The sequence below is a fragment of the Colossoma macropomum genome, unplaced genomic scaffold, assembly GCF_904425465.1.
Source record: "Colossoma macropomum unplaced genomic scaffold, Colossoma_macropomum, whole genome shotgun sequence".
Classification (NCBI taxonomy): Eukaryota; Metazoa; Chordata; class Actinopteri; order Characiformes; family Serrasalmidae; genus Colossoma; species Colossoma macropomum.
In genome coordinates, this window is record NW_023494793.1 from 10,829,662 (window position 1) to 11,110,543 (window position 280,882).

General features: G+C 38.4%; 9 protein-coding genes across 15 annotated transcripts; 2 read left to right on the forward strand and 7 right to left on the reverse strand.

The window, feature by feature from the left end:
• Positions 1-7,452: 7,452 nt before the first annotated feature.
• ccser1 (coiled-coil serine-rich protein 1) lies at positions 7,453-106,855 on the reverse strand. Of its 3 annotated transcripts, XM_036578451.1 has the most exons (11): positions 106,669-106,803; positions 104,007-105,176; positions 99,408-99,592; positions 83,844-83,934; positions 82,797-82,908; positions 72,753-72,894; positions 65,918-65,995; positions 59,194-59,277; positions 56,647-56,724; positions 43,035-43,071; positions 12,682-12,816 (listed from the first exon to the last, which is right to left on the reverse strand). In XM_036578451.1, the coding sequence occupies exons 2-10, from the start codon at positions 105,148-105,150 to the stop codon at positions 43,069-43,071; spliced, it is 1,917 nt and encodes a 638-aa protein (XP_036434344.1). In that variant the 5' UTR covers positions 105,151-105,176; positions 106,669-106,803; the 3' UTR covers positions 12,682-12,816; positions 43,035-43,068. The 3 variants fall into 3 exon arrangements, with proteins under 3 accessions (XP_036434343.1, XP_036434342.1, XP_036434344.1); XM_036578450.1 differs by lacking the exon at positions 43,035-43,071 and having other exon boundaries at positions 7,453-12,816; positions 106,773-106,855; XM_036578449.1 differs by lacking the exon at positions 43,035-43,071 and having other exon boundaries at positions 7,453-12,816.
• A 3,025-nt stretch (positions 106,856-109,880) lies between these two features.
• Positions 109,881-133,333, reverse strand: trim36 (tripartite motif containing 36). 3 transcript variants are annotated; one of them, XM_036578454.1, is made up of 11 exons: positions 132,974-133,333; positions 129,971-130,211; positions 128,796-128,825; positions 125,338-125,681; positions 123,895-124,041; positions 123,269-123,364; positions 122,152-122,405; positions 121,259-121,380; positions 117,173-117,472; positions 114,092-114,389; positions 109,881-112,369 (listed from the first exon to the last, which is right to left on the reverse strand). In XM_036578454.1, the coding sequence occupies exons 1-11, from the start codon at positions 133,034-133,036 to the stop codon at positions 112,018-112,020; spliced, it is 2,247 nt and encodes a 748-aa protein (XP_036434347.1). In that variant the 5' UTR covers positions 133,037-133,333; the 3' UTR covers positions 109,881-112,017. The 3 variants fall into 3 exon arrangements, with proteins under 3 accessions (XP_036434347.1, XP_036434345.1, XP_036434346.1); XM_036578452.1 differs by lacking the exon at positions 128,796-128,825 and having other exon boundaries at positions 132,974-133,332; XM_036578453.1 differs by lacking the exons at positions 128,796-128,825; positions 132,974-133,333 and adding an exon at positions 131,395-131,540.
• A 7,010-nt stretch (positions 133,334-140,343) lies between these two features.
• pggt1b (protein geranylgeranyltransferase type I, beta subunit) lies at positions 140,344-155,441 on the reverse strand. Its single transcript, XM_036578455.1, has 9 exons — positions 155,260-155,441; positions 154,121-154,239; positions 153,686-153,753; positions 153,010-153,161; positions 151,918-152,050; positions 149,096-149,141; positions 148,125-148,309; positions 144,918-145,026; positions 140,344-142,930 (listed from the first exon to the last, which is right to left on the reverse strand). Exons 1-9 carry the CDS (start codon positions 155,385-155,387, stop codon positions 142,782-142,784), a joined length of 1,089 nt encoding a protein of 362 aa, XP_036434348.1. The 5' UTR covers positions 155,388-155,441; the 3' UTR covers positions 140,344-142,781.
• A 2,191-nt stretch (positions 155,442-157,632) lies between these two features.
• LOC118813237 (coiled-coil domain-containing protein 112) lies at positions 157,633-165,083 on the reverse strand. Of its 2 annotated transcripts, XM_036578457.1 has the most exons (9): positions 164,070-164,693; positions 163,848-163,969; positions 163,539-163,628; positions 163,307-163,382; positions 162,823-163,213; positions 160,010-160,423; positions 159,833-159,928; positions 159,594-159,712; positions 157,634-158,054 (listed from the first exon to the last, which is right to left on the reverse strand). In XM_036578457.1, exons 1-9 carry the CDS (start codon positions 164,144-164,146, stop codon positions 158,024-158,026), a joined length of 1,416 nt encoding a protein of 471 aa, XP_036434350.1. In that variant the 5' UTR covers positions 164,147-164,693; the 3' UTR covers positions 157,634-158,023. The 2 variants fall into 2 exon arrangements, with proteins under 2 accessions (XP_036434351.1, XP_036434350.1); XM_036578458.1 differs by lacking the exons at positions 163,848-163,969; positions 164,070-164,693 and adding an exon at positions 164,713-165,083 and having other exon boundaries at positions 157,633-158,054.
• Positions 165,084-173,641: 8,558 nt separating this feature from the next.
• On the reverse strand, positions 173,642-177,942 carry fem1c (fem-1 homolog c). Its single transcript, XM_036578456.1, has 3 exons — positions 177,461-177,942; positions 176,216-176,783; positions 173,642-176,035 (listed from the first exon to the last, which is right to left on the reverse strand). Exons 2-3 carry the CDS (start codon positions 176,757-176,759, stop codon positions 174,726-174,728), a joined length of 1,854 nt encoding a protein of 617 aa, XP_036434349.1. The 5' UTR covers positions 176,760-176,783; positions 177,461-177,942; the 3' UTR covers positions 173,642-174,725.
• A 1,205-nt stretch (positions 177,943-179,147) lies between these two features.
• tmed7 (transmembrane p24 trafficking protein 7) lies at positions 179,148-184,181 on the reverse strand. The gene is made up of 4 exons (XM_036578459.1): positions 184,067-184,181; positions 183,523-183,738; positions 181,817-182,062; positions 179,148-181,627 (listed from the first exon to the last, which is right to left on the reverse strand). Exons 2-4 carry the CDS (start codon positions 183,685-183,687, stop codon positions 181,391-181,393), a joined length of 648 nt encoding a protein of 215 aa, XP_036434352.1. The 5' UTR covers positions 183,688-183,738; positions 184,067-184,181; the 3' UTR covers positions 179,148-181,390.
• Positions 184,182-193,962: 9,781 nt separating this feature from the next.
• cdo1 (cysteine dioxygenase, type I) lies at positions 193,963-202,403 on the reverse strand. Its single transcript, XM_036578461.1, has 5 exons — positions 202,187-202,403; positions 200,064-200,141; positions 199,168-199,325; positions 198,504-198,673; positions 193,963-194,974 (listed from the first exon to the last, which is right to left on the reverse strand). Exons 1-5 carry the CDS (start codon positions 202,354-202,356, stop codon positions 194,945-194,947), a joined length of 606 nt encoding a protein of 201 aa, XP_036434354.1. The 5' UTR covers positions 202,357-202,403; the 3' UTR covers positions 193,963-194,944.
• Positions 202,404-206,826: 4,423 nt separating this feature from the next.
• ap3s1 (adaptor related protein complex 3 subunit sigma 1) lies at positions 206,827-222,695 on the forward strand. 2 transcript variants are annotated; one of them, XM_036578464.1, is made up of 7 exons: positions 206,827-207,025; positions 212,310-212,401; positions 212,507-212,618; positions 212,773-212,844; positions 214,507-214,614; positions 216,078-216,119; positions 222,069-222,215. In XM_036578464.1, the coding sequence occupies exons 1-6, from the start codon at positions 206,957-206,959 to the stop codon at positions 216,111-216,113; spliced, it is 489 nt and encodes a 162-aa protein (XP_036434357.1). In that variant the 5' UTR covers positions 206,827-206,956; the 3' UTR covers positions 216,114-216,119; positions 222,069-222,215. The 2 variants fall into 2 exon arrangements, with proteins under 2 accessions (XP_036434357.1, XP_036434356.1); XM_036578463.1 differs by lacking the exon at positions 216,078-216,119 and having other exon boundaries at positions 222,069-222,695.
• A 2,260-nt stretch (positions 222,696-224,955) lies between these two features.
• Positions 224,956-255,083, forward strand: commd10 (COMM domain containing 10). Its single transcript, XM_036578462.1, has 7 exons — positions 224,956-225,086; positions 225,507-225,597; positions 225,790-225,900; positions 226,566-226,721; positions 230,235-230,348; positions 254,148-254,207; positions 254,326-255,083. The coding sequence occupies exons 1-7, from the start codon at positions 225,058-225,060 to the stop codon at positions 254,362-254,364; spliced, it is 600 nt and encodes a 199-aa protein (XP_036434355.1). The 5' UTR covers positions 224,956-225,057; the 3' UTR covers positions 254,365-255,083.
• Positions 255,084-280,882: the final 25,799 nt, after the last annotated feature.

Consider the following 280,882-nt stretch of genomic DNA (forward strand, 5'->3'; position numbering starts at 1 on the left):
AGCAGGCGAGGGGCAGAAAAAGATGCATACATCCAGGGCCCAATTTCGATTTCGCTTATGAGAATAATGTAGGATTCTGTCACCGAGTACATAACTTCATCAATCCTCCGCTGATCATGGTGTGCAGCCTGGCATTTTCGCTGAGCTGTTTCCTCTGAATTTGTTCTTGTATTGTGCCCTGCCACTCTGTCTCTCTGCGCTCCCCTCCTTTCAGTGGGCTGCTGGCAGAGTGCTTTCGGAGAAATTGGGTCATATATTGAAATGTCGGAGAATTGCAGCAGATTTGTGACGAAGAGAGCAGCACAGTTGTTGTGGTTGTATCCAGCCTTTCCGTGGGGAGGGGTTGGTTTGGGCACAAGTAATCGAAACAAACGCATCCTCTTTTATTCCACAAAGGTGGAAGGAAGGTGAACCTGGGCAGCAGTTGTGATGCGCACACAAAGGAGGCCGGGGGTTGGCGGAATCGGGCCTTCGTACCTCGCCCCGTATCACTGCCAGCCTCGACACTGCTCACTTTCATTCAGGTGATAAAAGGACCCTGACTAATTGGTTTTCTGGCTGACTGACCCTGAAAACACAAGGAGAAGCAAGTTGAAATGAAGTGAACTGTCTGGGGGTGGATGGATTGAAACGGCGAATGCCAGAGCGATGATAAGAGCCATTTGCATGGGACAAAATGCCCACAGAGGCTTGATGGAAGAGAGTAGAAGGGATGAGAGATCGAGACGACAGAAGAGTGGATAGATGCTCTTAGCACCAAGACCACGGAACCTCTCAGCCATGCAGTTATGATGGAGAGAGACAGACAGAGAGAGAGAGAGAGAGAGAGAGACAGAGAGAGAGAGAGAGACAGAGAAAAACAGAGAGAGAGAAACACAGTGAGAGAAACAGAGAGAGAGAGAAACAGAGAGGAGGGGTTGAGAGATTTTGTTTGCTCAGCTAATGGAGGAAAACAAGTTTAAAGGAAGGTTAAGGGAGCCACTTGTAGGAAATGAATAGCAGCAGGACCTTAATTGAAGCAGGTAGGAAGCAAGTGGCAGCTGGGGTGACTCCGCTTCTGTAGCTCTGTCAGAGACACACGGATCTTAATGCAGTTGCAGAGACCATGTGTCATCATTATCACTCGGATGCATAAGCATCCTTTCCCTGCAATGCAACACAGGTGCCACAGCAACCTCTTGCATCCCCTTCTAAAATAGCACGCAGAGGATTTCTTCTCATCTTGAAGGAAAAAAAAAACATGCTACCGTCTTGGCATCTGTAAGCAGTGGGGTATTATTAGAGCATTTGCTTGGAGCTGACTTTACCCTGTCAAGCAAGAATGGGTTGAATCATACTGAATATCACTGAGGACTGCGAGGGAATCAGAAAGCATTACCTCGAACTGATATGGGCAGCAAAGTGTCAGCGACTGCGCGGTTCCTGGCGAGGCCTTTATCGGCCACCATCTATTACGGCTCCATCAAACCGCCCAAGGGTCTGCAGATTTGTGTAAAATGTAATACAGTTTTGCAGGTGTTAGGGATGTTTATACCTCATTGTTCCTGTGCTGCTGCAGGCGCTGCTTTTATGAGTCCTTGATGTGAGCGAGGGAGAGCTGGGCCAGACAGCTTCACGGATAAGGACACCGTTTCTGCTCCCTGATCGAAGATGTAAATGAATGCCATTCCTGTGGGTGGAAGAAGCACTGTTATTGATGTTAGCGTGCACTTTTGCACATACATACTCTTTTAGCACAGGAAGTTGTCTGAAGTTAACCACGCACCCAGATAGTGTGGTTCTGCTGTTATGCAACAAGGGAATCTTTGAGTAAGAATCTGACGGATGATGACAATGCCCTGGAACGTCAGACTGAGAAACAGGAGGAACCAATGTGTGTGAGTCTGTGGGAGAGTGAGACAGTGTGAGAGAGCGTGAATGAAAGAAAGAGATGACAATAACTTATTGTGAGCAACTTGCTAATAGCCATTAAGAGCACAGGCGGTCCCTGCTGTCCTGTGACAGGCCTTCTGCATGTGCTGCTGCCACTACAATAGCAAATGCTAACTAAGTTTGCAGATACCTGCTTTTCTGACATTTCTTCCAAAATAAAGGATCCGGCCCCTTCTTGGCTGTAATAGCAGAATAGACTCTTTTGGGAAGTCTTTCCACTAGGTACTGAAACATTGCTGTGAGGATTTGACTGTACTCACAAGAGCTTTATTGAAATCGATTGAAGTTGATTTGGGGAAATTACATCTAGCTCACAAACAGCACTCCAACACATCACTCCAAAGTACACTCTCAGGAAAAAAAGGTACTGAACTTTCACCAGGGTGGTACTTCTCACATCACTGCAGTGGTTTCCTTAAGGGTACATCCTCAGCACCTTCAGTTAAGAAATTGTACCAAATACTGTTGCAATTACATATATTAAACTTACACAGACTCCATTCATTCTTCATTCTCACTCCAGGCTTTTATTTTTCTATTTTAAAACATTATGTGATGAAAAGGTATAAATATGCCCCTTTCCACTGGGAAAGTGAATGTAGTGTACCTTTAATATTTATTTAACCCTCCTATTATCTTTGGGGTCAGTTTGACCTAAAGAAGTATCAACATTTCACACATATTTGTTTTAGTTGTTTTGGGTGATACTGAGGTCACTATAACATACAATTTTATAATCTTCAAAAAAAAAAAACCCTGCTTTAGGGCCCAGACCTAACATAACCATACCTGTAGTTAGGGGTGGGAATCTTTAGGCACCTCACGATTCGATTCGATTACGATTCAGAGGGCTGCGATGCGATTATAAAACGATTATCGATGCATCTCGATGCATCTTTTTTTCTCTATACAGGATTTCTATCTTCCTCCTGTCTAAAAACTTGGTAGTTTTAAAGCAAAGTATTTGTAATGATCCATAAAGTAAATGCATTATGGATCATTACAAATACTTTGCTTTAAATATCTAAAATATCTTTTATTAATAAATCAAATGGAGGTGATGTGGCAAGTGAACTAGAAGGCTCTCATTCAGAGACGCTGCTGCCACTCATCTGCGATAAAATGCGCTGTTAGGGTGAAATAAGATCCAGTGGTATCGGGTGTCCACGTAGCAGGTTACAGCCATCCTTCCCGTTTTCTTTAGTGATCTTATAACTTCGGTTTTGGTCTCGTTGTAGAGAGGGAGAGGGGGAGGGGGAGGGGGAGGGGGAGGGTATTTTCGAGACTGGACGGTGAATCTCAGCTGACTGCGAAAAGACAGCAGACAGCAGGTCACATAGCACCGAAGTCTGGCCTCGCCAGTAGCGAACGAAAAAACAGAGATTAAGACGAACATTTGGAGGACTTATTCGCATTTATAAGCAGCGCGGTTGGTTAAATCTGCAACGAGAGACTGTCTTTCTCTAAAAAGTTGCGAAAATGAACTCGCTTCTCTTTCGAATTTTCCCGTTCCACCTTAAATGGTGCAGCAGTTACATTCGGCGCCTAAGGCAGAATTTAAGGTGGAACGGGAAAATTAGAACGAGAAGCTGGCGAATGAGAAGCGACTTCAGCCTCGTAAAACAGCCGGATGCTGAGACATTTTACAAGAAACTCGTCTAGTTTTGAAGAAAGGTTTTCTGGCGGAGATGGAAGGAAAGCGGCTAAAGCTAAAGCTTAAAGCAGAGCGAAGTAGATCTGCGTTTCCGTTTATGTTGTTTACTCTATACTAGGACATCAGCGCATACTGAAACATACTGGACATTAAATGTTGTGGCTCCCGAGGTGGTTTGATTTATGTTAAAGGACAAAATGGCTCTTCTTATCATTTGTGTTGTGACTCCTGATCTAACCTGGCTTTAATGCAGAGGGAGCCGGTCGGATTTCTCACTCATCCAGTTGTTTTTGTTATGTTCTGCCACAGACTGTCCGGGCGCTGCACTTACCCACTTCCAAGTTCCGCCTTTTGCGTTCCGTCAACGTTTTGCGTTCCGTCAACGTTACGTTTTAAATTAAATATTTAGAAAATCGATTTTTGACATCTATGAATCGATTCAGAATCGTTCACGTCCGCATCGCGATGCATCTAAGAATCGAGTTTTTCCCGCACCCCTACCTGTAGTAGTGTGAGAACCACAGATATTTCACATGATATTTGCGAGGAAAAAAAAAAACATAATTCCCATAAGAACTTTTATATTTCCTGGAGGTTTAAATTGCTGGGGTCAAACTGACCCCAAGGATAAAATATGTTAGTATATTTGAGGATAACTGGAGGGTTAAGATGCATAACTGGACCTTAAGACCACTGTTTGTACCTTAAACAAAAATGTACTATACAGTTTTTTTCTAATGATGTAGACGTGTGAGTCTTTGAGCTGACAGCAACTCGATTCAAAAGTGATTTTTGTAAATTAGATTTGATTCAATACACTAAACTGTGATTCGATTCGGCTAGTCAAGCTTCTTTAAGAAAAATGATAATGCAATAAAAGTATCAAAAATATCAGCCAATCCAAATAATTTGGCCACAACATGCTTCTAACAGAGAAAACATTTGCAAAGTTTACACACTGCCAATGTTTTGTGTCACTCATGGTACAATTATGAGGGGCTGAGCAGCGGCTGCTGAGAAAGAAGGCCTATATTTTGGATAACATACTTCTGAGAATATTAAAAAAAAAAAAATCTCTTACAGTATTGACATTGAGTCTGCGCCTCCTCTGCTACTCTGCATTTGGGGTGGATGCTCTTTAGCTTCCAAGGCACTGCAGCCCTCAGGTCAGACTGTTTTGTGAGTTCAAGTCACTTCTTCACTTTGTGTGCAGCAGTATTATGTGATTATTAGCTAACTGGTGTACAGTGCATCCACATATGTAGCGCTGGCTTGTCAAAGTCTTAATTAAAGCCAAGATAGATAACATTCGTTTGGTTTATTTATGATCAGCGATGCCTGGGCAGTGGCTTGCAAATCTCTTTGCATCTCTCTGTCATTTGTGAAGACGGACTGAGAATATTACATGCATTTGTATAAACATCGTATGTATCAAGTTTTTTTGTTGTTGGAAAAGTGTAAATCATTTCAATCCGTAGCATTTAAAATTGATTTATGACCAACGCAGTATTTTTTTTTTTTTTTACAATTTGTTCAGTTGTATTGGGAGGAACTCTAAATGATGTGTTGAGAAAATGAATGAATCGTTACACCACTACTCCAAAGAACTTGTTTCCACTGCTCCACAGTCCAATGCCAGGGAGCTTTACACCCCTTTCCCTGACACTTGGTATTTGGCATGGTAGTCTCAGTACAAGACGCCTTGAATTCCGCAAGAACATCTGGTGACAGGGAAATTAGACTTTGGAACTGAATGCAGCAGGATCTGCCTGGATGCCACGGCCTTCATCACAAGAAGTCCTGCTTATACGTCCAGAGTGACTATCCCCTAAAAAAGCCCCCATTGGAAGTGGCAAGCTTTAGGTAAGACATATACTTCGCTGGCTTTCTAACTTTCTGGGATATGAAACAGATTTTAAAGAGAATGAATTTGACACTTAGTGTATGTTCCATTTGCTAAAACATGCTAATGACATCCACCAAGACTTCATCAACAGGCATTTGTGTTAGTGGAAGAAGCTTGCACTAATGGAGACTTTGAATCTCTCTTTTTTCCCCTCCCTCTCGCCCTCTCCCACGGACGCGAGAGAAATAACAACCGAATGTATTTGCCATTACAGGCACCCTTCTTTTGTTTTGCTGCTGCAGAGGGCAGTGAGAATGTGAAGCAGGGAGATAAGGATATTAGAGGCAGTGGAGGCTTTAAGCTCACTGGGATACTGCCTCTGAGGATTGAGAGAGAAGAGAGAGATGCATCCGCTTGATGCCGTTTGATCAGCACAAAGCAAGCTTTTTCTTGCTTTCTCTTAAAACACAAATAAACCGACAGACGAATGCCAAAATTTGCCATCAAAAAACTGCCAAGGCAGATGATGCTAGTAATGTTTGATCCAAAACTCTGCAGCAAACATGGAATCAGGGGTCAAGAAGCAATAGTTCTTGTAACACCCATGGTTGTGTTGGCAGCTGCTTTGCTCCTGCTGTACGAGTTCTCTTCTCTGGACTCTTGTTCTTACTTGCTGTCCATAAATTAGGATCCCCCCATTGAGAAAATAAGCTGGCAAGTCTGGTTCTCCTTGGTGAAGTGTGCCAGCATGTGTGGGTGGAGTTAGAGTATAGAGCGTCTCTGCAGGTGTCACAGGAAGATAGACAACTCAGTGGGGTATCACTGAACAATAAGCACGAGTTGCTAGCCCACTACGACCTTTTCCAGAGTTTGGGGGTCGCCATCACAGCATGTGTTCTCTTGACATTACAGCCTGGACCCCCAGGGTTTGCCAGCAGGCATAATGTGGATTTAAATCTTCTCACAAAAAGCTCCAGAACGGAGGGTTAATGAGCCTAATACTGTTGGTTACTGAATATTTTGGCCTTTAAGTCAATGTACGTCATGAGTTTTATCAGTCTTGGCCTCATTCTTCTTCTAACATCCAATGGCAGAAAAGGCACCGCAATCATTTGCTGGGTGAAATATTCATTCCACCCATTTTCACCACTTCTATCTCCTTTCATGACTAAGCTCCATCAAATTGCTTGCATGCGTGATACTTGTGTCATCACACAGAGCCGAATCTATTTATCTCTCAGTGAAATGGAGATTGGATGACCGCTAACATGAGAAAAACCCTCTGCGGGTGTGATGAAAAAGTGGTGTTCTGGAAGAGGACGGCGTTGCAAATCATTGCTGGCAAAAAGCGGAGACAAACATACAAAGATTTCCGAGCATTTTCACGGCCCAGTCACACATAACCGACACCATTTCACAGAAGATTGTCATCTTGGGGGGAAAAAAAAGGGGAAAAAACTCTCACACCTCTGTATTTCAAAGTCAGTTCTCCTCCCCCTAAAACTCCACGTCAAGGCAACACACGCTGCTGTGATTACCGCAGTCTCTCTGTACTGGCTCCGGTCCCCGCAGAGCACTGCCACAGCCATTACTCTCGCCAGAGACTTTCAGGTCCGGTTCTGGCCTCCTTTTAGTTGGAAAAAAACTTGTTAAAAGGATGAATAAGAGAGGAGAGTTGTGAGAGCTGTGAAACCAGGCTAGTTCAAATTGGGCAAAGGAGGTCGAGCACAAACCACTGAAGGGGGGGAAGAGATACAGAGAGGAGGTATGACGCTGTGGTTCACTCAGGCTTTTGAGCCACAAAGTCTGATGCAATACATTACTGGCAAGGCAATAAGCGATTTCCAGAAAACGTTTTAAGAAGGGTAACAACCATATTCCCACAGCCAGGGACAATGCAGCAGCGTTCCAGCACAAGTACCCAGTTTTGAAGGCTGTAAACTATCGAGTGGAATGCCTTTTTCTTTTTTATACTAGTTTTCACATCGTTTGCATGGAAGGAAAGAGCCAGAGCCGTAGCCACTGAGTAGCTGATAAAAAGCAGGCTGAACATACAGCATTTATGCTTATACAGGCTAGTGAAGCAATACATTTCTATCACAGTCCATTAAGCTTATTTAGTACCTCAGTCAGGTTATATATACATCTCAATCAAGTTAATTATTTATGTGGCCTTATAAATATTCATATGCACAGTAAACTATTAGGATACACTTTAGAAGCTTTGCATAAAAGCAGGAAAGCTGAGATCTCTTTCACCATGCAAACAGATAACATTAAGTGTCAATGGAGAAGTGGGCGCTGCTGAAGTGTCTTTACTTATCTTTAATGGGAGTAAATATATTACATTCAGTGAAAATCATATCATTATTTGTGAAAACCACTATTTAGCCAAAAAGTACAGGAACATATCCTATTAAATTCTCAGCATTTGATAATGGTTTAAAATCAATTCTTCAAAGTGCCAATATTATGTGGACCCTGTACATTTTGGAAAATACATAATTTACAGTCAGTTCTTCAAGATGACGTACATAACCATTCTGATACATCACACGCATCCTTTATGAGGACACTGGTTTTCAAAGATTCAGATACAAAATAAGACCTTGGAGTGATAATCTCACAATAACACACATAATAAATAAGGCGCATAATAAATAGCTAGCCTAGTGAACTTAAAGTGAGTCAGTTCAGACATATGTTTGCACATACAGTCTTGTGAAAAAGAATGAGCAATGTTCTATCAACATTTACAGGACCAGGAGCTCCATTTGCACCATTTAGTCTTCCCCAAACCTCCCCCCCCCATCTGAACAAACAGTAACCCGTTCTTGCACCATCACAGCTTTTACCCTGAGGTAAAGGTATATACCAATGATGGCACAAAAGAGAATGATTGAGTACAATGCAATTCTCAAACATGCATTCAGCTACCCACAGTCAGCCATTGGAGTCCATGTCAAATTCACACAGTATTGCTGAAAGCAATGGCCGAGGGAAGTGCTGCCTCATAGGCTGGCTGGACGACTACGCAGTCTCTGTTCTTACAAGGTCATTCTTAAATCACATAAGACACACGTTCCAGTTTCACAGAGGGATGATATTGATATCACAGCGTGGTGACGGCAAGACCACGCTAAACCGTCTCTCCTCTTTTCTTTCTCTTGCTGAGCCCGATCAGGCAGAGCGGTAGAACTAGGGCTGAGAGAAAGAGAGAGCAAAGAGAGCGCTGGTGCTCCCAGCAGATTGCTGTAAGTGGAGCAGTGGACCTCGGGGAGCAGACCTGCCGGATGGATGGGACCGCATTTCTTCAGGGTTTCCTTCCCCTCCAACTGTCCTTGCTCATCCTTCCGATCCGCAAAGAAGGGCCAGAGCTGTCCCAATGTTGGGGGGAAAAAAAAGATGCCAAGGCCATGCCTCCCTGAGACCACCTCCATACAGAGTGCACAGAATTCCTTAAGAGACTGTCCATGGCAGTTTTAAATTTATCATCAACATCTGCTAATAAATTACATTTATTTAGTTTGATTTAATGTTTTCTTTAACAAAGATTTTAACCCCTTAAACTCTAGAAACCCGTCAGCAGATCCCGACTTCAGCTCCTTACATACCTACGTACCTTACGCAGAGTATCATGCAAAAGCAAAGAGAGACCACCCTACATTTATTTTATTTCCAGTAAAAAAGTCATTAAGTAAAGGTTATCACACAGTGTCACTGATGCAAAGCACCGCTCTTATGAAACACCAAAAACTACTGGAGTGCTAAGTGTCCGCATGTGGAGAATCTTCAGCCTACTAAGCGAGTTAGTAAGTTGCAAGCGGGTCCATGATGTGCGCCATGTCTAAAACAGAGCTTTATTACAGCTTTCATTCTTTTCATTACACTTTCTTTTTCAAAGAAATCTGCAGGGATATTTTCCTCACTTCCAGTTCTAAGTTCAGTTAGAAGATTTGCATTTTCTGCTTCTCACAATCCAAGTAATCCCAAACACATTCTATAAAGTTGAGGTGTGGGCTCTGGGGAAATGAAATAAATGAGGGTGGTCTCAAACAAGTGCACAGTACTGTATTACTTTCACAGTATTTACTAAATAATTCATTGAGATTAATAACTGAGGAAAATGTTTAGACTAGTGGTTCCCAACCAGGTCCTCAGGTCCCTAACATTTTTTGTATGAGGGGTCCTGAGGTCTGGAATAGGAACCACTGGTCTAGACTTTAAGGGCTTAAAAATGTAGGTCTTTGTCACTTTTTTAACTGAAGTAGTGGTGTGCTTTACCTCACATAAGATCAGCTTATTCCTCTATCAGGAGACAATTGTTTCTTTCTACAAGAGCAGTGCTGTCCTCTCATAGAGTTGTTGGTAAAACTGACTCACCTAGTGTCCATTTATAGACAGGCAGTGGTGATCACTTGAGGCTCTTTCTGCCACAGCTTTCTATTAAAACACTGTAAAAGCTATTTTTACCCACAGTCACTGTACAAAAAGGTTCAGCTTCGATTTCTGTTTGCAGTATTAAAAAAGTGAGAGAGAGTAGCATGCGGTTAATAAAGGTTAATGAGTGTTAAATTCCCTAAGAGGGGTCTGAGAGCACACACATAATTCCCAGCTAGCAGCAAGAGCTTTAAAACCCCTCACTTTAAGAGAGGATTTTGATTTGGCAACATGTGCGTGGGCCTGCAGTGTCATGTTTGTTGGTGCAAAAAACGTGCTGGTGGGTACTGCTGAGGGTGATTTACAAACGTACCTCCGCAATGATTGAGTTTTAGACATGGATATAAGACACGTCATTCAGTTTTATCAGTCATAGCTTTTGGCTCTTGGCATCCCTGTTCATTTCAGAAGGTGAAGTTTGATCTCAAGAACACATGCTGTTAATTTACTTATCGTGAGCACCACTTGAAATGATTGGGGATGCTTAAGCTAAAGTAGACGCACATAGACACACTGTAGTACCCACAACAACAACAAAAAGAAAAGAAACAGTTCAACAGATACAAATTTGAGCTAAATGGTCACATTGCTAGATGATTTCTTCCAGGTCAGTTTTTCAGCAGCGATTGCAGGGTCAATGTGAACTGCCTTCCGCATCTTTACACTGAGCAGTATTGGCCTTGACACACAGCTGCTAATGAGGTCTACCTGTGTAGGTCCAAAAGGGCCAACAGAGCTTCATGCTGAGCTGTTGGTGAAACTGGCTGCAAAAACCCAAATTGAGGTTTGAAAAGAAAAAAAACTGAAAGTCTGAAAAAGTCTACAGGTCAAATAGCTGTGTAAAGTACCTCCACAGGGAGGGAGATGGAATGATAAGTGCAGAAGTTCTTTGAGTAGGAGTACGTTTGTGTGTGTGTGTGTGTATTGCTCAGTTCACACTCAGCCGACCAGACGATGATGGAGTTTTAGACATTGCAGACAGCAATTTTAAAGAATGCCACCACTTTAGCACTTTGTGTTGTGGCTTACTATGTTGTGTTACATTTTAAGGCCTAATAGCTTCTAGCTATTAAGCAGGTAAATGACCCAGTAAAATATATTATATTTGGAGTAACAAGGTGAATAAGCTCCCTTTAAATATCACTGTAATGTCACACATGTAACCAGGAAAGTACAATGGAAACCCCCCAAGTCCAGGTAGTTATATGGGGTGAAAAAGGTGGCACTAGGTATGGTATGTATCTGTTTATTACCTAGAAATAAAACCAAATCTAGGTTGTAAATGAAAGCAATGATTCTTACTAGGGTTTTAGTAGGTCCTTAACATTTACTTGCCTGCCTAAACATGTGACATTTCAGTAAAATTTTGTAGATTTTTGTACTTACTTATTTCAAGTAATTTCTCCATTTATGAGATATTTTACCCTCTGATTAATAGCTAGAACCTTTTAGGCATTTCAGTCTGATCAAGATTGCCTTTTTTTACACAAAATAGTTAAACAATACTTCAAAGTTTGTACTCAATTACCTAGTTAACAGCTACAACCTATTGGGCATTTCAGAGTAATTTAGTAAAACTGTTTGGAATTTACCAGTGTTACCCAAAATAATTATCTAGGACTATAATGTTTGTACCTCACACTTACTAAGTTAATACTGTAGTAAGCATTACAGTTGTCTTGTAACTTTTTGGCTTGTCTTAACATTGTTGTTTGACACCTTGTTATGACTTTGTCTAAGAATCCTATCACTATACCATTTACCTTAATCCAAAACAATGAATGTAGAATAATGATTTACCCAGTAATCTACGGTTTTCAGTTGTTTTGGTTTGATTTCAATCGTTCAAACAGTAACTTTCATGGACCATACAAGCTTGTCTCGCTCTATGCCTTGTTGGTCAATTTAAAAAGAACAAACGAATAAAGGAAAACCGGACCTTTTGAGGGATCATTGGGTTTCATGGATTTTAGCTCTACAGTCATAAAATGATGGATGATTTTCAAATAACTGGAGAAAGAGTTCTTCTCTTCCCTGTCCAAAACTCTGCCATTTTTAAAGCTTTGTAAGGTTGATGCATGTTGATTGGTCAAGTCGAGAACTGATCTGATACTGGGCAATAAAAGTAAATCAATAATATACTGATTATTTTGACAAATAATAAGGGTTTTAAAAAAGGGACAAACAATTAAAATAAAGAATAACAAAACAGCCAAAGACATTAAAAGAATCAAAAATATAATGTAAGATGAACCAGGTAGCCTTTGGAAAGACTGTTTTTTTACTGAAAAGGAAAATATTAATTAAAGATTGTATTTAATTGATGAAGTCATGACAGCCGTACACTGATCAAATTATAAATATCATAAATCCATCTCATCTTGTTGAATGAGTGTGAACTAGACTTGTGAATGTGTTTTCAGGCATCCTGCTGGGCGAGAGCCTGCAGCTCAGCCGTGTGAAGGGAGTGCTGGAGGAAAACGTTCTTGCGGCTATACATGTGCAGGGACAGGGGACCGCGGGGCGGCTGGCCGAGGCGTCCAGTGAAGGAAGAGTGAGGTCGGGTCGGTGGTCCTCTCTCACTTCGTGGCCCTGCCCCCCTCTCACTGTCTGAGGACAGGCTGCGTGAGGGGCTGGCTCTGCTGGGCAGGCTGGAGCTGCTGCCGGCCACAGCACGAGGGATCTGAGATGGCCCTAGAAGTTCTAGCTTACGTGGCGCGGTCACCTCAGACGACTCTGCTCTCCTCTGTCCCGGTACCACCTCCCGCACTCCTGCTCCTCCACCATGGCTCCAGGCTCCGTTAGGGCCCACACGCTCCTCTGGCCCTGTCGGAGTGCTTCTAGACTGCTCGACGGGGGACGGTCGCGCCTGCCTTCGCTCCCTTGTGAGGCTGCTGCTGTTGCTGTTGCTGTTTTGGCTTGTGGCTCGACTTGGATGAATGGCCTAATGAAACAGAGGGGAAAAAACAGAAGCAGAAAAAACTTGACCAAGAGCAAATAGACCACTTAATTCGATGACACTTTGACAAAGCTCGCTTGGGTTCCTGGAACCTCTTTTAATTGTTTCCCAACCAACTGGAACCTCTTTTGTGGAGGAGCTGGCTAAGAGCACGTGTTGCGGGGAGGTGGCACAATCAAAAAAGTCACAGTGGAGCTTAAGCCACCTGTTCAGTTTTTCACACAGCATGGCCTTGCTTACGTAACCATTCCACCATTACTCACAATGCTAATGAGCACAGTAAGAAAACAGCCCCAAAAAAAGAAAGCTGAAAACTTGAGTTTTATAACTCTTTAATGTCCACCCAAATAACTGTCTACTCTTCTCCTTTAACAAGATGATGGCTCAGTGTCTTGTATTTGTACTTGTAATGTATAAAGCATGATCTAACAAAGCAAATTACCATTTTGAATTTAAATAGGACTTTATTTCACTCTTTTATAATAAAACAAACCAATAATAAGGCCTTAGCAACTAGAATTCTGTTCTGAATGTGTGCATGCTCACTCAAAGTCCATCACAGTGCATCAAATAATAAAGGCAGCATCGTGCCTCTTTTATATGGCAATCAGGGGTGCTGAAAGAGGTGGGTGGAAGGTAGGATTAGAACAATTCCATATGCTCTGAAGAGACAGGGCACCATTAAGATTTCACCTTTTTTTGCTTTGCATGTGTTTTTAGGTTTACTAAAAGATTCTTAATTGAATAATAATTAAAGACTAATTTCAGATACAGTGGCAGCAATGCATCTTGCATTCTGTCACCCCCCCTAAGGGTCCCTCTGTGTAAACATCTAGTGGTTTCTCCATTCATGGTGTGTAAAAAGAACCTGAAAGACCTGAAATGTATATGTTTAACTTGTGAAGTAGAAAGTGGTTTGGTGTCTGCTGTGTATGCTAATGGAACTTTCTTGCCTCCTCTTCTTTCTTTCTTCTTTCTGTCTGGGTAAAGTAAGAATTAAAACCAGAATATCCATTATTGGCAAAAATGCCTCCATTTTGCCAAAACTGAATTTCATGATCCATAACTGGATAAACAAGTATGTTTATGGAGATTTCAATAGGCAGCTTTAAATAATGTATCGATCCTAGACTAATCAAAAATATTATTAGCATTATTGAGTTGCTTCAACAGCCAAGATGCAACACTTTTGAGAAGCAAAAAATGCATAGAGTTGCATACAGTATACGGATATTCAGTCATATTATACTCATATTCACAGTATAATACATACATGCTTAATAAGAGATAGATTTATAGATGTGAAACAAAGTAAAGAATGGGATTCTGAAAACTTTTAATTCTGTGACAGGTTCGGCTGAGGGAAATGAGGTAAGGCAAGAGACCCGCACATATTCCCAAAATTCCTAATGGTCCCTCTGATAGATATAGAAAACATGGTAGCACACAGTAAGATCTAATTCCACATGATGATACCTTTGACCAATGTTGACATGTGCATGCCACAACTACTGTAGAGGAAGATTTAAATTAATTCAACAGGACAAAGCTAATGTCTTGAATTTGTCACCGATGAGACACGAGGGATGGCTACTACTAAATACATAACGCTTCTGAATCTCAGTGCAATCTAAGCTGAGTCAATAGCCAAAAAAATAAACAGAAAAACACTGCAACGACAATAACTTTGGCTGCTTCATGTTAATCTACTCTGGGTTGAGAGAGGAAAAAGTTGATTAAACACACTGTTGCTTAACTAATATGATAACCTTAAAGGCATGAAGTGGAATCGAATTGAAAGCAGACTGCTGTAGAAATTAAACAAAAAAAAGTGTGCTTCGATTTCTGTGCAGAACAAGCAATGATGATACAGGAGTGTGCATAGGAAAGTAAAAAATTTTGTAAATGTGCAGGAGGAAAGGGACTCTTGGGATCATCAAATAGTAGCCCAGAGGACAAATCCAGCCAGTGAGCAATTTCTCTCTGTCCCCAACCCATTCTCAAAAAACATTTTTCTGTTCTATTAAAATTATGTAGTAGGGTAAAGCATTGAAACCTATTCTAGCATCAACTAGGGATGTGCATTCTGACTAATTTCAATATTCAAATATCTATAAGACTTAATGAACTGATATTTGGTTAACTGCGGAGAAGGAAATTAACTGAAATTAACACAGGGCTGTAGGCATACCATTTTAGATCAAAAACTGGTGTTAAGAAGCTAGAAAACAGCAGAACAAAAAAACAGCACATGTAGACGAATAATGAGAAAAGACTTTCTTTATTCAAAAATAGCCTAAGACAATTGGAAGGTTTTCTTGTAGGACGAGTAACAGAGGCGACCTCTTTAGAAGAACTAATGAGCTAACTGTCCTTCTCAACACCAAGTCTTTTCTTAGTGGACGATATGCCAAGGTGTTACTTTGTCAGAGGAATATATTCTCAGCGTACCTAGACTTAGATAATATCAGCTAGAGTAGTTAGTTTAAATTAAAACTGTGTCCCTGGCAATGTGCTCATGTTAAAGCAATTGTGTAGTAGCAAAGTATAATACAATATACTTACTTGCCAATATAAGCAAACCTCATCCTGTACACCACTGTTAACACATAAAATCAGTATTTTGCTGAACTGTTGACCAGCATATGTTCTCCATCTTCCCATAATGGAATGTAGCCAAATGGTCAAATAGTGATTTCAGGCATTTGGAACGGTTAACCAAATACTCAAGTACTCGTGCACACCCCTGCATCAGCACCTACTGAAATGTATAAATAAAGGGGATATTCTAATAATGCAATATAATATAAAAAGAGTATTTTTTCATGAGACAGTTCTCAATTTGTCCCACTTTGTAACCATGGATAGCTTGGCTTTGGCTGTATACACAGGAGTCTGTCCCAAAGAGTATTTGCTCCAAGGGAGTTTGGCCCCAGGTCTACAGACAGTGGTAGGAAGGTATACAGAGGGTGAAGGTGTGGACGTAGACTGAAGTTCAAGATCTGCAAACTTGGTGTCCTCTCAAGTACACACAGTACAGCACTCAGCTTCTCATACACAGAGACATAAAGGCATCAAAGTGGGTGACAGAAGAGAGGGAGCATTTTTGTGCCTGCTTTGGAAGTAGGCCAGGCACACACATAAACACATGCTCACTCATATACACACCCACACACACCTTTACACCTGCAGAGTCACACTGTGCAAAACAGGGGACTGGAGTAAATCAGAGTAATTTAACGGTCCCAATCCATTTGGGTCTTTATTAGCGCGTGAAGAAACCAGTCCGGCGCTAATGGCAAGCTCCTGCTAAAAGCCCCTCTGGCTGATTATACCCAGTAGCCAGGAAGAAATAGCATGCTTGTTCGCCACACTCTAAACCACCCATACACACATACATGTAAAATGTAGCAGATCACAAACACACGTAGACCTAGAACTACAATAAGAGAACAACAGATACTCTCAGGTTTCCAGACTAAGCCACAGGCTATTGGCAATAATCCATCCACATTGTGAACAGGGCTTAATGCATGATTGATAAGTGGACCTTGTCAACAGATGTCTAGCCTATGTATTATTCCACCAAAAATCAACTAAAGGAGTTATAGCCCAAGCTACAAGAACTAAAACATTAAAGACTCTGAGTGGTATTTATTGTGAAAGGAAACAAGCCTTTGACTTTTGTTTTCTTTGCTTTTTCTCTCGCCGCCCTAGAATCATGCATAATAAATGGATACTCAACAGTGCCTCTCTTGTGTGGACAAAGAGGTTCTCTCAAATCAAGAGAAAAAGTGACAACAGCCCATTGTCGGCTTTAGACAACAGCGACGCTCTTAATGCCAAGCATGCTATTTTCCTCAGCCCTCCCGGATGAGCTTGGACGCATTAAATGATAAATGTTCCTTCATCGGCGTTTTCATTGAGACAAGAGGGAAAGAAAGTCATTAGCTGCAGTTTGGAGCACACTAGACTGCTATCTTTTGTCACTGTCTTGCAAATGTCAGAGGCAGAAGCAGGCTCGTGTTCAAGCTTTCCGCCTGCAGCTCCTGCAGCGCCAGCCGTCTAAAGCTGCGAAAAGCGGCTCCGGCTTGCGATGATAAAGAGAAGCTGCCAGAGAGAGAGAGAAAAAAAGGGAGAAAGAGAGAGAGAGTCTGGAGCACTTGAAGACCCCACAATCGCATAAACTGAGCAAAGGCTGCTTTCCACTGGCCTGGCCAACCTGTTGCTGGGCACAGGGACAAATAGCCTGTGTCGTCTGTCACAATGACAGAGTTTGGATTTGCTAGCAGCAAATGTTTCAAATCCTAGTATTTATGGTTGCGACTGCTTCAAAAATTGTGTCAAATTGTGCATGATTAAAATGACTTATTCAAAATGACTACCATTATAAATATATATTATTTCTATGCATTATTCTAATCAAGACATTCATGATCTTCTTGTTGCATCTGCTTCAAAAATGGAGTCAAACATACATAATTCAAATATTTTTTTTCCAATAACCCCTTCAACGCTAGGCTTATTATTCAGTCGTTCATCTTTTATTTATTCAATAACTACTATGAATTATTAACTACTATTAACTAAATATTAACTGCTATTAAACTATACTCAAGTTATGAAGCTTTTAGTATTAGAGTGGACTCACATTAGAGGCCTTATGGTTTAAGGCGTTACAAATACTTTTTGTTATAATATGCTTTATGCAGCAGTCAAACCAAGCTGAGACTCTCGATCACCTTAGTAACAGCCGTATGTTATTTTAGTGCCCTTTGGAATCAAAGCTGCTTGGAGAAACTTCAAATGGCGGGTAGCCTGGCAAGAAAAAAATAAAAAGACTTAGCAATAACTCAAATTAGTCTAACCTTTACACAGTCAGCTGACCTAAATAACTGTAGCCTTTATTAGTCACTCCTAGAGATACACTGTTTACACTTATTTCTTTTGGGGCCACCTGAAGGTCTCCTTCAGGGATGTTCGAGCCTTTGTTTTTTATCATGTGCACAGTACATAGTTGTTCATTTCACAAGGGTGGAATGCTCATGAACATTCTGTTACAATCTGAATGACACATTGGAAGATGGCCTGTGTCCCAGCTCTAATGAACACACTGCCTCTAAATAGTCTAGCTTTAATGGGCTTACAGGCAAAATGTGCTTGAGCTTGGCACTGTGCCTCGGCTCATGATACCATGCTACGGCACAGGAAATCTGCAGGGGGATATAAGCGGGGAAGGTGGATGGGGAATGATGAACAAGATGTTCAGGGTTTACATAGACAAATCTTACTGATTTTGTCAGAGAACTTAGTTTTATAGATATAATTATGTTAAAATTAATAAATGATTATGTTTAGTTCACCATCAAGCAGTATGTTAACTTCTATGCAAATTTGAATGACATTCTGTTGTACATACCTTTACTGTGATCTATTACCATTGCTTAGCATGTAGAAATTATATTTATTAATTTTAATTTTGATTTTTAGCCATGAAAATAAGTCATGTTTGTGTCATGTTTGTCTTTGTTCTTTTATCCTGATATCTTACTTGTTCTTACTGTACAACACTCTAGTGGTTTTAAATATGCCACAAGCAAACTTAGATTATTTAGGGCGTATGACACAATGTCAAACTTACTAGTATCTAGGGATGTCCCAATTCAGGTTTGTTGCCCCTTGATCTAATCTGAGTACATTTTATAATGTCTCCCTGATGGTCTGGCCACCAGTTACTTTAATTTTCTGCAGTTAAATCAGTAGCGGTGTACACTCTAAACTGATCTCTTTTGTATGTTTGTGGACTGCTTATGTGAAATAATTTGTGGTTTTAATTGAATGAATATGCTATTAGAATCATATTGCTCCAACGTGTATGCAGCAATATGTTATTTTCTCTTGGTTTTAAACAGCTGTTACTGTTAACCATGGTTTATTAATAGAGGAGGGGCAGCCAGAAAAGCAGAACATTTACAAAATAATTTCGCTTTCAATCAGATCCAACTTGCAAGTGAAAAATGTGCCGGGGGGATGGGGGGTGATGGTATGTGGAGTATTTTGTAATACTCCACAGAAGCATGCTTCTGATGGCATGCTGCTCACAGCCACTTGCTAACATTCCCATGCTAACATTCCCATGTGCCAGAATTCAAAAGAAACGTAGCTAGCTCAAACACAGTTGAAACACCAGGGTTGTAGATATTAGTTTTTCATATTCCACTGCAAAATAGTTCCACACTGCATACATTTATATCTCTTTGTTCACTTCAAAAAATATGGCTCACTTCCGCAGGTTGTGGATCACGTCCATTTACATCACCTCTACGCCAGTGGTGTAAAAAACGAACAACAAAGGATTGGAACTGACTTGGGCTTGATATAGCTGATACCTGATCAATTAAAAGATGCCTGGAATGGCTTCAATCTGATCATCCTTTGGATGGGATTGGGACATCCCTATTAGTATCCATTCCAATTTCAACTGTATTCCAAAAGAAAATGTTTTTCTTATTTTTTTGGTTGTGTGAAAACAAAAACTAGCCAAGATGTAACAGAGTGCGAGACTAAGAAAAAGTGTGTGAGACAGAAAAGGAAAGAGCAAGAATGAGTGGAAAAAACAGTTGGGAGAGGTAGGGTGCAGTTTTGGGAGGATTCAGCTGTATGAAGCCAAGGCTTGTTGCTCAATGACGATGCCTGATGGAGCTAGGATTTGATATGCCGAGTTGTGGAGTGAACTTCAAAGCCCTTTCTCCTATTGCTTTCCCTCAAACAGCTGTCAGCTTTGGGTAACATAAGATTCTTTACAGTGCTTGTCTTGTTCTCTCTGACAGCACAGGACCTGGATAAACAATAAAGGAAATATATATCAAAAGGAAAAAGAGAAAGAGATGAAGAAAAAAGGCACCCATAAATTGAGTTTCTATCAGCCGTTGTGGCAGATGTCTGCCCAGGCTGATGAGCATGTTGCAGCTGCCTGGGTGTCATCATGAAGCTGCAGCTGCCTGTTTTAAGGACTGTCAGCTCCACTGACAAAGTGTGTGTGTGTGTATTTGTGTGTGATGTGGTTCAATGTGTTCTCACAAACATGTCGCAAATACAAACCATACATCAGATACTATGTTTATAAGCATACCAATGGATCAATATTGGTCTAAGACTGCTAGTCTAAGATGATCGCGTAAACAGCACAGTTCAGTTGACAAGGTCCAATAAAGTCTTAGTCAACTTAAGCATAGTGCACCTAAAATGCACTTCAGGCTATTCTAGATACATTATATGTCCAAAAGTATATGGACACCATTAAACCTGTGTGAGCTTATTGGACATCCCACTTCAAAGCCATTGGCATTAATATGGAGTCTTTCTGTGGCTATAACAGCCTCCACTCTTCTGGGAAGTCTTTCTGCAAAATTTCTGGAGTGACATTGTGCCCATTCAGCCAAAAGAGCATTTGCGAGGTCAGGCTCTGATGTTACACCACTTCAGCCAATGCCTGGCATTGTGCATAGTGATCTTAGGCTTGTGTGCAGCTGCTTTGCCATAGAAATCCATTTCATGTAGCTCCCGACACACACTTTTTGACCTGATGTTGCTTCCAGAGGCAGCTTGGAACTCTGTAGTGAGTGACGCAACAGAGGATGATTTTTTCACACTATGCAGTTCAGCACTCAGTGGCCTTGTTTTGCGAGTTTGCATGGTCTACTGCTTTGTTGCTGAGCTGTTGTTGCTCCTAGATGCTTCCTTTTCACAGTAATAGCACTTACAGTTGACTGTTGCAGGTATAGCAGGGCAGAGGTTTCACAAACTGACTTATAGCAATGGTTGCATCCTATGACAGCAGTGTTTGAAGTCACTGAGTTCTTCAGTACAACCCATTATATTGCCCATGTTTGTCTATGGAGACTGCATGGACATGTGTTTGAACACCTGTTGGCAGTGGGTGTGGCCGAAACACCTGAACTCAATAATTAGGTGAGGTGTCCACACAATTTTGGCCATTTGAACATGAAAACACTCAAATTGCTTTACTGACCTTTTGCGGCACCTCCTGCAAAAACACTTGTAGTGTTATGACACCAAAACAAACATGAATGACAAAAAGCAAAAGCCTCACACTTCTTGAGGGCAACGAAAAGACATCCCTCATGTTAAATATTTGGTCAGAAAAGACATTGCCAGATATTTAGTTGCATTTAGAAAAATAACACTGATGTTTTCAAACAGTAAGGAACTCATTTGTGTGTGTCATGAGGAGGAATTTCATTTTAGAAGTCAGTCTAAGCTGGCATGCATGTAAACAGGTCTATAAATGGAAGTCCTTTATATAACTCATGTAAACATCTTGGTTAGGTCCTGTTACTTAGATTATGTTCACATTTGGCAGATTTAGTCCAATTAAAATGAACCCTGGTGCAACTGCTCTGTTAGTGTGATTTGTTAGAACAACTGAGCTGGTGAGCACCAGATAAGTGGATCAAGATCCACTGAGGTCATTGGTCTTGGTCCCCTTCTGAGTGAACTCAGATGCGGTTTGTTTCAAATATGAACGCAAAACGAACCAAAGACATCTATACGGACACAGAGTGAACTCTTGTCTCCTCTCTGCAAATTTGCTCTGTTATGTGCAACAGGCAAATTTTTTAACCCGCACGTGTTTCATCTCTTTATGGGCTCAGAAGTGGCAATTATAGAATGGATAGCTCTGGCTTTTAAAACATGACTGAAGCACATTCAAAGGCATTATAAAATACATGATATACACATATACCAATTATATTATATATTAAAAGCAGTAGCCACTCAAGGTCATGCATTAGTACTTTTACTCTGCTGTTTGCCTTGGAAGAACCACGCACGGCCTGTACTGTTGTAGAATATCACAAGACATCTACAAAGCTCACAAGCTAAGCCACAGTCCAGCATGATTCAGAGAGTTTGATGGCTATGATCCCAGTTATTGAAATATAACATAGGCCATTGTCAGATACAGAAATCACAAGCATTCGATGAAATTCACAAAACAATGGAAGAAACAATTTACTAGCACAGCGTTGAACCAATTTTAACATTAAGTATAATTCGGCTTACGAAAAAAGGAAAAGCAATAGCCGGCAGTTTTGACTGCCTTGAAAACGCTATGGACCAAAATAACCCAAACTGCTGGATGGCTTTCGGAGTTGCACATCCCATCAGCAACCTGGCATGCTGCATAATTTGCGCTCCATTTGGGCCAGTGGCGGCACGGAGGTAGAGCATGAATCACGGAGCCAAAGGCCTGAGAGCCCTCAGGCTGCGCTGTTTGTGTATCTCTTCTGCTTGCATCCATTTGCTCTGGTGTCAGCCCACAGAGAAGTGAGCTGTCACCCTCTCATGGCTGTTATTACCGCACTCGGTTGAGGGCTTCCACCGAAATCGATGTGATGACCGCGTCCTGCTCACTCCGGTTCCAGACTTTTATGTCAGGTGTGAAACTATGCAAGGACACATGTCCTAACAGCCAGAAGTGTGGCATGCTGCGAGATGCAGTGTGCAGGGCCTAGCCTCAGATGTCCTACCAGCACGTAGCTCCAAAGCCGGGGCTAAAGTCAACAGCTGGAGCCGCAGTCGTTTACTGAGTCAACACGCGGAGGAGGCGAGGCAATTTTAGAAGAGCGAGCCCGGCGCAAGCTTGCATATTCCAGATGAATTTTTTTTCGCAAAATCGAGGTTTGCCAAAGCAATTTCTGCAATTATTTTTTAATGAGGCAATTCCAGTTTGAATTATTGAACATTTCATAGACACACAAAAAACAGCAACTGTTCACAGGCTCAGTTTCATTAACCTACATTTTTAAAGTTTTTCCCAAACACTATTTTCTTTTTTTTTCCAAGCATGAGTCATGGCTTTAGACTTGGGATAAAATTGCAGCTGTGTGCTTTTTCCTTACTGTTGGAGCTGTGTATGCCGAAGACACAGCAGAGACAGCACTGTCGGAAGCTCTGCTAGTTTACGTCGGCCCTGATCTCTTTTCACTGGAGCGCTGGAGGGCTTGCCTACTTTACAGCAACTCATTTTTCACACCAGTGCATCCTCATGAGAGACTTTCTTTCACTAGCATTTGGCATTGGGGCCTTAGGGCCAGTATGCAACCTGCAGTGACAGGGTTAACACATTTTTAATGCATGTTGAACACTAACATTTATATTTATGATGCTGTTTACATTGCTCAAGGACATTGCAAACATCTTATTTTTGGCATGCTGGATCAGGAACAATAGTCTTGACATGGGCAACCTGCTGATTTTCTATGTTCTATTCATTTGCGCACTACTTATCTTTGTGTAGAAAAAAACAAGAAAGTCAGGATACTAACACCTTTCAAGAAACAATGGATTTTCTAGTCTGTAAAGACTGGCATGATCACTCAACTCTTAAGCCTTAAAAGTTTCAGTTATCACCAGCAATAACAAAAACATGGTGTAATTCGACATGAAGTCTTTCTCATTCTTAGCTTATAGAAACAAGCAAGAGATTCTGTTGAAAGTGCAGATTCTGAACTTTTAATCCATGCCACATTTTGTAAATAGAGACATTTTTGTAAGAGAAGATATTTCAATATGATGAATTTGATGAAAAGCTGTTGTGTGTGTAGTCTCATACTGCAAAAAGGAAAACCATCTTTTAGATTTCTGCTTGTCCTTTTGTTACACTGAAACAAACAGAACATAACTCACTATGTAAATTAATTCCATAGCTACAATTGAATAGCCAAACCAAAGTAACAACTCTCAACTTTGGTAAACTAAAGTTTAACTTTGATGAGGATCGGAACCAAATTATTTGATAGAACAAGAGTGACTGTATGAGAAAGCAGGCTTATGGTGGATTTTTCATTCTTCGATTGTCGGCTACAACAGAGAGAATGGGGAAATGCAGGGGAAGAATGAAGGGAACACTGTGTCCTTCACGGGTCTCCTGAGCGAAACTGTCACATGTCACCCAGCGCTGGGTGATGGTTTGAGTGAAGGCTAGGCTGGCCCTCTGGACACCTGGCTCATGTCTACCTCACCTTAGGGGCTTTCCAGCCAGGGCCTCTGCTGGCAGCCTGCTTTTGCTGCACATGTCAATCCACTCCCCCACATAGCCCTCATTAATAACCACCATTGTAGCAAGTGACAGCCCATAGAGCGGTGTGGTGAGTACTGAAGAGGAATAGGAGAGAAAGGCAGCAAGACAACAATTGCCAAGCATCTGGGGTAGTGACGTCATGGGGAACTCTTCATGCTACAAATCCAGCCTACCTTTGGACTTCTTCTTGGATACAGAAGCTCCTTTGAAGTCAAACCAACCTTATGATGACATGTTCTTGGGGAAACACTAAAATCGGTATATTTATCTCCGTTGCTCTTAATATGAAACAGTGTGGGTGGTCTGCCTGATTCAGTGAAAAAACAGACAATTTATGCTTATCAGATTTTATGTTACCACTGAATATTCACTTTCCATATTTGTCTGCAAAATATTCCTACTACATGCCTCAAGGCTATTCACAATGTGCAGATTGCAAGGGAATCTTTCATCAATATTCATGTTGTTGCGTTTTTTTCATTAATGCCAGAGTAAATTGTGTTAGATCAGATTCGAAGGGCCGGGGGTCCTCTCAGCATCCACAAGATGAAAAATTCAAATGTACATGCACATGGCAAAAGAATGCCAAATGCCAATTTGTTGGCATCCCAACACTCGCAAACTGAAGTTCAGTGACTATTTGGAGGACAACTGAACTAAGTACCCAAAAAAACCTAGAATCTATCTATGTATGTTGCCCAGTTCAACATGTTTGTGTGTATATATATATATATATATATATATATATATACACATATACATACATACATACATACATACACACAAACACACACACTGCTTATGCCACAGTAAGCGCAAATTCAGGACAGAGAGCTGAGTGCTCATTGCACCTGCCCTACTTTGGTTTGACTAATGAACCAGAGGCGTCCTGAATCTGTCCGCTGGTGGTGGAGAAGAGGGCACAGGGAAGGAAGAGCTGGTCCCTGGCTGGCTCTGGCCATGTGCTGCTCAGGAGTGATGGATATGCAATATCATCCCAGGACACTGGGCAAGGCATGGCATGGGCAAAAGAAGCATGCTGGCACCAACACACATACACAGGTAACAGTTAGCAGGACGCTGTATCAGTTAGCATGGCTCAGCAGGGAATGACGTCAGATCAAGAAGACAATTCAACTTCTGTGTGGCAGCTTACTGTTGGCTGTAATTATATAATAAAATTATAATAAAATAAAATTAGTCTACTTGGGGTGTCCTCACTGTCTTATCTGCTTTGGCTGAATTAAAAAAATATATCACAGATATTTGTACGTGAGAAGGTACAGTGCAAAGTGTGCCTTGATGCAAAATACGCTCACAATGCGTCTAAAATTTGCAGCCGCATTGTAAAAGTTGTAGCTAATCTTGCAAGTTGAGCATTAGTTCTGTGGTCTTTGTGTGGTCACAATACAGACTTGCAATGCATCTGAAATTAACATTTAGTTTACTAAGTTTGTAGCTGATCATGCAAATTGAGAATTAGTCCTGTGGTCTCTATAAACACTCTGAAATTAACATTCAATTTACGAAAGCTTTAGCTTATCGGGCAAATTCAGCATTATGCCCTGGAGCCAAATCTGATCTTGTAACGAGAACATCTGGGTACAACCATGAGAAAAAGCTAAATGTGGGTGGGAATGTAGACTTATTAGGTGTGAACAAGCTAAGTGTGAAATTTCTAAAACAATTCCAACGCCTCATTAAGGCCGATCTCAGAGCTGGGGGCAATGACGCACTTCTCAACATTGTTCAACAGACAACAAGCCTGTCACTAGCTAACTTACATGGATGTAAGTTGGGCTGGCTGAAAAGTCCCCAAAAAATTCAGGCAGAATGCCTTCTGTTTTCCCAGAAACTGCTGCAAAAGGCTTAATACATCTGGACCATGGTGTGTATCATGTTGAATCATGCTGTTTCAAAGTGAAGAAATGGCTTTTGAATATCTCTATTTACCAAATGTATTTACTCTGTTCCTTCACTCTGTTTACCCTTGAGTTTAAAATAAGTTGTATTATTCTTGCAGTAAACAGCATCTTCAATAGCTCTGTCCAGGCATACTCACTTCTGCAGACATCACTGTGCTCCAGGACACTAAATGAGATACTGAAGCAATAAAATCCACATATATGTTGATTTAACTTATTTATATCTCTGTAATGTGTACTTAATGAGTAATATTGGAAAGCTAGAAATAAGTCTAAAATAAGTTTCCATGATTATGAAAAAGCAATTTGTGTCCTTATATAATCTGGTGTGTGTTTTTGTGCTCTGCACTGCTTTATAATCTATTCTTATTGTATCTTATCCCTTGAGATAACTGTCCACAAGCACACAACACATCAGTTTGATCATTTCTCTATTTCTCTAATACAGTTGAGCTCTCTAATGTCATTGGGTATTGTTTTTCCCCTATGCTAAAATCATATTCCCTAATTTTCTATGGAATTGACTAGATTAACTTTAAGCATTAGCGTCGACTTTTGGTACAAGCTAGTTTAATTGCTTTTTAAAAAATAATATTGGATTATGGCCTATTGCATACAAAATGTCTACACTTAAATGCTTTTAGTCTCCTGATTTGTTTTTTTTACACATTTATTCCTAATAAAAGTATTGCATAAGTGTTGTTTCACCTACTTTGCCAAAATGTTTTTGTTATGTACCTCTGTCTAATACCAAAGAGGCAAATTACACCACTGTCTGAAAGACAAGTTTGAAGCATCCCCTATTTTCAGCATGGGCCTATGATGCTCTCTCAGATAGACAATGGTCCAGCATCACCTACCCAATCAAACTGTGATCTATTTAAAACGAGAGGCTATTCTACATGTAAAAGCAATACAGCTGCCTGTTGGCTCCCCAGCAATGGCGGAGTGGGTAATCAGAACAGTCTGTAGAATTCTCAGTGGGACAGTAACATTTTGGGCTGATTACTGAGGGCCAACCACAATGCATTTATTAAGTGTTTTGCTGCAGCTGGCTCCCCCTCACAAACTGTAAACATCCCAACCCAGTCCAGAGGGGATAAATCAGCAGTGTGTTACATACTTCATAAAGTGGTACAGATACTTGTGCATCCAACAGCTTTTTTTTTTTTTAATACTAGAAGACTTTTTTTCTGTTTGTACTGCGGTTCGTGTTCTTTACTGCAATCAGTAAGCAAAGTCAGGTGAATGACGATGAGACAGGCCAGAAGCCAAAAGAGGAAATATGATTACAGGCAAGGACTGGTCTGCATCATGCAACTCCAGCTCCTCAAGCGATGTTCTGCAATATAAAAAGCCAAATAGTATGGACCAGTTATACATCACGTAGCCCATTCATTGACCATTTGCAAAAATAACAACTGACACCACTCTCAACCATTCACTGTTTAAGCACTACTCTGACAAAACTCCTAAAAACAAACCTTGAGTGAGATTATTACATTATTATTGCATGTGCCAAAATATATTATGAAATAACTTAACCTTTTATTGTGGTATACAATGTTATCACAATATTACATTAAAAAAACCCATCTTTTTAATGTTATAAAGATACATTCTGAATGTCATTTTATAAAAATAACTATTTATAAGCAATATTTACAAAAAAGATCATTATAAATAAAAATAAAAAACTATTCACATAACAATGCTCACTGTGTGTCATCATACAGGACTACAACCCATTCCCAAAAAAGCTGGTACGCTGTGCAAAATGTAAGTAAAAACAGAATGTAATGATGTGCAAATCATTTAAAACCTACTTGTAATTGAAAACAGTACAAAAACAACATATCAAATGTTGAAATTGATGAAATGTTAGGACGGGGCAACAAAAGACCGGTAAAGTTGTGTAAAGATTAAAAAAACAGGACAGAAACATGACAGGGAATAAAAAGAGCATCCCACAGAGTCTTTCAGATCTAAAGATGGGGAGGGGTTCACCACTCTGTGAAATACTGCACAGGCAAGTAGTGCAACAATTCAAGAATAACATTTCTCAACATAAAACAACAAAGAACTTGGAGATTTCATCATCGATGGTACGAAATACAGAGAATTTCAGAGAATCCAGGGAAATCTCTGTATGCAAGGAACAAGGCCGAAAACCAATACTGGCTGGCCGTGATCTTCAGGGCCTCAGGCGGCACTGCATTAAAAACAGACATGATTCTGTAGTGGAAATCATGCATGGGCCCAGGAGCGCTTCTGAAAACTATTGTCCGTGAACACAGTTTGTCACTGCAGTACACAAACTGACGTTAAAACTCCACTATGCAAAGAAGAAACCATATATAAAGAGGATCCAGAAATGCTGCCACCTTCTCTGAGCCCAAGCTCATTTAAGATGGACTGAGGCAAAGTGGAAAAGTGTCCTGTGTTCCGACGAATCAAAATTTTGGAAATCATGGACACCACGTCCTCCAGGCTATCTGGTATGGGGGTGCATATGCAGATGGCATGGGTGACTTGCACATCTGTGAAGGCATCATTAATGCTGAAGGATATATAGAGGTTTTGGCAACGTGCTGCCATCAAGATGACGCCTTTTTCAGGGAAGGCCTTGCTGATTTCAGCAAGACAATGCCAAACCACATTCTGCAGTTATTACAACAGAATGGCTCTATAGTTAAAAGCGTTTGGGTGCTAAACTGGCACCCCGAACTGGAGACCCTGAACTGGAGACCCCGAACTGTTGAGCATCTGAAATCCTATATCAAGCAAGAATGGGAAAATATTTCACTTTCTAAACTACAGCAATTGGTCTCCGCAGTTACCAAATGCTTACAGAGTGTTGTTAAAAGGTGATGCAACAGTGGTAAACATGCCCCCCGCCCCAACTTTTTTGGAACGGACTTGAGAACCCTGCCCCGGAACTTAGATCTTTACCACAAGCTGTGAGTCTGAGAAAACTACTAGTACCTATACTTTCAAACATAAAATGGAACATTCTGTACAGTATCATATAATCGCAGTGTACATGCTAGGCCTGTCATTATATAATAGTGCTTGATGTGGAAAACTTTACTTTAAAAGCAGCCACTGTACATCAAAAAACTCCTGACAAGAATGCCAATTTCCATTAGCAAGAATCTGAAATTTTGCATTATATAATAGCATCAAACCAATGACTGAGTTTTTTTCCACCCATGGTTCAATACTACATGGCTAGAGTCTGCACCCAGACTTCAGACAAAGCTTGCAACAGATATTCAGGTAACCTTTTATCTTTCATATGTTGTAGATAGAGTGAATCATTCAGTAAATATTTCAGCTTAAAGCCTAACTCTGAATATTATTGGAGTAGCATGTCAACCCATTAACAGGTTCTTAAGTAAGATTAAGTCCGGTATGATTTTGTGCCTTTTACCTCATACACATGAAGTCTGTGATTGCAAACATGTGTATGTAAAAAGTAGATAAACTACATTTAGGATGCTTTAATTGTGGCTACATACATGTTTCTGTGGCTCTGGCACTGTTTTGGTTAGTCCAGAAAACCTGGAGTTGTGCATCACTACTGTTTGCTCCACGTTTTGCTGTGTTGTGGCTGTTCTGATTGTTTAAGCTCGGCTCAGAGGAGGGCCTTTATAATCACATGATCAGAGTGTGAGCACGCAGTGGGAGTTTATGAATGCTGCTCTGTGTCTCTAAAAATCTCTGGAGCAGCATGTTTGACTAAATTGTAGTAATACTATTTCAAAGTGCTCACGATAACATTGCCATGCATGTTTAATATCTCATTAATACTGAATTTCCGAATACTGGGATTTCTACAGAACAGCATTAAGATTAGTTAGCTAACCAGGCTACTTTACCTTACCTTCTTAACTTAGTAAGATTAAACAGGAATGTACACATGTGCCATTCTTTGCAGTACCATTAATGAGACTTGCTAGACCTTGTACACAAAAATGTTTCCTCTTCATTATATAAGGTTGGACTCCCTATTTCTAGCGTTAGCTATAGCATTAGCTCATGTGAAGAGGCAGACTCCTTCACTTAAGCCTCCTCCTCATGTGACCTACTGCTTTAATGTCCAGAGACTAAAATATTTCTCTTTTAATGCTGAAATTTGTGTAAAGCCTGTTTTTAACAATAAAAAGTTTTCAAATGTAATCCACTGAGCTTTTCAATTTTGCTTCATACTACTGATATTTTTAGTCTGTTAGCATGAGTACAGATGCTACCAGATGACTACCACGGCCAGAGCTGAAAGTTTGATGGAAACAGCAACAATGCAGCATTACTGGATTTTTTTACACACTGTGTGCATTTATGCTCTATGTCTTCTTTCCAGTGCTTTCTTATGTACATTATTTACTGTATCTGTGGTGGACATTTCTAGAAGAAAACAAATGGCCTCTGATTCACTTTAGTATATTATGTTCTAAAATGCAACAACTCTGGACGGGTCTGGTCAGAAAATCCAAACAGCTCTAAGAGAGCTATGACCTCCGTCACACTCCACTGTGCCTCTGGCCTGCCTCTCTCTCTATCTCTCTGGCTTATACAGAACTGCTCTCTCCTCATCGTGCTCATACTGCAGTCTGCAGTCCAGAGGATAATGGAACGCTAATTAATTTCTAAATCCAGCCTATTCTCAGAGATGAACAACCCTAAAATCTCCCTTTTGATGAATGTGCCGATTGCAGTGGTTTTCAATTAAGATGCTCCAAAAACCCATCATCAATGTATTGTAGTCAGTAAATCGTCACGTAAAGAATTGCATATCAACTTTGTTCCACAGGTCTTTTTTTCCCCCCTTTTGTCAATCTGAGCTAATGAGTTCTTGACTTTTTGGAGCTATAAATAGTTTGTTGGAATTGAATAGTTAATAAGAAATGTAGAAAAAAGCCAATTTATTTCCATAGCAGATGTTTCTTTAAAACATTTTCAATTTAGGTGTTGTTACAAGCAAAACACAGCAGTTAATAACAAAGACAACCTTTAATGAAACCATGCTAAAATTGATTTTGAAGTACTTCAGGGACAGACGTAATTGCAAATAAGAGGAATCAGTGACACGGTGACCTGTTTGGTAAACAGAATGAGCCCAGTCACATCTGAACAGGGATAGAAAGCCAGGTTTATACAACCGTTCTTAGGAAGAAATTTATTCTTAAAACCCACTTGCGCCGTTTTTTCGAAGATTATGACATTCACCATTGTTTCCTTACTTGGCATTTGTTCTTAGGTAAGAACAGAATCTACACACACTCAAGAGCACAAAGGTGTGAACAATTCTGTGGTTTAAGAACAAGCCATGAATCTGACATAGACTCCTTCTTAGGACCTTTCTCAAGAACAAATTAAAGAAAAAACTTAGGAGGATACTGGTGAATTAAGCCCAATGTTTTCATCTCCCCTGTTGTCTTGTTGATGTTGTGATGCACAAATTACATGATCTTTCACCTGGAGGAATCCTGGCAAAGCACGCCTGAACTCCAAATCTCACTGTTTCATGAAAATAACTGAGAGAACTGTCTGTCAGTTGTCAAACTGGAGCCTGAGCAACTTCCTGTTGTAGGGGTGAGGGAGTTGCACCTAACATTTGTTTTTTTTTGCAATATAATTTTGCTAAAGATTAGCCATTTTTTTACACAAGCAACCTACGTATCTCTGCTAAAAACAGAAAAAACTGACTTAACTGTAACAGATTGAGGAGTAAGTTATAACAGTCATTAAAAAGGTCTGGTAAATTTATGCACAGTTAATTCGGTAACACTTTCTATGAATGTCACCTTTGTAAGCATCTATAAATACATTTTTAACATGTTATAATGTATTCATAAGGCATTATAAACATGGTTATAAATATTTATAAAAAAGAATTATACTGAATTACACTTTATAGCCATGTTTATTATACATTATGAATTGTTAATATAATGCATTATAAATAGTATTAATGACATGTTATAATGTCAGTGCCAAAGAAGTCATTCCCAGCTTGGAGAGTGTAAAGTAAAGACAAATACCAAGCTAACGCTGCTGTACATTACCTTTCCTACATTGGGCAAAACACTGATGGCAGCACTAGTTTAAACTCTGACATTTGAAGCCTGTTATGTGCTTTATTGTGTATGTTTTAGTGTTTCAGTAAATCCTTCAGTAAATACTTCAACTTGAAGCCTCACTCTTAACACTGGAGGTGGCTTTAGTACAGTATGCTTCACTTTACTTAGAGAGGACAAATATGACTTATGAGCTCTAATTTGTTATGATCAGTACTTATAATGTATTATGTTAACAATTCATAATGCATAATAAACATGGCTAGGACGTATAATGCATTTTATAAATATTTATAGCTATGTTTATAATGTCTTATGAATGTATTATAACATGTTATGAATGTGTTTATAGATGCTTACAAAGGTGACATTCATAGAAAGTGTTACCGTTAATTCAATATAATTCTATGCTGTTTGAGTTGAATGACAATCCAACTGAAAGACATAAAAACATCTGCATCAAACATTTACTAGTGTCAGGCACTGGTAAATGTATTCCTGACCACAAAGTAGAACAGCAAATATGAACATCATAAAATTGAAATTTAATTTACTTACATGATATATATGATTTATGTCTAATACAACTGTGAATCAAAATATTAACATCTTATTTATATGGAAGGATAGGGGCTTCTCTCATCGTTTGCTTTGTGGGGCTTAGTTGTAACAGGTTGTTAAAACTAACCACACTGTGTGAAGGCTGTACTTTAGCCTGGCTACCTCCTGCTGTTGTTTATGTTCTACAATGGTGCAATATTATTTATACCAAGAGGGTGAGTAAAATAAAATGTGTGAATTCTGTAACTTCTACAAACACAACTCAGTGATCGATTAACACTGATGATTTAAAAAGAAAACCATGTCCCATGTTGCCCTACATTAGGTTGTGCTCCATGCTCCCCTAGCTGTTTCCACACTTATTCGAAAAAAGTGAGAGGATAACAAAAGCGTTATTTTATGCCAAACAAGCATTTATGCTCTTGTGAAAACTCTGCTTTCTTGTGTCCAAGCAGAATGCAGAGTGGGTTTTGCCATGCTTGTTCTGGTTGTTCCCGCCTCGTCCCCTGAGAGTTTCCCTTCACACTCTCATTGGCTGCTGCTCATCACTGTTCTCATCTTGTTATTCTTGCCGTACATGTACAGATACTAAAAGATGTATCACAGATCATTTCAAAGACCCTTGAAAATGTTGGGGTCTATGATAGCTTGCAGGCTGTCTCTGAACTGTTCACGCTACACAAGTAGTTGTGACGGCTGTACAAAACCTTTAGTCACTGATGAAGGGGTTCACAGATCTCAGAAATTTGCCTGTGACATAAAAAACCAGGGTTAAAATCATGCAGTGTGCATTTGGTATAAAGTGAGCCTTATCTGGGCCCATATTTCTGAAGGGTCTCAGAGCTGAAAGAATGCTGACCTAAGATCAGTTCACTCAGTTCACTCAAAACAGTGTTATGTAAAAGGTATAGAAATTTCAAATATTCAAAATTTTTAACTACAGCCCAAACATGCACAACATAGAACAGTGGAAATATTAATTGCTACAGAGTGAGGGAGCTATGTGTCTTTGCTGCAACAGTCACATAGATGTCTCGGCTTATGACATACTGGCAAACAGAAAGTACAGTATGGAGCAAGCAGCAGGCATGTTCTATAAATGGCTGCCAGGCCGGATTGCTGCTCATATTTGGAACCATATAGTCCTTCTAATCCTCACAAGAATACATAAAAAAATTGGTTAATTGTTTGTTAACTTGGTTAAAAAAGTGTGATGTAATAAGTCATCAAAGGCACTACTATGTTTTAAGTACTCCTATATAAAAAGACCAATTTAAGTTCCTATTTGATCATTTGGTGAAAACATGGCGGTAAGCAGACCACGCCTCAATGTACAATAGTTAACGGAAAAAGGAATCAGGGCAGACCACCAAGCGTGGCTGCCAAACTAGAGCAGAGGAGCAGTTTGGAGATCCCAGCGTGATGAGGTTGCAGATGGCTGTGTGAGGTTTTAATGGGACCCATATGGAGACAGGTATCCAGAACAGACGATCAAGTACATCTCTAGTTGTTTGCGGCATCACCGAGCAACAACACTTCTGCGTCAGCTATGGGGAACAAGGGACGAAGGAGATGGAGAGGGATCTGGCATTAACTTAATTTTGGCTTGTGCCAGTATGAAAAGAGCAGACTAAGTTTCAGGTCAACTAAAATGGAAATTTCATCGATTTTTTTTATTGTCGCATAATTCAGTCTTTGACTGAATGTAAAATGTGAAATGGTGCATTGTAGAGAAACTTTTAGAAACTCAGAATTCTTTACTGCGGTGGTGCTAGGACCAGGGGTCACAATGTCTCAAATACAAATATATCCATTTTATTGACTATCCAAAATGACCAGGAAACATATATGGTTCTTCTGAGTTTATATGCCATGCTGATAATGGCAAAGTCATAAAAAAAGAAAAAAAAGGAAGTTTTCTTTGGTGAATATTTTCCCTTATAACACCCTGCATGCACCTTTCCACCATGAATGTTTTTTTAAATAAACATTATTTGAAAACTATCATAAAACAATGTCTCAGACATCAGTATTTGCAACCATTTCATGTAATAACTTTCTGTGTGGTAACGTCCTAAGGCATTAAAACCACAGTAGGTAGAATTGAGCAGAGTGTGAACCAGTACAACTTCCAGGTCTCTCCCCTTCTCTCTCCACTGCGTACCAGCCTGCCCAAAGCCCCTCCCCACAGAGGAGGCCGCCTCACATGCACAGGCTAGCAACCACGGCAACTGAAGAGGCCAGGTAAACAACATGAGGCACATACAAGTAAGCACATGACTAAACTCCACGCAGTTAGACATATCATAATGCATTTATATAATATGTTTGCATTTCCTGAAGCCGCTCACTGAAGATATTGAACTCGACTGAGTGAGCAGGGCATGGGCAGATACGGTGCAGTTTATCTGTCTAGTACTAATGTCAAGACATGACAGTGACAGTTTTAGCAAATAGGACAAAAAATATTTTTATACAGGTTACCTACTGCAGCTATAAACTCCAGACACCTGGTTCCTATTAAGACCACTGTGAACAATGCTGACTTTGTAAGTTTGTCTTGAACAAAGCATTTCACATCAAACCATGGTGAATCATTTTGTTACCATTTAATTATGCACAAATATTTAAAATCTGTGGAACTGTCCTTTAAGCCAATCACAAACTACATCAGTGGTTCTCAAACTGGTCCCCAGACAGTCCACATTTGTTCCCTCTCTGTTTTAAGTTGGGTTGGAGCAAAAATGTAAACTGTTTGGGGGTCCCTGAAGACTAGCTTGAGAACAATTGCACTACATGACTTATAAAATCTTAACAGGTCTGTAAAACGGAGAGCATTACACACCTAACGACAGCCTTTTCAATAGTTTCTTGTATTTTTGTTGCGAGGGTGCGCAGACTAGATGATAAGGCAAAGAGAGGGCATCACACACATACCAAGGGTAGGCTACAAATAAGCACTTAAGATCTTGAATCTCGCTGTCACATGACTCAAACAAACCTAAAACAGGAACATATTTGTTTATACTTTTATGCAAACAACCAGGGCCCTAAGAAGGAACTTGGGGTGAAATCTATGTTGGGGCCCCTACCACATCACTTTCAACTTAGCTACACATTCACAAAAGGGAAATTTCCAGGGGACAATAATTTAATAGTCAAATCCTTTTCAGGAATTCTTCTTCTGTCCTTTTGTTGTTTTTCATGCAAAAGTTTTCACTTTTGCCACTCTCACATTTTCTGTTTGACAATATCTAGAAGTGAGGTTAGATTAAGTAAAGTGGACCATTGGTAGATGCAGTCAGGATTTAAACTAGGAGTTATAAGATGGAGGACTTCCTCCATGGGTTCCAACAATATGGGAACAATATCACTTTAGTCTCTTTACATGAGTTTCTGGGAACAACAATAATATACACTCTTAAAAAGGATGGATCTGAAAGCGTTCTTTAGTAAAGAAAATGGTTCTATTTAGAACCATGAACAGTCAAAGAACCTTTTGATTGAGGGTTCTTTACATTTTTAAAGGGTTTTTCAGATTGAAGGAGTATGTGCTGTAGATGGTTTTACATAGAACCGCCTCACTAATTATAAACATGCAGCACAAAAACAAATGATCATGGAGCGTTTGATGTGGAAGAGGGTGGCTGGAGTAACTGTATAGCAGTTGTGTGTCAGCAAGGTTTATCATGTCAAATGACGAGTCATCCTCGCAGGGCGTTCTTTTGGCAGAGACCCTGGGCTGCAATCTCTCAAGCCCACCAAGTGCACACCAGAAACAAAAAACACAAACTGAGGATAAATATGTGGCTGGGAAACGTGGAGAATATTCTATTCTACAGCATTTTAGAATCTATGGTATTTTACTTAACTTGCAAACTGAAATTGTAAATTAAATGTCTGAAGTTCTGTCCATACATTATAAAGGCACTGTTGCATTTGCCAAAGTTCAAGCAGCTTGCACACACACGTCTCTTTGGCTTTTTCTTCCCGTCTCTCCTGGCTCTCTCATTAGTTATTGCCCAAATCACTCACTGTTACACGCTTGAAAATATCCTAAGGCCTCAGATCACTCCCGAGCTCGACTGGAAGGCTAAAGATTGACTCGTTTTCCCTCTCACACTAGTAGATCATCCAAAGCATCTTGCACTTCCAATCAAGCTCCCAAGTTAGAAATACACTTCAGATTGCAATAATTTGTAAGAAGGGGCAAACCACGGTGAAAATCAGATAAAAATCATTTGGCTTATGTCAGGCTTTAAGGGAAGAATCATTCTCTCACTGATATGCAGTACTGTGCAAAGGTTATAGGCACCAAAGCAATTGTTTGAAACCATTTACCTAGGAAATAAATTTATTTTTGCTTGCAAAAAACACATATCATTAGACTATATACAAATAAACATAAATACAGTAAAAAGAATTTGTTTTGAAAAAAGTTGTTGATATCTTGTAAACTTGAAGAACAAAATAAAAAAAACCCTAGCCATCACATAGATGTGTTAAATTCCATTAACAGCACATTTAATTTAACATAATGAAGCACTGATTAGCCAGACCAAGTATTGGAGGATGACTAAAAGTAATACTGGGCTGCCACAAGGAGGTTTGGAAATGGTTAAACAAACTTACTGACGTGTAAAATCACTACTTATTGTATTAATGCTATTTGTATTCTAATATTGGTGTTTTATACGATAAAATAAATACTTACTGCTCAGATAAATGGCTGTTGGGTCCTAATTTTCTCAGGTGCCTAAAACTTTTGCACAGTACTCTATGACATTTGTTGCCCCACAAGATGGCCTGATTTTAAAAAAGTGTATAAGGTTGAAACTTACTTTAGTCAACTCAGCTTTCTTATTAGGACTACTGTTTTTGCTTGTGCTTTAAAAGACATACAGCTTTTGTCTTTCATTTTCTCTCCAGATCTCTGTGTGCTGTGTGCTGGCTGTTGGCTTACACATGTAAAAGAATCAAGTGGGCCCCTAATGGACAAAAAAAAAAGAAAATCTACACATGCCAAGTATAACAGAAGAAAAAAATGTTTCTGTACAAGAACTATTAGATTGTGTGTTTTTTTTTTTTTTTAAGTATTTAATAAAACCAGTGAAAATTTATTTAGAAAAAAAAATGCAAACCTGCAATAGCAAGCACAAAGACCCTGCAGAACAATGAAAGATAATCTGTATGCTTCAATTGGGGTCCTGATGCTACAGAACTTTGGACTAAAACACACCCTTAATATCAGAAAAAGACTATCAAGCAGACCTTGATCTCATTTGTAAATGTGAGGCATTAAGGAGAAGTGGTTTATTAAATGTTTTCAACTTTTCCCATTTATAATTAACTACAGCTCAGAAGTCATGGTTTCTAACAGCATTAATCAAATGGTGCAAATTAACTGTAATTACTCAATGACCCTTTGCTCCATAATGACAGACTCGATCATTTAATGTAAGAAATTAGATCTTCATGTTGAATAAATTAGAACTTTAGTGTATTAATGACAAGCATTTATGTCAATCATTGAACGAATCCAATCAGGACAGTTTTGTTTTTTTCCAGTTTAGCTGTTACACTTGAGAAGTCAGGTGAAGCCTGCCTCACTTGTGAGCGATTTTGCCCTCCAGCAATAAGAAACTACAAGTAGTGAACAGAAAAGGAATTTTCATGCCCTGGGCTAAAAGGACTGTTTTTTTGTTTTTTTGTTTTTTTATCGGCCAGCGTATTTGATCGCGATAAACGTTTAATGAAACAAACCACATTGTGTCAATCACTTTTTGCAGTATTGTTAGAAACATTCATATGGGTGGTTTCATTTTTTTTTCCTCTAATGAAACAAAGCACTTCATAGAAAGTGTCTGACTGCACCACAGAAGTATACATCCTCTATCTACATTGCTAGGCTGAGGGGTTGACTGTTCCAAGCTTGAACTAACAACTTCAAGAACAGATAACTCTCTGCAGGCTCTTTAATAATACATTGTTCATTGCTCTACAAGTTTTAATCTAACAATCAGTATACTCTCTTTTCCGCCTGTAGCCATCCAAAGCTGAAAAACTGCCAAGGGCTTTTACTGACAGATTAACAGACACAAGCGTGAAGACAAGCATGTGCTTGAAGACAAATTAATCAATCAGTTTTGTCTAGCTAGTAATCATTCGAGCAATCCATATGTAAATAGCTGACAAATGACTGTTTGCGGGAAGAAAAAAAAACCTTTCGCAAAACAACTTTTGGAATTTGGACTGATTAAATTTCTTGCAGATTCAACTTGTAATGTAATGTGTCATTACAACTTGTAATGATATTATGCTGCCCCTTGTACTTACTTTGATACAGAATGAAAGAATGAATGTAATTATATTATTCATGATAAAGACAGCACTGAGACATGATCATGTGACCACTGCGATGTGTTTATCTGTGTGTTTTATCCTCCACACAAACATGCTGTTTTCTGAAGATGGGTTTCACACAGGGGAACTACTACTTGGGGCAATCCAGGCAAGAAGAAACATCTATAAGCTGAGATATATGAGTGAGGTTTCAGCAAAACAACAAACATGATGTCTCTCACTATCACACTCATAACAGAGTGACACAAAAAACATTCATTTAAAAAATTAAAAGCTCTCTTAAGTAATCTTTTTTCTTGAAATCAACACTAGGGCTGCACAATCAGTGTTTTAATGTCTTTTTAATTTAATTATAGGCTAAGTCTTTGACGATAATGTCTTTTAAAATGTAGACTATTTTAGTTATATTATATTGATTAGTGTGAGTTTATTTTACTCCATAGTTTTAGTCGACAAAAAATACATTTTTTATTATGCAGTTGTATGGAAAAGTTTCAACACCCATGGTCAAATGACGTTTCGTTAGTTAACATGTCTTCTACAGGGAAAACACTTCTGCACATTTTACTGCCCAATTACAGTATTTGCTGAATTTAACATACATACATACATCTTTCTCAGATCTGATCTTTCTAACTCAGGGTTCACATTCGCCATAGGTAAGTGACTCAAATATGTCATTAACTGAACGAACCTGAAACGACCTGCATTCACACCTCCTAATCAATAACATCACATGAATGAACTTAAACAGCAAACAAACTGACCAGCAGAACAAGTCTTCGTCTCAAAGATTATTTGCTCTAAACACCTCTCAGCTGTTCATTATTAAAGGAAGACAAAGGTAAAAAGGTCAGATGATTTGCTTTTGCACTGTTTACTGGCACTAACTTCAGGTTAGAAGCTACTGCCACATTTAGGCTGAATGATGGTGCATGTGAAAGTGGTTCAGATATGATTTGTAAAAATCAGGTTTGTGTGTCCACACAGCTCTGAATGTTACACTGGACCAAAAAATCTGATTTGTCCCACTACAACCTGGTAATGTGAACAGATTCCAGATATTCAGAGAACAGGCTTTAATTTAATTTTCAAAGTAAAGCTGTAACATACAAGGTAAGTGTTTAATTTAGACCTGCCACAATTTGCATTAAACCCAGACTATGAAACATAACACCACTCCTAGCTTGGTGGTAACTTAACTGTGAAAATTACATTTGGGCGCTAATACTAAATTAGCGGTAGTAAACAGTTCAAGGACAACTAAGCAAATTACAAGGTAAAACACATTGACCTCTATTACAGGTTCCCCCAAGTTAGCCAATCTATATGGGTCTGATGTTTGTTAATCTAACCATTAAATTTAGCATTTTACAATTATCTGCTGAAAACGTCCTCACAGACTGTAGAAACTACCCAGGACTTTTTTTCTGTCTGTGGTTAGGTGACTCCTTAATACTCCTTTGTGATTCCTCATCAAGAAATAACCGACCATAATAAAACATGTATCGACAATCATGTCTCCATAATTTCCCACAAAGTATATTCAGCATAATTTCTACTATGTTGTGCTATGAAACGGTTTAACAATTCTGCAATCATAACCTGTCTTGCTCTGCCTATTTTAAGTGTTGCCTATTTCACATCAGTTTCACCTAATTATTTGTCATGTTTTCACAATCAATGGCAAGTTCTGTCAGTCATCTGGAAAGAATATAACTCTGAAAGACTAACTTAGAGCTGAATGCAGCACACAAATCTTTCCAGCAAAGATTTGAGAGTATGCAGACCTTCTAATATCATTAACGTAATTTCATTATACTTGCCCCAGAGCTTTGTAAGTAGGAGTATCATAAAAGTCCAGAGATCATAAAGTATTTTATGCACTGCTGATTTCTCAGGCTTTTGTGCTCTACCTATGCAGGAGGGGATGTGGAGTGATATAGAGGCGGAATCTTGGCAACACTGCAGTCTATAAAGTGCTTGCATGCTTGCAAGACTCTCTAACCTCTTTCTGAATTAATGCAACAGATGTTGCTCTACACCTTATTCTTGTAGCAGACATGAACAACCTTACATGTCCTTTCAGCCAATAAAATATGCCATGCCAAAATCACACATCCACAGAATCCAAAATCTCAAACTAGTAAATAGGCTATATAGATGATATATGCAGGTTGTAAGGCAAAATAGCTCCAAATGAAAACTTGTTTTTTCAGATTTACCACAATTTTGCCGTTATATACTCTACATCACATTTAAAACTTTGAAGGCTCTATTTGTGTTGTAGCCTTTGCTGCCGTAGCCTTTGCAACTCCTGCTTCATATGACCAACAAGGAGAAGAAATTAGAGTCAGTAGAGTCAATTAACCATTTCACATCAAACAACTGGACGATCTGAAACCACTCCATGACATGAACAGAGATTACAAACTGTTTGTCTAAAGTCCTTCGTAGAAACCGTGAAATGGTTCCACACGGCATACACTTTCACTGCTCAAACTTTGAATGCATCTGCGCTGATCGGTGCAGGAGAATGAAAGGAACAAACAGCGATTTTAAAGACTATTTCCCATTTCACCAATAATACATTTTTGTAAAGGGTTTTTCTCTGTCTAAATTTTTCATTCGAAAGTGCATTTTTTGCCTATTTTTGACAGATTTTTTTGATGGCTGCAATTTCGTGGCATCCCTAATCTCCACTAGGGATGTGCACAGACACACGAGTACTCGGTTAAACGTTTGAGACGCCAGCTTTCGAATACTGAATTCATTATTCAGGTGTTTAATCACAGGAAAACTCAGAAAACATACCAATGATGGTACTGTTTAACTGAATTGATTGTACTATCATGTTTTAAAAGTGAAAATGAGACAAGTTTTCTTGTATTTGCGAGCATGTAAGTTTGCTACTATGAAACAGGAGTGTGAGCAGGTTGCCAAGGTTGCGTGTTGCCAAGGACGTGACTGAGAAGGCACAGATGGCTGTGGCATGACTGTATCACTACCTGGGCTAACAACTCTAGCTGATGTTAGCTAGGTCCAGGAACAGTGGAAAAAATATTTCTCTGACAAACTGGCATGTTGGCACATCATCCACCTGCAGGAAGACGACAAGTTCTAAAATACATTATGTTACATTGGTGACCCTTTGATTAACAATCAGCCTGTATTATTTTGACCAAATTGATGTAGAACACTTACAGAAGCTGATCAGGATAATCTGAGATTTGGGCAGTGTGCTCACATCACACAGCAAAAACAATGATTTCTTGAGTCTCATTTGCATATTGTAGGCTTCTGCAATATCACTCTTGCAAAAGCTAACATCACAATAACAGTTAAAACACAATATTTTGTGAAGTCCTACTGGCAAAGGAGAAAAACAGCTAATAATGTCTATTCTAAAGGCGCAACCTTGCACAACTCAAAGTACCACAAAGTCATGGAGAAAGCAGAGCAGCACATTAAACACCTACTATTCACCCACTACTTTACGTAGACAAAGCTGATGGAGGGTAAAAAAGAGTGGTGTGATTTATAGCACATCTACTTTTTTGTCAAAGCTTTGGAGGTTTGCTCTATAAATATGTATTTGTGAGTCTTCTTCCATTTCATCCACGTTCCTCACAAATCTGGGACTTAAATAACTGCCCAAATGCTTCCTCCGCTCTAAATCCACATCCTTCATTTCTCCTCGCTGTCATCTTTTCCTGCGCTGCTCAATGTCGCGCTTACAGCGCAGGTTATGATTTGTATTTGAGAGGCAAGCTCTACACGAGCGCTAACACCCTTGAGGCAAAAAACATTAAGGCGCTACCAAGAAGAAGGCAAGACATATTAACAAAAAAGATGAAAAGGCAGTCCATAATTTTAGATGAAAAAGGCAGCGGATTTTGTGTGCTTGGACGAGAAGACAGGCAGTAATCAACATGTCCCCTGATCGAGGTGATTAAGATCGTAGTGATAAGATTACCACCCAACAATCAATGTAATTTCATAACGCGCACCGTGGCGATTAACACATTTGTGCATGATTATTTGTTGATGCAATTCTGAAAGCTCTGCTGTTTCCCTTAATTAGCCAGGGTGAGGATTGGCGGGGAAAAAGCGACCTGCCTTTGATTAGAGCCAGACAGGGCTGCTTCATACGGAGAGACCCCCTACCTGCAAAGCTGCCTCCCTCGCAGGCTCTTGCTGCTTACTGCGCCCACAGGAAGAGCAGGGGAGGGACGAGAGAACACAACAACAACAGAGACAGATGAACATGATGTGCAAAAAACACAAAACAAAAAACAGAATGCAATGGAGTGAAAGCAGAACAAAAGGTGCACATAATGACATACAAGTTGCAATGGGGGGTATCATTATGCAGGTATAATGATGCCTTAGTACTCATATACTGCATCGAGGGAAGAGCTAGAAATGCAGATGTGATTTAATATTACACATCGGTTGAGGGAGTGACTAAAAATGAATAAAACCTCAAAGAGAGTTATACTACAGCAGTTACACACCACAACTGCATTTGCAATCATTTCAAGGAACCAGCAACTACTGTTTACTTCTGTGGGCTAGAGATACAGTACTGTGGAAAAGTCAGAGACCACTCTTTTGTTTGTTTAAGTTATTCATTTTTTAGGATATAAGAGATATAAGGTAATCCACTTGCATAAGGAAGGGGAAAGTCAACAGAAAATAAGTTTAAAAATAAAAGCAGGAGTTTCCAAAACTTGTTGGTCTCTTGCTTCAGATCTGAAAAAATCCACAAGTGTTTGTCCTTCCTTCCACTATATAAGACAACTCAAGTAAATGGGTCTAAATGGATGTTTAGCTGTGAAGAGGCTATTACTGAAAAAGAAAATACAGGGAAAACAAAAGAAGACAAGTTGCACTAGAACGCCTAAGAGGAAGACAAGTGGATTAAAAAGTCCAAATTTGTTATTAGGATTACTTGGATTGTGAGAAGCAGAAAATGCAAACAACTTCTAAGACTGAACTTTGGACATGTGGAAAAAATATTCCTGCTGATATCTTCGAAAAACTGAAAGCAAGCCTCCTGATATAGCTATAATTAAGGCAAAGAGTGGACACACAATATAACGAAAAAATGACATTTAGTTTTTGAGGCTTCTGTGCATTTTTGCTTAAATATATAGTTTAAATAAATAAATGAAGTGTGGTCTCTGACTTTTGCAGAGTACTGTATAAAAAGATGTCAATTTAACTAGATTGATTTTGGAATGTAATAATTGATCTGAATGATAATGTTAAGGATTGGGCTCAGTTTTGGGGAAATTAAAATTCTGAGGTTATTTTTCAAATGAAAAAATCCCAAAGTTTGTGTTGTTATTTTGTGTGTGTATTTTATTACACAAATTTGTGCATTTAATATATTACTAAAATAAATAATGAATAATTCAGAATCACACCAAAATAAGCGTTTTGAATTCTGGTGAAACTTGTGATTCGATGATGCTTTGATTAGTTCACTAAAGAACTGTAATCAAATCGAATCCTTTGGAGGTTAGACATATACATCCAGACAAAAAAAAACAAAAATCAAATGTGAGCAACACAAAAAACGTAAAAAATGAAATGTGGAGAAACTGACTAGAGGAAGCTCACAGCACTGTTTAAAATCAGAAGGTAGGGATAGAAGCGGAGGCTGCGAGTGGAGCAGGGAGAAGTGAACCTGCAGAGACTTAAGGAGGTAGTGGGTGGGAGGGCTGAAGAGAGTGACTCACACTGCAAAGTGGATTCAGAGCCACTGAGTGGATGGAGGGAGAAAAAAAATGGAGGGGAAAAAGTGCATTCTCCAAGAGAAGAAGAGAGAGAGGTGGTGCCAAGCCGTGAAAAATAACAAGAGAGCCTGAAACAACTGTAAAAATGGTAATCTGTCCTGAGCTTTGATAAAAAGAGGGGGTGGTGGGGTACATGATGAATTATTTCTCTTCCTGTATAATGAAAGATCAGGATGGAAGCACTATGGACCCTGTTACTCAAGTAAATTAATCTTTCCACTGATATGTCTAGGCGTAGACTACGCTGGGTGAGAGACTACAGCGCCAGAAGCCAACAGGCCATGGCTGAGGCTCTCCTCAACCAATAACTATCAAAATAAGTCATTTAGAAAGAAGGAAATGTGTGCTAAAATAACTTATCTACACGACTGTATCCACAAAGGCAGCCAAAAAAAGAGTGATCAATTTTAGGTAGCAGACACGGGTCATTCCACACCTCGTTCAAAGGCCAGCAATGTACAATCGAAATGTATGTACAGTGCAATTTGACCGGCAATGAACACAACTTGTCTTCCTTGACATTAGGTATAGAAATTTCTGCAGGCCAAACCTATGAAAGCAAGTGTTCATTCTTGAGGCCATAATCAAGAACAGACACAAGGGTAGATGTCATTGTTGATATAATTATTTATTAACTTTTTTATGGTGCCATAATGTTCTTGCCTTTCCCGGCCATCTGTCCCCAGTGAGGTGTCGCCTGCACGTTCTGTCGTGCAAGGCCCTCGAGGAGGGAGGAAGGAGGGACGAAAGACACTGGGCATGAGGCAGAGCAAAGAAAGAGAGAGGCACACGTCCACCGACACTCGGCTTCTGCTAATAACTGAGAATGCCTCACAGGCAGCCCGCAGCCAGCTGAGTCTACAGGGACCCAATACTTCTGTCAGTTCTTTGGACCGTAGTCATTACCTTGACAAAGTTATCATCATGAGCACCGCGTTCAACCAGACCACACCGTGTGCATAACGATACGAGGTTTGTAGCATCCATGCAAAAAAGACAGGAGAGGACGATGTTTTCAAGATGGTGTTTTCGCACCATAGCTAATACAAGGTGAAAGGAAAACCAAGATAGCTGTATTTAACATTCATCCCCGAAGAACTCTTTAATCAGCTGGCACACCACTTCATAAACAACCAAGTGATCTTCAGCCATCCTGCTGGTTATTGTTTTCACACACGTACGGCACTCACCCGGGGTGGAAAGATGGCAGAAAATTCCTACTTAAGAGTACTACTACTGTAGTGAGAAATCACTTGAATACAAATAAAAGCATAACAAATAATTACTCAAATAAGAGCAAATAAGTTGTTTACTGAAAATTAACCTTAAGTAAAAAAAGGTTCAATGTTCAAGGTTTCACTGGGTTCATTAGCTACCCAGTGCCTCAACATCGAATATAATTTTTCTCAGATTAAAGTCTCTAAATGTATTATAAGGATTACTTGGATTGTGAGAAGCAAAAAGTTCAACCAACTTCTAAGACTGAATTTTCGAGATGTAGAAAAGAATATCTCTGCTGATCTCTATGAAAAACTGAAACTGAAAGTCTCCTGAAGAAGCTGTAATAAATGTAAAAACGTAAAAAGAGTACATATGCTATATACTGAAAAGGCTGAGGTTGAGGCCTCTGTGTGTTTTTTTCCCATATGAATTCCATGCATGGAAGACCAATAACCAATAAAAGCTGAGCTGAACCGAATGCCACAATTTGACTTATCCAAATTCCACCACCATGATAATACTAATTTCCACTAGTTCCTCTATGTCAATTGCAGATAACTACCACAGCAGTCTATGCCTCAATGTTGTCCACCATGTTTGTTTTGATCTCGCGCCCATGAAAATTCTGCAAGATTTCAGACTGGTCAGATCATTGGCAGTCTGAAAGTGTGTGGGTGAACTCTGTAATGATTATTAAAAATTAAAATAGTTATGTTAAATACTTTATTTACAAACAAGCAAAAACAAAATGACTGATTTAATTAGACTCAAAAAAGTACGGTTGGAGGGAAAAAATGTACTCAAGTAGTGTAACGAGAGTAGCTGTACACAATTGGCACCCACACAAGCTCAGTGCCGCACCTGATGCTGCTTTTGCACTAAGCCCACATGGAGCACTTTGTTAAGTCCATAAGCATTTAAAATGCACATAACACTCAGGCTAAATCCAACCTAACCCCACCCCCATTACTTTTACTAAGACCTTCTCATTTTCATGTGTTTTCTTCCCATATCTAAGTCTTTTCCACCAATGGACTCCCCCTCGATCTCCGTTTCCCGGCCTCCTGCACAGATCTTCTTCAGCTGACGGATTGCTGGGAGTAGGGAGATGGATGTGGCTGTGGGGCTGAAGCTACAGGACTTCCTGAGGGATGTTTTCTCATTAGCGTAGACGAGGAGTGGGGGGCTCTGATCGCCAGCCTCCTGCCTGGCCCTGCTCCAGTACACTTAACCAAATCCAATCCGGTACATAGCGGCACAGAGGAGCACTTAATTATGGCCTGAGACGCACTTCAAAACGCACGCCTGCTCACCATCAGCCACGCATAAAACTCAGAGGAACAGCCTTCGTGGACAGGATGGAAACACAGAGAAGACAGGAATGCATCAGTCTTTCCGTGATACACTTCAAATGTAATACCGTAATGTGTGACAGGGATGACACGCTCTCCGTAATTTCTATCATGTAAAGAAGTAGGTTAGGTGCGTCAAACTAGTACTGCACCAAAGTCAGCTCTGAAGCTTGAAGAAAGCTACTTTGAAGAAAGAAGCAGGGTGTTGTATTAATTAAAAAGATTCCATGAACAAAAGTGAGACAATACACCTATTATCTCCAGCTAATCTACTCTAAGTCATACAGGGCCAGTATTTGCTGAAACAATGTCAGAAACATCCCAGGAGGTCCCATTCCACTTATAACCAAAAAAGAAGAGAAACATTTCAGAGTTAGAAAGAAATCGTACTCTTTCTGTGCAGTTTTTTTTGTTTCCCCTCGGTGTACACCGCATGCTCATAAAGTAACGCAGGCAGCATTCCATACATCAGTAAAAACAGACAAAAGAGGATCAAAGCATCGGAGGCCTCCTGCCTTCCTGCAGCTAGCTCCTCCACCTGAGTAAACAACGGGGCTTTCATCTTCCCAATCCGGCCGCCTTGGGCAGAGCGAGCACGGGGTGCCACTCTCTTGCCTCTGTCTGTGTGGATTACCATTCAACACACTCACACCCACACGCAACCGACGCAAGGCATGAAGGTATGCGTGCCTCCATGAGCCTTTTTGCCCTCCATCTTTGAAGCACTGGGTCTGGGGGATTAAATATAAAATAGATGTGGAGCTAAGATCGAGGTCGGGTTTAAGCATCGAAACTGGAGGCAATTACAGCGTGAAAGACAAGAACCATGTACAAAGTCAGAACATATCACATATATTGCCTGTCAAAAGTTTGGCGATACCTAGGTTTCCATTATGTTTACATTTTTGCGCATTCAATTTACAACAACATATACTAAACACTAATTAGGTTAGTGTTTACTACCACATGGTAAAATCCACCTTGGGGATAACGCCATGCCCCAAACCTTTCACGTGTTTAAACCACCTTCAGGGCAGAAGAGTTTCAGTTAAAGCTATAAATCCATAACAGACTTGTGAGTTACCATAATTAAGGGTCACTGTTGTTACCTATTGCTTTTTAAATGGCGATAAAATACAATATTAAAGGTGATGAATACATTCTGATTGAGCTTATTTTGTCCATTTAAACAGCTATGACATATAGCTATAACAAAATGCACTGCATTTTAAATGGGAAAAAAACTTAGTCAAATTAGAGCTAGTAAGACAAATTAATTGTGATTAAGCACAAAAACTAATGTGATTAATCACAATCAATAATTTGCATCAGTTTACACCTAGATAAAATACCCTAAAGCTCAATTAATAATTTAACTATGAATAATAACTACAATGAAGTGCAATAAACAATTCTTCTACCAAGCAATGCAGTGTTAACATGACTAATAATAGAGAATTCAACTGATGTGTACAATCATATGTGCATGTAAAGTATTTTACAATGGCTTCATCATGGATCAGATATTAGAAAAGGTTTGATGAAAATGAAGCTGAATGTTGCAAAACACCCAAAGTATTGGTAAACGTATGTTATCAAAACCTTCGCAGGTATTTGTTCTTATTTACTTGAAAACATAAATGTTACTTGAACATTTAAAAAAAAGGGCAAGGTACACTTTTGATGTGCAGGTTAGAAAAACATGTTTGAGGCAGAAGAGAAGAAGGCAAAAGGTAAATGAACAAACTATGAGATGAGGGAGGAAGTGTGAAGAAAATGGAAGGAGAAAAACAAGAAAGGAGACAGAGAGACACAGAGACAGACTGGAGACTGGCTGTGCAAAAGACATGGTTGTTTGTGCAGGGAAAAAGAGGCCTCCAAAAAGCAGGCGGGAATCCAGGAGCATCAGTGAGGGAGTAGGAGTGCCCAGCTCTGGGGGCAGTCGCATGCCATGCTTTTGGTGGAATCACCACACGGCAAACTGACAACACAGAGGAAACTCACACGGCTGCCTGCGAGACGGGACAGAAGAAGAAGCAGAAGCGCTGGCACGTGCCCGGCCCTGGAATCGAAGCACATGCATCTTTGGAGCATGGTTAGTCAGCAGCCCACACAAACACACAGCCACAATATGGACGGCATGGTCAGTGGGCAGCACATGGGAGCTCCAGCACCCTCTGGAGAGATCTACAGAACTCATTTCACCTCAGCTGTTTGGCCTGTCCTGCTAACCTCTTTAACTGTAAGGCTGGCTTTATGTGCTAGAAGTTTCACACAACTTTAGTTGGTTGAAACTCTTATGAAATTTTACTTGCGTCGTATAATGTAAACATCCAACAATTTACTTGAAACTTTTAACCCAACATTTTATAAAACAATTTTCATAAAAGACAATCAAAACAGCAATTATGTACCATGTGATGGTGCAAAACAATATCAGTGACTTAAACTGATTTCAATCAAAACATTATAGACAAGAAAATACCAATAAAAATGATACAATATATGCAAATATAGTTTAAATAACAAATCACAATTTGTTACTAATCTTGCTATCTAGTAAAATAATTTAATATGTTGCATACAACTCTGGTTATTTATGTTTTGTTTTGTATAACAACCAAGTTACACACAAATGGTTTTATGCAATAATCACCTGCAGATGGCTGAAAATTTACCATGTAAAGCCAGCCTAAGGGCCTGTATATGATCCCACACTTTAATTTTTCACTCTCAAAATTACACAAATTACATAGTTTCACAGTAGTTGGCACAGCAGTTACTGAATAATAATGCCACCTTTATGACTAATTCAGAACTAGGAAGGTCTGCTTCTCATTTGGAAAGTCAGAGTTTCTCAAAAAAGTTCCAACTTTTCCAAGTTGTAATTCCATGACCAGGTAGACACTGTGCAAGCATGAAAAGGCTAAAATAGCTTTTTAAGCAGACTTTTAAGTTTCTATTTGTGTATGATATGCTTTAAGAACTCAATACTTGGATAACTGAAAGCTTTAGGGGTTCTATGGAAGATTTTTTTATTAAACTGCATGCTTTCATGTCACTTGACGCAATTAGCCGTTAATTATCTACTTTAAAAATGAAGCACTAACCTAACTGTCTATTTTCAGTGTAAAAAGTATTTGAGAGATTTTTAGGCTCACGCAGCAGCCAAGCACACACTAGCTTACTGTGAGTGTTCCATTTTCTACAGACCTCAAACAGTTGAGGTTGTGTGAATGCTCTGAAGTGGAAAGTAGAAAGTTCCAAGGAAGGTTCAGAGTTCCCAGATGTCATAAGCACAACAAGTCCTAAGATTAATAACTGAATAATATGTTTAAGGTTCAAGGAGTTAATGCAGAGGGCTGTGTTTGCCTCACCATCATCCTCTTGAGTTGCTTTACGGGTGCTGGCCAAAGCAGAGACGGCTGAGCCAGTAAAAGTTGATGGGTCATGGTAAAACAATCATAAAGCTCCTATTCTCTGTTCACGGCTCCAATAACCCTCGCTCTACACCTGCATACAAGCATGCAGATGGCACTGGTGGAGAGGAGGGAGAAGGACTGAGACAGCAGAGCTCAGACAGCTGGCATTACATCACCCTGAATGGGGTCTCTGCCATCACCATGGTGTTTCTGTCTGATCACATGAATTCGGAAAGAATTATGGTAAAAAAAACGTGGCTTGGATGAGGACGGTAACTCATTCACCTGAGCATGGATTCGAGTGGCCTCAGCAGAAATGTGAAGGCAAAAATAACCTTACACACACAGTACAAAATCTTATTCTTCCACAAAATTGTAACTTTTTCTGTTTTAACCTACCTATGTAACTCATTCATACGTTCAAGCACAAGTTACACGTTGGGTAGTTTAACTGTTGCCACATAGCCTGTGGCTGCTGTTGCAGAGGGGTTGCCAGTTAAGTGAGAAGCAGAAAGAATTGTGATGGAGAGTTCCTAGCTATTTTTGCACCACTTCAATAAACTCATATTCTCTGTTAACAAGCTGGCAACTATGTACAGGACCGTCCAAAACTCATAAATCACTGTTCGTTTATTTAACTTGCAGTCAAAATGGCTATTAAGTACAAGTTATTCATTTTCAGGAGATATTTCTGAGGAGATTAGATACAAGATAAGAGGATATAAGAAGGGGGCCGTCAATGGAAAATAAGCAAAAAAGGGGGAGTTTCCAAAACTCTAGATCTAAAGACTATTAAAAGATATAGATAAAATGGGACTCCAATTGTGAGAATCAGATAAACAGCACTTATATAGCACTTTCATATTTGAGAGACAGGAGAAAATCAAGGTCCACTCTTGCTATATAGCTAAAAAAATACATAGGTGTTTCTAGCCATCCTGCCACTGTGAGAAGAAATGCTATGGGTCTAAAAGGATGTGTAGCTGCCAAAAGAAAATCTGCACCAGAAGACTGAAACTGGACATCTGAGAAATGGAGTAAGGTTCATAGGTTGATGAATTTAAATGTGGTCTAAACTCAACATCCACAGAATGATAAGTCTAAATGTGTAACTGGGATTACTTGGATTGTGAGAAACAGAAAATACAACCAATTTCTAACTGTGGAGGTGTTTACAAGAAGCATGGAAAATCATCACGGCAGACTTTTTTGAAAAACTGAAAGTGAAAAAAAGTGGAACCTTCTGAGTAATTTTCTGTTTTCTGATGCTTGAAAAATTTGTATAGAATGGCTGTTTCGATTAGAAATCAATTAAACGAAGGACTGTCTCTGAATTTTGCACAGTACTGTACATTGAAATTTATTAAATTAGCTATTAAGTTGGCAAACAGACTAGCGTATGATAGCAGAGCAGTGTTTTGAGATTCTGCATTGGCTTTCAATTTTAATAGTAATGATATGATGTTAATAAACACTGAATATTTTGTGTTTAAGTACTAGAATAAAGCTGTTTATGGGAGAACTGCATATATATGCTGAAATAAGAAAGAATAAGAATAAGAAAATCACATTTTATTGTAATAAGTAAGTTTGCCCTGCATTTGTAATGATGTAGATCTAGAGATCTTTAGAGTTGGACATCATTAGCTATAACACAGTAAGATGATTTGTTAATTTTCTTTCTTTTAAGTAAATGTCTGTGGAGAGTACAGAAGGTATATTTTGAGTTAAAGGAAATACACCACACATTTTCTAAGCCGCTTATGCTTCTGGGTCGCAGGGTTAAAGGAAATAGTTTAACTCAAATATGCACCATTATTTTAACAGAACTGTCCACTGTAGGAGTTAAGGAATTGTCTGATGATTATTATATTAAAAAACTTATAAAATAATATAAAAACTTATATAAAAAAATTAATTTTCAGCCATCACACTTCTTTTTATGGAATGTTTTGTTACAGAGCAGAGGACAAAATTAATCAGAATAATTAGCTAAAAGAGTCACTGATAATGCTTTTCTTATCAAAGTTAATCATGATACACAATTGTTCACAAGCCTTCCCACGCTAGGCTTCATCAAACATTTGATAACAGGGGTACTCAGGCCAATTCATTGAGTGTTGTAATGTCTACAGATACTTGTTTCAGCCCTGCACAACGTCACCTGATTTTGTTAATGACCTCATCTCCTAAACAAAGAAGGGAGCATAATTAGTGAAATCAAGTGCTATTGTGCAGGATGGGAATGAATACCGATACACATCACAGCCAAGGACTATGGTTTGAGTAACCTATCTTGATGGAATATTTTTAACTCTCAGATTGAAATTCTGCAAATGTCAGCCTTTGACTTTGCAGATGTGAGTGCAAGCACACTAAAGACAGGCTATTACAGCTCTCTATGCATGTAATCCTGGGAAGCCCTGCTCTCATATTCTGACCACACTCAGGAACATGCTGAGAGTAAAGCGGTCTGTGCTTGAACAACGGAGCTCCAAGTTTAACATCTGTGGACCGAGACTGAAACACGAGATAAGCCTCAGCTTGAGTCTTAGTAAGCAGACTCCTCGTAATGCGCAGACAAATTACAAAAAATATGATGAAAAGCTTTAAAATACTGAATGAGATGGGTTAGAAAAAGAGCTAAAAATATCTGGCCAGGACCAATGAGCTTGTAGGCGCTGGAGATATCCAACGCAACTTTATCAACAGGTGTCCTTCAGCAGCAGAGCTGACCACTGATCAATCTCTCCCACCCATCTCCTGCCCATATAGATCCAAATGTCTGGGCCAGCATCAGCTACGACTTATTCTGGCTGGAAGGGGCGTTTCATTTGGCTAAATATTCAAGTGCTTTAATGAGCTGTCACTTCTCTAAATAAGATTTATGACTGGGAGGGAAATCTTATGAAAAACAGAAAGTAATCCATAAAACTTCATATCTATTCCACAGAGCGAGGACTGCCAGAGTAAATGAGCTCCTAAGTGTTTTCGCATTTTTCAGGGAAAACTGGAAATTAAGTGGCTTAAGCCGCAAACCAGACAAAAGGGTAACCACAAGCAGAGAGGTGGTGGGAGCTGCAAGCAGAGTTTATGGCTTTAGTTCTTTAAATGTCGGTAAACATGGCTTTTTCCTCAGTGATCCTTTCTTGATGCTTGTACCTTCTCTCCAATTAAGGGACAAGAAAGAGGTACTGACCCTTTCTTGAGCTCAGCAAGCAAGCTTGGGCTCAATTGGATTAAACCTAGTCTTGCACTAAATTGGAATGCCAATGGTGTTTTCACCAAAAACCCTATTTAGTCTAGGCTTAGGCTTAATTGTGGTCTGGGAAATTGGCCAAATATGTAATTTGCCAAGTCAACTGTTATGTACCTCATGTCAAAGACATGGAGTTCAACATGACATGTTCTGAGGTTGGTTGGTCCAGTGGTTGAGGTAAAAACTTCATTATGAGGTTCTATTCAAGTTCATTCACCAACAGCTTGTATCTCAGCTAAATGTTGCGAAGAACAGTGATGTTTCAAGAACAAGACAGAGCTCATCATTCTTCTCCCCTCAGTCATGAGTGAGCTAAAAACTGATGAGATGAGCCGGCATCAGTGACTAGCTCTTCTGTGCCCGGCCAGGGCTCTTTGTCATTGATAGGCTCTTCGTTGTGTGAACCCGTCCAGCTCTGCTGTGTGCAAGGTCCAAGCAGTGGCAGTACGGGACTTTGAGAAGTCTTTGCTGCGGCTGCTGGAGGAGAGTGGGGCCGGTGCGTACAAACGAGGCCAGTCCGCTCCCTCTGGTGCTCTGTGGCTCAACAGAGGACATAGAACCTTCGCTAGTTCTTCCCTTCAGCTAATTAGCTCAGTAGGAGAGAGGCGGGGTGCTCCAGAAAAAAAAAAAAGGAGAGAACTAAGGAAAAAGAGAAAAAAACAAATTGACCTCCTCAAGTCAAAGAAGCCTTAGAAATAGCTGACCCACTTGTAGACACACTTTCAGATATTTGTGTGTCCTCAATGCAGTAACCTATATAGCGGTGCACTTGCATCAAGTGGAAGCACAACTCCTCTATTGCTGAGCAGGGGAAGTGATGATGGTGTGCGCCTCACACAGGAAGCCCAAGGGTCATGCGTGTGTGTGAGATGCGTGGTTCCTCTTTGCTCACTGATCCACCTTCAGAGCGTCTGAAACAGGCAGGAAGATGATCCACTTCCGCCTACTCTACCTTTTCCACACTTCCACGCAGACACTTTTTGGCACCGTAAGAGAAAAAAAGGTGCTAGCTTACTGAGAAAACACTGTTCATCTTTAGCAAGAACCTAAATATATGCTCCTTTTTTAACTTGACTTCCTGGGGCTCTTTTTCCTGATGACATAAGCAGACATGGTCAATATCAGCAGAAAATGCTGGATCAGATATGGGGGGGTGAATCCTGTAACAAATCTAGCCTGAAATAGGTTCTGTATTTTGAAAATAAAGGTTCATTCTAAAAGTGATGCCTAAAAAGATTTAAGACTAAACATACTAAACAGGTAATGTATTCACACTTGGGTATAAGAAAAGCAAGAAGACCTGTGTAATGAAACAAGGAGAAAGAACTCCGCTTTCAAAACTGGATCAATTGGTGTCTTAAGTCACCAAACAATTACATGTTATGTTAAAAGCAGATAACTATGCTCCTGTCCCAGTTTTTTTGGAACATGCTGCAGGCATCAAATCTGGAATGACCATATATTTACAAAAAAGTTTATAAGGTAAAATACAAAATGTTTGTGTTTTTATACCATTTTCTAATGTAATAACATAATATCACGTTAGTTATACAAGTCAAAAAGAATTAACTTACAACTGCTTTCTCTTTTTATTTCATAGACTGTCAAAATGTTTTTGGAATTGAGGTTTGTAGCTCATTTTCAACCTTAGTAATTTTTCAAGGAGAAATAACCTATTGGTATCAGTATCACTCTATATTCAAAGTGTAAACATCAGCATGGGTAAAGAAAAAGTAGTGTAGTGTCATCTCTAGATATAAGCGATAAAAGCCTGATGCTTTGGCGACACATTCGCATGGTATTATCAGAGCACATTGTAAACTAATTAGAAGAAGTCATTTGAACTCACATCACAGAAGCACATTATCTATAATACAAAACTGCAAAGCCTAGTTTGAAGCTAAATGCTGGGGTGGGTGAGGGAGAAATGGCTTGCATCTCCATAGGAGTCCGACTGAAAGTTATTATGAATGAGTGGAGTAGAGCAAAAAAAAAAAAAGATAACATTGTCAGGGCATTTCACTCTGCAATACAAGGATGATTCTATGACATGAATACAAAAAAAACCCAACCACCAATCAGAACAACAGTCTGCCGGTGAATAAAACGCAATTTCATGAAGTGATAATGCACTGCATGTTTTCATATGTAAACCATTCCAAAGGTGATGCCAAAATTCCCAAGATGTTTGCAAGTGGATGTCCATTGGAAAAATGAGCACAGACAAGTTTTATTCTTAACGTGAATAATGTACACGGTTTGCTGCATAATCTGTTCTTCAGGTGCATGGTGCTGAATATGTGTAGTTACCTAGGCACTGATCAGAGGTTTCCTGAAAAGAATTTTAAAGTGCCTCTCATACACTAACGCCTGTAAATTATACGGGTTTGCACTTAGATAAATGGTGCTTGAGGAAAGAAAAAACTTCTAGTGACAGGACATCCAAGGAAATGCTGTGTAACTGCTTTATGATTTAAATGACTTTGAGCTTTCTGCTGTGAAAGTGTTCTATTCGACTGCATTATCTGGACCTGAGCATGTATTGCCAGGATTATAGTCTTAGAGCGTTTGTCCACATAGAAGTCGCCAAATTAAAAAAAACTAAAAAGGCAGGACAAGGAGACCTGTGTTCAATTAAAAGAAAATTGACAGTGCTCAATGAACCCAGGACATTAAAGTAGCCATTAAGAGTTCTATTATGGTTCAATAATGTGGACTCACCTCTGAGACTGCAAGATCTGTCTGGGTTGTTTTGTCAGCTTTTTGGCAAAGGGGTTTCTGTGTAGCACGGGCAGCTTCCTATAAGAAAAAAAAAAACAGAAGAATTAAAGTACAAAATTACAGTGTAGTGTTCCATCACAGTCATGTTGCTAGCTCTGCATTGCAAGTAACATCTAATAACGTTGGGTCAAATCTCAGAATATCAAAAGGCTTTCATCTCCCGGCCAAACATATGCTTGAATAGCAAGCTGCTAAAAATAATAAATGTAATGCAGAGAAAAAGCTGCTGGGCCACCATACCTTGCTAATGGCATCCAATGAAGATCATAAAAATTGAACAAGGCAAGCCCAGCCAACAGGCTGCCAGACTGAACACTGGGAAGTATTTTATCATTTCTCGCAGTGGTCTAGAGAGCTCTTTTGGCTACAGTACTGTATTCCTTAAAAATAGAGCAGTTGTTTTTGGCAGTACAGTCTCCCTAGTGATGATGTCAAAAAGTATAAATTCTGTTGATCTCAGTTCTGTCAGATAGGAGTGAAATTAGCCACACGTGTTGTGAATAAGCATGTTTATAATAGAACTGTGGACAATGGACACTGGAGTATGGGCCCTTGCCCACAAAAAGATTTTAAGTAAACTCTGCTTTGCTTTGGCTGAGTGTCATTCCACCCGGGGGATTTGAGTGACTGGATAACTCTTGTTTGAGATGCACAAACAGGGAAGGCACTGTGCTATTTTTTACAGACACTTGGCTGTATGAGAAAAGGAAAGGCGACCTTTAGAGATCTAAACTAAATGTAAAGATGCATGACTATAACAGAAGGCATTTTCTGGAACCTACTGCTCATAAAAGAACATGACAAATTTCTGCAACATGAGCCCCACCAATAACACTAGAGGAATGTTAAAAAGTACATCTGTCTTAAACCTGCATATCAAAAGCAATCCAAAACCTGTATAACAACATTATCTACAAAGATAACACAGCTTGTTTGGCTTGTTTACGTAATCAGTCCGTTACATGGCTTATCAAAATGGCAGACGAATAAAGATTCGACCTTCATCCTCCATTTTACTCTCTGTAAATGGGAAAAAGAACAATGGCCTTCCGAATTTGATGTGCTTAAAAAACGAGTCCTCTGCAATCACCTCCACAAATCAATCCAACAAATATCATATTGTGCATAGAAAATCGTTATGAACTCCTTACACATTATGGCTTAAGCATTATTCTTCATTTGTCCTCTTGCATTTACAGCCTCTTGACTGCCCTCTACAGCTTTAGTTAAGCCCTTCTTCCCTTAGTTAGCATCTCATGCTCTCCCTCTCCGGTCTGCTGGCCTATAAATTTAAGCTGGACCTGTCACATTTCTCCTTCACGTGTCTATCCACTTGCTGTTAGGACATAGAACAATGTCTTTCTCACAGTTAGTGCTGCTGAGCATGTAGAATGGTACCTTGTAGTGCTGGGTGATGCATTGTCTGTGGTGCTATGCTGGTTCTTGTATTACACAACAATACTGATTTTTAGTTTTAGTCTAATTGACAGATAACAGAAACTTAATTCCACTGTTTTTCCAAAATTTCTGTATAATTCAATCAAGTTAAGATGTGAACGAAGTAATTCAGAGTCATTCAGTCTGATGTAGAATAGTGCAGTGTAGAGAACGAGAAATCCTTTACAATAGTGATGATGGAAACTGGGGCATCAGTATGTCTATAATGAAAATATAGTCACTTTATTTGCTTTTTTAAAATGACCAGTGAACCAACATGTAGCTTTTAGAGGCATTAAATGTTTCAGATGTCTGGTTCTTATCACCACTGCTGTGACAATTATGACTGTGAGTTTCACTACATTGCACCATTTCACATCAAATCATTCCGAATGACTTTGTTTACATCTTAATGATTGAATTATGCAGAAAGTTACAAAAATCTAAATGGAAAAGTGGGAATCCCCTTTAACTGCAATGTATGTCATTTGCTAGTGGCTTTAGATTGTGCTAAAAGAACAGTTCCAAATACATAAAACAAATAAATAGTAAGTAAGCAAACAATACAGTCAGGTTCCTTTTGGGGTAATTTTAAGAGAAGTGGAACAAAACAGGCCAATCAAAACAAGCTATGTCAAGTTTGTAAGATGTTCTTTTAACATAGTGTACCTATACCTTTATAAAGGCTAACTTTAAATTATCATCTGATCTGTAAAATTTCATGATGATTAATTTTCTTTTCAGTACTGCCTAACACTAGCACATTCAGTGACAGCCAGTAAACCCATTAAATAACCCATTCTCCATTTTGCTCCTAAACATCTACATAATTATCTACACAACATACAAATGCAGTAGTTTTGAGTGGACCAGACACCACAGTGTCATCTAAAACAGTGTCATCCATCAAAAATTAGGCAATACCAACAAGAAAAGAACTGAAAAAAGCAATCGTGAAACTCTTGTAATCTCAGCTGCTTGCGAGAGGACTACAGCTGTTTTGGCTAAGGAAACGGAGTTGATGTTGTTTGAGGGCTTTAGTTTTCTCACCAGCTCAGCCTGCAGTCGCAGGATCAGCTCATCTTTCTCTTTCAGCTGCTGCTGGAAGGACTGGCTCTCCTCTCTCGTTGGATCCTACAGATATATGCAGAGACACACAGAGACACACACACACACACACACACACACACACACACACACACACACAAACCTGCTTAAAAGGTTACTACATTATTCAGGCCATCTCTTCCAGTTGGAAACAAGTTCTTTATGTGAGAGCAAAAGTGAGTTGCTCTGAATGAGATACCGAATGCTGCGGTTTTGAGCAGACGTTTCGCTTTCCTCCATAAACTTCACATGAACTAGCAGGCACTTTCCCGCGACCTTGTGTTGTCGGCATCTATTATGTGAGCAGGGAGGGGAGGGTGTGGAGGGGGTGCGGCGAGGCAGCAGCTTCAAGGGCGCCAGTGGAGGACTGAAAAGGCTGGGAGCAGAGCACGGCGCAAACGCCTCAACAAACGGCCACCCCATCCCTCTTCAAACCTGCGCTCCACCTAAGCATGCGCAGAAAGCCCAACACAGATTAGACACCAACTGTACTGGTGTAAGAAAGCCTGGATATTCCCAGGCTGTTGTCCGGACAGGGCTTAATTTAAGCTAGTAACAGGCTTAATCCTGCAAGGTAAACATGGAAAGATAACAGCAAAACTTGTATTTCTTGTGCATGCAATTGCTTAATGCTGGGTTACTCACTTCTCTAGACTTCAAACTTGAGAGATTAAAAGAGTCTATGCAAAGAAACTTAAAAGATTAACAACTATAATGGTGCTCATAGGAAAGCCTATAAAGGCTCAAAACACTTGCCAGTTTGAGAGTAGATAATCAGATAAAAACAAAACATTAAAAAAAATAAAGGGTGAAATGATTGCTCCTAATTCTCTGCAGACAGTAGCACAGCTCTGATTTAGTCATACTACTTTTGGGGCACAACTGAAGGCTAGTTTTAAAGACAGCTACCATGAGACTTCATATAGGCACCATTTACACCTTGTCTCATTTGAAGCAGGTCTGTTTGTTATCTTTATATAGAAACAATCAGTGAAACCTGCCTTGTCAACCATTCACTAAGTTTGTTGTGACTGCTGTTTTATCAGGTCTTAGCAAGCATTCATAGTTTAAAGTTGTCTGCCCAGCCATGAAATTGAAGCCTGAACCTGAATTGTACCAGCAACTTGACCAGGCTTGACTGGTACGGCTAAATCTGAAACCCAAACCTGGCCCAATGCTGCTTGCAGAGACTAACAAAGAAGGATTGTAGCAGACATCATTTTAGAGTGTTTTGCTTTGTTACTAAGCACTTTAGCTGATCAACAGAACATTCCATGCTGCGATAAACTGCTATTTTTCACATTTGTAATACACTAACAGTATTTGTTGTCAGTATATTTTTGTGGAATTGCCGATCATACCTGGTAGAGAACAGCAACCACTCTACTCTGATCAACTGTTATCATTAACCCCATTGCGCTAAGTTCCTCTTACTGCTACTGCTACTTGCAAAAATGCTTAACACTCTTTGGGCAAGCTTAAATTTAGAGAACTCTCTGGCTCTTTGCCCTTCCCCACGCAGATGAATCTGAAGATGGCGAGCACATTGAAAGAGTACTCAAAGAGAACTCAGTCTAAACTTGGTGAAGGACCTGCCCTCCAAGCATATAAGTGAACTGTCTACTATCATCATCAGATCTTCATCAGTATAATGCTGATTCTGCATTTGAGACCTAAACATCGAGCCAGACTTTCTTTTTGAGCCTGTGCATAATAAAATCTTTTTTTATTTTAATTTCATTTTTTATTTATAGAGCACTTTTCAGACCCATTTCTTAAACGTAATTGACTAATAGAAGGTGGAACTCAGTTCCACAGTTTAGAAGCATAATAACTGAAAGATGCCTGCATGTGACGATGTATGACATGGTCCGAAAAACTCTCATAAAATCCAACCCCTATTTCAGGCTTTACAGAGTGACTCACAGCAGTGACACATATTTAGCGTGTTTTTTTCCCTCCTGTCTCAGTAATGCTACTTCTATCAACTACTTCAGTAATGCTACTTCTATCAAAAAAAATCTTAGCACAGCTTTAACAAGAAAGGGGAAAGATATGCTAAAATGTTTTCCATGAACCCGACAAACTCTCTCATCATTCATGATGGGACTGCAACTGAGGTACTGTTAAGCTTCATTCTCAGCTTCATTCAGGGGCACATTCACATACTCTTCAAACTTTCAAAGAGCTTTTCAAACTCAGCTAAACATTATACTAAAGAGAGAGCAGTGCGCAAGAGAGAAAATGTACAAACAGGTGAAATTTATGTAAGCACATTTGTTAAAATGAAAACAAATCTTCCGCATAAAGAAATTGGAAAATAAACCAAAGCCCAAACTGAACCTGATGCTGTAAAAGGGAAAAACAGTCCTGAAACCTGATATTTTGCCAGGCCCCTTCCAGGCTTGGGTTTTACATCAGAGTGTCTAGTTAAAAACACGTCTGACTTTTAACATAACCACTGGGTTATCTTATTTAACAGGGGTCTTGTGCTCAAATTTGTAACACATATGTGTGTTCTATTTACACAGTCTGTGTCACAGAGATGCTTTGTTCTTGTGGCCTGAGACAAAATTTGTTAAAAGGGTTTTATATGTGAGGTTTTTCTTGTATTTTACTTTCCACTTATGATATTTGCTGTTTTTATTGTACAAAAAATAATATAATTAATTTTCACATGAATAAATATAATTAATTTTCACATGAACATTTTTCAACCTCTCTTTATCCCTTAGAATTAAACATACTGCTTTTGCACTGTGACTAAGACTGATACATAAATGACCTCTGACTGGCTGCCCTGCACTGTGCCTCATTTAAAAAGCAGTTCATATTGCAACACTCCTTATAACTTAATGGAATGATGAGTGAATGTTAAAGTTTCAAAGCATACAAAAGTTTACACACTGCTAACTTTTATTTCAAAAAGGACCCCGTTTTCCATGACATAGGGCCTTTAAATCAGTAATAACATAAAAACTGCATTTTTAAGTCATTTTTGAGAGTGCATATTTCAAGTAGCACTCTATTGTCTCAAATTATTGTTTAAATGTTTAAAATTAAAAATCACCCTGCATCTAACTGTTTTAATGAAATGTTCATGTTTAAAACATCATTTACTCAAGGGTTAGACTTAATCCATGTCCAGAAAATGTCCCTGTTATGTAGTGCGGAGTCCTTCATGAGAGATCAGTGAAAAGGATTATGCGCTTCAATGTCATGCACTTAAACTAAGCAGTTCACACTCTATTGTTTCGGCTGTAATATGCTCCTTTATTGATGTTACATAAAGGCCTCGAGGGAAGCTGATGTCCCTCTGATGGCACTTGAAAAGTAAATCTGTCCAGCAAAAGCAGCGAAGATATTTTACTCAGAGTGACCCAGTGTCTCCTTTTTCCAGGTTGTTTTAACCAGAAAGACAAAGTATGGAGTTTCGGGCCAGACACTACGATTCAAATGTAATTCTAATGTATATCCTTTAAAAAATGAAAAGGTCACGTCCTGAGTGAGACACGCGGTAAACAGGCAAAAAAGATGAGCCTCCTCCAAATCCAGGCCTGGGGGGAATATTTAATTATATCTTAATTATAGATGTTCACCAAGAGGCGTTTTATCTGAGCAGTGCCATGGAGGACCTCCAGAGAGCAGTTTGGTCACAGTTGCACACAATTCTGTGCACTCTCTCATACATACACACACACACACACACACACACACTCAAACTAATGCATTACAGGACAGTGAACAGTGTCTTTAGTGCCATGCTGTAAAGCTGCACCTGAGTGGATTCTCCGTCTGCTTGGCCTAGATTAAACACTTCAGTGGAAAAACAACCAACAAAGCTCTTCTGTTATGGAACACACGCATACACAGAAAGCTGCTAAATGTTCAGCTCATCGGACACGTGATAGATGCGGTCGAAAATGTCACTGATGCAGTCGAAGACATTCAAAGGTTCCTCAAGGTCTGGCACCAAAGTGGCACTTTCAAAGTTTCATCGGCAAGCCAAAATAAAATTTTAATTTAAGAGTAATCTTAATATATCTATGCTTTTTATAAAATCATATTATTATCATATATATTGTTTTAACAGGGAAAGTTCTCACAATAAGTATGAAGACAACAAGTATAAAACAGTACAGTAAAAGTATAAAATTTCTTAAAGTTTCATTATTCCCCATTTCAAGTTACCACATGTCTATGCCCCTCTCATCCTATGCTATCATTCCGTCACTGGCCCATTCAATGCAAAATTCTATATGCTTGTGACATTCCTGTTCAGACAGCCAAAAGTAGCATATAACTTCTGGCCATGTTAAACTGAAGTTCTACTCATCAAAATTTCTGCATAATCAAATGGTTAAGATGTAAACAAAGTCATTCAGAGTTTCTGGAGGAACTTAGTGAGTCAGAATTGTTCACAGTGGTGATGATAGGAACCAGACATCTAAAGCATTTAACTTCTCTAAAACCCCCCTCACAGAAAGCTATTAAACAAAATGGTTATAAATATGCTGCCTGATGTCTGAGACACTGTTTTATGATAAGCTTCTAGTCAAAAACATGCATTTTTAAACTCTATCCATGGATTTTCCAGCATTCAGGGTGTTCTGAGGTAAAACAGTCCCAAAAGAAAACTTACTTTTTTTTAGATTTACCACTATTTTACCATTATCAGCATTATATTTAAAACTCAGAAGACAAGTGTAGGTTCACTGGTGGCTATATGTTTGTTGTAGACATTTTGACCATTGGTTCCTATCAGAAACACTGTAAAGAAATCAGAGTTGGTAAGTTTCTCTACACTGAACCTTTGGGACAAAAATTTGACACTGTCGGAATTTTAAATACTACCATCATTAATATATTTTAGGCAACGGCAAACTATGCATTCCAAACAAGTGAGCTACATTAGCGCTGACATGCTCTGTAGCAATAAGTTTCCTGTTGCCATGTCACATTCCTCTCATATATTTAAGTATACTAATAGATTCATGCTTATTTGTGATGCACAAAATTATACTGCTAGTGTCCCTGTGAATACCTTTTTTTTCTAAAGTATTAAAAGCTTGTGTTTTCAAGGGAAAATTGTGACCCCTGCACTATGGTAAAACATTTCACACAAATACCAATCTATATAATCATAAAATGCCATCCCAGAGGAGTTAACTATATAATTAACCATACATAAAACACATTTCTGAGTGCAGGGGATCTCAAACAGATATTACTCTGTATGACATATTGTTATTTATAAATACAGACAATTCAAAATGGTTGCTTTTTCAATGCAAAATACTTTTTTCCATTGTAAATATTTTTGAACTTTAATAAACTTTAGTATCTCAGCATTAAGAATAATATACAACTTTTAATGATGGGTAGATTTCTAAGATTTTCTTCTAAACATTGTACCCTCTTTCAGTCAGACCTTTTTATTTTAGTTATAATTCATTGTTTAAGCTTAAAAAAATTGATCTAACTGTCAAATAAATAGCAAGGACGTGAAAGAACTGGAGGACAGATGATTTTGATACACCATTCAGGGGAGATCCATAACGGGACTACCTGAGAAGGGCAACCACAAGAACTTTGTCAAGTGGTTATTAAAGAGGTGGGTGGTATTAGAGGGGCATGAAAGGCATGAAGGTATCCAAGCTTGCTCTGCTTCATTCCACCTTACAAAGCTCTTCGTTTTCACCAAGAGAAAGCCCGTTCCACAGGCTCTAGTTATAATGGAGGCAGGGATAGCAAATGTTCAGAACGGGAAGTTTTCTGCTCAAAGTAGGACAAGAAGTGACACGGTTCCGTCTCAGGTGGGATCGTGGGCTTTATTTTTAAAAACAGGGAACCAGGAAGTTTTTTCCCCCCCTACCTTTTTTTTCCCACAACGAAGCAGGACAAGTCCCACCCTTCTCCTGTCATCCGAACACAATGTCAGAATTCATGGGACCCTATTCTGAGCAGCCCTCCCTCTCACTGCACGGCGCTAGGCTACAGCCGGGCTGGAACATCACATGGTTCGCTGGTGTGACTGCTGCTTCTGCTAGCGCTCCATGTAGGTCAGTAAAGAGGACAGAGAGAGACGCAGACCTCGTTTCCACTTCGCTCAGCTCGACTGGATTTTCGACTCAAAAAAGTCCCAATGAAAAACAAAATCCTCTTCAGTCCTCAAAAAAAGCTCCATATACAAAATCATAAACCTTTCTCCCATGGCAGCCGTGGCCCATCTCCAAAGGATTAGCGCACATAATAAAATAATCTCATCAAGATAGCTGGAAAAATTTTTTATTGATGGTTGAGAAGAATAAATCAGATCAAGTTCTCTTCCATAGGGAAGCTGACTTGAAAAGGATAGGGCACATTTTTGGAAAACACAATAGGGGAAAGAAAATGAAAAAAACATGAATGGTAGAGAATTCCCTCTCAATACTGCATTTCAGTAATGCTGATATCTTGGATAGCCATGTTTTGAAAGATAAAGTTAAGCCATACTTTTTTTTACCAAATCATGAAGACATTAACCCTGAGTGCACTTAGTCAATGATGACAACGCACAAGCTTAGAAAGAGCAAGTCCATTCCATCAGTGGATAATTTAAAGGTTTTTTGCGAAATTGAAAGACTTCACAAATTAATTAAATAATTTTCACAATGCAGGCAATTACCTTGAGAGGGAGTGACTTTTCACTGCAGGGGCTTATGGGTAGAGAATGAAGGCTGCTGGCCGGACTGGTCTCGGTGCTCTAAAAAGGAGGGGAAAAAAAGTAAAGAATGCAAGTTCCAATCCAGCCAAAATAGATTTTTCCCCCCAGAATTAACAGAAGACAGTTCATGTGCAAAAAGGGTGAGTATTTTCGCATCTACGAAACTGAAAACTCTTGCCACTTCAAGACAGTGGATTAGAAACGGCAAGAAGGGTCATGCCCTCAGTAAGAATGCTTATTGCGTTACATTAAGCAGCAGTCAAAAAAGAAGAATTTCATATTATTTCTGCACAAAGATCATCATCATCATCATCCTCATCCTCATCAACAAAATCAGGGACCAGTTTCACCAGATATAAATAGACTACTTACAGTATGGGGCAAATGTCAGAGACCACCTTTCATTTATTTAATTTCCAGTCAAAATGGCCATTAAGTATAAGTACACTATGGATCTGAAAGGATGTGTAGCTGTCAAGAAGCAGTTACTGAGAAAACAAAATAGGCAAAAAAGAAGAAAATTTGCAATTTCCAAGGTCTAGACCTCAACATCATTTAATGGGTTAAATAATCTGGATCATGAGAAAAAGAAAATGCAACTTATAAGATTGAAGTTTGGGGGTGTAGAAAAAATCCCTGCAGATTTCTTTGAGAAACTGAAAGTCTCCAGAAAAGAATAGAAGCTGTTTTAAGGGTAAAGGGTGGAAAAAATAAATACTGAAATGAACATTACATTTAGTTGTTAAGGCATCTGTGTAATTTTCAGGTACATATGTTTTCAGCTTTTTTGACTGGAAATTAAAGGAATGAAAGGTGGTCTCTGACTTCTGCACAGTAGTGTACAGATAAGTTAAACTATACACATTAAATCAAAATGGGATGCAAAACTCGGGCCCAAAGAATATACCTGTTGGCCGATAACATGACCCAAGGTTTGAACGATGTAGTCAAAAACATGAGGCCCTAGTTGCAATCCCTGTGTAGGCTTAGGTGGAATTATTTAGTAGCTTCTGCCTGTATTTACAAGTCTTGTATGTAATAAGACTGTATTTATGCAGCTCTTGTAATCCTAATTATGATACTGTTGATGTGGTGAGAGGCGAAAGCTAAGATTGGGAGCATATCATACTGTGTTTATTCATAGCATGAAGTCAGAGCTTCATCCTAGAGCCATATGCAATGAAAGTTTAGATTTAGACATTTCCTTTTGGAAACATTCTAGTGCAACAGCTTCAGCTGTAATGTGTCAGTTGGGCTACATGTTGTTTTTGATAGCAGGTTGTGCCCCTACTATTTTCTGCAACAAACTGGAATGTAATGATTTAATGGAAGTTGAAGGTGCACAAAAGTAACATTCGTGAGGTGCACACTATTTTCTGCAAACTCTTTAAAGCTTGTGGCACCTCTACCTCTCCCCCATCACAAGCTGAACATGGTAATACTAAAAACAAGCTACTGCAGCATTTGAAATAGTGAGATAAATTGCCTCTGCTGTATGTCAGTTTGACTCTAATGACCTAACTAGCACAGTGTTGATATGCGACAACTGAAATGATAACCCATTTATAGTGAATAGGTGACTGGATAGTGAGCTGATCAATGTTTTGATTAATCATTTAATCATGAGTCAGTGGCTTCAGAGACCTACTCATGCTGAAACATAATAGAACTAATTATGTCCTATTACAAGATAGCAGAAAGGAAAATAAGCCTGAGAGTTTGTACACTTTTTAAATGGAGAGATTTTATGACTTTTCCACGACACAAAATTTCTATGCCAAACATTTAGCAAAGTGCTGGGCAATATATAATCTACAGCGGTATACCCTGATACTGACATACTATTTCCTGTTTTAGTGATATTTTTAGAGATATATTTGATAGATAAGGATCATTTAATTGTGTGCACTTTACTCATGGTATGCAGTCTTTGATGGTTTATATTTAACTAATTTGCTTAAAATCCATAAAAAATAAGGAAACTCAGGAAGCATGAGTTTATTAACTTGACCAACGTTAAACTCTTAATATCACCGGATAACATGATACTGAGATATTTTTGAAAATACCATTATACTGAATTTTATCAGTAACTACCCAGTATTAGTTTAACACAGACTGGTCCAAGAGGACAAATCGAAATATGAATTTAATATTTAAATATTATTAGCTAGTAAGTCAAAATGCAGTTTAAATGCATTAAAAGAATGACTGTGAGTAAAACTAAAATCTGACCCATGTATGGATATCTGCACCAGGTTTAACACTGAGAGAACAGATCTGTTATTTCTCTCAGTAAATTAATGTTGCATAATTTCAGAGCCTATTTATTTTGTTTTGACTTCTCCGGCATCCCATATTTGCATGGGCAAACACGTCCATCGGTTTCGTTTGTAAATAGCAGTTTAGGAAAGGGATGTAACGAGAGTTAGTTCAGAATATTCAGTACCTAGAGTACTGTATAAAATCATATCAAGTCAAGCATCCTCGCGCCACTTACAATGCATCAACTATAAACCTAGTATGACTCAGAGTAAAAAAAGCTAGTCTCACAGGTCTTAGTGTGACACACAGCAGTGGAGTTTTTTCCCTCTTACATTGGGCTTGCTAATTTGCCTTCTCCAGTGTTCGAATGTCATAACATGTCCCACCACACACACGTCCTGAGTGTTACACCTTAGCTAGCTGAGATTCATATTAACAACGTTAGTAAAGCTAGTCTGCGTATAAATACATTAGTCTTGGTGCTTTTTGCAATCTAGACTCTTCAGTGCTTCCAATGTGATAAAATGACGAACCACATGGGGGAAAAGTCCAGGAAAATCCATGATTTTTCTAGGCCTGGAAAACCAAATGTCTATGTTCCACGACTCTTCCAGGATTTTAATGACTGTGCAAAGGCTGAGCCTAGTAATCTATGATTGCCAGAGAAACATAAAGAAGACTAGATTCTTGAGCAGAAAGTTTTTTGTTTTTCACTTTTGTTCAGAATTCAAGGAGAGAGAAGTCACTTACAGTGTGCATAGTCGGTATATTCCTGATTGTTTACACAGATCATAGTAATGGCAGGAGTTACATTTAAAGTAAACTGCTGATTGTGGTTTCTTTCAAGCTGCTCTCTACAAGCATTCTAAAATACCAGCCTGCTCCCAAATGTGTCAGCTTTGATCAATGTGTGTCCTATACTTAATTCTTAAGGACAAAAGAAAAAGAACCTCTTTGGTGAAACTACAAAAACAAACAGGCATAATGGAAAAGACTGAATCAAAATGTTGAGCAAATTGATGGTGTTTCAACTTAGAGGATTAATGCATGTTCAAATTCAAACAGAATACTCAATGAGAAAACAAAGGTAAAACAAACGTGCTAGAAATGCTACGGTACTTGAATTTATGTAAGGTTTTCTTTGAAGACATTTTTAATAAATATAATAAATACTTCTGGTTATTTAGATCATAAGCCTACTGCTAAAACTTGCTTCTGAATTTTGGACTGCCATTTCACTAATATGCACAAATGCACAGAGGTGGGCAAAGTAGCCAAAAATTACATTCCAGTGTAAGTACTGTTATCTTAAAATAGGAATTACTCAATATAAGTGAAAGGCACCCAAACTATCACTTGTGTAAGTGTAAGAAATCTAGTGAAAAGACTACACTGCATTGAACTGTCGAAACAATTGATGTGAATTCATTATGTCATTATAAAATGACAAAAGTGTGAGGGTGTGGCTAATAGACATCAAATGTGCTAATCAGGACAAATGATAAAGAATCTCTAGCAGAAGAAAACATATGACATGTGAACTGAATGCAAATTATTTAAAAACGTAACAGAAAAAATGTCTTTGTGGTAAGTTGCCTCCATCTGGCACCGAAAACCTTTACTTGAAGTAAAAAACTAATCAAAATTTCTCAATAGAGTGTGGCTGCAGACATGCACTCTCAGACAGATGCACTCTCAGCCCCAGTGACATCACGTGCACGTGTACAATGGCAGAAGCAGCCCAACAGCAAGTTAATTTTGGCTGCTTCTGCTTAGCAATATCACTTAATTCATTTTTCGTCCATAACACAGCCAGAGAATTCAATTTAATGTACCTCTCTGTTGAAAAAAGTCATAGAACCTATTAAAAGTGTCTGTTGATTCCTGGTGGTTTTCAGTAGTTACTAATGGTATTTGGTGTCTTCCTGATGGGTTGATATCACAGTATAAAAAATTCAGATCATTTAATCAGGTATTCTGGGACTGATTCCAGATATATTTGTTCGTTTCCTAATGGTCTCTAACGGCAACCATCAAGCCAACCATCTTCCTGTTAGGAAGCAAAACTATCAGGTTTTATTCCTAACGGTTGTAATTGTCTTCAGCACGGCTTTCATGAATTTCAGCAGTAGCCTGTTTGTTTTTCTTTGCGAATAAACCCAACATTTGTCTTATCGTCATGGTAGGTTTTATTTTGTAAGTTTCCATGTTTAATTACCTTGTTATCAGTATGATAATGCTAATATATGTTCAGCGTAACTCTTGTTGCCCAACAGTACGTGGTTCACTGTTTCTTCCTCATAAAACCGACAAAAACACTGTCATGGCAGAGCGTGCACTGACGTCATTAATAGGCTGGTGGTGCATGTCAGGTTGAAAGTGTATGTCTGCAGCCAGACCCTTCTCAAATTTAACAAAACCACCTCTCACAATCATTGGCACCTCTGTTATTTCACACTTTGCCATCATAACAGCAACAATTCTTTTCCTATATTGCTTAATGAGACTGGAGAATACAGAGCAAGGAATCTGAGACCACTGCTCAATACAGAATCTTTCCAGATCCTCAAGAGTCCAAGGTCCTTTCTTTTGGACTTTCCACTTCAGCTCACCCCACATGTTTTCCAATAGGGCTTAGGTCAGGAGACTGGGATAGTCATGTCAAAAGCTGAATTCTGTCCATGATGTCATGTATCAAGATTCCCAGAGCCTTCCAAATAGTGTGTTGGCAGGGACATGGCATCTAATTGTAGTTTTGGAGAATGGGTGACCAAAAATTGCTACCATATCCTAGAAAATCTCCAATCGTGATCCTTGGACAACTTTTTGCCTCTCTATCTATCTGCATCACTGAGAAAAATAGTAAAATGGGAGTAAAACAAACATGTCTTCAGTACAGGTTCACTACAGCTCCAGTTGTTTCAAACTTCCTATTGACCTAACAGTGGATATGGGCATTTCAGGAGTGTAGATATTTTTAAGCCACTGCCTAATTAATAAGAGTCAGAACACCTTTATGTCATTTCATTTATGTATTTTCTAATGCTCTTCATGCAGGTGAATGAGATATGGAACTCATATTACCTCCACTACTAAACATGGACTTTGTTAAAACATGGTTTTGTTAAAAAATAACAATTTTATGCTAATATGAGGAAAGGATTTTCCCTATATTTTCAGTGTAGCCACAAAGCCTTTTTTCATGTCCATTTTTCCATCGTCATCAAGAGTGCCCAAAATTATCAAGTTGACTGTAGACTAGTGTAACTGCACAAAAGACTGTTTCCCTTTACAAAAATACTCAAGTAAGAGCATAAAGTATATTCTAGTAAAACAACTTTTATAAATTGCACAATTTATTTAAAAAAATATACAGTAACACGGTAACAGAGTACAGGTGGTGTGTTACTCCCCATCTCTGCAAATGTAAAAACAGCTGACGAAAACTGCAGAATTAAACTGTCAGCATCAGAAAGTCAACCACCACAAAAAATTTAAAGAAATATGATCTACTGAGTCAAGTGAGGACATACATACACTCCAATGTGTGAATAGAAGAAATGGAGATATGAATGATTTATGTTTAGGCTGGATTTTTATAACATCACAAGTTAAATCCTCAGCAGCATTTTCAGTTGCACAGTTGCCTTCTGTTTTAGTATTTAACATTCAAGTTGGATTGTTGTTCTCGGTTGTTTTTAATTGGCATATCTATGCGTCACCCCAAATTAATCTCACATGAGATATAACAAGAAGCAGTTTTTAAAAAAATAGAAATGAAAAGAAAAAAAGAGAAAAATATTAATCTGAGCTCAGTATCATTGGGTCATGCAAACAAAAACAGTAGAAAGGCACAAGTCATTGTGATGCTTGTTGGTGAACAGTTTACATATGGAGATGGAAGATGGCAGATTTGCAAGTTAATGAGAGGACAGAGTCGGCGAAGAGGGCAAACAATTTCCTCTTTAATATTCATGTTCTTCTGTTGTGTACTCTTCCCTGGTCCTTCTCTGAGGTTCGTAATTGTTATTTCAGGTTTTATGGCTTACGAAAATAGATTTAATGTAGCTAATGCTTAGAGGAATGTGATGAAGCAGTCTGCAGAGTGTGGTGGGTCTTTTGGTTAACAGCCATAGTCAGTAAGAAATCAGAAAGGAGCTTAACTCAGCAGAGAGAAATGGGGCTTCCACTGAAAACAAATGAGCTTGGCGTTCCTAGCTTTTACTTTTGGGTTTTAGTCAAAATTTCCTAACCACTTGAGCCATACCATGTATAAAGTGCACTGTGCCTGAACCAAAAACCTTTCAGCTATGCATTATTGCAATGGTGCATTGACTACAAGAATGTGACTTTTTTCAAGAAGAGCCATTTTAGCAGGTTGAATCTCTTATTCTGCTTGAGCTTCTCCCGTGGGGAGCAGGGCCCCAACTTTGGCCTAATCGATGAGGCTTGAAACTGGTACAGCAGATAAAGATGATGACGAAGAGTGGGGCAGTGGGTCCATGAATCAGCTGCTGGACTGGAACCTTACCTCCTGCAAGATCCTGCGCAGTCGTAGCAGCAGAGTTTTCACCGCCGTGCAGTCCTGCTGCATTAGCCTGAAAGGAAGTGCCTCCAGCCCAGCCAGTGGCTCATCATCCCGGGACAAACAAAGAGATACTGGCCGTGGCTCCCTGGAAGAACAAGACATGAAGTGAAAGGCTAGGGCCATGCTAAGGAGTGCAGGTCTGGGCAAGCAATGATAAATACAGCAGTAATTTAATTAGATTACTATTAGATTGGTATTATTAAAATGACCACTGTTACATTAGTAACTGAGTAACCTATTGATTATTTTGACAACTAATAAAGTAATCAGTTCTTAAAAAAGAAGACCAAACAATAACAATGGACTAAATAATAAATAAAAAGCCTTTGAATTGACACAAATAAAAAAAATGTAAAAGGTATGGGACAAAAAAATTACTACTACTTTAAAATCTTTAGTAGATGAATAATTAACATGCCCATCAGGCTCTGTTCCTTACTGTAAGAGAGATCAGTGGGAGAATATAAACTATGTATTACTGTTATTGTAACTGCCAACTAACCATTGCTGATTTACTGAAAAGGTAAATTTTGATCAATATTTTTTAATCAAGCAATTTGGTTATTGTGATGGCCCTTTTAAAATAATTAGATAACCCTGAAATCAAGATATTGTGTAAAGTGAAATAATCTTAAACCTAGTAGACATTTTTTAGTATTTCTCATCATGTGGTTGGTGCCAGAATATTATAAAATTGTTTACATTTTCATACTTTAAGTCATTTTATCTAGTGAAACTGTATTATTTTACTGGCAGCACAATTATTTTCCAATAGACCATTTCTCAACAACACTTGAAATAACTATCTTCACTTGTCAAGATATATTTTTGCAGTGTGTCTGAAATTTCACACAACAACCTCTCAACCTCAATATCCTCCAAAGACTTGTTCTTACTGCTTTGTCTCAGGAGAAAAAAAAAGGCTTCCAAGAGAGCAAGTCTAAATCTATAGTTAAGTTCTCAGATTTTATTCCAAAGAAAACTATGAAGTCTACCAACATATATAATTAAATATGAATCACTTCCGTTCTAACCCATTACCTCCAATATGCTTGCAAATCAAAGTGCATGGAAGTATGATCTAAATGGGATTTGATTAAGAGTCCTTACACCTACTGTTGATATGATGGAAATGCAAGGGCCTAATACCACATATTTACTTGGATAACTGAACTATTAAAAGTACAGACTACTACTGTGTTTATTATGGAGTTGAATAATATGTCCATGCACCGTATGTACATCTCATCCTCTATGAGAACAATTCAGATATTTTACCAAAGAAAAAAGAGAAACTTGGTAACTGAGTTATCTTTTCATTTATTTTTACAAGAATAAAAGTGGCCATCCACGCTTTTACGTAAGTGATTACCGCAATGATACCATTTGGCTGTATGGCCTGATAGAAATCTCTGAGTGTTTCTCATGAAACAAAATGAGATTGGATTAATTACAACAGCTTAATTCCTTCAAAGAGACGCCCATTTATACTTACAGATAGGACGTAATTGAAACACTTCAACTCTAATCAAATATTCAAGAGTATAAGCAGGAACTTTCAGAGCCATCCATCTTAAGAGATTTTAGTCAGTATATTTTGAGTCAGTTTCAGTTTGATTAATAAACATCAACTCAAGACTTCAGGACATTTCTATAAGGACTACATTTTGTTAATAGGGCTAGCTTAAATAAACTTATGACATTTCAATAATACACTGATATTTGCATATTTCTTAAAAGTTCAAATTCTGAACTTCCATTTTTCCTTCCACAATATTAGTCAAAATTTCACATTCATGTAGAAGCAATGGGTCTATTACGGTGGCTTTGCTGGTCAGTTATTAAAGAAAGCATTAAAGAACACTTATGAATTAAACATACTGAACTGTTAAAGGGCTTTAGAGTTGCTTGATCATGAGGCTCTCACTGGGATGCTCCATAACAGATATGCTCAAAGTCAGGTTACTTACAAAGAAGGCCAACAGCAAGTGTAACCTACCAAACATTTGTGCTTAAATCTCACCTCCCCTATAATGTATTACTTTAACTGACTGCGATTAAGAGAAAATAATTTGTTAATGCTCAAAATATTTTGACATTAACACTGACAACACAATTATTTTAAAACAAAGTAAAATGTTTACTGCAGAAGGAACAAATAAATACATTTATGTAGCCTAACAAGCAGAGCATCATTAGGAAACAACATTCGCAAAAGTCAAATTTTGGAGTAAATACCAGTGTAACAACTTGCTAGTATCATCAATAGCTTCATGTTTCCACAAGGACATATTTATGCATGGACGTTCTGTGCAATTTCCGGCTTTATGCTATTTGCCAAAATGTTAAAGACATCCTTTAATGGCAGATTTTCCGCAGTAGCCTCTCATCAGACTTTCTTCATTGGTGATAGACAGAGCGGATAATGTATTAAATTATGGGTTTCAGCGCTGCAGTTGAGAAAGTAAAGTGTGGATGAAAGAAATAAATGTGTCTCGTTTTTTCCTGGCACAGAAACCTATAACCATGACAAACAGTACATTTCTCTGAACATCAAAACATGTAGTGCTAACAATTTTTATTGTACGCTGGCCACTTACAAACCATACAGGCGATTCCCTCTCATACGGACGTGCCCGAGGCGGTCAACATTGTTCCCAGACAAAACAAAACCCAATCTAAACATTCTGAGGCAGTATACACATTAAATATTGAACACTAAGAACTGACCCAGTGTTAAATGCCTTCTTCTCGGCTAAACACCTCTGTCAATGTAACAATGTAATCGTTGACTTTGGACTAGGATCATTATTTACACCGTGGCTTAGAGGCAGCTTTTACTCAGTAATTACCCAGATTCAAACCACTGACCACAATTTCCTCTTTTGGCTACATTTTATTTTAACAGGTCATCTTCTAAGAAGAGCATTGTCAGCAAAGTTAAAAAAAGGTACAGATAAAAGTGTTGCAGCCACAGCACCATAGCCTCCTGCCAACATGACAGTGCTGACAGACTTTGGGGCAGATTTATCAAGGGTTTGTGCCATCGCAAACTCCATTTTGGAGTTAAAAACAGTCTAATAATTTACTCAAAAGGTGCAACGGTGCTATTTTTCTTACCTTGGCAAGAACTGTGTTGATGTATTCAGGTGGAACAGACACACACATTTAAATGAAGTAAATTCAAACCAATTCTCAATAGAGATTCTTTGAGGTACTGTATGTAGCTAAGAGGTTATTGCTCAAAATCATACAGTTACCAAACGACTCTCAGAGACTTGGGTTTACCGCATCCATCCAACCGGAAAACAAACGTGTTTCAAAAATACACTTATTTTCTTAAATTTCTGCTGTATTGCTTTTTTTTTCTTCAAACAATTATTTAAGTTGAAATATCACATACTTTCTCAATGAGTAATAACTCATTTTTTTTTTAACCAAGTCAAAATTATGAGAAAAAAGGTCATTACTCCGACCTAATGAGTGACTGTATGAACCTGAAAAAGGCTTGGCAGAAACAGGCTTTTATATAAAAAACACATGGTTATCCTGTGCCGGTTATATATTATTGATTAAAGTGTACATATGCTCATAAATATAACTTCAGAACATTAGAATACAGAAGTTTCAGTAGCCCATCCCGATGTATTCGAGTCAACTTTAGAATTGTTCCACAGACCATACAAGGATTACATTTTCAATATGCACAATGCAGAATTCAGTTGATGTGTGCACTCACAAGTGTGTGTGTACCAGGTATTTCATAATAGCATCAAACGTAGCTCAGTCAGTCAGCTTCTAGATCTAGAGGTTTCTGTTTTATTATTGATATTTTGATGATTTGTGTCCTTTTTTAATGCTTGCTGGTTAACAACTAATTGGTGACTGATGACGATCAGTTATCAATCGAAATAATTTCCCTAGTGACTACCATGTTTGTGTCTGTTGCGCTGAGAATGTCCACCACTCAAATATCTGTTCAGTAGTGGTCATATTGTCCCTTTTCACTGAAGGATAGCGTTGAGAGTGTATAGCCGTAGATGGGCTACAGTCAGTAATTGTCATATGGGTCTGTGTAGAACATTTAAAAGTAGTGGCCATTAGCTTTTGACAAGATTCAATAGTAACCTATAATATCCCATTACAATATCATTATAGCCATCACAGTCTCTGCCCAGGTCTCTCCGAATTCATGCCATCACTTTGCTATGCGAATACTAATAATGCCATCCAGTAAGGGCTTTTTATGAATACAGGCCTCTCTGCTTAGGCGGCTGACAACCCCCCCTGTGCTCTCACCTGGAAGCCTTGTGTTATTAGAGGGCGTAAAGAGCCAGCGTCCTTGTGCTCTCAACTGGCATCTGTCAGCTGTAATGGACTCTCCCAGCTGGGCTACTCTATAGTGTTCAAGTTATTAGTGCTGTATTCCCATCAGGCCTTTACCATTACTATTAGCATCATGCATTTGATTCCTAATTACTCGTTAATTTCACACTACAGGGATGGTGTTGCATATGTGCACCATGAACCCTTTTAAGCCGTTATATGCATTTCACATAATGAAAGTACGACCTTTACACATCTCAGAGAGTGCATATAAACACTAGGAAAAGCATCACGTCGTCGTCATCATCATCATCATCATCATCATCATCTCCAATACAGCACAAGCTATTAATATCACAATTTTCATCAGAGCTAAACAGGCCATGGGCTACCAATATTCATCAGTGTGTTGAACCAACAACAGCACATTCAAGCCATTTGAATAGCACCCCTGGTGTCACACACCAAAGAAGAGCAGAAATACATAAGCACAATAATTATATAATGGAGAAGAATCTGGACAACTGAAGCTTTTCTGACACAATGCACATAAGCATTTAAGCAAAGGAACAACACTGACATGTAAATTTATGCTACCTAAATGTAAACACCCAAATGAAGCAGTTTGTTTCAGTCAGCCATTTGTTAATTAAAAAAAAAACTAAAAAGGAAAAATCTGTAATAAAAGTGGAAACACCTGCCTTTTAAATATATCCAATGTGTCAAATACTCATTAGCCTAAAGGTACATCAGTTTTGATTTCAAGGTAAACCAGCTGCAGAAAATCCTACATTTGAGCGTAGCAATACACGTCAAAGGAAAATGTGAGGAGAAATGAGAAAAATGAAAAGATGGCAAAAACAGAATCACAAACGTGTCCGTAGTTACTTGGTATGGTCGTAAGCTGTACAGCACATTTGGTGGATGCAGATAACTGCATGAGTAGGAGGTGCTTTAAAAAAGCAAATGCAGTGCTATAGGGAGGAAATGTGTGGCATGAAACAAATTGAAAATAGAAATGAGAAAACTAATGGCTGAATATGTATGGATAGAAGGAGAGATGAAAAAAAGAGGACAACGGGAGCAGGTAGAGAAGAACTATGAACAAAACAGCAAAAGATATGGTGCTAACCAAGTTCTATTGAGTTAAGCACTTCAAGAAGTGGAGTAGCCTTAAGAATGCATGTACGTATATGTGTGTGCGTGTGCGTGTGTGTGTGTGTGTGTGTGTGTGTGTGTGTGTGTGTGTGTGTGTGTACAAATGTGTCTGGATAGAGGAATCAAAAGTGGTTTTGTTAAACAACAAAAAGCTATCAGTATGCAAAGCAGAGGTTTACACTGGAACACAAGCTTGAGGTGGCATACACCAGATTAAAATAAACAGTCAGAAAAAAAACTTATAGTAAAGAAATAGATAGAAATAGATTAAATGAAATGAAAATAGATGAAATGTGAGATGAAGAGAAGTGACTAAGGGGGCTATTCACACAAAATGTGATCCTATATCCAGGTTAGCATAGCAATATGTTTCCTACTAGGTTTGAATACAAATGAAGCAGAAACATCATGGTTCTCTGGGAAGGTGGAAGGATGCAAGAATACTGGTTGAAAAGGTAAGGAATGCCAAAAGAAAGAAATAGGTCTACTGTTTTTCCTTCCAGTTGTAATTAATGAAGCTGCTCTCAGGACATACCCACACTGGTTCATAGTATTGGACTTTGCAGGTCATGTCTTTTCACCAGTTTCTTTTTCTTCTTTTGGTAGGCAAGTCTAAAGGTCACATTGTACTGTGTTTCAGTAACAGCATGTTCACAAGGTCAAAACAACATTTACAGTTTACACATTAGGGAAGTACAGATTGCTTTTTATCACTGTTAAATTTACTCATACAGACTCGATCTTGTATGAATCGAGTGAAAAAGATTTTCACTTGATTCATGCACTCATAGGCGTGTAGGCAGATATGGCCATTTCACTGTGATTTTATATGCCAAAGAGCTCTATATAGCTCTACATGACCTCTAGGCTAATGTCACATTTTGACTTTTTGACTCATTCACGCTCCCTTTTTCTTCGCCTGAATCCAGTTCTCGGGCTGAAACAAGGCACGCCAGGAAATGACCTCATTTTTGTTTGTTTGTTTTGGGCGCCTTACCCCTAAACATCCAAAATGTTTATTGGTGTTGATTTCACTCCTTTCATGACTTTGCCCAGTGTAGTAGCAGGCTGTGAAGTGTTGACTTCAACAGAAAAAAGAGGTGGCGGTTGCGGGCGTTTTTTGACACTAATGCTGTTTTTTAGTATGGATGGTGATTTGCCACAGCTGACTGTGTTCAGCTTTTTAAATGTTTTCTTAAAAGTACAGGGTATTTACAGAAAACATAACACAATCAAAGCGCCATTCTCCTACAAATTCATACCTTGTGGGAAAATGCTATTTTTTAAAAGTTCATTAATCAACAATTATTACGAGCGCAGCGTGCGAAGAGCAGTCATATGGGCAGGAAACATGATGATTCAGAAAGCATCTGAATTTCAAATCTGCTTCCTATTTGATGTAGCCTAATAATTTAGGTGGGCGGCAGCTCCCAGCCAAATCAACGACTGTGTCTTATCGGTGACGTCAACTGTCTTTCTTTCTGTGAGCGACAACAAACCACGGCAAGCATGACTCAGCAAGAAATCCCAAGAAATGCCCCCCCCCCGCCCCCCAAAGCCCAAAGCCCAAAGCCCAAAGCCCAAAGCCCAAAGCTGACATAAAAGGAGATGGCTGAGAAGCATTGTCATGACTTTAGTACTAAGAGCATGATCAAAGGTTACGATAATCGTACGCACTCATGATTCGAGTGGTTTCTGACTTGGCTCCTTCGATTAGGTATGCTCAGACCAAAACTATTTTGTGCTCCTTTTGTCAAGACTTGTCTGTGTGCTTAAGAGCCTCCCTCTCTGAATCACCTTGACAGCGAAGGAGACTGGGAAAGTAGCACAGGGCCAGGCACGCAGCCTTCTGTTGAGGAGGACCACAGCTTGCGAGAACCTGTGCAGCCTGTCCCTCCTGCTGCAGCAAACCTGTTCTTGAAGGACACAGAAGATGAACGGCGCTTCGTGCCTCGGACTTGAGACACCTGACCAGCTGGACTCAGGCCAGACATTGATTTGAGGAGGAAGGAATGATAAAACATGTTGGGTAGAAAGTTGCATTTAGTGGGGTAGGGTCAACAATGTGATAAAATTGTGACTAAATGGATCCCATCATGACATACTGTCAACAAGCTGCCTTCTTCTTTGCTTTCAAAACAAATCCATGACCTAACTGTTTCCAGCTTTACGTGAATTTCCACATACTGCAATGTCTTTGCATAATTAGATGATCAAATTCATCCTAAAACCCTCCACTGACTTAGTGTTTGTTCAGTACTGTTGCCATAAAGTGGGCTGCATCCCCTCCTTCTCTCTGGACAGTTTATCCCTGCCTCAGTCTACAGAGCTGTATTTGAGACAGGGAGGGGGCTTTGGGCAAGAAACACAACACAGGCTGCTACACATCAGTCTCCTCAACGGTTGATGCGTTTTCCATGCAAACAGCTGAGATTTTGCCTTGGGGTGATAAATCTTGTCACTTAGTCAGGGTGGAGGATTAAAGTCCATAAACTGCACCCTCAGCTCCGGTTGAGCACAGATACACTGCAGCATAAGGCCCTGTAGCCACAGCAAGTTAACTGCTGTCCCTTCTAAAGCACCTTCCTTTTCCGGCACTGACAGTTTGCCGTGGCTGCAGACTCATAGCAAAGCCATTTCTCGCTAGGCCTTCAGAGCGATGAATTCCCTGATTATGAGAAAAAGCCAATTACCTAGCTTTTATGAGTTTCATTACTTTACAACTTGGGTAAATTATTACTCCTGCTCAGAGCAACATGCCTTTTTTAACGCTTCTGCAGCTCCAACAGAACACCAAATGACAAATAATTACACATTGTAAAATGAGTTATGGCAGGCTAAAGAGCATTAGCTAGAGCAACAATGAAAAAGAAGAAACCCTTGTCAATCACAGAACCGTGCTTTCACAACGCAAACTGTGAGGAAATTAACGTCGATGAGAGCAAAGAAAGGAAAAGGAACAAAGAGCCACATGCTGCTGATGTTCAACGAATACAGGCTACGTAACGTTCAACATAAAACCCATTTATAGGCTAAGCCGTGGAAGTCTAATTCAAAGCTGTTTTAAAGACACTGAGCCAAGGTCATTCAGACATGTCTTGCTGACAAAGCAAAAACACCTGTTCCAGAGGGAGCCTTGTAACACTTTGAGGTATGGAGTAGCTCTTTTATCCTGACATAATTTCTCCCTTTTCCAAATGACATTATGAGACAAGTGCATCTATAACATCCTAATATACCTCTTTATTATTATTTATCTAACAGTAGTGATTCAGACATTTTTACAGATTCCCAAGTAAAGCGCATCAATTATAGGTCATGTTCTAAAATTGTACAAATAATTAAAAGGAGAGGAAATATCTTTCATTTTCTAGGCTAATATGCATACTAATATAATTTCTGCCATGTCCACATGGGATACATCGGAGTTTCAAATGACACTGCTGTCATTATGTGTGAGGATATGCCAGCCTGCAGAAGTGAGATCCAGTTCTGTCAGGATTCAGCTTTTCAAGAGTAAATTCATAAATTTCAAACACTGGCATATTACCACTTTTACCACTTTTTATTTTGAGCTAAAAAAGGATAATTGAAAAACAAGGCACAAAAAACAGGACTATATAATTGTATAAATTATGGTAATCAGCTGTCAACATTATCAATGCACTGTCCTATTAGCAAGACGGTTTAGAATCCGCAGGCTGAGGTAGATTTAACTAGCCAAAGGCCTAATTCAATCAAGCTGATTAGAATCTGCTACAACAGAGACAAAACTAAACCAGAACATCCTTTAACAAGACGCGGTATTGATATGCACTTCAGCAGAACACTGGCATATAAATGGGTAATCCTACAGTGGCACAAGTGATCATTTTGTTGTGGAAGATCAATTTCTCAAGCCTACTGAAAATCCAAACACGGAACAGTGTGTAAGAATCACTGACTCAGCATACATTCATGAACTGCTCTCTTTCAATCAGATAAAATGAATGTAATAACTGAAAAGGCTACCAGAGAACGCCAGACTACAAAGCTTTGAAGCTTTTCAATGTGGTACAATACTGGCAACACAATGCTGCCTAGTCCAGGTAAAGCTGATGCAAGTCTAATAAATAAAGAATAATTAAGTGTCTTAATCATTGTCTTTCATTCTGCATCCATTAAACAATCTCTCTGCTAGTAAATAATGCATGAGCAGATCACAGGGGGTTAAAACATTATTACTATTTCATAGAAATGGTTGCCTCGAATTCTAAGCCCAGCTTGAAACGCAGGCACTGTAGCGTGTCAGTGAAATTGAATGATTGTGAGAGAAAGTGTGGAGAAGAGAAGAGAAGAGAAGAGAAGAGAAGAGAAGAGAAGAGAAAAACAGAAGACAAGAAAAGACAAGAAAAGAGCAGAGAAATAAAAGGAAAAATGGGAGAAGAGAAGACGAGAAAGAAAAGGAAAAATGGGAGAAGAGAAGAGAAGAGAAGAGAAGAGAAGAGAAGAGAAGAGATGTACCTGTTGTGTTCTCTGGTCTCCTTGGCAGGGGTCTGGTCCATGGTGGGCTCCATGGGGGAAGGCAGCAGGTTCAGGCAGGAGGTGAGAGATTGGCTGGAGTCTTCCTGAGAAGCTAAAATAAGAAGCAGCAAGGCCAACAGTCACCCATAAAAACACAAGAAGAGAACACAAGCTGGTGGCTGCGACTGAGATTTAACATGACCATCATTCATCTCCAGAGGCTGACTTTACGCATTGTTAGACTATGTAAAATGGAACAAGCTGCCAAGTACTGCAAGTTAATTAAGACATATACCGACCTTGAGCTTGAGAAAGGTGCTATATAAATAAAACTTGGAAAAAAAATGGAGTTAGGAGATTTGATATAACAGAGACGAAATATGGAGCAATGGCAAAAAAATTTAAAATAAAAAAAATAAATAGTATAACACCATTAGGAAAAAATACAAACAGAAAATAGGATTGTTAATGGGTTGTTTGTTTTTATCTGTTTGTTTGTTTTTTTTATAATTAATTATCGCAAATAAATTGATGTAAAAAAATTATACCCACAGTTCCCTTCAGGATCTGATAAATCAAGATGCCCAGAGTAGTTTATGCTCGTGTCTATGAATTACTTTATGCATATGCAAAGATACCCACTTCTCATGCAAAAACTGCATTAGTATCAACAATGACATACTCAGAGTTATTCTGTCTAGAGGGTTTGCCCTTGGTGCTTGTTTACGTGCAGAGTCGCATGTACTGATGCAAGTCCTCCCGAAACAGCAGGGTGTTTGGAACATTAAGACTGACTTTATCTCTAATCTCTACAGTTGAGAGCATGCCTAGCTTTAGAGGCTAATAAATTATGAGATATTAAAATCATTTAATGTTGCCTTAGTCCTTACGTACTTAAAAGAAGGAAGTAAGATATGTAAAAATGATTCCTGCAAGCTATCCAACCACTGGGGTATTGTGTAACTTACTACGGCACGATATTTGGTGGGTTAAGAGTGCAGAATTGAATAAGAGCTTTTCATAGCAGTAGTGGGTCAACAGACGTACCATGCCGGTGTCTCTGGTCGTCTGAAAGCTCCAAGTCCAGCATCAGATCGTCCTCGTCCAGCTCTGAAGAGCCGAGATTGTTCAACACATCCTGTGAGAAGAGGAGCCATTTTGTCATTGTGCAAATTTCACCTAAAAACTGGAATCCACAATATAATGGGACATGTCCACTATATAATGAGACGTGTGCCTGTGTCTGTATGTTTATATATACACACATGCAAACATACATATAAATATATAATTATATACACACAGTCCATGTATATGTATACACATACACAAACACTCACACACACACACACACACACACACACACACACACACACACACACACACACATGTCCCATTATAGATGAATAATCTGATCTCAAAAACTAGGTCTGTCTGTTTTTGGGGCTGATCAAAATGGAGGTCAAAATAAATCAGTGCATCTGAATAACAGGTACTGCTTGATGAAGTTGCTCAACCAAAACCAAATCTATGATGGAGACTTATCAAGAGAGACACACTGCCATCTTGTGACTGATGTAGAAAATACAGATAAATCTGTAAAAAGGGGAAAAAAGGAATAGGAAGAAGAACAAAAAGCAAAAAGAAAAAAAAAGACATACTGCTGAAATGCAGTCTAGGGGATAATTGTGCTTGAGAAATGAATGTAAAAATGGTAAAGAGGCAAAAGAAGAGACAGCAAAGTCCCAGTAAAGCAGAACAAAACGGCAGCTCTGAGGGTAATTAGCCTACACAGACACGGCAATCAGACGCAAGAATGGGTTACTTGCTACAATTGAAACTTAAGCAACTACTCAAAAGACTGTGAGCAGGGAATAGTGTAAGTTTAAGCCCCTATCAGGGAAATGTTACACCACCACAATTAGTCATCGCTGGTATTAAAACAATTTCCTCACAAGAAGAACACATAAACATTCAGTCATGTTAAAGCCATTTTTATAGACTTGTTCAGATCATGCAACGAACAATCATGTAGGTTTCAATCGCACCCATCAAGTGTTGGATGGCCGTTACTTAAATATGATGTGATAGCTATGACTAAGGTGGTGACAATCAATCTCTTAAACGCAATTATTCAATTAAAAATAACCAGTCAAAATTTTCCACCTTTATAAATTGGCAGTCACATCCTGATATGTTATGTTGGTGATACAACATTTTTTGGATTCTCCTACTGGTCTCTCTTTTAGTAAAAAAAGAGCCTGATAAACACACCTATTTGTATACATTTCTTGCCAAACAGTCTTTAATTATGTCTTTTTAAAGAGTTTCTAGCTTATCTTTTTTCCAGTAAAGTACTATGGAGTCTTTGCATGTCTATGCATCAAGCCTGCATGGTTTGCAGCATTTCCCCCAGGTCTCCTACCATCTAGTCACAGCAGGCTTTAATCACAGAATTTCTTGTTCCTTAAAGAAACCAAGTTTTCTGAACCCTGAAATATTAGTATGGGGAGGTTTTCTTGACATACGGTGTTGCAAGCCCGAATAGAGGATAATTACAGATGTGAAACTCAAACATTGTGTTTCATCTTTGCTGTTTTATTACAAGAAAACCAGCAAGAGCTCCACATTCTGGATATACAAACACATAGGCAATTAACTTTCTAGAGCATTCTTCAAGCCCTAATAATCAAAAACAGATCTATTTGGGCTTCCTCACTTGACAGTTACATATGTATTTCCATACAAAAATAAACAAATTATACTAATTATACTAATATTAATAACACTTCTTGGAAATAAATGTACAGAAAATGCAAAATGTGGTGTATTCACACATCTAGTGCATTCAGCGTTTTTATAAAAATAATTCTGTGCAATGATACTACTCCAGCCGCACATCGGATGACGTTTGCACAACAACACAGGTAGCTTTAGAGGGTCTTCCACACAGCATAAAGAAAAAAATAAATAGGAGAAACATTGGTTTGTTATAGTTCAGTGGATATGCCCTTTTTCCAACTCTACGATTTGATTAATTGTCAAAGTCATTGATAGAAACTACAATTGCCAGTGGCAGCTCTAGTTATAACAAGCTCGAATCTAGAGATAATAACTCAGTTAGTGTGCCTACGCATGCTGTCTACAACCCAACCACGAAGGACAAAAACTGCAGCACTGTCTATAATCTCCTACTCTGAAAATCTCACGTTAACATTTAGTGCTGAGAGGGATTTCGGAGGTGACAGAGATCTGACATTTACTGTGACTCACTCTCTCTATCCCCAGACATCCAGATTGATTTTCTCATCCTCTAATGTCATAGCCAGGAGAAAACATCTTTAACTCATTAATGCTGCATCCTGAGGCCTCTGTCAAGCAGGTCAAAATAGTTCAATAGCAACATAAACAGCTTTCTATCTCCTGATATTTTAGCACCGCTTCAAAAAACACACCCTTGTGAGAAAACAAACATGCTGAAACATTCAGCTGCACAAGGGATCATTCAAAGCTGCACCTGAACGCAGGTTATTCTAGGACACAACTCCCAGCAATGTCACCTTCTGAATCAAAACAGTAAAAAGTTTCACCATTAACCTTTGTAAACAGCCACATTAAGACAACAAAATAACAACAACAATAATAGCTGGAACTTACAACTTATTCAGTATTCCAGGAAAGTAAACAGTTAGCACAGCTTAAAGTTTGATGAGGTCTATGTGTCCACGGCTTGTAAATTTGTTGTTCTAGACTGAAGGAGAATCTTGTGTGCTACAAGAGAAAGCAATGTTTTCATGCTGTGCTGGCTTGGAACAAGGGTATCCATACTGGGAAACAGGTGGTCTGACCAGGATGGTCACTGTTTTTGCTCATTTTAAAGAGTCGTCATAAAAAGGTGGAAGACTTCCATTGTGTAGGTTCTATCGATCTGGGCGACGTTGACATTCAACGTGAAAATTGCTTTTCTGACACAGTCCAGTAAACCATTAAAGGTGGTCTTAACTCTTAATAAACTTGAAGAGAATATCTTCTTAGTCACCATCACAAAACATCGCTTTTGCAAAGGATGTCTTTAAGGACAAGCAGGTCACAGCAGGCTATACTGCAAAACTCTCAGCTGAATATGACACGTTCCTAAAAAAAAGCTTACTGCAGTGATCTTAGCCTTAGGTGATTTTAATATAGCCCTGTTTCCTAGTTTAATACAGACTAGTTTAATACAGCCCTGAAAAATTATTGCTACTGAAAGGCTCTTCAACTCATATGAGCATCTGAATATGGTGATTCAACTGCATAAATTTGGGATTGTTACATATCATTTGTAGTAATTAAAAATAATATTCAATTATGTGAGCAATTTATGGCCAAGATAACAAGGGTAGACACTGCCTTTGTCTGGTGTCCCTAGCCACAATATTTCACGTTTCTGCCACTAAAAATGCAGCTTGTTGCTTGAGCGGCCACAAGTTTCACTGGCTTGGTGGATCTGTCTACTCCTGATAATAAAAAAAATCATTGGGTATTGTTTTTATTGTCTATATTTCATTAATTTGTAAATAGTTCCTCCAGATACATTTGTGTAGTCCTTAGTGTAATTCTCAATCATAAATCAATGAATGGAATCATGGTGAAATTCGATAATTCATTATCAAATATTTCGCTAATGCAACATCACTGGACAACTGAATGCACTCGGAGGTAAGGGCCAAGCACCAGTTCTGCTACGTCAGCTAACAGACGCCTGTTCTGGCTAGCATCCCACTGAGTGATTGAGGAGAAGGATGTAGCATCACAGGAGACAGAACTCGCGATCACCTAGCCAACTCTTGCACTACTCGGGAGCCTGAACTTAAATTCTTACCACGATTCTTATTTCTTTATAGCCAAATTGTACTTGTGCATTTCCAGTACCTTCTTTCAGCCAAAGTTGCAATATAATTAACAATACTTTTTTTTAATAGTGACATCAGTTACCTGAAAAAACAGTTACCTTTAAATCACGCGAATAAAATAAATTGCTACAGCACAACTAAGGCATTTAGATAATTAGCACAGTGAGTCCTGCATAATTATGCTAAAAATTTTGGTGTAGGTGTAGTAGAATCAACACACAGCATGAGTGAACTTACCTGCCTTACATTATTTATGTCAAAAAATTGCAACACATATTTGCCAAAATCAAAATAAATAAATTGGCTGATTGCAAATCACTGTTTGGAGCCTAAAAAGAATAGCTGATTCCAGTCATGCTTCCCTAATTGATATGCTTTTTAAATAATTATTCTAAGAATGAAGTCAGAGATTTACAGTGACCGTAGTTTAGTATGGCCAAGAAGTACTATAGCTCCTATAAGTGATATGATTAAGAAACTTGAAAACTAGGCTTATTAGAGCAGCTCTACTGCAGGAATCCATTGTCTTCTAGGCTTCTGCCGGCACAAGACATGCACAAAGGTCAAATGCTGTGACAGCCAGTTACATAATGCCAAGCATCAGGGGGACATCTCAGCTAGTGTCCTACAAAGGACATGGATAAGCTGGTGAGAAGCCCGAGGGAAACGACTGAGCCACGCCTAGCAAGTCATCAGAAGAAAAGCCCTACTGAATAGCCTCTGTCCTGGACGTTGGCTTCAAGCTGGCATGTTATGGTGGGATGCAATAGAAAAGACTGCCCTCAGAGCAAAAATCCAATGCTGCCAAAAACGTTCAGCGGCAATGGGGATGAAACGTCTAGCAAGATTATGGGAAGCCATCTGGATAAAGTTGGTTAAATGGATCAAACAAGCAGAGATTCTACAGAATATCTTATTGTCAACAAGGAGCTTGAGAATCGCCACTCTGTGAGTCATTTCCTGACAAATGCTGACCCTCTGCCACCATGGAATACAAATGCTGTTCTGTAGCCAACTCTCTGCCAAAGAGCTACTGCCAAATACAAACATGCCCCAGCATCCTCTGCAGCTGTTCCATTGCTTATTAAACATAGGTGGCTCTGTTTGCAGGTCATACTGCTGATTACTGGTATCTAAAACCCTCTGGACAACAATGTAACCAGGCAACTTCCTCAATTCAGCAACGAAAAGATTTAAGTGAACATGAATATTCTGGCATGATTTAAGTGGACATGAATATTCTAGCATGAGGCAGTTATTTTGTTTTGTTTTACTAATTTGCAAGCCAAGGGAGGTAGTAAAAACAAGCCTTAGAAGTGATTCAGCGGACAAATTGAAACCGACAAGATTGCAAAGAAAACCACTAAACATGAAACTTGAGGTTTGTTATCGCATATTCATGAATAATACATGTATTCTTAAAATCTGTAAACAATGCATTTTAAAGAGAAACAAAGTGGAGGTAGGTGGTAACCATTATAAAGGGCATAGTAGGTTTCAGACCACCATGAGAAGAAATTCTAGTGGTAATTTGCAGTAATATTTTGCTGTAATGAGGAATTTGTTTGTGTTTAGAGCCCAGAATCCCACAAGGTCCAAATTTAATCATTACGCACACTTGACAGGATTGCATAATGTGTTATTTCAGCGCTGGGCTAAAGCTGGGCCGTCACAAACTATTAAGCAAAATAAAACATGATTCGGTGAAAAGGCTCATTCATAATTGAGCAGCTTGTCCAAACTGCAGACACCCGAGGGCTTCAGGAGCATTTTCGCTGAGCAGCAGTGGTTTGCACAACACCTGATGCACTGTCAGAGGTACTTTCTCTCATATCACATAAATGTGGATAGCATTTAGGCTACAACAAAATAAATAACATTTTGGTACAAAATTAGGCTTAAAGGGCAAAACAGACCTACAAATCCACTGCCAGATGACTACTAGAAAACTGGCCACACATTACAGAAACAGGAATTAACTTCCTTTCAGGTCAATGCACTGTTCTGAGGAAGAAACATTTTCTTCTTTTGAAAACAATGCATGGAAGATTCAGTTCCTGTTTAAACTCAGTAACACTGGCTATGACTTAGCACACTGCTTGTGCTTATATTCATTAAACGGCTGGTCCATTCCACCAAAATGGCATATTAAAGCATCAAAGTAATGTCAGTGATGTTGATTAGCAATAAAAATCTTTGTGGTCATAAAGGCTTAACTCCCAAGAACAATAATAGGGATACTGATAACATCTGATAAAACAGCAGTAAAATTATCGGCTCATTTCCTAGAACAAAAATAAAACCATATCACAGCTACAGAAATATACTACTTTATTTTATTGTCATAAATTTATCATATTTGCTGCAATTAAAGCTGCTTTTGGATATCCCATTAAAATTAGGTATTAAAGTAGTATTGTCATGAGGAAAGAGAAAAATACATTTCAATTCTCATCTTCCTTTTCCACCCCACACTCTTCAAGCAGCCTCTGTTCCTTATTAATAATTAATGGTCACGTTGACTGTATCCATGCCAAATGTACTGGCAGACAATAAAAAAGCAGAAGGTAAAATATGGTGCCTCTTCACACACTTTAAAACTAGTGCAGGGGTTGAGGATCACAGCAGATTTAAACCTTAAGCACAATTCTCGATACAGCAAAAATAAAGAGCTTATGTTAACATGCTAATGATTCAGTTTATTAGAGCATTCAGCATAATAAAAGCACAGCTGCTTTATAGCGTCTCCACTTAATGCTCTAGCTTCAAGTTACTAGGTCGGTAACGCACAAGTCACAATACAATGTTACAATATAGCACGATACAATATGCTGTACTACAATACAGTACACTTGTATTGTTACATCCGTAATGACTAAGGCTGTCATATTCAGTTATATATACACATATATATATTTATATATATATGTACACATACACAGAGATAGTAGTATAGTATCAGATTCTATTTATACAGTGAGAGCGATGAATAGGAAAATCATTGCAGATTCATCAATATACTACATTTTAATTTTAATCAAGTTTAACTGAGTAATCATGACAGCTCTAATACAAAAGCAAAATGAGCTACATTCATTTGAAGCACTTTACTTAAGATAAGCATCTAAAAGTAGACTACAAAACTCAAACATTCTGCTACCACCCAGGACTGCAAGGCTCATTATTCAAGGTTCATTATTTTTTTTCATCCAAAATTAGAACAGCATTTTCTACCGCCATCAGCCCAATTCTGATACCTGGTATTGGATCAGTGCCATCTCTTACAATAAGCAAAACATAGCTATTTAAAGAAAAGTAGACATAGAAAATAACACACACAAGGTCATCAATGCGCAAAGAAAGTGTGAGGATCAAAGGCTGATAATGACAAAATAACTATGGTCGAGGCCTTCTAATACTGATCTGAATAAAGTAAGGACATGAACTAGTTAATACATATCAAAATACACCTTAATCTTTTCTGACAGCTTGAGCAAGCTGGAAAGATGGGGGGGAAAGATCTTGTGGACCAATTAGACAGTAGTAGACTCTAGTGAGAATTCAAAGCATATGTGGTACAAATCTTCATACTTCCACTGCCAAGGAGACATCTGTTTGGTGTAGCGTGCTGGTTGCAGCCTGTTTATTCCAGCGCAACTTCCTAATTCCTTTCAAAATTCCTCTAACTCCTTTCGAATTCCAGTGCAACTTTCTAATTCCTTTCAAATTCCTTTCTGAGCATCGACTGGAGATCTACTGAGGATTAGAGACCAAAAGCCCAGAACAAACTACAGACAGAAACACCAGTAAAAGTTATGATCAACTAATGTGAACATTCATATTTCAGGTGTACAGTGAGCCAAACACAGTGCCAAAGCTTCATTACAGTGGCTTGAATGTTAAAAAAGAGAAAGTCACAGAGACGCCCAGCAATCATCCAAGCCTCAGCACTATAAAAATATCTGTTGCACAGAAACGTACAAAACTGTAGCTTGTATATAAAGTCCAGACATACTGGCAAATTATGCAGTTTAGAATAGTAGGCATCCGCTTCTTACAGATGAATAATTTTAAAGAAAAAAATCTGGACCTGCATCATCTGACACTGGAGGTTTCTGTAGTGGGACTGGTATCAGAAAAGTCAAAGTATTGGGCAATCCCTAGTCAGTGTACTTTGTACTTAGTGTTTGCCTTTCCTTCACATCCATTTATCGAGTGCTGTTGTTTAGTGGTGACGTAAGTAATGCTGTTGATCTTTGCTGTAACCACAACATACATATACAGGACAGCTAAGATAAACTGGTCAAAAATTTTGAATTTCCTATGCTGCATCATTATAAAGCTGTCAACAATCAGATTTCCTGTGCGCAAGGATTTTCAGTTTGTGAATAAAGAACATATTTGCTAACCTTTATTAATAATTAACCTGCCCTGAGTGTTTTGCATGCACACTCCATATATATGTATATATGTGTATTATATTTTAGCGAGATAGAGCGAGAGCAATAGATAGATAGATAAATTGAGAGGGAGAATGTGAGAGGGAGATTTTCATAGAGTACAAAATGCACTGCAGTCAGTCGACAGGCTCCTGGAACAAACAGCACAACTGCAGTTCTAAAATAGGCATATCAGAGCTATTCACTACTGGCACATGGTACCACAATCAACAAGTAAGTAAGCAAGTAAGTCAGTAAATAGGTCAGCAAAAAAGTGAGCAAGCAAGTGAGTGAGTGAGTGAGTGAGTGAGTGAGAAAATAAACTAATAAAATTTGCTGAATCTACACTTAGCCAGATACTTCCAAGGAGATCGATGCATAACCAAGTGGTCAGATTTTTGCTGTGGCTCTAATGAACTGACTGAACAGTGCCGATTGGTTTGAAAGTACAGTAGCTCTGTTTTTCATGACTTAATGTTCAGCAGATAAAAATGTTTATAAATATGATTTAGTCAGAAAAATGTCTAAAACAAACAAGCTGCAAACAATATTTAAATGTCTTCACATGAGAAGTCCCCCCCGAAGTCTTCACACATGGCTGTTTTCTAAGCTTGCAAATAATGCCATCATTTCTGCCTTCACTCTCTGAACTCTGACCTGAGCCTCTGGCTGAAGACTGATTGCAGTGGCTGGGCAATGGATTCAGCAGGGCAGGAAGGGATTTTCTCCCACAAATCCTTTTCTAGTGGTGGAATCAGAATGTGGGCCCATACTCCTCATCCATATCTGGTGTATCATCAAAAAATAACTGGAACTGGCTGCTCATGAAGCTTTAAAAGCTTCTGTGTCCTCACACCAGACGTGCTGCACCAGGCTTTTCCTACGGTTGCAGGTTTAACCCTTAAAAAACCCCAATCCCAACAAATCCAGGAGAAACTGTTTTTCCATAAAACCACTAAAGCATTAAAAAAAGGATGACTTGAATGGATGGCAATGGTCCATGCAGGGTCTCTGTCATTTTCAATCCACAAAAATGATACTATGTACCATCTTTCTCTTTGTTGGACTACAGTCTAAGTGACAGTAAGACAGTTACATAATCAATAATGAATAAATATTATGAATGAATCATTGTATTCATGAAGATCTCTTCTTCAAATATTAGTTAAGCCTATAAAATACACTCTGATGCACTCAATGAATACTACAAAATTCAGTTAGATCTGACTTATACAAAGTAAAAGCAACTGTGTAAAGTTTCTTGCTTAACCCAGGTGTACACTGTCTATTGTGTCTAGACCATTTTAGTGCATAAATCAGAACTAGCACTTCCTCTTGTGCTAAAGAACAATAGCACAGGATGCAGACTTTTGCTTAGCTCTCACGGAAAACATTAGCCTACAGGCAAACTAAGCAGGTGTTCAATACTCAGGGTGAGAATGGAAATGGAAGCATGAACAACTCAGTTTGAATCATCCTAAATAGCAGCGGATTCAATACTATAGTGCTCTGAACATGCTTCACACAGAAGAGGACTGACTGGATTTTCTTGAACACTTGTCCATCAGTTGCTAAAACTGCAAGGAGAAAATCAGAGGATTTAGTAAGTTTTCAGAAATGCTGCAGCCAGTGCAGCAAATGTACTTGACAGCATATGTATATTATGATGGAATTATAGGCAGAACAACCAATGAAATTCTGTCACCTATAAGAAGTTTTTGTCCATAAATGTATGAAAAGAGGATTAAAAATATGGCAAGATTATTTGATGACAGTCAGTGACACCCCCTATGTACATCTAAAAAAAAAAAATAATAATAAGAATATCAGCACTAACATGATAAATGATTCACATTAAAAATACTGTTAACATATTTTCCAAGCTTGACCCAGGTTAATGCCCACCTACTCTCAAGCTGTGTAACTATGATTTTACTGCAATTTTACCGTGATTTGCTCGTTCAAACACAGTTTTTAAATGTCTTTTAAACCAATAACTTCAGCACCTTCTGCAGAGTACGCTAGAAAGAGCTCATAGGAGACCTACAGATAAATCATTGAGCAGTTAGCTAACAAAATAGTTTTCGTTGAGAGCTTCAACTTGAACAAGAATCCATGAGCTGTATAAAGAGAGCGAGAGGGCTACAAACACAGAGGAGTCGGAAACATTGACTGTACAACATGCATTCACATGACCCTCATAAAAATAATGTAATTCACTGATTGAAAGTAATAAATACATTCTGAAGCTTATTCATTATTTTTCACTGTGTTATATGTATTACAAAATTTAACTGTACTGTTGGAAAAATGAAGAAAAAAAAAGTATTTTAGTGTGAAAATCGAGCAAATAAGATAAATGTGATTAACTTGTGAATTATTTATTCTGTTAAATAATGCTGTTTTAGATTATTTCAAACATCTGACAGCCCTAAAAAAATATGCATATATGAAATTACAGTACATTTGAAGAAAACAAACAAATAATTGTCAAATTACACAGTACTACAAGGTAAAATAAGGAATGGCCATATCAGTATGTAGAATCATTTGTTAAAACCTAACGAGAGGCGTCCTTCTTTCTTCAGGGAAAATCTAAAATTCTCCATCAGTTACTTCTAAAAATAATACAGCATGGAATTTCCTCTTGAAAAAACACAAGTTGCAATACAGTGGATTCTTCCAGTAAGGTACAGGAACATTATGCTACTTTTTAAAACTTCACTTGGCTATGAATGAGCTGTAAAGGCTGCAAATCTCTTTCTCATATTGCTGTGGGGTAACTGTATTGATTGCATTACACTGCTGCTAATTAATATAAGCAGCAGTGATAAATATACTGCAAAGCCAAAACAATGCCAGGCCTGTATATTTTACTTCCTGCCTGGTTTTATGCACCACTTCAGAAGAATTTGGCCCTAATAGTCTTATATCTACTGCACTGCCAGGCCCTATTGAGAGTACTGGAGTCTGGTGGACTATTTATGATGCTCTTTGCGGCAAAATTTCGGGACAAAAAAAAGAAAAAACTAATCTCATATTTCACATGTGCTGTTTTCCTTTAAGCTACAACAGATTTTTTAATCATGATAAGAGCTCTTGGTGAATATAAGCTTTCTGCAGTTCTTCACTGAGTGCCCTATGGCTCAGCAAGTCAAGTTCAGCTGCGTAACATTTCATAAGCCTACAGTTCTCTCATGTAACATTACACCACTTACCACAAGATAAAATCCAGTAACAAAAGCAGAACTATTTTTAGTAGAGTTCATCAGGTGTTTGTCAGTCTGTGTTTTGACAAAGCAGTACAGTTAGCTTTGAAAAAAAGAGTTAAGTCATTAAACTGACGGCACACACTCACTAGTCACTTTATTAGTATCGCAAAGCTGCGAACGGATGCCATCACCCCACTTACAAAACAAGACAACAACCACCCCCCTTGTAGAATACCCACTCTTTCCACCTCTTTTTGAATGTGATCTCTATTATTATATTGTTATATGTTCGTTCCATGTATATGTGAGATTTACACATTATCGGAGTTCTTCACGTCAAACAAGTTATGATTAGGGCAGAGGATGTGCACTCATTCAAAAGACGTAGTTATGTAAAATGGCGCACTTTCAGTTTTCATTGATTATGCTGTGGCACACCTACCATCAGGGTTGCCAGGTCCATGGTTCTCATGCCAAATTGGGTTTGTTTGAAAATGATAAAGATTCAGCTTCTGGTGAGTGGCATTTAAGCAAACTGGAATTTTTTACTTGACCTGGCATCTCTGCCCACCGTAGAGAATGTTAAAAATACAGCAAGATCTGCTGACTCTTCCAAAGGTAAAAAGGCCAGCATAATCAGCATTAACCAATAAAAGCTGAAGTAAAAATTGGAGCTCATAATCTTCAGGGATCTGTTTAATATGTAATAAGTATAAGGTAAAAATAATACAGAAGACGGCATCTCCAAAATGAGAACTGCTAAGATAACTTAGTGACTTATTACTACCAGAAGTGTTGCTAATGATACGGTGATGTGTGTTAATATTATGCTTGAAATTCTAAATGTTGTTGGTAACTGCTGTGGAGAGTTTTGTTAGAGGGGATAAAATGCTGATTAAAAAGCCAAGAGGCACCAATAAATTATCTAGCATTGCATATAGCAAGCAGTACTGAGTAGCTCATGTCTTACAGTTTTCTTGACAATGGTTGACGGCCACATTAGAGAGCTGAGCATTTTGCCAGAAACCATAAAATAGCTCAGAGTCTGAGACTCCAATGCTAACTGACAACAGCAGATATGCTGGAATATTTGGTTTAAAAGTGAGGCTGAAACCTTGTGTGTATCCTCAAATATACATGTAAAACAATTTTAACACAATGAATAAATGATCACTCTAAAAGTGAAAGAGATCATAGTTTGTTAAAGAGAACATACTTTATTTGGATAGTCTAATCACAATTATAAGACAACATATCTCAATAGGCTTTTCCTGATTATTTTTCTAGTAAGAGTGGATCAGACACAGCAGTGTTAGTATGACTTACTGTCTACTTACTGTCTACTCTATTAAACACTTCTACCTTGTTGGTCCACTTTGTAAACGCAGAAGTCAGAGATGACAGCTCATCTGTTGCTGCACAGTTTGTGCCTGTTATCCTCTATTCCTTAATCAGTGGTCAGTTTCTGTTGGTGGACTATTTTTGTTTGGTGGACTATTCTCAGTTGAGCAGTAACACTGAGGTGTTTAAAAACTCCAGAAGCACTGCTTTGTGTGATCCACTCTGTGTAGTGAGAATGATCCACCACCCAAATAAAACCTGGGCGATGGTGGTCTTTTGAAGATCTTGAGTATATGAGTGCTGATATAAGAAATATATCAAGATATGAGTGTGGATATAAGGTAGATACACTATATGGCCAAAAGTATGCAGACACCACTCCATCCGGTGCTTCGCACTGAACATAGTGATCTTAGACTTGTGTACAACTGCTTAGCCATGGAAACCCAGACACACCGTTCTTGAGCTGATGTTGCCTCCAGAGGCAGTTAGAAACTCTGTAGTGACTGATGCAACAGAAGATTTTAATACACAACTAGTGCTTCAGCACTCAGCAGCCCTGCTCTGTGAGTTTGCATGGCCTACCATTTTGAGGCTGAGTTATTGTTGCTTCTAGAACCTTTCATTTCACAATAATTGCACTTACAGCTGCCTGGGTCAGATTTAGCAGGGGAGAAATTTCACAGTTTGACTTGTGGTAAAGGTGGCACCCTATGACAGTGCCACGTCTGAAGTCACTGAGCTCTGTGGTGTTTGCATGGCGATGTGCTTGATTTTATACACCTATTAGCGGTGGCTGTGGCTGAAACATCTGAACTTAATTATAAGGGGTGTCCACATACTTTTGGCCATATAATGTATGAGTATATAGCTGCTGTTAAAAAAAAAATGCATCTTCAAAACAGTCAAAAACATCCTTCACTTTTCATGTAGATAGATTTTATAAGTGATTTTGGAGCTTTTCTATTAGTCCATTCATCATAAAATTTTCACAAAATGTACAGAACGATGTAAAGTATGTTGCCAGGTTCAAATGACGCAGAAAAATAAAAATCGACAAAAAATGAGATACATTTTTTAGACAGCAACAGTATGTGTGTTCATATGCGGTAGATATGAGTACACAAGTTAAAAAATAAGGTGTGTATAAGCGTTTGAGTGTAGGTATGAGTATATGAATGTACATATAAGGTAGACATGAGTGTATGAGTGCCGAAACAGGACAGATATGAGTATATAAGCATAGTAATATGGTAGATATGAGTATAAAAGTGCAGATATAAGGTAAATATGAGTATATGAGTAGAAATAAGGGCGATATGAATATATGAGTGTAGATATAATGAGAATATACACTTAATAAAGTGTCCAGTGAGTGTACAGTGTACATGGTTACATTTCAGGACAGTTATGATTATGGTTTTGATAATCGTTTAGTAATGCTGGATGGAAAAAAAATAAATTAATCAATATCACAATATCATACCATGGCATCACAGTGTGAGATGATACTTAAGCTTGGATTAACAGTGTTTCTGTTCTTACTTCATGCTTCTGAAGTACTGGTACTCTACAGTACAAGAATATCTTATAAAGTTGACATAACTTTTAGTGATGGGATCATTTTTGTTCTGTTCAGCTTCCTCTTAAAGGTTCCCCTTAAAATTACAAATGGAACCTTACACATTGTAAACATTAACTACACAGAAAGCAAATATCCAAAAAAGAACAATAACTTCCTGAATAACAGAGAATTTAAAAAATAAAATGAAAGTGCTTGGCAACAGGAATAGAATGTTTTCATGGATATAATTTTTGTTAACCACCAAATACCACTGAAACTCAAAAATCAATATTGTTGTTCTACAGCAATAACACTATACCAATACTGACAGTATATCGCTTGGCACTACTGCTCAGATTTGTGTTCTCTTACCTTAAAGATTTAACATTAAGAAACTACTTTATACAAGGTAAATCTAACCTCTAAAACTACTGGAATATTCACTAAAATAAGCAACCAACTAATGCCAGAGGTGATTCCACACTACACCTGCACAGGAGAGGCTGGGCTGACCCCAGACATAAGAAATTATTCTTCACAACTTCTCATACAATTGCCACTGTGTAATTACAGCAAAGTCCCTGATCAGGGACATTAAAAATACTCATTTACATGCAGGCCTTCATGCATTGGTTTGTTGAGGAAAGGACACCTACGCTTAGTCAGCCAAGGTGCTGAAGTAAGAGATCTGTCACAGAAGGGCAGGCAAAAGGAGGACTTTGCTTTACACATACCACAAGAGCAGACTACAGCAGCTAGCAGGCACTGCTGAGTTGCTGAGCAGCCCTGCGTGAGAGGATTTGTCTGTTCAATTAAGTGCTGTGATTTTATCCCTGGGTGAGAATCTAATCTTTTAAAGGATGGAGTGAAGGACTAAGCTAGCTAAGTCTATACCAGAGGTGGGGCTGCTTCCTCTTAGAAAGCTGAAGTGCACGTGGTATGCGCTTTTGCTTCAGCTCAAATAGCTCAAACCAGGCTAATTTACTTAAAGATGGTTCTAGGTAGTGTCTGGACAAAGATTAAGTTCGTAAAAGATCTTCCAGGACAGTAAGAGGAGGGTTGGGCTTGCCCTTGTGGAAGAGTTTCTTCTTCCAGGCTTAGTTTAGTTGCACCAGATTTGTGGTAAATTTATTGAGTGATCTATTGGTAAATTAAAATCTTACCATGCTGCCCAGTTTGGAGGACGAGGAGTTGGTTCTCTGTTTGGCCAGGGTACTGGCCTCCATACAGTGAGGCTCTTTGAGGTTGAGGTGAAGCCTGGGTCCTCCAGCACCCTCCGAGGCCGAGCGGAGCCGCCTCTCCATTCGCTTCACCTCATGGTATGGGCTGCCACTACTGCACATGGACACTAAGGAAGGTGTAATACACTGAGATTAGATCATTTACAAGAAGAAAACATCAGTTAAAGGGCGGTATTTGGGTCATTTTCATGAAACGGCCTCAAACCATGCCCATGAATGTTTGAGTGTCAATCATCATGCAGAAAAACTTTAATGTAATTTAGTAAATTGAGTGGAATTCTGCATGATACAGCAAAGTTAAATTATTCAATTATATATTTATTTATTTATTGCACATTTTGCCCAAATCCTCATTATCACTATATTCACATAGTCCACATATCTGTTTCTCATAACCGATATAAACAATATTTTAGCTTTTTTAACTAAAATAAATAGGTTTGTTTCACTTTAAATCTAATACTGAGTGGTTTCCTTTGTAAGGAAGTCAACCAAAACAACTAAATGTTGTGTGGCACAAATAAAAATAATAATCTCAATACCAGTCAATGTGTTGTGAAAATATGAAAAAAGCGAAAAATTGCAAAATACAAAATCTGTTCTATGCATATTTTGTATTTTAATATTTAGTTTTAAAATGTCTTACAACAGTATACAAATTATGAAACGACACACAAATTTATCTTCAAATTTTACTGTGCTGTAGTAATGAACAAATTGCCACTTCAATTAAAACATTACTAAACTTCAATTTAAAATCAATTAAGTTATTATCAATTATTTAAATTTTGTTTTCAATTATTCAACCAGACATTCTTTCATTTTCTCAGGTTTGGTCACAGTATTAGTCAAGTTCATGGAAATAACCCATTTAGGTTCAGTATCAGGCAGGCAGTACTATAATTGCTGAAATACTAATTTTGTTCCACCAAACACTCCAAAAATCAAATTCTGAAAAAGGGTTTGCAGTTAACTTAGAAATATGGGCTATACTGTATATATACACATATGACCATGTAACATACCCTACACAAAGAAAAAAAGAAACAGAATATTCCTGAATTCCAAAAAAAAACAAACACTCCCTCTCACTCACAATACACCTACACAGCACAGCAACAGTAAAAATGTCATTGAGGAAAGCTTTATGATACTCATTGAAGAATCGTGAAGAAACAAATCTCAAATACATCATAAAAACAAACATATGGCCCAGATACAGCTCTGCTCTATTTCAGTGACTAACAAATAACTATTTCAGTTCAACACAACTCATATCTCCTTGGAATTTTTTTAGGTCGAGACTAGACAAAGAGCGAAATAAAAATGAATTGGATACATAGAGTGAATGTCTTAGACCAAGTACAAAAACATAAAAATGGCAACAGTTTAAAATGTAGTGCTGAAATTCTGTTTTAAGCTAGAATTATGTGGGCACCAAATCTGTCACATCTGTTTTTAATGCATTCTTACAACAACATAACCACAACCAGTAAACACTACACACATGGCCACTATGAAAAAAACAGCAGATCATAGCACAAAATTATCTAACACTATTTAACCAAGACAAGAAACTCAACAGAAACACCACATAAGCACAGACTGTAAACAGTATAGTACGCATATTACTATAGTATAGTAACAGTATAATATTTTGGTACGAAAGAGATCAAGTCAGCCAACGGTTCCTGAAATTACCAGCTATCATATATCAAAATCACAAAATAAGGCCACTTACAATACAAGAAGAAATATATATTCTTGTATAGAGCCCTGATTTTGACAGAATGAAAATACAATATTTTAATGTTTTAATGTAGGCTAAATATACTCTATATATGCCAAAGGTATCTAACACCCCTTCTAATTAGTGGACTCAGCTACTTTCAGGTGCCCCCACTGCTGACACAGGCATTCAATCTCCATAGAGAAGCACTGTCAATACAATAAGATCGTTTGGAGCAACTGCACACGAGCCCAAAGTCACCATACCCGACGTCAAATGTTAGAATGTGAGGTATAAAGCCCACATCATTGGGCAGCAGAGTGAAAATGCATTCTCTGGAGTGATGGTACTCCATCTTATACCTTTGGGATGAGTTGGTGGTGTTTGTGATCCAGAACTAATCATCCAACATCAGTACCTGACCTCACTAATGCTCTAGTGGCTGAATACAATCAATTCCTCAAAGCAATGTTCCAATATCTAGTGTAAAGCCTTCTTAGAGGAGTAGAAGCTCCCACCTTTGCTGCAGTAATACCTTTAATATCAGACGAAATGTTGGCTGAGCAGGTGTCTACAAACTTTTGGACATACAGTGTGCCTGGGGCCATATGGCAAAAAAAATGTATGACTATAATTAAAGAAATTTTCACAAAATACAATACACAGACACAATGTTTTGACACAAAGACACAATGGACTATGCACTAACAGTGTTTTTTCATGATAATGAAATTTATCACTATGTTTAAATATCTTCTTATTTCCTACCTCTAAGTCTACCTTGTATGTGTTTCAGTAATGTATGCAGGGTCAGTGCAACCTTCTCAGTTGATTATACAACAGCCTAATATTACTGGTTAGGCAAGCCTACACCAAAAGTAGGCCTGTCCTCACCTCCTACTTCTGTTAATTTAATATGTGCACCCATGGCTGAGCATATTGTGAAACTACATCCAGGTATACACTGAACATTGACCAGTCAGCTTAGTACCCTATATATTTTGCTTTTAAGTCTAGATAATTAAATTATTTAATTGAATCATCCCTTCATAAGAGAGTACATAAAGGCATAAAGTACATTCTTGGCTCTTGACAAGAAAGTTAAAGTATCATCTTTCTCCTTACAAATGTAAATGAACCACCGCAATGTGTATAGGGTTCACACATTAGGAAAGAGGAGAACGACACAGTGAGAGCCTACATAACATCTCCACTGAAAGAAATTCAATACAGGGGAACAACATACTTTGGCTCCACAAAACCTCTTAGCCACAGGCATTCTGGAGCAAAAGCTCTGAAATGGTAGGATATAAAGTTAGGAAATTGTAGGCCACGAGGGGAAGAAAGCAGCAAAACAGTGCAGCATCTAAATGGATGTTTTCAGTGAGCCGAAGCAATATTGTTTTTGAGACACTAAAAGGAGTTGGTAAAACCCAACCTGATGCAATATCCAACAAAAGAACAATCCTCTGTGCCTTTGTTCTTGTAGACAAAAAAAATCTGAGAAAGTAAACAAAAGAAAACAAAGTCTCCTAAAACTGGGGCAATGGACTTCAAACATCTAAACCAGCTGTAAATCTGTTACACTAAGTCAGGGAATCACTGCCCCCATCATTTTGACATCATTTTTATTGTTGTCGTGAGCTCCTAATACAAGGAACATATTTCATCACCTAATCAAGTTTGATTTGCAGTCTTTCTTCTAACTGTCAATAACATGAAATAAAAAACATGCCAGTCAAAATGTTTTCATGTTAATTATCTTATTGTACTGACAGCACAATTCTTTGTAGTCAATATAAATGTTCACTCAAACCGTAGCCTCGGGTTATCAGTAATGAAGTTAGTGTTTTATGTTGGACTATGTTCAACAGATTAAGCAGAATTAATCAGACCCTGTTGGTGTGACTTTATGAGACCGTTGCATTGATCTTAGCAAGTTGTTCTGACAGTAGAAACTGGTTTAAAGATCAGACATGAATGCACGCTAAAGGGCATGAGGGTGGCTGGGTGAATGCCATACTCTTAGATCACCTGACCTTAACTGCATAAACCAGGGCTGCTTTTTGTCTTGGAGGGCCCAGGTGTAATGTTTGGTTGATTGAGGGCCAAAGACAAAGACAAAACAATAATAATAATAACAAATAAAGAATGTGAGAACATTGCACTATATTTTGTTACACACGTACTTCAAAAACAAAATAAAAAAAAGAGAATGTAAAACGTTAAACATAGTACAAACATACAGTATAAAGTTATATATGGTATATTGTATATGTAGTAACAAAATATGACTGTTCTCTCATTTTTGGGTAACTTCTGGGCAGCCCAAACCAAATGTCCTTAGAACTTAGGTCAAGTCAAATAGACTTGCTTGTGGTTCCTGACACTCTATGACATGGTCAAAAGTACATTGCATAGCTAAAAACAGTAGCTACAGCCACCCGAAGCCTGAATTTTCTTTGTACTTTTGTCCAGTTTTATAGGTTATGTCTGTATGTCAGACAGTGTCAAAATACACAAGCAAGTCTATTTGACTTATGTTGTTAGCAACATAGTGGCCTAAACCTTGCATACAACTAATTTTAACCTACATTAGCCTCATAGCTGCTGTAGACTTGTGAACTATTTCTGAGGTAAGAGAAAAAATTGTGTAAATTTTATTTTTAAATATGGAAACAGTTATACTTCACAGACTTCGATAAAAAAGTTTTAAAGCCTACATAAAATAATGTAATAAATGCACATAAATGTACATACCCTCTGTACATTGTAACAGGCTCAAATCATACCTGTGTGGGGTTTCCTCAGATGGCTTGGCCTGCTCTCCAGTTTGGCTAAGCCGGCTGATTTTCCCAGCTGTTGGATGAGGACTGTGTTTCGAGGCCTCCTCTCTCTGGGCTCTGGGTTGGAGCTGCTCTCCTCACTCAGGCCCGCTGCTGGCTCACTTTCGCTGGCTTCTGATGGATCAGGCTGGAGATTCTCCACAGTCTTCGGTGTTGCTGGCGTTGTGTGAACTGTGGTGCTCTCGCACTGCGTGTTGGCTGCTTGGCTAGTATCTGGCAGTACAGGCTTCTCTGGAGCAGGCTCGGCTGGGCTGAAACACATCTGTGAGGTAGACACAACCTGACTGAAATTTTCAGGTGGTGCACCTGGACTCGGAGCAGCTGGACTAGGTGCAGGCAGCGCGTCCACTTCTGAGACAGAGTCCTCAGTGACATGGACGAAGTCTGACGGCGTGATGGCAGTTGTGCGGTCCTCAGAGATCATGGGTGACTGTAGCGAGCTCTCCCCGATTTCTCCAGGCCAGGACCCAGGGGTACCTGTCTTAGGGGGCTCTACTGCACCATCCTGGTTTTTACCTTGTTCTATTGCACTGTGGGAATTCTTGGAAAATCGATGGTGAGCTGAAAAGGACTTGGGCAGCAGCTGCTTCTTGTGCCTGGAGGATCTCTTGCTGCTGGTTTCATCCAGGAAACCTGAATCATCCCCCTCATTAGTCCCTGAGCTGATGCAGTTGATAAACACGTTGCGGTTGGTGGAGGCTTTCTCAAAGTCCTCTGTCTGGGAGCGGCTGATCCTCTTCTTGTGCCCTCCAAAACCAAAGGAATGTCGCGTCTTAGAGCTGCAGCCGTCATTGAAGCCCAGCTCAGATGTTTGGCTGCGGTCATCCAGATTGAGCTGGCCGGGGTCAATACGCGTCTCGCTGCTCCTCTTGCTGTGGAAGCTGATGGAGGGCGTCCGGAACAGGCTGCGGCGCTTGCCCGTGCTGCTGGAGCTCGAGTTGGTGCTGGAGGGGGAAGAGGTGTGGACGCCATTGCCCACACCTCCAGAGGACGGTGAGGACGGAAGTGATTCTTGCCTCTTGCTCACGCTCCGCCTGAAGATGGGTAACCTGGAGACCAGGGTGGAGCGGCGTGGCCCTGATTCGCCCATCAAGGATCAGCATCAAAGACGACACTCTGAGGAAAAGAAAACAGGTGCATGTTCAATTCACATGAAAACGAGGACTCCGCTATACGTGGCACTTTGGTTCACTCAACTGAAGAAACTTTAGGTCAGGGTTCATCAGCTCTAGCTAAAAGGCTAGAGCACGGGTGGCCAAACGTTTTGTCTTGGGGGCGCAAAATGCAATATTTGTGCAAAACAATATACAAATAAAGACAGCAAGTAGTATTTTATTACATTATACTATACAGTGTTACTAAAATACTTAAGAAATACAAATTTAAATGCAAAATAAGAATTTTATAATTTTGAAATATATAAATACAGAATATTTGTTCTCTCATCGGGTGAAGATGTGAGTGTGAAGATCGGGTGTGTAACAAAGGTAAGGTAATTTCAGGTGGGCAAAATCAAATGTCCTCATGGGCCAACTCTGGGCAGAATCTAGCATAGTATGATATTGCCCTTGCTCAAACATATCAACTACACCAGATAAGTAACTGATGAGTTGAATCAGGTGTATCAGGACTCTGGTTTTCTAAGACAAAGAATTGCTGGCCTGTTGTATGTTATGTATTGAATAAAATCACAAGGAGTGCCACTTCATTACAAACGTAATAATGATTAAGGGACAATATTCTCATTGGTGGAGAATCACCTTTCTCACTAAAAAAATATGTTTGTAATTACACTACAATAAAAGACTCCCACACCCTTTTACACAAGACTGAAAGTTGGAGATACACCCAGGTTTACACCTAACAATGGAACGCATGGTCAAACTGTCAACAACACATGCATTACTGTCAATTTCACGCACAGAAAATGTACACTGTTGAAAATAGATGGTAAATGCAAGGTCATTGAGGGTTGCTTCACCCTTACCACCAGAGCAACAGTCAGGTTCCCTCATACATGATTTTCTATTCATGGTACGTTTATCTGACAGACACCTGACAGCAAGCTTGAACCGCTGCTCTGTGCGGTAGGCAGGTGTAGAGACACGGACCAAATTAGACTGCTGAGCTCCAGCTCAATGCCTTAGGCCAATTAGGCTGACAGAACCAACGTTTGTACAAATACCATTCACAAAATTGGAGCCATTTCCATAACAAAATCTTACTTGGCATCACAATGCTGCCAAAGCAGAACCGCCTCATTAATCAGACCGAGGAGGCATCAAAACAAGAGGGCTTCTGAGTGACAGACAGCTCTGGTATTATTTTTAACGACACAGAATTGAGCTTGACGAGCGCAGGACACAAAAACGAGAATAAATTACAAACAAATACCTATAAATTTATCTCACAGGAATAGCGCGGGCTGTAATTTAATAAAAGCTGTCTCTGAAAAGAAGAAGGCACCGGTCGTTTCTGTCAGTGAGGAGTAGCAGCCCAGGCTAACGCTGGAGCTGCCTGCTACCACAGAGACGCCGGACTAGCTAACCTAGCAGTAACCGTGCTAGGTCAACAGCCTCCTCGAGACTCGGGAGGAGAAAAACGGTACCTGCAGAATCCTCGGCCCGGAACCTTTTGGTATTCCGCTTGCTTTCGACTTGTTTACGAGGCTGAGGGATTACTATGGCATGGCGGTTTGTCAAATTCACTCACTCGTTAAATTCCGTGATCCGCTGCTGCTCGAACCAGCGCACCTCGAGTGACGTGGAGGCTCCGCTCTGCTCTTCCGTCTTACCGCCACTGTCGTCACGCGCCGCCATCGCAGCCCAGGTAGAGTCTCTGAACAATGGGACAGTTTATTTAACCAAATCTCTATTATTTACAGAAAAATAACATATCATACCATAACACATCCACATGAGCTAATTTTCTGAGGAAAAGACAAACTTTGTTGTTTCCAGAACATATTTATATAATTCTCTTAAAGCTCCAAACATTCCCATCCGGAAAATAAATATGAAAAATGTGTTTATAAAATGTATGAAAATGGCCAAAACAAGTATTTTAGTGTTTGATATGCATTTTATGAATGAATGAAACAATATATGTGAAATGTACTTCTTAAATGTGAGGTACACATGTCATTTCCGTACGGGTTGAAACAGAGAACGATGTAAAGCTCGGACAACGTGTATCTGTGCATCTCCACTTCTTCCTACTGTGTGATATTCCCATATATATATATATATACTTAAGTAAGTCATGATACAGGGAACGTTACTTAGTACCTCATAACTATGACTTGGTATCTAATAGTCTAATAGTAATGAGTTTCAATCTCATAATTATGACTTAACATCTCATAACTATGACTTGGTATCTCATAATTGCCATAGCATCTTATAATTATGACTTACTTTGTAGTAAATAATTATTAAGATACTAAGTCATAATTTTGAGATAGAATCTCATTGTTGTGAGATATTAAATAGTGTGTGGTTTATGACAGTCTGTGTGATGTAGTTTATTAAGAGTAACTCAACAAAAGGGGCTTTTCTCTTTCAATGTGACCATGTATCAAATGTTGAAACAGAGAAATTTTATTGTTTTTGAAAAACAGATGCCCATTTTGAATTTGATGCCCGCAACACATTTAAAAAAAGTTGGAATGGGGCAACAAAGGACTGGTTAAGTTGTGTAATGTTAAAAACCACCTGGTGGTTAATTGGCAACAGGTCAGTAACATGATTGGGTGTCTTTCAGAAGTTAAGATGGGGAGGGGTTCACCACTCTGTGAAAGACTGCGCAGGCTAATAGTGCAAGAATTCAAAAATAGCATTTCTCAACGTAAAATAGCAAAGAACTTGGGGATTTTATCATGTATGGTACATAATATCATTAAAAGACTCAGAGAATCTGGAGAAATCTCTGTATGCAAGGAACAAGGCCGAAAATCAATATCGGCTGGCCGTGGTCTTCGGGCCCTCAGGCGGCACTGCATTAAAAACAGACATGATTCTGTAGTGAAAATCACTGCATGGGCTCAGGAGCACTTCCAAAAACCAGTGTCTGTGAACACAGTTCATCTCTGCATCCACAAATGCAAGTTAAACCTCTACTACGCAAAGAAGGAAGCATATATGAACAGGATCCAAAAACGTTGCCACCGCCTCCTCTGGGCCTGAGTTTATTTAAGATGGACTGAAGTGAAGTGGAAAAGTGTCCTGTGGTCTGACTAATCAAAATTTGAAATTCTTTTTGGAAATCATGGACACTGCATCCTCCGGGCTAAAGAGGACAGGGATCATATGTCTTTTTATCAGTGCACAGTTCAAAAGCCAGCATCTGTTAGGGTATGGGGTGCATTAGTGCACATGGAATGGGTGACCTGCACATCTGTAAAGGCACAATTAATGCGACATATGCTGCCATCCAGAAGGCCTTGCTTATTTCAGCAAGACAATGCCAAACCACAGCATGGCTTCGTAGTAAAAGAGTCTTGGTGCCAAACTGGCCTGCATGCAGTCCAGACCTGTCACAGCTGAAATCCTGTATCCTGCATCAACAAAAATGGAAAAACATTTTAAATTTGAAAACTACAGCAGTTCTCAGACATTTATAGTGTTTTTAAAAGAAGAGATGATGCAACACAGTGGTAAACATGACCCTGTCCCAACTTTTTCAAAACGTGTTGCTTGCGTCAAATTCAAAATAGGCATATATTTTTCAAAGAATTCCTCAGTTTCAGCATTTGATATGTTGTTTTTGTGCTATTTTCAATTAAATCTAGGGTTTATATAATTTGCACATCATTGCATTGTATTTTACTTATATTTTGCACAGCCTCTCAACTTTTTTGAAAACAGGGTTGTACTACTATTGCTATGACTAGCAGCAGCAGTTTTACTGATGCTGTCATTACTGCTAACGGATAACTAAATAACAAACAGATCTAGAACTGTAGTGTTTGTGCCTTTAGTATCAATAGCCACCATATAAACAGCGTGCATGTTATGTTCTTTTTAACATAATTTTTAGAGGTTGGAAAAGTACAAATCTTAAATTCCAAAGTTGAGAAAAGGCTATTTAACATTGCTTTTAGATAAAACACCACCGATTGATATAATAAATCTATTTATGCAAAAAAGGTTGGTTCCTCACTGCCTCTACCAGTTAATAACTGAAAGAAATAATGTTATTTAATGTTACATAATAATAATAATAATAATAATAGTAATAATAATAATAAATGAGCAATGTTTTTAGGTTTATGTATAGAGCTACACTGTTTAGGCTGTTAAAGTATTAAGTTGATGTGACCAAAATGTGCCCTGTATTGCAAATGTGAACATGAGCCATCAGCAATTCATTCTGCATAATCTTATCCTAATATTCTGCGGTGCAGCCTACTGTGATTGCTCTCTGAGGCTGTAATACTGCTGATAGCCACAGGGCGTCCCTGTTTCCTCACATTTCTGAAGAGTGCCTGCGGCCTAATTAGAATGACTGAGACAGCCAATCATATAATTGTGGTTATCGAAGACACAACAAAACGGCATTCAGCTTTAATACAGGGAGTAAGTGCAGAACGTAGGAGATGTGCAGAGACTTACTCTTGGCCTTTTTTAATAGTTTAGCATTTTTATGGATTTTGGTTTATTACTACTACTACTACAAGGGAGAAGAAGAAAGAACAAAATCTAGAACCGTAGTGTTTGTGCCCTCAGTAAATAGCTACTCTATGTAACCCATATACATCCGTATTATGTACCTTTTTAATATAATATTTAGAGGTTGGAAAAATACAAATCTTAAACTGAATTTGAGGCAATTTTAAACACCTTTATTTTATATCAAAACCCCACATGGTAAATTAAAAAATAACAGTACAGATACAGGTGACAGACAGCTTTTCATTTCCATTAAAGCATTACAATCACAAAGAGCAAACATCACACCCCAATCCATCAAAGAGTACAGTACGTCCCAAGGGCGAAATTATATTGCACACCAATTTACGTACACCTGCACCAAGCCAAGTGGCTAACATGCTATAAAGTGCTAGCTTGAAAAATCAGTTAAAATGTCCACTAAAAAGACAATAGTGTCCTGTTTGATAAGCCAGTACAACTCACCTTACCTCAATACTCTACCATTAAGACTACACTGAAAGCAACCAGAAAAAAAACATATATATTTCTTTTCCCCCAAAGACCCAATAGTTTAACATGTACAAGGAACTAACAAAACATTTGGTTATGTGGATCCCAAGCCATTACACACCGTGACACTAACGTAGCATAGCAAAAACACCACCCAGAAACTGTAAACTAATGTGCATAGACTCATTCTTGAATCTAACGAAAAAAAGAAAAACAAAACTGTGTACTGTCAAAGAAAATGTGAAAATTAGTGAACAATTAATGTCTACAAAAGAAAAACAAATGGAAGAGCATACCATGGATTCACCATTTCCATTCCAACATCACCACTGAAAAATGGTTACATGATTCTTTGAATTACCACAAGTGAATTTAATTCTGAGGACACAACACTTAAAGTCTATTTAATTTAGAGGGTGAAGAGATTCAGAAAAAAAAGACGACTCACTTTTGTGCAATAATCTTCAAAAAGTCATTTTTTCTTATGCTACAATAAAATGAAAAACAGACTAACTGAAAATAATGAAATCTTTTTATAAATGTAAAGATTGCAATGAAATCAAAGAATGCATCAGTGTCCCCGTGAAACTCAAAATCTAAAATTAAAATAAAGGAATAAAAAGACTTTTGATTTGAGAACTCTTAGGTTTCCAGCTTTAACAAAAAAGAAGAAACCCTTGGAGCTTCAGTGATCACATTTAAAAAAAAACAGGCACAGACTCTGCCACCTCCTCAAAAGAATCAAAGAATAAGAGCAGTGGTTGAAATCATATGAAATATTAAAGGTCACAGAAGAGGTAGGTAGCAAAAAGCCCATAGGGCGAGTACCTGAGGAATCACACAGCAACCCCACTACATCTACCACTACTCCACGCAAGAAAACAACCAAGTCCCTTTGTAGCCAGTAACCTTGTCTGGTCATTCACTAAGGCCATTTTTTCCAGTTAATTCTGCCATGTTCGTATTGGCGACGATAGTGCATAATAACCCCCATCACATTTTCAATCAGTGTTAAGGTAGCTCTGATTGGAATTGTGCCCAAGTTAAAGACCTAGCAGCACAGGTGTGATTCAAATGCTACTCTGCAATAAAAAAAAAGTTACATTCTTAATGCAAAAGCTATTTAATGCTGAGTTCAATAACATCCCAATCGTAGTAGTATGAGGTCTATTTATCTATTTGTGTAACAACCCAACACAAGTAAATACTTACATGACAACTTTTTAAGACAAACTGTTTTGATTGGATTAGATTTCATTGCAAATAGTTTATTCAGCAGATCATTCTCAACAGTCTTAGTAAGAGAAAAAGTCAGCCCAGGTAATAGTGTTGCAAGTGTTACTACAATCAGAACAGTTAACAAAACCGGTTATTGTTAGTGCACAGGTATAAGGTAGTGCCAAATAAGTTAATCATGTGCAACATGTACAATTCATACCGCATTATATTTGTTCAGACAATCGTTTTCACAAGAGCAAAAACAGTGAGGTTCTGCATCGTATTAAGGTGTATCGTGATATTCTGCATTGCCATACGAGTGCTGATCAAAACCTGATGTGTTATAACGATAACATTAGAATTAAGCACCTGCTTAGTTGATCTCATAAAAGGCACAAAGGCACTGAAGCAAGGTTTGTCAGGTTACTCTTGGCTGGATACGAAACAGGTGTTTTGCACACAAAAGCTACATTTCGTGACCTATTGGAAGCCAGGGACAAATAAGCCAGCAGAAGCGGATAGAGACAGATCAGCACGAGGGCAGATGGTGGGCAGACTTGGATGCCAACAGCGAGATTTCACATGTAGGACAGCCGCTTGGCTGTGATGAATTCCTCCAGGTGGACAGCTCCTCCGCCCATGAGGCCAAAAGCAGGGTACATGGTGCCTGAGCAGTCCACCTGCCTCTCGTACAGGCAGCGCATGGTGTCGGCATCGTAGAAGAACACCCGGCCAGCATCGTAGTCGAGGCACACTCCGATACGCTGAGGCAAGGGTAGCATGCGGTTGCCGTGATCGCCCGCCGAGGCGGTGATGGAAGCTTTGGGGATAAAAAGCTTGCCCATGCCCATGGTGACCAGAGTGAAGGGCTGCGAGAGGTCATAGCAGGTGTCCTCACTGCCACTGTCATGCCCACTATCATGGTCGTACCTGTAAAGAATGTATGGGTAAGCATGAGCAAACTAATCAGATGTGCACAACTTGAACAGATAACATCCTGAGTGAGATTACCCTGTCAGTAAGTCCCTATATTTAGCCCAATCAAAGACTTATCTTCTCTTAGGGCTATTTTATTCCATAATGGTCCATTTGCTGATGTGGAAGTAGAGCTGAACGATTAATTGTTATATCAAAAGCACTATTTGAAAGAGCTGCACATCGCAAGAACTGCAATTTTAATTATATTCTGCTTTGTTAAACAAACTTTCAGTGAAGAAGTTTAACCATAATAATGCAGATCTGGCAGTCTGGCACACTACAATCAACATTCAAGCATCAGGTTAAATGAATAAATAAATAAATAAATAAATAAACACACCATAAGATGTTTTCCCATTATCATTCAGCCCTACATGAGTGTGACATAAATCACCATTATCCATAACTGTAGCCAGCTAGGCATGTTTTCAGCAGTAAATAAACTGTCTAAATGGCTGCAGTGTGAAACTATTTTAAAGTGGAAACGGGCCAGCAGCCACAATATTTGCAATGCCATTGTTTCAACTATGGTTAAGATACCAGCCTTTTGTCAAAGCACAGTTACACTGGATAAAAATCAAATTTGAGCGTGTGGCTATTACACTGAACAATGCATAGAAAGCAGGGGAAAAAGCACAGTTCACTGAAGTGAGAACAACTTGAAATACAAAAGCAGCATATTCAAGACAGCTGAGTTTCAATTTAGAGTGCATCAAACTATGAGCATGAAGTAAAAATGAAGTGATTTTAAAGTAACATTTAGCATAGGTAAATAGAGACCTAGCATCTTACCTAAATTGGATGGGTTTAACTAAATGTGTGCACTGTATTTCTGTATCGGCAAGATATTCAGTAGTAAAGACTCAGAATGGGAAATGATTTGGAAGGCCTTAAATGTTTCTATGAAATGCCAAGATAACACTATTGGGAGACAAAGCAATTCTATGAAGAAGTAACTGTAAGCAGTGATCATCAAATATCCTCCTGTAAATCTCTCTCCTGGAACTGAGTTCAGTTCAAACCCTAATACAACACACTAGGGGTGTCAAGATTCAATTAGATACAACATGGTGGTCTCTTGCAACAATATATTTTGCAATACAGGAAAAAAGGTGCTTTAATACGCACATTGTGTTCATATGCTAATGTATAAATATATTTATGTTTGCGCCATGCACACAGCTTACATGTGCACTAGGGGCATAACTATGCATGTAATTTCTGGTTCTATACAATTTTCAGTTATAAAGTTGTAAAAGTTGATTTTTGTGTTAAAAATGTTAAAAATGATTGTACCAATCTCTATTTATAATACACATAAGTTTGGTTCAGATAAGCAAAGGTTCTCTAAATTTTTCAGTGTCAATCACTCTGATAGGATGCAACAAGATGCCTAGTTTTGATCGTTAACAGTGTTTTCCACAAAACATGATAAATCAGAGATACAGAAGAGACTGAGAAGCTATATTTGATTTTTTACTGAAAATGTTACACATTTACAACAGACCATATCCAGCTAATCAAGGTTTGCTGAAGTCAATAGGGTTAGTACTAAACTTTACACAAGCTGGAGAAAAAAAGTGTTGAATGTGCTATGGTCCGAGAGAGGGGCATTTCATCCAGCCTAACTGCAGAAGAGTGTGTAAGATCAGGTGTACATTGTGTTGCTCTTACCTCGGGCTGCTGGTGTCACGGGGGTTATGGAACCACTCAATCAGCTTAGAGTCTGACGCCACGCCCACTTTCACCATGTAAGAGCCTGGATCCACGCGGAAAGCCCAGTAGTGGCGGCCATGCGAGATGCCAGTGTCGCCAACAATGTAGTCAAGACATATGTAACTTCCTGTCTGGACACGATCAGCAGCCAGCAGGAAGGGCATGCCAGCCACACTCTCCACAGAGTCTCTCCTCTTGCTCAACTGCAGCCGCTCTACGCTGAATCCACACTTCTCATTAAACAGGAAGCCAAACACTGAAAAAGAACCAAGAAATGGTTATATTTAAGTATTGTGAGAAAGTAGATGCTTTAGGCTTGGGTATTGTTGACTGTCACTTTACACACCATTTGTCAGAACTGACTTCTATAGTACTGTGTAAGAGTCAGACAGACCATTCATTTATTTAACTCAATCCTATGGGTTTAAATTAATGTGTATCTGTAAAGAAGCTGTTACTGAGAAAAGAAAATAGAGTAAAAAGAAAACAACCGTCAGTGAACGTTTTTGGCATTAATTTGATCACGAGAAGAAGAAAATGCATCCAACTTTGGATTTCTTTGATTTCTTTTAAAAACTGAAAACAAATCTTTTGAAAAGAATGGAAGCTGCAATGTTGTTCTTAAATAATAATATTTTTACAGAACATTAAATAAATGAAGGGTGGTCTCTGACTTTTGCACAGTATTGTAGATGTCTGTATCTTGTGTGATTTGTCATTTCAGAAGTTGTCTAATATTTGCTCCGCCTAACAAAAATAAAAAGTAATTTATTTATAGTACACTGTTCTGATACCATACACACATGAAAAACAAGCTGATGACAAAAAGATGGCCTTCTTTTCCTTGAGATGCTGCCAGAAAAGCAGTGACGATTTCATCCATATTTAGTCAGACTAGTCACTGCCCTAAGGAAATATCAATAAAGAGCTATAGTATCTCTAGAGCCACCGCATCGACTTGGATTAAATAAGCTACTTTTTTATTATCTGGGTCGTAAATGAAATAAGCTACATTTTATTATCTTCTCAGTGCTGCAATAAGACTGTAAAAACACGATTCATAGACTGGGCCGATTTTATAATGCTAATCTGTATTAGTCTAAAGTGATCACAATCATTCTTTTTTTTCCTCCAGTTTTTACAGTTGTCTTATTTCTGCTTTTTCCCCAATTGCTATTTTTACATGGGATCAAAGCATCAGTATTGAGGCAAGGAGCAGACGCTGGAGACAAGATAGCAGATATTTCCCCTGCGTTGCAGTGACCCAGAATTCCACCTCGTTAATAACACACAGTGCATTCGCAGCTACACGTCCCACAGAACACAGGAATGCTAGACTGAATCAGAGTTCATTTAGACTGGGCCTTCCTCCAGCTCCATGCTAAAAGAGCACGACGAGGCAGAACAAAAACAGAAAAACAATACGCACAGTTCTGATGGATTAGCACAAATGAATGGAAAACACTGTCAGTCATGCTGACATTAATTGAGGAGCGGGAAAGACGCATAGGCTCGGATGTTGCCGGGTTTTGACAGCAGCTTAAAATCGTTTAAATCTGGCCTTCATTAACATAATGACAGAAGCGAAAGCTAAAAGACTGCAGCCAAGCCTGCAACATGCTCTGCTGGTCTAAGCAAACAAACACTGGCAGACTCAATCTGAGGTAAAGCTAATGAGATCTGTCGTGGTGATAAACTGGAAAAAATGACATGAAGCCTTTACAAACGGTACTCTGATGCATCAACACAAGCTTTCATCAAAGGGCCATGTGTCTATTTGATAATCTCCTCAGAATCTGTGCGCTAAATACACAGACAGACCCAAAAAGAGACAAATAAGCTTATAATAAAAATCCCAGGAGGTTTGTCATGCAGTGGCTCAGCAGTACAACTGCCGCATACTATATGTTCAGTCAGTAGTCAACATATTAGAGCTATCCTTTATTTATGAAGAGATATAAAATATACAAATTGAGGGAGTCTAGATTTTTGGTGGTTGACCCAAAGTTTGAAATCACTGTTTTTAATTGAATTAAACAAATGTGTTGAAGATACATGTACAAAATTAGTTTATTATAACACTTCTCTACAACTTTATAGTTAATTAAGAAATTTGGACTGTGTACAGAATAATAAACAGAGCTGTGGATGATTCCAAAATGACTGAGAAAACTGAATAGCATTAAGAATGAAGTCATAATAATATTTGTGAAGTTAGATGTCTTATCAAAACAATATCATAAATATAAATAGATAATTGCAGTATATTATCATTTAATAACTTGTAATGTTCACAGAAAACATTTAGCTTACAGTATTTCAATCTACACTTTTTTGTTATTTTGTTATTGTTAGTATTATTATTATTATTATTATTATTAAGAATAGAGTATGGCTAAACAATATACAGTTTGTTAATCGTTACCATGATATTGGCCTTTTCGACAATGACAACGAGAAAGGCTAAAATATTCAAATGAGCCCTCTAACCAATCACAGTGTTTTTGCTGTGTGCTCTAAGCAACATGACCAATCACAATTCTAGATAGGTGCTTCTGTGGGTGTTTTGATGAATCAAGGTAATTCAACAAAAGATATTTTAGTCTAAATGATGCAGGCCAGTCTTTGTCCATTTCAAAATATTGATTTGCAAATACATTTTTAATTTGTTTATCATAATACGCTAAAATGTCACCAGAGTACTAGCATTCTGTCGATATCGTGCAGGACTAATGAAGAGCCAGCACATTCCTCAAAATGATTTGTTCTGTTGCACACAGGCCAGAGATAAGTTAAGCTGAGTTTATTTATTTATTTTTATTTTATTTTTATTGTATACATCTAAATGCTAGCCATATGTGACAGTCTTAGAAGTGAAGATTACTATGAGTAGTTTAGATACGCATACAAAAATAAATTCTTATGTAATCAAAACTCGGTTCACTTACAAATCGACCTCTATTTATTTCTGGTTTGCTATCAATGCTGCAATGGTATTAAACCATTAACTACGACATTCTCGACTGACCAATTGTTTACCTGGAGCAGGGGGAGTATGGAAAGACACCTCGGGGCTGTAAGGGCTGTAAATGGTGTTACGGCAGCTCCGCACTCTGAAGGCATAGTGGCAGTCACTGTCTAGATCACACACCACTGTGCTGGAGCCATATATACGGTCACTCATCTGCCACTGGCTCTCTTCCTCATCTTCCTTAGCCACCTTCCTGTACTCGAGAATGTGGTGATCTGTGGGCAGAGAGTCTTCAGGGAGCCTCCAGTGGATCAGGCCCTCATTATACACACGACTCTGAGACAGGTCAATCATAGGAGGATCAGGAACTGAGGAGGAAAGAGTTCAAAAGCTTAAGAATGACAAGCAGATGCAGTACAGAGCTACCTTTTTAATATACATAAAAAAAACTCTAGCTCCTGATTTAACAATGATGCAAGCTGAATTCACAAACTAAAATCAAACTTAAATGCAAAAACATGGCATTTTCTGATGAAAAAGTAGTCCCAAGACAGGGAAAAATATTATATTGTGTATAGGGACACAATAATATTGGAATCATATCCATAGATAAGTGCACAAGTAATAAAAAAAGTATCAGATGTTTAAACTTGACTGATATTTCAAACTGATTTTATGACATATTTATTGTACTCTGAAACAACAGAATGTTTTTAAGCAACAGTGGGCAATGCATTTGTAACCATGTTATAAATGTCATTGTATCAGCAGACCTGAAAGATATTGAATATTGGCATCGACCCACAATTTGAGAGTGATGTGTGTTAGTCATGAGTCCTTGCTTTTACTGAAACAAGACCATCCAGTAAGTCATTACACACTTGCCTCCAAAAAGGCACAGTTGTTACAATATCAAAAAAAAATGCATTGCTAAAGTTACACCGTTTACCTCAGGCCATACAGTCCATATAAGGAAACCAAGCTACAAAAACAGTCCATTTTATATTTACTGCTGTTGTGATGTCACAAAAAACAACATGTTTACATATGTCCACCTATTCAGGCAACAGAAGTTTAGCCCTGCCTATTCCAGCAGAAGCTGTGAGGAGTTTCAGCCCAGACTGCTCAGTCTTAAAGGCACAGTAACAAAAACAGCCTGTTTAATTCTAAGACATAAAGAGAGGTTGAAATATGGCCATGCAACAATATATTTTGACTACTTTTGGAAAATAAAACCACACAAACCCCATAAGTGGGCCTCAGGAATAAATAAAATACAATAATAATGTAGGAGATGGCAAAACTATGTTGTATCCTTAAAACAGCAGTTGCGGCCACACTGAAGTCAGATTGTTTTTAAAGCTATCATATTTCAGTAATTTCAGAAAAAGTCAGAAACCACATAAGCAAGTCTATTTATCATTACTTAACATTTAAAATGATTTGATGGCAAATGTGTGATTTAGGCATGCAGCCTTAATGCAAAAAACAAATTTCTTGGCTTGTCAAGTACATAGTTTTTGTGTACATTTTATTCTTTGGCAAACTTATTGCCTTATCTTGGGCTTAAACTGGGTCCTACATCCTGATTCTCAAGTGTTTTAACCAATGGGGGCTGTCACCGTGGATACACAGCCTGTCACGGACAGAAAGCCTGCCAAGCCTTCAGGCACACAGCCTGAAAGGCTTCTTCCTGAATAATAAGCTATTGATCAGAACAGGGGATGCATTAAGCCACACAACAGGGAAGGAGCCTTGTCCTCTTCTCTTGCCATGAGATTACAGCACCAAAAAATATGGCAAAAAATACAAACAGATTTAAAGAGCTGGAAGCTAAGAAAGTGTCCTAACCTGGAAGCATTTAAAGCCTTCATCAGCACTATGGAAGGCCATTCTAATCAGTGATGCAGTGTTGAGATGGAAGGGATGGCTACTTTGTGCCTTGTCTGCTTTTTCCTTCAATCAATTACAGCCTGCACTGCTCCATATACCGAGTGCACTCTGTCCATCTATAGCCATTAGAAGCATTAGCAAACACAAGCTGACTCACTGGAAAGTTCTTACCATCTTAATAAGGTCTGATGTGCAGACAATTTTTGTGTCTCACTTACAATTATTTCATCACAGTTCATATTTAGAAAGGCAAAAATTCTTGAAAATTCTGAAGATCACGGATCGGCCATGTGCAGAGTCCAAGCACAAAAGCCTTTTTATGAATATTACTAAGCTAAATGTTATGATTTCCGCAATCAGTTTTAAATGTAGGTCAGTGGTTCCTAAATCCTTGACCTGTGTTACTCCTGCCCTGCATATTTTGGTGTTTTCTGTGCTATACACATCTGATCCAATTAATCAGCTAATTTAAAAGCCCTTCCTGGGTTGTAAATCATTATGGTAGCAGGACAAAAATAAAATATATGGGGCAATGAACACCAGGACCAGGATTTGGAATTACAGATAACTAAACAACATGTTGGTGTAGTGTAGTGGGTAACACCTCTGCTTTCTACGCTGTGGACTGGGGTTCAATCCCCGCCTGGGTAAGCACCCTACACTACACCAATAAGAGTCCTTGGGCAAGACTCCTAACACTACCTTCGCCTACCTGTGTAAAATGATCAAATTGTAAGTCGCTCTGGATAAGAGCATCTGCTAAATGCTGTAAATGTAAATGTAAACATGAGCAAGTGATTCTAACAATCTCCCTCTTATTAAGTGGAGCTTTAAAAGGACCACAGTTGAAAAAATTAACAAAGTAAATAAAAAAAGATGTCTATAAAAATGTAAAAAATGTTTCCACAATGAAACTCTTGCATCCAGATGGCAATCAAATTACCAAAGGATGAGCGAGTTTCTACAGGGTTGTATTTTATTTTATGAGAATTTAACATTAGATCTGACAGTGATACAACTAGTCATTATTTTTAAAAGAGTGATATTGTTTATTTGTGAAGTATGAAGTAATATGTAGTAATGCTTACACCTGTATTTGCCATTATAATCACAAGCCCCTTTAATGAGCTTTAATATCTGGGGGAGGATCTTTGTTACGTGCTAAGAGACCTAATGTGGCGAATTGCAGTGGTCAAAAATCTTTTATTTTTTTTCACCCAACACTAGTCAACATCTGCCTGGAAAAACATGGAGATGTGCATCCAGATGGGACTAAATTAGTATGGTGAAAAACAGTAGGTAATTCAGCCTGTAATTTTGTCAGGGCTTGAGGGAGGAAAAACACAGACATGGCCAATCTGGACAGCAGTAAAATCACTAAGGAGCACCTGTAAAAGAGGAAATTGCCCCAGGACCCCATGTAAATTTAATCCCATCAGAGCGAGGTTTTAGCAAGTGTTAATTGGAGAAATTTAATCTAATCAGGCAGAGCTTGTGAACCGGCAGTATGGCAAACTACATTCAGTGCTCAAGCCAAAAAAAAACCATAAAAAAAAGAAAACGGATGTGCTAGTCTTCTTGCTTAAGAAAGAATAGAAAATGACTGCATTTAAAGCGCAATATTGGACAGGAATTGCTATTAGATACTTTCCACTAGTATATACTCTACAGTCTTTCATGTTTGGTGAATAGCTCATTTCAGTTATTTAGCTTATTTTCCCTCTTTCAGTTCTAATGCCCAGAGAGCCGGTGCTCAACAGGACTGACCCCAGTCTTCAAGGACAGCGTGCTGGTGCTGTCCCTAATGAATAGAGATCAGCACACAGTTCAACGGAAAGGCCAGAGTCACTTCCAGTTATAACGTTTCAGGGGACGAGACAAAAAAGGCCATTCATCCAACATCACCGCGTTAAATACCTGGAGGTTGTTTGAGTTTTCTATTACTTTCTAGTTCAAATTATTTTTGAAACATGTTCCCCAGCAAGTCTTCTAATGAAGTAACTATGAAGAATATTAAAAAAGACAGAACTCTCCATAGTCTTTCCCCAGGACACTATATCACATTTTTCACTAGAATGCTAATCATTATGCAAGGGATTGGGCTAAAAGCTCCCAATACTTTCAGTGCCCAAATCCAAGGATATAATAAGCCTCTAAACAGCTTATTCAATTAAAGAGCTTCTGGTGGCAGCCACACCAACAGCAACCTCCCACAAAGAAATGAGTGAAAGTGTCTGGTGAGGACTCTGGCACAATCTTACCTCCACCAAAGGAAAGCTCTTTTAGCAATGACTCTTCCTTTGATGTATCCAGAAAGAATTCATCAAATGAGGGGCTGGCTGCAGGCTGAAAGGTCTTCAGCGATTCTGTGGCTTTCTGAACCCTGTACCCAAAAAGACAATGAAGTGATTCACAATGGATAAGACAGACCTGATGACAGCTGTTCTTGTTTGGACTACTTTACTAGGGCTGTCACCACTCATTATATCAGTAATCAACCGATTATTCTGACAATTAATTGAGTAAATCAGAGTTAACAATATCAAATCATATACAGCCTTTCCAAGATTCAAAAGTACCTTATTCGAAAAAGATACAGTAGAAAGCTGGCTCTGTTTCTTACTATAAACAAGCCCAGGAGGAGAATTTAAACTATGCTTTATCATCTTGCAAATTGTGAGGTTATCACTGCTGATTTACTGAAAACGTCCATTTTAATTTATTACTTTTTTTTATAAAAAAAAAAAAATTCAGTTTTAATCGAATAATCATCAGCCTTCTATTACAGTTTGTGACAATAGAGTTTATAGGAAAGTGATTTAGTGTATACCCAAAGCTGCTTTTTGGCTAATGGAGATCAATTATAAGGATTAAATTGAGGAACACAAAGTTTCAGGAGCCTGCGTGGTTCAAATCCACCCATGCGGGTCAGTCTGCAAAGCTCTTTGCTTACAGGCACATCGCCAGTTTCCAGTGTCGAAGACCTTAAGATACACTACTTTCCCCTGCTAAGCAGCTTCTGTCAGCACAAGAACAGCAGCTTTTTATCCTCATTAGGTCTGCAGAGTGGTCCAAAGTAAACACAATGACTGACTCAACTGATTGAGGGACAGGGGTTTGTCAGTAAAAGAAAAACATCAAACCATCATCAAACCTGACATGTAGCTGCTTAGCCGTCTGAACGAAGCAGGACTGGTCAGTCTCTTTCAGGACTTCCTGGGCATAACCCACTAAACCACTGTTCTCCAGCATGCCCTGGTACTCCTCCACCTGGCTCTTGAACTTGTCTAGGCGGCAGTTCCTGGACTGCTCGATGGACCGCAACATTTCAGTCTTCTTTTCTTGGAGAGTCTCAAAAAGACGCTCAAAATGTTCATTGGCCCGTCTCTCTGCAAGCTGTCCATTTTCCTACATCAACGAAGGTCAGAATAGTAATTGCTTAAACCGCTATGTAATATTCTATTCAGAAAAGTAACTTTATGCATTTCTCAACATCAGCTAACGAAAAACAATGAATAAACTATGACAACCAAGTGGTAAAAACCATAAACAAGTCAATTAAAGGCTTATTGTGTGTACTGATTTTCACAGCAAGTTTCAGGGTGAAAAAGCTTCAGTAATCCACACCCTTCATACTGTTTTTCTAAACCCTTGACAGAGTTAATCAACATTACAAAATCTCATTAGGTGAAAGTGCCAGAGGGAAAGAATAAATCACACAAAATATTTTGTACAGACAGGAATCAATACAGTAATATACCACAGACCATTGTCCAGCAGGATATAAACATGTGCATAAATAAGCTCATAAATTATATTTGGCAAAGAAATACCTACCAAGGGTGGGTGATATGGCAGCAATATAATACCATCATGATCCACAATATACATCACAATATACTTAAGTTTTTCTGAAGTTGGAACAGCCCAAACATTTCAAAAAACAATATCAAAACGTTACTAGAAGCAGTTTTAGTCAGCGTTTCACATACTGCACTGTTATGCTTTATTTATAATAAAATGTGGTTAGTCAGTCTTCTTTAAGTGATGCTGATATCTACTATATGCTCAGACAAGCATATTGTGCTTTAATATGTTAAATTATCACAATAACAATACATATGCTCATATTACCCACCTCTGGACCATGATACCCTCCCAGCATCACTGACTGAGGAATACTGAACATAATTGCTTGTTTGCTTGTTTTTTTTCCCTGAAAAATAGCCAAACTAAGCAGCAGAAAGCAAAAGTAAGCACAAACTGTTTACCTCAGTCTGACGAATCAAGACCTCAAGCTCGGAAATCTGAGTCCTCACTTGGTCCTCTTTACTAATTAGGTAATGGATACTCTTTGACAGCTTCTCCTGATGACAGAAAAATAAAGTCCATTAGGCTACAAGAATGCTTGATGGAAAACTGAACTACCCTTGAGATTTCCGGGCAGTTCTGAACACCCAATACTGCTGAGAGAGACGAGTGAATGATAAGCATTCATTCAATTGATCACATTAAAAATGCATGGCTCTGGCTCTGGTTCTCATGTACTAGCATTCTAAAGTTATGCAGTTCACACTAAGGGCAATATAGGCCTAAGGTTCTTCGCAATCTTCATGAACTGACCTCTGCCCAAAACTGGAGAAGAGGTCTTTGCTGACAGAAATACATGCATGCAGAGTTGCCCCATTTCCATCTATTCACAAGCAACATGATCCCCTGATTATTTGCTAAGTAGGCCAAGTACATCGCTCAATATTTTATTAGCAGGTTGAAAAATGGAAACTGTAAACCTTCACAAAGAGATACGATGGGTCATGACATGTTTGGAAAAGTGCCAGAGTTGAGAAAGCACCAGAAAGTCATTGTTTACGTTACAGTTAGCTTGGAGCCAGAGTACCTTGAGGATCTTGTAGGCACTGCTCATGGATGTGACTTTATGGTTAGCATGAGAGCCGCCGAGTTTGCAGAGGTGACACACTGGCCGACGGCACACTTCACAGTACATGTTGACTTTCTCCATCTCATGTTCAGGACACATCAACACCTGCATTCAACAAGATACTGTAAGCTCGTTTCAGGCTAGGAACATAAACCAATCAAACAAATAAGTGCAAATTATTTGTAGACATTAACCTGGAAGCATCGAAACCTACATACATATGATATTAAATCAATTTCAGACATTTTAAGGGAAGTAAACATCTCTCAATCTTGCAATGCCAGAGGCTGTAATTAACCTCAGAGATAATAATGGCCCATGAACTTCCAAAAGGAAAAAGCAACAAGGTCAGCCACAGAAACGCTACCAGGAATGCTTAGGTAACTAGGAAACTAACCCATCGGGAACATCACCTTATTTTAGCTTTTCACACATTGTTGGAAGCACATGAAGATGAAGCAGGCATGTGCCAAAACAATAATTACCTGACTTTTTATCACAGTTTACAATATCATCATGATATTCTATTAAGAAAAAAAATACAATGTGTATACCTACCTGTATATAAAATGTGAAATAAACACAGCTTCTGCAGCAGCTGTGTTTTAAGACCAGTGTTAGTGGTATATAATGTATAATAAATTGCGCAAATTATAAGAAATAGTTATTTTCTATTATTAGTATTATAGATGATATTGATAATGGTTTTGATTAGTGAACCACAAATAAAACATTTTTAGGTTGTTAAATTGTTCAAATGGTTAAACACACTCCTGCTAGACGTGAGTTTAATTGTACAGATATACCAAAGATTAGACTGATGACTAACAAAACTGAAATTTGCATGTACTCAATTTACAATTCAACTGTACATAACTTTGATGAATAAGTATCAGTATGTGGTTGGATATATATTAGGGATTTCTGTGAAGGTAGCAATTGTAGAGCTGCTCTGTGTATCTGAAAAATCTCTGGTGAAACTATAATTTGTTTGACTAAGATGCAGTGGCAGTATTTCAAAATGTCCACAATAATATCATGTCTAGCATAGAGATAGCATTCCAACTACGTTTGTGCGATATATCGCGTGTTACTGAGCATGAAACTGGCCTCCGATATACAATATTTTAAAGATATTGCAACGAGCATTACAAATGCAACCTGTAGCAATATATTCAAAATACTAGCATTTTGTCCATTTTGTGCACCCCAATACCAACATTACATACTCTCACATCCTTGAGCAAATGTAAGTTGGCTATAAACTGATTAAATATCAAACAAAGGTCAGTAAACATGGCAAGAAAGCAAACTGTTAGGAATTTACATTAAGAATTGAGCTGATCTGCAAAAGGTCACAAATGCCCCACATTTGACAGCATTTTGAGCAGCATGCCCTACCTTTGGCCTGAAGTTGGTGGTGGGCCCAACATATTCATGCTGGGCTTTGGGCGTTCCCCAGGGATGGTGCAGCTTAAAGCACTCATTGCAGTAGCTGGCCTTGCAGTCCATGCAGCTCTTGGTGGCCTCCTGCACAGGAGGCTTGCACATGTTGCACATGATGGCCACGGCGGCCCGAGCCGCCTGCCGGTAACGCTCCACGATGCTCTCCAACGTGAAGTTGCGGAAGAGCATGCTAATGCCCCGCTCCCCAAGGTCAATATCATGCTGGCAGCCCGGACATGGGAAGGTGGTGACGCGGGGGGTCACGGAGGAACGCCTCCAGCCAGGGGAGGATACAGACCCTGGTTTAGCAGAAACATGAAACCGTCAGGTAAAGAGGTGGAGAAGTGTGCATACAATCATGCGCTAAAAGGAAGCACCGGTGACCTAAAAAGATGAAACCCCAGTCAGCCGACTAGAGTTTCAGGGTGCTCGCACACAATGCAGCAAAAAAGGAAATGCCACAAATGCTCACAATGATCTGGACAATAACAAGTTCAAACAAAGTCAACAAAAAGATGTCACATGTGAATGAATAACTAACCAATTTTATAATGTTAACTGAAAACAATATGGACAGACAATGTAGCAGACTCACAGACCATGTAATGATTTAAAAAATAAAAAAAACTTTCATGAGAGGTCATAACTGCTGACAGTTACCCCATCCATTAGACTTTTATTCAATACAAGACACCTTGAGAAGGCTTTTCTTTACTGTTAACTGCTCTTTGTCCAGTTCAATGTATTTAACACATATGCACAGTACATTCACATTCACAAAACTCACTATTTCACAAGAAAGTCACAAGGAAAGTCGCAAGAGAAAGTAATCACTGACATCACTAAGCATTCACAACAAACATTAATAGCAGAAGCAAGCAGCATGTTTGGAACACTCAGCTAAAGAAACTCCAAACTGAGATGCATGGCAAACAAGGACACAACAAGACAGTGACATGACATTGCATGGCACAAGAGTGACTGATGGATGCAAAAAAAATAGTGTTTCTGTGACAAACATGCAGCGACCACAGAGACTGCGCAGTGTTTTAATGGGGAACGGAGACGTGATGGACTCACGACCCCTGAGCGTTATGGAGTAATGTGGCAAGGACTACGGAATGATGGCGAAGGGGACGTGGTGAGGATCTTTGCGATGGGAGCTGACCCGATTTGAGGGGGAAATGGGGGAATGGGTGGGGGTGCGTTATAAAAAGAAGCATGTACTTAGGCTGTGGGTGTGCTGTGCTGCTCGGGGAGGGGAGTAGCAGGCAGCATCTGCAGCACGGCAAACTGAGGCTAGCTGCTGCTGCTGCCGCAGTGAGACTCAGTGCAGAGGGGGGAAAAAAAAATAAAACGCTCAGACCAGAAACAGGCGAGTCATCATTAGGCCATTCTGGCAGGGCACAGAGGTAACTTCCCCTACAAAACCACAATCAACAGCAAGCACCCTCTCAGACAGGACAGTGGCATTACTGTGAATCTTAATCTTTGAGGATGTCATGGAGTGAACAGGCTATGTGTGCCTATCGCATTGGAAATTAGCAAGCCTGTCTGAGGCATGTGAAGTTAATGCCTCTGCGACTCACTGTACATCAAAAGTTACATTTAATATCATAAACGTATCTCACTAGTTTATCATAAGCTGTATTATAATCACTAACTTTAGAGATGGCACCAAGCCTAGTATTAGGCTGATACCAGCAAAAAATGCTGGACTGGATATCAGAGGTATTAAAAGAACTAATCTGATCCAATTCTGTAACAAGCCTAGAATTGCTGGTAAAATACTGTAAAGCACAGTAAAGTAGGTCACATAATAGAAGCCACAGCTAGCTAATTATTACACCAGAATTACGCTTTTATTTTAAATAGTGTCCTTTTACTCTATATCTGATGTTGGTTATGTATTGCTGTCTTAAGTGCTTCAAATGAAAATAGCTTATTTTAAAGCTTAGTAAATGAAAAAAAAAAAAAATACTGGATCGTTATCAGCATCAGACAATGCTCTAATCCGCTCACTCGTCACTTAGATACACCTACCTTGTATCTACACTCAGTGTGATTTTATCAGATCCACTCATCACATAGGTGTACTTTGTAGATCTGCAAATTGAAGTTCTTTTGTTTCTCTGCATATTTTACTATCCCCCTTTACACCTTTCATCAATGGTCAGGACCACCACTGAGTAGGCAGTATTTAGGTATTGGATCATTCTCAGCACTGCAGTTGTTATGTTAGTGTGTGTTGCGCTGGTATGAGTGAATCCCTCTTTTCAGGACCTGAAAAAAAGATGGCCAGCACTTCTAAATTGCCAAAAATGTCAGATTTGACTTTGCTTTCATTTTGGCTTTTGCTTCCTAAAGTCTGCATTGTGCTGTCCCCCTGCCTCCAGGGTCATTTTTCTTTGAAAACCAAAATATGGTCAACCTACTGACCACTGACAAATGGGTTAAAGGAAAGAAAATTATTATGCAGAGAATCAGATGGACTACAATCTATAACTGTACAGCTACAAAGTGCACCAGTATGGTAAGTGGAGCTGATAAAATGGAAAATGAGTGCATACTGGAAAAGCAAAAAGCAGAATCATGCCATCTCTACTAACTTTGTGCTGTTATAGGACTCTTATTTCACTGATTGATTAGTTGGGAGGAGAGGCGTGCTTTTAACATTAAAAGGTGGGAGAAAGGGGTGTAGCGCTCCGAAACACATCCAAAATTATCACTGCATGTTTTTTTTAAAAAGACTACTGAGCATATTTCAACAAAATCTGTCTAATTTATTCCTGGACTTAATAATGGAAATACAAGTTATCTGTTATCTGAATGGGCAAATTTTAGTTACTGAGAAACATTTGAAAGTATAACATAGTGCTCTAGCATCTCACATTGTCCTAAGCAGTCAATTAGTCAGTCACATGTGTTGCTTAATGAAAACTGTGCAGAGTTTTCTTGCTTTTATGCAATTTATAAATATTTTTAAGGAAATAATTTACGCTTTGCAATATATTCTCCATCCAGGGGAGGAAACAGGAGGGGTCCATGCACTCATACTCTACAGCATGGCCCCAAATTCCAATCCCACCATACCTCCATGGCAACATTCACACTTTTTTCTATCCTTAGTCTTTCTTCTCTCTAAATTATCAACCCTGCTTAGTTCATTCCTTCAGAAAGGTTTTCAGACATACTGCAATAATGCAGTGCCAATAGGTCACAACATTATCCAGTAAATATGCTCAGCAGACTTTTAAAAGAGTGTCCCACTATTCTGTTTTTCCATTACACAGTCTCACACAAGGAACTGCTTGTAAAAGGGAATACAGAGAAATAGTGTGCATGTGTGTACACAGGGGTTCTAAAAACACCGTACTCACTACAGCTATTCAAATTATGCAACCCACATCTACCTCTCCCTCCAAACGACCTTCTCAGTGAGGCTGCAAGCGACAAACAGAGAAGTGAAAATAAGACTAAACAAAAAACAAATGTGAACAGAAGTGGAGTGAGACCTGGTTCACAGCTCATGATTGCACAGAAATAACATGAAATAACAACGTCACATTACTTGTGAAACACTGTAATGCAAAGCTGACACTGTGAAGGGGTAAAAAATAAACAGAAATATTCCTTATTCTATATGGGTTGGATGTAGATCTTTTTACGGGAAGCTAAAAACAATGCCGGCTAATTTGCTTAGGCAAATGTGGGGCAAGCAAACGCTAGATGATAGAAAATATCCTGAGGTATTTGGCTGCGTTCGATTTAATCCTCCTCATTCATTCCAGCTGGAGTGCATCACCATGACAACCCTTTGGGAGAGTTATAACTAGAAAACATCAGACAACTCTTTCTCTGCTGGGGGATCCCCAAATGAGATTCACAAGCGTCTTAACCTACATTAAATCTGCTATCTGAGTGGGGCATCAGTTATTATTTTACCTACCCATGTGGGGCAATAATATAGGACTCTATTACTATCTGGATCTTTTTTCCAACATTTTTTGACAGAGGACCATTCAAGTCCTGGGAATAAATAAGGTAATGCATACACAGTGTAAAAACAACCAAAATGTCTCTATACGTAGGGACTTAGGATCTTTCATTCTCAACATTCAGTACCAATTTCATGCTAACAACATTAAAAACATTGTGACAGCTACCACACTATTTCCAAAAAAAAGTTCTTAATCTAAGATTTTTTTTAAGTGGCTTAAACTGGATAAGAAGTGGGCTTTGTTCAGTCATGTGTTGTAACACACGCAGTATTTATAAATCTGGTTACGTTCATTAGCCAGGATAATTACTTGTGGTTTCTGCACAAAACAGAAAATTCCCCTCACACTACACATTTGTGGTAGCTGTCTTTCAAACGGGCACCTGCAGGGCAGAAGACAGTACCAAGCAAAACAAGTAACAAACTGAATATCTTTGCTTTTTTATACATTATATGTAAACAGAGAGCACGTGGAGTTAAAAAATACCCCAGGAGGAGTTTAATGAGCATCACTTCATAACCAGGCCTTGGACATGCGGGTCAATTCAAGGTCCATTTAGACCACAACATGCCAGATTTGGAACGCACCTGATCGCACAATCCTGTCCAGCCTCTCCATGCTGGGAGAGGGCACTCTGGAGCGAGGGCTGCCTGGGTTGGAGCACTCGGAGCCTGCATCTGTGCTGAAGGAGTCCTCATGGTTCAGCAGCAGTAGCTCTTTGACACATTTGTGACAGACGCTGTGCTGACAGGGCAAGATGAGAGGGTGCGTGAACAGTTCCTTACAGATCGGGCAAATGAGCTCCCGCTCTATGTTCCTTATTGGTACCTGCAGGTGAAGAGGAACAGGGTGGAGAGAGAGATAGAGATAGAGAGATAGAGAGAAAGAGACAGACAGACAGTGACACAGACCCAGAGACAAATGGAGGAGAATGAGTGAAGCGATGGAGAGAGAGAATCAAAGGTGAGAGAGAGACAGAGTAAAGCGAGAGAGAGAGAAATAGGAGAGACAGAAACAGAGGAGAATGAGCAGAGAGAGAGAGAGAGAGAGAGAGAGAGAGAGAGAGAGAGAGAGAGAGAGAGAGAGAGAGATGAACAGGGAAGACAAACATAAGAGAGACAGATGAAAACGAGTGAAGTGAGGGAGAGGAACAGTAAGAGAGAATGAGAGAGAGAGAGAGAGATTTAAATAGAAACAGAAACAGAAGCGAGATAGAAGAGAAAGCAAAAGAGAGAGGTCAGAAAAAAAGAGATTTAACACATCTTTATTGTGCCAATTTAATTAAAGTATGACAGCGCTGATCCTCACAGCTACACAACATAAAAGTTCTTAAACCAATTAAGTCTCATCATGACAGACTACAGCCATCACTGCACAAAAATCACACTGTCCACCACTTCATATTTAAGTGAACTTAGAGAGAGAGAGAGAGAGAGAGAGAGAGAGAGAGAGAGAGAGAGCGCTCAGAGCTCATTTAGTCTCAATAAACAGTAGCAGAATACAGTGAGCCTCTGTGAACCTGCACGCCTCATGAGGTACCCAACTATGTGAAAAGTAAACAGCTGGCAAATATTCTTGAACACGTTAGCGTGTTCAACACAGAGACAACTTCTAAATAAAATGAACACCATTTCAAACGGGAAAATAAAGCTTTAACCTCGCCTGTGAGGCTATTTTCGGCTCGCCGGCAGTCTACCGCAACTGAGCCCAAGCCAAATTAGCATATTGCTTTTGAAAGCACAGCACCCGGGAAGAGGGGAAGTAAGTAAGCCATTGTTAAATGTCTCGTTACTTTCTGGAGGCCTGTTCTTTGTTCAAACAAGGCCTAACGCCTTCTGAAGAAACGTTGTTTCAAATACGACGATATGTGATTTTTACTGCCTTCCTCACGGGTCGTTTAAATTCAAAACACGGTCGGTGAAATTTGGTGGTCTTCGCCATCATCAAGCATGCAGCTAAGGAACAATAACACAGAGCTTCCGCAGCCAAATCTACTGTTTACATGACTTACCTGCACTGAACTACGCCTCGACATCGCAGTCATCATAAACGCTGTCTGTTTAAACAGCTTATAGTTTTGTTTGCTAAGTTTCTAGAGCCGGTCTCTCGACACGAACAGCCGACGGTACGAATGAATGAGTAGACGCTGTGAGTCAGCAGCAGAAGCAGCGGCCAAGCGGCCGCAGAAAGAGAGCAGATTGGGTGGAGACACAGACGGTCGCCATGGTAACGATCCTGGTATTCAAAGTAGGGGGCGGGGACAGTATCGGATTGCCGTGAAGCCACCAACTGTTACCGGGTTACCAGCGCGTTAAATTAATCATAAAACTGCCCCCGAAATCACTAAACGTACCAAGAAAACAGTCGTTCAGTTCATCAGAATTATATCCTCATTCATGCTCAGGTCAGTCCCGACAGAAACAGATGAAGAATATGTCGCTTTCTACACCCATCTGACTGTTCATGATGTTACCCTCATTTTCCAGGCTTAGCCTCCCATGTTTCACCTGAGTTAGCCTAACATATTTCAGTTGTTAAAGGGAAATTCCACTAAATTTTCAGAATTTCTGTATAATTCATTCAGAGTGGTTTGATGTGAAGTGGTTTACTGTAGAGAATTTTGCAGACTCAGATTTTTTACAGTGGTGGTGATGGGAACCAGGGGTCACAATGTCTACAACACAAATATAGCCATTTTATTTACTACCCAAAATTACCAGTGAACCTACACGTATCCACTTAATTTGTATATGTAATGTTTGTGACGGTAAAATAGGAAATTTGGAAAAAATATGTTGTCTTTTGGGACTACACCCTCACAACACCCTGCATGTACCCCTCCACCATGAATGGATTAAAGTAAATTGATTAAAATACATTTTAAGCATTCCATTTATTTATTTTTTTAACTTTATCACAAAATTATCATAATACAATGTGTCAGACATCACGCAGCATGTTCTGTAAAGGGGCTTTTAGAGGTGGATGTCTATCTAGTTCCTGTCACCACCGCTGTGAACAATCCTGACTCTGCAAGTTTCTCCAAAAAGGAGCATTTCACATGAAACCACTCTGAATTACTCTGTTTACATGTCAATCGTTTAATTAAGTGGAATTTTGGAAAAATATGTGGAGTTCCCCTTTAAATTGAAATGCTTGTTACAGATATAGTAATTATATTATTTCTTCTCATGCCACCAAGTGGCTCTAAATAGAATGACATGTTTAGACATAATGTGTGGAATGGACGTCGACAAAGGAATGTATGTAGAAATTGACCTTAAAATCAGTCAGTGAGTGGGCTAGCCCCTCATACTCGTGTGCACAGGTTATTCTTTTTTAAGATAAGGTAAGATTCATAGAGGTAATGAAAATAAGTACGTTGCTTGTTGTGTTGTCTTCCAAAAATAAATCAATAAATAGTCAAACTTTGTTTTTTGCCTACTGAAGTCATTTCCACAGTAAATTAATAATGGTTGCAGTAGCCGTGGCCTTCCCTGTGCTGCAGCAGCCCGTCTGTTAGCAGCGACTCCTCGACACGTTGCTGAGAAGAAAGATGCTAAAACTGCAGTGAATGGAGGCTCACTCACCTCTCCCTTCTCAATCCGCTCCACTATGCTCCCAAACTCTGTGATCTCCTCCGAGTCAGACATCTTTAGATCCCGATCGATAGAAACGGAGTACAGAAAGGATAATTACAAGATAAAGAAATGACTCGAGCACCAGAAGGAGGGAAGAGTCCTGACAGTGAATCAGCCGAGCCTTCTTACAGCTCACCGCTGGAGCTTAACCGCCGCGGACAGGTTACAGGTTTACAGCCAACACGATGATTTATGATCCCGTGTCAGCATCGTCCTCCGTGGGACGGGATAGTGTCCGGAGAGCGGGGTTTTAGTGCTGGATCGATGGCTGGCTGCTCTAAGAGGGAGACGATGATGTGAATTAAAGTGTGAGGATGATCTCTAGAGCGCGAGGCCCCGCCCACCACTGTCAGTCTATGGGCGTGAGCTTCAGTGTCGTCAGTGATGCTAAGAGCTCTTTGTGTGCAGTCAGTGCAACCCTGTGTTTAGCTACGGCCAGACTGCTCCAGGGAGCAGCAAATATGGAAACAAACGATGAATTTCTGTCCAGCAAATTAGATGTTAGGGTGGATTCTGTATTCAGGTATTATGGGGCAACATTGGGTTTACAAAGCCAGTATTCCAGTTATATACTCCAGTACTCCAGCTATAGTTGACTTTTTTCATTTAATGAGCCTACCACTCTTACACAGATGGTTCTTCACATACGTGGGTTCTAACCATGGTTCTTCATATACAGTAGTTCTATATGGAACCATGGTCACTCAAAGAACCATTTGCATGCTTAAATGGTTCTTTGCATGGTGAAACAGTTCTTCAGATTGATGGAGAATGTGTTGTGTTTTTTTGAAAATGGTTCTATAGAGTACCAAAAAGTGTTCTGCTATTTGTCACTGTCTCCAAAGTGATAACTTTACAGGAGAAGGAAAAAATATTCTTAATTTTTAATGGAAGTTAAAGTGGTATGTTCTTCCAAGTCACTTTAGACTTTTGACCATTTCTGTTGGTCCATTTATCATGAAATTTTGAGACAATGTACAGAACAGATGCTGTTTTTAGATTCTATTAAAATAATAATGAAAAAAAAAATGGAGATACAAGGTTTTCTTCCAACAGCAATGCATTGTTACAATATCGAGCTTGTAACAATAGCAGAACACTTTTTGGTGCTATATAGAACAGTTTTCAAAAAACATCCTTTATAGGACCCACCATGAATGTCTTTACTAAAACACACTTGAGGAACCATCTTTTTAAAGCCCACCAAAATACACTGTATGTCCAAAGGTTTTTGGACACCTGCTTTCTATTTTCTAAAATGAAGGTGCTAAACCTAAGCTCATGTATGTCTAAACTCTAGAGTGTCCCATTCTATTGTCAAGGCTTTTCTATGGAGATTATACACTTACTGGCAACTTCGTTAGATACACCTACCTTGTGTCTACACTCATTGTCCATTGTATCAGCTCCACTAATCACATAGGTGCATTTTGTAGTTCTGCAATTACAGTTTGTTGTCCATCTGTTTCACTGCTAAATTAGTTAGCACGTCCTTCAATGGTCAGGACCACCACAGAGTAGGTATTATTTGAGTGGTGCATCATTCTCAGCACTGCACTTATTGTAATGAAACTGGTGTTTTTAAACCCTGTATTCATGCAATGTTCACCCTATTAGACACTCCTAACTTGTAGATGTAAAGTTAGAGATGATAGCTTATCTGTTGCTGCACAGTTTTATGTTGATCATTATCTAGTCCTTCATCAGCTGTCAGTTTCTGACCTCAGGACTCTGTTGGCTAGATAATTCTCAGCCCAGCTCTAACACTGAGATGTGAGATCAGCTCTGTGTCGCACACAAACACAAAAGCGGACAGTGAGTGGACACAGTGTTTAAAAACTTCAGCAGCACTGTTGTGTCTGATCCACTTGTGCTAATGCTACATACTAACACGCCACCACCACATCAGTGCCACTGCAGTGCTGAGAATGATCCACCACCCAAACAATAACTGCTCAGTGGTGGTCTTGTGAGGATCCTGACCATGATGTATACAAGCTAAAATAGTAATAAATAGTAATATACTATAATTAGACAGATTATCTGGGTACTTTTAGACATGTAGTGTTCCTTTGTAATTTAATAAGACTATCTAGAGTATTTCAGTAATACATTACTGAAAACGGCAAGAAACAAGAGTTTCTCAAATGAGTGGTTCATCAAAAAATCTAGTTCACACCATCTCCCTTTATCGCAAATGTAGCTAATCAGCCAAGATATGTTTGGGGTTAAATTTTTGCCTCTGTAGTTTTGCACTGGAGCTATTTTTTTTACTTAGTCCTGTAGCTCCAGTGCAAAACTAAAGAAGCAAGCTTCAGACACAAACATGTCTTGGCCAACCGACTACCATTCCCCTGATGGCTCACAATTCCTGAACCCGCCCTAACATTTACTACATCCTAGAGTTAAGCCTGTGATTACAGTCAACAATACTGAACATGGCACTATTTAAATCAGTCATGCTGACTGCCAGAGTGCCACGTAATCCACAAGACTATGCCGAATTACAAGGCCTAAAATTATTTTTCATATTCTAATTTTCAGTTATCATCCCACTGTGAGATAATGATGGCAATCACAGGTTGGTTATCAGGTCACAGTGTGAAAAATGAGCACAGATTATGCATTTGTTTGAATAAATCTTTGTTCGGAGACAAATAATGCAATTAGGTCAAGCGTTTGGCAACCAATAAATTCCAACAAAGGTCTGCACGCCATGGGGAAATTTATGCATTACTAACACGACCCAGTAGAGAGGAAATTAGAATTCTGCCGTGCAGAAAGGCTAGTGAATCATGTGATGCTATTCCTGTTCAATGCCTGAGGTCAACACAACTCATTTCAACTTGAATTTTGCCTCATCTGTGGAAATGCACAACGGCATCATTTAAATAATGCCCAAACATGCTCACACAGCTCTACACTCATATATTTGGAGCCCATTACTGAAGTATATTGTATGAAAGTCCTTTAATGAATTTTCAGATATTGAGTTACATTTAATTTTTTTTAGTCATGTTGGTAATAAATTCTCTGAAATGATGCTAAAACAGAAAGGAAACTGAAATACTTTGACTGTGCTGGCTTGTCTGGCCAAGCTGCAAACCAACACTGTGCTTAAGGGTAGATTTGCCCTTTTTTTATCTCAGGCCTCAATAAAATTGTTGTTTCTCATCATTTTCTATTATGCATAGCACAATCTTGCTGATAGCTTTAGAACTAAGAAACTGCAGCTTCTGACTTAGACATAACACAATCCTATGGGGCAGTCAGTTAAGTCTTTAGAGAGCCTGCTCACCAAATCTGTAACATTTTTTTTAAACACAAGTTTGATGGAGTACGTAAACATACAATCATGTGTAGTCATATTTAGTGCACAATATATTTATCTGGTGAATTTAACATATCGGAAAAAATAAAACATTAAAATATCATGTGCCACAAGTTTTGCACAGGCCACATTTTATGTTTTTTTTCTTCAAATGAAAGAGCTCAGACAGCACAAGTATAATTGCCCAAAATATTTATTAAACTCACTAATAAATAATTATCTAATAGATCTTAATCACAGACAGCCTTCCTCAGCATGTAAATGTGCACGTTTTCTGTGCTGAATCACGCCTGTGCTCAATTTGAGAGTTTAAAGGTAAAAATGTTTAATTCTGAGTGTTAAAGATCATGTAAAGGCTGATCATGTAAAAATTAATTATGACTTGATACATAAATCCACACAAATGTTAAAAGTGTACCTCGGGGGGTGTGGGAGGGGGTCCACTTTTAACATTTCCATTTTGAAAATGCAGATCTCACAGAATACTAACACATTCCACTGTGTATTATACACCAATCAGCCATAACGTTAAAACCACCTCCTTGTTTCTACACTCATTGTCCATTTTATCAGCTCCACTTACCATACAAACGCACTTTGTGGTAGACTGAGGTTTTAAACATCTCAGTGTCACTGCTGGACAGAGAAAAGTCCACCAACCAGAAATATTCAGTGAACAGCATCCAGAAACTGACCACTGATGAAGGACAAGAGGATGACCAACACAAAGTATGCAGAAACAGATGAGCTACTGTCTCTGACTTTACATCTACAGGGTGGAACAACAAGGTAGGTGTGTCCAATAGAGTGGACAGTGAGTGGACACGGTGTTTAAAAACTCCAGCAGCACTGCTGTGTCTGATCCACTCGTACCAGTGCAACACACACTAACTTGTCACCACCATGTCAGTGTCACTGCAGTGCTGAGAATGATCCACCACCCAAATAATACCTGCTCTGTGGTGGTCCTGATCGGGGTTCTGAACACTGAAACACAGGATGAATGGAGGCTAATTTATCAAAGTGCACAGTGAAACAGATGGACTACAGTCTGCAATTGTGGAGCTACAAAGTGCTCCTCTATGTTAAGTGGATCTGATAAAGTGGACAATGAGTGTAGAAACAAGGAGGTGTTTTAATGTTATAGCTGATTGGTGTATGTTTAAATAATAGCAATATAACATTTGGTTAATACTGATTAACGAAATGGGAAGCTCTAAGTTGTATCCTGGTTTGACAGTACCGCAGAGAAAGAGGAAGTAGATGTCTTCCAACAGTTGATCTACAGTTGAGCTTCATTTTAATTTGCTGTTGTCAGCTGTGTGAATGGAACTGCATCAAGTAAATAATCGTTTTATGTATCCGTGACTGTGAAAGAAATGACTTTTTTCAGCCTGCCTACAAGAAAACAGACCGCTAGCATTCACTACTGTCATTACTTCCTGTGTAAACAGAGACTTTCCAATGAAAATAACAGTAGAGTCATCAGGATCTATGTGTAGTTAGTGTTAATTCATCACACGTTTTAAATAAACAGCAATTTCACATTTTGGTTTAAAAAAAATGCAGATGCGCAACGTCCTGTTCCAGACATTAGCATAGTCAAAAGAACCCTGATAAAAATATAGTTTGCAATTTATTTTAAAGGTAAAACACATACAACTAGACTACGCTTATGAATACACACTTTTGTGAGTTTTATGTTTTTGAAAAGGAGATTTATCGGGTTTTTGAGGCTTAACTGAGTGGCCCATTAGACTGTGTTTAAGCACAGTGAAAAGCAATGAGCTGCTTAGCATTGATTCTCAATACTAAGTACTACTCAATACTAATACTTAGGGGTGGGAATCTCTAGGCACCTCACGACTCGATTCGATTACGATTCAGAGGGCTGCGATGCGATTATTAAACGATTATCGATGCATCTCGATGCATCTTTTTTTCTATATAGCATTTATATTTTCTCACTGTGTTAGCTCAAGTTTCGAGTTCAAGTTTCAAGTTTATTTGTCATTTGCACAACATGTGAGGACATTTATGCATTGAAATGCTTGTGGTGAGACTCTAATCACTACAGAAAGTAAATTAGTAAAAATAAAAATACAAGAAAAACCAACTGAAATATATTAAATATACACAAAATATATACAGAATATAGAGACAATATACATTTTAAAGTGACTAAGTGACTCAGTGTTGTTATTTAAAGTGACTTGGTACCTTTAAAGCAAAGTATTTGTAATGATCCATAATGAATTTACTTCCAATATCTTTTTTAATAAAACAGATGGAAGTGATGTGGCAAGTGAATTAGAAGGCTCTCATTCAGTGCTCTTGTTTGGAGCACAAGAAGCTGCTTAAAATGCGATAAAATCGCAAAGCTTAAAGCAGAGCGAAGTAAATCGTTTTCGTTTATATTGTTTAGTCTATACTAGGACATCAGCGCATACTGAGACATACTGGACGTTAAATGTTGTGGCTCCCAAGGTGGTTTGATTTTTGTTGAAAGGACAAAATGTCTCTTCTTATCATTTGTGTTGTGACTCCTGATCTAACCTTGCCTTTAATGCAGAGGGAGCCGGTCGGATTTCTCGCTCATCCAGTAGTGTTTTTGTTATGTGCTGCCACAGACTGTCCGGGCGCCGCAATTCCGCACTTCCAAGTTCCGCCTTTTGCGTTCCGTCAACATTACGTTATAAATTAAATATTTAGAAAATTGATTTTTGACATTTGTGAATCGATTCAGAATCGTTCACATCCGCATCACGATGCATCTAAGAATCGATTTTTTCCCCCACCCCTACTAATACTAAATACTAAAGCTATGTAGCGAGGTTGTGCTATTACAAATAATGAAAAATAAACAATATTTAAACTTAATCATTCAGTCATTTAGTTCAAGTTCAGATGATGTGTCTGTAGACTTTGCTCATAGTTTATCAAAGCCAACTTCACTTCATTTGTTGGAAAATCATTGCCTGTGGAACCTGCAGCAAAAGCCAGAATTGCATTTCCTCTGAATCAATATTGCTAGACTTTGATATTGACTCAGAGCTGCTGGCTTATTAAGTGGCATCACAAATTAGTCTGAGTTCAGAAACACAAAGCAATCACAGAAAATACTTTTTACACAAATTAAGAATTAGTGTACAACAGGGTTATATTCATCCCAGCGAAGGTCAATCTGAGAGTTACTGAAAATCAGTGATTTAGGTAGTTGTGTTTCATTGAAAATGAATTTATTCAGTAAACTCTAATAAAAAGTAAATCTGTTTCTCCTTTGGCCTCATTTATAGCGTATTCATCAAATTAGTTCAATTATAGAGTTGAGCATCCCCACTGGACCTCTCTGTAGCAATGTGTTATCAGCTTAATTTCTGAATGGATTCTTTCTGTTATCCTACTCTTTTGTCTTTCTGTTAATCAATTTGATTGCACTTCATACTGGGGAATCAGCACCAATGTGGGCATTAGGTTATTATGTAGTTTTAACCCCAAGCGTACATTAAGTGCTCTTTTTTAAAGTAGAATTCCACAGATTTTTAAAGATTTCATCAAAATCAAATCATTAAGATGTAAAGTCACTGAGAGTGGTTTGAAGTGTACTGTTCAGAGATGTTTACAGTGGTGCTGATTGGAACCAGACGTCTGAAGAGTTTAATGCCTCCAAAAGTTCCCTCCAGAAAGTTACCAGAAAGTTATTACATAAAATGGTTATGTATGTACTGTCTGATGCTTGAGATATTGCTTTATGACAGCTTAAAAATGAGATTTTAGACCAAAACATTTTTTTAGAGGTCACAACCCCTGGTTCCTATCACCGCCACTGTACAGAAACCTGAGTAAGTTTCTCTACAATGCACCATTTCACATCAAACCACTCTGAATGACTTTGTTTACATCTAAAGCACTGAATTATGCAAAAATCATATTAATCGATGACAATGTCATAGAAATCGTCGAAATAAACCCAGGACAAAACGCAATGGAAATTCAAAATTTCATTTTATTCCCAATTAAATATGCACCGCCTCACCAGCAGTTATAATTGTTTACTTATCTGACATGAGAATATGCTATTCAGTAATTCATTAACACTCACTGGAATTGCAATTTACAGTATTAGCACTTCATAACAATAGAAAGGTGAGTGCCATCACTGACATCCCTTTGACATTGATATCCGTATATTTATAGAAAAAATAAATTCTTTTTTTTTCCCTCAACCTTGAAGCGAACATTCAAGTGTCTTCTTGAGAAGAGACGTCAATTTGCAGCAACACAGGCAAAGAGTGAAAAGAATAGAAGTTTGTTCTAAAGTTGGGTGCACAGTTACATATCTGAGGCACATTCAATGAGAAGACAGTCTTTTGACTACATGGTCTGTTTCAGTAAAACAACTTCTAAAATAATCAGCTTTTGCTTTGAAAAAGATATCAAATGATACAACACATTATATAGAGTGACAAAAAGAATACTGTACAGAATATTAAAGAATATTCATAAGAATATTTTAAAGGAGACGTTGCACTGAATAGATATTTTAATCTACAAACCCCATTTCCAGAAAAGTTGAGACATTTTCTAAAACGCACTCTTGAAACCTTTACTTGATTGACAAAAGTACAAAGAAATGACAATGTTTTGGTTGACCAATCTGTATTTTGTAAATACAAATTTTGAATTTGATGCCTGCCACACACTCAAAAAGGGGACAGAAGCAAAATAAGAGTGAAAGATTTATAGAATATTTAAATTGCAGTTTTGAAACATTCCACAATAAGCAGGTGAACTGATGAGGAGATCATAATTGGTATAAAAGGAGCATCCACCAAAGGCTCAGTCTTTGCAAAATGGGTTCACCAATTTGTGCCAAACTTTGTGAGAGAATTGTCAAACAGTCAAATAACATTTCTCAATGCAAGGTTGCAAAGAATCTAGGTCTTTCACAATCTATTCTACATAATGTTCAGGAAATCCAGAGAAACCTCAGTCCGTGTAGGGCACGTGTCAAGCTCCTCACTGGCAAAAACACTGCAGACTTCAGCACGTTGCCTCATTAAACTACACCTGGTTTGACTCATCAGCTAATTATCAAGGCCTTCATGAACTGAATTCAAAGCGTTAGATGAGGGTAAACGCTAATGTCTGAAGAACAATGACCCAGAATGTCCCCCCGTTTGACTTGAACTCTTACGCAAAGAGAAATCCATACATCAATTCTATGCCGTAACGCTGCTGGATTCTCTGGGCCCGCGCTTATCTCAGATGATCTAAAAGACAGTGGAAATGTATGCTGTGTTCAGATGAGTCCACATTTCAGCATGTTCGTGCCCACAGCATGGGTGACTTGCATATGTGTGAAAGTACCACTGACGTGGAGGCATATAAAAGGATTTCAGAGAGACACATGCTGCCATCAAGATGACTTCTTTTCCCAGGAAGTCCATAGTTATTTTAGCAAGACAACGCCAGGCCTCATTCTGCACATGCCACAACAGCATGGCTTTGCAGACACAAAGTGTGTGTGCTTGACTGGCCGACCTGCAGTCCAGATCTGTCTCCTATTGAAAATGTATGGTTCATGAAGAGGAGAATCAGAAAATGACAACCATGGACGGTTGAGCAGCTGAAGTCTTGTATCAAGCAACAATGGGCACAAATTCCACTTGCAAAACTGCAATTAGTATCCTCAGTTCTGAAAAGATTAAAAAGTGTAATTAAAAGGCAAAGGTGATGTAACATAGCGGTAAACATAGCGGTAAACATGCCTCTGTCCCAAATTTTGTGTGCTGCAATTATTAAATTCTAAATTTGTTTATATTTACAAAACACAAATAAGTTGGTCAGTGTACAAATTGGAAATCTTTGTACTTTTGTCAGTTAAATAAAGGTTCAAGAGAAGTAACAAATTACAGATTTTTGTTTTTATTGCATTTTACAAAATGTCTGAACCAAAAACGTGGTTTGTACATTATCAACATTATTAGATTGCTTTCATGTATAGAAATAAAAAAACTTCCAAGGCAAAAAAAACATCAAGTGAATTAGAGATGAAGTTGTATGGCCCTACCCAAATGTTTCATGTTTCTCAATGTCTAACCCAGAAAAAACAATGCATCAGGGAGAAACAAATCTTGTTCATGTGTAGACGACCCAAACAAACGGTCAGCACAGGCCAAGCAGCGACTCTAACAGTTTCACTTTTAATAATTAATCATGCCAGACCGTATAACTTATTCATCATGTCCTTCCTCCCTGCCCTCCTTTTTGGGCGGCGGTCCGTGGTCCAATCAGTTTCTATTGCTAAGGTGAATGAGGCTGGGCTTCAGAGGGGCGAGGCTGGACTTGCCGGGGGCTGCACATGGCTTGTAGGCTGCTGTGGTCTTGATGCAGACAGTGGCGGGATTGTGGGAGGGCATGCTGTCATGTGCAGCTTTCTCTCCACGTCCGATGCAGCTGCTGCAGATACTCGAAGGCCCTGTCGCTGACATTGAGGGCTGGGTGCACTTTACGCAGGTTGGGCTCGCCTATCAGGCTCAGGCCACAGATGCCGAAGTACGTGTGCAGAGGGTCTGAGACACAGAAGGTTGTGATGGGGGGGAGAGGCAGGGAAAGTAGGTCAGCTGAACAGCACACATATGGCGACTGCTACTGCTATTCAAGCTACTGGTACAGAGCACAGAGGCAGAATATCCATAAACGGACTCGATATGTAAATTAGGACATGCACAATGTAGAGCTGGTGATGATAATAGGTTTCAACGGCACAACATTTTGCAAATAAGTCAAAGTACTTGATTTTTGAAGGAGAATTCCACTGATTTGACTAAAACACACGCACGTACACTTCCTGTTCTTTGGGTACTATTCTCCGTGCATGTACCTCTCTGCCATTAAACACTCCTTAGAACTTCACTATGAATGGGTGGGGCCAAACTGCTGTTGGCTGAATAGGTGGATATATGTAAGACAAGTTGATTCTCGTGACATCACAGGTATTCAAAAAAAGCTGGTTTTGCAGCATAATTTTCATATATGAACTGCATGGACTGCATAGTGAATGGTATGTTTTGAAACTTTAAAAATGTTTACCTATGACTTCTAAGTCTTATTTTAAACTTATTTCAATAAAAATAAAAAAAATGTTTTGGGCCGAAAGCTTATCTAAAAACAAAACTATTGTAAAATAGTGACATCAGGCAGCATATTCATAATCATTTCATGTAGTTTTATTTCTTTTTTATTTAAGAATGGTGCATTGTGCACATCAAACCACTCTGAAAGACTCTGCTAACATCTAATGGATTTATTTATGCAGAAAGTCTGAAAATCTGTGGAATTGCCCTTTGAGTTTGCATGAATACAGTTAATGGATCCATACTTCCTAAGTAAAGGTACTCTATGCTAAAATAATGTGCTATAACCTTGCCATAGCATGTTTTGATTGGACTATTTTGTTACGAACTATTATACTATTTTATATTGTATATTTTCACCAGTGTGGCAACATGGATGCTGCTATTTAAGCTGAAATTATTACTGAACACTTGTAAAGGCGTATATCGCCCAGCTCAACTTCAACATTAATGATAAAAAAAACTGAACCAAGCCATTGCTAATCAGTCTAGCTAGAGTTGTATGATGAACAGAACACCATACTGCGATTTTACTGTGATGCCTTGAAATTTATTAAAAGTACTTTGCAGAATCATTGATTATTATTAAAGACTGGCCTAAATTATAAATTTGACCAAAGGTATTTACATTTGTTATATCATTTGCATGCCTTGTTTTATTAAAACACTCTACTGGAATAAAGCAAAAACTTGGTGATTTCATAGCAGGCGTTTGAATATTGCAGCCTTCTATGATGTCAGTCTTGCAAAGACCCGTAAAGATATTGATCAAAAAGCAATGTATTGTGAAGCCCTAATTCTAGAACATCACAGTGAAACCCATTAAGTTTTGATTTAGTGTGTCTTTCTGCTTTTGTGGATGCAAAGATAATATCTACACACCAAGATGAAAATCAGATGAGTCTGATATAATACAGTGTAAGGGCTCATGAATAATGCATGAAGACCCTTTTAAAATGCCCTGACACTCCCAAGAGAGCCTCCGTAAAAGGATTTTCCTGCACAGCATGTGGTCTATATTGAGTTATAATGAAAACATTCTGGATTAAACTGAACAGCAATACATCAATCCACATTAGTAAGCAAATAAATCAATGTAACAAGTGCATCCTTCAAAAATGATCAGGTTCCTCTCAGGGGAATGTTCTAGAACTTACAGTACATAAATAGAGCATTTATAATTTTAAATTATTACTTATGATCACCTTTCTACTAGAGATCTAGAAAAATTCTGGACATTAACAGAAGCGTTCACATGTTCCAGTAACCCGAAACTGTTCTTTCTCAGCCCTGCAAGTCTGGACAAACATCTCATCAATAAGACATTCAGCACTCATGTACTGAGTTACACTGCGGTTTCAACTAACAATGTCGAATGTGCACATATGCACACACACCACTGCAGAGAGAACAGTAATCTCACCTGGATGGCTGTCTGGCCATTTGGCAAAGCCTCCCACCAGGCTGTCTTGAGTGGACAGGATGTAGTTCCGGTTCTTTTCAAAATTAGTGAACTGAAATACATCTAGAAGCTGAGAAACAGAATAGCAGAAGTTAGTTCAAGTGGTTTACTCAGAGTCTGTGCTATGTCTTGACTTACTGTACATGCTGACAGTAACAATGTGCTATAGTACAAGTTTTTAACTATTCAAAATAATACAGATAATGAAACAGATTTCAAAGAGGATGAACTTATTCTGCAAATCTGTTTATGGTTTTAGCTGTACGGCATGAATTTATTATTGACTTCCACTTTAAAAAAAACACAATATTTGCCATTTTGATTGAGATATTTTTGCCCTTCTGTGTTTCCTCGGTTGAACTGGAGTTGGGCAGGACTATAACAGAAGACACTGACATCAAATAATCCCCAGACTAATCAGAATTTTGGCAGATTTTTCATTATATTTCTCCTAAGCAAGCTAGCTAACATTTTAAAAACATCCCTCAACAATGGTAAAATTCATGACTTTAATTATAAACACAAATTAATCTTTTGCAGTGTCTACCAGTTTATGATGGATCAATTCTACAATTTCATACAGGTGAGACTGGCTTTGGAGAGCAGCTTGTTGATAGAACTGTTCCTTCTATTCCTCTCTAGATGCCAGAGATGCCAGGCAGAAATTGTACGTTGTAACTTTCTGCATTCTGACTTTTTTCAGAACCATAAGCCTACTGTGTTTGCACACAGAGGAATTAGACCTCCACATTTAACCCATCCGCGCAGTGAAACACCCACATACATGCACACTAGTGAACACACACACTAGGGGGCGGTGAGCCCACTTGCCCGGAGCAGTGAGCAGCCCAATCCACAGCGCCTGGGGAGCAACTGGGGGTTAGGTGCCTTGCTCAAGGGCACTTCAGTCACGTACTGTCAGCTGAGGGGATCGAACCGGCGACATTCCCGGTTCCCTAACCTCCAGCCCACGACTAACTACTGCTAGCAAATGACGATTGGTCAAATGCGTTAGTCACCAACATCACCACAGATACTGTAGTCACTTCCGACTGAATGCATTTTTACCACTGTAATCCCATCTCTCATACAGATTCAAAGTTCAACTTCTGCCAGAAAATAAAAGCTTAAAAAAAACATCTGCACAAAAGCCTGCTGCCATAGGGCTGTTTATGTTACCATGGCTATGGCATTTGTCAATTGCCATGTGGTCTGAAACGCTCACATAGTACTGAGTTTTTCTACCTTTTCACTCCTGTTGAAATATTGTTTATAGTTTTTAATGGTTAATGACCATCAAATTACAAATCCTAAGGAACACCGAGTTGTTTATATCAGAGAGCATCAATACCTGCAGTCATATTGCCAGCCCCTTTAGGTCTAATAATTTGCAACTGACAAGTAAAGTGTTAGCTTTACTTGCACCTTCCCGATTTCTTGGAATGCTTTATACTACTTTAAACAAACAAAGATGAACTGCCCTTAGGCAGTATGCACACACCTGTTTTTTTCAGTCAGGGCTGGTGTATAATCATTAGTGTTTCATAGAATTTACTTACAATAATAATAGTACTTGATCTACTGAGAGGGCTGGGCTCTGACCTTAAAATCAGGGTGTCTAAATAATCCAGTTTTTACTGAATCTTTTAGTCAAACCAAGCATTAACACTGCAATGGAATGTTCTGCCCCTTAGTGAGCTATGCAATCCTTCTTTTAGAAGAAGTTCAACAGTTTCGCTGCTTTTTCCACATTTCCATGTACTTAATGAGAGGAAGTGATGGTCTGAACTATAATAACTGTGATACAACATACAGTGCAAAACCAGGTCAATGAAAAAGCTATACATGTTGTATTAAAAGAACCAAAGTGTATTTCCTGGAACAGACCATAGATGGGAAATAAGATGCAAACTAATATAGTGCATGTAAAGAAACAATCATTTGCAGCTGTAGCAGATGGTGAAAGGTCCCTGCTCAGGGCAAACACACAACACAGGCAATACACACTGCTGATGTGTGCTTACACAGCCAACATGCAAGCTGTGAAACACCAACACAGCACTGTGAGGAAGAGTCGTGAAGCCTTGGTATCACAGCAGTATCTAATATCTCTATACACAATATATCCAAAGGAGCAGTAAACTAGAACTGTAGTCATGTAGCCATCAGCTGAACGTGTAGAAAAAAACCCCAGAAAACTTCCTGTCTTCCTAAAGGAAGTGACTGCAATGCTTAAGAGTCAGGACAGCAAAGCACTAACTTCCCCTCTATCAAAGCACAATTGATTGTGTTCTTACAACAACAAAAAAGTATGCAATTTTCTCCTTTCCCCAAATAAAGTCAATGACCTATAGCATGTTTGGTGCACACAGGAGCTACAAGGCCAAGTATGGACAAAAACATGCAAAAGTACATTGCAATACTAAAACCAACAGTATTAGCTATTCTGAGACTTTTCTGAGAATATTTTATCTATACTTTAGTCCGTTTTTAAAGTATATCAAAAAACACTAAGCAAATCTAACTACTCAACATGACGTTTTTTGTGTTTGTGTATTTGGTTAAAAATTATTTTTATTCAGCTTGTCACAAAATATCATTAAGAACAAAAATAGAAGGATACGTCACACATCAGTATTTTATGTTTACTAAAATTAAACAATTCAATACTGAGCTCTTATCAGTGCATATTCTGTTCTAAATGAGCTCATAAAACAGTGCATCCAAGAAGAATGAAAGCCTTGTGCATATTTAATATACTGACTGATAGAAAACACAGCAGCACACAGAAAGCTCTGGTTCTACATATTGAAATTGATGAAATGATTTTACTGTTGCCAGCGCGGACATGCACAAGGAATAACTTCCCTGGTGGCAGATATGAACAAGTGGCTTTACTTAATGTTCCTGTAATGTTGAGGTATAAGCTTCCATGAGTTGTTCGCTACACTATAAAACATTAAACTTTGGATACCAAATGTGTCTCCATTGATCATCTACATTTGGGATAAGAGGAAAATTGCGTAAATCACATTTTTTGCTGAAGGATCATTTTGAATACCCCATGAATGCAATTACAGAAAATTACTTAAAATACCGTAACTTCACGGAAATAAACATCAACAACGTAAAAAGAGGGACTTGTTGGAAATGTGGACTCTCCATTACCTCTAGTGTTGCGCCCACCCAGAATGAGTAACATGTATCCACAGGCTTGTTGGGGCGCCCATGGAAGCCATTCTGCTGTCTGAGGATGCACCACCTGCGCATTCTGTTCAACTCTCTCTCACTGAACATCTCTTCTAATTTGCCCATCAGACACAGTGTGGCTATGGCACAAAACGTGGAACCACCTGAGGAAAGAGCAGTGCAATAATAACACCATGTCCCAATGGTAGCATTTAGCATTTTCAGTTGCTATAGGCGCTCTATCATCACTTCTCTTCAACCCTCCTAAAGGTAGCACTTAAATACCACAACTGCATATTTAATAATGTAGAATGAAGTATAACAGGGATGGTGATATATAAATCTTGTATTTGGCAAACAATGGGATACAGGGGTTCCTGTATTTAAGATAATATTTGGGTATTTACTGTAATTTTACTTATACAACCCAATAAAGATTAACTACAAGCTTCAGGCTAAATCTAAGTAACAATTACAACAATCCAGCAACAGCAAACTAGGAGAAAAGCCAATAAAATCTGTTCAGATTTCTATAAAGTGACAAGGTCAAACACAGCACAAAGTAATATACTCCCTGCAGCATCACATTCAGTTGCTGGGAAGTTCCACAAAATAATAGTGTTTGACCTGCCATGCATCAGTGAATTACTGTTTGAGGCACAGATTTGGGCAGATCAAAGAGGCTGTCAGCAATATCCTGTGATCCTTTGTTAAACCATACAGTGTTCACAGTAGCCGTAGAAACTCAGCTAAGCAGTAACTATTCAGGAGAAATGAATAGATAGCGAAATGTGCCTGGAGACAGAGACTTTCAGTAACTGGAGAACACAGCTCGCACTCACTGAATTGTTCTAAGGACACACCAGATGGCAGGTGCATACTGAAGCAGCTGGTAAGTTTGTGTCTGCATGTACATACATCACACATCATCTCCAATCATGCCTACTCACCATGAGACTCCAAGCCAGCTCCCTGGCCAATCCCATTGTCATAAGACTGGAGGGGGGAAAAAAAAAAAAAAAGTAAAATGATGAGATTACTTATTAAAAACACTATAATTCCTCTAAAACCTCCTTATGATGATGCAGGTTTGCTATGACAGCAGCTGTTGCTGCTCCACACATTTTACAAACAACACAGGGACTGTGAACAGTCACTACATTTATGGAATTGTTACAGGTTATTAGTTAAGAAAGGAAACGTTGTCAGGTCATTGAAACTGGCTGAACAGCACAGTGGTTAAGCACACTGCTCTAATATCAGACACGGCTACATTCCCACCAAGCTAATCTAATCTAAGTCATTTTGGTGTTGCGTATTTGACCCATTCTATTATCCCTTAATGATGTGGTCATTGTGGAAACTTTATTTCGATAATGTTAAAAATAAAATTAATCATGAATCCCCACCCCAGAAGGTCTTTAAATGTACTATATATTCAGAGTGATATTTTTCAGCAATGATAATGCTGACCTTAATCATGTTTAGTAAACTGATTGCGCTGGCTAGACAATTACTGCATATTCAAAATCACATTACTGGTTTTACCTGATATTGTTTTATTTAGATACAGCCAGTTGATCATGTTTTAATTTAAATAGTCCATGTGCTTATCAATTCCATGGTAAGTAGTCACTAACCTACTCAGCTATAATAACAACATAGAATATAGAGTTATGATCACTTAGAATAAACAGTCAATGCCAGTTATGTACATCCAAAGTGTGCATGCAATGTATGGGTCTGTTTGGATGTAAAAGCACTATAGAAAAGCTTATAATTCCATAAAAGATTCAAAATGAACAATCATTGAAAAACAAAGAACAGGATAAGAAAACAGTGTGCACTATATGAAAGTCAAATGAAGCCTTCAATTCATGTTTACAATCTATAGCAAGCAAATGTTTATAACTATCTCTTTTCTCGGCCCCTGGGAGGTTTAAGAAGTCAAGCTCCAAAAATGCAATCCATAAGAGGATTACTGGCCTGAGGAGCCCTCTAGCCCACATCACAACATCCATTTATAGATATCTGGGAATAACCCGCAGCTCAGGGCCAATGCTAGCCCCCCCCCGCCCCCCAAATGAAACTGTAGTAGCCACTATCTCTTAAAAGTACTACTCACTATAATCAACAAAAACAGGACCGCTGCTGGCTCTGATGGTGGATTATATAATCTATGAGATTAGAATTGCCACCAACAGAGAAAGCAGATTTTCTACGAGCCAGATAAAGGGAGCGGAACACACGCCTGTCTGCTCTTCTGTGCTTGCCCCCTTGCCCTCTCTGGCCCAGTCCCCTGTGGGTTAGGCGGTTCAAAGGGAGGACAGAGGTAAAATAGCCTGGCTTTTGTGCTGAGATGATTATATTTCGTATCATGTTTCAATGGCTTTGTTTGTAGATGAGTGTATCTAAGAATCTAAAACAGAAGGCTGATCATGACAACTTGACAGTAACACTAAATACAAAGCAGAACAAAATTAAATAATAAAAACATTATATGAAGCTGACCTTGGGTGACCTTAGATTTCTTCATTAATTTCAGTACATTATTATTATTATTATTATTATTATTACTATTATTTTACAAAATGTATTAACATAGCACATTTCATAAAAAGTGCTCCCAGTGTTTAATAAAAAAATGAATAAAACGTTGAAATAAAATAATGCAAAGTAACTAGTGATGGCACAGATCTGATACAGAGTATATATATTAGCATTAGAACAAGATGCTAACAAGGCTAACTTCTCAATTTTTGACATATTATTCATAAACATAGGGTTAGCCATGAATTTCATTTTGCAGTAGAGCAGTACTTCACTGTAGAAAACTTTATGCTGTTCATCTGATTATCACCACTACATTCATGCTCATTTCCGCCATAATCTATATTGGATTTTCAATGTTATGTTTATACAAAGCTAAAGCATTAACCTGGTGGTGTACATTCACTTTCCCACTCTGTGTTTAAAGCTGGTAGCGTACATTGACTTTCCTGCTCTGCTACTTATGGCAGTTCAGCTGACATTTGAAGCTTGTAAGACATGCATTCTGCATGTGGCAGTTTTTTAGTGAATCATTCACTAGGTACTTCAGTTCAAAACGTAATTCTGAACGGGAGTAGCCTGTTAGCTACAAGACGGCTGTTAACCTTAAATGCCCAAGACCCTCCAGCCAGTTTACAGTGTAGTCCATGTAGTAACTGAATAATAAGCCTTAGTATATAATAAGCCAAAGATGTTAAGGATTTAAACATAATGATGTTCTTAAATACGGCATGTTTAGAATGATTGGGACTTTTTCCTTCATATACACGCAGAATTTTTCACTGCAAACATGTGCATACATGCCATCCTAATTTAGAACTGTGGTTCTGTTAGTTTGTATAAGATTGTAGGATATGTACTTCTTTCTGTGGAGTAGTAGAGTGTTTCAGTAGTTTGAGTATGGTAGCTTATTTTTATGGGTATCTTAAGTGAAGTATTTCACTTAAAGACAGTTTATTTTAAAGCTTAGTCATTTTTAAAGAAAAATGATTGCCTCAGTATCAGCCAATAAACAAGACTTCACGCCAACAGTAGAGCCTAAGATTAAAATAACAGTTTGCTTTCTTAAATAAAAGTAAAAAGATTAAAGGAAAAGATACAATAGCTCGTCAGATTCCTCTGCAGAGTGTTTACTACACCAGGGTCTCACTGCAGGTTGCCAAGTCTTTGTTAGAGAGGAAGGAACTTCTTAAACATCAAAGTGGAAGAGTCTCAGACTCACCATACTTCCCCTGATGTAATCGATGGCTTTCTTGCAGTCTATCCCTGACCAGTCATCCAGCATGTAGCAGATACAAGCAGCGCAGTACACAAACCTCATGTCATTTTCACTTCCCTCGGGCACTGCGTAGAAACTTCACAGCAGACAAAACGGACACCACTCACTCACTGCACAGTCAACAAGACTTCGATGCATTGTGTTTAACACATTTGATCCAGAGGGTTTATTTTGACAAGGTCTGCTGAGACACATGTATGCTGTATTGTGGGATATTACATCAAAAGGAAAACATAAAGCATTTGGAATGTCTGCGCCACAAACTGGGTCACATATCTATGATACAAAAATGGCCTTGTGGTAAATGCAGCAAAACTGCATGTCAAGTCATTGGGAACTGACAACATCCATTCCAAGCATTGGAGTCACACTGGCAAAGAAGATGCACGGTGATGTCAAAGAGACTCTTTGTGCAGATGTTCAATGGCTTCAAATGCAGCCAAGGATTTGGTGTACAGATATTTCCTTCAAATTACAATAAGGGAAACTGTGCCTTGGATAAGATGTTTATTGTTTTTGGCTTCTCTGACATTTAAATGCAACTAAACTACAGTTCAAACCAAGCAATACATCTTACTAATGACTAATGAGAACTACAACACGTAATACCTGACTGTGGGTGTAACAGGTCTGCATCTTTCTTTGGATACAGGAAACATTAACCAGAAATGCTCAATCAGTAGACTTAACATCACTGTGTATTCCTATGTTGTAATTATTTCGGTGTCTGTGATGTGCAATATTCAAACCTTCTGAAACCTATCAAGGAATAACCCTAGTGCACACACGTCAGACTCTAGCCCACATGAGGCACAGCACTGCAGACTTCAGCATCCTGCCTCATTATAAAATACACCTGGTTCAACACACCAGCTACTTAGCGAGACCTTTGTGAAAATTAACTCAGAATAATAAGGAGGAAGAATGCTAATCTCTGTAGAGCTGTGGTCTGCAAAGAACCCAGCCTAACATGCCTGTCCTAGTGGACAGTTTTCTATAAAAAGATAAAACATTTGATACCTATACTCCACATACCTGCCATCCTCTAGTTGCAGGGCCTTTAGGCCTGCCAGGCAAGCCTCTTTATTGACTCGACTAAGGTCATCTCCCAGAATAATGAGACAGGCTAGGCCAGTGTAGGTCATAGCCACATGGCCACTGTCATAAGGATGAGGAGATCCAGGGCCCTAGATTACAGAAACATATACATGCACAGACATGTTAATTTTTATTATTTTATATGCAATAATGTCTTATACAGTGTGTGTGCAATTACTACAAACTATTCATCAAAAACTATTTTTACTCATTTATTAAGAATTCTATGAAGAAGAAAGGATAAAATCAGAAATAATATACTATATTTATATATTTTTCTTAATTTTTGAAAAGTTACCAGCCCTGAGATTTGGTCTGCACTTTATACAGCTGTTACACAGCTTTTTCAGTCTCGATCTTCTATAATCCCATTCATCATTTTGGACACAGCTAACATTTATTATTTTTATTTACAGTTTCCTAGTGTCCTACAGATCATTTAAAAACTGTGAAAACATGCAGAACTAGCTAAATTCTAAATCAGAATAAATCATTTTCAAAGCACTGAAATCAAGCAAGCTGAAACGTAAAAGACACTACTGATATAAATATGTTAAGATCTTGAGTGTGTATTTTATCGGATATTTCGCTTTGTACAAAATTATACACCAACCTTTGAGGTATTGTATGGAACTCCAATGTGCGATGATCCTCGGAACCCACAGCGGCCAAGATTGGACTCTGACAATAATGAGAACAAAGGACAAACAGCAGTCTTATGAAGAAAATTAAGATTTACAGCATTTAAAAAGATCAACACTGCCATCTAGTGGTACTAAGGTTTCTCTGCTAGTGCTGCCTTAAGAAGTCCAGATATGGTTTAAAATGATCTCAGTTTGTCTATTTCAATTTGGTTCAAAGCGTTAAACACACAACTTTACTGAAAGGAATTCAGGACTCTATATCAAAGCCTAATCAGTAGAATGTTTCTATGAACAGAGCTATTAATATGAACCCATTACTGGTTCCAATCATGCACTGTTCAAATGTATGGATGATTTAATGGCAGTCATACAACGTTTTAAATCCAGAAGAGAACATCACTTACGGTCCTCAGTGGGAACAACTTGCAGTGAGTATACCCACTCAATCAAGCTGGGCTTGTCCACAACATCCAAGGCATCGAGAACATCAAGCCCAGATAGGGCAAAGAATACAATCGTCAACCTAAACGAAGAAAAAGAAGACATTTAAATCATCTTACATTTACGCTGCTTGCGTTCCACTGCAATTCACTGGCAGACAGGAACAGCCGTGGACACAACACATGCAAAGATGGCTACAAACTAGAGCTGGGCGATACAGCAAAAATGTATATCACAAACCCTTCAAGTAGTTTTCACAATACATGATATGATATTAATTTTTTCTGATAATTTGAACAAGTAGTGCCACATTTTGAAAATACTATCAAAAACTATGAATACATCAATGATTCATCTTCACTATTTCACATATTGGGCTGCACTAAGTTTAATAAAACAGGGCTAATGATGCCTTCTTTGTACTCAAACATGCAGTTGGGAAATGTTTTCTCGTACTGACGATATCCACCATACACTCAGAAAAGCATGTTACTAGCATACGACACATCGTGCTATAATTTATCACCATTACAATAAATACTGTCATTTTGGCCAGCCCTACTACAAACGATAATTTAAGAGTTTTGCTGATAAAATTCCTAATAATTTATCCTATACAGATATAAAGATGACTTCCTGCCAGCAAGCAAGGTAAAATCGTACTGACATCCTCAGCTGCCTCTCAAATTGACGTATTCGTATAGTCGGTATACAGCGTGGTCGCAGAAAAAAATGGCTTATAAATTACTAAAACGTTAGAAATATCCCCCCTCTAATCTACCATTCCCACAGTTAACGCTATCTTTCTGCTCAACTGTTTGAATGGGCAAGTTAGCTACGCTAGCTAGCTAAGCTAGGTTGCTAGCTCGCCAGCTCCGGTGCTTCCAGTTAATCAGCTTCTTGTTCGAATTTTCCCGTTCCACCTTAAATGGAGCAGCAGTTACACTGTGAATGTAATGTGATTTTACTGCTGCACAATGGAAAATTTTGAATAAGAAGCCAACTTCAGCCTCGTTCGCTAGCTGATATTTAACTAGCCCAGCTAGCACAACCACAAAACATGTCTTTATATTTTGAAAGGAGGTTTGATTTCTTTAAATACCTGCTAGTTTCATACGACGAATACCGCTCCGGTAACACCTGGAGGCATCTTTGAAAAAAACGTACATGTCGGTCTTTTAAAAAATAAATTTGATCAAAATCATCAGCTAAATTCTCTTCTTCCGCCATCTTTACTTATGCGGGTAGTAGCTGCCGTTTGTGGCCTTCACCCGCCGACGGGAAAACATCCGACAAAATAAAAGTTCCGTTTGTCAAACTCCTCAGAGCTGCAGTAGAGAGCTGGAAGAAGTTCCCTCTCTCCAAGAACCATTTCTTTTTTGGACATAAACAAAAACTGAATATTAATAATATTCAAAGCCAGGTCCAAAATATGCGCTTTGAGTAGCCTCACAGATACAGTAGTGCTGCAACAGACTGTTGTCCTGTTTTAAAGTCCATTAAAGGGGAACTCCAAGTAGTTTTCTAATTTTCTGAATAATTGAATTATTAAGACATACATGTAGTCATTCATAGTGGTTTTGACGTAAAATGTGTTACTCTAAATACACTTACCAAGTGCCAACCCATTAAAGGGGAATTCCACCATCTTTTCAAAATTTCTGCATGTCTAAAGGGTTAAGATGTGAACAAAGACACTGAGAGTTGTTTGATATGAAACGCTCCATTCAAAACAAACTTACTGAGTCAGATTTTTTCACAGTGGTGGTGATAGGAACCAGGCGCCTGAAGCTTTTAATGCTTCTAAATGCTACCTCACAGGAAAATATTAACTGAAACTCATGGTAGACCAACCTCCAACACAAAACACACTAGCTAAACTTGGACCTTGACACAAAATAACACAAATAACACACATTCAGCTTCTCAGAGGCAGCGCGAGTCAGTAGCAGGTCACTACAATAGTTTTAAAAGGTTTTGGCTTAAAACCTATTTAGAAAATACATTCAGGGTGGAGAGGTACATGTATGGTGTATTAATGCCCACAGCATGGGTAACTTGCAAATCTGTGAAGGCACCATTAACGCCAAAAGATATGTACTTATTGTGGAGTGAAATATATTGCCTTCAAGACAATGTGTTTTTCATTTCAACATGACAATGCTAAGCCACATTATGCATGTTACAACAGCATGCATAATCAGAAAGTGATGGTGCCCCATGTAATTGTGGAGATGAAGATAAGTATGTAACACAGTGGTAAACATGCTCCTCTCTCAACTTTTCTGGAACATGCTGTAGGCATCAAATTTTGAATGAGTGTATATTTTAAAAAAAACAACAACAAACAACAAAGTTCATAAGGTAAAATATCAAATATTGTGTTTTTATACTGTTTTCAATTCACTGGTTAAACAGAATCACTGCCTTCTGTTTTTATTAGCATTTCACACACCATCTCAACTTCCTTGAAATTAAAGGTTGTACATTAAATAATGTTTTCTTGCTTATATGCAGTTAATATTCAAGCAGCCTCGGGACTTAAACACTAACATGAAACCAAAACCCATTTAAACAGTCCTTTCCTTGTAACGGACCCTTTATACCAAGCTATCTAAGCACATTGCATACAGTGGAGTTGTCAGAGAAATCATGTATTCAGTCGATACATTCTTAATTTGCTAGTGATGATGAGTTATCAAAAACAGAATTATCACACTACGCATTGAGCCAAAAGTTTCTGACACTTGCGTACACATACTAATGGAAACAGCTGCCTCTTCCACTGCAGGGCCAAATGGTTCCAACAGCAGGTAACCGTTCCAGTGGCTTTTCCAAACGGTTCAAACCGGAACGTTTAAAATGGGCTCAGCGTGTATTTTTTTTTCGACACGGTAACCGGGTCCAGACTGATGTTGGAATGAAAGACAAAATCAAACGTATTTTGTGGTGGGTACGGTGTATGTAGCTATTAGCCTTTTAGCAGTTAGCCATTCGTGTGCAGTTTTCTTCAGTATTTCCTGGTTCTGATTTAGTGGCACAACAGATGGAAAAAGCCCACACCAGCACAGAACGGCCCAGTTCGGCCCTGAGAGCCTTTGGCTCGACAGTGGAAAAGAGGCCAATAAGTGAGCTTAATCTTTTTAAAGTATTTTAAAGGTCAATGCAAAGGCCACCCTTCAGAATCACCAGCGTGTTGTATGTTATTGATTTTTCTTTTACCCCAGAGAGATATGCTTTGGACACTTTTTGAAAGAATTGTTTTCAGATGGAACTTGTTCAGCCTGTTTAAAGGCACAATCTAATAGCTTACTTTATATATCAAAGATTTATCAAAGCGTATGTATACTGCCAACACTGATACAAAGACAAACCCCCTAAAAACCCACATTTGCTAGTGATGATAACAGTTCTTACACCTGTGAGCCAAAAACATTGAAATTACAGCACATATTTCAAAAAGTAAGAATATAAACTAACCACATTTTGACATTCTTAAAAACAATCTGAAACATACATGACAAGGAAAATATGCAAGCAACCTATAGACTGAAGTATGTTCTCTACCAAAACAATAACAGCAGTAGATTTTCTCTTACAGTACTCTCACTAAACGAAATGATGAAATACACAATGTCACAACTTATCTTTAAAAACCTTTATTTTGTCTTATTAATTGCAAAAGCGACTTTCCTAGGAAACAAAATTGAAAAAAGGCTGGCTGTTGCTAGCCCTAAGAGAGTGGTTGGTTAATTACAGCGTTAATCACAAAAACGAAAATTACAAACATATGCCAATATGGTACATTACACAATGGAATGTTTATTCATTTCTGGATCTTCTGTGAAGGCTGAAGCTTTAGGAGTTTAAAGGCCCTGTCTCCATGTTGGTACTGCCCTGTAGTAGAGAGATTGAGCAAGAAATTAGGAAATTGAGCATGAATTTGTGTTAGAATTAAGTTAAAGAGGCATTCTGACCTAAAACTAGCATTTAAAATGTTATATGTTGTCCTTTTTGTTTTAAAAAAAACTTCTACGTCAATGTTTATACTTGACCAATGTTTCAAATTGATATGTGATTTGGCTTAATTATTGCACTCTGGTAGACCAGAGTGTTTAGGTGATGCTGGGCTACTGAGCTAAAATACCTGCATTTTATTTATTTTACTGCATTTATAAGACTACAGCAGTATATGTCTATCTCACCAGCTGCTGTTTAGCTACACTTTTAAAAAAGATGGTTCTTCAAGGGTTCTTTACTGAAAAATTTGGTTCTATACAGAACCGTGGGTACTCAAAGAACCCTTTGCATGATTAAAGGGTTCTTTGCATTGTGAAAGATTCTTCAGATTGATGGAAATGTGATGAAGATGGTTCTATATAGAACCATTTTGAAAAAGGTTCTATACAGCACTAAAAGGGTTTCTTCTATTGTTATGATGTCAAGCTTGTAACAATAGAAGAACCCTTTTTGGTGCTATGTAGTAGTCTTTTCAAAAAGGCTCTATATAGAACCATGTACAACACATTCTCCATCAATATGAAAAAATATTTCATAAAGCAAAGAACGCTTTAAGCATACAAAGGGTTCTTTGAGTGTTCATTGTTCTATATAGAACCAATTTCTTTAGTAAAAAACCCTTGAAGAACTGTCTTTTTTAAGTGTGTAGCTTAGCTAGTATGACCATAAAACATGTCTTTATATTTTGATAGAGGTTTGATTTTATTAAATACCAGTTAGTTTCATATGATGAATACTGCTCTGGTAACTTGGAGGCACCTTTGAAAAAAATGCACTTATTATATTTCTCTGTAATGCTTATCCAGGTACATTTAGTCCCAATGAACACATTTTATAAATACTTTACAAATGTATCAGCAATGGTATTGGTATAGGCAGTTGTGTACATGCAGAATATCAGATATCAACAATGGTCCACAATTTCTTATATCTGTGCATTACACAACACCAAGCATGCATTACACAATATGTCATATAACAATAGTACCACTGGGAATGCTACTACAGCAATAAAGAAATCCTGGCTGCTAGCATAGCCACTGACACATTACACATCATTAATGTTAGCTATCTGACTTTGTTCTGCATTTGCCAGCTAGCAGGTAAAAAAAAAAAATCAAAAAGCTCACCCAATATAGCAATCCACCCAAAGCCCCTGTAGTTTTACAAAACATTCTCCCACCTTCAAAATACGTCATCAAAAGCGGCATTTCCTTCGCTTTAAATCTGAAAATCTTACTCTAGAGACTACTGTGGCACCACTGAAGGAGGAAAGTAGGTATGTTTACAACTGCTGTAGTAATGGTTACATTTTTCATTTTGGCTGGAGTTCCCCTTTAATTTAAGTATTTCATCAGTACATGATTTTATTACATGCAGTAGAACTAAAATGATTATATGAACTTTATGGCATACCTATGGAACATCTGATATACAGGACCGCCCCCCGTTGGCCCAATCTCTTTGGTGCGTTCTTTCCATCCTTTGGTTGGTTTCCAGAGTCTTGAAGGGTCTCGAGTGATGTGGCTTTCAACCTGCAGAGGTTTAATCCAGCTTTAGATATATTTTATGCCAAAAAAACACCCAAAAACATCAAGAATTTATTCTAAAAGTGATTAAGTTGTACAGTTTTCTTCACTGATTAATAAGGTTACCTTCTCCTTTAGTTTAGCCTGCATCTTCACCCGTTCCAGCTCTTCCTCCTCTTTGGCCTGTTTCTCCTGCAATTTCGTCTCTAACTTGTGTAGATCCTTCAGAAGGAAAAAGAATTACACAACTCCAATTGCGTCCAAGAGGACACATCTACAACACTTTGAACATTGTCAACTCACTCTCTCTTGAAAATGTCTGATGCCTTCAGCAGCCATTCTCTGTCTCTCCTCCATCTCGGCTCGCTCCTGTTCTTCCTTCCGCAAAAGCCGCAGCTCCTCTTCTTCTTTCTTCTGCCTGATGTGAGCCTCTACAGCCAACTTGACTTCCAGCTGCCTCCGCCTTTCCTCCTTCAGTCGTTTTCTTTGAAGGATCTCCTCTCTGAGCCTCTGTTCCTCTTCTTGCTCCTGCTGCTGCTTGCGCTGGCTCTTCCAGGCCTCCAGACGGGCAGCCGCTTCCCTGCGCTCCTCCTCTTGTTTGAGGCGCTGGGCCTCTGCAACCACCACTTCACGCTCTCTCCTTTCTGCCTCACTCTCCTGTTCCTGCAGATGGGCTTCTTTTGCTCTCTGCCTTTCAGCTCTCCATTTCTGAATGGCCTTGAGACACAAGTGACAGCACATTTGATTGGAGTCCTTAACCAATCGGCAGAATCACTATCAGAGTGGATCTAAGCATATTTTAAAGGGGAATAAAACGGTTTATTGCAGAGAAACTTACATACTCAGAAACAACAGGCAAACACAGCCAAATTGACCAGTGAACTTAAACATCTTCTCAGTTTTATATTGTGACTGTGAATAAAACCTTGTATCTCTATTTTTTACATAATTTGGAAATGCTAGTTGCTCTTCACAATGTGTCAAAATGACTTGAAGATAACATCTTGTTACATTAATTTACAATGAAGGGTAAGAATGTTTTTCCTTTTTTGAAGATAGAAGATTTTGTTCAGACAGCAGCAATATCTAATATGTTTCCTTTGGGGACCATTTTGCCTGCATTTACCTCTCCACCGTGAATGGATTTAAAAAATAGACCAAAACCTTATCCCAAAACTATTGTTAAATAATGTCTCAGACATCAGACAGCGTATTTCTAACAATTTCATGTAATAACTTTCTGTGAGGGAGCTTTTACAGACATTCAACTCTTCAGACGTCTGGTTCCTTTTACCACCACTGTACCACAACTTGGTACATTTCTCTGGAATGGAGCATTTCACATCAAACCACTCTCAGTGTCTTTGTTTACAGCTTAACAATTTAATTAAAGCAGAAATCAGTGGAATTCCTCTTTGATGGATTGGTACTCTTGATATCAGGCATCCTGAGCTCCTGAAAGTTGTCTAGTGACAGGTAATTTTTAGCTTTGTAATAGAACAGACTGGTATTTGATTGAGTCCAATGGCTCCCATTTCTTAACAATCATTGATGCTACTCTGAAGAAGTCCTACTTATTTGACCAGAGAGTCCAATCCTCAAATCTGTAGCAAGCAGCATCAGTTTTAGCGAAGACATAGACTTTGCTTTCTCTGAATGATATGAAAGAATTAATATGAATTTGTGACTAATGGATCTGTTTCAGCTCAAGATACCCAATCTAGCTGCAGTCTTTCGTTCCATAGTAGAGGTGACAAACTGACATTTTTTAACATCTTAGTAAGGCACTTTTTATAAGCTGTCTTAATTAGCTTTCTAAATCTCTAAATATCTGCAGTGCTAGTGGTTCAACTATCTAGGCAGGTAAGCTATCTGCCTTTCATCAAAAACAATTACACTAGCCCCATGTAAAACTAGAGTACATGGCTCTTACACATTAGCAGCTAAAAAGGAGTGGGTTACTCTGTGCACGTAAGAGCAACCTTAAATGCAGAAGTATTTAAGACACCATAAAATGATTATTTAATGATTATGTTTTCTAAATAAAAGACTTTGATGTAGTATGTAAACACTGGCAAAACTTCAAATCGTACAATTCACTCATCAGTGTGTACAGTCGCTAAATGGAGACTAAGCTGCAAAAACAGTCCGTTTTAAATTCCTTGTTTTTGTGATGTCATGAAATCAACACATTTACATTTATCTCCCTATTTCTCTTACAACAGTTTAGCCCTGTCCATTTACACTGAAGTTACAAAGAGTGTTTTAGACTGGACGGCTTTTTGAATGAGGCACAATACAGGTCAGCCAATCAGAACAGAAGTCATTTACATATATCAGAGTGGTTGGCAAATGGTCATGTAAAAATGAATTATGACTGTTTTTGGTACACAAACTCACATAACCCGTGCAAGTGAACTTCAATGATAAAAATAGAATACAAGGAAATGGATATGGACCCTTGAAAGGACTCCAACAGGGATTGAAGCAAAAAACTAGGATGTCTGAGATGTTGCCAGGAGCTGTTAACCCTCTATTGCATGAATTATTACTTAAACATGTTAAAACAGTTTTAATGTGTTTTTTGCAACGTAAAATTGCTTAAATAATGAAAAATTAAAAAAAAAAACAATGCACAAACATAGCGCCAAAAAATCTAATTTTTCTCTAAAAACGTCCTTTTATTGAAAACAAGACCAAACAAATCCAACTTATACTTAGTGAAATGTACGACCCAATATTTACAAATATTGGAAATTAATACAATTTCAATTGGTATTTGGAATACATGGTAAAAACAACAACATCATAATAAAGAATTCCTGGTCATGTGAAGTCACAAAGTATTTGTACCTTCAAAGTAAAACACCCTTTTTCCACAATTAAATAGGAAAACAGTTTTTATATTACTGCTTTTTAGTAAAATTGAGATAAAGTCATTGTTGCCATATGGCAACACCATGCAATAGAGGGTTAACTTTAATCATGTAAGAGAAGACTAGTTTTAATCATTTAAGACAAAGCTATACAATCACTCACTAACTGCAGGAGCCAGTACTGAGAGTCAAAATCACCAAATCAAGGGATGGAAACTAAATGCCTCAGTAAATTCATACCTCTTTCTTCTTTTCCTGGAGATGGCAGAGCTCTAGATACCAGTCCTCATGCAGCCTTATGTCCTTCTCAGTCTTACTTGGTAAGTAAAACTTAGCCTCTGTCCTGTATGAGGGTTTTCCATGGTGCTTGGTCCACACTTTCAGGAAGCTCTGGTGGTCATATTGGTCCCAACCTCCCAGCTTTCCTCCAGTTTGCTGCAGAAATGTTTCCAGGGCTGTCACCTCTGCAGGAAGCTCCTCCTTCCCTTTTTTGTCCATGCACAACCTGGCTTTGGGAGTGCGGTGGAACTCACCATCATTCTTCACAGTTAATGACCAAGCATCAATCTTCTTCTCAAAGGCCCATATCTCCTGCCAGCAAGTCCTTTCCTCTTTTAAGAGCTCCTCAAAGCTACACAAGTGCCATTGAAGAAAAGAAAATGACTCATTCACCAAGAACACCTTGTTTTAGTGTCTAATTAACCATCCATACCTGTGGTCATACCTTTGATGCTGTTCTTCTTTAAATGTGTTGATAGAGTTTTCAATTTCACTCATGATGTCTTTTAATTTTTCTATCACTAACAGTCAACAGAGATAAAATATTGATTAATGAAATGCTCCCCGCTGAATAAAATCTACAAACAGTGCAGTTTAAATTTGGGTATTAACACAAAAAAGTCTACATTTCTACTCATATTCACATTTGAAATAAAGGTCTCATTTTAGCTACTTACAATCAGCAGATGGCTTCACATCAGTCAACTGTCCCTGGAATCTGTAGACACTATTCCTGATTTTTTGCAGTTGCTGCTGCACTCTTATCACTGGTAACCAAAAACAGAATCAAATATAAAGGAATTGTCTAGTTAAACAAGACAAGCCACTACACTCACTGTGCATACACTATTCTGGCCATTTAAAGATAAAACAATGGCAGAACAATGATTATTAGGCATTATTGTTAGGCCTATTTGTTAGAATAAAAAAAAAATTACCATGCCAAAAAGAAAAATAAAATTACTGAAAATACTTCAAAAACTTGCCCTCAGTCTTGAGTTCACTGTTAAATTTGTTTTCCAGCTCTTCCAAACTGCAGAAACAATCTTTAAGGTCATTCTTTCTGCTGGAGTTACTCCACTTTCTCTCTTTTCCATGTTTATCAGCCCTGCACACAAATATTAGGATATGTTCTGTATAAAGCCAGTAAGGTTATTCTCAGTTTTTGTGTTACTTGTTTATGGTAAAGTTGTCATTGTTGCACTCACAGTTTTCTCAGATGTTCAGCTTTTCGGAGAAAATCAGCTGTTTTTGCCAGGACAACTCTTTCATCTGAACTCTGCATTTTCAGCGCAGTGTGATAGCGTTTAACTATTTTTTTAAAACATTTAGAACATTTTTTCCTGAAAGTAAGTACAGCAGGTGCCACATCGTTAACGCTAGCTTAGCTAACTAGCTAGCTAGATATTCGCGGTGGTTCTCTACTGGTCGTTAGCCTAGCTCCCCAACAGAGAACTTCTTTTATTAGCCATTGTTTATTGTTACTAAATAATAGATCTAGTATTCATAGTTCCCGCGTAGTAACGTTGATTCCGCATTTCAGCGTGTATTTTTAGCTGTATCAGTCTGAATGTAATTCGTGTGAGGGAGAAAATGAACGTACTCCCGAGCCTCTGTTTGTGTGCTGGTAACGGCCGTTGCCAAGGTGACCAACTTGGATTTTGAACCTCAAACTTTATTCGACGCGAAACCAAACCACTGCCTTTTAGTCTGTTGCTGCTGTACAAAACACACAATGCCAACAACTCAGCTCTTACTATTCTTTACTACCTGCACTGAAATACCTTAGAACAATTCATACTGTTTGACAGGACAGTTACGCCTTCAACACCTCCAGTGATTTTCTGATACCTGGACACACGCCGACATTGCTGCAGTGAGACATGCAGACTTGATCTGATCAGCTCTCTTTCAGGAGTCTTCAAGCGATGCCGACTGCGTGATGTAACAAACTAATCAGGCAGCTGAGAATAGAAACAGAGCCATTACTGAGAAAAGATATTTGGGATAGTCTATCCCCTTGATATGAAGGCATAATTATCTTTGAAACCAAAATAGCAGCTGGTCCTGTGGGCGCAGAACTATAGTTTGCTACAACTGGGCATGTGAGGGAATGTGAGCCATGGAGGCAGCATGTGCTACGACTAAAGAGGCAGCACACAGAAACGCTGCTCTGTTCTTTTGAATTGCAGCATTTTAAACTGTCTCCCGTTTGTCCCTGTGATTTTACACAACAACAACAACAATAATAATAATTTTATTTATGCGTTTTACGCGTTTTTTATACAAGAGAGCAGTTCGAAGTACTTTACAGAGTATTAAAAGAAAAAATGACACAGATTAAATAAAAAAACAAACACGAAACAAATTTTCCATAAAATACATTTTAGAAATTATTATTATTATTATTATTATTATTATTATTATTATATTATTGTTGTTGTTAAGTAAATAAATAAGAATAAAAGAAACTACAAAGTTTCTTTTATTCTTTATTCCTTTATTCCTAAAAGATTAACTTTAGTAAATTGTTATTTGTCATTGTACAGTCTACCCTCTTAATAAAAACCATGTAAAAAGTACATTTTAAAATCAGAGAAAACCTAATCTGAACAAATCTTTAAAAATCTAGGGTGGAAGATAAGGGCAAAAATATTATGTCATGATACTTTGGATTGGAACCTGTTTTTATATGTGGAACCTGTAGTGCTATATAAAAATACTATAACAATAATAATAAACCAACCGTGACAATGTTTTTTATTTAGTGTTTGACAAACTGCACTAAATCTATTTTAACAGGCCTAATCATGCTTACTTTGTAATAGAATATGTAGTCAGTGTATAGTCAGAGCGAATGCTGCAAGTCTGGAACTAATTGTAGTATAATAAAAAAAATTAATAGCAATAATGGAATAAGCCTGTACTTATGCATTCATATATGCATGTATTTCAAAGTCATCTGTGTTTTGTCTGTGCCATTTATCCACAGATCTTTTTCATTTATGGCTTCTGGTGCCGGCACGCCCCCAAAGTGTTCTAGCACGTTTTACTGACGCCCCAGCTGCTCCTCCCTGAGTGAAATTTAACCATGCTCAGTCTCGCCATGTGACAGCCTTGTAGCTGGTGAGAGACGAGCCTCAGGGAACTGACCATAGCTGTGTGAATATAGGGTAATGGTGAAAGTGATCCTGAAGTGCGTTTCAGTGTGTGCCCCAACTGCTGCCTGAGGTCACTATTTTAACCACACAGGCAGGGGTGAGTTTCCCAAACATATAGAGCCTAGAGATTCTCATTACTATTAACAAGAAGGGTCGAATGATGCTGTGTAATGTTCAACATGCTTGGGGAAACTCACTCCATGTCAGTTGGGAAAATCACAAATGATATAGTCTCTGATCTGTAGTGATTTCTTTAGAATAACAGGAGAACCAATATTGGCATTGAAACCTGTGGTAATTGCAATATTCAGAAATGTGTTGTATGTGTGTATGTTCTTTATTTTGTGGTCCTGTGCCTTTGATTTAAAACTTTTTTCTATGGCACTTGTTCCATTCATATCTAGAGACATCACCATTTCTAATTATAATAGTTTAATAATACTAATGCACTTTATTTCTCACTCTAAAAAATGGAGTTTGCACACAAAATATATCTTAGTGCCAATTTCCACTAGCTTTGTCTTGTTTACTAAACTTCTGTTAATAATTACACTCACTGACAGTATGTTGTCAGCACTAAAAGAAATGCTTAGTTGAGCAAACATAATATTATTTGTTGTCTTAAGAAGCACAATTATTAAACTTTGAGTCATAGCGACTTTTCTCCTCTGATATTAACATTGCATTTACAGCATTTGGCGGATACTTTTATCCCGAGTAATGTAAGCTTTTAATCATGTTACAGAGGTAGGTCAATGTAGTGCTAAGCATCTTGCTCCAAGACTCTTGCAGCATGGTGTTTTTACTCCAGTAGAGAATCGAATACTGGTCTGCCATATGATGGGCAGTAGTGTTAACACCCACATCACTCCAACCCCTCATAGTGGAGTATGACATTACTAAGGGTATTTGTTTTATCAGCTTGATAAAATAATTTTGGCATTTTTTTTTGCATAACAGTCCACCATGCAAAGTTTAAAACTTCATAATGTACAAATATTAAAAGTAACATTGCCCGTTAAAAGACATGTCAATATCTGTATTCAGCACATGGTTTGTAACTTATATATCCTGCATTAAATGATTCAGTGGTATATTTTTGACTGATTATGCAGGGACTGCAGGCTGGTGGGTAACACTGCTGTCAACCACATGGCAGGTTAGGGTTCGATTCTCCGCTACACCAAAAAGAGTGCTTGAGTAAGATGCCTAGCATTGCATTTCCTGCCTAACATAATTTGAAATTGTACATCACTCTGGATAAAAACACTTGCCAATGTCGATATAAAAGGAGAGGAGTTGCTATGACTCAGAGTTTTTACTAGCTATGCTCATTAGAACAACAAACATTCTAATGTTAGCTCAGCTAAGTAAACAAGAAAAAGTTAGCAGAAATTGGCACTAAGATTTATTTCATTGAGCAAACTAATTTTTTATTAGAATGTAGTATTTAAAATTCAGCACAATTTAAAATTTTGATTTGTTGGACTGCAGGATATTTTCCACTTCACCTCAGTCCATCTTGAATGATCTAGGGCTCAGGGAAGGCAGCAGCATTTGTAAATCCTGTTTATATATGTTTTTCTTTGCACAGTAGAGTTTTAACTTGCATTTGTGTTTCTGAGCCCATGCAGTGACTGCCACTAGAGAATCATGTCCGCTTTTAATGCAGTGCCGCCTGAGGGCCCAAAGATCACGGCCAGCCAATACTGGTTTTCGGCCTTGTTCCTTGCCTACAGAGATTTCTTTGATTTCTCTTAATTTTTTAATGATGTTATGTTCGTAGATGATGAAAAAACACCAAGCTTTTTGCTACTTTACACTGAGAAATGAGTTATTCTTGAATTGTTGCACTATTTTCCCATGTAGTCTTTCACAGAGCGATGAACCCCTCCTCATCTTTATTTATGAAAGACTCAGCGTCTCTGAGATGCTCTTTTTATACCCAATCATGTTGCTGACCTGTTGCCAGTTAACCTAATTAATGGTGAGATGCTCCATCAGGTTTTTTTTAGCATTACACAATTTAACCAGTCTTTTGTTGTCCTGTCCCAACTTTTTTGAAATGTGTTGCTGGCATAAAATTCAAAATGGGCATTAAAATAAATAAATAAATAAAATTTCTCAGTTTCAACATTTGATATGTTGTCTTTGTATTATTTTAAAATAAATATAGGGTTTAACTGCTTTTATTTTAATTTCACACAGCGTCCAACTTTTTTTGGAAACGGGGTTGTAGTAAAAGTGGCAAACACTAAGAAGCAACACATAAAAGCAGTGACAGAATGATGAAAATAGTGCCAAAACATAATAACAATTAAATTGTAAAGAAGAGTACAACAATGTACAACAATTAAAATAATAAGAAAATAATGTATAAGTTCCAGTGAAAGTAAGGAAAAATAAGTTACATAATAATAGAAGCTAATTAAATGGTAATATGAAGCGATTTGTCTTTAACTGTTTTTGAAAAAGTGATAGACGGACACTGACAAATATTTAATGGCATTGTGTTCCAGATCTTTGGTGCTTAAAATAACACAAGGCTGCTTCACCACTCTTTTAAAGATTTATACACGGAATATGGAGAAGGGCAGCACTGGATGATCTTAGGGCACGATATGGAACAGTTTATCAGGCATTCATTCAGTTTGAAGATGCTATACTATTAACAGATTTAAAAACTACTAGGAGGTGGGCGCTCACCCTTACTATATAGATGCTATATAGATGATAGAATGCGGTCTTAGTAATGTTAGTAAAGTTTAACCACTGTTTATCATATTAGAATCAACAAAAAAGCAACCAGTCATGCTTTTTTTTATTTCATAGTGGTAGGCCTTTTTTATCAAATAGATGGGCTAGCGACCTGTCCAGGGTGTTTCCTGCCTTTTGCCTGATAACTGTTGACTGCTGGGATAGGCTCCAGCACCTGCCCCCTCCAACCCCACCCCACCCTACCCCCCTCCGCGACCCAGAAGGATAAGCAGCTTAAATAATGTATATGTAATGTATCCCCAAAATACTATCATTCATAGCAGAGAACATGCATCTTGAAAGCAAGTACCTATTAATAATAACTGTGCAACTGTAGACTACAAAGCTGATTTGCTGCAGCTGATATTCATGAGTCTAGTTGGTACATTGAATCAAATGCAAGGTTGCGTTGTGACAGTTTCAACACATGCAGTGACAAGTCAGTGAAACAAACAGTGAGTGACTTGAGGTCATCGACACAATGTTGAGTTGCTACTTTGTCAGCAAAATTATAAACAAAGATTACGATTCCTAGCATTTGAATAGAATTGTTTGAATAGCTTCACAATGAATGAAGATTAATGTATGTGTACATAAAGCATATGGGTCTATTATTAATGTTAAGGTTGTGTACAGCAGCAGTGATCTATGTACATAAGCCTGAATCACATGCCTGTTGGTTCCTGGAAAGGTATTTTTGCAAAACAAGTCTAAACAAACATGATTCAGGTAAACCCATGTACATCTGAGCGGGACCAGATGAAATCTCACAAGATTCAAACTTAACTGTTTATTGTAGCTCGTTGTAGACTGTGTTCGGATATTTTGCTGTTTCACCAGCTTGTCATCAAATTATAAAATTCAGCACCATAATAGTGTCACTATATAGTTAATCAGTTGCCAACAATGAAGTTAGTCTTCAGTTGTTCTAGACTGCTTCATGCCATGTTCAGCAGACAGATGATGATGTGCTACAGTGTGTGTGCGTGGAATCCTGTTTAAGATTTCACTCTTAAACACGGCTCTGTCAAATATATAGGTCACATACTCATACCTTGAAGTCTGCGCAAGAGGTTACTCATGTTTTGATTGTGTCAGTGAAATTTTACTCTTGCTAATAGCACGCATTTTGGTCTCCACATCTTACCTTGCAGTGTTTCCACATAGGTCAGTAACCTTCCAGAACTACTCCATACCAGGAAAAAGGCATCTGGGAGGCTTTCTTCCTGGAGGTGCACCAAAAGGTCATCCTGGGTTCAGATTTTAAGGCAGTTCTTTTAAAGGAATTGGAAGACCTGTAAGAGCAAGTAAGACAAGCACACTTTGAAAAACAAAGGTACCTAAACAGTTCTTGGCTTGGTTGTATGGTTCTAGGAAATAAAACCATACAATCAATTGGACTAGCACCTTTATAGTTTGTAACTCATTTACAATTATTGTTCTTTAAATAACCACCGACTGCAGGGATCTTTGTGGAACCAAAAGTGGTTTCTCTATGGCGCCGATCCAAAGAAACCCTTTGGCACCTTTATTTTGAAGGGTGTAAGTTTCTTAAATGTGAGTTGGGCTTTTCCTCATTAGTGTTATATAGCAGCACAGAGGCACATGGTATGAGCGATGAAATACAGAAGTGTTTCTTTTCAGATCAGAAAGACACTAAGGCCATAAGACAATGACTGTAGTTTGAGAGAAATATGCAGCCTTATCATTCGAACCAGTCCAGCCGTGAACCCAGTTACCACTGGGTTCACGGCTGGACTGTGCATGAACTATTCCCAGAGGAAATAGTTATGGTTGCAACACCTGCTAAAGATAGCAGGGCCACAGCTAGAGTTGCTGGTCTTTTTTGTCTTTTGTGTTCTCCCTGTGTCTTTGCGAGGGTGCTCTCTAAGAAATCCCCTCAGCTATGGATGGTAGAGCCTTCACCAGCTACATCCCTGACAGCACCTGGTTATGTTTTTTAATTTATGTTTTGTAATTAAAAAAATAAAATTTTGTGTCAGACTATATTAGTTTGTACACTTACGGTCTGCTGAAATAACGGAACTATATGTATATTTGTATAAAAAAGGCTGTGATTCCTACACGGTTCACTAATGTAAACATCCCCAAATTAAAGCCAATGCTTTCATTGCAATTTTAAATTCATAATTATTTAACTACAAAGCCAGTTTCCTGGAATATGTAACCAAAACAACAATTTGATTAAAGTGTATAAGAAGGAATATTAATCAGTCTGTCAACAGTGTAGATTCTACCTTTGGTATTTTTCAAAAGACAGCACAATCAGATATAGAACAAAAATACTCAAAGACTTGTCAGACCACATTACTATGTTCCACTACTGGAGGTTTCATGCTTTTTTTAACTGGTGCGGTGTTTCCAAAGATCTGAGGATCACTATTAACGTCAGTTTAAGTTAATGCCGAAGTTTTGACCAAGTTTAAGTCGGGGTAAAAGAGAGGTTGAGTGGTTACCTATTGGTCCACCTGGTTTTCTTTGTTTTATGCAACTTTTCCATTTTAACCCTCCATAGGCTGACAGCCCCAGGAGACACATAGTCTGGACCTCAAAACAGCAAGTAGTCTGTCAGAGAACTTCAATTTCAACCCGATGCTCCTCTTTCCTGAGGCAGTTTTTTGGAGTTAAAATGTGGAACAGATATATATTGGTTTTAAATTGGGGTTAGTTAAAACATGACACCTTGACATTCCGGTATTCCCATTATATCATCTAACCCAGTGTAACTTGGCAATATAATGTAGAGTAATGTACACCACTGCACAAATCCCAGGAGATGAGTGTCCTTGCCAGGATTCAGAATGAACCCTCACTATAGAAAGTAACCTCTCTCTCATATCCCAAGCAAACAGCTGCTTGCCTGTGTCACTGACCACAAGCGATCTCTAATGCTAACAGCTCTAAGTCAGCATAGCAGCCTATAGCTTATGTGCCAACCAATCCAAGGCCAAGTTAAAATCAAATCTAAAAATAAATAGAACTGGGCAAAAGTCTTAGACAGCATGAAAATTGTTCAAAACTATTTACCTTGACAGTAAAACACCAGAAATACAAGTAAACATATAACATGATAACAACTTTTTGTAAATATAAAAAGTTATGTTTGTTGGAAAATCAACCATTCATCATGTGGACTACTAACATTTCATCAGCAGCATATCAGATTTAATATAATGAAGGACTGATTAACTCAAATAAGTACTGGATGGTAACTAAATACTGAGCATCCTCAAGAGGAGGTTTGAGAATGGTTAAGCAAACCTACATAACATCACTACGTATTGTTTATTTGTTTTTATTCCAACATAAGTGTTATTTGAACAAATTGTTACTGCCTAGAAAAATAGCATTACATATTTTCTTAGATGTTTAAGACTTTCACAGTACTGTATATATTATAAATTAAAATAATAATGAACAAAAGTTAGGCTTAAACAAACGAACGTTTGCCTATCTTGCTAATTTGCTGAAAATCACCTTGCTCGAGTGTCAAAAGTTATTTTTAAAGCAGGGGTCAGTAGACACATTTTTCCATATTTCAGGCATCCCGCTATCACAGCTGTGACCAGGACGCTGACCTGTTACACAGTTACTGAGTAGGGATTTATTTGGATAGTTGGTAGCTGTGGCATCACTTCATGCAGCCTTATAAATATCAGTTGTTTTCACAGTTGACAGTTGGCTGGATGATGCTGGGGGGATTTCTGGCAGCTTGGGGGCTAAACTGTCACTGCACTCCAGTGCGATTATCCCCACTTTAAAGTCCTGCCCGTCTCAGGTCCACATGTGCCGGGGTATCAAGTTCACCGCGACTCACCCCGCTGCCCTCTCCTTTAAAAGGATACTGCACAGGCTCTCTTACGTAATGAGTGAGCCTGTTAAGATGGGACCGAGGGCCATTCTGGAAAACACAACATGCCACTAGGATCACATGTAATAACCACTCTAAAACAAAACAGTCACCCACCACTGCAGTACGTTTTTACTTTTGACAAAACTGCACGCGGTCGTGGGTGTGCTTACGACAATGTGACACAGCCATTAAAAGTAATAAAATTATAATGAGAGTGCGTCATGAAACGTGAGCGATAATCTATGTCTAGACTCTGAACCTGACATAACTGACTGTTTCATGAGCTGCGATCCATCACCTGAGAAAGCTCTTGTGTCAAGCCTGCATGTAGGACACATTTTCAGCAGGGCATTATTCAAGGTTATTTAAAGACACCACAGAAGTAGGTTGAACGTCACATGTCGAAAAATGAAAAAGAGAAAAATAGAAGGGAGAAAAAGCAGGGGAAACAGAGTAGAGACTATGTCCACTGATTGGTGATTTACCTGAGTCTGTGCCCATATAGCAACAGTGGAAGTCCCTTCATGTCCTGCGCTATGTTGGCTTAAAACACAGACATTTGCCCAATCACAGCACTTGCTAATTAAAGCTCTGCCCCAAGCAAAAAATCGATGATTGTGGTATCAGTATGCGTTGAAAGGTACAGCATAAGTTAGACCTACAATATTTTAAAAGCAACCCTAAATAAAAATTAAAATGTAATATAATAACAAACGTGATAGTGCCGGCTAGAAAAGACAAAGCAGACAAAAAACAAGGAAACAACCATATCGTGTTCGAGGCCTATGGGTGGAGCAGCTCTTAAGTGTTATGTAGACATAAAATGCCCATCCCAGTATGACTCAGTCATGACTATGAGAACAGTTTACGATACAAGGAAATGAGTGACGTGTGCTTGGAATCCACCAGTACGTCAATCACTCAACAATGCTAAAATTAATACCTGCTAATATTCTGCCGTGAAACAAGATAAATGATGCTTAACAAGTGGAAGTGCAACAGAGGTTTATTGTTAAATATGCTCTGAGGACATCGACAAGCCATTGTAAAAGGAATTTCCAAACGCCACTGCAATAAAGTGCAATTCTGTGGTAGCTAGTACTGTACATTTGTTTCTTTTGCTTGTGACATGTGCTCTTAGGTATGAAAAGCCCTTGTTTTCAAACTGCACAACTGTAGCTGGAGTAAAAATTATGAGCAAAGAACTCCATGAAAGGTACGCCCTCATCGTCTTACAAATATTGACAAGAATAAGAAAATTCAATAGAGCAGATCTGTGGATACTGCACTGACACACAGACTACAATAACTTAACTACATGCTGTGCATTAAGAAGATGGAACCAACCTTTGTCTCAATTTATAGCTTGTCTTAAAACAATCTGGCTCAAAGTCCTCGCAAATGAGCTTTGGAAAACGTCCAGGCTTCATCTCTGAAGACATGACTACTCAAGAAAAACCTCAATTACTTCCCAGCTGCAGGTTTACTTACTGAGTTGCATTTCAAGTTAAGGAAGATTGGGGAAAAAAATGAAATGAATAAATGAAACAGGCAGTTACAAAACAGTGGCACAGTCCAGTAACACAGAACAGTCGCAAGATCATAGGCTGTGCATAGAAGAAATAAAGCACTTATGGTATTTGCAAACATTAACCACATCATAAAGCTTCTTTATGCTTGAAGGAGAATAATGAGTGCATTCCATTCCACTTGACAAAAAATATGCAATGAGGGCATAACCATGGATTTGGAAAACAGTAGTTTTAGACCAGTATTGTGTCAAGATACCAGCAAGAAACTGAAGCTCAAATCAGACATGTACCACCACCTTTGCATTGTGGCAGGAATACAAAGCAGAAGAATCAGGCAGAAATGCAAAAGATGTTGACGAACCGCAAGAAATACGCTCTCAGGGGGTAGAATCTGTTAAAAATATTAGGCATGCCCATCTATTATCAATGTCTGTGCTGGACTTCTTATTCTGTACAAACAGCACAAGGAGCATGGAGGTACTTAAAATGTGTTCCAGACTCCAAGACACTTTTCACCAAACTCTGTAGTCCTCTCAGTCATTATCTGTGTAGCAGCACAAAGGCCTCCAGCTTCTCTGGGATATTACCCCTATACGTGAGATCATACTTGATGATGGCCCGAGCAGCCAGACACTGTAGTGTGGTGTGATTGATAGGCTGGATCAGGTTCTTGGCCATCTCCTTCTCATCCAGCAAGTCGCAGGCAGTCTGTTTAAAGGAGTTGGTGCTGTCAAAGTGTGTGCCGCAAGCAATCAGCAGGTTCATGATGTCAGGGTGGTTGTTGGAGGCGGCCACGTGCAGAGGGCTGTTGTTATCCTCGTCGCGACAGTTTACGTCCGCACCGCACTCCAAAAGAATAGAGGTCACCTGGAAGGAGGGAAACTTGCAGACCGGGTAGCGGCCCACGCACGTGGTATTCCTGTCCACTGCAAGGTGCAGGGGGCTGAATCCATTTTTACCACACGGATGCAGCTTGAGGAACTTATAAATAGTCTCTTTCTTGAAGTGATCCTGTTCAACAGTACAGGGGACTTTTTCTAACAAGCAGATGAGGTGCAGGATGATGGAGAGTGCCTTACTCAGCTGAGCAGGGTCTGGACCTGGGTGGGGCTGTTTCATAGCACGCTCGATCTCCAGCACGCTCTTGCTGAGGATGCCCATAAGGTCATCGAAGGAGACAGACGTTCCCAGCAGGCCTTTGGCTCGGTCTTGAAGCATGAAGGAGAAGAGCTCGGCAAATGAGAGCAAACTGCTAGCTGTCATAGGACTAAGAGGGTCCAAGTTGTTTTGCTGCATGTCCAGAGCATACTTCCACAAATTGATGCACTTCTCAAAATTCCCAGAATCTGCATAAACAGCTCCTCTGTAGCGAATGTAGTATGATGTGTCTGGGTGCGATGGGCCAAGGATCCGCTCTCTAATAAGAAGAGCCTGCATTCTCATCTCATCTGGATCTGAAATCAAACTGTCCAGCTCCTCAATGGTACTAACCTCCTTGGCATAATCATAAGCCATTATGAGTTCCTTAGATTCTTCTTTCAACAGGACATTGTTGACATCACTGTATCGCATGTCCATGGCTCTCTTCCAGTATTTCAGAGCTCCTAGAAGATCTCTCTTTTTGTCCACAAAAGTAGCACCCAACAGTTCCAAAGCATTAATCCGTTCTACTTTGTTTGTGTGTGGGTGCTGTGTGAGGAAATCTACTATGTTTGTGTGTCCAGTGACACTAGCTGAGAGCAGCGGGGTCATTCCGTAACCATCCTTCTCCATTGTGGCACCATACTTCAGAAGCATTTTCATGATCTCCAAGCTTCCGGATTCAGCACAATCATGTAAGGCAGTGTTACCTATAGAACACAAAGACAGAGTGGTAAAATGAGACATCACCATACAGAACATTCACAACAAAACACATTCAGGATTCAAAGAAAGCAGAGACGACAGATTGGAAAAATAATTTGATACGCTGAACAAATTCATTCCTATCTTTTACTAGCAATGTGTGGATGTGTCCAGCTGTCCCTTACCTTTCACACTTTTCCTATTAACGTCAGCACCTTTTTCCAGCAGATACTGAGCAATCTCTTTGTGGCCCTTATAACAAGAAATCATGAGGCAAGTGTGGCCGTGTCGATTGGCCACCTCTAAGTCTGCTTTGTGCTCCACCAAATATTTGACAATATCAAGGTGCCCATCAAAACAAGCTGCTCTCAGAGGGGTAGAGTTCGTAAGTGTAGTACTGTTCACAGAGGCACCGTGTCCCAGCAAAGACTGAACTACTTTCAAATGCCCGGCTGCTGACGCAGCCCACAGCGGAGGGGCTCCTTCAATAGTCTCCCCGTCAAAATTGACAGAGCCTCCAACCTCAACAGGTGCACAGCAGCATTCCAGAAGGTATTCAACCAAATCCAGGTGCCCATACCGAGCAGCCATCAGCAATGGTGTTGCGCCATTTGTCTTTTCAGCCATCAGTTTTGTGACCTCATGGTCAGTTTTATTCTCCAAAAGCTTCTGTAGTAACTTGAGCTTGCCGTCTCTGGCTGCGTTGAACACCGCAGTTTTTAAATCCATCGCATCTGGTTGCTTACCTCCTTCCTAAATGAACACAGGGAAAACCACAGTGAGAATGAGCACATTTAACCAGACGACTCTCAGCTTTAATTTAGCCAAGCACATCGCGTTTCTCACACGTGTAAGAAATACTTAAAACGACTACAGGAACATTATCTGGGGACAGCTAATAGCTTAGCTAACTAACTACTTGAGAACCTGACGTGAACGTTATTTATGAGAACGTCGTGGGCAATCACGACCTCGGCGTCAAAGTGATGAAGAACAAGCTAGCCCTATGGCTGTCTTTAATTAGCGTTAAGCGCTTTATTGTTCCATGCACGTTCTCGGTTATAACATTAATGACTAACGTTAAACAAGAGGTTTCTTACCAGAACTTAATTCTATAACTTTCAAATTAGTGACTACCTGTAACTACCCTGAATTAGCTACCTCTGACCTCAAACACTATGTGATAGGTTAGCCAACACTAGCTAAGCTGCTTAGCTAACCTAGCTAGCTGTGTCTGTTTGGCTTTAGGGCCAACCCAGAAATAGCTAGCTAAGCTACATAACATTATTAACCAACCCCAGTTCGCACATTTATTTGGTCAATTCTCAGTTCATTATACAGAAAACAACAACAGTTAAAAAGGCTAATGGCTAACCCTTTTTTCACTAGCTAACAGTATTCAGTGGACGGAAAGAGTGGCTGACTTCTACCTTTTTGTCGTCGGGTCCTCGACGTCGCTCGCAGCCAAATCCGCTTCTCGGTTTTCACACCTCACTTGACTAACGTTAACGTAATCATGGCAGCTCGAAGACACTGATATCCATGACCGCTGCCGAAATTTGGTCCATAATTAGTGGTTTCGGAGAATATCGAGGCCAATTTGGTGAAAATCCTCCTGCTGGAATTCCTCCGCGGCTGTCCACCCCCGCTTCTCCTCCTGCTTCCTGCTGCCAACTGCTCGGCCAGCTGAAGGCTAAACGAGCTTAGCGAGCTCGCGGCGCTAACGTTAAATAGGAGCACAGCCCTTCGGTTTTGTTTCGTTTATTTCGTCAAATCAACTCCGCGACTGTGATGATCAGTTCCTTATCTTTTCTGGACGCGTTACTAATGTTTAATTCCCCTAGCTGTTAATGAAGCGCGTACTGCCATCTGCGCTTGCTGGTCGGTAGCTTCTCTGTTAAAGCCGAGTCGCTCCCGCCCCGTTTGATATCGACACCAAACCGACCCAATCAGAAGAGGCTCCCGCGGCGCAGTGTCGACGTAACGTAAACACGGACTTGAAGGTGGTCACGACAATTAGTTTAAGAAGTTGTGCTGTGTCACGGCTGTAAAGAACCGTCGAATAGACCCTTAAGTTATAAAAGGGAAAAGTAACTGCCTTCAGTTACTTTATTAACGCGGTCCCGGAGCATTCATAAAGAAGCCAACACAGTCCCGTTTTAGTCCGGTTTTAAAGGGGAATTACGCCGATTTTTCAAAATGTCAGCACAATTAAATCATTTACATGTAAACAAAGTTATTCAGTGTGGGTTGGTGTGATATGCTCCGTTCTAGAGAAACATACTAAGTCAGAATTGTTAACAGCAGTGGTGATAGGAACCAGACGCCTTAAGTAATTAACACAAGGGTGACCAAACTTTTTGGGACGAGGCCCAAAAAAACGACATTAAATTAAAGAGGCTAGATTTCAACCTGCGACATTCCTTACTACTTCCTCAAAATACATTCCTAAAAGTAAAATAAGATGTTTAGTGAGGAGGATTGGTGTAACTTTCTAGAGGGTCAAACTAAATGTCTTTACAGGCCATCTTTGGGTAGCCCTCGTTTAATGCCTCTAAAAGCTACCTCACAAAAAGTTACTACACAAAATGGTTATAAATATGTTGCCTGAGTCTGAGACATTACATAATAATAGTTTTGAGAAAAGGATTTGGTCCAAAACTTTTTTTTAATATTCAATTCATGGTGGAGAGGTACATGCAACGTATTGTAAAGAAAAAAGATTTTCTTTTTTCAGATTTGCCAGTAAAATTGCTGTGTGTTACAGATATTGTGACCCCTGGTTCCTATTACTGCCACTGTAAGGAAATCTACATTATAAAGAGTCTGTAAGTTTCTCTACAATACACCATTTCACATCAAATCACTCTGAATGAATGTTTACATCTTAACCCCCGAAATATGCGGAAAATCTGAAAACTCAGTGGAACTCCCCCATGATTACATCTCATGTATAGCTGAAGGTAACAGGACACCAGAAGTAAAACGACAAGGAATAGGCTGCTTACATTAACCTTATCAACACTACTTTCACTTGAATGTATTGACCTCTAGTGGTTAATAAGATCAACAGATCATTCAGAGAGCAAAAACAAAAAAAAGACCAATAAGACCAGGTTATATGGATCACAGATTTATTGATTCTGTACACTAGAAATCACTGCCATACAACAGAGTGGCTGTTGATGTGAAGAAGCATACAAGGTCTCTTGTTCACAAGCTAATGTCTGAATAAATCAGTGTACAATGAGATTCTCAAAAATAAACCAGTGTACAATGAACATTGTCAGGAAAAAAACTTTAACGACCAAAGATGAACTTATAATTAGAGCAACCTTCTGTAAAGCTGTTTCATGAAAAGCAACAAACTACTCAACACAATCTGCAGTATGAAGAATACTACTTAACCCACACTTAACCTTATATCACTACAGATAGAAAACTTCTGCAACAAATCATTTTGGAACTTTTGTGCTAATAGTTTAAATTTGATAATTCAACCCAAACATTTTTTGTTGATAATCACCCTTTCCCTGTAGAAAGCTGTAGGCATTCTGATAAGAGCAAGGGGTGGTTTAATTTCCTTGAACAGCTGCTTACCGACAGACATGTCTAAAAGAAACGGTACCTTCCCGTACTACCAAAATAACGGCTTTCATACTCATACTGACCACCAGCAGAATGAAAGCCTCCTTGATGGCACCAGAATGCCACTGAAAAGTGGAGGTGTTCTGCTCTGCTGCAACTCTGGGGTTTCTTACAACTCACATATTTGTAATTTTTTTGCAAACATTTAGTAAAAACTTATCTATGCACGAAATGTTGTTTCCTTACCTTAGTGAAGCATTTGCTTCCTTTCAGCATATACTTGGTGGTAGTGTTTCACACATTCCTGTCTACATTATATGAAATTAAAACCAAAGAAATCCTCTAATCACAGAATAGTGATCTTTGGCTGAAAGAAATTTCATTTTTTGTTTAAATCCAATGACCACACTCACAAAAAATAAATCCAGTGCCTCTGACAATTTTGCGTATTGTTATGTAGACTCCACAGCCTATGATGTGGTTGTGGAGCCCAAATGAAATTAAACTCTGGAATCTTCAAAGAACACTACCCTTCTGCTGGAGTTCATCTGGCATGCTTCATTAGGGTCTTCAAGAGCATCTGAATGCTAAGAGCAAGGCATGTTAAACCAGGAATGGAGCTGAACCCCACAGGAGGACGGTTCTCCAGGAACAGGGGTGGGTTGGAGAAATCCTTTTTAGACTGGAGTCAGGTTACTAAAGACAAGGTAGTCTTCTGCCTAAACTAAGCCTAATCCTAGACTATACAACTTCCTGAACGCAAATACTCTGTTTAAAGGAAAATGCAGTCCAGGATTAGGCTTAATCCCTGAGCAAGAAAAAGACCACTGCAATATAAGATCCTCTACACGCAGTCATTCAAACTCAATTCTAAACCTTCTGGAGTGTCTCCGCATATTGACTGAAGGTTGTTATTTGGGCGCAACCATCAAAACACAATCAGAAAATGGGAAAAAAATAATATTGAATAAAGAGAATACTCTGACCACCTGTAGGTATATGTTTGCTATGAATCTCCAAGATTATATATCTTTTAAAAATGCCTGCTATCCATATTTTGCTGTAGAAAAAAAATGACTTTTTGGACTCTGAGGATCTTTCAAAAATGTAACAGCTAAGTATCAGCAAGCAGATGACTGCACCAAAGGAGAAAAGAATACATGTGCCTACACCACTACACAAAGGTAACAATAAGGAATCACAAAAAGCAAAAGACCAAAAGACATGAGAAGCACAAATGAGCTTAAAACTAAAATTACTTCTTTTTTTTCACACATCTGATAGAGCCAATATACTTCTAAATGACCATTTGGAAGCATATTGGGTAATTGGTGGCCAATATTTTTTTTTGACATAAATAATACTGTGAAGTCCTACCGCTAACATCTGATTGAGCACCATGCACCATGAGCAGTTTATAATTTCTTTTACAACATCTGAAGAGCAAAGTGTGTGTTAAGTAGGTCTCAAATTACCCAATGAACAAAACAAACCTTTAAATGTTTTCTAACAGTGTAAAAATTAAATGCACACCCACATAATAAATTAAGATGTTTACTTCTTAACATTGAAAATAGCACTCAAAGGATATGAAACCTAAATCAATACATAGGGCTAAAAGATGCGAGGCCAAACAATAACATCTTTAAATAATCTTGTGTATGGAGTCCTAAAATTTGACAACAGACCACGATATCTATGGATGCCTTTAGTCCCTTGTGTGTGTGTGTGAGAGAGAGAGAGAGACCGAAATTAACGATGACCTGGGGACGTTAGGATCCCACACGAGTTGTGGTGGTTTTCTTGTCTGAAAAGAAGCTCCTCAGCAGAACAACCTGACTGATACTGACCACCAGCAGGATGAAAGCCTCGCCGATGGACCAGAACGCCACTCTGGTGTTGAGGTCCTCTGCTCTGCTGCGGCCCTGAGCCTCCCTCAGACGGAAGTGTGTCTGATAGTCAATCACTGACTTCAGGGCTTCGTGGATAGAGACACATGCAGATTCCATCTGAAACAAAGAAGAAATACTAGGGTTGAGGGCATTTTCTGCAATGTACACACAACACATACATCTAATAAGTTTGCTAATAAACAGTGCTACTGGTAATGATGTAGAAAAAGTTCTCAACTTACAAGGCTGCCTAGCCTACCAACTTTCTGAAGAGATAAGGAGTAATCACATTTGTGAAACACATACCTGAGTGAGTGCTGTCACTCTGTTTTCATTGGGGAAAAGTGGAGGATCTTCACCAACTTGAAAGTCAAAGTACACAGTCTTGTGGGTAAAGGTGGAGAATTCGTTGCTGAAACAGAACTTGTAGGTGCCATTTTTGGCAGCTGTGAATGTAAAACTGTCATACTGCTTCTTCATCTCTTTGTATAGAACTGTACCATCCGGATCCTCCAGACGACAGTCGACGTCATAGTGGCCTCCAGTCACGACCTACCCAAAAAGTATGTATATTTAATTTTAATACTCCATTGTTCAATAAATCACCTCAGACTCATTTCGATAGGCTACACCTGAAATTAGCAAAATAACAGGAAATCAGTTCACATAAATCACATTTATAATAGAAGCCAACACACTGTAGCGACCCTTAAAGGAACACTCCAGAGTTTTTAAACCTATAACCAATCCTTAAACAACTGCCCATTGTTGTCCATATGCTACAAATTCAGCAGCTGGAGGTCTGTTATGCTGGAACATTCCTTAAAACTTTTCTCTAGAGCTTTATAAAGCTTATATTTTTTAACATTGTCAAATGGAAGAGTACTGCTTTGAACATTATATTAAGGCAATCTGAGCCTTTCGGACAACTGACACAGGTGAATTCTTTTAATCTCTTCTGGAAGTCACATTAGATCTGTTCTCTTGCAAAATACAAACTAGCATAAAAGCATTTCAGAAAAGACTAAAGCTGTTCATAAGACAAAAATGTACCCCAGTGTCCTATTATAGACATACTGTGTTTGTACATAAACTATACAGACACCCTTTCTAATTAGTGAATTCAGCTACTTTAAGGTGCTCCCATTGCTAACACATGTCCAGTTGTGCACACACAGCTTGTATAATCTAAACAGAAAAGCACTGTTAATAGAATGTGACGCTCTGGAGTGGCCCAGGCCCAATGCCAAGTGTTATCTAAAGGCATATAAAGCCCCCCATCAATGGGCTGTGGAGCAGCAGAACTGCATGATTAGCAGTGACAGAGCTCAATCTAATACCTCTGGGATGAACTAGAGAGACATTTCTCATCATCAAACATCAGTACCTGACCTCACTAATGCACTTGTGGCTAAATACAATCAAATCTTTATTCTTGAATCCCTCACAGCAATGTTCCAACACCTAGCTCATCTAATCTCTAATCATCTAACCAAATTCCCAGTTGAGCAGAGGCTGTTACTGCAGTAAAGCAGTGACAAACTCCACGTTAATACCTTTGATTCGAGGAGGAAAAAAACAAAAAAAAAAAAAAACACTGATCAGATTTCTACAAATGTTTAGACTAGGGGTATACTCAATAATGTCAAAAATAAAAAATTATTGGCAATGAATCACATTATACTATGCCCTTGATAAAAGCCCTTTCTAAAAGATGATAAGATGCTTTAATGTTTTTTTTGTTTTTTTTTATGAAGAGAGAGTAATCCATGTATTTTTAATTTGTGGAATTAAACAATCACCAGACTAATATATGCAGGTATTTGTTTCGCAACTAATCAATTACTCATAATTTATAATGGACCCACTAACCGATTATGAAAAAAAAGTCGTTTGTTGCAGCTCCACTGTGGACATACTGTGTATTTACCACTGTAACAAATGCCACGTATCCTTTTCAAAGGGGTAAGACGAGTCTGACCGCTTGTCAAGTTGCAAACAGCTTCACTGACCTGAAACTCGAGGGTGCACTTCGTGCCTATTGTAATGTCCTCGTAGAAACACTGCTTGGCGTTGTCGGGCAGCTCGAAGGTGAGCTCGGAGCCCCTCACCCAGCCCCACAGCAGCACCTGCACCAGCACCAGCAGCCTCCCACTGCAGCCACGGAGCCACTCCATCTCAACAGACTGCGGAACGAGGACGTCTCTCGGGATGACAAATGGACAGACCTACAAATGTAAAAAAAACACAGAACACCATGTAGCAAAAGAATAAACTAGCTAGCTGATAAAATCCACCCTTTATATTGACTGTTGTAAAACCCGTCCGTGTTGAGTGACGTAGCGATAGTAGAGCTAGCAGGAACGTTAGCATCCTGATAATGAACGAGCACACAGGCCAGGCTTGACGAGAGCGATACGACACAGAGACGGACACATCTACATACCATCACACAGACGCGGACATTTGTTTTAAACACGGCAAAATAAGAAGTTAGGTAATCAGATTTATCTGTAAAAACTCAAAACAAAGCTTCAGCAAAGAAGCTGTACTCACCTCAAAATCTACTACCCGGATGAAGGAAGTGCACCGGTGGCGATGACATAGCACGTACGGACGTAGTGACGTCAGTGCGTAACTCTTTGCCGACCAGACGTCTGTTTATGGAAGCCTACAAATGTGCATGTAAAGAATAGAGAAGAGTTAAATTACCAGCGCCACGCTGTCAGTGGGATTACATTAAAGACGATTTGTGCCACATTTTCTACCTAAACAGTAACAACGTAATTCATTTTACATGACAATTTTTCGACCTCTGTTTATTTCTTAGAATTAAACTGACTGTTATTTTTGTTACTGTGCTTTTCAGACTGATATATGTAAATTACATCTATTCTCAGTGGCTCCCCTGCTAAAAAAAGGACCATTAGAAACTAGGATTAAAACCTGATGATTTTGCTTTATTATGGGAATTGGCATAATGTTTTTTTTCAATAGAGACCACTAGTTTCCTGTAGAACACCTTTAGATCCCAGTAGGAAGCCATCAAATGCATTTAGAATCAGCCATTGATCACCTGTTAAACCACTAGGATCATTTACACTGTGATATCCACCCATTAAAAACCAAAACACATTACAAAACCATTCGGAACTAATAGGATCACTTAATGGTATCTATGGGTTTTCTCAGCAGGGGCCTCATTCAGAAAGTTGTCCAGGCTGAAACACTCCTTATAACTTCAACCTGAATGGGCGGAGATTAGGCAAGAATTAAAATTTGGAGATTTTTTTCATATTTGGAGCATACAGACTGGGGGGTGAAATTTATATCAAAAATTTCAATTTTTTATATCAAATTCACAAAAAGGCTACATTTAAATACTGGATAATTGCTTAAAATAAGTTGTAGTTTTAATATTAAAACCCCTAAGTTTTTTTGGTACAAGCAGACCAGTTCACAATGTTGACCACAAGGGTGCAGCATTTAACCACTATTCTAATCAGCCACGTAATCTCTGCCAGTGCACCACATTCTTCCAAGTTGGCATAGTAATGATTATTTTGTGCCATTTCTGTCTATCCAGTACAGCACTCTTTTATGTAATTGTCTGCTGTTTGCCATCACACAAGTGAAGCATGAGAAATCTCTTCATGCTGAATCCTTTTTTGATCACTTTATATTATTTATAAAATCTCCAAAATGTGTAATAAAACAACTGTAATGTGTATGTGTGCAGATTTGTACAAGCCAATATCTCTTTACATTTTCTTTGATTATTTTGTATCACCTAGAACATCTACTGTAGAGTAATGAATCAATTATGTGTAATGATTCAACTGTTATGTTTAATTGTTTTGTAATTATTCAACTGCTTATTTAATAATGTGTTAATTAGTTGTGGTGCGCTGCTTTAGTGTTCAATTCACTACCTCCATTAACACCACAAAGATTTCAGTTTAGTGTTTTATTGTTAATATAATAGGGATGGTAAAGTTCGATTAGCTACATGAGCATGGGTAATATACAGCCTGTTGTCTACTGATTTTGTTAAGGCTGGCTTACATAACCTGCTTAGACTATGTGATAATTATCTTCGGGAACATTCCAGGTTTGCAGACATAGTTGTCTCACTTTTGTTTATTTAGTCTTCAAGGCTGTTGTACATGATTTGATGCTGTACGTTATGTGGAAGGAGCCCAACAGCCTGTATAAACTTTTTCGAAAACACCACCATTTGGGTCTTCGCACTGCCACTTTCAGGGTTTGAACTACAGTTCTTGGCAGGCGAGCTTGGTTTAGTAATGCCAATGTTGTGCTCAGTTGGAAAAATCATAGATGTATCCACTTTATGGATATATTGTGCAGTTATGGTTGGGGTATTGTACATTGTAGCTGGGGCATTGTGCTTTTAGACTTACGTATCCTTCAAATCTCCAGACATTTACAGTCTTGCTTGACTGTTTGTAGGTTTTGGATGAGCCTAAACGCTTTTGGAATTTAGTTTGGAACTCATTCTTTACGGATGAAGTTGCATCATCAGTCAGTCTCATTTTAAATTCTTTGGGAAAAAAAATGTGACTGACTTTCTTCTGGAGACTAGATTATTAATAGCTAAGATTTGGTTGAAACTCTTTAATCTTTGTCCTTGAAACCCTGTTAATCATATTCTGTGCATGTTTTTAAGGAACTTGATAATAACAGAGATTGATAATTGACAGAGAAGGCTTGACCAGTTATTATCTGTCTATTAATGACTGTAATTAATATGCAATAAGTGTCAGGAGGGTGGTTATTGCCATGTGATTTGTCAGCAGTTGGCTTCTTTTGATATCTCCACTTTCACGTCACTCCTGGTACAAGATAGACAATGTTTGTCATGTCAGTTACTGTTAGCCACAGTTTGTCACGTAGTCCTAGTCTACACAAATATGTTACAACACGCACATCATACTGTAGGCCTATCTTACTTCTTGCTGTATTATTCAACAAGGGTGACACTAGGTCACAGAGAAAAGGCAATGTGCACATTATGTTCAAGCAGCGGTTTCTCAGCTCTAGACGAAAATGTTCTCTTAGAATATGCAAAGTTTTATAGAGCAAGATCTTTGCAGAGAGCAGATTCTTTATTGTGTTTTGAGCTGGCTGTTTTCTCCCAACACAGGCCACACAGTTTTCTTTACAGCCTTGTAAATAAAGGTTCCTAAATGATTCTTGGATCAGACGTACGGTTCTAGGGATACCTTTATTTGGTAAAACTTATTTACGTATATGGAGGTTCTTTAAACTTTAAAAAAGATTCCTCACACTCACACACCTCATTAAAAAACATCCAGTGAAAAGTTCTAAAAGTAGCTCTTCCATGGACTCCAAAGGACTCTTTTTTTCACCTTTATTTTTCAAGAGTGTAGGTGAGTTATAATCCCTATTATCTTATTTTTCAAAATATTTGCATATAATTTAGTCATTGAGATTTAAATAAAGTCATTCAGAGTGGTTTGATGTGAAATGGTGCATTGCAGAGAAACTTACCCACTCAGTTTTCCTTACAGTGGTGGTAATAGGAACCAGGAGTCATGATGTCTACAACACAAATACAACCATTTCTTTATGCTCCAAAACCACCAGTGAACCTACATGTCTATACATACATATATGTATATCTTTTGGTATTTTCTTACCTTGCAACACCCTGCATGTACCTCTACACTAAGAATATAATATGTAATGTAATTTCATGTAGAAAGTTATTTTCTGTGAGGCAGCTATTATAGGCATTAAGCTCATTGGACGTCTGGTTCCTGTCACCACCACTATGAGCAATTCAGGCAAGTTTCTCAAAAAATTGAGCATTTCACACTGAATCACTTTAAATGATGTTGTTTCCATCTTAATGATTTAATTATGTAGAAATAAGAAAATGGTGGAATTCACCTTTAAGGCATTCAGTTTATGATAAAGATTTTAAATATGTGCATATGAAAACACAAGTGGCCACTCTTATAAAAGAAAATGCTGAAAAAGGTTCTTTTGTTTTCCTAAGCACCCTTTCAATTGATGGTTCTTTGAATGAGATCTTTCAAGCCAAAAACAATTTAGGAACGTTACATCTGAAGACTGTATTATATAAAAGCATTTCACAAGTGAAGCTAAACCTTTAATGGCTTAATATCAAGGGTTTGAAAATGTGCTTTGGTGTATATGGTGACCACATGTCACATTCTTGTGGCTTTTCTGGAACAAAATTATCAGTGACTATTGTTTATGCATGTTCAACATGTGATAGGTAGCCTATTATAGATAGCAGCACAATAATACGTTATACCAGCAATCTAATGAACAGGTTGCTGGTGTAATATATTATTATGATGCTATCTGTGATGGGCTACCATTCACTTAGACTAAGCAATGCTGGTGTTACAGTTTACTTCTAATTTTCACAGTGAATCTACCCAGGTTTGTTTTTGTTCACCACATTCTCATATATTTTATCTGTCTCAAATTGTGATGTGCTGTATAATTATTATAGTGTATTTATTGTTGTGTTTTGAGCCTAGTTGTGCACTGTGTGTTTACTGTTCAATAAATTTAGCACTGAACTGCATGCACTCTTCAAATGTCACTGTCATAAATTAAATCTTGTTTTTTTTTGTTTTTGTTTTTTTTGTAAAGCTGCCCTTTATGTTGTGTCAAAATGTCATGTCGAATAAACAAACAGAATTAGTCTTACTTAATTACTCAATATCTCATTACATTAAAGTGGAACCTTATGATTTTTTAAATTGCCTTTATAATTCATTCAAAAGTCATGCAGACTGTTTTGATGTGAAGTGGTTCATTGTAGAGAAACTTATCAGCTCAGATTTCTTTACAGTTGTGCTGATAGGAACCAGGAGTTGTGATGTCTACAACACAGTTATCAGCCATTTTGTTTATGATCCACTTCTGAGTTTCTGCATGCAATGATAATGGTAAAACAGTGGTAAATCTGAAAAACAAAATTTCTTTGGGAACTATTTTGTCTCACAACACCCTACATGTACCCCTCCATCATGAATGGATAACAAAAAAAAAGTTTTTTAGGTCCAAAGCTAATCTCAAAACTACCATAAAACAATGTCTCAGACATCAGGAAGTATACATGTAACCATTTTATGTAATAACTTTTGAGGAAGCTTTTGGAGACATTAAACTCTTCAGACGTCTGGTTACCATCACTACCTTTCTGAGCAATTATGACTTTTCATATTAAACTGTAATAAATCATTTTGATTTTATTTAAATAAATTATTTTAAATTAAGCAGATTTAATAAAAATCAAAGTTTTTTTTCCCCTTCTTCTGTAAAGTTACCATTTTGGAGATATCAGGTTTTGGTCTAATATCAGTGAAAGATAACAGCAATGCTATAGAGAGACCACTTTTGTTTCCCTAAAGAACCTTTCAGTGGACAGCTCTTGAAACGACTCAACTCAAAGATTCTTTAGAGAACAAAAAGTTGAATTCTATGGCAATGCTCCAAAGAACCCCTTTTTAAAGAGAGCTTATGTCCTCAGTGTCTTGGTCACTCCCATGCAGTTTCATTGTATATTCGTGTATGATTGTACTGACAACAAAGTTCTTCTTTTTGAGTGTTATCATCTTGAATTGAAGTGTGCAAAAAATGTCTGAGCCCAACTATAGCCTCCTTTTCAGCTAAAATGCAATATATAATTGCAATGACACAATTTCCAAGCCAAACTCATGACATTTTCCCATACAGTAGGACTGAGGGGATGTTTACTGTCAGTATCTCTGTTACAACCGCTTCCGGAGTTACTTCCTTCGGTCTTCGTGACCCACTTGAAATAATGGAAGGTGTGGTAGATAAAAATTGCAATTGTGTTTTATGGGTATTTTCACAACTAATCTTTGGATGTGATAAGTAGAAAGTGCAAGGTACATTGGGAACAACATGTTCAAAAGCTCCACAGATTGGCATCAAGAAACCTGAGAGTGAGAAGTATCTCCTGACCTTTACCACCATCACTTACCACCTCACTAAGAGCTTTTTGCAAGTGGAAAACCAGTAGTCAGATTGCACACAACCTCATCTAATCCCAGGATTATTCCTGCTTTCATCTAGCATAGAACAGAGTGTTATTTACACGGCTTGTGATACTTCTGCATTAGTATGAAGAATACTGAGCTGACTCATATGATTCAGGTTACAGAAATCATGTGAAATAGACAGGTACACCAACCGGTCACTTCATTAAAACCACCTCCTCGTTTCTACACTTATTATCCATTTTATCAGCACCACTTACCATATAGGTGCGCATTGTAGTTCTACAATTACAGACTCTAGTTTCTATGTATTCTTTATCCCCCTTTTACCCTGTTTTTTAATGGTGAGGACCCCCACATGACCACCACAGAGCAGGTGCTATTTGGGTGGTGGATCATTCTCAGCACTGCAATGTCACTGACGTGGTGGTGGCGTATTAGTGTGTGTTGAGCTGGTCTGAGTAGATCAGACACAGCAGTGCTGCTGGAGTTTTTAAACAATGTGTCCACTCACTATCCACTCTATTAGACAGACCTACCTTGTTGGCCCACCTTGTAGATGTAAAGTCAGAGACAGTAGCTCATCTGTTGCTGCACGGTTCGTGTTGGTCATCCTCTAATCAGTTTATCTGTGTTTGATCTACTTGTACAAGTGCAACACACACAAACACACTGTCACTGCAGTGCTGCGAATGATCCACCACTGAAATAATACCTGCTCTGTGGTGGCCCTGTGGGGGTCCTGACCATTGAAGAAAAGGGTAAAAGGGGGCCAACAGAGTATGAAGAAAAAACATGGACTACAGTCTGTAATTGTAGAATTGTATGGTAAGTGGAGCTGATAAAATGGACAATGAGTGTAGAAACAAGGCGGTGATTTTAATAAAGTGGCTAGTCGATGTATTCGCAAACATGTTTCTGAACATGAGCAGCTTTTGTAGAAAACATTCCACATACACAACAAGAGATTTAATGACATTACAGCTTACATCATTACTAACATCCATATCCATTGGCTGTCCATTGGATTGGTGGATATGGACACTGTAATGTGACCACATGCCCCGTTCTCATGGCTTTTCTTGCCTATCTTTCATGATCCACTATTAAAGTCAACCAGCTATCAAATATAACCTTTTTGTCTTGTTTGTTCACATCCCTGGACATATTAAAGGGCCAACAGTTTTTTGTATTTTATTATTGTTTTTTTTCCCTTTGAGATCCACTTATGACATTTACGCTGTTTTTTGTACCCAAACAATCATCGTTCATTAACATGACCACTATCCAACCTCTCTTTATCCTTGAGAATTAATCAGGCTGTTTTTGTTACTGTGCCTTTAAGACCGATACTTGTAAATGAGCACTGTTCAGACTGGCCGCCCAGTATTGCACTTGATTTAAAAAGCAGTCTGCGCTGAAACAGGCCTTAAATTCAGTATGAATAGCTGCAGCTAAACTCTTGCAGACTGAAAAGGTGGACATATGTAGATGAGTTGTTTTTTGTGACATCACAATTAATTTAAAACAAGCTGTTTTTGCAGATTAATGTCTATATATGGACTGTATGGACTGAGGATTGAAAGATACACTACCGGTCAAAAGTTTTAGAGCACCCCCATTTTTCCAGGTTTATGATCTTTACGCAGTTTTATATCTAATAGTACTCCACAATTAAAGCATAGAACAAATAAACAATTAGAGATTAAAAAAGAAAAAAGAAATTACAGAGTCATTTTGACAGTTTATCCAAATTTTCTTCAAATATTTTTGGCTCATCAAAGTAGCCACCTTTTCTATTGCATTGTGCTGCAAAATGCTGTGGTAGCCCTCTTGGTTGATGGTGTCAGTGACTCTTTGCAAGTCTCCAAATCTGGAAACAGCAAAACAGCTCCACTTCATCACGCTTCCTCTTCCATGCTGGACAGTTGGTAAGAAACCATCCTTTCACCTAACAAAATCCCTACATGATGAACCGAAGATTTCAAAACACTGCTTTATACACTCAGAGAGTTTGTGATAAATCAACAAAAGTTGGGACACCGGTAGGAATTGTTTGCATCAACTTTCAAAGCTTGATTTACAGCTGTGAGTTATCCAATGATTTGTTACTTTATATATAACTGTGAAACATGAGTTTTCAGTTAATTCTTTTTTTTTCAAAGTTAATTCAGTTAATTCAAAGTTTTTCAAAACCTCTGGCAGTTTACTGCTTACCTTTGTACCATTCCAGATTATTCATGGCCTTAACTGCATAAATGTCAATGAAAGCTGGAAAGGGCCGTGCTCTAAAAGGTCTGACAGGTATGTATGTTTTGAAACTTTAATAATAGGTTACATACAATAGTTTTACAAGTAGTTTACATACTACATTAAACTCTTTCCTTTCTTAAAAAGTGAGGAAAGTTCAGTTTTACATGAAATGGGCTCTCATATCATACGAAAGACAAAATTCATATCACATCATTTAACAGGCAAAAACGTTTTTTTGTAATCTTACCTCAAAAGGTAATGGCTTTTACCCACCTCTAAAACATCTTGTGATTTTTGATTGTATCACCATGCACGAGTAGGCGGCGACAATAATGTTAACCAATACGATCATGTTTCACCTCCTCCTCCCACCACCCCCACCAAGTTATTGAGCAAATACACTCAGCTATCTCAGAGACCCTCCCAGATACTGTATTACACTCCAAAATACATCACAGTGAAAAACGCACTAAGGGTTCCAATTCATGTTGACTTAAAGTAATTCATGCCAAAATAAGCTGCCTCTACTGTTCTTCAGTGTGGTTAGAGCACAGCTGAAATCACAGACTCTGAAGGCCTGAAGGAGAAAGCAATGTGCTTACTTGACGTGTGATAATGCAGTTTGATACGTGACGCTAACGGGGCTCAAGGTTCTTGGGAATATTGACTTGCCTGGTAAAATATTTATGCTGCCCTCCGATAAAAGCCAGTTAGCACAATCCACTCTGTCCTCTCCAGACTCTTTACACACCAGCTGATTTTTGGAAGTTATCAGTGCATTAACACACGATTACCACTAACAATTGTCATAATGTACCTCATTCAAGATTCAGCTCCTTGTATGATGGGAGTATTAATGTTTTAGTATTTGTTTTCTCTTTGGAGACTGGTTAGTTTCCTTTGTCCTACTATTGTGAATTGCACTTCAAATTAAAGCTATGACATTATTTGATGCGAAACAATTTGGTGTGTGTTTTTTCAGAGAGCACCTTGATTGATAAAAGCAGCATAGCGAACGGCTAAAAGGATTGAATTAAAAGGATTGTTATGTAACTGAGTAACTGCTGGGCCACAGACTTGCTGTGTGGAAGAAAATCCCCATTGTTCATTTTTTGTCTAACATGAACTGAATCCTTCCTCTCCTTCTATTTTTATAGTTGTGGCGGGTTTAAAAAACTTAAAAACATTCATGAATTAATAAGTAAACTGTAAATGCCTTGAAGTTGTTATAGTAATTATAGAGAGAAAATGTGGAAACTAATTTCCTTCTCTCCTACTGTGGTTGGGATTTTGAGATTTGTTTTCATTTTTTTTGGTTTCTTTCTTTCTTTCTTTCTTTTTTTTAAAGTGACACATGACCTGACTACTACTCTTGTTGACCTATTTCAGGATGAATATAGACTCACTTCTACAAACACAGGCCTGAGTATATGGGTTTATAGTGGCAGACAATGTATTTGGACAATATAAAAGAACTTTTACTTTCAGGTTTTGTCGATGTAAATATTCTAAACATACAATAAAAGTCACATTTGCTTTTTTTCTGTCCACTACCAGCAACCTCATGTACTGAAGGGCTCATGTCATGGAAGAACAAGTTTATCTTGGTTTCTTTTTTTAAATAATTCCCAGCCTATATGGTCCAAGTACAGCCATATGCAAAAGCTTGGGCTTAGAAAATGAAAACTGAAAAACTTAGAAAATGAACCAAGCACGTAATTGAACTTTTGCATATGACTGTATGGAAATGAAGCTCATTGTTCATTGTTTTTATGATGTCACAAAAACCAACATATATATTTAACCCACAGCAGTTTAGCTCCACCCATTCACTGAAGTTATAAGGAATGTTTCAATCCAGACTGCTTTTCGAATGAGGTATAATACATGAGAGCCAATCAGAACAAAGATCATTTACATGTACCAACATGTCTCAACAGTGACAAAAACAGAATGTTTAATTCTAAGGGACAAAGAGAGGTTAGGAAATGTTCATGTAAAAATTTACCACAACTGTTTTTTACATACACCCACACAAATCTCATAAGTGGACTTCATTGTTAAAAAAATACAGTGACAATGTAAGATATGAGACGTTCAACAACAAAGAGCAACAATCTTATCATATAGACACAAAAATGGACAGAGAAATTTTACAGAAATAACGTTTAATGGTTTACAGTAAAAGCAAACTTGTCAAGATCACAACTGCTCGGCTGATGGAGTAAGCAGTATTACTAGTGAAAGCTATTCAAACCATTCAAACCTATAAATACCTCTACAGTTACTCAAAAAATCCTATAGAAAAAAGCCAGTGTTATTCACTGAGCAATGATATCATTGTTTTCTGCTTTTTCCAGAGAACAAAAAAAGAAATCATTCTTAAGACTGAACTTCTCAAGTAAGACTGTATTGTAAATAAATGTCTAGGCTCAAAAGATGCTGAGAACAATTGTTACCCTTTTTGTTCCTCTAAAAAATGATAAAAATGTAAATTACTGGCAGTGAAATTTATATTTAAAAATAATAATAATAATAGTAAACTCATGCAAATCACATGCAAATCTCTAGACTGTATATGCATGATGTTATGTTACAATTTAGAGGTTTTACACCATGTAAAGTTTACACAGAAATCAACACGTCTGCAAAAGAAAGTGCTCCATTGGGTGTGAAAGCATTCTGTTGATCGAGGGCAATTTTAAGGCAATTACTTTTTATGTGACCACAAGGTAAAGTAAACGAAAATAGTTTGTTCTCATAAATTACACACTTCAAACAAAACAACTTCCATCCCCGTAACAGTACAAAAGTGTGATTACACAGGTCACAGACACATAGGAATGCTGTTCAGAAGGGGTCTCCTCAAACCGAGTGAACAAAGAACAGATTCATGGCGCAGTCCAGCCTAATACCGCTATTCAGGCCCTCAGCCTGTGTTCAGCAGCATTTGCCAAGCCTACACTGGGTCACAATAAAGCCTCTTTAATTACTGCATGAGTCCCCATTTCAATGTCCTTTGCAAATTAAAAAAAAAGTGTTGAATCATTCTTTTTGTATCACACGTCATCGTCATCTCAATTAGGCTTGAATTTCCAAATTTCCTAGAATTCCATATGTTGTCCTCCCCATCTCAGTTATTTTCTTGTGAAACTGCAGTTTCCTAAGAAATAAAAAAGAAAAAAAGGTGAGTCCAACACTGAAATGGATCATCTTGAAAAAATAAGGTAACTTTCAATCTGAAATATCCAGACTAAAATTAAAGAATGCTAAAAAAAAAGACACCTAAGAGCAGCTGTTGAGGTGAGCACAGTTTGTTAGGTTCTATCTTATCACAGGTCAGATGTTGCAATACTCTTGGCCAGACAGCATTTTGGTCAAGGTGAAGTTATGCAACTTCTGAATGGAAGATAAGCCCATTGTATTTGCCGAGGCCGAAACAGATCATCCACGCGTCTGTTTTTCATTAGCCGTTAGCCAGAACATTTGGCGCAAGCTCTCACATGTTGAAGAAATCAGTGAATCGCTTGAAGAACAGACACTTTTCTCACCACGTGTCTTCTAGCTTCTAAGACAGATTCCTAGAATTCCACCCCAATGCACAGCATGGAGATTTTATGTCATAAAAATGTAGCAAAGCCCACAATCATTATAGGGTTAGTTAGTTGTAGGTGGCTGGAAACGTGCCTGCAGGGATGGAACATACAGTACTTGCCAATTTTAGCAGTTTCTTTTTTTCTATACTGTTTTGCAGTGTCTGCAAGTAGTTAACCAAAAACTATTTAGATAGTCTGCAAGATATAATCACTCTCATGGCTAAACATTCTCCAGAATGGCAACTTCACAGGAGAGGGAAAAAAAACTTCTCAACTTTCAATGTAAGTTATAGTAACAAAAGTTTTTCTAAGTAATTTTGAAGTATTTCTATTGGCCCAATAGGTTTTATTAACAGATATTTGACATTTTTCCTATATGACACTTTAAGGAATTTACATTATAATAAGGTTATATTAAATTGTTGCAAATACTACTTGAAGGAACACCTATGACAGTCCTAAAGTCACGTTTTTCGAGTACTTGAATCTGGTTCATTACAGCAGGAAAAACACAGAAAAGACTAGCAATTGAAATCAATAATTCTTGTTTTGTGTTGTACCACAGGCCACGACCAAACACGGGAAATAATGTTTTGTTCTTATATTTGCACAATTTTATGTATTGCTAACCAGTAGAAAATATACGGCACTTTACTAAAAAGCAGAATTCGCAAGGCTGTCTACAAAAGCCTTTCATCACAACTGATATAAACCTACATAAAAATTTATAAGAGCTTCTTCCAACAAGTGTCAATAGTCACAAAGCTGCTTTTGTTGATTCACTTTATTATGTGTTCGACAATTGATGCCAGCTCAAAGCCTTTATAAATGTCTATATAGGTTTATGTCAGTTGTCATGTAAGGCTTATGTAGGTCTGGTGTAGCCTCATGAACGCTTCCCTTCAGCTCTCCTGCTAAACAGTAGGAAATATATTGCTAAACAGTAGGAAACGCCAGCCTCATTAACTTTCATTGTAGCCTTGTGTGCCAACAAATGATTATAAGACTTTGCTGAGGTTCAATCATTGAAATAAATGTTTATAAGAAACAACGACATGTCATATATGTGATTTGATCTCAAACTTTAAAGCATCATTTTACTTTTTCACCTCAAAATGAAGGATTTTCTTTATAAGCAGCAAACAGAAGATGTTGATACATCACTCAACATCTTTATGCTTTATGTCAATGTCTTGGTAATTTTGAAGACAGATGCATATAATGACCCTTGGGTGCAAGGATAGATAAGTTTTATCAACTGATAAAACCATCCGGTTTTATAGCCATTATAATAAACAGACAACAAAAGGACTTCTGAAGCAGAGCCCAAGGAAGAGGTTAAATTAGGGCAAATTTAGTTTTTATTTATCTATCTGCTCTCTTATTTCTGCGCCCAATAAAATAATCAAAATGTTGGCAGTATTATTAATTATAACAGTCTTTGACTTTTATTGTTTGATCGGGAACATGGACTTGCATGGTGGACCATTTCAAACATGTGACGTACTATCAGACCACAGGTCTTTAACAGGGCTCAAAGCCAGATACAGAGGTGGCCATTGCAGAATGTTGACTTTCAGCCCACCACGTGTGACGATGCGTTGATTTGGCTCATGATCATATTATAAAGTCCATCTTGTAGGTAAAGTAAATGAAGCCATTTGCTAGAGTTCAGTGGACTCCAGTCCTGTATGGCCACAGCACTGCAGAGTTCAGTGTTTTTTTCCTGACATAAATACACTCAAATACACTCAAGTCCTTCATTAGTTGACGTGAGTAGATAAACCAAGGTAAAGCCTAAAGACTGAAGTGCTGAGGTCATCTGTGACCTCAATGTGGTCATGAATGTTCTGATAAAAGAATCTGTGATGTCACTAATCTGATCAAGTACTCCAATGTTTGAAAAAAAACTGTGAAAGGATTGATTTTTGGCTTTGGACTCATTGTACCACAACAGCTTCCCATCAAAAGAGCTTCTGTTGGTTTAGAGGCAATAAAGGTTTCTTTCCAACAACCATGTTACTTTCCAATAAATAATCTACTGGTAATTTTGATTATGTGCAGCCTTTTCTTGGTAAGTCACATATTTATAGCTTTTAAACTTCTGCGTTGTTAGGTCAACTATAGCAAGATTTTATTGTTATTTAAACAATAATTATATAAACAACCGATTATATTGAATTTATTTTGACTTTTGGATGACAAAAGAATTTTGTGTTACCTCTTTTTCTGTTTAAAACAAGAAACGATGAAAGGCCACAAAGAGTTCTGAAACATTTAGCTGAATTTAAAGGAACATTCTGGTCAAACTGTAAAACGTAGCCATGACATCTGTTGTAAAAATGCCTCCTCGCAGTGCCATAATAGTCTCAAGAGAGAGGTTTTCTGGTTTAAAGACTAGAAAAAACCCTTTCAGATGATGTATATTGAAGATGGGAGGAAATGTCTCTTTTTCCCTGCTAGCTGGCTAATGCAGGATTAATGAAGGAAGCCAGAGAGCTAACATTACAGCTGGGCCAAATATCACTTCTGTGTTTATTAGCCTCTACATCAGTGCATTTCTTTAGTGCTGTAGGAGCTGGGGTGTTCCCAATGGTTGTATGATGTATGATGGATGAAAAACAGAAAGATTCTTTCAAACCAATGAAGCCAGAAGATGCAATGCTGCACTACAGAATATTACATAACATAGCAAATGACATATTAAATGATAATATTTTTATTACAGAACTGATTGCCTTCAAACTATATAAGAATTATATATAAGCATACTTCTAAGATGTTTTCTTGTTTAAAAATATTGTATTGGAATAAAACAGTGCATATGCAATGACATTTGTTTAAGTGTATTTGTATTTCTTTGTGCTGTATATTTTATGTACATTTTTATTTTTTGTCTTCCTCAAGGATATCAATAGTTTTGGACCTGAGCATAGGTGATTTTATAAACAAGCTGTACTAAAATGTATTTGTTTCCATAGCTTCTAAACTGTTTTTCTGAAACAGTTGGTTCTACTGCTTCAGAAATGCATTTAGTAAATGCACTAAAAGGCTATGTCAAGTGATTTTTAATGTGTAAACAATGTGCACACTTACAAATGGTGTTCTCTCCCCAAATTTACTCCAGAACGTCATTTTGACAGTGTTCTTGTGCCCCGTTCGCTGGTCAAAAGTCTGGCAGTACTGGAAGGGGGGGCTGTACAGGTGCAAACTAGCTGCGCATTCCGTGTGACTGACGTTCTCTACCCGGTGGAGGCCTATGGAATCTGCAACAGACAGACATTCCAGTGGAAACATTCAAATGAAACCATACTAAGTTTCCCCTTCACAGTACAGTCATGTTTCACATGAAAGAGGTGCAATCAAATCTCAAATCACACAGGATTTAGCTAGTATGTATTTTCTGAATGAAGTATTATTTATAGCTCATATCTATTTCAGGGTAAAGTTATATTTGAAGACTTGATATTTATAAACGCGTAATCTAGTATGTAACCTAGATCCTATTAGTTGCCTAGTAGCACATTTAAAGCTACAGACAGGTCTGGCAATAAATAAAAGCAGTAGATCAAATGACTAGCCCTCTCAGGAGAATAGACATGCTGTCTTAGGAAACATTTTTATTAGCTTTGCCAAATAAGCATTTTGGTTCAGTGCTTTGTTACCAAAGACATGAATGACACTGTTAATGTGTGTACCATTCTGTACCATTTGGCTCAAAAGAGCCATTGTAAGCAGCAGAAACATCAAGCAGTATTACCATTGATGTAAGCACATTGGTTTTCCAGTAAGATTCGCTGAGATTTCTGGACCATGTCGCCATGTGATTTACGGTCAGGCCATTTAAACAGAGTCTCCTTAAGTTGGCCCTGCAGCAGCTTCATGAAGCAGTGGGAATCTGCGTGGTCATGGATAGAACTGCAAGTGACGCAAAGCAAAGACACATTCAGAAATACGTAACAAACCTGCTATAATTGAACATCCTACTTTTAGATTTCATGTAACGCAATCATTAAATGAAAATAACCCTGTGGACAAAGTCAGTGTGGGGTTAGAACTCCAGCAGCACAGTTTAATGGGACAATGGCACGACATTCTGTTCAACCCTGTAATTTCACTCTCGCAAAGCTGTTTACAGGACCGAGTGAATGAAGCATTTTCTGCTTTGGAAAGCAACTGAAGAAGATTCAGAGTTTACTTTTTGATGATGATGATGATGATGATGAAAAGTAAACCGCTTAGATACAGTTCTGTCTGCGTTTCTTTGAGCTTATCAATGTATTATCTCCATTTATAACCTCCTACATCACAAGGCCATTGAACTCCACTATCAGCTTGTGTGTCTCCAGCAGGACAGAATCTTTAAGTCCAGTTTTTAAATTGGCATAATTTATCATTAACTAAGCTGGCATAATTTATCATTAACTAAGCTCATAAATATGGTTAAAGAATACTTTACTATACTTTCAAACCTTGACAAAATACCTGTTATTTTGACTACAGTGGAACTCCATATAACTTCAAGAAGACAATATCATTATACAGCAAAATGTTATACGTTGTACCTTGCAGGAATATGCTCTTTGAAGGTCTTTTATGTATTAAAACACAACAATGGTGGTTGGTATTCTGATGTTGACATCAGTAACTCCTTACCTGCCATGCCCTTCACCCCAACAGAGAATCATCAGGTTGAATTTGCCGTTGCCCTCATCCACAAGATTCCTGGTGTATCTAAACAAAGACATTAAAGGTATTTTTAAATACTGTCGCTACATATCATCTCTGTAATAATAATAATAATAATAATAATAAGGTTAGCTTTAGTATCAATTTACAGAAATAAGCCACTGGATAAAACCATGGCAAAACTAATGTCCAAAAGCAATCACGGGCTCAAAACTAAATGACTCAAGTTCAAATGAACATTTTCTGAAATTAATCAGCTTAGTAGAATTTCATGTCAGAGGATGATACATGCTTCTGAACACCATTACATTATAAACACAAGTTTTTATAGACACAAATGCAGAAAAAAGACTGAAGAGCAACTGCCCCATACGGAAATCTGATATTTGTACATATATGTAAGTATCAAATATTGGACATATATGAATAATTTAATGTTAACTGTTTGCTTTTAAACATTAAATCATCTAAATGTGTCAGGGAACAATGGGCCTTATTCACAAATATCTTGCTAAGTTTTTTCTTAAATTTGTTCTTGAGAAAGGTCCTAAGAAAGAGTCTATGTTAGATTCATGATGAGTTCTTAAAGCACAGAACTGTTTGCACGTTTGTGCTCTTGAGTGTGTGTAGATTCTGTTCTTACCTAAGAACAAATCCCTAATAAGAAAACATTGGTGACTGTCAGTTAAGTGGGTTTTAAGAATAAATTTCTTGTTAAGAATGGTTGGTGAATGAGGCCAAATATTTTCATTTATTTCATGTTTAAATGATTTTCACTGCATAGCTTACATGTGCATGTTTTTAGAGTTGAGCTATCATACTCATTTTCACTTCACTAGAACGTATGTGGAAGAAACAAAGACGAAGAATAAAGACCTCACATTATATAACATGAATATATGTTGACGTACGGCTGAACTATATGTTACATATTTGAAAATAATCAGTTTCAAATGAGTTGGCATATATGTCACATATATGTCCATATATGACAAAAATAAGTGGGATATGCATGTATGCTAATACATGTCATACATTTGAAAGCCATATATTGCCATATATCAGATTTCCGTATGAGGCATATCTATAACTGAGGATATCACAGTTCACTTTACTCCTCATAGGATTTTCTTATTCCATTCAGTACCCTTAATTAAATCGATACACCTACACAGCACAATGTATCAAAGTAACATGCAATTTTCTTACACACTTTGCACTGGGACGTATTTAATTTAGTTTGGGTTTGCACAATCTGATGTATAATTCCCCCCTAATTAAATTCAATTCTGTTAATTCAGAGGCTGAATGAAGCTCTTTTACAGCATAGAGATGTGATGTGAATGACAGTGGAGGAGCTCTGCCTGTGCTAATTCGAGAAAGTGCGATCAACAAAGTTCAGTAACAGAACGACCCCTTAGATTTACAAACATGGCAATGGAACTTGAGTTTCTCAACGACACGCTGCGTTATTTTTCCCACCCGTATTCCGCGTTCATGTAAGCCCCGCCCACTTAGCGAGGATTGGCTGGTAGTTCATACACACCTAGCGTCCATCGTTCTAGATCGCTTTGCTTCTGTGAACTACCAGCCAATCGAAGCGCAGGGGGCGGAGCCTGTCGGAATACGAGTGGAGAACAAATCAGTCCGTGCAAAAATCAGCGGGTGTGGACCACAAACTCGACTGCGATTGGCGCCCCCATCCCCACCCTGAAGGGGACACCTCCTTTATGAAGTCTCCTCAAAACACAGATGGACCTCGATGCTGATGGCGGTCTCAACGTATCGACCAGAAAAATAAGCAACCAGATTGAAGCAAACAGTGAACTAGACTTTAAAACATTTCACACTAATCTAGCCTATAAATACATACTTTAAAATGAAGGGCCTTCGTAGCTTCTGTTATTAACTTAGAAACATTTCAGAAAAAAGTCAAATTCAGAACTTCTAATCATTTCAAAACAGACACTGATTTACTTGCTGAGAAGAAAATCATTTAACATCACTTATAAAACAAACAGTACAACGATTCTCTATAATAATAAACAAATACATAAATAAATTAACAAATAAATAAATACAAATAATACCTGTATTGGTCAAATTTAGCAAATTTCATCCACTCCTGAGGTTTGCTTTCATATGCCTCCATAATATTCTGCACCTCTTCAATGTTGATGTTGTCACTTTCAAAGATTTTGTGCAGAATTTTAATAAGATCATCCAGTGTCTCTGGTTTCACTACTTCGGTCTGCTCCATTTTCAGCACCTTTCTCTGCAGATCTGAGCCTCGCTGAATGAGCTGAGCTCACGTTTTATAGATTTTGGCGAAACTTTAATGGGCGGTACCACTTCGCTAGGAGGGGTACGCGCGCTATAGCATCGGTTTTAAAACCTACACATTACGGATATATGCTGCTTTAACGTGTGAATTTAATGCCTACAACAAACTACTTACACATTAGCCTATAACAGAGAGATAAAGTGTGCTAGAGACAAGTGAAGCATGTCTGAGTTCATTTTGAAGCCACCTCAGCACCCCTGTCTCTGACACTTGGATCAGTCCTGCCACACACTCTCCTTTTCGAACTGGGCTGCTGTTCAACTATGGACCAGAGAAAGAAAGGTCTGCCTTAGACCTCATCTGTTAAGAAAAACTTTAGCCCCAAGCGTTAAACTGTGCAGACCGTAAACGCTTCATGTAAATGTCCCTGCACAATCATTTAAAGCAGTCTGCCTCTGAGAGGACCGACTCTGAATGAACAGTCTGCAGAACACAGAGAAAAGATCCGGCTAAAGTGGTGAAGACTAACCAAGGAGGCTGAGTTCACTCGCTCGAGAGAAGTAAAAGCGACTGCAAACCCCCTTGCCCCTGCGTGAAAATAGTTTGTTATTTGCAGTTTGTAAAAGGTGTAACTTCATGTTAGTGATGGACTGTCTGTGTAGATGCCAGTCAGTTCAGAACAGCATCACTCACAGCACAGAAAACAGAGCTTCTGGGCGGGTTTTGGTCACTGGTTGGGTTAGGACAAAATGTCCACGTGTAGGCTAGTCTTTTTGTTCTTATTTGAGGGAACACCACACACACACACACACACACACACAGACGGATATACAATTAACTTTAGAAGCTGCTTATCGAGGAATACGAACGGTCAAGAGAAAAAAGAACTTTTTAATTATTTTTTATTCTATTGAGTATTTCTGAATATGAACACATTGCAACTCCGTTAGAGCAGGGTTAGTGTAGACTTTCCCCCCACGTACATTTTGGCTGTGTCAGAGCCGGTTCTCTGACTATGTGCTCAAAGGCTCAATTTAAAACGCTGCTCTGGCGCCATCGCGTGGACAAACATAGAAAGTGTAGTGGACGCTGCGCCCATTTCTCACACGATTTCACATCACTTAATTGAAATAAAAGACTTTCATGTAACATTATTAAGTTTCCAAATGCATACCCCCAGTTTATATAATCCATACATTAGAGGACGCAAAAATGTCCCATTCTGACTGAATTGTTTTTGTTATGTCACACAAGCCCAGCACATTTACATTTATATGCCCATTAATGGTGAAGCTATAAGGAATGTTTCAACCTAGACTACACATGTGATAACCGAACCTCTGATGGGAAAAATACAAGAAAAAAGAGAAACACGAAGGATTTGGGCCCTTTAATTTAACTCATGAAAATATATGTCAGGAGAGCTTGCACAAATGTATGAATGAAAGAATGAATGAACGAATAAATCAGTGAATGAATAATTTAAACAAAAGTTTTCTCGCAGAAAGAAAAGTTTTGTAAGAATCCAATCTGTCAAATTCTGAAAGCAGCTTGTTTTAAATGGGTAACTTCCTGCAGTGAAATGGCCGATTCCGGACTGCAATGTTACATCGTTTGTTCAGTTTTAACTTCATGCTTGAATCCTGTACTTCAGGGGTGCTCAAACATTTTACCTTGGGAGAGAAAGACCCCGTTTCAAATCTTTTTTTAACTTTCCCCTCACCCATTTCAACTACTCGGATGTGCGTCACACGGACGTTACACAAGTGTCCACTCGCGGCAGAAGTGCGGGAGGGGCAGTGAGGAGCGGGTTATTCAAACGAGACTCACTCAGAGGACTTGACTCGCTCGCCCTCGGTGGGTTAGCCTCAGTGAGCTAGCCAGGAAAACTACGCAATATAAAATGTCTTTTAAAGATGTTTGAGCATAACGTACATAACATGCAGGTAATTGTTTTGTCCGGTTATAAACTTGGTGTAGTGGGTTTATTTTTGTTCTTGATGTGTAGCTTATGAACAGATTTGTCCGCCATATTTTCGAGTTTGTAAAGAGAAATGTCAGCTCACAATGATTTCTGGACGAGTTATACTGCTGAAATTGACGCTTGTGTCCACTCGACCCCGACCCCTCCGAGGGCTCATCTAACACCCTTCACTTCACCTAGTATATATATATATATATATATATATATATATATATATATATATATATATATATATATATATATATATATATATATGTGTGTGTGTGTGTGTGTGTGTGTGTGTGTGTAAGCAATGTAAACAAAAAAAAAAATACGCTACATACCTTCACGTATGTGTAATTGATTGCACATGGGGCATCCCGGCTTGTTCGAAGGTCCGTATACTGAGGAGCACATTGCATGTTGTTTCGTTCAGATTACTTTGTCCTAGAGAGAGTTAATACAGAATATTCGGGGCCTCTTTCGAATGAATCTCACTGTATATATATATATATATATATATATATATATATATGTATATATATATATATATATACACACACACACACACACACACACATACATTTACAGCATTTAGCAGATGCTCTTATCCAGAGCGACTTAGCTTTGTCTATCTAGAGAAAGTATCTTTGCTAGTTACCAATAGGTTAGAGAGAAAGCCAGTCCTGGGCTCAGATACAGCTAGAAACAAAACGTCCATGCTGATACATAGAGAAAAAGGAACAGAGTTAAACACAGCACAGTGCAATACAATTCATTTCAATAAGTGCAGTACATTACAATTAGTTACTTAACTCAGTGCTCATTTAAGTGCTGTATTCAATATATATCACATACATATTATGGCAAGCCAAACAGGAAATATTTAATGAACATTAATATTAATATTAATTTGGAATGAACTTTGATATATATACAATGAACTTTGATATAAATGGAATGTTTACTGGGCTATTTTGTGCCCAGCTCAGGTTTACTTAGAGTGTGTTTGTGTTTGGTAACCATCAGAAGAAAGAGCAGGGCTTAGAGGGACCTACCTCAAGTTCCAGTTGCTTTTCAAGTAGGATTGTTTTCCCTTGCTCTCAGTAAAGAGCATTTTCAAACAGAAATTATGGCCTCATTAGAATCTTCCACTGCACCATGTCAAATTAAGTATATATTGAAGATCCACCCATCTGTAGCTTCACATCATATATCAGCCACTCTCAGATCACTCTATCCAAGGGATCACTGTGTATACATACTTGTTACTTTATCAGAATCCCCTTCCTTTAAGCTCCACCTGGAGTTGGTTAATGCCCACTTATTGATGTCCAGGTTTTTCATCCGACCTCCAGCCCTTTAGTTCTTTCATTATCATATATCAATGTTCATTCTATATACATCAATGTTCATGAAACATTTCCTGTTTGACTTGACATATATATATATATATATATATATATATATATATATATATATATATAAAATATATAAATAATTAAATATTTCTATCACCTGCTGTGCAGTTCAGTCTGTAGACAGAATCTCCCTGCTCTCTATGTAGTGCACTATGCAGGTCATGATATAAGAACTTCCAAATAATGGACGTTCTAAATCAGGGGTGTCCAGTCTTATCTAGAGAGGTTCCGATGTGGCTGCAGGTCTTCAGGAGGTCACCTGATGAAATGTTTGAAGACTAAGACCAACTTATTAAACAAGTAGAATCAGGTGTGCTTCAGCTTGTTTGGAGTGAAAACTTGAAGGCACATCAGCCCTTTGCAGGGAAGACTGGACACCCCTGTTCTAAATAGTGCATTATATGTCTATTAGAGAGCTATTTGGGATACAGCCCACTTTAACATTTAGTGCACTAATTGGGTTTGGAAGCCATAGTTTCATGACTTGTATAGTGCGCTTCATAGGGATTAGGGAGTCATTTAAGATTCAGACTTGGCATCAACTGGTAAATCTGTTCAGCTATTTCAAGCTGCTGACAGAGCTTGTTTTTCTGCTTTTTGAAAGATACTTTATTAATAAAAGTAATATACTTCATTAATTTCTAAATAAAAGTAATATGCTTTATGTTTTATTTAGACGTTTTTTTCTCTTTTTTTGATCGATACTTTTATTTAGTTTTTATTCGTGCATTTTTTTTTTTACTTTCCACAGGACTTCGCCAGTCCGTTCACTGTAAACACCAGACTGCTCTGTGTGGATGTGCATGACTCTGTTATTCACCGGAGAAACATATGTCTCATATTTTTTTACTTTATTGACGCTAAAGACAAACCAAGCAGTGTGTCTTAAAACAAAAAGAACACCCCTTCATAATCCTCCGTGAATTGACAGAATTGTGGATAATTCTTCATATCTGGTCGTGAGTTAACAGCGTCTTTTATTTTTGAAAACTACAGTTTCCTGCGGAAGAATCTTGGAGAGTTGGCCGCGGTCGCCAACTTCACTAAATTTTCGCATGTATCCTTCCGCCTTGCTCACTGACTGCCACTGAGTGGCTCTAGTTTCTCTCAGGTACACTGGAACAGACAGGTGATAGGAACACATCAGCACCTTTCGTCGGCAGTTTAACATAGTTATTGATATAATAATAACATGATAAAAGCCATACTCATATTCAACAACCATGGAAAACCCAGGCTCTCGAAATTTTACGAACACTACGTGAGTATGAGTTACATTAAGGCTAGCCAGCTAGCTAGCAAACTCCTGTGTTGTACGTCAGTCACAGTCATGTGCAGCTGCTGTAGCTCAGTAGCTCACAGTTTCAGCCATGTCGTTTGTGATGCTCAGACACTTGGTTAATATTAAATGTGATTACTAATAAGACAGATATTTTGTGACAAGGCTGAGGTTGGCTTCCTTTTCGCCTTTTCACCAGCTTCTTTTTTGGATTTTTCCCGTTCCACCTTAAATGGTGCAGCAGACTCCAGAATGTAACTGCTGCACCGTTTAAGGTGGAACAGGAGAACCCGAATACGAAGCTGACTTCAGCTTAGTTATTTTGTATGTGTTAACTTACATATAGTCGAGTCTCAGTGCAGCAGCTAATAAATGTGACTATCAAATTTAAAGTGCGTGTTTCAGTGTTATCTGCCATTTAATGATAACTACTGCCTGAAGCTTTATATATGGATTGATTTTGTGGAGATCTTACTGATATATCCTGATATGTGGTGACCACAAACTGATAATGAAGTGATTTCTCAGTCTGCTAGCTAGGAGCCTAGCCCGCAGCATTTGTTTAACTAATGTTAATATAATCAGTACTTCGACTAACTTTTGTTAAAACGTGGCTCTGTTTGCTTTAGCTTTGCAAACATGGCCAAGTGAGTCATTATTCCCAGTTTTACAGCTACAAACCTGTCTGTAAGTGTGTTTTGAGTAAAAGAGTTGAAACTAGATGGTCAGTGAAGTTAGGGAGTGTTAGTTTCACCTGGATTTTTTTGCGTTTGCATTGTAAATCGCGCTATGAAGTATTAAGACAGACTATCGTTTTACGAGCTTGTGTTTCTGAGCTCGTTGTCTGCATCTCTAAGTGTGGATATAGGATTACATATCGGTTTACTTCGGTTTACAACGTGACTTCGCCTTGTGATTGACTCGTGCTTGCTTTCAGTGACCACTCTCAGGCATCATCAGCAGTGTATGACTCCATTCACTGCTTTCCGGGCTTATAACACGACATTAAAACAAGTCATACGTAGTTAAGTGAAGTGAATAAAAGCTACACAAATTAACAGACATTCCTTAACCTTAATATGACTATATATTTCTGCATTTCACTGCAATAAAACATGTCTGAGCGTTTTGTTATTTACATTTGGCAAAAATAGGGATTCTGCCTCATTTTATTCTTTACTCAGCTGCATAGTTATCACTTCATGCAAACATTTAAATCCCTCTCCCTTTATCAGTTAATTTAAATTCACATAAATGATCGTTTTAGGCATGACTGATTCTCACCCCTTTGACTGATCTTCTGTTGGGTCTGTAATGTTTCATTTTTATCCTCATACTGATGCTGCTTATTACATAGCAAATGTGATTGAGAAGAAATTGAATCAAGCTTTGGCTGGTTTCCTGATGGCCAGTTTTCTCATTCGGGCACTGGAGCAGCTGTACATGAGCTTAATGCCGAGCGTCGGGCCATGGAGCGGTGGGACGTGCATACTTTGTTGTTGGAGTGGTGTTTGTGATCCAGGAGCTGTTCATCTAACATCAGTACCTGGCCTCACTAAAGCTCTTGTGACTGACTGCAGTCAATCCTCAGTGTTCCAAAGAGGGGTTGACGATATGGCAGAAATATTATATCACAATACTTCAAGACATTTTCACAATAGATTATAAGCATCATGATATTTAGTTTTCCTGAGACTTAATACTAATATGACAAATAGAACCTGTAGTGTCACATGTCAAAAGTACTACTAATGATAAACCTACGACTATAATAATTAAATAAATATTTCACAAACTTCTCTGCACCAAATCCAATTAAATAGAACTTAATTATGTTGTAATATTATAATATATGAAACAGTAATATGTCGGTGTTATTTAACCCCTTAACAGTCCAGCCCTTTTTCCATTTTCCGCCTGAAATTACACACCCAAATTTTGAAGCCTTTTACTCAAGCAGTACATAAACTAGAGGGAAAGTCATGCTGTAATGTTACTGAAAAGCCTTCAAAATTGTAATTAAAACCATTTAAAGATATTGTGTCACATGTAAAAATTACTACTACTAATAAACCTACAACTATAATAATTTCTATTCAGTTTCACAAACTTTTCTGCACCAAATCCAATTAAACAGGACTGATTATGTTCACTTTGTAAAGTAACAGTAATGTGTCAGTGTTCTTTATGTACTGATGTTGTCCATGATATGCTCAGAAAAGCGTATTATGACATCATTTAACATGATGACGATAAAATGTTGTACATTGCCCATCCCTAGATCCAGCATCTAGTGTAAAGCCTTACCAGAAGAGTAGAGGCTCTTAGTGCAGCAAAGGGGGGACAAACTCCCTATTAATACCCTTGATTTCAGAAAAATATATAACCAGATGGCTGTATACTTTCAGACACAAAATGTATTTTAAGATTTCCCCCTTAAAGTTCTTGGGAATGTTCCACGCTTGGAAGCCAAATTCCACCGCAGGTCTCTGACTGCTCCTAAAAAAGCCCTTCAGTGCAAATGAAAAGATATTACAAATTGTAATTGTTCTTATGCTCTTAAATTTCTTGATAATGCTTGACTGTTGCTGCAGATATAGAAATGATCTATGCTGTGCTAGTTCTAAGTATAGGCTACTATGTACCTAGTTATAGGGAGTAAGTAAGTAAAAAAAACAAAAAAAAAAACAAAGCAAAGTAGCACTGCACAGTAAATAGGCAGGTAAATATGAGGTCAGCAATTGTGTATTATGTGTGATATCTCTGGGACATAATGATTCCTAGCTGCCCCCCTCTACCTGTAACCATGAACATGAGATTTGGCATTATTAACGCTTCTGTATCACAGCATAGCACTGGCCTTCTTAGAAACACACTGTTGAACAGTTGTCCTTGGTAATGGAGCCTGATACAACTTAATAGGGCAACACTGTCTACTAATACAACGTTAATGAAAACCTTGGTGCAGTGTTTTCTTTTTATGTCAGCTACTTAGACGTGATAAGAGCTGATTACCTGTGACGGAAAGGGACTGTTGGGACTGCTAAATCTTCTGCACGTTATTCTGTGCTAATGAGAAGTGACTGATGACCATGTGTAACAGAAGCTTATTGAAAGGCTGGTGTGCCAGATGAATGGTAGACAGCACATAAAAACTCATTAATAATGGATGAAGTTTATATTAGGGATGCACCAGTATGTTTTTTTGAATGCTTAGTATAAAAGCAAATACTACATTTCTGTTTTAGTAGCTTTATATTGTATGTAAGCTGTGTGGATGCTATACTTCATATCTCTCTGGTGGTTTTGTAATCAGTAATTCTGATCCCCTTTCATGCAGACTAGCTTACATGGAATTTTGGTTTTCTGCTGAAATGAGTCACTCGCCTGTAGAGAGAGATAATTAGATAACACTTTGTCTTGACCTTTTCTATGGACACCTGGCTCTGTCTGTAGTCTCACACCTCATATCACTTTGTTTTTCTAATTAAAAAGAGTATTCTTAACATAGCCGTGTGCTGAATGGGAGACAATATCTCATGGTCTAATAAGAAGAAGTCTTCTTATAATGACATAAATGATATTATGTAAATACATTGACAAAATAATCAATCAAAATGTAAAGTAACAAAGGCTATAAATTATTGTTAGTGTGGGGGGAAAAAAGGGCAGAAAGTGTGTGACATTGATCCCATACTAACAGCTGTTACTACAAGAGTTTGCCTTTAGGTTAAAATGTGATTAGCAAAGCAATATAATGATGAAGTAAACTTGTACTTTGCAAATTAAGCAGTTGTGCAAAGCATAGGCACAGTGTGTTCTCCTTGAATAAGTTGGGCAATAGAGCTTGGCCTGCAGCAGTTTTATCACCTGACCTTCGAATGATATTTGAGTTTCTCGCCTTTATGCTAGTATAACACCATGCCAAGAACTGCACACTCAGTTTAGCCTGGAACTTTGTGACTTCTCATATATTGCCTAGAAATATACTAAACATAGTAATAGTAGTGTATTTAAGTCAAATGTATTCATGTGTTGCTTTTTTTTGCCATTTAAAGTCTTGTTGCAGAGACAAAAATATTATCCTTATTGATATTATACAGTCAGGGACCACTGTTCACTTTTTTAATTTCCAGTCCAGAAACGTTAAGTACAAGTTATTCATTTTTCAGGAGATATTTCTGAGAAGATTAGGCATAAGATAATCCACTTGCATAAGAAAGGGGACAGTCAAAGAAAAATAACTGAAAAAACAGGAGTTTCCAAAACTGGAGTTAAAATGGGACTCTGAACAGGCCTGGTAGACCACCAAAACTGCCACCTTCAGGTTAACAGTACTTAAAGCTTTCATCTTTTAGAGACAGGGGAAAATCAAGCTCCACTCATGAGAAGCAGAAAATGTAACTAATGTCTAAGACTGAACTTTGGAAGTATAGAAAAATATCCCTGCAGATTTCTGCACAAAAACTGCAAGCAAGTCTCCTGAAAAAAAAGGAACAGCTGCTTTAAAAGAGTGTTTGCTGTAACAATATTAGAACAGGCCAGTAGTGGACGTTTAGTGCAGTGATTAGCCTGAACACCCACATTCCTGTCTTGTAATTACTCTGTGCATGGACTTCTCTAATGTTAACGAAGACGTGCGGAATATTTTGTTTGGATACACAGTATGAAGACTTCTTACTCGCACAGCTCTCCTACTTTGAGAGAATTTAGCACTTGTGGGCGAATGAAATGTGTCCACCTGTTGGCTGGACTACAGCACAGAGCCTACACGTGGTTCCGCTATCTGGCCAAAGGACAGAAACAGAACACACTAATTGATTCAAATAGGGCTGGACAATGTTAGGATATTTATAGTTATTGTGATAAATTACATCACAGTATAGCAGATATTGTCAGTATGTCTAGAATATGGACCAACTTCTAGTTTCATTACAAATGGAGCATAAAAACACCTGTTTTATCGGATTTAGTTCAGTGCAATATGTAAAATGTTGAAAAATAATCATTTGACATCATAGTTTTATGACAGTATTTTTAAAATGTATCACTGCAGGTTCTATTGTTGTTTTTTCCAACTTATTAAACCTCAGAAAACCTAAATATTGTGACATATTGTGCATCATGAACATTTCTTGAAGTATTGTGATATTTAATTTTTGCCATATCACCAAGCCCTACATTCAAACGTCCATGTGGACCCACAGATGATCAAGAGCTTGCACACTTTTCTACTGCTAAATATTGTTCTCTTTTCTCACCCCAGAGTGAAGACACAGAACAGCAGATTATCAGAGAAACGTTTCATCTGGTATCGAAGCGGGACGAGAACGTCTGTAATTTTCTCGAGGGTGGAATGTAAGAATGACTATATTTAGACAAGCATGTTTTTATTAATGATGTGCAGTAATTAGCACACCAAACAGCAGCCATTGTAAACTAGTATTCCTTCTGTGCACTCAGGTTGATAGATGGATCAGACAACAAGCTGATCTACAGACACTATGCCACGCTGTACTTTGTCTTCTGTGTAGACTCCTCAGAAAGTGAACTTGGCATTCTAGACTTAATCCAGGTACTTTTGTTTGTTTTCCTCTCAGAGAGAGAAGCAGAATGAATTTCAGCAGTGACTTTCCGATGCTACTTACTTCAGTATTGCTTAATATTTATGTTTGTAGGATTTCATTTTATATTGATATGAGAATAAATTGTCTTCTGTTTCTCCACAGGTGTTTGTGGAGACGCTGGACAAATGTTTTGAGAATGTCTGTGAGCTTGACCTAATTTTCCATGTAGACAAGGTAATTTTTAACAGAATTTCTTCTGGTGAAGTAGTACTCTACGAAGACACTTTGCACCCTAATTTTTTTTAGGGCATACAGCTAGACCTCACGTGCATAACCATGTTCTACAAATAGACCATGTTGAAAGTTCAGCCCTATATTGTTAAATGCCAGTCTGTACCAAGAATGAAATTATTAAATTTTAAAATCAAAGTTACAAAATCAATAAACACATTTATTCAACTACAGTGAAATATGATGATTGATTGTTTTGAAATTGTTTACATCGATTGGTCCATTGTCTTGTGTGGCTTGAAAAATTCATTGATTTTTCTGCTGTGTTTTTCTTGCTATTGTAACTCCTGAAATGAAAAACGAGAAACTGGATGAGTGGTGCTGACCAGATTCTCAGATTTTCTTTTATGATTCTCAATCTACGTTTTTTTAATGTTGCTCAATGATTTTAATGGTCAGTTTGTGTAGCCTGTACAGCATATGTTAGATAACAGGACAGTAACAGGATCAGTTACTACAGCAGCACAGTTAGCAGAGTGAACAACACCAGCTTCAGTCTGCACATTCTACACCAGGCTGTGGGACAATGGGGTTTACAGTCATATAATTGATTAGAATATAATACAGTATAATCATTATTTTTGTTTGTAGAAAGTAGAAATAAAGTGTCCAATCATACAGTTACATATAGATGTTCCTTTCTGTATAAAAGGATGGATGTTCATTTGCACTTTGTTGAACTGGGGGAAAAACCTGTTTCTGGTCTTGTCCAGTTGCGAACCGTGACTATTAGAACTAGGCCTTCAAATCAGGCCATAAATGTCAAATCTCTGTTTAAAAAAGCCAAAAAACGGGAACCACCTCTATGAAAACGCTAATTTCTTGTAGCACCTTTATAATAATGTTTTTTTTTTGTTTTGTTTTTTGTTTTTGATGTTCTGGATTCAAAGTGGATGGTTGAAGCTTGTAAAAGAAAGTCCATGTTTTATTTTAAGTTTGTAAGTTATATTTTCATGTGTAATTTACAATTTTCACAGTGATTCTTTCAGGGTCCTGACATAGAGCTGCTGCTCTTTTCCTTCTGAAACACATTGGTTCAGGATAGCACTTGTACTTAAAGTGACATTGCCAGGACTTTGAGTGGCCTGGAGTGACATTCTTTTTCTCACAAAATTGGTCTCACCCACTGTAAATCAGGAGTTTAAATACAACAAGCTTGACGATTATGTTAAACAAAAATAAACATTTATTTCACAAATTGAGTCTCTCTCTGAAGGCCTTGAAGGTTCCCCACCACTCTTTAGCCTCTAAATCTCTACCTTACCAAAAGGTTTAGATAAGTTAGATATGAAGATGTGTTCCAACTACTTTTTTTTTGTCTTGTTTTTTTTTAGCATGTCCTTGGCCATATTAAGCATGATACAGCACATCATTTAAAGACAATATTTTTGTTTTCCCTCGCACCACTCCCCCCTATCAAATAGCTAACGCTCAGCTACTTTAGAGATCCTCACTGATATGTTTCACATGGAAACCAGGAACGGGTCACAGTATGGAGGGAAATGTGTTACCATTTCAGATTCATGTTGACTTTTACAAAGTGCTGATTATTATTATTATTATTATTATTATTATTATTATTAATTTTGACTTAATCTTTTCCAGGTCCATAATATTCTGGCTGAGATGGTGATGGGCGGTATGGTCTTGGAGACCAATATGAACGAGATCATAACACAAGTAGATGCCCAAAACAAAATGGAGAAGTCTGAGGTAAGAATGTTGCTGCAGTGTCACTGTGCTTTAGGTATGTGCAGGCATGTCTGTGTGTGGACTGCATGTCCAAGAATGCCCTTTCTGTGATGCCTTTTGCTCTCAGTGTCTGTGGCTCTATGGCCCACTGCTATTGCTATGCTGCACACTGATAGCTCCTCTCAGCTTAGATGCAGCCCCTGCTCTAAGACAGACTCATTCATAGTATCCATGGAGAGAACAGATTTCTGATTCTACATAAATACCCACATGATTCCCACTGCTTCCTTCACCAACAATCAGACTGTTTCAACTAGATGGAAAAGAAATACACTATCACCACTATGCTCATTTGAATTAGATTTCCTGTTAGTCTCCACGGTGAGAATATTTAGGAAAGCTGTGTTTTTCAGGGGTTGAGGGGATGTTGTTGTGAATAAAGATGAGAAGATTTGATGGTTAAAGTCAAAGATGTTGATCGGTTGCTAGAATGATTCAGCTTTTATTCAAAAGCCCTTCCGATAGACAAACTCTTCAAAGTGGAGACAAAACTTTGCTCTCTGCTGTTGCAGGTTCCATTAAGTTGCCTAATTTATTTACAGGTCACACTGACTGTAAATACAGAAAAATTTCTCTCATTTAGGTGGTTTCACCATATTAGCGCACTTTTCTTTCTTAAGATATTTTGTTATTTGGTGAGCCTGTTAGATATGCTATAACATGTCAAGCATATTCTATGTTGATGTGATGTTTAATCTTAATTTTTTATTTATTGAGACAGTGGTTTATCAACATTTATAATTATGCCTTCACATCTGAGCCTCACTTATTACTGGTAAAATAAAGGCCAAAGCAACATAATTATGGTCTGTTTCTTGTTAATTCTCAGACAGAACCTAGACTTAGTGGTTTGATGGCTTTGTTTAGCATTATGACTAACACTGAATGAACTGTGTTCTGGTTTGGTTATTGCATGAGTATGAAGATGCATAATAGCCTAATCAGTGGTGTGGTTTTATAAAATTATCTGGACAACTGAGTATTTGGCAACTGAATCATTCTTAGCATCTTTGACTGTAATAAACATCAAATCTACTTGCCCCTTCTCTCTTTTGACCACCTACCCTAGACCGCTACTGCTGAAATCTGTATTGTAAAAACTGTTATGTAGACTTTAAATAGTATGCAGTTTTTATGCAGCAATGCAGCTTTTGGTATATGTCCAGCTTTTGGTATATTGGAAAAATGCTTTTTCAAAACAAAGGCACATGTCCAAAGTTGTGAAAGATAATACACAACAGAGTAATGGCTAAAATATATTTTTTTTGCCTAATTTTGAACTTGACTGTTCACTTTGTCTGCGGTCTAAGTTGGGTTCTGTCACTCCTTCAGTGCTACAAACTGTGATTTCTTAACTGCTTTAACTACCATTCCTCATTCCTCTTTCCTGACTTTCTCTAGTTCTTTCCATTTTCTTTTTGCAGACGTTTATCTTTCAGTCCCCCAGGCAGGACAGGTAGACCCAGGTACTGCTCTGAATTCCGAACCAAGAAATTTTACACAAGTCATCCTAAGAACAAACATTAGATTTTTTAACAGGCATAAACTGTGCATTTTTTATTGACCTGGGGCTCCATTTTACTAGACTGACTGATGATAATGGTAAGATATTTTGATTTTGCTTTAAGGGATGACTATAATCATAGTTTCAAGTTCAGACAAAGGTTCAGCACTTTATATAATGTGAATGAGGTTATCCACATGATTATTAGGCATGCGCCGTTATGGGAATTTTCATGTACAGATCTGCTAATGCCAACACATAAACATTCGTAAAATGTAGACATTGGAAATAGATCCACCACAGAGAAATATAATGTTACAGCATTCCAGAGAAATATAACACTATTTATAGAGGGTTATAAATTAGAGGTGGGTGATATAGTAAAAAGATATCAAGATATTTCAAGACACTGTGAAAGTACTCTATATGCATCATGATGTTCAGTTTTTCTGAGATTGAATAAGTTGGAACAGGCAAAATAGAAACCCAAAATAAACCCTTAACTACATTGATTTTATTCAGTGTTTCACAAACTGCACTGCATTAAATACAATTAATCAAGCCTAATTATACTAACTTCGTAATGAAACCTGTAATTAGTCATTGTTATTTAAATACTCTGCATGCATATGCATCATCACATATATCAGCCAAATCCAAACTGATGCGTTATATATAATGTACAAATGTATGTGTGTGTGTGTGTGTGTGTGTGTGTGTGTGTGTGTGTGTATTAGGGGTGGGAATCTCTAGGCACCTCACGATTCAATTCGATTACGATTCAGAGGGCTGCGATGCGATTATAAAACGATTATCGATGCATCTCAATGCATCTTTTTTTTTTTCTATATAGCATTTATATTTCTCTCTGTTTCGAGTTCAAGTTTCAGGTTTATTTGTCATTTGCACAACCTGTCAGGACATTTATGCATTGAAATGCTTGTGGTGAGACTCTAATTACTCTACAGAGAGTAAATAAGTAAAAATAAAAATACAAGAAAAAAGCAACTGAAATATATTAAATATACACAAAATATACACAGAATATACACAGAATATACATTTTAAAGTGTCTAAGTGACTCAGTGTTGTTATTTAAAGTGACTTGGTACTTTTAAAGCAAAGTATTTGTAATGATCCATAATGAATCTACTTCCAATATCTTTTTTAATAAAACAATTGGAAGTGATGTGGCAAGTGAATTAGAAGGCTCTCATTCAGTGCTCTTGTTTGGAGCACGAGAAGCTGCTGCTACTCATCTGCAATAAAATGCGCAGTTACGATGAAATAAGATCCAGTGCTAATGGATCTCCACGCAGCACATGTTACAGCTATTCTACCTGTTTTCTTTAGTGATTTTATAACTTAGGTTTTGGTCTTGTCATAGAGAGTGGGGGGATCGCTGTGTCAGTAAAGTATCTTTGAGACGGGACGTGTGAAACATAGAGCGAAAGCCCTGTTTTGCAACGACTGAGAATTGGCGTGCAGACTGCAGGTCACATAGCAGCGATGTGTTATTCGCATTTATAAGCACCACAGTTGGTTTCCTGGTACGTTAAATCCGCAACGAGAGACTGTCACACACTAAAAAGTGGCAAAGCTGAAGTCGCTTCTTTTTCGAATTCTCCCGTTCCACCTTAAATGGTGCCGCATTTACATTCGGCGCCTCAGTTAGAATTTAAGGTGGAATGGGTAAATTCGAACAAGAAGCTGGAGAATGAGAAGCGACTTCAGCCTCCTAAAACAGTCGAACATTGAGAGACATTTTACAAGAAACTGATCTACTTCTGAGGAAAAGTTTTCTGGCAGAGATGGGAGGAAAGCGGCTATAGCTGAGCTAAAGCTTAAAGCAGAGTAGAGTAAGTCCGCGTTTTCGTTTATATTGTTTAGCCTATACTAGGACATTATCACATACTGAGACATACTAGACATTAAATGTTGTGGCTGCCAAGGTGGTTTGATTTTTGTTGAGAGGACAAAATGGCTCTTCATATAATCATTTGGGTTGTGACTCCTGATCTAACCTGGCTTTAATGCAGAGGGAGCCGGTCGGATTTCTCGCTCATCCACTTGTGTTTTTGTTATGTGCTGCCACAGACTGTCCGGGCGCTGCACTTACCCACTTTCAAGTTCCGCCTTTTACGTTCCGTCAACATTACGTTATAAATTAAATATTTAGAAAATTGATTTTTGACATTTGTGAATCGATTCAGAATCGTTCACGTCCGCATCGCGATGCATCTAAGAATCGATTTTTTTCCCGCACCCCTAATATATATATATATATATACACACACACACACACACAAGCAGTTATCTGCTGGTACTGATACCAGTTCCAATAAGATTGCGCATCGCTAATAATTACTATAACAAATTGCTACATAGCTACTAATAGCTGCATAACAACATTGTAGGTATTGTTTATTACATTTAAACCTAAACATTTTTTCTGCATCATTAATGAAAGATTTAGATGTATGTTATGCTGATGCTAGTAGTGATTTTGTTAAATAATGTCTGTTCAGTTATCACTGTAGTTCTAGTTGTTTTTTCAATGTGTAATTTGTAAATTTCTTTCCCACATTGTGTTCTAGGATGTGGGTTTCTTCCAAATTTCTATGACTGAAGAACTGAACATTGTGAAATGGTGCCCAAAGACTAGATTGTTTAAAGTGATAGTTACACATTCATTTTTAAATATTGTTTGTTCTTAGGATAACATGGTAGAATGCAGCAGGTTTGTCTTCACTTTTATGTGGAACTTCCTAGCTATTACCTGTAATTAGATATTACCATAGCTTAGTCCAGAGTAGATCAAAAACGTTTTAGACACAAAAAGCCTACAGTTCTTAATAGATTTCTCATAGTCGGTAAGTACCATACACATCTTTTTCTAGTATTTGAACTCCTTTCCCAGACGATCATTGGCAGTGCTCATGAAGTTATCAATTTGTAATGACAACTGGTAAAGACTGACTGGCTCATTCATTAAAACATTCAGATTCATCTGATGTTCTTTATCACATGGTTGTAATGGTAAGAGTACACAATACATGTCAGTGCCAGCTGCACTTATACTCTTCATAAGCCTAAGCGGAAGATAAAATATGAATATTACATATTGTAGTCAGTCAGTTCTTACCTGTCTATGTTGTGTCTGTATGTCCGTTAGTAGTTGTAGTTCCATTTCAATGAAAGTTTAGTTTTGTCTTTGTGCATTTGTTTGGATGGTTTTTCAAGATTTATAGGAACTATAAAAGTAACCCAGGCTCAGATTTCAACATAAATATTTGGGATTTTTTGGAACCAAAAAGGTTTTGGCCAGAATGTGTTCTTACAAGCTTTGCTTACTAAAATAACACCAGCGAGACATTTCACTAACCTTTTAACATGACAGACCTTTTCAGCCAACTCTGTCAGCGATTGTTGAAGCATGAAGGAACATAGTGCAGACAGTTATTCATCATGTTCTAGTGTTATTGTAAAAGTTTTTTTTTAAGCATATGGTGACCCCTGGAAAAACCAGGAGCTCCTGATGAGTGCTGGAGCAGCCACAGTGTTGTTCTTCTGTCTGCCCGCGTGCTCCAGCAGCGTACATTCTGTGCTCTGCTTGTGCCTTTTGTCTGTATTTTATGGCCTAAAAATATCCTATTTTGCAAGTACTGCTGCTCGACCCCGCTGTGAGGATTAGGAATGTAATCCGGCAGTATTTGAACAGATTCATACTTAGGCCTGCCTCATACGGGAATGATTCATCAGCACTCAGCGTTCTTTTGAGTGATGTCGCAGTTTTACACAATAGTAGTTTACCCTTTAGAAAACTATTGTCTGTTATGGGTATAGGTGCATTGAACTTAAAGAGATAAATGTGCTGCAAGCAGATGCCTATTGAAACTGCTTAGCTTGTTAATGTTATTGAACACCTGGCCAAGTACATTATGTAATCTACTCAATTTTGGATTATACAGATGGATTCTGCGGCAGAGGAAGAATCTGTAGCCACTAAGGGTGTAATGAGGCTAGGACCCGACTTATCTGAATATTTTGTACCATTTTTGAAAGACTAAAAATGTGTTATTGTTAGCCAATATAATTTTCTATTTATATTTTAGATTTAATTTTATACTCCAGTGCTTTTCGTTAAACTGACTGCTTTACAGACTGATATGATTATCAGTTCTCAATTATCACACTGCTTAAACTCAATCGGTATAAAGTCACAGTGTTCAAAGAAATTGATATTTTGTGGGTGGAACTAACCAGAATCCTTCATAGCCTGAGTCTTTATACATAAAAGGAATATCAGTGCTGTATTATAATTTAATACCACCTTTACTAGACAAATAAAAATGTGCTTTCCATTATACGTCAGCTTTTTTGTTCCCCAAAAACTCCTTATTTTCAAAATTGTTACAAATAAATATACAGCATTTTGAAATTAAACTCTTCATTTAAACAATGACCCTGGCTCAGTAGTACAACCACCTTTTTGTCCTAGTGTCAGGAGATGGTAAGTTCGATTCCTAATGATGCTGCAGCTAAAAAAAACACTAATTATCGGCATGTTATTAGCAAGCTTATCTGATACCGCAGGTCATTAGCATAAAGCGGTATCAACGGCCTAAATGTGAGAGACTTTATTAAATTTTCTCTATTTTTTCTATGTTGAAAATGTCTTCATTCAACAGAGCACTGATTTATACACTAAAAAAGATTGCAAGGTAGCATGTCCTTGTGGAAAATAATGATTTTATAAAACAGCGCAACTGAGATACAAACAGTACAAAAATGGATTGGATGCACCCACATGCCTCCTTCTAATCACTGACGGTGGTTTCCATGAAAATTAGCTAATAAGAGACTGAGGCATTTTTTTTACGCTGTACTAAAATCCTTACACCCTTAGTAGCCAATTACCATACTGAGAAATTACATTTGTATGCAAAAGTTTGGCCACACCTGGTCAAATTACATGTTTTGTTGATTTTGTAATTGAAAAAACGTTAACACATCCTTTACAGAGAACACACTTCTGAACATTTTAATGCACAATTACTGTTTTTTTGTTGAATGCAAAATATTGGGGGAAAAAAAAACACAAAATGTGTCCTGTGCAAAAGTTATGGCACATTTTTATATTTTAGTCTTTTTTTCCCCCCAATATGTTAAACTAAAATTTGCAGAAAATCAGCATATACAAGTTTGTTCTCTGTATAAGTTGTGTTACTTTATGTTCACTATTAACAAAACATCATTTGACTTGGGTGTGTTCAAACCTTTGCATGCAACTGTATATCGTTAAATTAATTAATTTTGACAAAGGTTACAATCTGCTAACTCACCATTAGAAAGTACTGTTGAGAAGTTTTCTTGTCTTAGGTTATGCTGAGATTTTTGAAGCAGTCTTGGAGATTAGCAAGGCACCAGCTCGTTCACCTAATCAAAACCCAGATGTCAGGTTTTCTCTTAATAGCTCTCAGCTTTTCATTTCCTCCTCATCAATTTCCATTTCTCAGCTTTGCCCAACTTCTGTCCTTGCATACCAGTCCCTAAGGCTTTGGTCAATTTATTTTAGAAAAGTTCTCCCTTTAGGCCATCCTTTCATTTTGACGAAGGCTCAAATCCTTTGATAATTTCATTTAATTTCCATAGTTGAGGCTTACTCTGCCTTACTCTCATGATTGAGAATATTCTAAACGACCTGAGTGATGCATGTGCATTTTGAGCTATGAACAAGAATGCCAACGTTGCACACATCTGTAATGTGCTTCGCATTTTGTGTGACGTCGAATGGGATCTGTGCAGTGTGATGGACTGAGTGTCTGTGTTGCCTGTCCTTATATGAATAACATCTTAAATTCAGGTTTGAATCATGTTATTAAGTGTGTGCATGTGTTTGTTTGCGCAGGCTGGCATTGCAGGGGCTCCTGCACGTGCTGTATCAGCAGTAAAGAACATGAACCTTCCAGAAATGCCCAAGAACATCAACATTGGAGACATCAGCATAAAAGTGCCAAACTTGCCCTCCTTTAAATAGCAGATAAAAATGCCTTGTGCTGGGATGGACAGATGCGTATGTTGAAATGTGTTTACCAAACTCCAAGTGAAATATCTTGTTACTTCAGAGGCTATGAAGGTACCATGTGATATGTTTTTTTTCTTTTGTGTTGCTCCTGGTTTTGGAATGTCTCTTATGTGTCTTTTTTTTACTCTATGGAAATGAAGTATTTATTACATTCCTTTGCCCTCTCTAAAGGTGTGCCCTTACAATTTGGCTGCTACAGTATTTGAAGAATCATACCTTTGTAGTGCTTTGTACATCGGACTTAAAAGTACACTTAAGAATAGAAATATCTAAACGACTCTGTATATGCTTAAATTATATTATTGGTATTATACTGTATGTAATCAGAATATTTTATATATAATTTATCTTCTTTTCATACTCAAATAATGCTTTTATTTTAATCGGTGCATGTGAGGTTTTTCTTCTTTTTTCTTTTTTTGCAACAAAATAAAGTATTGCAGCATTTTATCTTGTTTCCTTTTTTAAACTCCTTGTTTTCCATATTGAGTTATAAACAAGACAATAATGGTATGAAAAGATGTTTAAAAATCTATTTGCTCTGATGAAGTAGAAATTCAAAAAAGCTAAAAATGATGGAAAAATGTTTTAAATATTTTGCTGTAATTAAATACATTGAATACATGGAGTGACTAGTACTTTCATATATGCAGTAGCCAAAAAAATCCCAAATCCCAGATAATGTCCAGTCATTTTAATCCGCCACAGGTAGACAGTAAGTTCTAGAGACATCTCAAGGATCATCATTTAAACCAGAAGCAAATACCTTCAGTTTGGAGGGGCAGGGTCTGAACGTCGACCCTGAATATTTCATAAAAATTTTAATTTTTTATTTTCATTCGGTTTTAAATCCCAAAGATGTGTTTTTGCTGTGGCATTATGTGGATTAACATATTTATTTGGTAATTTAAAAATAACGCATTTTCATAACGCTATTTAATAACGCAAAATTTTGAAGCCACAGGGAAGGGATTGGAGTTATTTGAATCTTGGTTTGTGGTGCTAACTAATTGTTAAAAGATGATTTCAAAGAGCTTACTCTATGTCCTCCATGTACATGCTGTGCAAAAATCAGAGAACGTCTCTTCATTCATTTAATTTCCTGACGAAACGGAATAAGGAGAAGGAAGGGGAAGGTCAAAGGAAAATATGTGAGAAAACAGGAGCTTCTAAAACCGGAGTTCAAAAAATTATTAAGAGATATACAGAAAATAGGACTCTTGACAACCTTGTAGACCACCAGACTGTCACCATCAGATTAACAGCACTTAGTTTTAATCTTTTCATCTCATTTTAGATATAAAAAATTCATGGGTTTCTGTCTATCCTTCCACTGTAAGAAGATGAGTCTGAAAGGATGTGCAGTTGTCAAGAAGCTGTTAGTGGGAAAAGAAAATAGACAAAAAAGAAGAAAATTTGCAAATCAATCAAAGAAGTTGCTGATGTTCCCAGAACAATGGACTGACCACCCCAGAGTCCAGACCTCAACATCACTGAATGTGTTTGGGTTTACTCGGATCATGAAAAAAACAGAAAATACAACCAACTTCCAAGACTGAACTGTAGAAAAATATCCCTGAAAAACTGAAAGCAAGTCTCCCGAAAAGAATTGAAATTGTAATAAAGGCAAAAGGTGAACACATTAAATTCTGAAAAATATGAAATTGTATTTAGTTGTTGAGGCTCCTGTGTAATTTTCTGTTAAATATGTTTTCTGCTTTAATCCTGATACTTACAAATGATTTGTCTTTATAGCTCTATTGGCAAATAAACGTGTATTGTTTCAGTAGACAGCACATTAAGGAAGCAGTTGCCTGAAAATGATCAGATGATACCAAATCGTAAGAACACAGTAGCTGTTAGGGTGTCTTGGTGCAGTGTTTGTGAATGAGAGTTATGTGGCCACCAGATGGAGACATTATCCCGAACTTATTACCTGAAAACATCACACATTAAAAAACTCACATTTTGTTTTTTCATTTTTTAACCTCAGTAGCCTATTTCTCACAGTGTTGTGGGTGAAGTCCTTGATAACGTACCTTAGTGCATTGAGTCAGATGAATCTGAGCAGGGAAAACTCTTAAATGTGCTGCACTGAAGTCCCAAAAGAGTGGAAGTAATATGTGTTACACTGCAATCCTCCCTAAACAACCAGGCAAACATACAGAAACAAAGGTGAAAAACATCTAAATAACTTCACTAACAGAATAAGTAGGTTGATTGTGAAAAATAAATTATTTATCAATATCTATCAAAATACAAACACAATGTTAGAAAGCAGTTCTTGATGCAACTTAACTGGGTAAAACTGATGAAGAACCCTGCAAGATACTTAAAAAATGCATAATTCAATTGTCGAGAAGTAAACAAAGTCATTCAGAGTGCTGATATGAAAATGAAATACATGTAAAACATATTTATCAAATACCTTTGAAAATGTATGAAAAAGGGTTTCTTGCTTAATGTACTTCAGTGTTTGGAATACATTTTTGAATGAAATGTATGAAATGTATTTCAAATGTATCTCACATACAAGAAAATACATGACCATGTATTTCTTTGTAAATTCAGTGAAATCCCAAATACAAATTTCTTTGTAAAATAAATACACATACTAATAGACTAATTAGTATGACAAACCAGTCCACGGCCATTAGACGTCATTCATTAGTGCAGGCAAAGAGTTTCTCTCCTGTATCCAGCACCGACGTCGTGCGACACGTGACTGCTGAACAGGAAGTGCTTCCACTAGCAAAATAATGGTATTCAGACAGAGACTGACTTTATAATTAAGATTATCTAAATCTCCACCATGGCTGCAATCGTTAAAGAGACACAGAGGTACGTGGGGTCTGGGAATAAACACCGCTGTGTCATTTTTACTGACCGGTTTTACGGTCTTTGTCGTCTCTGTGCTGAACTGTTAGCTGTGTTGTTGGCTAAAGGGAGTCTGCTATCGCCTGATTTGAATTTCATCCAGAGTAAAGAAAACGCACATTACCTGACAGAAGTGATAGTCTAGTCGAGCTATAAATGCAAACAAGAGTGAAAAATGTTTCTTTGTTTCTTCGTTTTATTTTTGTTTAGCGTAACGTTAGTCAAAGCGTCTAATTTGTAATGTAAGATACTATGAAAAGTGGAATTCGGTCATAATTTTTACTTTCCAATTAAAAAAAAATATAGCCTTGAAAAGTCTATCAGCCATCTAGATCAAATGCTGAGAGAATTTGCACTGGCTCACTGCCTTGTTTATCTCCGCAGCATCAAAGAGGCAGTAACTCACATCAATCAGATTGACGCCAATAAGTTTGGCAGGCTGCTCTCTCGCATCCTTCAGAAACTTCATCTTAAGGTAGGAACAGTCAGCTGTGCATCATCTTAAAATCGTAATAGACAAACCAACTTCTTTTAATTTCTTGCTATTCGTTGTGCTACCGTGCTGCAGAGCTGTCATCTTTGTAAAACTGCTGCATTTCAGCTGAGACTGAAGTACAGAATATGAAAGCTTCTGTCTAAAAGATGTTTGTGCTCTTACTGCACTCAGGGTGAGCGCTCCTTCAGTGAAGACGAGGAGCAGAAGTTACAAACAGCTCTGGCTTTGGAGAAGCAAGCTCTTCACCTGGTCCTGGAGACCACATCATTCCTATTAGAACAGGTTGGTGTTTGACTAGATCATCTGCAATGTTTATTCCTCTCTGCCTTATTTTGATTTACATTTGGGCTTTTCAGCAAAATAAGGAGTTGCCTAATTTTGGTGCACTATATGTCCAAAGGCTTGTAGGCACCTGCTCTGCTCACCTGGTGTTTCTTCTGAATAGACATTGCTGTGAGGATTTGATTGTATTCAGCCATGAGAGCATTAGTGAGGTCAGGTACTGATGTTGGATGATCAGTTCTGGATCATATACGTCACTTCAGTTCATCCCAGAGGTATTGGATGGAGCTCTATCACTCCAGAAAATGCAGTCTCCACAGCCCAATGCTGGGGGGCTTTATACCCCTCTGTTTGGCACTTTGCATTGAGCATGGTGGCCTTAGACTCATGGGGAAATGCTCCAGAGCGTCCCATTCTATTGGCAGTACATATGTATGGAGATTATACAAGCTATGTGTGTCAGCACATTAAAGTAAATTAAACACACATTAAAGCACATTGAACATTAAAGTAGGTGAATTCACTAATTTGAAGGGCTGTTTGGATACCTTTGGACTTGTAGTGTATTTCATATTGTGATATGGTTTCCTGACATTTATAGGTCTAATTACGATACAAGTAACCAACAGCTGAAAGGTTGTCTGATGTACTCTTGTTTTTTGCAGGCTGTGTATCACAATATTAAACCAGCATCCTTCAAGCAGCAACTTGAAAACATACATATTGCTCCAGATAAGGCAGAGGCTTTTTGTCAAGCTTGGGCCACAGCTGGCCCAGATGTTGTGGAGAAGATTAGACAAAGAATATTTGCCCCTAAAAAGGTAAGCTCAGATTAGGGTACTTGAGTTTATGTGATGCTACTTTATCTTAAATGTTTTCGTATGTTCAGCACTGATATATATATTATAGGATCAGCAGTCATCACAGCAGTCATCACGTTTTGTCACCATTATGTTTACTCTATAGGTTATATTGATTTTGTTTTAGCACGTTGCCCCAGTTTAATGTGATGGTTGTAATTAGGGCTGGGTATTGCTGCATTTTTTCTATATCCATACCAACCCTGATACCTTAATTTTGGTGCCGATTCCCAAATTCTACTTTTTCAGCGCCTTCTTTTTTCTTATGAAGTGAAAGTGGGTGTGGAAGTTAAAAAATAGGTATTAGAATGAGATGCTCAAAGTGGGTGTATTTACAGACAGAACTAGAATGTTGACTAAACACAAATCGAAATTGAAAGTCAGCATTGAATGACAGAATATAGCCATACTCTGTAGTATTGAAATGAACTTGCCGGTATCATAGGGTTGTTTTGATACCCAGCCCTAGTGGTGATGTAAACATAAAATTGAATAAAACAATTGTAGTCTATGTTATAGTTACCAAGAATTTGTGCATGAAATGAGAAAAAAGCCTGCAGTTTACTTTTTACTACTATGAAAATCTTACTAGTGTGTGTCTAGTGCATTTTTAACTTATTTATGTTCAGATGAAAGTCTTAAATTTATTTCAAATCCTAAATAATCTTCTACTGTATAATGTATCCTGGGTCATAGGATGCACACATGCTGGTTTGCTCTTAGAACAAGGGACCTTTTAAAATCTAAAATGTGATCAGCTCCATGTAATATATTTAAATTTACATTTAAGCATCTTTAGATACAAGGTTTTCAGCAGCTTTTGTAACCAGCAAAAATCTAGATTAGTTACACCCACAATTCTTGCAATATTTAGCATCATGTCTTTTATATTTTGTGCTGTCAGATAATGGTCTTTTAAAACTGATGCATTGATGCAGACGTTTTGAGCTCTCCCTTACATTTGCAACAGCTTAGAGCCAGTACTTAGAGCTAGTGTTGTGGATACAGACTAAAAATGATTTGTCGGTGATGAATCACTCCTGACATAAGGATTATTCTGTGTCCGGACAGCTCTGAAGTCATGACAACTAAATAAATGTAGTTTTTTACGTGGTTTTTATATTTTGCCAAAGAAATCCTTTAACATTGCTTAGCTTTCTTATGACTTGTGTGGATTTCGTAGGCAAGATAATTTCAAATCTCATAGCATCTGTATTATCCTGTCACAGTCTTTGGTTGCCATATTAAAGGTTTTAGTCCAATTTGGGTTTGTGCAATTCTGGGATGTGTAATATAAAAGAGAACAGTTTATAATAGCTATTGAAATAATTGTCAGATTTAAAAGAGTGTGGGTGGTTATATGCTTTGCGCAGACATCAGTTTAGCTCGGATTAAGCCTGTGGAGATTCAGCGTGACTATTATGGGGAAAGTGTAGAATCGTACTGTGTGTGACCTCAGTTTACTTACAGAGAAGCTCTAAGTTAGGTTTCTATAAAATATGAGCAAAAGAAAGTTAACAGCTCACATTATCCTCTTCAGGACTATATACTGTGTGCCTCTGCTTTCAGGGTGGGTGGCATCATGATTTTATATATATATATATATATATATATATATATATATATATATATATATATATATATATATATATATATATATATAATATACATTTACACCAATCAGGCATAACATTATGACCATCCTTGTTTTTACGCTCATTGTCCATTTTATCAGCTCCACTTACTATATAGGTGCACTTTGTAGTTCTACAATTACAGCTGGAGTTTTTAAACACTGTCACTGCTGGACTGAGAATAGTCCACCAACCAAAAATATCCAGCCAACAGTGTCCTGTGGGCAGCGTCCTGTGACCACTGATGAAGGACTAGAGGATGACCAACACAAACTGTGCAGCAGCAGATGAGCTATCGTCTCTGACTTTACATCTACAAGATGGACTGACAAAGTAGGAGTGTCTAATAGAGTGGACAGTGAGTGGACAGTGAGTGTTTAAAACTCCAGCAGCACTGCTGTGTCTGATCCACTCAGACCAGCGCAAAACACACTGACGTGGTGGTGGTGTGTTAGTGTTACTGCAGTGTTGACAATGATCCACCACCCAAATAGTACCTGCTCTGTGAGGTTCCTTGGGGGTCCTGACCACTGAAGAACAGGGTGAAAGGCTAACAAAGTACGCAGAGAAACAGATGGACTACAGTCTGTAATTGTAGAACTACAAAGTGCACCTATATAGTAAGTGGAGCTGATAAAATGGACAGTGAGCGTAGAAACAAGGAGGTGGTCATAATGTTATGCCTGATCGGTGTATATTATGTGAGGGCTGTCCCACCCACCCAGAGAGAGCAAGGCCAACTGTGCTCTCTTGGATTCCTGGCCATGGACTGGCTGTAACATCACCAGGGATCAAACTTGTGAGCTCCAGATGATAGGGCCAACACTTAGACAGTTGTGCCACTCAGGAGGCCATGTAATGATATTGAAAGACATTTTCGTAATACACAGTACTTACCATAACATTCTGTGGTTTGATAGGTTTGTACAGACAAAAAAAAGCTCTAGTATTGCCCTATCAAAACTATATGATTCTATTCTTCGTTCCTCGCATTAAGGTGCATTAATCCAGTTAAACAGGGCATGGAGGTGTTCAGTGTTTTTTCAGTACTGACAATATCCACAATATCCTGAGAATGTCTTTTGTGAAGTGAAAAGAAGTTTTTCTCTAAAGAGAACACACTTTTGCATTTTTTTATTGCCAGTTACTGTTGCTGAATTGAACCTAAATTTAACATAAAATGTAGCTCGTGCATATGTGCTCATTTTATATTTTTTTTCCAACATGGTAGTACATAGAAATTGTGCACTACAATTTACAGAAAAGTGCTATATTTAAGTTTGTTTCCTCTAGAGAATGTGAAACTTATTTTCAAAATCAACAAAACATGCAGTTTGACCAGGGGTGTTTTGCATACATTATATAATCCATTATAATAAACATAATATATATAGACAATATTACTGTATGTCTATATATATTATTATGTTTATTTTAATGGATTATATAAACATCATTTAAAAAAAAATACATGCAAGAATAAAATTCCCAGGCTATTGTCAGACCAAAATACATAAAAGCTTGACTTGTCATTTTTAACTAAACAATTCTTCCAGTTACATTTGTGCACTCATTTTATTTTTACAACTAGTTCTGTCTTACACCAAAATAATGTAATCAAATCATGGTGAAATGTATGATTTCATGATGCACCAGATCATTTCCAAAATAAGCAGAATCTAAATGAATCTTTGTGAGCTCAGAGATTTTTAAAATGCAGGCACTCTCTCAGTGCAGACCCCAAAAGTTTCACTCGACTGAATTGGCCTTGGCAGTGACTGAAGGGCTTATTTGCATTGTAATCTGCAGTTTAATATCGCATGTTCTTGTTCCTTGTTAGTTGGATCACATAGGCTGGCAGCTGAACCTTCAGATGGCCCGATCCTCACAGGCCAAACTCAAGGCGCCGCACGCAGTGCTGGACCTGGGAGTCAAAGAGGAGGACGAGTCTGAGGTAAACTCTTCACGCTGCTTATCCGCAGCCATGCGAACCCGCCAAGCCCTCCAAGCATGGAGATGTTTACTTATCCATAATCTCCCGGGATCGGCCCCGGCTTTGAAACAGATGCAAATTCGGGCTCATTTCTCCGGCTTGACACAGAAAAACAGAAGCTGTGCAAGGGGAAGAGCTCGTTAAAGTCGCCCTTGAGGCTGTGGCTGCTAGACTTTGCATCTCTAGGTATTATTGCACAGTACGACGGATCCATGTTTATCCATGACGATCTGAGTTGCCAGGAACCAGGCATAATCCAAGCCTGCAGATTAACAAAACATCTGAAAAAAAAAAAGAACCTAATCCTCTGTCTCGCCGTAAGCAGCCTTTACAGCTTCAGTAGGTTATGAGTTATTTTCAATTTCTGTCTCTTTTTAGTCCAGTATGTAACCGCTGGTTTTTGGAGGCCGTACTGTGTATTTGAATGGCAACAGTGTATTCACAGCAAGTGGAAGACGTAATGTATTTTGCTTTTTTTTCATTCTAATAGAGTATGAACAGAACATTTTCCCCTCACAATAAATCCACTTACAAGGCCTCTGTTGGGAATTGATAGCTTTAAGCCTGGAGCAAGCCAAGATAATGGCAGGAACTGTGTGCTGCATGGCTTTTCCTCAGCTACGCAAATGGGGGCACTGTTGCCACATGGCAAAAAGTAGGGTTATCTTTTCTCTAAGCCGAGAAGCAAGAGCATACACAAGTTCTAAGGTTTAGGTAACTGTTCATTCAGTCCAAATGAAAGGTTTGTGACAGCTCTTTTTCTCTCAAATTCATGATCAAAGTGCAGGTTTGGTAGAATTGTTTGCTGTAGTCCTTGAATCTTTTCTATTTTAACCTCAAAATGATCTCCTTTTTTTTTTTTAGACTATGATTTTCAAATGCAGACCTTAGTTTACAATCATGACACCAATATTATTACGTTTTGTGTCTATATTATGTTCTGTCAGAAAACTGTTAAGATGACTTATGAAGATTTCTATACCATTGAGCAAAATGGTTGACTTTCTTCTACATCATAAATCAAACTAACCTTTTTTACTGTCTCCTCAAAAAAAAAAACAAAGCTTTGAACTCCATTACAAGAAAGTTTGTGTTTCCTTTTTTGAGGAGAATTGCTCCAGTGACAGCTGCTCAGATGATGGATGATCTTAAGCAGTCATGTTGAAATTAGCAATCTGCCAAGGTGTTAATTTGTAAGGGGAAAAAAAGGAGGACAATGATTTGCCTCTGTGTTAAGTGAAGCAGACCGTATGTTACTTCTTTGCTTAGGTAAAGTTAAATTTACAGAACTTTCATAGTTTTTTCTTATGTATTGAAGGTGGTGCTCTTGCAGTAAATCTTTTATACTTCATGGTAATATTTCTTACTAAGGGCATGAGCTGGCATTCTAATGGTGGTGAAAAGTGTTGACGTTTTTATATAACCATGTATTGTCTGGATTCAGCATATGTTGAGGATTGCGTTGCAGTGCTGCTCAGTTTTCCCAGATTCGAATCAAAGCCGACTTTGATTGTTTGGGTTAAATTGCGTGCTGGACGCCCTGAACTCTCTTGTATTTTGAAAAGCTCCAGTATTGCACACCGCGGCAATTTTGTGGCCACAATAAGTATTATGTATTGAATGGAAAATCTGAACAAGCCGTGCTCAGTGGTAGAGTTTATAAAATGAAACAGGCGCAGGGGAGATGGCAGGGGACAGCTGTGCATTATCGATTGGAAACCCTAGCAGCTTTGGAGAAATCGCCTTAGAGGGGCAAGGTGCTTCATCAGCATAGTCCCCTAGGCATATTCCCAGCTCCTCTACAGTCTTGCTCTTGTCACGGCCAGTTAACAGCTGGGTTCTCCTTGAAAGAATCAGGCCCTTTGATATTACTCTGAACTTCTGAGGGTTCCTCCCGTTTCCCTTTCCTCTGAGATAAGGCCTCATCAATCTTTGTCCACAAAAAGACTACAAAACAGGGGAGGATCTATGAAATGCTCCACTCCTTGTAGACGTGTTTTGGCTGATATGGAGTGATCCCAGTGATGGGTCTATGTTTTCTTTCCTGCAGTTGTAACTTTCTGAAGACTTTTCAAGTCCTGTTCAGTATCCAGCTCTCTGCTAAAATGTTATTGTTCAAAAGCAAAATCATTGAACTCTTGATAAATCATTTAACGAGGTTGTATCATATGCACTTTTTGATCTGTTGATTATGATTTATATTATTTTTTTTTATTTTATGTATAAATGTTTTTAACCCTGGCCTAATCTTACATCAAGATTATACAACATGATTCTGTAACCTCATACTGAGTTGTCTCTGTTACGGGTCTCTGCGTCTGTTTTTTTTTTTCCCGTTATCTGCCTTGTTAACATTGAGGCGTTAACTAATTCTGTCGTCAGACCTACATGACTTCTATCAAAGTGTCTGACATGAAAGCTTCTCCCGCTTTTAATTTGTTTTTCTGGGTTCAGCCACTGAGGAGCGAGAAGCTCTTTGTTGCGAGTCTCACTGGCGAAGGCGGTGGCCTCATTTATTATCACCTAGAGATAAAGAATGTAATTAAACATCACGTTTTGACTAGTGAATAAATGCCATGATCATAACCTTTCAAAACATCTGCACTTGTCTCACACATCACTGTGATAGACGTAAACAACCCAGCAACTTTCATGCAAAGCTAAAAAAAGAAAAGACTTCCAGAAGTGACAAATGGGGTCGACAGTTTTTAATTGGCACCTTCTCAACATAAATATACCTTGTCATCACATAATGGCCAAACCCCCTCAAATAACCTCTAGACACGTTCCAAAGTTGAACAGTGAAGCTCTGTGGTGTGGAGTCTCGCTCTATTTGTTTAAGGATGCTCCATGCAAGCATTTTGTGTCTCTGTTTGCCAGGAAGAATAGGTGGTGTTCTCTGCTGGGCTCCTGTGGACTGGGCCTATTGTGGCATGCTTTATCCTTCTGTTTACTACCACAGTCCAGTGGCGAGCATCCGTGCATGATGTCACATCTTTATTCGTGACCACGCTCGTTTTTTTTTTTTCTGGATTGAATCGCACTCTGTTGGTCCGGTCACAGTTCGTTGTGCAGAGGTCCTGTGCAGAAAGACCTAGTGTTGTTGAAAGTAATCGAAAAATATTGCATTTTGTCTGCACACTGATCAGCATGCAAGCAAACCAGGAGTTGGCTGCAAACCAGAATTTGGCTGCATACTGATTTTTCCCAATCAGTGAAGGCTCTTATCTGCCTATACTGCCGTTCTTGTTGGACAGTTAAATTAGCACAGTGTTGAAGCCCGTCACTTTGATGAAAGGGCGTTTTGGTATTTGCTGAGTTATTTATGCGCTGCTACATCTGGGCTTGTTTTGAAAATTGAGCCTCATGCTGGATAGTGTAGTGAATTAGAAAACTTACTTATCATGGTGATGCATCTTTCTAGACATTCAGTGTCCATATTCAGTGTACACATACATGTAAACTACTATCAACAGAGAATCCTGAGAGGAAGTCTGTCCATTCCCCTAAACACACCACAGTCAGAGATCATGGTCGTTTTTTGGGCAAATCCACAGATATTTTGATAGGGCAATCAAAATTAACATAACGTGGCTTGAAATGTGAAAAAAGAGCCACATTTTGTGAGTGGTGAAGTTTCATTTTCATGTATTCAGGTTTCTTCAAGCGGTGGGTGAAAAGGTTGATATTTGTATATGTTCATTGTTGGCAACCAAGACTACCAGCCTTAATTTAGTTTGCATCTGAAATTGATGTAGAACATGCTGATTTTTGTTAAGTCATAACCGCTATGAGCACTAAATGACTGTCGACAAATTACGTTGCAGGTGGCAATCATTGGGGTCCAAGTACTGTGCCACATTGTGAAGCCAGTGAAACACAAACAATGCGCAGAGTTTTTAGAAGAGCCCCAATTTATAAAAGATGAGAGGTCTCAAAAGAAAATGTCTGTTAAATTTCGTACACACAGAACCTTTGTCCTTGGTATGGTCGGACAGATTTTTAACAGATAAATCAAAATACATAGAAAACAGTACAATACTTGCAAAGTTGAACAGGAACTTAAAATCAGTACGTTTTTCACCTAGCAATGATGCCACTGGACATCAGTACAGGGTTTGGTTTCTGAAGTTGTAACCTTTTTTTTTATTTTTTTATTTTATTTATTTATTTATTTTTTTTACTGCTCATGAGTTCATGTCTGTGTACAAACGAGACAAAATGGCATCTGAATTTGAAAGTTTGCTGGCAGTTGGCCACCTCTTTGCTGCTTGCAGTGTTTCTAACAGAGGTGATGTTGAGACGTTATCGCGTCATCACAGGTGGAGGGGATACGTCCTATTTTTGACCACCAATCTGCTACGTGTTTGAACACCTCCCTTGGCTAAATGCGTTGGATTTGGATGCAGCTGTAGATGGCTTGATTATTCGAATCCTCTTCTTTCCCACAAGCTGTACAGTATAATGGACGAGGCCCTCTAGCTCTCAGGGGCTGCAGTGTCGACATACCAGAGGGATCTAAAAGGGTGCCTTGGCAATCGCTGAAGTTACCACACAAGAGAGGTTTCTGTTGCTATGAATAGCAGCCCGTGAGCCTCTCTCTCAGCAGCTATAGTGTTTCAAAATGGACGAAGGGGATGTTTTTAGCGGGGGTGGAATTTGGCATGCCGCTGTTCTGTACATCATGTTGTCTCAGGGCAGCATAGCTAAGAGACACTAGTTTTACTGAATTTCAAGCCGTGTCAAAAGAAGCTCTTTAGCAACCTTAACTTATGGTATATTCATGTTTATTTGCTGTCCAAGCATCTGATTTGGAACTCTAAAAACAAATCGATGGGCAACTCTATATTTGTCTGCATTTCTTGCCATGATGGATATCATTAAGAGGCCATAATCCACTTTGAACACATCTGACTGAAAGATGATCGGGTTCTTCACACAGGGTTAAGGGGGAGCAAAAGGGAATTTTAATGCACAGCTACTCACTCACATTCCTCACTCCTTGATGACGGCTTGTACCTGTCTGTCAAAATGTGCGATTGCTGTTTCTATAATGCATTGACACTTGGATGTTATAGAAACACTTTTATATATTTCTGTGAGGGAGTGTGTTTGCTTGGGTTTGGCTTTTAAATGTCATTGTCCCACATGTTTGTTCTCAGGCTTTCATGAAGTTGCCCCAGAGATCGCCACTAAAATGTTAATTTTGCTTAGATGTTTGCCAGGACCACGCAAAGGGCGCCACAGTTCCCGTTAGTGTCTGCTCTTGTTTATCCCCTGAATATTTTGCCGTTTTATCCTGGTCTGTCCGCTCCCTCAGACCTGTCGTATTTCTGCCAGGCATTTTTTCTTGTAGTCAACATTGCTTACAAGCTGGAAAACAGAGCGAGTGAGGCATCTTTTATATGCTCTATGATGCCTGCCGTCTCTTTACCGCTAGATGAGTCAGTGTGTGTATAAATAGATGCCATGAATGGCATTCAATGCATATGAGGGTGTTATCTTATGCCTTCTTGCTTTCACTTGTTCTCTACCGATGCTGGTAGCAAATGCGGCATTCTCATTACTGTTTGGATGAGAAGCTTATGCTCATCATCTGATGCTGCTGTTTTCAGTTCAGTGGCTTATGACGAGTCATTACGGATGGATTTTTAATCTTGCTGGACTTTTATGGTTCCATCTCCAAGCATCTCTGACAGTGCATTTAGAGATGTGGATTTTTCAACTAATGACTCAGAGCACCAGTGTTTTTTGCCGAAAAAACTTTCTGCCGTTGCTACCTGCATAAGGCCAAGTTACCTAATCAGGCAGTAGACGGATGGCTGATTGCACAGAGCCTCTCATGCACAATGAGTTTGATCTACCTAATTTCAGTGAGCTCCATCCCCCAGGGTTTGCTTCACAATAAGCTCTAAATCAAGTGAAACAAGAAAAACCTGGCAGGCTAATCATCTGATACAACAAAGATGTAAATTATAGTATATTAATATACATTTTTACGTTTATTGTTTAGATCACAGCATGTTTCACTGTGACTGTGAATAATAAGTTCAGTGTTGACATTTTTGATTTATTGCTTGAGAAACAAAAACTAAGCTCCTAACACTGACATTTTCAACTGCTACCATTTGCATCTTATTAAACTTTGTGAGTAGTGATCATAGATATGAAGCTTAAATTTGCCTAATTCTTTAATGCCTGTGAAACTGGATCTAGTGTGCTTCACCAACATGCTTCATTACTACAACATGCTTTCACATATAGAGTTTAATCTTAGTCCTAGTGTAAAGAGATTTTCATTGGAGAAGCACTATGGTCATGTAATGTTAGTCAAAGACATCTGTCTCTTGATCCCAGTTTCAAAATTAATACATCTCACATCTTCTAATTAATTGCATTGCCCCTGTAAAATGTCAGCACATAAATTAGTTTGGTTAGGTTAGTTCAGGTTAAGTGGCACATTTAAGTTTAGTGCCATTGTGCTTTGTTAATTTTTGACAGCCAGTGACAACAAATGGTGCTAAATATGAATACGTATGTTCTTGATTAATGTGGGGTCATTATGCATTCATTATAAAAACAAATGCATTAAAGCACCCATACTGCATATTTTTTGTATGTGTTTTTCCCCTGGGGCTCTCTTATAACACACATGTGGTTTTATATTCCAAAAACAGTCATTTTTACATGACTATTTCTTTTACATGACTAGTCTTTACCCCTCAAAATTAAACAGCCTGTTTTTGTTGCTCTGCCCTTAAGACTGATATATGCAGATGAGCTCTCTTCTCATTGGCTGCATTGTATTCATTTGAAAAGCAGTCTAGGCTGAAACATTGCTCATAGCCTTAACATTATGGCATTATTGAGCTAAACTGCTGTAGGTTGAAAAGGTAGATACATGTAAAATTGTATATGTAAACATTTTTTGTGACATCACAAAACTGAATTCAGCATAGGCTGATTTTGCAGCTTGGTTGGCATACATAGACTCTGGATTGGAGAGTGAATGCTACAGTTTAAAACGTTAAGTGTTTACGTACTATATCGTACTCCTTTATTTCAAAATGGTGAGGGGAAAATTCAGTTTTCCATTATTATAAAACACAACTATGATGACACTACCATTCAGTAGTATCACTTAAATAGCCATGGCTTAAAATTAGCTGACATTTTAAAATAACAAAATGTAATTGTCTACTTATAGTCATCTCTTGTCATGAAATAACCACGAATAGCTATTTGATCTGTAAGATTTGGTCACCACTTTTCGAATATGTTGCATTCTGAATATTTGTTTTGTTATAAGATTGTTCTCGAAGCTTTACAGTTTCTCAGATATTATGAAATTTTTTAAATTTTAAACATTCTTACACACTGTGTAACTAGATTTGATTTTACACATTGCAATTTTATACATTGTACATGTATAAATTGATTTTATATCATTGAAAACAGTGATTCCAAACTTGAACAGTAATTTTAAATTTTTTGTGGAGCTCTTGGTAATTCTTCCTATTCTATAATGCTAAGATACTTTGTCAAATATTTTGTAGTGGCTTGATCTTTGGTTTTGAAGCGAGTAGGTTTTGACACATTACCAGCATTTGTGTAATCTCTTATCAGCTTTTGATAAGGGACTATTGATAATGCATTTAAATGTGGAAACAGTGTGACTATCTTTCTAACTCACTCAAGCGTTAAGCCACCTGTAAGAGACAAAAAGGGTATAATTCTTTTTAAGCAGATTTTGGAATAAAGCTGTACATAAGTGGCGATTTCAATAAAAGCAAGATCAAGATCGAGTGAGTGGTTTTGACGGACTCTTCGGATGTTTGCCAGAAAGTGTCTCACTTTAGCTGAATTAACCCAAAAACTGAGAGCCTTGCTGTTTGTTACAGGAAGTGGTAGCTAAACCCTAGCAAGCAAAACTCTAGCAAGCAAAATTGATGGCACTGTCATTACAAATCTGGAATCGTTTTTCAGTGATGAGTCTTTACTATATGTCAGAAGTTCCATGCTTTCTCTGTGACTTTTTCCCAAGACAAGAAGCCCCGCCCCCCTTCACACCCCTGCTGCGACCAAAAGCAGGTTTGTGATGGATGGGAGAGGGCACACCTGTGCACTTAAATGGGCTGACATGAAGGTCATAGAGTTGAATTTCAAAAGGGAAAAGCACAAGGCTGTCTGTTGCAGGGCTCTTTTGCGTGTGTGATCAAACCCCGAGCTCAGGCCTTTGTTTGCTGCAGGAAGATGAATTATAGATAGAGAATGCAGCATCAGTATGTCATTCCCCTGTAAGGCTCACCACATAAGATGCGAACAAATGGAACAGAGGACTGCCACGTTCGTGTGGAATGCCTTAGGTGATGCTGCGAGAGCTTCTCATGCCACAGGATGCTTTTTCATAACCTGGTCTTTGATGTTTCGCTTTAGAAAAACTATCAAATCAAAACTGAAACAGGTCACATAGAAATAACTGCAAAATGCTCAGCTACTGTAAAGTTCACAGCATTTTGAATGAAAGCTTAGTGTAAGCTTTAGATGCACATTATGGATGTGCATAACCTAAATCTTTGATATGTCTTAGAGATGTTGTGATACACGTTAATATTAATTTTTTTCAATGCATGGTTTTCTGAGACGATTTATGATACGCTGTGAATTGAATAAAGTTAGATTTCATGCTATGAAATGCATGGTAACGAGAATGGTTTCTATAGTCTCGTTTAACACAATCCATAACATCCTAAAATATTCCTAAAATGCCAAAAAAAAACTCCACTGCCTAGCTCTCGGAACTGGAAAAAAAACTGGTTTAGTTAGCCAAGCTATTTGAAATGGCAGAGTTTCTCAGTCAAGTACAGTAGTGATGGACAAAGAGTGGTAGACTGAACAGTGACAGTGTGCCGACATAGCTTAATACAAGGATCAGATAGCCGTGCCAATACCTCAGATATGCGGACTCATTTGCGAAGACACACCCAAATGTGTCAGCTACCAGAGTGAGGAGAAAATGCAAAGCTAAAGTAAACCAGCTTCTTATTTGAATTTTTGCTTTTCACAATAAATGCAGTTATATGATCCTGCTGCTCCATTTAAGGTGGGACGGATTTTTTTTAATAAGAAGTTGCCGAATAGGAAGCCGACTTTAGCACTGTTGAGAAAACATGAGTCTCAGCAGCAATTTCTCCCCCACAGTATTCAGAGATGTTAATAGCTACCGATTTGCACCCCTATTTGGTTGTAGAGTCAACCTCTGTTTGGTTGTGGGTTCCACAGTTTGCTGGGAGAGATTGAGCCACATTAGCAAATCCCCTCTCAGTCATTTTGGCCAGAAGAAGAGCTGTACTTTATATACAAACACAAGATCACATTGTAAATGAACTTGTAATGCTTATTTCATTTAATATTGAAATGTATCATTCTAGTGTACACTTTTGATTCTTTTTATGTAGACTGCACTTTTGTTTATATTCTCTTTTTATTTGTCTTTTAAGAAACTGACTTGTACTAGTTAACCCTTCAGCAGGCACTTTTGTCTTTTAGAGACAAACTATGGAAATTACGAAACAAAACATTACTAAAAATATTGATGTTATGTTAGCATTCTTTTCTAATTCTATATCGAAAATGTATCACATTGTGAATACAATATTTATTATATTGAGAAATTTGCGTATCATTACACCCCTAAAATGCCCCTATATAAAGACTAATGAACTCTTTAGAACAGTCCTCACTTGTTATAGTAACAGGTTATTATATGTTATATATATTATCTTATTTTACTGGGTTCACAATTTGGGCATCCTTATGAGCTGTGATGGAGGATATCCAGTCATTCTTCACAGAAAGGACATCCCAAACAGCAGAGCCCATTTTTCATCATCATTTCTCTGAGGAGCAGGTGTTACTCGGTTTGCTGTTCGGTTTGGCACATTCTCTTTTCTTTCACTCCTGGCACACCATTTGGGGCTCATCCTCTCTGCTCTATGAATATACCAATTGCTTGGCCCTCTGCCGTAGTAAACTTGCCCTTGGCCTCTCTCTATCATAATCAAAGCTATATAATGGTATTGATGCTTACCTTAGCACTGTGAGGCTAAAAGCATTAAGTGGTCATTTTTTTCGCTGCACCGTGCCGTCTCAGTGAAAAACGGCACACAATGGAATGACCTAGTAAGCGTTTTACTTACTGTGTCGTGTCATTGTTGGCTGTAGGTTTCCTTTCTGTCCCTATAGAAAAGGCAGCCACTTCAAACAAATACCCCATGTCCACTCTTTTAAAAATAAAGATGCCATAAAGTAAACTTCAATGGACAATTTTGAATTTTGTAAATGAGGTGCGCAAGTGTTCTGAATCTTTTTAAAGTTTAAGGAACATCCACATAGTGTAAAGGTTCTATACCAGTGAATGGTTTTCTTAAAACCACATGTCCAAGCAAAGAACTGTTAGGGAAGCTTCACTTTTTAGAGTGCATGCCAAGTCTGCTGATTCACCTCATGCTTGAGAGATCAGAGATTATTGTCTGAGCATGGCTGAAGTAAACGAGAGCAGATATCCTTGTAGCACCAGGGTGGCATCAAAGTCTGGTCAGATTTCCCACGCATTCTTCAGGGCCGATGGTGAGATTGCAGACAAAGCCCAAGACTTATCTCCTCACATGAGCAAATCAGAATAGAAGCCGGGATCAGAGGCCAGATCTGTGCAGGTGTTCCTTGAAGGTTCAAACTACATAAGGCCTTGAGACCACTGAGAAAAGGACAATGAAATGGAGGCTTGTCAGATTTGTTGTATTCATTCACTGTGAAATGGGAACACATCACAGTTAAGTTTATGAATTTTCTATGTTTTGTACATGTTTTGTTGATTTTCTAAGTGAAAATAAGTTAACTCATCCTCTACAAGGAACACACTTGAATATGGGATTTTTCTTGAAATTTTAATGCACAATTTCTTTTTTGTTTTTTGTTTTTGTTTTTTTTTAAAACATATTGGGGAAAAAATGTGCCATAACTTTTGCACAGGCCATATTTTATTTTTTAATTATTTTCCAATGTGTTCAATTCAGCAAATAAACAGTAAGTGTGCATAAAAATATGCAGAAGTCTGTTCTCTGTAGAGGACATGTTAATTTATTTTCTTTCAGAAAATTAACAAAGCTTGCCATTTGTCATGGGGTGCCCAGACTTTTGCATACGACTGTGTGTAGTACAAGTAGCAACTGGATGTTGGCCCACTAGCCTGAATTCTCAATACATTTGGGTATCAGTTTAAAAAAATAAATAAATAAAAGATGCGCATAGCTGGTTTGTTGTGGGTGTGTTTGTGGGCAGAGATCAATGTGAGCAGGAAACTCATTCAAACATGGAAGCTTATAAGCGAAATCTGCTGGCAGTTGCTGTTCTTTTTTAGAAAATGAAGCAAGGAATACATGTAAGACTATTCCCTGTCCTACTATATCTTTAGAGGTGGATTGTACAGCTCTGAATGTGAGATGACAGCAGTGATCATTTTCTCCTCCATTTTCTTCAGTCTGTCGAACTTTTTCAACAGACAATGGAGCATAATTTTCACAAGCCATCGTGCGTTGGTGCCTGTTGTCAGTCAGCATCTTTTTCACTGAAATCATTGTCAGTGCGTGTTTTTGACAAATACAAAAAGTTCCTTATGATCACAGCCTCATTGCCATTACTGTTTGGTGGTCTTTTCCAACATCGTTGCAAACCAAAGAAAAACAAAATATTGTGACTCATGACGTCTACATGTTATATTTTTGCCATATTGCCTACCTTTAGCATAGGACCCTTGAGATTTTTCTGGTTGTCTCCTCGTTTTAGCTCAGAGTTTTCTGCAGTTACAGAAAAGATGGTGTTCTGGGATCACTTGTAGGTCAAACATGTTCCGAACGCACAGCCTGTGAATCAGAAATGGAAGCTATCATTAATGAAACATCTAACTTAAAAAGCTCCTTATGAAGAGTGTATGGATTCCTCAAGCTGTCATGTACTTCACTTTTCTATGCAGCTTTGCTTGACAGAGGCAGCATTAACTCTACATAGACAAGGCATATTAGCCTGTGACAGGGGAGCTGATTTAGCCTGGCCTTCTGCTTTTCTTTTTATCTGCATCTCTAGGCAAATATGCTGTCCTCATCCAGATGCCTTGCTGAGCTCTTTTCAATAATTTAACTGGATTTTTAATGTTTCATTGCAGCTGTTTACCTGTTTGAGGGTCCAGAGGCCCCTAGGTTATATAATTCACACCATCAGAAGAAGTTAGTTTAAACCAGTTTGTGAAGTGAGCTGAACTGTAAACTTCAGCTGAACACATAGTTATGTAGCTGACTAACTGCCAAGAGAGATAGTGGGCAAGAACTTGGTACAGTCAAACCTAGACTCATTTTTGAGCATTCATTCTCTCCTTTAACTGTATCAGTCTACAACTAAAACTAGAGTTTCATTCTCTCTCTTTTCTTAGTCTAATCATATTTTCAATTTTTACATCCTAAACTACAGTAAAAACAGGAAAAATCTGAATAATTGAGCGGATAAATTTAATGAGGGCAGATAATTCTAGATAGGTACACTGCATGATAAAACAGTTAACACCCTGCCATTACCATGATCTGTGGCAAGTATAAAAATGCTGAGCAGGCCCAGTTGTTTTCAATTAGACATCAAGATGGCACTAAAATGTCTTTGAAAGAGGGTTTATTGTTGGGGCACAGATGGCAGGAACTTTAGATCACATAGATGGATTAAGTGGCTGGTGTTTTAATAGGAACAGTGGCTAAAGTGACTTTTGAATTTAGATCTATGGGAAAGTCAGCAGTCAATTCGGTTGGAAATCGTTGTCAAAAGTGCACATTCAATGACCGTGATGCTCTTGTATTAATGCATGTAAAGAAAAACAGAAAAGCAACCTTAGAGAGAAGGGTCACTGCAAATCAGGTGACAGAGAAGGTCAGTGCAGGATGTGATCAGACTCTGTCAGCAAGAACAGGAATGCCCACAACTATACAGAGAGGGATATTATAGTAGTGTTGCAGTGCATAAACCCCTCATTACAAAGACGAATGCACATTTGAGAGGTCATTGGTGTAAAAGCCACAGACACTGCTCTAGAGAATTGTGGGGGGAAAAAAGTGAAATGGTCAGATGAGTAATACTTTATCATATTCTCCACAAGTGGACGAGTGCATGTATGGCATACACCACAAGGATGGTGCAGGCATAAATGCTTGACCCTTACAGTGAGAGCATCCAGTAGCTGCGTTTCACTGAGGGTGACATTTTGCTGGTTTGGTTTTGGTCCTTACAGAGAAGGGTCACTGCAAATCAGTACAATTATTCTGACTGATCACTTTAATCCCATGAAGAAACATTTTGGTCCTGATGGGAGTAGTCTCTTCCAGGATGTCAGTGCCTCCATCCACAGGGCATGAGGGCTCACTGAATGGGTTGAAGAGTATGAAAATGATGTAAATCATATGTTCTGGCTTAAGCAGTCACCAGATCTCAACCCAGTTGAACACGGGGAGATTTTGGACTGATGTGTTGGACAGCACTCTCCACCAGCATCATCAAAACACCAACTGAAAGAATATCTTTTGGAAGAATGGTGCTCTGTTCCTCCAGTACAACTCCAGAGACTGTGTGCATTAAAACTGTTGGCCCAACATCTTACTAAGGCACTTTATGTTGGCTTGTCACCTGTATATGACTTTGATATCAATTTTGATGTATAAAGAATATCTTCGAGTAGAAGTATTCTTTTTTTCTTTACTTTTACAGTCATTTTTGAAGAAGTTGAAATATACATTGTAAATAAACATGGCACAGCACTACAACAGCATTTCATATTCGCTTCAGCGTCTAATGTGTAACATTTCTTCTATAAATATTTAATTTTCTTATCCTATTCCACAAGCATTGTGTGTTTCCTTTGTACAGACTTTACATGCCTAAAGCAAGGAGTACTTTTATTATTCTTGGGACTAGTGTTAAGGAAGCATGCGTTATAGTATTTTAGTGGTTTATGAGTATGTCTCAGACTGTAACCCTAAGCAGGAGGTTGCAGTATTCCACATCCTGAGGTTGATTAAAAGTTATGTCGGCATGGCAGTTGGGGTTACACTATGTCAGCTGCCCCAGCTGCCTCTTCCACTTAGACTCTACTCAGTTCCAATTTGACTGTGGCTTTGCAAATGAATACCTGCAGTGGGAATATATTTCCATTTTGATTTATATATTCCATGAGTAGGGTTGGTTATCTGTGAAGCTACGGTACATTGTTATTGATCCACAGTGTGCATTGTTATCATTTTTGGTATTTCAATTGTTTGTGATAGATTAATAATGCTGTAATATGAAGACAAAGTTGTTTTTATTATTCTATTCTATTCTATTTATTTATTTGTTTGTTTATTATTTCACTGGAAATATCCAATGTTAAATAAGGCCATTAGCCCCAGTTCTGAATGGCAGCATACCATTTCAGTGTAGGTAGTATATCATGATGCTTGCTCACACTGCCTTCCCTAAAGCCAATTTAAATGTTTTTCTCGCTGTGGAGTTATGTCTTTGTTGGGCTAGATATTAATGTGGGCAGTATGCATACGTCAACTCCATTGTTATGGTGCTGGAATGAGCTGTGCAGATATTTGACGGGGTTTGTCAACTCTGGATAGCAGTGAACCTGTGAATTCATGATAAGACTCCATGCTCCAAGCTCTCAAACCCTAAAAAAAAGCTACTGGTATGGGGCAAAATAAAAAGATAAGATTCACTGGGTTTAAAAAAAATGCTCCTGGTAATTACCCAGCAAGGAAGTCCTCTAACTATTACGAGAAAAACCTCCACAATCCTTTTAGTCACAGTTTTCTGTGGAAAAGCGCCTTACTTGAGGCATCTTCTTCCCCACATTTTTGAGTGTTTATTTTGCCTTAAGCTTTGGTTTGATGTTAAGCCTCCATTTTGAGATGAAGATGCTCTTCTGCAAATGTTAAATAAATACGCCTGCTACAATAAAAACAAAAACCAGCCACGTTGGGGTTGGTAAATTGACAGTGACTTTAGTAGTTTTGATTGTAGCACAGCTTTGGACCATCGGCAGGCTCTATAATTCATGACAGACTGCTGTGTTCAGTCACTCGGCGGCTGGTTTTAATGCACCTGACTTCAGACATGTTTACTGAAAGTGTGTCATGCGACAGTCTGTGCTAAATTATTTATGTTGGGCTTCAGTTGGCATTCTATAGAGTGTTACTTATAGAACTCAAGGCGTACGGTGCCCTACTTTCAAAGAAACATATTTGGATGCTGTCCATAACTACAAAGTATTAATGCTTTCTGTAATTTGCTAAGTAAACATGCAGCAGCGTATCAGTTGGAATGAATCATTTGGTAGATCTGTTCACGGATCACGTTTGGTATGTCCAACATGTTCAAACCTCACAGCAGTGGCTGGTATTAAACATGACCCTTTGGCTGCAGGGTCGCAGGATGGGGGCCAGAATTGGCTGTAAAGAGCCACTCTCACAGTATGTGTCAAAAGCTCCTTTCGATATCTGATGTAAACAAGATTCTGTATTTTTCCCTCTGGAGTTTGCTGAGGTATTTCAGCCCTGTAGAGCTATCTACTTGTAACTCTCTCCTAATTAGGACAAGGATTTTTTTCCCCTGTCCTGTGTGCAGCAGCAGGTCTTGGCATAATATCCAGGTCAAAACTGAGAGAGGAGAGGATGAGTCCAGACCCTTATTAATGCAAAACATTAACCAAGCATGAGAGATCAGAACATCTACACGTTCAAAAAATCAACATCTCTTGGCTCTCTCCACCACAGAAGACCTCACATTTCCACCGAAGACTTTTTTTGATTCAGAATTAGATTCCATGAAGTGGCAAATAATTAGTTTTAGGCCCTCCTATATGCTAATGAGTCGCTAATCTCCTCATGAGCGCAGGGCTTAATGAGGCCGACTTATTTCCATACTCCCGCTCTCGCTTAGGATAAGTCGCATGGTGGGATGGGAGAAGCGAACGCCTTTGCATAGTTTGATGCTTCTCAAACCAGGCCTGTTGTCCTCTGAGGCCACAGTCAGAAAGTAAACAAATAGTAATGAATTGCGGTGAAGAACCTTCACTTGTGAAGTCTGTGGCCTCCAACCAGTGGATCAGGGAAATAAGGCAGTGTTGATTAAAGAGAGTGCTGGGAATGAGCATATCAGATATCTCCTAAGAATTAGAAATACTGTAGAAAAGAGACAGGATAAGGGATTTATGGAAATACAGTGGGGTACATGAAGCTGAATTTCGAAAACTGAAAAATGCTGAGTTCATTCAAAAACATGTTTACAGGGCATGGGGAAGCCTAACCGTCCAGTTAAGTTAAATATTTCTTGTATTTTGTATACAGCTCTTTCAGCACATAGTATTTCCAATAACCAAGCCATATTTTTTGAATAACAATACTGAACTGAACTGGTCACGGATAATAGGAAAAGTTTTAATGTTTTATCAAATGCTTCAATTTGTGCCTCATTTACGTCCATCCAGTACTTTATTTGCCACAGGGGAATATGAGAATGACGTTCTGTCCACAAATTAAACCCGTTGTGTCAGATTTGATTAGTCTGTATGTCTGTGTGAGTCTTTGGTGAGTAAATTGTGACAAGGCCTCCAGCAAGCTTGCTGGTTTGAGAGTCGCCATGTCATCGTAAACATGGCAAGGCTCTGAACTGAATATGGCAAGGCTCTGAACTCCCTTCAGGCCATGTTTAAAGGACCACAACGCTGGGCAAGTGCGGGCCTTTCTTTCTTCTGTAAATGAAAAGCAGCATGAGACCATTACTGCCTGGCTCAGCCTGGTTGTGATGTGGTGAAGCAGTGATTGGCCTTATGAGCAAACTCTCGAAAATGAGTTCCAACCACAGTGGCTTATGGGGAGTGGGGAAAGGGTTCACTGAAGCTGTGAGCCATAGGAAGACATCAAGCTAAGCTAGATGAAGGCTTATGGCTTGAGTTTATGGTTTTCATTAAAGAAGAAAGTACCAAAAAACCTCATCACTCAGTGTGTGTGCACCAGATCTATTCGAACAGAGCAACTGTGAAACTCTGTTAGCAAAATAATCAACTCAGTTAAGGCTCCAGGGGCGGAATGAACTTACATTGTTCATTTGAGTCCTTGCAGACGTAACATGGAAATGAATTCAACATTGGTAATTTTGTTATGAAGAAATCCCAGCCCCAGCAGACAAGTATAAATGAATACAGTCATATTAATACAAGAATATTGAAGCGAACCAGTTTAATGCGCAAAAATATGGCATTAACTGATAACTTACTCAGTAACAGGGCTCAGAAATGGAATAAAGAAACAAATCAATTTGTTGTGCTGTGCTCATTAAGTTGTCTATGTTATCGTGACAACACACAACCAGCAAACAGGCCTGGTTATTTTTCTAATGCCTACTTTAAGGTAATGAGATTTATCTTGAGAAAATGTTTTATAATATGCTAAATTTACCTTGGTTTATCCATGGATTGTGTAGTGCAGTGTGTAGTGTGCAGCCAAGGATGCTTAAGACGCTGTAATATAGCTATGGCTACCTGCAGGAGTCAACTCTCAAGATGTTTGAAATGATAGCGTGTGAGGCATGCTATTGATTCAAAGACATGGAAGTAAGATATAATAATGATTCTTGTTTAGTTGTGGGCTACACAAAACAAAAAATATTATTAACCGGTATTTTTTTTAAATTAACGTTTCTGTTCCAGAACAGTTCAGGCTGGTTATGTTTTTCATTGCCATTTTGTGTTTTCATTCCATTGTTTTTCATTCTATTTTGGTGCCCTGCTAAGTGCTGAGTATTTGTTGTATTCTTTGGTTTGTTTGAGTAGGATTTCAGTCACTGGAGTGAGTATCAAATATTAGAGAATCTAAAGCTTGGATAAAAACAAATACACAATGTCAGCTTCATTTGTAATTGTGAGCTCTACAAACAAAAAAACCCTCTTTTTCATTTATCACACATACATTCAGAGAAATGAAATGCATGGCCAGTGATATAGTTTCAGCCCATTTTTTTATCAGTGGTATTAGCATATGCTAAACCAGTACTCAGCACTCCATTCAAGTTTCATACCATTCACTCCAGCCCCATTGAGGAAGCCTCTCTGCATATTATTTAGGCTTATTAGAGTACAAGGAAGAGGCCTTTCTTGTTCCTTATTTTTCCATGCTAAGCTGGTTTGTGGAGAAGCAGTGGGGAAGGTGAGGCCTACCCACTGTCCTGCGATGAGGCCAGCGCTGAAAGAGCGCTCTGTATGGCCAAGCCTGTCATTCTGCGCCTTTTGAACATGGAGCTGTTGGGGGACAATCCCATCCTTTGTGCTGGGGCGTTATTGCACTCTGGCTGTGTACTGTACTGAAAGGCAGTGTGAAAACCGTGTGAAAATCCCCCCTGGCTCACATATATTCAGGCAGCTTCAGGGGGACACCAAGACCTCAGTGGAACAATGAGGCATTTTTTTTCTATTCCAGTTGCTCACAAACAAAAAAAAAATGTCCAGACAAATGCCCTGAAGGCTTCAAGCTCAGACGAATATGAGGTCTTGAGATGTGTTTTCTGTTGTCAGTGGTTGATGCATATTGTGTGGGTCAGGAGTCAGATGTGCATGTTTTTGTTGGAGCAGTGCTCCAGATTCTTTTTTTTTTTTTTTCGTCCCCTCCTCCAAAGCCACAGCAGAGGATGTGGTTTATTGTAATGATGGAACAACGAAGGGTCCACCCATGTCCTAGGTGACCTCATCTTTATTAAACAAATTACAAGGTAAGGAGTTATGTCTCATTGCTTTCGGATTTGTATAAACTTCAGCAAATGCTGTTTGCTTCTTGTATGCCTGTAGATAAACTGGGACCTGTCATTCACTGAATATTAGACTCATATGGGATACAAACCAAAAAGGAAATGAGGAAATCTAATTAAAACTTAGAAATCATCAATGCCTTTAAACAAGGGGTGGTCTGATATATGGGATAACAAAAGCCTACAGAAGGGAAAGCCATTAGAGAATGCATTACTCAAATTAAAATGCCCTGCTGCGGATCTTGTCTGTGCTCTGTGCAGTTGTTTCTATTTTCTCCGCTTTTTCCAATTACAGTTGCCATTTTGTTTTCTGTCTTTGGCGGTGCAAGCGTCTGGCCTGGCATGTCGACATGCACTCCTCTTCACTCTAATTGGATCATTCTATTTATCTGGAGACCGACTCCATCTTGGCTTTCGATAAATGCCAATCCGGCGGCGCAGCGGATGGATGCCTCTGTGATAGCAGGTCCGCATTTAGGCTTCTCCTTTCTCTGAGTGCTGAAAACACACATTCGCCTCCAGGGTGCTTCAGTAGCCGGGGAAGAGGTGTGAAAAACAGAGGGTGCTGGCACACCCGCCGCTACATCAACTATTGGATATTTTTGATATCACATCTGGGCTCTGTTTACTCTAAAGTGCCCCTATGGTGAGGGTAACAACTGAGCTTGATTTTCTGCAGCATGTGCTTTCCTTTAAATAAATGAGTTTTCAGTCGGTAGATTGAAAAAAGGAACTTTTTTTTTGGATACAGCGTTTCCTGTGGTGGAATTGTGAATCGAATTGCTATGAGGTAGTCTCTCTCTGAGCTGTTTTTGGAAAGTGTGTATGGTATCAATAAGAAATAAACCATGTAGATACACCGCCACACCCCATCCCTGTTTATGCTCATAGTTGGATCTGCTTCACATTGTATCCACACATGTCTGCTAGCACGTCTCCTACCGCATCCTGCCGGCCTCCCGCTGGCCGCTCTCCGACTGATCCCAATTCTTCAGAGGCTTCTCCATCTTTAAGCACCAACCTTTTGGCTCTGGGCCTTGGTTTTGTTTATGCTTTGCAGGGAGATAACCATTGTCCCCCTGCCCATCCACTGCCTTAGTTAGGCATGACATTCCTCTGCATTGTCTTTCTCAGACAATAATAGCTGCACAGTCTGTTTAATATCTTGTTTATCACTCCACGTTTGGAGTTAGCGCTCAGGCTCTTTACATTGCAATACCATTTGTCCTTGGCTAGCATAGGGTGCATGGCCAAATATTTGAGAGCTGTTCTTCTTTGACAGGACGTGGAACACATTTTACCATGTAGATAATAACAGCCCTCTAAACCGAGGCAATATGCTCATTAAATTTGTCCAGCATGTTTCATTAGCAATTCATAGTGGCTGAAAAACAGCACAGTTCAATTAAGATAGTCACACACATTTTTTTTTCTAGTTTCATTTAGATAGGAGGGGTGGAAAACAATTTTCTGCAAACATATTATTAATTTTGTAAATGTCGAGCCATGCATAATGGGAAATTGCTATTAAACATAGTTATTTGCAGGTTCCTTTTTCCTGCACGATTTCCCAATTTTCACCATTATCCCTGAGAAACTCCCACTACTTTGAAATGACTGACATGGAAACAAAACTTTACAATGTATTCCTCAGAGCAGCAGGGCAATTACACAAAGGGAGACTGACATTTTGTACAGAGGCAGACAGCGTAGTACGGCAGAAAAGGCTTTCCAAGAGCTCGGTGACCATGGCAACCGGTTAACCTAGGAATGGGGGGGGGGTTATTCATAATTAAGGATGTTTGGGGGAGCTCGGCTTTGGTCAACATTTCACAGGGTCAATATATATCCTTCAGAATATGAGCAAGAATAGGTGGTTTAGTTGTATTGATTTTTTTTTTCCTTTTCTTTTCTACTTTTGCAAGGATGTGTATCATTCTGTTTCTGCATACATAAGCCTTAATACCAGTTTAAGGCTGAATAAAGAGTTGCTCTAATTAGATTTCACAGGTGGTGATTCATCCACAGCCTATTTTTAAAGACAATAATTTAATCCTTTTTCAATGTATTTTCTGGATCCTCAAATTACACTGACACAGCACATGTATTGCGTATCAGATGGAATATTCTATTATCCGTGGCCGGCATCCTCTGCCCTATTTAGTTTAGTCAGTTTTCAAATCTTAACGTGCTTACTAACGCGACGCTCCTTAACCCTATTTGCGGATGTATTTCCATCTTAAGCTGTCGCTGCATCTGGCAGCTCTGCTGGCCATATGTTATATAATTTCTTGATAAAGAGCTTTCGGAATGCAAGATCTAAAAATACTCAAGACGAGGTTACACATGCCTAAGGGTTTCACCTAGCACTCTTATAAAGGCATTTCTCATTGTGTTTATTGCCTTTTATGGAGGAAAGGTTGTGGAGACTGGACGACATGAGGATATTTTTGTTGTTTTTTATTAATAAGACTTCATCTCGAAGATATTTTAGCCCTACTTTTTTGGAGATGCACTGAATTTCACTGACAGGAAGCAAAAAATCGTGGCCCACAAAACCAAATGATTCATGAGAAGTGCCTTTTTATGTCAACTGTTCCTCACTTGCTCAGCCACGAGAAAATGTCAGACTCCACCATCTTATGAATCACCATTAGTCATTAATGTTTCATTCACAAATCATAAATAAACCTCCTCGATGGCTGCTCAAAGGCGTCATCTTTCATAGTATCGGTGCTGCTGTATATTTGAACACAGAATTGCCACGAAAGGCTGAAGATAAGAAGGTACTACGCTTTCAGGGGCTTATCTCCAGAGTTCTGAGGCTCACCTCAGCGTTTTGGGTGTGCAGGAAAGTACACCCATTAGTGTTAACCTAGATATGTCAAATGAAGATTGCCTGTGTTGTGTTGGAACACTGGGGTAGGTTTTAACCCTTGCTTTCCGACACACATTTGCTTTTATCCCTAGTGTGTGGAACGCACGTCACATGCACTGCAAAACGCAGCTCTGCTGGTTTTGCAGAGCGAACCTCCAACCTTACGATATAGGATAATCTGTTACTGCGACATACTTGAGTCAGACTTGAAGATAAGCTTGTTATTGTGTGGGCATCCTGAGAAATTTTGCCAGAGTGTGCAGATGCTTTTGTTTCTCTGAGATTTGGGATTCAGATTCCAGCAAGCAGCTTTTTCTCACATCAGATTTTGGGTAGATGTCTGCACAAAAACAAAACAGCTCTTCATAGTTGAGGTAGTAATCAGGATTGGAACGATGTGGTCCCGAAAGGCTGTAATGCTGGAACATTTTCTGTGTACCTGAAGTTATTCACACTGTTTGTTTTAGCCTATAGATATTGTGCTGCCTTTGTCCAAGATGAGTGTGTCCTACATATGCACCACATCTCCAGTGGCTCCTGCTAAAGATAACGTTTCCCCTTTTACTCTTAATTATGGATGATAATGTCGCGTCTAATTAATGTCCTTGCCATTAATGTGGGCTGACACTTTCCTCCCCCTAAGAGACTTCAGCCCCATAGCTCATGCCACTTCTGTTCCGGTTTGCAAAGAGATGCTCCACTGCTAACTGCTATTACAAATGTGATCATTTCATCATTTGCATTATGAACATTAGGGCTGCATGATATAAATGTAAAATGTGATGTTCTATACCACTGTTGGATATCATGATGATGATACAACAAGTGATAAATTATTATTAAAATAGTGTGTTTCTGACTGGATGTTCTGTAACCACAGAATCTTTTTTGCTTTTAAGCAAACAGCAAAAAACAAAATCACCATTCACCAATGTGCAAAAAAAAATGCTACTTACATCAGAACTGCAAGCACGTTTTTGTGTACTATAAAGCTGGGCAAGGACACACTGTCACTGATGTGCAGCGCTGCTTTTATGAAGCATCACAAACTATTTCGTTGCTACTTGTGCCCCCTTGTGGAGAATTCATAGCCTGCGAAATGTGAGTGAGTTCCATAAGTTGCCTCAATTTAAAAATCGTCAGGATTCTCTGAACAGCTTTTTCTATTTGTATGCAGTCAGGCTACAAACAAATGTAAAAAAAAAATGTATATAAATATTATATATTATTTATTTTCAATATAGGGCTACAAGCATGAATAAATATATATTTAATTCCTTTAAAAGCTGCTCTGAGATTTGTTGTGACAAGAACCATTACTACTTCATACATTTTACCATAAAGTCTATGCATTTCACACCCTGAGAGTGAGAAGAGTTGTCAAGCATTAATGCATTTTTATAGGTTAGCAATTTTGGATAGAGTAGTTTTTGTGCTGCGCATGTCCACCTTTTGTAACTGGTCATTCAGCCAAGTGGTTAAGTTACTAACTCTCCACGTTCCACCAATCTAACTGTCAGTTTGGCGCCACATGTGAGGCTATTTGATCTGTTCTGTCATCGCAGCCCATAGTGTTTATTACAGGAACTCCTAACACAGTAACAACATAAAAATGAATTACTGTGCAGCCCTCATGACGTTACTGTATGAAAACATCTGCTACGCTTTTTTCTAAAAAAACATTTTGCAGGTATTCTCATATTCAATGCAGGAATTATTTAGTGTACAGTGTGCTGCATTTTGTAGTCATGGCTTTTGTCATTTGCTTTGCAACAATAAATATCTGAATTTTTGTTGCTTTGTTTTTATTCTATCTGTGTATCTATTTCACTGATTATTTCACTGAAAAAGAGGTCAACATATATGCTTTTGTCTTTTTGATGAAAACTGACTTTATCTGGACAGATGTGTACTAATAATTCATGAGTGGCTTTTATATGGGGAGCTGACAGGGGCCGGCTGTGGTTCTCATTGCTGTTTTCTTTCTCTTTTTTTCTGTCCTCTAGCATCTGCAGCATGTTTTTGTGGAATTCAGCCACCAGGAACTGCTGGAGTTTTACAACAAGGTCAGACTAGATTCATTTAGTTTTCCACATGACTGCTTAGCTAACACTGTCAGACATGATACCTATCTTCAAACTGTCAAACATTCTTTTTTTCTCTTTTTTTTTCCCTCTTTTGCAGCTAGAGATGATTCAAGCACAGTTGGATTCCCTTACTTGATGCTCGAGCCGACCTTCATGAGCAAGAGTGCTGTATATAGCCCACATTTTCATTGTAATGGGGTTTTCATCTGGTCTAAAATAACAGGTTCTCCCCATTTAATTTCACTTTTGTTAATTATCACTTTGTACACTAACAGTCTGTGTCTAAACTGCCAAATCTTAGCAATGTGCAATTCTCTTTTGTATGAATGAAGTACTCTGCTTCATATTTGCATCAAAGCACAATCCTTGCCTCAAGCTGTCCATCTTACTGGATCTCAAAACTTTGCACTGGTCAGATTCTTTTACTTTGTCTTTACTCCATAATAAGGTGCAGTAACAATAATCCTGAAAGTGGTTGCTTGCCTTAAGCTCCCAATCATCACATGCAGCTAGAGTTTTCATCACTTAAAAAGTGTGAGAGTGTGAAGTCACACTCTTGATCAGTTACTAAGTGTACGCCAGCGTTAAACAGCTTTACGGATTTAACTTACGAAATCCTGTCATAAACGGTAACGTGGCGTTCCGTTCAACATGTGCTAATTGGGAGTTCATGTAACTAAAGTGTGTTAAAGCCCTTTGTGTCACTCATCAGACCATTATTTTAAAATGTGAAGTACATGACTGTACTCAAACATTTGATCTTCTTTGAGCAGTGCCATGTCATTTTACAGTTTACTGTTTATGTGCTGCACTCACTGAACTGAATTTTCATTAAATTGATGATGGAAGTGCTAAGAATGGTAATGAATGTGTCATAAAGCCTCACAAGTTTAACTGTGGATAACTGTCACAAAGAGGTCTTGGTTCAAATCACAATTTATCTAATTCCTGTCTTCCTTTTAGCTGAAGTAGGAAGCGTTTAAAGTGCAAATTGGTCTTTGTTTTTCTTTTTAAAAAGTAGTCTTTGAGTTTGTTAGCATAGTTAGCAGCTGGTCTTTTTGACTTTAAGCAATTTACCAGTGCAGGCATTTTACAGGAGGAAAATGTATTAAAGGGCTCATATTATGGACAAACAGAATTTTCCTCACATTTTCAAAACATACAGTTAACCCCCAGTCCATATTTGGAAACTAACTTTTTTTTTTCTTTAAATTCACTGTTCATAAGAACCAACACATGTACATAGATCCACCTACTATCCCTCAGCAGTTTGGAGTCAATCAGAACAGAACTCAATTTTAGAGATATCAGTCTTAAAGGCACAGTAACAAAAACAGCCTGTTCTGAATGAAAAAGAAAGGTTGGAAAATGTTCATGTAAAAATGAATGACTGCTTTTAGTACATAAAACCACAAAAATGTTATAAATGGACTTCAGAGAAATGTACTTTTTAGGCAGATCAGTTGGTTAAAATTTTGCCCACATTTTCTAATTCACATCTTGCTTTCTTGTGGATTTACAGTCAAGCCAGACTCCTACATTCCATTTCAGGGAGACTTACAGCTTTAATGGGCTTTGGCTTGCTTCTGACTGTCTGCAGTAACTGCATGCTGTTATTCTGTTAGCATTTGTTGCACTCTGGCTTGACGTTTGAATAATCTCAGTTCAGCTACACCTCTCAACTGCTAATATTTTCACCTGTATAGCAATTAGATCTATCACGGTATAAGACCTGTAATGCTATAACTTAGTAGGGTAAAACATAGAGTGGCCAAAAACAGAAATCCAAATGTACAGGTCCTTCAAACAGCTACTTAAGCAGAGTAATGAAGTTCATGTACCCCATTACTTTCCACCATGGCTGATAGGATGATGGCATATGCTGTAAAATGGATGACTTAGTCCCTCATTTAAGATTAGGTTATGCAACATGTTCCCTGCCGCACGCAGAGGCCTTTCACAAAATATTCCCTTCCCTGCATGAAATCTCGAAAATAGCCAGGTGCCTTTTGAGGAGTTTGAGCAACGTCCATTCATGTGCTCCACGAGAGCTGCCATTGTACCCAATTTACGTTTTTCTCCACAGTGCAAAAAAAGCACCAAGCCGGTGCCTGAGGGAAAAGTGTGTCCCACAGCATGGCGAACAGATGGCGACTCAGAGCCTTGCAATGGTGAAACCGGTTGGTGCTGAATGACTCCAGCAGAGAAGGAGCAAAACACAGAACAGAGAGTTCTATAATGGAGAGCGAGTTTGGAGGCCTTCTGGACCGTAAACACTGACATGAGGGCTCAGTTCTAAGAGGCGTTTAAGCACAGGCTCTGGCCTGCAGGTAGCCCAACTAAAGTAGATTAACCTGCAGAGGACTTGGAGTGGTTCCTGAGGAGCTGGATGGAGAGTAGTTAGAGTTCTGCCTCAGTAAGTAGAAAATGAGGCAGAAACAGTTCAGGGATAAAGGAGCCTCCAAAGCACAGGGCTGCAAATGTGTCAAGTAGCCTTGAGAAATATATGTGAAATACAAAAACTGACCTATGGAATCTGTAATAAATTTTCATTTAGGATACCAGCACTCAGGGTTGCTCTGGGCTTTCACATTACTGATCTCAACATTAATAATAATAATAAGAAGAAGAAGAAGAGGAAGAAGATTATGCCATATTGCTCTGTATAAGTATGTATTAAACTTGTGCCACCTAACATGTAATCATGATTTGAAGAGGTTTAGGCACCCCTGGTCAGATCTGTTGATTTTCTAGGTAAAAATAAATACACATCCACTGCAGAGAAATACACTTCTGCTCATTTAAATGCAGAATAATTGTTTATTTACTGAATTTAACATAGTGGGGGACGAATAAAACAAAATGTAGTCAGTGTAAAAATTATGGCACATTTCATATTTTTCTCTTTATATTTTATGCAGATGCAGAATTTCCGTTTATTTAGAAAATAAACGGAAATTCTGCACTAAAAGTGCAGAAAAATGCCGTGCTTAGGTTTTCTGTATATGATATGTTAACTTATTTTCACTTAGAAAATCAACTAAACATGATCTGACTACTGTTTTGGGGTGTTTTGCATGCAACTGTACCTTTTGTGTATCGAAACATGAGTGGTGTATTTGAAGAGTCTCATTCCAAAATGATGCATATAAATTTCCAACAAATTTAGACATATTTTGGCATGTTTTTCTTTGTCCTGATAACCACTTTCAATTTTAACAACAAATCTTACATAGTGCAGCAGTAGAATATTATGCTCTATCATTGTAAATAAGCACATTGTAGGTAGCACTTGTTTTTTGACACACCACATGTGAGCGAGATGAATGAAGTGATGTAAGATGGGCAGAGGGTGGGGAGAGGAATCTGCACTGAGGCAGCTGTGATGAGGGCGGCTCCAGAGCCCTGAGGGTCCACGATCCCAACTCCTCCAATGGAGCCACACTCATCAGCCTGCTTACACACACTTCCCCCCTCCACTTCGCTTTGTCTCCTACAGCCATGTCGAGCATGCCTTGTTATATCACACTACCCTGGGATTACTGAACACATTTTTACATCTGTTATCTCCAACTCCAACTCTTCAAATTGAGCAAAAAAACAAATGGGAAAAAATAAGCATTGTTTAGGGTGCGCTGCTCACCAGTGTCCTCTCAACAAGGACTCTTTAAGTCTGCCCTGTGTCTGCAGAGGACGTCTCTGGCTTCTTGGAAGCTCACGCGGGTATTACACTATTCTTGGCGAAACACTGTCTCTTTTCTCTTCTGCTTCACTTGTCTCTTCTCTTGTTCTCTTTTGTCTTTAGTCTTCTTTTTTGCAACTCTTGCCCTGAAGACAAGTCTGTTCTGGGACAGCGTTCAAGAGATAAATTCTCATGCAGCTCAGAGCGAAGCTTGTGTTGCTATATTGTTTTAGCGAGTTGATGACCTCGACATGGTACCAGACTGGAGCGTTTCATTCGATTGTGGCCAAAGATGGGGGTCCATATATAGCTGTGGCCATAAATAGATGTCTACCTCCACTACCAGTCAAAAGTTTGGAATACTGATTATACATTTTTCATAACATTAGAGCCATTTTGATCTAAAGGCTTTGTTCAAATGCAATGAAAATTCATGACATAGATTTCCAAGACAATTTAAAAAAACAAAAATTTGGTACAATGCAAAACACCCTTTACAGATTGAATTTCCAGCCAAAACAGCTATTAAGTACAACTTATTCATTGTTCAGGGGATACTTATGAGGAAATTAGATTTAAGATTATCTACTCGCAAAAGAAAGGGGAAAGTCAAAAGAAATTAAGTGAAAAAACAGGAATTTCCGAAGCTGGAGTTCAAAAACTTACTAAAATTATCCTCCTAACAACAGTGCAAGACCCTGTAGATCACTAAAACTGTTACCACAAGATAAACAATAGCTTTCATCTTTGAAAGAGAGGAGAAAATCAAACTCTTGCTTCAAATATGAAAAATTCCACAAGTGTTTCTATCCATCCAACTCAACACTATGGGGCTGAAAGGATGTGCAGCTGTCAAGAAGTTGTTACTGAGAAATAGAACACTGAAACTGGATCTCTGAGATGTGGAGTAAGGGTTTACGGACTGATGAGTCTGAAAGTGTAATAGGCATTACTTGGATCGTGAGACACAGAAAATGCAATCAACTTCTAAGGCTGCACTTTGTAGGTGTGAAAAAACCATCCCTGCCGGTTTTATTTGAAATTCTGAAAGCAATTCTCCTAAGAAAAAAACAGAAGCTGAAATGAAGGTGACAGGAAATTAAATACATAAAAGGGTGGTTCTGACTTTTGCACAGCATTGCACGTATATTTGATATGCCTCAACCACACCAAAAGCATAAGTGTATCGTCATCTTCAGTCTTCTTCAGCCCTGTTGAAAATCTTTATCAGTACGATAAGAAAACATCCCAGGTGGGAGATGCTAGAAAGACTGATCAAGAATGTGTAAAGTTGCATCAAGGCAAGGGGGAGCTAATTTCTACAAAAATAAAATCTAAAATAGAAGATAGTTTGATTTGTTATGCAATATTTATGGTCAGTGTGTAATAATATGTTGCTTTATAGTTTTAGGGTCTTTACTATTGTTTTAAAAATGAAGAATAGTAAAAGAAAACTGTTCTATGCATAGGTGTGCCCAAGCTTTCCAGTGGAGGTTTAAATAGAACTACGGTGGTCCATTAGCAATCAGATAGTAGCACTATTTTTGTTTTGGCTCTGTACTCAAGCATGGGTTCATCTGAAAGGAAAAAATGGCTATAGAGGTGAAGTGCAGAATGTCATCTTAAGCGGTATTCAGAATTTTTATTGATTGAACCATCTATATCGGGTGAAGCTGTCATTGCACAATTAGTTCAAATCAGAGAAAGCTAACAAAACGTCTAGTGTTGAAAAGGTCTGTTGAGTTTTTGTATAAAATCTTATGGACAGAGGAGATGAAGATTAACCTGTACCTGAATGATGGAATGAGGACAGTGCAGAGGAAAAAAGCAGCTGCTCATGATCCAAAGCAAATCACCGCAACTTTGAAACATGGTGTTATGGGCATGTATGGCTGCAGGGGAACTGACTCACTTGTCTTTATTGACAGCAGCAGCAGGATGAATTTTAAAGTGTTCTGAGACATCATAACTTTTCAGATCCAACCAATTCCTCCAGACTCTGTGGATAATGCTTTACCTTACAGCAGGACAATGACCCAAAACATACTAATAAGGCAGCTATGGTTTTTTTTTGAGTGTAAAAGTGTAATATTTTTGACTAGCCAAAAACAGCATTGGCCATGCATTTCATTCACTGAAAGCTGGAGGCAGAAATCTTGTCAAAACAGCTACATTCTTCTGCTGCAAGTCGAAGCTAACTGGATTTTTTTTTATACTTGTATGTGATATGCAAGTCATCAGTTATAAAAGTATTTTATTGTGTTTAAATGGTATTTTGTATCATGAAAGTTGATATCAAGAAAGCAGCACTTGTGCTGTTCTTTTCATCCAGGCACTGCTGTCTTTGTGGAGAGGACCTTCCCTTTTACTCCTTATTGCTCACTAGCAGCTCAAGACAAAGTTACAGCTCTAGTCACAAATAACTTGAGTCACAAATTTCTATCACAGTTTCAGTTTAAATCACTATATATATATATATATATATATTTTTTTTTTTAAAAAAGCCATACACACTGTTGGCTCAAAAAGCTTTTCGAAGATAATCTGCTAAGAGTTATGAGGAAAATATTTTATTACAACCCTGTTTCCAAAAAAGTTGGAATGCTGTGCAAAATGTAAATAAAAACAGAATGCAATGTGTAACTCATTTAAACCCTATAGTTAATTGAAAATAGTACAAAGACAAAATATCGGACAGGCAGTAGTGCAACAATTCAAGAATACTGTTTCTCAATGTAAAACTGCAGGAAACTTGAGGATCATCTACTGAACATATCATTAAAAGATTCAGAGAAACCGGAGAAATCTCTGTATGCAAGAGACAAGGCTGAAAACCATTATTGGATGGCCATGATCTTTAGGCCCTCAGGCAGCACTGCGGCCTTGCTTATTTCAGCAAGACAATGGCAAACTACAATCTGCATGTATTACAACTCCATGGTAAAAGAGTGCTAAACTGGTCCAGTCCAGACCTGTCACCCACTGAAAACATTTGCCACATTATGAAATGAAAAATACGACAAAAGAACCCCCAAACTGATGAGGAGCTGAAATCCTATATCAAGCAAGAATGGAAAAACATTTCACTTTCAAAACTACAGTTGGTCTCCTCAGTTCCGAAATGCTCACAGAATGTTGTTAAAAGAAGAGGTGATGAAACACAGTGGTAAACATGACCCTGTCCCAACTTGTTGGTGTGTTGTGTGTTGCTGGCATGAAATTCAAAATGGGCATGTATTTTTCAAAAATAACATTTCTTGTTGTCTTTGTACTATTTTCAGTTAAATATATTTTTTAATTGATTTGCTCATCATTGCATTCTGTTTTTATTTAGTTTACACATCATCCCAACATTTTAGGAAACTGGGTTGCATATCTAATTAAAAATCTGTAGAGTTGATTCCATTCCACCAGCAAAATGGCCATTAAGAGGGTCTGCAAAAAGAGACTGTGCAGGCTTTTTTTTTTTACTGTGGTTTTAAGACTGATATCTGCCGATGGTCATTGTTCTGATTGGCTGACCTCTTCAGAGCAAAAACAATGTGAATTAAAATGTGCATAACTGTTGTTTTTGCAGATTAGCTTCCATATTTAAACTTTAACAATGTTTACATACTACATCAAACTTCTATTTCAAGACAGCAAGGAAAATTTGTTTTCCCATGAAATAGGCTCTGCAACTTGTGTCATTGTTGCAGTTCAAATCCAAAGTGATGGAGTGCAGAGCCAAAACAATTACTTGTGTCACTGTCCAATTACTTACAGACTTCACTGTTTACAGAACTTTTCCAGGCTAGTCTTTTAGATTTTGTGCTTTCCAGCCTGACACCAGTTACCACGCACTATTTATCCCCTAGGCTGTCAATCAAATCAGCCGGCTTTATTTGATCAAGTTATTTTTGTTCTGCTCTGCGTGTGCATCTCTGCAGAGCATCAGGGCGCTCACAAAAGACTCACACTCCATAGACCAGCTCCCAATATGAAGCTGTCTTCTGTGTTGGACGCAAAAGGAAATGGACATGGGTTAAAAAGGGATTTCCCTGGTGTCATCTGTTGCGTTACGGCTTTGTCTCGGAATAGGCTGTTCTGCTTCTGAGTGCTCGAGACAGCGCTCAGCAATACTGAATGTCATTCATATTTCAGCACAGCCAAGAGTTGCTTTAGTTTCTGCAAACTCAGATAGAAAGAGCCTAGTTTACTGTTTAGATTCCTTCATAATGCACAACCCCCTCTTCCCTCTCTTCTTCATGCGCACACACACATATACACACACAAACATGCTGCATGGCAAGTATACCCCTGCAGCACCCATATAATTACACACTACCTAATCCTGTTCCCCAAATCCAGGTACCTACGGCTCCGTGGAGAAAATCCTATTGCCGCTGCGCATTTCTCCATCTGTTTAGCATAGTGGGGCCCTTTTATTCAACCTTCTTCTTTGTCTTAAGCTGCAGCCTAAAGCGCGCTGGCACTGCATGAACTCAGTGACACTGTTCTATGCCATGCAGCATATACATGTGCAGGGATAGATAGATATAAAGACTTGCACTGGTCACTCGGGCCACCAAGCTGATGAATCTTGTGGCCAAAATTAAACATTTGTGGCTAGAATAATAGAAACATACCTACATACATACATACATCATCTAAACCGCTTATCCTTCTGGGTCGCGGTGGGGTGCTGGAGCCTATCCCAGCTGTCATTGGGCGGAAGGCAGGATACACCCTGGACAGGTCACCAGTCCATCGCAGGGCAGACAGACAGACACAGTCACACACACACACTCACTCACACCTAGGGGCAATTTGGCATGTCCAATAGGCCTGACTGCATGTCTTTGGACTGTGGGAGGAAACCCACGCAGACACGCAAACTCCACACAGAAATGACCCTGGTCGCCCGGCCGGGAATCAAACCCAGGCCATTTTTGCTGTGAGGCAACAGCGCTACCCACTGCGCCACCGTGCCGCCCTAATAGAAACATGTTTACCAAAAAACAGTCAGGTGTCTCTTTGAAAAAAGAAATACCTGTAAAAATTGTACATTAATGAGAACCTACTGCCATTATATCATAAGGCACTGTTCAGCCACTGCAGTGATAGCCTCTTTTTTAAGACCTTATTTCATAATGTGATATTAGCAAGGTTGAGCCAATGGAACACATCTATGATGCTAGGTGGACCAGCTCAGCAGAAGGGGGACCACCACCATCATCACACCATTTCATTAGTTATCACAGTGGTTACTGTCCAAAAAAATCTGGCTTGGTGCAGGAAGTTCTGTGTCCAACCAAGGAGGTTTACTGAAAAGGAAAAAAAACGTAAATGACCACTCAGTCTACAGGCTCTGCATTTTTTGGCTAAATATGAAATGTTGTGACCAGGGGCACTTGGTAATAAACCTCTGAAGTTGTGCATCATAATGTAGTTGGTGTTAGTAGTGGGCGACATGGCCAAAAATGTACATCACGATATAAATCATGGTATATATACTTCTTTTCAAATAAAACCATTTTCGATGTCTGAGCAAGTATATTTTATGAACTGAAACTGAACAACATGTAGATAAGCCTGTGTCAATATTGCTTTCTCACACTAGCTCTGCAAGCCCGACAAAAAAAAAAGGTGCTAAATGCTGTTTCACATCTGAATTTCTGCAAGGCTTAAGTTCACTTTTTATTTGACAGCTTTTTGTTCGAATTTGCAGTTCCACATTTAATAGAGCAGAATCAGGCACCAGAATGTAACTGCTGCACCATTTAAGGTGGGACAGGAATTTCAAATGAAAAATTTCAGCTTTATCAAATTTCTCAAGTCCCCCGTCTCATACGTGTGTCCCATACACTGGTGCCTCTGACTGTTAGACATTGGTGATATTTGGAAAACATTACAGTCAATGATGCTTCAGTTTCAGCTGGTCTATGACTTCTTGCAGGCATAGATAAAGGATGAACCAGTATATCGCCCACTACTAGTTGGCGTCATGACCATATTAGGATTTCTCTAAAGGAGAAATGAATGGGGTTTTTGAAAATAGATACATTTTGGCCTACATACATTTTTCCTTTGAATGTCACTGGAATATAAGTAATGTTGCACACATGGTACAAGCAAGCCACGAAAGTAAGTCTACTATTAAACTTCTACTATTATAGAACAACAACCTACTCAAACTGTAGCCTGTCCTAGCAACTTAACTACCACATTTGACAAACCTTGCTGGTTTGTGTGGGATATTTTGAGGTTACGAGTCATCTGATGCCGGTGCACAACAGTGTTAGCTTGCATGTAACAAAACTCATATTTGGACTCCTTAACAACCTCATAATTTAGAGGATCCAGTGACATTTGGAGGAAAAGTATCTGTATGGCAAAACACAATGTGTTTGGAACATTTTAGTTTACCACAGGGCAGCGATTTTTTTAAATGTCATCTATGTTGCCCATAGAGAAATCAGTTTAGACCCAGTGTTCCTAAAATGGGTATGATGCCGACTACAGAACGACCACACATCTTCAGAGGTCTATAGGCAATGTACAGGCCTGTATATGCATTCCTCATTGAATTACTAACAGTTTAGCACTTAAAACTTTTGCCTGCTGTTCCATTCGCTGGTCAAATAAGCAAATAAACAAATCTGCCACAGTAGTTAAAACCAGAAGCTGTTGATTTTGATTCATTCAATTTCACTTATAAGATTTTTTTCCAAACATATTGTTAGAAACAGATGAGACTGCATTTATCATGGGTAGAACAGCTGTTAGCAAGCCGGAGGAAATAGTAATTGTGCGTGTGTATTTAGGAGTGGGGGTTGGGGGGGGGGAGGGGGGGGGTTTGCAAGGGAAGGATGAAGAGCAGATTAAGGAGGTGTGTCATTGCCTCTAAGTAGTTGTGTGTGCGTGCATGAGCATGTGCGTGATAATGAGATTGGTTAAGAGTCATGCTGCTCACTCTCCATGCCACACAGGCTCGCCCCTCCCACGGTGCTCGACTTAACTAACCCCTTCTCTCGTGACAGGTAACCTCGTCTCACTCCCAGCCACGCTGCACCTTTAATTAGATTTGTATCTATCACACTACCGTATATGTTAGTTCTCATTATCATTTCTTTCTGAGGCTCAATATCCACCTCCTCCAGCGCATTCATGTGGTCTTTTAATCATCTCTCATTATAAAAGCTCTAGAGTGATTGATGCGCCAGTACACATGGAAATTAAGAGATGGTTCATTATATAACATTAGTTTAGTGAAAAAAACAAAATTCTCTCCAATTTCCTACAGCTTGTTTAGTTCAGTTTGTTTCCAGCTTCTGATTGAAGTGGGTAAGTTCTCACGCACCATGTAATCAGGACATAAGGAAGAGGGGCAGTCTAATTGCTGAAGATTAAGCACTGCCGTTCAGTTTAGCCATAAACTGAGAAAAGGCATTGGCAAAGGCTGTTTGTTTGTCTGTGCTTTAACCCAAGCAAAATGCCACACTGTTTTGCTGTGAGCTCAGATGTTAAAGGGAACTTTCATTGATTTTTCAAAATGTCTGCATTATTCAGTCACTGAGATGTAAAGTCTTTCGGAGCGGTTTGGTGTGAAATGGTACATTGTAGAGAAACCCACCAGCTGTGATGTTCTTTAAAATGGTGGCAACAGGAACCAGCGGTTGCAATGTCTACAGCCATTTTATTGTCTAACTAAAACAACCAGAGAACCTACTTGTGTCTTCTGAGTTTTATATGTAGTGTTGATAAAACTGGGAAATGCAACAAAAAAAAAGTTGTTTTCTCTGAATACTATTTGACCTTACAACACTCAGCATGCACCACTCCACAGTGGCTTAAAAGCAATGGCTTTTTAAAAAAGAATACAGTACTGTAGAAAAGTCAGGCATCTTCCTTTCAAGTTATTTATTTTTCAGCAAAAAAATAAATAAATAAAGAAAGAAAGAAAGAAAAAATATATTTAACAAAGTTAAATTTTAATTTAGTGTGTCCACATTTTGCCTTTATTACAGCTTCTTTTCTTTTAGAAGATGTTCTCTCAGTTTCAAAGAAATCTGCAGGGATATTTTTCCACATCTTCTTTTTTGTCTGTTTCCTTTTCTCAGTAACAGCTTCTTGACAGCTGCACATCCTTTTGGATCCATAGTGTCGAGGTGTCTTCTCACAGTGGAAGAAGGATGGACAGAAACACCTGTGGAATGTCCAATTTTCTTTATATCTTTTAATAATTTTTTGAACTCTAGTTTTAAAAATTCTTGTTTTTTTTACCTATTTTTCTTTGATGTTCCTCTTTCTTATGTAAGTGGACAGTCCACAGAAATATCTCCTTTAGCCATTTTAGACTCAAACTGTCACTTGTGAATGTTGAAGGGGAACATAATGTCAGTGAGAGCTTTGAGAAAAGCTTTTGTTGGAGGGAAACAGCTGAGATGAGAGATGAGATAAGAAAGAAGAAAAGTTAAAGTAGCAGGAGGTGCTCAAAAGTAAAGAGTGGACAAATTTAAGTACTGATAGAGTTGGTATTATATTTATTAATTTTATGTGAGCTAGCTTTCATTAAAATTCCTATTACCACCAACTCGAACAATTCAGACATCTCAATGACTGAAGTACGCAGAAATTTTGAAACTGGTGAAATTCCCCTTTAACAGTGTCAAGCTGCAGCCTCAGTAGGAGCTAGACAAGGTGCATTCATCCAACTAACTTTGACTTCACAGGTATTGTTCACACATCCAGGTTGTGCGATTGTGGAATTGAATTGCATCAGGTGTAAAATAGTAAAATAGAACATTAATATTTTTCATCCTCACTACTTCTTAATAAATTCTGAGCACTGTGGCTGTTTCTAGTCTGGCTTTAGGGTGTCTGGGCTAAATAACAGAGGCACTGTTTGGCTGAAAATCTCTTTTTTTCAGTGCTGAATATCCTGCTTGAGTCATAAACACACGCAGTGAAACATAAGGGCATTGTAGCTCACGCACTGTAGACACAGCGTCTCGTATCTGATGAATATTTCTAAATATTGTCCCAGGATGTTTACGAGATACAGAGCGGGTTTGTTTTAGCTCCATGCTATAGACTGTTGCAAGCAATTTACAGTAGATAAAGAAAAAAAATGCCATTCTAATAAAGAATATTAGATGGGATGGGAGATGTTTAATTACCCTAAACCGGATAGCCCTTAATTACTTGGAGACAGCAACCCGAGGCTCAGATAAGGGGGTTACGGGTAAAGAAGAGTTGCATGCACATGCATTATTAATGCCTAAATTGAAGTTGTTTTCATTTATTTAGTTGTTTTTGGGGGCATTTCCTTCACTCTGCCATCTGCAGGAGCGATGCTTTCCTCCAGGGAGCCCTGACCCAGTCTCAGCAGCTACAGCGTTTCGTTCAGAACTACAGGCTGGTTGGGATCCACGCCCTCTCACTGAGAAACACTCTTCTATTAGATAGCCTTTAATTTTTTAACCCTTAGAATGATAAAGTTATTATTCTACTGTTACTGCAAATATAAATTTGATTCATATCACATACATACAGTACTGTGAAAACGTCGTAGGCATCTGAGAATATTTTAGGCAAAGACATTTATCTGGAAAATAAGCATTTATTTGCTCAAAAACATTTGACTAAATACAAATGATCAATACACTATCATTTTATGAGTGTCAGTGCGTTAGCCTCACCATTTCCAAACCTCTCCTTAAGGAAGTCCAGTATTTACAGTTACCACCCAATATCTACACTCTTAAAAAATTGGTTCTTCAAGGGTTCTTTAGTAAAGGGAATTATTCTATTTAGAACCATAATTTTATACTTAACCCTTCCATGCTAAAATGGTTATTTGCATGGTTAAATAGCTCTTAAGATTGATGGAGAATGTGTTTCCATGTAGAACCATTAAAAATGGTTCTATAAAGCAGCACAAAGGGTTCTTCTATTGTTATGATATCAAGCTTGTAACAACGGAAGAGCCCTTTTTGGTGCTATATGGAATCATTCTCATGAAAACTTTCCTATACAGCCTCTAATAGGAGCAGCTGTGCAAGCAGTACAGCATCACACACAGAGTTTAGATTCATTTGTTTTTGCCGCTAGCCGCTACAGAAACAGTGTGTTTAGTGGGGCATGATGATTGGTTGGTGGGCATTACCCCACTAAATGAATCCCTGACACTTGTAATCAAAATATTTTTGACTTTTTAATAAACAAAAATATTTTGCAAAAACACACTTACTGCCAAGATAAACTTTCAATAGTTCAACGGCCTAAAACATTTGCACAGTACTATATTTAAAAATAATAACAGTTATATAATGTATTATATAGTTACATAATGAATTGCAAATTAGATTTAGTTTACATTCTAAATCAACAGGTTAGAGTCACAGCAATGTGCAGTAACAATAATGTGCAGAGTTGTGCTGCAGAAAGAAAAATATTGTGTACATTTTTGCCATTATTTGACACATTGCTGTTACTTTTCATCAAATTTCAAACATGACAAAATATCTCCTCTTCTACTTAGATAAATGTGTTATCAACTAACGTTTAGAATCTGCACTTTTATCAGAATTTCTCTGCTCGTGTCAATAAGCTACATGTGAGAAATAATTTAACAAAATGGAAGAAAAGCCGTTTTAAGATGTATACGCCATGGGGGACCTAGGAGAATTCGCACGGCAGCAGGGTGCAAAAATTACACTAATGATATTCCACTGATTCTTCTTGTGGATTATGTCTCGGGCTGATCCATGCTGCTTCGTTAGACATCAGAGCGAATAAAACTGGCCTAGTAATGGAATAGATGTCTGGAGACGCACTTAAAAGAGCAGCTCAAAACGGATAGTGGCAGCTCCATTAGGAAAATGGCCACCCTGGAAATGAGGTGATTCTCTTATTGAAGCGGAAGGCGGGCCTGAGCTCGTAGTCGAAGAAAAAGGTTGATGAAAGCGAGCGTGATGTGTGATGTGGCCGGTCGAAGGCTTCACCTGCTTTGTCAGCATGATTATGAAAAGTGGGTGGGGACGCATGCAAATGGGGCCACTGCTGGAGCACAGCTGGGAGCACTGGGGGAGGGCTCCTGGGACTGCTTCACCTCCCTCTCTCATCTATAATGGATGAAGCTGCAGTAGGGGGTGAAAGAACCTGCAGCTGGGAACAGCACCGGTCATGTGCTTTAGTCCTTATTCAAGACTGGAAGGATCTGCTGAAACATTTTAAACAAACCTACGTTCTGTTTGGCAATCTGATTGAAAATATAATCCAGCCTGTACTTCATTGCTGTTAGGCCAAGCTTTGCATTTCCCATGTAGTCTCATTCTCTAATTTGTAGGTACAAAATGAAAAGAAAAAAACCTATATGTGTAGAATATTATACTAAATGCATGACTGAGCATCCCGAGTAGCTTTTGGTGTTAGTTACATTTGTCTGAGACTAGTGCAGCCTGCTAATACATCCATCCCTGGTCTCTAGAGATCGTCAATACTGAATGCCAAGTGTGATTGATGAATGGGTGAATATCTGTCTGGGCTCTTGACCTTTGCCATAATGGGGTGAAATGAAACGCATTAAAGTCCTGAATGCAGCCTGAGCTTCAGCAGCACAAAGATCAAACAAGGTTCTCCTATTTACTGGTCACAAATGGGTTAACATGGAAGTTATACAGCAATTTCATAACGTGCATTAGCTCTGTAACAAACTGCATGGTGGTGGGCTACACTGATTCATTTGAATGGCTATTTCAGTATAAACATTTCTCAGCTAAGTTCTGAATATCATTGCCCTCGCCATTACACTAAGAAGAATGCATTCATCATCTCTAAGCCATTACGTTACTGTCCTCTGCAATTTTCAATGACAATATTACTCATACTAAACTGCTATTATTACCATGATACACTGTATGCCATCAGCAGTGAAAATAATTTGCAGGCAGACAGAAAATCAATCAGATGGACCCACACCTCGGCCACACTATCAGGCAGCTGGTCTGCAGAGGCTGACCTTCAACACTGCAACGAAATTGTCATTTAGTGGAGGACCATCTCTCCCACCCTGCTGGGCTACAGCCACCTGGGCCCATCTTATTTCAAATGCAGAGAAAAGACAGAGCGAGGTGACAGAACCAGACATAGCCTCAGGATCAGCTGACATGGTACAAGACTTGTCAAGAGCGCTCCAAACTGTTCTATAAAACGAGGTACCACTCATTGCCATTGGAGACGTGCAAATAATGTATTGGTTTACATTGTGTGAAATGTTTTTTTTGTATCTGTCTCAGCTGGACAATGCACACTGCAGGCCACACGTTTGGAAGCTTGGAACTTTTAAGATTAGAAGCTTGGATGATTTTTTAACAGATAACAAAGAGAAATATGTTTATTAGTTTAGTACAACGGTGCTAACTGCTCTAAGATGAGTTCATCTGCCACAAGTAGGTCACTTGTTACTTGTATATAGTATATAGTGTTGCTTGAATATATGTTGCTGGCTATTTGCTAACATTAGTGGGTAAACTTAGTTTGCTAGTAGCTACTCACAAGGTTGACAGCTACTTCTCTCAAACAGGTAATGGTTCTACTTAGAACCATGAGTTCTATATAGAACTACATAGAACCATTTCATGCTTAACTCTTGCACAGAGCAATTGTTCTTCAGACTGATGGAGAATGTATTGTATATGGTTCTGTATAGAACCTTTTTGAGAATGATTCTATATAGCACAAAAAATGGTTCTTCTATTGTTACAATGTCAAGCTTGTAACAATAAAAGAACCCCTATTTTTATAAAAATGTTCCATCCATCAATCTGAAGAACGCTTGAAGAACCATCTTTTTTTTTAGAGTAACAAAATAAATGTATGTGTACTTGACCCCAATTTTCCATCAGATCTAATGAAAAAAACATATAACAGGAATTTGTTGCTGTTGGAACAAAACCTTGTATTATTTGAAAATGCCAGCTGCCATTTACACTGTCAGAATTTCATGACGAATGGACCCAATCAAATCCAAACTAACTTCTAAGAACGTCAAATTACACATTATTATTTTCTTCTCCTGTAAAGTTTCTTTTTCGGAGATGAGTGAAGTTTTTGGAGATCCTGCAAGATTATTTTTACTACAGCAACATATATTGTATCATATACACGGTGCATTATACGTATGAGACTACATTTTAATGGACTTTATATTGACCAATAAAGTATGAGAAATGGGGCAAACAAGCCAGCTAACTGATTACATTTGATTATTGAATAGAGCTAACTAGCAAAGTTCACAGAAACCACTGACTCGCAGCTCACCTGAACAGCATTACTAATTTAGCAGATGTAAAACAACATAGCTAGGCTAACTGCAGCTTAGCTAAAGACTCTACGCCACCGAGCAATAATAAAATTGCAAATTTAGCCATTAACATTACATTTTGAAGGCCTTTTCATGAAAACAAGAAATCAGCTCCTATGTGAATGCTCTTAAAAGTGTTGTAGCTTTACAAGAAAACACATTAGCAAACTAGCAAGGACAAAGCTAAGAACCTAGCAAACAGACTGTAACACTGAGGTAGCTGCAAAATGGACATGAAATATTAGAGCTTTTCCACATTTGTACGTTAACTTGTTGAGTTAGTCCACACAGTAAATTGCTTGTCCACATTTATGCAAACAGATTAAATGGCTATTGCTTACATATAGCTAACCTAAGTCAAGTTTGCTGAAACCAAGAAAAAAACGGCTAACAATAGCTACTATGATAAAACTAGACACCTACACAACATTAGGGTTAGTAATAGTGAAGGATGTCAAGTCAAACATTGCCCTACCTCTGCTTTGAGGTCATGTTGTCCGACATAGAAAACAAACGACCGGTTTAAAAAAGTCAGTAGCAAAGTAGCTAAGAAAAAAAAAACGATGCCACAGGTGACCCTATGCTACAGGATAGTAGCTGAAACTAACTAAGCAGTGCCTGCTCCCCTTTGGTGTATACGAGTTCTTTTATATTTGCTATCTAAGAAATAGCCAGCTAGAATTAGCTAGTGATCAGGATAACTGAGGAAAATAAAACTAAAACATGCATGATAACAAAAGAGCTAACTACTAGCTAACACACTACTACTAAGTGGTAGCAGTAAGTAAATCTTTCTCTCAATTTTTGTGCTTGGTTTTTTCAGTTAGTACAGCTAAATAAAACTCTTTTAAGTCACAAATCCAATTAATAGTTTTTATGTAGTTGAGTTAGCTATACACACAGTATTCAGAATATACGCTACCCCAGTTCATTTGTATTTATTTATTTATTAATTTATATTGATCAAATTTCAGTTAATAAAATATGGTAAATAACAAAGACATACCAGTGACAAAATTTACAAAGCAGAAAAAGAAAAGAAAACAGTTGTGAGGCATTCATAACTAACTCAGTTATATTACACTCAGGCTTATTTTGAAGTTTTCATTACCAAGAAAAAAAGTATTTGTTTGGTATTCCAAAAAGAAAAGATAAACCATAGACTATATTTTTAGTGTATCCATGGTTCCATTTATTATGTGAATCTAAACAGTATAATATTAATGTTGAATTTTAAGTGCTGCATTCATGTGTTGTTATAAAATATAAAGGGAGAGAGTGTTAGCTAACAAAGAAATAGAGAGATCAAGAAATGTGGAGGTGTGTGAGCAGTAAAGCCTCACATTACAGTGCATTCTATCGTGCCAGTGAGTGTAATAGTCCTTTCACAGTGAAGTGACAGCAATCACAGCCTACTGTTCCCAACTAAGGCACTCTCAGTTGATTTGGAGGTGAGCAGAAAAAGAGCAGTGAAGTAAACTAAAAAGTAAAGATGCAAAGTAAAGTGAAAGTAAAGGCAGTACAGTGACATCACAGTTGTTTCGACATATATAGTTGCCACTGTTTTTGTTTACTTTTAAACAGACATTCTACTGGATACTAGTACTAACCTTAAAGCTTTAAAGGTGCAGTAAGTGATTTTAATCCAATACACTTTTTTGTGAAATTCAGTGAATATCTCCTCACGGTCCACTAGCTCTCCGTTCTGTGAGCGTGCTGGAAAAAAACCCCAGTGTTCATACACAACACTGGCTCTGTAAATGGGAAACAAACAAAGTGGCTCAGACTGAACAACACAACACTGTTCCAGCCAATCAGCAACTGACTAAAGAGCTGATAGAGCTGTAAGAGCTGTTAGAGCTGAGGTTGGCTTCCTATTTGCCAGCTTCTTGTTCTAATTTTCCTGTTACACCTTAAATGGTGCTGCCGGTACATTCTGGCACCTGAGGCTGCTGCACCATTTAAGGTGGAACGGAAAAAATTCCAACAAGAAACTGGCAAAAAAGAAGCTGACTTCAGCTTCATTGGGAAAGTTAAAAGGCATGAAAAGGGATGAGGAGGTTGCTCTGTTTCTGCTTGTTAGGTGGCCAACATTAACTTATTTTTGCTGTTTCTCAGAACCAGTAGGTCAGTATTGTTTTGTTGCGTTTGCTAATGTTTGTGATAGCTAATCACAACTGGTTAGCTTTGCAGCAGCAATTGTAGTGACAGTTTGCTAACCCACAGCCTAGCTAACGTTAGCTATGTTACTTGCTGTGTCATTGTTCATTGTTCATATGGTATTTGTGTATTGCAACGTTTATGAAGATCTAAGTTTGCTAGCCCAGTGTCATTCACCTTGGCAATGCGTGTCCATGAATTGGGGGGCCGAAGCTTCTAAAGGAGCACTGAAGGGAGGGGTGTATTTGTTTTGCTGTTGAGTTCAAATATCAACTGTTCTCCAGAATCGTTTACTGCACCTTTAATGTTGCACTGGTGTAAAGAGAGAGAGTGGTGTTTATCATGTAAGAAAGCGAGAGTCATCAGAGATGTCAGCTGATGTGGAGTTGACCAAGATAGTAGCAAATACTGATAGATCGGACAGCGCAGTGACATTACATATGTATTATTTAAAGGGGAATTCCACCAATGTTTCAGAATTTTTACGTAATACAATTACTGTATTGAAAACAAATTCATTGAGAGTCATTTCGTGTGAAATGGTGCATAGTTGAGAAACTTACCAACTTCTTTACAGTGATGATGATAGGAGCCAGGGATCTACAGTTCAAATAGAGCCATGAACAATTTTGACTGGGTTAAAATTTCCAGAACAGTGCATTTCACATCAGACCACTCTGAGTGACTTTCTTTACATCTTAACAATTTAATTATGTGGACATTTTGAAAACTTGGTGGAATTCTCTTGAATTAAATATATATGATTGTCACTGTATGCTTCTCAACATACATTGTACAGGTTCTGTACGATGTGTGTTGAATTTTAATTCTTGTGTTAACCTAATGCTTTGCACCGTTGTACCAGTGTAACCAGGGAACATACAGGGAGAGATATTACATTAAATCATCAAGAAAATCTAACCAGTGTCTGACTTATATTCACTGAAGCACATATCTGTGTTGTATTTTGTAGCTAGGATCCCTGTGCAATCACCAAGGAGGAAAAAGCTGAGCCCCTGAATGCCACTGCATAATTTCTACTCTGACACCAGGGGTGCTGAACCTTGCTCCTGTTAATTATCCTGCAGAGTTGTATCGCAGCCCTAATTATATCCACATGATTCTGGCATTCAGTTGCTGAGGGATTGATGAACTGAAGCAGGTGTATTAAGCTAATAGTTTGTAAATAATTGAAATCTGGTATAATGTAAATGACTGCTGTCAACACTGTGAATACTTTTCCTACATAATACGTTTGCAAATCAATACATTCCACTGCTAAGCAATGGGATATTTTAAAAAAAAAGCTTTTTGTTTTCCTTAGATGTTAAAGTATGTGTTAGTTTTTGTCAAGTTGGGAATTTATGCAGTTTTCCACACTAGATGTAGTTGATCAGCCAAGATATGTTGGCGTCCAAATTTTGCTTCTTAGTTTAGCACTGGAGCCACAAGGCTAACATTGCTAACAAACACTAAAAAACAATAGGCACCCAAATCATTTCCATACTTCTCTCAACCCACTCATACCACGTCCGGCTCATCATTTAGGTTGGGCAGATTTGTGAATGTGGTTTAGGACACAGTATGACTTACTGTGAACAAAAGATGAACAAAACCTCACCGTGTAGCTGAATCCTGCGGGAATTCCGACTCCCATTTGCCTACAAACATTATGTAGGCTTATGTTGCTACAAATAATGTTAGAGATTTCTGTTGTTTCTATTTACAAATAACTGTAATCTTGAATATTCAAAATGATAATGTTTATAAAAAGTAGATACAACAGAAACAATGAAGTCGGATTCTGCAGGAGAGCTGCAGTCATAGGTTTTATTCATTTTTATAGTTCACACTAAGTTATACTGTGTCCTAAACATCGACAACTTTAATGAAGCTAGATGCAGTTTTAGAGACGTTTTGGGGATGTATTTACATATAAGATTTGGATGGATATTATTATATTTGGCAATATATGTATTTCATATATATGACACATATTAGCCTGGGTTTCCCTTATATTCAATTCACATTTGTCACATATGGACATATATGTAACATATATGCCAACTTATTTAAAACGTGGAATTGAAATGTTCAAATATGGTGCATATAGTGTTAAAATGTGTTACGTGTACAAACAAATGTACACGTATATATGTAACATATATTTACCAATATATGAGAGAAAATGTTATTCATATATGGGTTACTTACGTATGCAAGCTTTATGTCATAAAGTATAAGGTTTTTTCAGCACCTTCTTTTGTTTCTTCCAAATGAAATGAAAATTAGTGTAATAGCTATAAAACTGAACTCTAAAAACATGCACATTTTAAGCTTGGCAAATCTTTTAAACATGAAAAAATTGAAATAATTTTTCCCTGTCACATTTGAATCATTTAATCTTTTAAAGCAAATATAGTAGCAATTATAACTGTACCGGGATGTGTTCACCCACCTATTAGACATATATTTATGATCCATATATTATGCATATATGTTTTCTGTCACTGTCACATCTAATGTAATCCTTATATTATGTATGTATGTCCAATACTTCATACTTGCATATATGTACACAACACATACGTACTTGTGTCTGATTATAAATGGTAAGCATTTATAATATACGTGTATATATGGCTATAAATCAGATTTCTGCATGGGTTGTCAGCAGTGTTGGCCTTGTTGCTCCAGTACTAATCTAAAGAAGCAAAATTTGGACACCAACATATCTTGGCTGATTGAGTACAACTGGGGTATGTGGTAAATTACATTTTTCACTAAACTAGTCCTTTAAATTTTGAAAATTACTGTCATTTGACATTTACAGCTTGCTTTCATACCTTTGATCTGTAGTGTGTCTTTGTAACCATCTAATGTGCACTAATACTGGAAAGGTTCTCCTGTCTCCTTTGCTGAGGGGGAAAAACAGGCCACGCATTCACAAGAGAAACAAAAACGGGGTCACCAACGGGAAACCTCCAACCTGTTGTTTTGATCCAGCTGCGCACCTGGCCACTTTGCCAGGAAAAGAAACGCGAGAATCAATTTACAACTTTATTGTGGAAATAGGGTACACCAGCCGAGATAAAGAATAGCTCTGTCACGGGGCGGCCATTTCAGGCTCAGACATAGCTGACTCGAAAGAAAAGCTTCCTTCGCAGTCTCCCTGGAGACGAGGAGATGACCTTGAGGACAGACAGCGAAAGCTCGCAGCTCAAGCGTGTGAGGACTGCTACATGACCGAGACTGGGGTCAGTCACAACACACGCTTTCACATACACGCAAACAAACCAGCCTTCTGCATCTCTCTGTCGCCAACTCGAAGCGGAGTGCCACAGTGGACTTCACGCCAAAGCAGCTGCTGCACTGTTTCATCATCGTGTACAATGATGGCACAAACTGAAAGCATGCCTGTCAAAGTTGGCCTGGATTCTGACACAGGCCCAGAGAGAACTCCACCAGAACTTTACAGTCAGATCTACAACAAAGGCTTGTGCGCATTTCACATTCCAGCATCAGAATCTTCTTTTATTTGCCAAGTTCAAGAAGTTCAAGGAATTTCTCTTGGTGCAGGTGTCAACATAAGTTCCAAAAAGAAAAAAAAAACATCCACTACCGTTGAAAAGTTTAAAATCAGCCATCTTATTAACATTTGCTATTTTACATACAATAATAACCTACCCAGTGTATATATAGATATAAACTAGACATCACAAGGGGATTTTAGCTGTTTTATTGATTATGTCCCAAACTATGTTGGGAGCAACAACAAGAAGCTAATGAATGATAAATGAGATGGACAGTGCCACTATTATACATGTACAGGTTATCTGCCTGAAATACGAGGCCTTCTAGATATTGATTTTGGATGCTTTACAGCTTTCACTGTCATTTTAGACCGATGTGCAGCTCTGTTCATCATTGTGGACACATCTAAATGTTTTTATTTGTGGTTTTAGCTTCCTATACATTGTCTGAAAACTGTGAAGTTGCATAATAGAGTAATTTTATACATGCACTTGCAATAGAATTGGTTTTATGTTATTATAATGTACAGCACTGTGTAAAAGCCAGAGACCACCCTTTTGTTAATTTAATTTCCAGTCAAAACAATCATTAAGTACAAGTTAGTTTCAGAAACAGTAGGGAACATTTTTAACAGAAAATTATACAGAAGCCTCCAACAGTACATATAATATCAAATATCTTAATTTGTCTACTCTTTGCTTTTATGCACTTTAACTCTTCCATCTCTCCAATCTTAAAACCAATGAGCTACAGGATGTGTAGCTGTCAAGAAGCTGAAACAGAGAAAAGGAAAGAAAATCTGTACTAGAACACTGAAAATAGACATCTAAGATTTGGAGTAAGATTTATAGACTAATGAGTCTAAATGTGTAATTGGGATTATGTGGATTGTGAGAAGCAGAAAATGCAACCTTCTAATTTCTAAGACTGAACTTTGGAGTTGTGGAAAGTGTCCCTGCAGATTGAAACTGAAAGGAAGTCTTCTGAAACAAATCAGAACCAGAGCAGCCTCTGATTTTTGCACTGTACTGTGTGTTTTGTAGTTTAAACTGATGCTGATCTCGACAGGAATTACTGTAAATAGAGCATTACAGTATATTATTCATTACTTATCTTGCTGTTCCCCCTAAAAATATTAAATAAAACATCTTGCAATACCTTCTGGTGTATAGCTTATAGTATTTCAATCCACACTGTATAAGTTATTATGAAATAAAAGAACAGCAATTATTAATATGACAAGTGATTCCAAACTTTTGAATGGTAGCATAACATGAAAAATGCAAGGAGTGTTATGTACAATTACATTTTAAACTGGCTATGTGTACAGTTCATAAGTAATATGTGTAATAAGCACAGTGAAAGATGCAAGCAGTGGATATACTAAGCACATTTGCAATAAAATGCTTTGGTGCAACTGACCACAGAAGAGGGAATTGGGAAAGATAATTATTTAGGAGGATTATGGTCTGGGGAAAGATGTCCACTTTCTTGTTTGTAGCTGTTAGGGAGATGCATTCAGAAGAGAAATCACAACTGTGAGTTAAAGTGGACAGAGCAGATATTACCCCATTATAACTGCAGTAGAATTGTGCTATGTTTAATTTAAGAACTGAATTTTGTGGGCCTTGCATTGTGAGTATCTGACATCCATCATGGTTTTAACACCTGATAGAGCAGATTATATCACTGTCATAACTTTCCTGATATCATAATCTTCCAGTGAAGTCTTTCCAAACATCTGTCAGTTCAAGTCTGGCTCCTCGGAGTCAGCAATTCCCAACAGGCTCCATCAGTGTGTTTTTGTTTTTGTTTGCACTGTTGAGAGAAACTCTGCACAGTATTGCCTGCATTATGTTATTTCATTGTGCATTTGGTAGTGTAACCAATGCAAGTACAACCTGCACATTATCTGCACAGTGCGCAGCTCATAAGAAAGCCACTCTCCTTACTTATTCTCAAGAGTTTACAAGCTCGGGCAAAGCACCAGCTATGCTCCAAACCCCTCTTTATCCTCATGCTCTGCAGCTTACACTGCTTTTCTTTATCCCCCTGATGCCGGCTTGGGATTTCAACAATGCTGGTGGTCTTGCCCTTTTTTGTGTGCTGTATAAAGCAATATTGTACAAGAATAAGGAAAAGACGAAATGTCATTACTGAAATTCTCTGTTTCAATCAGTTTAACTCGACAAACAGTGTGGAGCGGTGCTTTTGACAGTGTGATGTAAAGAAGGACGGTGTAGAATAGTGTGAAAATACAGAACGCAGTTCAAATTAAATAGGTCAAACATGAAACTGGCACATGAAAGGCAATATGTATGTAAATGATCAGTTCAGTGATGTCTAAGTAGCTTTCTGTATGGTATAGAAGGATTGGGCTATTTTTATTTTAATCATTTTAGAGAATTGCACACACTCCAAAATCCGAACCTCCTTGGATTTTTCCTATTTGTCCTTCAGTGCAAGATCCTGAGCACTTTCATTATTGGCTACTTCATTGCCTTGGTTTGTTAGTTGCTGGTCGTGCATTTTAATCAGCTCGACCATCCTCTTTACCTCACTATTGACTAACAGCAGTATTACTCAACCCTGGGCCATGATACTAAGCCTTGCAATTGGAACCAGTGCAAATGAGCAGAGTGAATTAAGGCAAAAAAAGTCCCACACAGTGAAGTTGCCAGTTATTACCAGATATCAGCTGCTAGATTGGATAGCTGGAATAAGGGTCGGGGATTACGGAACTAAGCCTGTTTTGACTACAGATTGTGTGGGGGGCACTCAGAATGCACATAGAAGCCAGCTAGGAGATTAAAAACAGTGAGGCGAATTGCTCGGTGGCATTTGTTGCATTTGTTTGGTAAAAAACATTAAACAGGAATTATACTGGACATAAACATCCTAAGCCCTTCACTTGTGTTATATAAGGAAGGGGTTGTTTAGGGTCTAATACCCATTTACCCATCTCTTAACTTTCAGATTACCTGTAGTTTTCAGAAAGACTTTGCCTTTGAGTTTTAGGACTCTTATGAAGAGAACGGATTGTTAAGCAGGGTACAGTGGAACGGTGTGGCCCTCATTTCAACAAGATCTTATTAGAATCTGATAATCAAACACTGAAAATATGAAAGGGTTTGAATGCAAAAACCTTTGAAAGAACACTTGTAAATGATGGAAACAGGTACATCATTCATGCATTTAATTATTCAAAATAATATTATTCTTTAAAAGTTAAATACATAGAAATGTCATATTAAGGTAACTACACTCTGAACCCCCTCTAACATATGGAATCCCATTCCTGCCAGGCAGAGGAGAAAATAATTCATAATTCACCTACCTGTTTCTGGCAGCAGTATGTCAAAATTTTGATTTTAGTTTTTTGACATAATGATTTATTTTCTAAAAAGGCTGACTTACTATTTCAAAATAATGACTTAACCTCTCAAAATATCACCTTACTACATCAAAATAATGACTTCATTCTAAATATTGGCTGTCAGAATAAAGACATTTTCACAAAACGTCGAAATAATTACTATGTTAAAATAATGACAATATCAGAAAAGAAGCAATTATTTCACGATGCATGACAAGTCAATATTTCGCAAAAAAGTCATTATTTCAAAATATCAAGCCAATATATTGACACACTGCTGCCAAAAACAAAGGAGGGAAAAAAAACGTTTTTTTTCTACCTGGCGAGAATGGGCTTTTACAATTTTTCATGGAACCTCATTTCCATGTCAGTCTACAGCTCTTGTTGATTTCATTGGAATTTCCCAAGCACTAGCGTTTTATTGCATTAGCTCACTGTGACCAATGTTATTCCTGCTAGTATTACAGCTGCATCATACTGCTTGACAAACAGACAAAGAGGTGTGAGCAGTTCATGTAGGGACAGGAGTGAAGATCTAAAGTTCTTTATTGTTC

Bases quoted from the DNA above. Each gene is read 5' to 3' on its own strand.
- ccser1 (XM_036578450.1), bottom strand. From the start codon at position 105,150: ATGGGCGAATCAGGGCCACGCCGCTCCACCCTGGTCTCCAGGTTACCC. The intron at 72,895-82,796 runs GTACATCTCTTC...TTGTTCTTCCAG, and splicing joins GAGACCAGAGAACACAACAG to GGAGCCACGGCCAGTATCTC. The intron at 59,278-65,917 runs GTAATTGCCTGC...ATATATCTGTAG, and splicing joins AAAAGTCACTCCCTCTCAAG to GATCCAACGAGAGAGGAGAG.
- trim36 (XM_036578454.1), bottom strand. From the start codon at position 133,036: ATGTCTGACTCGGAGGAGATCACAGAGTTTGGGAGCATAGTGGAGCGG. The intron at 128,826-129,970 runs GTGCGTTCCAAA...TGTCGCTTGCAG, and splicing joins GGACAGGATTGTGCGATCAG to CCTCACTGAGAAGGTCGTTT. The intron at 125,682-128,795 runs GTAGATGTGGGT...CTGCTAAACCAG, and splicing joins AAGGTCGTTTGGAGGGAGAG to GGTCTGTATCCTCCCCTGGC.
- pggt1b (XM_036578455.1), bottom strand. From the start codon at position 155,387: ATGGCGGAAGAAGAGAATTTAGCTGATGATTTTGATCAAATTTATTTT. The intron at 153,754-154,120 runs GTAAGTGATGTT...CATTATTGTCAG, and splicing joins AGTTGTTCCCACTGAGGACC to AGTCCAATCTTGGCCGCTGT. The intron at 142,931-144,917 runs GTGAGATTACTG...TCTGTGTCTCAG, and splicing joins ATGGCCAGACAGCCATCCAG to ACCCTCTGCACACGTACTTC.
- LOC118813237 (XM_036578457.1), bottom strand. From the start codon at position 164,146: ATGCAGAGTTCAGATGAAAGAGTTGTCCTGGCAAAAACAGCTGATTTT. The intron at 163,383-163,538 runs GTAAGTAGCTAA...GTTGACTGTTAG, and splicing joins TGTGAAGCCATCTGCTGATT to TGATAGAAAAATTAAAAGAC. The intron at 158,055-159,593 runs GTATGCCATAAA...TCTCTACTACAG, and splicing joins GTATATCAGATGTTCCATAG to GGCAGTACCAACATGGAGAC.
- fem1c (XM_036578456.1), bottom strand. From the start codon at position 176,759: ATGGATTTAAAAACTGCGGTGTTCAACGCAGCCAGAGACGGCAAGCTC. The intron at 176,036-176,215 runs GTAAGGGACAGC...TGTGTTCTATAG, and splicing joins TAATAGGAAAAGTGTGAAAG to GTAACACTGCCTTACATGAT.
- tmed7 (XM_036578459.1), bottom strand. From the start codon at position 183,687: ATGGAGTGGCTCCGTGGCTGCAGTGGGAGGCTGCTGGTGCTGGTGCAG. The intron at 182,063-183,522 runs GTCAGTGAAGCT...CTTTTTGGGTAG, and splicing joins AGTGCACCCTCGAGTTTCAG to GTCGTGACTGGAGGCCACTA. The intron at 181,628-181,816 runs GTATGTGTTTCA...TCTTTGTTTCAG, and splicing joins GAGTGACAGCACTCACTCAG to ATGGAATCTGCATGTGTCTC.
- cdo1 (XM_036578461.1), bottom strand. From the start codon at position 202,356: ATGGAGCAGACCGAAGTAGTGAAACCAGAGACACTGGATGATCTTATT. The intron at 200,142-202,186 runs GTATTATTTGTA...GTCTTTGTTTAG, and splicing joins GCTAAATTTGACCAATACAG to ATACACCAGGAATCTTGTGG. The intron at 198,674-199,167 runs GTAATACTGCTT...TGTCTGTTGCAG, and splicing joins CCAATGTGCTTACATCAATG to ATTCCATAGGCCTCCACCGG.
- ap3s1 (XM_036578463.1), top strand. From the start codon at position 206,957: ATGATAAAAGCCATACTCATATTCAACAACCATGGAAAACCCAGGCTC. The intron at 212,619-212,772 runs GTACTTTTGTTT...GTTTCTCCACAG, and splicing joins GCATTCTAGACTTAATCCAG to GTGTTTGTGGAGACGCTGGA. The intron at 214,615-222,068 runs GTAAGAATGTTG...TTGTTTGCGCAG, and splicing joins ACAAAATGGAGAAGTCTGAG to GCTGGCATTGCAGGGGCTCC.
- commd10 (XM_036578462.1), top strand. From the start codon at position 225,058: ATGGCTGCAATCGTTAAAGAGACACAGAG. The intron at 225,901-226,565 runs GTTGGTGTTTGA...TGTTTTTTGCAG, and splicing joins CATCATTCCTATTAGAACAG to GCTGTGTATCACAATATTAA. The intron at 230,349-254,147 runs GTAAACTCTTCA...TCTGTCCTCTAG, and splicing joins AAGAGGAGGACGAGTCTGAG to CATCTGCAGCATGTTTTTGT.